At 31.3% G+C, this 257,721-nt stretch overlaps 11 protein-coding genes and 1 pseudogene across 34 annotated transcripts; 5 read left to right on the top strand and 7 right to left on the bottom strand.

Annotated features, from left to right (window-relative positions):
- Positions 1-7,083: 7,083 nt before the first annotated feature.
- Positions 7,084-13,278, bottom strand: LOC105198280 (TNF receptor-associated factor 6-A). Of its 2 annotated transcripts, XM_026132532.2 has the most exons (7): positions 12,796-13,269; positions 11,889-11,974; positions 11,688-11,747; positions 11,355-11,485; positions 11,074-11,279; positions 10,873-10,987; positions 7,084-9,333 (listed from the first exon to the last, which is right to left on the bottom strand). In XM_026132532.2, the coding sequence occupies exons 3-7, from the start codon at positions 11,742-11,744 to the stop codon at positions 8,781-8,783; spliced, it is 1,062 nt and encodes a 353-aa protein (XP_025988317.2). In that variant the 5' UTR covers positions 11,745-11,747; positions 11,889-11,974; positions 12,796-13,269; the 3' UTR covers positions 7,084-8,780. The 2 variants fall into 2 exon arrangements, with proteins under 2 accessions (XP_025988317.2, XP_039309995.1); XM_039454061.1 differs by lacking the exon at positions 11,355-11,485 and having other exon boundaries at positions 12,796-13,278.
- A 16,344-nt stretch (positions 13,279-29,622) lies between these two features.
- On the bottom strand, positions 29,623-44,206 carry LOC105207120 (polyprenol reductase). 5 transcript variants are annotated; one of them, XR_003268430.2, is made up of 7 exons: positions 43,801-44,206; positions 39,674-40,027; positions 39,344-39,492; positions 32,435-32,623; positions 31,537-31,832; positions 31,272-31,432; positions 29,623-30,311 (listed from the first exon to the last, which is right to left on the bottom strand). XR_003268430.2 is itself a non-coding variant. In XM_039454013.1 (7 exons), exons 3-7 carry the CDS (start codon positions 39,856-39,858, stop codon positions 31,340-31,342), a joined length of 912 nt encoding a protein of 303 aa, XP_039309947.1. In that variant the 5' UTR covers positions 39,859-40,027; positions 40,921-41,014; positions 43,801-44,205; the 3' UTR covers positions 31,124-31,339. The 5 variants fall into 5 exon arrangements, 4 of the variants coding, with proteins under 4 accessions (XP_039309947.1, XP_011174865.2, XP_039309949.1 ...); XM_039454013.1 differs by lacking the exon at positions 29,623-30,311 and adding an exon at positions 40,921-41,014 and having other exon boundaries at positions 31,124-31,432; positions 43,801-44,205; XM_011176563.3 differs by lacking the exon at positions 29,623-30,311 and having other exon boundaries at positions 31,124-31,432; positions 43,801-44,205.
- Positions 44,207-51,095: 6,889 nt separating this feature from the next.
- LOC113003382 lies at positions 51,096-139,405 on the bottom strand. Of its 6 annotated transcripts, none has more exons than XR_005575629.1 (4): positions 139,134-139,405; positions 137,831-137,929; positions 137,524-137,595; positions 95,340-95,610 (listed from the first exon to the last, which is right to left on the bottom strand). XR_005575629.1 is itself a non-coding variant. In XM_039454035.1 (3 exons), exons 1-3 carry the CDS (start codon positions 139,291-139,293, stop codon positions 51,241-51,243), a joined length of 264 nt encoding a protein of 87 aa, XP_039309969.1. In that variant the 5' UTR covers positions 139,294-139,405; the 3' UTR covers positions 51,096-51,240. The 6 variants fall into 6 exon arrangements, 3 of the variants coding, with proteins under 3 accessions (XP_039309969.1, XP_039309965.1, XP_025988320.2); XR_003268431.2 differs by lacking the exon at positions 95,340-95,610 and adding an exon at positions 124,802-124,866; XM_039454035.1 differs by lacking the exons at positions 95,340-95,610; positions 137,831-137,929 and adding an exon at positions 51,096-51,272.
- LOC105207146 (zinc transporter 1) lies at positions 58,811-85,442 on the top strand. 4 transcript variants are annotated; one of them, XM_039453975.1, is made up of 8 exons: positions 58,811-59,026; positions 71,849-72,074; positions 75,862-75,969; positions 76,681-76,979; positions 77,368-77,612; positions 81,903-82,081; positions 82,225-82,311; positions 83,276-85,442. In XM_039453975.1, the coding sequence occupies exons 2-8, from the start codon at positions 71,886-71,888 to the stop codon at positions 83,714-83,716; spliced, it is 1,548 nt and encodes a 515-aa protein (XP_039309909.1). In that variant the 5' UTR covers positions 58,811-59,026; positions 71,849-71,885; the 3' UTR covers positions 83,717-85,442. The 4 variants fall into 4 exon arrangements, with proteins under 4 accessions (XP_039309909.1, XP_025988314.1, XP_025988313.1 ...); XM_026132529.2 differs by having other exon boundaries at positions 58,812-59,026; positions 71,882-72,074; XM_026132528.2 differs by lacking the exon at positions 58,811-59,026 and adding an exon at positions 65,939-66,381 and having other exon boundaries at positions 71,882-72,074.
- Positions 95,129-131,507, top strand: LOC105207136 (vascular endothelial growth factor receptor 1). Of its 2 annotated transcripts, none has more exons than XM_039453967.1 (22): positions 95,129-95,340; positions 106,070-106,200; positions 108,932-109,115; positions 109,216-109,340; positions 109,802-109,946; positions 110,231-110,370; positions 115,614-115,788; positions 116,071-116,194; positions 119,087-119,265; positions 119,429-119,595; positions 119,713-119,851; positions 120,529-120,684; positions 121,494-121,670; positions 123,706-123,848; positions 123,939-124,107; positions 124,180-124,280; positions 124,423-124,573; positions 124,660-124,884; positions 125,871-126,039; positions 127,534-127,774; positions 128,973-129,410; positions 130,002-131,507. In XM_039453967.1, exons 1-22 carry the CDS (start codon positions 95,271-95,273, stop codon positions 130,662-130,664), a joined length of 4,212 nt encoding a protein of 1,403 aa, XP_039309901.1. In that variant the 5' UTR covers positions 95,129-95,270; the 3' UTR covers positions 130,665-131,507. The 2 variants fall into 2 exon arrangements, with proteins under 2 accessions (XP_039309901.1, XP_025988310.1); XM_026132525.2 differs by having other exon boundaries at positions 127,501-127,774; positions 130,002-131,506.
- Positions 139,406-144,385: 4,980 nt separating the features above from the next.
- On the top strand, positions 144,386-145,662 carry LOC105207113 (homocysteine S-methyltransferase YbgG). Its single transcript, XM_011176556.3, has one exon. The coding sequence runs from the start codon at positions 144,535-144,537 to the stop codon at positions 145,489-145,491; it is 957 nt and encodes a 318-aa protein (XP_011174858.1). The 5' UTR covers positions 144,386-144,534; the 3' UTR covers positions 145,492-145,662.
- Positions 145,598-158,128, bottom strand: LOC105206843. Of its 2 annotated transcripts, XM_039453983.1 has the most exons (10): positions 157,941-158,128; positions 156,384-156,557; positions 156,022-156,277; positions 153,369-153,473; positions 153,109-153,293; positions 147,094-147,318; positions 146,618-146,683; positions 146,231-146,375; positions 145,972-146,149; positions 145,598-145,903 (listed from the first exon to the last, which is right to left on the bottom strand). In XM_039453983.1, exons 1-10 carry the CDS (start codon positions 158,019-158,021, stop codon positions 145,738-145,740), a joined length of 1,581 nt encoding a protein of 526 aa, XP_039309917.1. In that variant the 5' UTR covers positions 158,022-158,128; the 3' UTR covers positions 145,598-145,737. The 2 variants fall into 2 exon arrangements, with proteins under 2 accessions (XP_039309917.1, XP_039309914.1); XM_039453980.1 differs by lacking the exon at positions 157,941-158,128 and having other exon boundaries at positions 145,598-145,867; positions 156,022-156,697.
- A 5,456-nt stretch (positions 158,129-163,584) lies between these two features.
- LOC105207106 (proteasome maturation protein) lies at positions 163,585-165,259 on the top strand. The gene is made up of 5 exons (XM_026132521.2): positions 163,585-163,826; positions 164,171-164,271; positions 164,387-164,447; positions 164,521-164,696; positions 164,772-165,259. Exons 1-5 carry the CDS (start codon positions 163,824-163,826, stop codon positions 164,857-164,859), a joined length of 429 nt encoding a protein of 142 aa, XP_025988306.1. The 5' UTR covers positions 163,585-163,823; the 3' UTR covers positions 164,860-165,259.
- Positions 165,260-165,411: 152 nt separating this feature from the next.
- On the top strand, positions 165,412-168,964 carry LOC105207088 (homocysteine S-methyltransferase YbgG). Of its 6 annotated transcripts, none has more exons than XM_026132520.2 (2): positions 165,412-165,796; positions 167,592-168,964. In XM_026132520.2, the coding sequence occupies exon 2, from the start codon at positions 167,635-167,637 to the stop codon at positions 168,601-168,603; it is 969 nt and encodes a 322-aa protein (XP_025988305.2). In that variant the 5' UTR covers positions 165,412-165,796; positions 167,592-167,634; the 3' UTR covers positions 168,604-168,964. The 6 variants fall into 6 exon arrangements, with proteins under 6 accessions (XP_025988305.2, XP_011174840.2, XP_039309926.1 ...); XM_011176538.3 differs by having other exon boundaries at positions 167,578-168,964; XM_039453992.1 differs by having other exon boundaries at positions 167,552-168,964.
- A 12,167-nt stretch (positions 168,965-181,131) lies between these two features.
- LOC105207082 (leucine--tRNA ligase, cytoplasmic) lies at positions 181,132-196,936 on the bottom strand. 2 transcript variants are annotated; one of them, XM_026132518.2, is made up of 16 exons: positions 196,782-196,936; positions 193,204-193,416; positions 187,327-187,527; positions 187,105-187,266; positions 186,802-187,040; positions 186,488-186,728; positions 186,202-186,420; positions 185,171-185,624; positions 184,972-185,110; positions 183,309-183,579; positions 182,646-182,893; positions 182,350-182,581; positions 182,016-182,273; positions 181,735-181,950; positions 181,437-181,662; positions 181,132-181,370 (listed from the first exon to the last, which is right to left on the bottom strand). In XM_026132518.2, the coding sequence occupies exons 1-16, from the start codon at positions 196,782-196,784 to the stop codon at positions 181,150-181,152; spliced, it is 3,543 nt and encodes a 1,180-aa protein (XP_025988303.2). In that variant the 5' UTR covers positions 196,785-196,936; the 3' UTR covers positions 181,132-181,149. The 2 variants fall into 2 exon arrangements, with proteins under 2 accessions (XP_025988303.2, XP_025988304.2); XM_026132519.2 differs by having other exon boundaries at positions 181,150-181,361.
- A 12,488-nt stretch (positions 196,937-209,424) lies between these two features.
- Positions 209,425-214,486, bottom strand: LOC105194843 (probable arginine--tRNA ligase, cytoplasmic). 3 transcript variants are annotated; one of them, XM_039448544.1, is made up of 9 exons: positions 214,300-214,486; positions 214,034-214,189; positions 213,701-213,929; positions 212,734-213,158; positions 210,782-210,923; positions 210,434-210,696; positions 210,151-210,343; positions 209,929-210,067; positions 209,425-209,835 (listed from the first exon to the last, which is right to left on the bottom strand). In XM_039448544.1, exons 1-9 carry the CDS (start codon positions 214,348-214,350, stop codon positions 209,493-209,495), a joined length of 1,941 nt encoding a protein of 646 aa, XP_039304478.1. In that variant the 5' UTR covers positions 214,351-214,486; the 3' UTR covers positions 209,425-209,492. The 3 variants fall into 3 exon arrangements, with proteins under 3 accessions (XP_039304478.1, XP_039304476.1, XP_039304484.1); XM_039448542.1 differs by having other exon boundaries at positions 209,425-210,067; positions 214,300-214,485; XM_039448550.1 differs by lacking the exon at positions 214,300-214,486 and having other exon boundaries at positions 209,493-210,067; positions 214,020-214,189.
- A 1,727-nt stretch (positions 214,487-216,213) lies between these two features.
- On the bottom strand, positions 216,214-221,655 carry LOC105206888 (annotated as a pseudogene).
- Positions 221,656-257,721: the final 36,066 nt, after the last annotated feature.

Raw genomic sequence — 257,721 nt, 5'->3', positions numbered from 1 at the left:
AAACTGTCCGTCGCGCCGTGAGCCGTCGCATCCGAGACCGTAACCGGTCAACCGCACGGGCCAATCGCGCCCCGATCACGGCATTAGAGTGGACCGCCGCGCGACCACTCTAAATACGGATATCATACGCGTAAAGCGTAAGCCGAATCCGTCCGTATATCGCACGACTCATCCGAGTCCGTACACTTCGATAACCGCGAGTCCGTTTGGATATAGCACGTTCCGCCGCGAGTTATGTATATATATATATATATATATATATATATATATATATATATATATATATATGTTGTCGAACCGAGCAACCCCGATTGCTACCTCCGAGCGCAAAGCGCCTAGTCACTGTCCGTCCGTTTCCGGAATTTCTAAAGTCCGTTCCGTTTAGATATTAAGTACTCGTCAGTCGTTTACCTGGCCGTCGAGACCGTTTCTTCTAAGTGTTTAGATATTAAGTACCGCGCGAATACATTGTGACCGTTCTCTTGATTTCACGCGGGCCGACGACCGCGCAATTGAGTGCCGTAACACTATTCGAATACATTGTGATCGTTCTCTTGATTTCACGCGGGCCGACGACCGCGCAATTGAGTGCCGTAATACTATTCAAGGAGTTCAGTATCCTCCGATAACGATATCGGAACTGTATGATTATTTTTGTATTAGACCAACGTCTCAAAATATATTTACACTATATCGTTTTCACTAACAAACCACGGCGTTATCATTTTGACACGAACCCGGACATCCGGCGAGCACATCCGAGCAACCGATCCTGAACCCAAATTCCCGTAACCGACACCGAGAAAGTACCAGCGTTACAAAATAAATAAAGAAAAAATTTCGATAAATGAAGGGTTTGCACTTTTCGCTCTGTATATATACATGCTTTACCTATCGATGCTCGGTAGATCGAGGATTGAATTCAGTCGATATCATCGGTCTGCCTGGGTCTGCCTGCTTATTCGACAGTTTTGGGCAGTAATTTGTATATTGTTGTACTTTTGTACTACATACGTTGTATAGTCGTGAGTAGAGTCCTACATAAAGAGAGAAGCGACATTGATGTTCGAAGCTCTGATTGGTAATCAAGAGGCGCGGTCGCGTCTCGTGCCAATTCAAAAAAAAAAAGCGAGAAAGACCGAAGCCTCTTTTACGCGAGTCAGCGAGTTCAAGCATAACGAGATTATTAGATCTCAGCAACGGCTGAACCGATCAAGTTCAAAGTCGTCTCATTCGATAGCTTGGGAAAAATTGCATATATAAAAGTGTTTTTATTTTTTCTCTCCGTGCCGTACAAGCGGAGATATCGCGATGCAAATTCTAATCTCTACATTTTTCTGTAAGATACGTCTCCTTGGTCGTCGCCCTCAGGAATTCTCCCTTTCACATTTTCGACACAGTGTGGCGCTCGCTACTACACTATCAGCATCTATGCGGTCACGTGATGCACCATGTGATGTGCATCACGTAACCGCGATCATGATTACGCGTATGACAGGTTTCCTAACCTGTAACCTGAATCGTCAATAATATCTCGGTTTGCGGGGCAAACGACACATTTTTCTGCCAAATTCTTTGCGTGGTGCAAAAATGCGTTGAATAAGCCTATTATTAATGAACATGTGCAGTTAAAAATATATATTTTGCATTAACTAGAGTCAATATTATTATATATTATACTCCTACGAGTGCTACGTATAAAATTTTTCGAGTGTTATAAGAAGATATGATTTACAAAGTGCACATGAATATGGTAATGAAACGAGGTTAATTAGATCGGATGCACCTTATTAAATCTATTTTTATCTTGCTATCTTTCTCCAATGCATATTTACCTTTCACAGCAAAAATGTAGTTTGCTTTCTCGGGTCTGCCTCTAAGTCATGCTTTTTTAATTCTAGCCTTAATGTAAATGTATATTTTTAATCAATTGACGTTTGAAATAAGTATCAAATAATTGAATAAAGATATAAAAATGATTCCAATGCCTGGTGTACGTGTAATTTTACAAGTTGAGTCTTAGAGGCCTCAACGCTGCGTGTACTTTCTGGTTTCAGAAATTTGTAATTGGATTAATTAATAAGTATGGTAAGTACATTTTGAATCCTGTTTATTAAAAAAGTTAATAAAGTAAGTGTAACTTTTGTAATAACAATGTATATAGAGTTTACTAAAAACTAGTTAAAATAATACATGATATTAAATATGCTCGCTGTGTTACAAAATGAATTATCTTTTATAAGAAAAAATATCTTTTATAAGACGCTCAGAAATATTATTAAATATCAGGTAACAGCGAGATTAACACATATTATTTATTTACAATTAACATTTATTTTGTAACACAGCGAGCATATTTAATATCATGTATTATTTTAACTAGTTTAGTGAACTCAATATATATATTGTAAGAGCTACACTTAACTTTATTAACTTTAATAAACAGGATTCAAAATGTACTTACCATACTTATTAATTTATCTAGTTACAAATTTCTAAAACCAGAGAGAATACGCAGCGTTGAGACCTCTGAGACTCAACTTGTAAAATTACACATATTTTTATATCCTTATTCAATCATGTGACACTTGTTTCAAACGTCAATTCATTTAAAATATACATTTACATTATGCTAGAGTTAAAAAAGTATGACTTAGAGGTAGACCTGAGAAAAAGCAAACCACATTTTTGGTGGAAAAAATATGCATTGGAGAAAGATAGAAAGATAAAAATAAATTTAATAAGGCTCATGCAATCTAATTAGCTATGTTTCATTATCATATTCATATGCACTTTGTCAATCATATCTTATGACACTTGAAAAATTTTATACGTAGCATTCGTAAGAGTATAATATAATATTGACTCTAGTTAATGCAAAATATATATTTTTAACTGCATATATTTATTAATAATACACTTATTCAACACGTTTTTGTTGAATAAACGAGACAAACGAATTCGGCTGAAAAAAGTGCATAATATATAATCTTGTCTATACAAGAGACATATTATTTATTGTGGATGGGAGTTGAGGTTAATTATATTCACGTAAGCAGTTTTTGATTTGCTTGGTTATATATATATATATATATATATATATATATATATTTTGTTATATATAATTATATATCAAATATATCAAATACATATATTAAAATATATATATTATAATAATATATGATTATAATTATATACAATTATATATAATTATAATTATATGTATACAGTTATGTATAATTATGTATAATTATATATGTATAATGACTATTTACGTGAAATTATATGCAATCATTGTATATAATTATATCGTATATAATGTTATATAAAAATTATGCATAATCATATATAATTATATATATTTTAATATATATATAGATATATTTGATATAAAATTATGTATAACTATATATAATTATATATAAAAAATTTTTTACTGGACTATGCAAGAAGTTGAATTAAAATTAAAATACGTGTAATAATTAAAACTTTTGCAATGATAGATTTTAGAAGAAAAAGATTTTGAACAAAAAATTAAAAATCATTAAAAATTCACTCGTACAGCTGTCATTTAATATTAACTTTTCCTTCATACAGAAGTTGTGTAATTTGTTCTAACAAAATGAGACTATCGCAGATCTCAAAAAACATGCGAACAATACCCAGCAAACAATACCCAGATAGTACATTGCCGTCTTTGTTGTAGTTTTGACACCAAAATTGTCACTTGACATCAATTTGTTATTTTAGTGTCAAAACGATAACAAAGACGGCAATGTGCTTTCTGGATACTAATCTTGTAAAATTACAACTAAACGCCCAAAAAAAATATTCTGGTGTGGTTTTATTGCATATACATTTCAACCAGCGAAAATGAACTGTAATGAACAGAACAGTTTTTGGTTGCTTCCTTTTTAGTGAACACAATCGACACAAGTGTCGTTCTATCTTTGTTACTCATTAAATACCAAAGAAGGTATAAAATGATGCTTGTGTCGATTGTATTCACTAAAAGGAAAGCAGTCATTATGTAACACATTAAAGGGTAACGCCACTCTAGAATTTTCAAAAAATCGGTTTTTTTTTGCTTAAATGATGCTTTAAGATCTTAGAAGTAATAGTCCGGGAGGTAATGACACAAATTTTTGACCAATATCAACAAAGCTAACTTTTATTTGTACAGTTGTTTTCGTGTTACAAATGAATAAAATGACCGTCAGCCCACGATCCCGCGGGACGGGGAGCTTCCAGTGTCTCTTAAAATAGTTTTTTTTATTATAATGACTAAAGTATTAAAGTTAGGTAAAATATGTTTATAATCTTTATTGTAGAACTTATCACGAGCTTCATTGTTTGTTTGACCCTTTTTTTGTAAAATGAATATTTTTGGAAATAATTAAGAAAAACTGTTTTTTTTCTCTCTAAGTATATCTCGAAAACTGTACGAGAGCGCCAATTAATTTATAAGGAAAAGTTGTTTAGTATCCTTGCCTCTATAACATGTGTCAAGGTCAACATGATTGGAACAGAGTCCCCTATACTGCATAATTACTCTATTTTTTTCACATATTAGTATGAATGACTGACGCACGACGTTCCGCAATTGCCGCGGCTGACGGTATCCTTTCGACATTTCATGTTGTCAATAGTAAGTACAAAAATTTTCAGCTTTGTCGATATTAACTTTTCGTTAATATTAACACTTCTTTTTTTACATTGTTGAGACACTGTGAAAGCCCCCCGTCCCGCTGGATCGTGGGCTGACGGTTATTTTATTCATTTGTAACACAAAAACAACTGTATAAATAAAAATCAGCTTTGTCGATATTAGTTGAAAATTTGTGTCATTACCTCCCGGACTATAAGGTACAAAAGGTTTAAAAGCGAAGAAGATCTCTAAGTGTCGTTTTTGGAAGTTTAAAACATCGTACTTTTCGGCAAGATTTGAAGAGCGGCGTTTGCGAAGAGATCCTTCTGAGAATAATAAAAAGATTAGTTATCTGCAGTGAAGCTTAAGAAAGATTTTCTTAGCTTCCTAGTGAACGTGTAAAAAAAAAGGAATGCATTAATCATGTCCAAAAACGAATGGGTATCCGCCTTCGCTACTTATGGAAATCCACGGAAGAATTTGGAGAAAAAGGCAAACTGGGAAACATATAGATGAATTGTCTTTTTATCGGATTAGCTATCCGTCGTAATTATGATTTAATTGTAAATGAGACGAGAGATCTGGACAACCCTTTATCATAAGTTATCCACAGACGAAAAGCCACAGCACGATAAATGCCTGCTCGGTAAAAATTCATGGTGTAAGTGGCACCAGGCAAAAGCCACTAATACATTAGCTAAATTTAAGCATAAGCTAGCTCTTCCTGGTTTTGGATGCTATTAAGCCAATCTATGAAAAATTAAGCAGTGACGATCTTCTTGAACGTTGTTTAAGTAGCTATATACAAAACAGTAATGAAAGTTTCAACTTTGATTTGGTCAATGGCCCCAAAAACAGTTTCTAGCGGTAAAATTATTCTTGATACTGCAAGTAATATTGCTGTTTGCATATACAATGATGGCTACTCAAACGTTATAAAAATTATGGAAGAGTTAAGCATGACAATTAGACCGAACTGCTACAATTACTGTCTCGAGACTGACGCGCGGCGCATCAAGTATTCAAAGCGTTCACTAACAAATGCTGCAAAAGAGGCTTGATCATCTCTAAAATCGGCCAAGAGAGATGAGGAAGAGGAAAACTTCAATAAGGAAGGCCAATTGTATGGTGCAGGCATCGCAGATTAAAGGTAAACAAAAAATTTCTATCTCTGATTGTTACATAAAACTTTAAACGCGTTTTCCTCGAAATCATTTTTTTTAAGCTTGTCGAACCCATAACTCCTATAAATCTTGACTGATTTACTTGAAATTTTAAGTAGCTTCTAAAATACATTTGTCAGCGAACTACGTACGAATTTTACGTTTCGTTGTAAACTTTTTTTTTTATAAACAATTTTCAGCAAAATTTTTAATCAAAAAGGTGAACTTTTTTTTCAAATTTGTCATTTTTATAAAAAAATTATTTTTAAATTTCCGTACGTAGTTCGCTAGCTAATGACATAAAGAACTAAGAAAATTTGGTTTTTTGTTCTAGAGCAAAAATTGGAAAAGATTTTGGTTCGGCAGTGAGGCACTTTCTGAAACGAGTGGTCATCATTGTCAAGTTCTATCACCACCTGTTTGTAATAAAATTATACAACAAAAAATTTTTTTATACTTAAAAGTATGTAGAATAAGGTATTTAAAAAAGATTTTGCGTTACTGCTTTCGTTTTCTTGTAAAAAATGATCAAAAATAGGCCTTTTTTGGAGGTTCTAGAGCAGCGTTACCTCTTAAGTCCGCTTTTTCATTATCCGGTTAACCTATAGTTAAATTTAACCTGATGTTTTAACCAATAAGCTTCACCTATGACATCATCATAGGTGAAGCTTATTGGATAAAACATCAGGTTAAATTTAACTATAGGTTAACCGGATAATGAAAAAGCGGACTTAAGTGTAAGTGATAAATCTTGCGTTACATGGCGATAAAATCGAAGAATAAGCACAAATGATATACAAGTGCGTTAGACAAAGAATGCTAGCTTGTTAGGTCTATTCTGTAACTCTTAACGATAGTTTTGTTATTGTTATAATATTGTTGCGCAATTAATTTTTTACCATATATTACATCTGCGCAACAATGTTATAACGTAAAATTCTGTAACTTTTAACAGTAGTGTCACTATAATATCGTTGCGCAGCTTTCTTACTATAAACAAAATTTGCGCAATGACAACATAATGATAGCGATGCTGTTACAGATACTGTCCCATTATTGTTCGCCTGGCTCTAGCACTATTCTCCTAATTTTTGCTCCGCACATCTGTCGAAGAAGTGTCGCTTTAACTTTAGCATTCTCTTAAGTTTAAATAAGATAAATTACTTATCTACATATAAGATAAATATATATAAAATCATATTTTTAATATAAAACATAAAAATATAAATTTTTGATTTATATATAATAAGGTTAAATGAAATATAGGATAAAGTATAAGAAAAATAATTTATTAATGTGAATATAAAATACAATAAACAATACAATAAAATCTATTTTACCAGTGCATTTATAACTTGCTATATAATTTTCATGTAAAATTTGCATTGAGCTTCTAGCAAATTAAATAATCATTATCAAAAAGTTAATAAAAAACCAACTTTTTAAATAAATATTAAATACGATGTTTAAATATTTTGTAAATGACTGTTTTATCAGTTTTTCGATTTCTTGAAATTTGGCAAATAACATCCTAGTCGACACAGATCATCGTTATTGTATTTATGTTAAAATTTTTCACTCAATAATATGAATGTATTATGACACATGTGTTGTTAATAATAATAATAATAATAATAATAATAATAATAAGTGGAAGAGAGCTATACCGGGCAGCCACCAGTACATCACTGCAACCTAGAGAGGCACTCTATTGTGACCAAGCCTTAACTTAGGTTTGCGCCAGGTCGAGGCTCTTGAAGAATCCAACGACTCGTCGGGATTTATCTCCCTAATCTGATCGGGGGTGATAAACACCTTCCCTAGGAATTTCTATCTAAGGTAACCGACGGCTGGACAAACACACATAATGTGCTCAGCCGTTCGTCTCCAGAAGCGGCAACCATCATCCTCCGCCTTGCCAATTAAGCTGAGGTGGTGTATTATATTAAATTTATATTGTTGACGGCGAAATTTTAACATAGATATAACAAAACGATAATTCGTGTTGACTGGAATACTTGTAAAATAATGCAAAAATTACTACATATTTTGCATATGTACAACCATAAAACTAATTGTCCAAACAATGCGCCATTATATCAATGATTACGTTTATTCGGTCCGATTTATATAATAGGATGCTGGCATCATCAATAAATTCAACTTACACACATATGATTTACAATACACACGAAGTGCGGTTCAAGTCTCACTACAAATGCTTGGAAGCGATTCAAGTGCGGTCAATCAAGCGCTTCGAAACATTTCAGTAGTAAATATGTCATAACATTTCGCTTCCATCGTTGCTGCTGAAGAAGTAGTGCAGTTGTAGCGTTTGCAGTTACGAGCATAAAAAAATTAGTTGTGTCTAGATTCTAGTCTACATATACTCTAGGCCCTAGAGATATGTCATGCCGAAAGACATATCCTTAATTAACGCACGTTACAGAAAGTAGCAAACATCAATGAATTATGCATGCGTAATTGTCTAGTGATTGTTTTGCTTTTTTTCTCAATCATTTTTCTTTGCATTTTGACATTTTGGTTACACTCAAGCACTTTATATCACAAGGAGACTTTTGAAGTTTTCTTTATAATAAACATGTTTAGTAAGCACTATGATCTTCTCAGAAACCCGTAAATATTCAACAGACATCTTTAAGTCGTCTTAAGCTCAAGTAAAACTCGGTTATCAACCGAAAATATGGCCTGTTGGTAGGGGCAATCTTCTTTTAAATATCGATTTCCTCGTCTCGATTTTCCAGTCAGCTGTTCGATACCGGATGGACACAAACAATCTCGAAGGCACAATATATATATATATATATATAAATATAAAATTTATGAAAATTTAGCTACACCGTTTTAGTTCATAATAACTATTTGGTGTTATCTCTGTATAATTGTTATAAAAATATTAAATATTACAGAAAATCATTTAATTAAAGTGCATGAATAGATTGTTAACACTATCTTAAACATATTGGGTGAACTTCTATTCTAAAAATTAAAGTATCGTGCTGCAAAAAATCGGTTATATCGCGTATACGTATAAATTCTGTATAACCGAAGCTACGTTTATTTAACTCGCACGTGGGTTTTCGAAATGCCTCAAGATCTGGTTGTGACGACGTTGTATCACATATGTTTTTCTCTGAATCTTGCGGATGTATTAATGCAAAAAACATTGTGCCGTTAAACGGCCAATCCAAAGCATCATCATTTTCTGATTTCATAATGTGTAAAACAAAAGACAGATAATTGGGATCCTTGGATGATATGTTAATCCTCGCGCAAATCTTATATCCATTTGGGCTTGTGTAAAAACCTGGACTGTAGAACATTTTTAAAGGGTCGTTGATCATAGTGTCAAGTTTTTCTTGGAAGGATTTCAGTCTCCATATGTAAACTCCATTACAATTTCGTAGACACATATTTGCGAGTTGATTTTTCTGATTAGACACTGTTATAGAGAGCTCCCGATTTTCCTGTTCCAAAACTACTATTCTTTCATACAGATTTCTAAAAGCAAATTTTATAAAAAAGATGAAATTATGTTCAAAAATTAGCTAAGCAAAGAAGAAATAAAAAAAGTCAAAAAACGAATTTAATTAAGATGTGTGTTAAACTAACAATTTTGTGCACACAAGATAATACAGCATGTTTTGATTTTATTTAGTTCTTATCAGTTGTTAATAAACCGAAAAATAAATACATATACTTAACCTATTAGCTGCCACAATCCCGATTTGGGAAGTTTGGCATTTTACGTGCTATCTCCTCGTTCAATGTGAGATTTACGTTTTTCATTCCGCATTTATCCAGCCAAAAAAAATTGACAATTAATGGGTTAAGGTTCCTGTTTACTCGCCGCGGCCATATTAAAGCCGTGACGCCATAAACAAGAAATTACACATAAAAGTTTCCACTGTGGTATTTGTAAATAAAGAGAATTTGGATAAAACAGAATAATGAAATTGTTATTAAACACTTGTAAAAATGGACCTTGGCTATCTTTTTTCCGCCTAACAGTCAGCAAATAGTCATAAAAAGAACTTAAAGTAAAGCCTATTTAGACAGGAAAACATAGCTATTGAAAGGAGAGAAAAATTTGCTTTAACGTATAAAATTCAAAGAAACTTTACTTGTGATTCATTTTTACGAATTTGATAAATATGATATAAGTCATATTTTCACAATAAAACACATAATAACGAAATGACAAGCATGACAAAATTTCATCGTCAATCTGTCACGTTCAACGCCTATTATCTAATTTTGTCCGTGACGGTACGTTGCTACCGTCAACGCGGAGGTCTCGGTTGAGGCGCCAGGAGCCTTAATGATTTAAAAACAATAAAATGTTGGAAAAGATAAAAAAAAAAAAAAAAAAAAAAAGAGCTATAACAAAAAAAGGTTGGACGCATAGGTAGTATAGATAATATAAATAATGTAAATAATAATAAAAATATGCAGATTAAAATTGAAACAATGTAAAACTCACTTCCCATGATAAGGACTATGGCACACACAAATTTTAAGTAAGGAAATCAACAGTTTGGAATCGCCTATGTTATGCCTTAAGTTTTTGACTGTGATTGATTTGCTAAGTTGTTCTGTTTTACTGTTTTTTTTTCATGTGCCGTAGTCTGAATCAGTTATAATTAATTAAAGTCAATGAAATAAAATTAAAAATAAAATGTATTGCAATTAATTTTTCGTTCAAAAGTGAAAAAAAGTAAATCAGTTATTTATACTAACTATGCGTCCTATTTTTTTTATTACGACTTTTTTTTCTTTTGACTATTTTTTTCCAACGACATATCGTTTTTGAATAAATAAGTATATATTTTTCGATTTATCAATAGCTAGGGATGACTAAATAAAGTTGAAATGCTCCGCATTATTTTGATTGTATGCACTATTAAATTGTTGATTTAATTCGCATCTCAATCAAGTTCATTTTTTAATCTTTTTTAATTCTTCTTTCCAAATTTTATAATTTTTACATGTATTTCAAAACATGTAAACATCTTATTTATAAAATTATATTTGAATTACTTGAGCAATTGCTGCCAATCAGAAGAAAGTTCTTCTTTGTCTGCAACTTGTATCCCTTTCTTTAGAGGTGGATCCCATAATTTTGACTCCGCAGACATTGCATTAGTTCTTTTTTCTATTGCCAGACAATTATAAGAATATATTAAAAAAAAATTGTATATATTTTCAACCTGCATATACTTTTGATTATATAAAATATACCTTGAGGCTCTGAAAGATTTTGTTTATAGGTGCATTGAGTGATATGCATTTCCATATCCACAGGAGACAATTTTACTTCACAACCAAATTGCTGATAAACACAACTTGTACGTTTCTGAGATATCTCTCTACTGGTATAAAGATCTGGGAAGAGATCTTCGGATTTCAAAGGTTGACCATCAACTGGACAACAAGCGCCTTTTTTCCTGGTAATTTATAAATGACCAGTCAATTCATGGTTGTGCAATTGTGAAATGTTGATTAAGTGAGATGTAACTTACTTAAGCCAAGTGTGAATGCACTGAGAACAAAACTTATGACCACAAGATGTTAAAACTGGATTGCGCAACCATGTTAGACAAATGGGACATTCAAATCTAGGCTCTACATAGCCTTTGATGTTTTCGTCACACTGTGTGCAACATAATTGTAAACAGATTTACATGTGAATGATACATGTAGTGTAATAGTAAAAGTGGATTATAAACACAAGAATGTGATAGCAATTAGTTCTATTATGTTTAATAATAAATGGTAAATAATTTTTTCATTTGTTTAAGTGTATAATCAATAAACAAAAACATTTCCTGTTTTATAAAATTACAGATACATACATTTTCAGTTTCCTCGATGACCTTAGTAGGCTCCGCTGATCTGCTCGATGTTTCCATAATCTGCAACAGGATCATTTGTTATTAAACTAAATAATATCCGTTGAATAATTAATATTATCATATTATTATGTACAAATGTGATTGAAACTTTCTGTTTTGTATCATTCGTACAAGTTTGTATAAAGTTAATAAATAACTTACTGCAAATTTAAATATTCCTCTGAAGATTTTTAGTAATTGTCATTTCATGTATACAGTATCCTATGCATTTGTATTTGTAGAAGTCCCTGTGTAAATGAGAAACAATAATTGTAATTAAAAATCAATTAAAACTGAAAAAATATTGCTTTATTGTTTTATACAAGTTGCAAAATATTTAGGCAATAATCTGAGCTTATCTTTTTATGTAAATAGTATCTTAATTGGACATTTTATAACAAAGTATTACAAAGAAATCAAAAAGTCATGCAACTCTTTTATATTTTTCCTTTCTTTATCAACTAGTGTGTTAAAAAGATATTAATCGTAATAATTGACCTCTAGTTATCTTTTTTTCTTTTTAATTATATGGTCTTAGGTTTTCTAATAGGTTCCATATCTCACCAATTTGATAAAAACCTTGTTTATATTGTGATTTTTTTGTTTTTATATGGTATACAAAGATTAGTAGCAAGTTGAATTGTGGTTGACGGTGGCTGTTTTCCAGCTAGGGCATACTGACGTTACATAGTGTTTCACTGTGTAAGGTTTTTGTTGAACACAATTAGCACTCTAGACTTTATTTTTGTTACACTAATGACTAAATGTTAATTTTTTTCCTTTATCCTTGGATTATGTTCATATTATAGATGAACTAAATTATTGCACAATATACACAAAATATTTTAGAAAGTTAATGACATTGATTTTACACACTTGTACTTAGTTTTTTACAGTGTCAAGTAGTGTAACACTGTATTACAGTTGGAACACATATTGGACACCATGTTATATTGTGTCATCTGTGTACCTTGTTGGAAAATAGCCTTTATTAGTAACTTTCAAAAACTATCCATACAAAACATGTTTGAACACATTCATGGTTCCGACTTTCTAAGTTATATCTTACCATTAGTTAAGTAAACTGTGTGTCATCAGAATTGCCTTCTTTTTTACCCTAGAGTAAACACTACACTGAATACTACAATTTCTGTTGTGAGCCTTTGTGGACAGCAATTATTAGGGCTAATTGCATATTACATCCTCGGAGAATCTTCCATCAATAATGCATATTCAAGACAATAGTAATTCGAGAATTGAGTGCACATTCAATTCACGTTTAATTAGTGCCCGTTTCTCAAATCTGTCGTGGGAACAATATGACCATATTCCAAAAGTATGATATAGAAAGTGAAATTATAAAAGAGGAATCAAAAATCTAATAGCGCGTACAAAATCTAATGTATCCAGCGATCTTAGCAATCCAGTAAAAAGTTTGTAACCGATAAACATGACTGAACACGCACTCAATGCACTGACGCGAACACCAGCGAACACGGCTCCAAATGGACTTTCGACCTCTCGACTCTCGAGTCTCGAATGCAGGGAGTCGATTCTGTATCACATAAGTTGAGTAAAAATTACAAAAGTGAGCAAATTCACTAGCTTTTGACCAATGAAATTACAAATATTTTAGTAAATTTACTTACTTTTGTAATTTTCACCAAGGTGAATAATATAGAATTGACCCCCAGGTATGTACACCCAAGGGGGTCGATTGTGTATCATGTAACTAGAGTGAAAATTACAAAAGTGAGCGAATTCACTAGGTATTGACCAATAAAATAATAAATACTCTAGTAAATTTGTTCACTTTTGTCATTTTCACTCTAGTTACATGATACACAATCGACCCCAAGGACTTTGATTCTGTCCATGGGGAAATTTTTCAAACTGAAAAGTCGCTATCTTTCTACATACTTACAGTTCATGATTAATGTAACGACTAGAGCTTAAGGGCCTCGCACATGAAATGCATAACATAACGGCTGCGTTCCGATATACACTGCAAGTACTAAAAATCTATAGTTCACGTTACGTATACTATAGATTTTCAGTACTGGCAGTGAATTTCGGAACGCAGCCAAGGCTGCGTTCAGATTCCTCACCCGGGTGCACCGTGATGTCGTTTTATCTTTGTTGTTTACCAAATGTTAAACAAGGATAGAATGATGTCTGGGTGCACCCTGGTGGGGAATCTGAACGCAGCCCAACATAAGCACAACATAAGACCAATGGGCCAATGAGCATCCAGCATAAAGTCGCCATATTGATTTACATAAGATTCCCATTGGTCCAGAGGCCTTATGCTACGCTTATGCTCTTGGGGTCGATCATGAAACTTTTTCCCTAAGGCGGAAACGTGAAAAGTGAAAAATTTCTCCATTAACTTCAATGGTAAAGATTTTCACTTTTCACGTTTTCGCCCTAGGGAAAAAGTTTCATGATCGACCCCCTGTTATGCATTTCATGTGCGAGGCTCTTTATTGGTCGTTACGTTAATCATGAACTGTAAGTATGTAGAAAGATAGCGACTTCTCAGTTTGGAAAATTTCCCCATGGACAGAATCAAAGTCCTTGGGTGTACACCCAAGGACTTTGATTCTGTCCATGGGAAAATTTTTCAAACTGAGAAGTCGCTATCTTTCTACATATTTACAGTTCATAATTAACGTAACGACCAATAAGCTCTAGTCATTTCATTAATCATAAACTGCAAGTATGTAGAAAGTGGTGACTTTTCAGTTTGGAAAATTTCCCCATGGACAGAATCAAAGTCCTTGGGTGTACATACAGGCTGTGTTCCGATATAACTGCCAGTACTGGCAGTGGTGAAAAATCCGTTCCGTTATTGGTACGCAGCGCACTGCGACAGCATCTAGTAACATCAATGACGTCATGAATGGTAGCCATATTGCCACTGTGACTACTGCAGCTTCCAAGGTGAGGTAGCTACAGTGCAATATGGCTACTATGCTGTTCCGAAATACGATGCTATAGCAGTGCTGGCAGTAATGCAGTAATATTGGAACAGTTGTGACAGTGTACTGTTATGACGTCACATTTACTGCACTGCCAGTAAAAACGGAACACAGCCACAGTTGTTGATTTATAATAGTAACCGTAAGAAATTGACCAATTATAGTCGATTTATAGAAGAATAGTCGACTGTAATTGGTGAATTTCTTACAGTAATGGCTATTATAAACCAACCCTTAACGACAGCTAGGGATATCGTTACGTATCGTTGCGCAGCTTTTCTACTATAGGCTTGTTTTCTATTCCTGCATTAGACTGCACTGGAACGTTCCATCTTGCTTTCACTAACTTTCAAATATATATCTATTTCATTTTAAATACACACTAATTCAGGAAGTTTAGGAACAGAAAACAAACGGTATGTATAATATGTGAGCAACGACGCTGTAACGATACCAAATTGTCGTTATGAAGTTAGAGAATAGGCCTACTGTAACGGGATTTTGTAACTCTTTAGCGACAATTCGGTATTGTTACAGCGTCGTTGCGCAGATATTATAGATGATAGAAAAGCTGCGCACTGACACGTAACGATATCCCTAGCTATCGTTAAGGGCCACTAGCACCAACGCCGATTAACTTAATCGCTGATTAGTCTATCGGAATTGACCAATCGTATTTGTCGTTAAGTAAAAACGACAAATGCGATTGGTCAATTCCGATAGACTAATCAGCGATTAAATTAATCGGCGTTGGTGAAAGTAGCCCTTAGTTGCTCATTTTGAGCCGATTCTAGAAGCGACGTCCACTGTCCCCCCACTACCGCTCACCGCTCGACTGTCGAGCCGACAATTACACGGCAGACGCTCTGCATCAGGGGGTCTATCATGTAACATTTCCCCTAGGGCGGAAACGTGAAAAGTGAAAAGTTTCACGTGAACTGCACGATCATGTACGATTCCACGGAATCATGTAACTCACTCATGAGCGGAAATATGAACTTTTTCACGTGAACTTTTTCGCCATCAGCCGTGATGGCGAAAAGGTGAAAATTTAGGGAATTAATAAATAGTATGTATTTTGAAATAAGAATGAAAGTGTGGTAACAGTATGGTAACAGTTTGAAGAGGTATTATTGACGAGGTTAACCTTTTTGGTATTGCATTGCGTTGATAGGATAAAGTAATACATACATAAATAAAAATAAATGCTTTTGTGATGTAATTAGGTTTGATATTTATATTTGACAAATTGATATTTTGATAATTATATAGAATGAGGTTTCATCAAATGCAAATTTAGATAAAAATATACTTTAAACGCGTTTTGATACACAATGATATAAGAAAGATGCGTCTTGTGAAATAGAATATTAATCAATCATGTAAGTGTTTATAACTTATAAATTTGAAAAATACATGTGTGAGCGGAGAATTCAGTTTTGATCAAGGTCCGTATTCTAAATTATTCAATATTTTTTAATTAAACAAAGTTAAATTTAATGACTAATAAAATTAATTTACTGTAAAATTTGCACACATAAAAAACTAATTAAAATTAATTTTGAAAAACAATGTTTGAATTAAATTACAATGTAATTTTGAGTATTAGATTACTACATAATAAAATAGTTGTTACAATATATGGATTATTAAAAATAAATGTAATATATATTATATTTGTAAATTAAGTTTATGCAATATAACTAAGAAATATTGCTATTTATTTATGAATTTTTTTACAATTTTTTTTATATAATAAAATTTTTACAGTAAAAGTTATACTGTAAAAGCAGGTAGAAACCTTTTTCACGATCGCTTGATAGTTGCAATGACAGAGCCTCTAATGGTGAATTTCGGAACGCAAACTAAACTTCCGCGCATTATTCATACATACCGTTTGTTTTTTGTTCCTGAACTCCCTAAATTAGTGTGCACTTAAAATGAAATAGGTATATGTTTAAAAGTTAGCAAAAGCAAGAAGGAACGTTCCAGTGCAGTGTAGGAACAGTGCAGGAACAGAAAACAAGCCTATAATCGCTGTGCGTGAAAAGATTCACGTGAACTCTCTATGAGTGAAAAATGAAAAATGAAAAGTGAAAAGTGAAACGTGAAAAGTGAAAAGTGAAACGTGAAAAGTTCCACGTGAAATTACATGATTGACCCCCAGGAGCGTCCCTGAGTGAAAAATACGCATGTAGCGTACCATTCAAGAAATTTGTCATAAAAACTTATCTTAAGCCTGCCGCAGACGATACGTTTTTTCTTACTGGATTTCTAACTGGATTTTTTTACTTGCTACCGTACGGGCAATGGTACTGGCAGTGCTACTGGCCGTGGCTTCACACGGTGCGAGTTTTCGTACGGGCTGAGCAACTGAAATTTATTTCATAGAAGCGGCACGCTTAAAAATGGATGAGATAGATGAGATGGATGAAATTATTGCAACAGTTATACATTGTCGTAAAATTGCTATTGCATTATTTTTAATTATTGAAAAATTGCGACAACAAAATATCGCCGACGTTTATGGAGTCGACAGTCAATACATTCTTTAATGCCTCACTTTTACTGTGCTTATTATGGTAATTTGGTGTGTTTATCGCATATAAACATGGTTCCTATTAGTAGGCCTCTATTAAACATAAAATACTTTTTTTGGACTATTTTGAAGTCTTTTCATTTTTGCACGACGTCATGTTTGCGAAGTCAATTCACGTTTGCACACTTCGACAGTATAACCTGGTATAACCCAGTATAACCTATACAGACTGCGTCCTGATTGGCTTTCACAATAAACTAGTACAGAATCACGTAAGAAAAATAGGACATGATCTATTACGAAAATCCAATACGCGAGCCAGTAGAGTAGCCCGTAAGCTACCCATTTCCAGTACGGGAGCACGTAAGACTGCCAGTATAGGAGCACGTAAGCAATCCCGTAAGAAAAAACGTATCGTCTGCGGCAGGCTTTAATTCTAATTATTGTACATTATTGTCATTTATATTTTTGCAAAAAATATATACTAGTATGTAAATAACAGAAAATTTTATTTATAAAAATTATGTAAAAAAAAATTTTTTACGACAAACTGCTCAAATGGTACACTACCGGGCGGATCCCATTAGGGCACTGGACCGATAGCCCACCACCACTCACAGTGGCCGATGGAGTTTTTCCGTTGGTTGGTTTAGATAAGTCAAGATGATTGGTTGGTGGGCTATCGCACCGTGCGCCTTTGACTATATAAATATGGACTGCTAGTACCCCTCCACTAGAGTCCTATATAAAGAGAGAAGCGACATTGATGTTCGAAGCTCTGATTGGTAATCTGATTGATACTTGATTGGCTAAGTGATCAGCTATATTGTGACCACAGCTGTTTGCAGAATGATACGAATGGTGTTTGATGACGTTAGAGCGGTCCCAAAATGGCGGTAGAGAGACTCAATTGGATACTGAAGGTTGTGGTGGGGGTTCGATGTCGCTTCTCTCTTTATATAAGACTCTACCCTCCACTTTCCTATGTTTTCGTGTAAGAAAGATCTGCAACGCTTCCATCTCCTAAGTGGCAGAAATGTGAAACAAAAAAGCGAGACAGCAATAGTAGAAAATCAGAAAAGAAAGAGACGGAATACAATATATCGCTTTGAATTTATACGTTCACTCCAAAATATGCGATTATATTTCTGTAAAATAAGAATTAATTTTACTAAATTAAAAGAAAATAAATATAAAATATACACATTTTATTATTAAAGATATATTTAAAAAAATTATATAATTAATATATATATGTAATAATAAAATATATAAAGTAAAAAATAGAAAGTAATTAAAAATAAAAACAAATAAGTGATGTCATATAAATAAAAGGAAGCCTCATTAGAGAACCGTCATTTTCGGGTAATAAAGTGTACAGTATAAATTATTGCCCGCTGAAAATAACTGTTTTAATTAAATTACGTCTTATGAAGTCTTTGTGTTCATTCAACGTAATTATTTTATAATCTAATTTAACGTTCAAATAATACGTAATAATTAATTTTATTATTACATATTTGTGATTCTCTAATATTTCTAGATCTTTAATATGTGTGTCAAAGTTAATAAATAATGTATCTAATTTTAGATTTCTTAATGTTTCTTGAATCATTGTAAGAATTATATTTCTCATTTTTAATTTATTTTCTAATTTAAAAAAATTAAAAAGTTTAGGTTACAATGCAATTACCCCGTCAGCCAAACGTGAACAAACAAATTATTCGGAGAGTCTGCTATCACCTTCTGTTACCAGAAAGGCAACAGATTTCACACAGACTCTGCAATATCTGCGGTGTCAGCAAACTGCTGTCAGAAATTGGACAGAAACTGTTGGCATTTAATTTCAGCAGAAATCGAGCACATAGTGTTGACAGGACTGTTGTCAGATTGGCGGCAGAAATCAAGCATAACCTGCGCAACACAATCTAACGGCAGACTGGCAGCAGAAATCGAGCACCGCGTGCTGACAAGATCTGACGTCAGATTGGCGGCAAAAAACGAGCCAGATCTACGTGACAATCTAACAGCAGACTGGCAGCACCACGCGAACACGCCGTGCTGCCAGCAGCTTATGTCAGATATGCGACAGAATTAGAGCAAGACCTGCACAACACAATCTGACGGCAGATTGTTAGGGGTGACACTCTTTTGGACACAGCACGATTGGACACCAACCAATCATCTTGACTTATCTAACCAAACCAACGAAAAAACTCTAGGAATCAGCCGCTGTGAGTGGTGGTGTCCAATCGTGCGGTGTCCAATCGTGCGCACCCCGATTGTTAGCACCAATCGAGCACCCCGTGCTAAGAGAACGCGACATCAGATTGACAGCACAATTCAAGCATAACCTGCGTAACATAATCTGACGGCAAACTGACATCACAAATCGAGCACGTGCTGTTTTGCATATTAATTTTTAAATTGTGACGTAACTCTTCATGAATTTATTAAGGGCCTTTTCAGACAAACTTGCATAATTGCACGCATAAATAACATATGCATAAAGAAAGTGATTGATCCATTTTCTTATGCATTTGCTTAATTATTGGACAAATCAATTTCTTTATGCATATGTTCTGTCTGTTTCTGTTTGCATTCTATACGCCGCAATTTCTATCTGCACCTGTCCGTGATTGCGTATAGAAATTCTATTCGTATCTATCCGCATGTATTTGTCCAGATTTCTATCTGCATCTGCCCGCATATATAAATAATTAAAACCCGTTCCTGGTCATAGTCTGACTAACAAAAATATTCAAAAAAATTGGAATTCGAAATAGGACTAAAGCATGAAAAAACATTACTGATGTAAAAAAACTTTTCAAAACTCAATTTTGCAACTAATTGGTATAAACAAATTACTAAAAATTGACTGTAGAGAAAAACTGATTACTCCAATCGATTCTACGGGAAAAATTACTAAAGGAACGTTGCAAAAATAAATTTTGCAATTAATTTGTTTATAACAATTAAGAAAGTGTTATATATGTTTCTTGAGTCAGTTTTCCCAAAGAATCGATTGGAGTAATCAGTTTTTCTCTACAGTCAATTTTTAGTAATTTGTTTATAACAATTAGTTGCAAAATTGATTTTTGTCAGCGTGCTTTTTACGTCAATAATGTTTTTTCATGCTCCCGTACGATTTTCAATTGTTGTTTTCTTGACTATATTAGTCTGAAATGGGTTTTAATTATTTAATTATATAGTTTATATAATTAATTTTAAAAATATTTAAGACTAAATCAAAGGATTAGTGAGAATGTTTGCGCGATACTCAACACGTAACTGTAAGTTTCTTCCTGTTCAAATCAGCTTTACTTTAAATATAACTTTTTATTAATGATATTACAAGTGTACGATTAGCTCAGTGTTAGCGTATTAGGTTATTGTCCCGAAATTTTAGGTTCGAATCCCGCCGGCGCTAATGCGTTTTTAAAAATTGTAAAATAATGCGTAATCGTAATTAGTAAAATAAAATATATGCAAATTAGATTAACCTATAATAAAAATAAGAATAATATCTGCAAGAAAATTAAAAAAAACTTTTTTATAATAAAAATTTTTGAAAATTTTAAATACAAAATGCTTGATTTTTGCTGCCAGCGTGACGTTAGAACTTGTCAGCACGGCGTGCTCGATTTGTGCTAGCAGTCTGCCGTCAAATTGTGTTGCGCATATCATGTTTGAACTTTGCCGCCTATCTGGCGTCACGTGCTGGCAGCACGGCGTGCTCGTCTGGTGCTGTCATTCTGCTGACATAAAATATCAACAGGTTCTGTTAACAGAACGTAAGCAGAATTTGAGATCAGTTGAGTTCAGTCTGTCAACACGTTGTGATCGAATCTGCCGCCAGCCTGCCGACACAGTGCTAACATTTTGCTGACTGGGTAACTAATAACTTACCCAAAAAATGGTACAGGAATGTGTTTCTCCTTTACACTTTTATATTTGGTTGATTTACAACCATTTATAAAACAATATACTACCATTGTATTATATCACTCAATCGCACAAATGTTTATTACTGTCGCGTATAAAAGCCACATACCACACCATATGTTATTTTATACTGGAAATAGAGATGTGTCGTTCAGGAACGTTCCGTTCACTATGAACGGATCTTTTTACTGACCTGAAAGATCCTAGTTACAATAAAAATGAACGGAACCTTAGAGTCTCTAATTCAGCTGATTCCCCTAGTTATGCGCGCTGACGCATGCATGTATGTATTGTATAGTCGTGAGCTAAAAGGTTGCAACACGTTTTTTTCGATTGTTTTTGAAATGTAGACTTGCTCATTAAACGGCGAACGTCATTGGTTCTTACCTATGGATCCAACCAATTAAGCATCAAACCATCTACCATAAAAAAAAATGTGTTGCTACCTTTTAGCTCACGACTATACAGTCGTGTTCATTATAGTTGCGACACTTTTTCTTAGATGCGTCTCTGAACACGCAACTATAATACGAGCTGAGAACATGATTGGTTCTTACTTGTGGATCCAACCAATTACGTTTGCCGCTCGATGAGCAAGGCTACATTCCAAAAACTATCGAAAAAAAGTGTCGCAACTATAATGAACCCGACTGTACACTTAAGGTTGGTTTATGCAGGCCGTAACCGATAACTTATGTCGAATTCTGTAAGAAATTGACTAATCATAATCGATTTACAGAAGAATAATCGACTATGATTGGTCTTTTTTAGATTCCAGCATAAGTTAGGTTACGGCCTGCATAAATCAACCTTTATTTAGAGAGTTCAGGAATAAAAAACAAACAGTATGTAAGAGTGTGTGTACTCCCGGTTTTACTGGCGCTGGAATCCTGAGAACAGTGTTGCTACTTGCTAGAAATAAGACGAGAGTCAGAAGGCTTGTTTTCTATTCCTGCACTAGACTACACTGGAACGTTCCTTCTTGCTTTCACTAACTTTCAAATATATATCTATTTCATTTTAAGTGCACACTAATTCAGGGAGTTCAGGAACAGAAAACAAACGGAGAGTCATGGCGGTGAGGAAACGCACATAACAAGAAAGCATGTCCGTAAGCGCTCGAAGCGGAACCTTTGAACGGAACCTTTTGAACGGAACATTAGAGTGACTGATCTTAATGTTCCGAAACAGTATGATGTTCTGCTTTGCCCATCTCTAACTGGAAATCGTCGCTTAGGGCTGCGTTCAGATTCTCCACCCGGTGAGTGATCTCTGGGTGACTGGGTAAATGGGCGGAGCTAATGAAAAGCTCCCTAGTGGTTTATGGAATCTGAACGCACTCTCAAACATTGGGTGTGTTTAGCAAATAACGCTGAGAAATAGTAACATAGATGGCTATGTTCCGATATTAACTGCCAGTACTGAAAATGTATAGTATATGTGACGTGAACTATAAATTTTCAGTACTGCCAGTAAAAACGGAATACAGCCAATATCTCAGATTCAGAATAAATTACATAATAAATTAAGATAAACGATAAAGATAATACATAAATATTTTACTATGAATATTTTTATCAATATAGCTAAAGTAGATGAAAATTAAATGTTAGTAGAATAGGACGAATCAATTTAAACAATGAAAATAAATTTTTATTTTAACAAATTAGATGAAGATATATATTGCGCATATCATCTGTTATATGTATAGGCTTGTTTTCTATTCCTGCACTAGACTGCACTGGAACGTTCCTTCTTGTTTTCACTAACTTTTAAATATATATCTATTTCACTTTAAGTGCACACTAATTCAGGGAGTTCAGGAACAGAAAACAAACAGTATATTTTATTAGTATCAGAAAATATTTAATAATACTAAAAATCTTTAACATACTAATCTCAAATATAAATATTTATATAACGGTTTTGTGAGACTGCAGACCAAGAAACCTTACATTAATAAAATAAAAGATTAATATTTATTAATCTGTAATTACATAAATAGAATAATAAACAAAACGTTTAAACTTTACTTGGTTATTAACGTTTTTCTTTATTCTATTTATACATTTTAATTTTTATTTACTATAATATTTTAAATTAAATTAATTTTTTTATTTTAAATTTGTTTTAAATATACGAGCTTTATCACAAATATATAGAAATTTTTATAGCGATACATTTTGGAACGCACCTTTACGTCACCCACCAGTTTCACCCGGCTCAAGGACCCATGTGGTTTTTCCACTCTCTCGGTATAGACAGAGTGATAAAGTGAACGACCCACCTAATGTCCGGTAGGGGCACTCTAAAGGAATCTGAACGCTCTTTAGGTGCCTGGGTGGGGAATCTGAACGCAGCCTAGGAGATGATGGCGCTGTAGATGTTTCTTAGGGCCGTATTCATAGTCCAAGCTCAAGGCAGCGCTTAAGATCGTCTTGGCCAAGACCATCTTATTCAATCAAGATCGTCTTAAGTCATAAGAATTCAGTCGCCAAATAAGGTGATTTTCGCGAAGAAGATTTTGCTCAAGTAATTCTTAGGGCCAGTTTCACAACCATCGGTTAATTTAATCGGCTGATTATTCTATCGGAATTGACCAATTGTATTTGTCGTTAAGTAGAATTGACCAGAAATAGCCAATCACGGTTGACACTTAACCGGTCAGTTAAGTTAATCGGTAGTTGTGATACTGGCCCTTATTTGATTTGACATCGACTTGGCGAAGATGATCTTAAGATTGTACTTATTTGCCGTTTGGCTATTTCCGTAATATTCCCTAGGACTCCTCCAATAGAAACGTTGCATTTAAGTAATTTTTGTATACTGTAATACTATCTTATATATTATTAAGCTATGATTTTAATTTCATTTGAACTGAAGAACTAACGGAATCGGCAGGTAATTGTTAAGTTATTAATTAATATTAAATATTGCAAATGTACCAGGGATGGCCTTGAGTATTTCGCTCGAGCACAAAGAAATCCTTATGATAAGCATATTTACATTCGTTTTCCACCGTGATGTCTCTCAGTTTTTGCGAGTGATCCACATTTTACACTGCCTGATAAAATTGCCAATAAAATAGCCCCCAGCACAATTCATTTCTAGTTGGCCGATATTATTTCTGCATGAGTAGGCGCTCAAGATAAACCAAGGTGATGACAATTCAGCGACTAGCTGACTAGCTGAGTTGTATAAATATATATATATATCTGCTTATGTTCACACCGTCCTTCTGAAAAATAAATTTATTGTTGTAATGCAATGTATCACATGCAGAACAGTTTTTTCTGATTTGTGTCATTATTGATATTAATAGTTTAAAATTTAATACTACACTTAAGGTTTATAATAGCCGTAACCGTAAGAAATTGGTTAATCATCGATTATTCTCTTATAAATTAACTATGATTGGTCAATTTCTTACGGTTACGGTTATTATAAACCTACTTTAAGTAATTATAAACCAGCCTTAAGAATGCAGAACTTTTTCATTATCACTACAGATTTTACTATAGATCAATTAAAAGTATAACCGGAGCAACACACGCGAACCACTTAACCTCCAAAAGCCTTGCTTAATACGTCCTCGGACACGTCTTCGCGAAGATCGTCTTATTAATAAATGTGTGCGTGAAATAAGACAGTCTTAAATGATTATGAATTAATGACTAACAAGGTAGCCTTAAGCACATGCTTAGATGTGTTTATGAATCACATTAAGGCGTTCCCAAATAAGATCATCTTGAACAAGGTAAGCCTTGAGCATTTGCTTAAATCCTGCCTTGTTTTTCGACTATGAATCTAGAGGGCACCTTAAGATTAAACTTAAGGTGATCTTAAGAATAAGTTCCGACTATGAATACGGGCCTTACAGCCTAAAAGAGCCAACTAGCAGTCCATATTTATATAGTCAAAGCAGTGCGCTATCGGATCCCGTCCTACCAGCGTATTTTTCACTCAGAGACGCTCCTGATGCAGAGCGCCAGCCGCGTGATCGTCGGCTCGATCGTCAAGCGGCAAGTGGTAGTGGGGGAACAGTGGGCGACACGTCAGGAATCGGCTCGAAATAAGTAACTAACTCCAAACGTATACTTAAAATTTAAATATACGTTTCAAAACGTTTTTTCCGAGAAAAATTCTACTCGATATAATACACTGGGCAACAAAATTATCGCAACACTCATTTATATCAAAATTTCGCACAACTTCAAATAATCGTAACTTCGTTAAAAATTATCGTACTTGAAAAAATTTTTTTTTATTTTAAAGCTTAAAGTCTCTACTTTAAGATGCATTTGGCCAATTTTGAATTTCTTCTTTCCTCCTTCCGCCGTCTTTTTAAAAGTAAAGACATGTTTTGTCTCCGAACATTTGCAAAGTTTGACGCACTCCACGGAGTAGGACAAATTTTTTTCGCAAATGTCACAATAATCATCGTAAAATTTGGACTTTTCGCTGCAAATTAAAAAAAAAAAGAGGTTCGTACGATTTTTTTTTGAGGAGTTAGGATGTATCAAAATTATGTATGCATTTTGGTCAGTTACCGTCAGCATTAGCATTACCCGATGTGCACCACGGGGAGGTTGCTGGTCGGATTTCGCACATCGTGTGTGTGTGTGTGTGTGTGTGTGTGTGTGTGTGTGTGTTACAGCAGAGATGAGGACCCCACAGTTCGTCACTTCCGCAGTATTTTATGACTCCAAACCCTCTCTGCTGTGTGTGTGTGTGTGTGTGTGTGTGTGTGTGTGTGTGTGTGTGTGAGTGTGTGTGTGTGTGTTACAGCAGAGATGAGGACCCCACGGTTCGTCACTTCCGCAGTATTTTATGACTCCAAACCCTCTCTGCTGTGTGTGTGTGTGTGTGCGCGCGCGTGCGCGTGTGTGTGTTGCATAAAAAATGTGGGTGCTCTCGCATTTAATATGAGGTATTCCCACCTCGTCTTCGAATGACTTCTTGTAAACGGTCATGCATATTAATGCATGACCTAATTGTGGCTTGAGGAATTTCGTGCCATATTTGCTGTAATATTGCTCCTAACTCCTGCAGATTTGTTGGTTGTCTCTCCACATCTCGCAATCTTCTTCCCATCATATCCCAGACATGTTCAATGGGATTCAAATCCGGGCTCATTGCTGGATGTGGTAACACCTCGATGTTGTTTTGTTCGAGGAAGTTAAGAGCAATCCTAGCAGTGTGTGGGCGAGCGTTGTCATGCATGAGAATAAAATTGCGCCCCATTTGACGACGCATGGGTATTATGTGAGGACGCAAAATTTCTTCTACATAACGTTCTCCTTTCAATCCAGGAGGTGGTATGATGACAAGGTTTGTGCGTTCATGCATCGATATTCCACCCCATACCATGACAGAGCCACAACCAAACGCTCGAACAGGCTCGACGCAGTTTTCTTCAAAACGCTGTCCATTACGACGCCAAACACGTACTCTTCCATCGGAACGGAAAAGACAAAACCGTGATTCGTCAGTGAACAATACATTGTTCCACTGTCTCAGAATCCAATTCTGATAAGTGCGTGCATATTGCAAACGAGCACGTCTATGAGCCACAGATAACATTGGCACTCGAGCACGAGCTCGCGACCGCAAATTTCCTTCGTGCAAACGCCTCCTGATCGTTTGAGCACTAATTTGTCTGTGCGGAAGAACTGTATTTGCAATTAATCGTGCAATTCTTGTTGGATTTCGATTTGTCTCATTGATGATGCGGCGATTTTCTCTAGCTGACGTTATTCGTCTTCGACCTTGTCCTCTCCTTCGACGAAATCCGCCTGTTTCTTGATAACGAGCCCAAACTCGAGAGATGGAGGATCGATGAACACCTATTCTCCTTGCAACATAACTTTGATTTAATCTTTCTTCCAAAAGAGCAATGATTTGCGCACATTGAATTTCGTTCAAACGAGGCATTGTTACGACTATCGTTTGCTTCTTGAGTGTAATGGGAATAGGTTTACAGTTTAGAGTTTTGATGTTGTTCGTCGAAGGAGAGGACAAGGTCGAAGACGAATAACGTCAGCTAGAGAAGACAACATCGAGGTGTTACCACATCCAGCAATGAGCCCGGATTTGAATCCCATTGAACATGTCTGGGATATGATGGGAAGAAGATTGCGAGATGTGGAGAGACAACCAACAAATCTGCAGGAGTTAGGAGCAATATTACAGCAAATATGGCACGAAATTCCTCAAGCCACAATTAGGTCATGCATTAATATGCATGACCGTTTACAAGAAGTCATTCGAAGACGAGGTGGGAATACCTCATATTAAATGCAAGAGCACCCACATTTTTTATGCAACACACACACACGCGCACGCGCGCGCACACACACACACACACACAGCAGAGAGGGTTTGGAGTCATAAAATACTGCGGAAGTGACGAACCGTGGGGTCCTCATCTCTGCTGTAACACACACACACACTCACACACACACACACACACACACACACACACACACAGCAGAGAGGGTTTGGAGTCATAAAATACTGCGGAAGTGACGAACCGTGGGGTCCTCATCTCTGCTGTAACACACACACACACACACACTCACACACACACACACACACACACACACGATGTGCGAAATCCGACCAGCAACCTCCCTGTGGTGCACATCGGGTAATGCTAATGCTGACGGTAACTGACCAAAATGCATACATAACTTTGATACATCCTAACTCCTCAAAAAAAATCGTACGAACCTCTTTTTTTTTTAATTTGCAGCGAAAAGTCCAAATTTTACGATGATTATTGTGACATTTGCGAAAAAAATTCGTCCTACTCCGTGGAGTGCGTCAAACTTTGCAAATGTTCGGAGACAAAACATGTCTTTACTTTTAAAAAGACGGCGGAAGGAGGAAAGAAGAAATTCAAAATTGGCCAAATGCATCTTAAAGTAGAGACTTTAAGCTTTAAAATAAAAAAAAATTTTTTCAAGTACGATAATTTTTAACGAAGTTACGATTATTTGAAGTTGTGCGAAATTTTGATATAAATGAGTGTTGCGATAATTTTGTTGCCCAGTGTATATGTTATTATTTATTTATATTTTGAGTAGAATTTTCCTTATAAATAAAATGGCCATTAAATAGCATATTAAATTAATCGTTATAGTATTATACATATGTATTAAATATGATATAATTTAAATATTATACAGAATGTCAGAAAACAATTGTTTTTGCTCTCGTGGCTTGATAGAGTAAGTCAAACTGAGAAGAAAAGTCCTTTACCACTTTGCAATTTTTGTAATAGTTAATGTACGAGTTATAAATTAATAAAAATAGCGGATTTAGTCCCGTCCGCCGCCAAATCCAACCGCGCGATCGTGGTTGCCAAGCGCGCGGAGAGTTGTTGTTTTCTAACAGCGATGGCTGCGTAATATTATTTAATATTTAATAATATTTTATATGTAGGCGCACAGTATTATGTAATGTTAAATAATATTTTAATTATAATACTATAATGTAAACATATTTAAATTAAGATTATGTTAAATAGTATTTTTAAAATATTAATATAAATATGTACATGTGTAATATTACCAAAATATTCTTATAGTTTTTAGATTTAAAGTAATAAATGTTTATCTAATTATTATAATAATAATAAATGGTACATTTAAACTCATTTTTTTGTGGTACGAAATTTTACATATTATGTATTTACGTACTATTTTGTACGTAACTTTAATTTTATTTTAAGAAAGTACATATTTACATTAATATTTCAAAAATACTATTTAACATAATCTTAATTTAAATTAGAATATTATTTAATATTAAATAAATATTGTGCGCCTACATATAGGATATTATTAAATAATATTACGCAGCCATTGCTGTTAGAAAACAACAACTCTCCACCCGCTTGGCAATCACGATCGCGCGGTTGGATTTGGCGGCGGGCAGGACTAAATCCGTTATTTTTATTAATTTATAATCCGTTAACTATTACGAAAATTGCACGTAAAAGACTTTTCTTCTCAGTTTGACTTACTCTATCAACTCACAAGAGTAAAAACGATTGTTTTCTGACATTCTGTATATAATAAAATATTAAATATTAATGAATAATATATTTTATTAAAAAGCTATATACTTTATATTAAAGCTTATCGTATTATCAAAATTTATAGTTTATGGTTATATATGGTTAAATATATCTTTTGTGTTAAATATTTTGTAACACAAAGAATTATTTTTATAATTTTATAATTTATAAAATCTTTGTGTCATAATAATAATGATAATGATAATAATAATAAAAATACTCAACTTTTTTGACATATATGTATACAGCGGATCTTTTCGGAACGTACCACCGATATCTTCTGGACATTTAATGGACGTCCTTGGAACATCTTCAAAATGTCTTATTTAATATAAAGAACAACACTCGCAATTTTCGAATGCATATTTATTATGTATGTCGGGAACATGTTTAATATACATACGCTGCTTGCAGGCAAATACACGCGAGTAATATTTATTATTAGCTGTGTTTTAAAATTCACTGCCAGTACTAAAAAATCTGTAGTTCTCAATGTACATCGGGACGCAGTTTTATATTCTCGATGTATCTGCCAGCGGACATAAATATATTTTTGACAAAATACGTCGTTTGCCGCGAGTGTGATTTCACATAATATAGCGTAAGAACTGCTACTGAAATAAACTTTTAGTTTATCGTGCAATTGTATTTTATAGATCTCACAACCATAGTATTTATTCTGCTGACAATATTAGAGAAATAGCAATAATTTTTCGGTTGTGGCAACCATATTTGAGAATATTATAAAATTTAATGTTATTTATCCTAAGGACTATGGATGTGAAAACTATAAAGATAAGCATACCTTAACAGATGTAATATCAAACTCGCGTAAAAGAGGCTCGGTCTTTCTTGCTTTGCGTTTTTTTTTTTTTTTTTAATTGGCACGAGACGCGACCGCGCCTCTTAATATGTCGATATAACATCAATATAACCAGAATTCACATACATTTCTTTTCCAAACATAGAGATTATTGTTGTTACATTCATAGTCATTTTTTCCGTATACGTTATTGATTTATTGAGTCGATAAATATCTATCAATATTAAATAATATTTGAATTAAACATTAATGGATATTGTAAATGGATATGGTAAATGTTAAATATATATAAAATAAATATGCAATTAATGTTAAATAAATGTTAAATTAATGTTTATGAAATTATTATTTCAATACAAAATTAATGTAAAATAAATATTAAATTATTGTTGAATAAATGTTAAATTAATATTTTTGAAATTGTTGTTTTAAATAAAAAATTAATACAATTTGAACAAGAATGCCTTCTATAGTCGCAGTGGTCGAGTTGGTTAAAACACCCATACCGGAGATTCGGGAGGTCCCAGGTTCAAACTCTGGCTGAGGTAATATTTTTCGCAATAATTTCTTTACAGTTTTTTTAAGAGAAAAAGGGTTAATATTTAATAATACGTGATATTACTTAATCTTGTTCAATTTAGAATTGTGTTATGACTAAAAAATAATTTGGCGCGCAGTTTATTAAACTTGAAAAAAGTATAAAAAAATCATACAAACAATATACATACAAGCACGAAAACCTAGCTGCGACCGTAGAAGGCATTCTTGTTCAATTTGTATTGATACAGCAACGATCAAAATATCTTTCTCTACTACTTGAAAAATTAATGTAAAGTAAATATTAAATTAATGTTGAATAAATGTTAAATTAATGTTTTCCAAATTATTGTTTCAAATAAAAAAATTATGTAAAATAAATATCAAATTAATGTCTAATAAAAAAATGTTAAATTATTGATAAAAGAGAATAATAGAGAGTTGACCAGCCGCAGAGGTTGTTAAACGCCAAAAACAAAACAAGACATGTTTACGAGATTCAAACGTTTCGACTATTTAATTATTGATCATGCTCGGTGAAATACAAAATAATCAAAAATTAAAAGTCAATTCATTGAGCGTATTTATTCCGTATGATTATTAAAAAAATAATAATAATGAAACATAATGTTTTTACCATAATATAAATTCCTTAGAATTTTACTATACGACATGTATACCATATTGTATATCTCAAAGAGAGATTCACCATATATAAGGAAGTAAAATTTTTCTCTCTTTTGGATAATTTTTAAATGTCTTGCGATACCACTGATGAGACAAAAATGCACATTCCACCTAAAAAAGATTATTTGTACATTTAGTTTTGTCGTTTTTTATTTTATTAAAGGAAATACCTATAATATTTCTTACTGATTTTTTTTTACTAATTTACTTCTTACCTGATTTGCTATAACCCAAAGAGTAACATAATGATATGTAGAAGCTTGCCAAAGAATTACCGACAACATTGAATATATAAGTATTTCGCATAATTGCAATGGGCCTGCTATATACTTAAATAGACCGTCAGATGGTATTTTATGTTCAAGTGATACGATGTCACCATGCGTATTTTTACGCAGCTTTGCAAGAATAAAATTAGTTTTTAATTGCATATATGACGACCATAAACAAATAAGCGCACAAACTAATTTTATAGGTGTAATTTTGTGCAGAAACACATCTCCATGTGAATCTATAAAAAAGAATATTATGAAATATACACTAAATATTATTATTTTCTATTATAATACAATACTGGATATAAATATTGACATAATGCGATTGTTCATAAAACAGCTTATATTTAAAGAGAATGGTAGTAAAATATTAATTTTATAACATTTAATTTTTTATATGTAATTACATGTTATAGAGATTAACATTAATGAAGGCAGTTACAAAAAGAAAATTAAAAATGTGTTCCGAGAACGGGATAACATTTTTTGGCACAATTAATAGATTATGTAGAAGTATTTATTTATGTTAGTTACACAATCTTGTCATTCATTAAACAAGTAGAAACATTCCGATATTCACTTTTTTTACTATTTACGTTAGTTTCTGAGTTGCAAGAAATAGTGCTAGTTACGAAAATCAAACCTTTACTTTTAAATATATTATCTTGTATCAATACTAAATATGTTATCAAATATAAAATATACAAAAATTTTATAGAGAAAAACAGTTAATTCCTATTAGTTTTAAAAATACTACTTTATAGAAGCACTGTGTTGTGTTTATATTTTTATTCAGCTTTGTAACTTAATATTTGTACATTTTTGAATACAAACGTACCTTTAACAAATCCTTCAGTTTCACCTATTATACACAGTGTTAATCCAATATAATGTATATGTGCAACAACATAATGGAGTATATTCATTTTCTGATCACTAAATACACTAACATAAAATGTCTCATATGCTCTTTTCCAGCAATGCATACTGAATACAACAAGAGCCAGAATTGCATCTTCTGCTGATACTAAAAAAAAAAAATGATACATCTAACTGTGTATCTATATACAGGGTGTCAGAAAACTAAAACTTATGCTCTCGTGAGTTGATAGAGCAAGTCATATTGAGAAAAAAGTCTTTTACTATTTTTCATTATTCGCAATAATTATCGAAATAAAAATTAGTAAATTTTCGAAAAAAAGTCGAATAAGCGCGTGTTTTCCCTGTCCACCGCACGTAGGGACCGCCCGTCGATCGCCAAGCTGGGCAGTCACGGCAGTTGGCGCGGTAAGGAGAGAGTAGCAGTATCGTCTATTAGCCAGCGCGATGGCGCTCGGCTGTCACACACACGCGAAGCCGCGCATACACGTGGCTCTTACAATTAGTAGCACGGAGAAGATCGGTAAGCGGGCAGAAGTGGTGGAGGGTGCTTCGATCGTGCATCTTCTTTGCTTGACACTCGGTCGAAAGAGAAAGTATGATACGACGTCATGGTATGGAGAAATACGTCATCTGCTTTAAGCTATGTGAGTGGTATACGGGATACTACGGTATTTGGTCGCGAACTGTTTTAATTTTTATTTGCATAAAGAAATTTACTCGGATTCAAAGATTTGTTTAAAAAATAATGTAAATAAAATTACGAATCTCTCAGTAATAAATTAAAATTATGTCATTACGGCATTTTAGCTTCAATTTATGGGGCTATTACTGTGGGCGGATCCCGATAGCACACGGGACTGATATTCACAGCGGCCAATGCTTAGAGTTTTTCCGTTGGTTGGGTTAGATAAGTCAAGATGATTGGTTGGTGGGCTATCACATCGTGCGCTATTGGATCTCGTCCTATTACTGTATGTCGGGACATAATTTCAATTAATTAATGAAACTTGTAAATCTCTTTAAACAGTTATTAGGAGTATAAATAAGTTTCCGCCGTTTCACAAAAAATGGCGCCACTAGTATGTTATGATTGAAATTGTCTGTTGTAAAACGTTATATCGTAAGGTTGGACATCTGGCAACAACATAATCTTAAAATATTAGCGATTTTGTATTAGCATATATCTTTTTTCATGCGAAAATGTCAAGTTTTGAGCCGAATAAGTGTCATTTGCGGGAGTTTTTGATTTACTTCTTTAATTTGAAGAAATCTGCAGCCGAGGCGCATTGATTGCTTGTAGAAGCATATAGTGAGGCTGTCTTAAGTGAGAGAAGTTGTCGTGAGTGGTTTCACAAGTTTAAGAATGGTAAATTTGACGTCGAAGATAAAGAACGTAGCGGAAGGCCGAAAGTGTACGAAGACGCAGAATTGGAAACATTATTAGATGAAGATTTGTGCCAAACGCAAGAAGCACTTGCACTTACATTAGGAGTGACTCAACCAGCAATTTCACATCGCTTAAAATCATTGGGAATGATTCAAAAACAAGGAAACTGGGTTCCATATGAACTGAAGCCGAGAAACGTTGAACGCCGATTTTTCACATATGAAATGCTGCTTGCCAGGCATAAACGAAAGGATTTTTTGCATCGTATAGTCACTGGTGATAAAAAATGGATCCACTACGATAACCCAAAGAAGAAGAAATCATGGGGACCACCTGGCCATGCTTCAACATTGACAGTCAAGCCGAATATTCATGGAAAAAAAGCTCATGTTGTGTATTTGGTGGGATCAGCTTGGTGTCGTGTATTATGAGTTGCTCAAACCGAATGAAACCATTACTGAGGTTTTCTACCAAACACAATTGATGAGATTGAGCCGAGTACTCAAGGAAAAACGTGCCCACTACTACTCCAGACACGACAAAGTTATTCTTCTGCATGATAATGCTCGTCCACATGTTGCGGCGCCGGTCAAAACCTGGAAACACTCAATTAGGAAGTTTTACCCCACCCGCCGTATTCACCAGACATTGACCAGACCATCCTTCTGATTACTACCTGTTTCGATCGATGGCTCATGGCCTGTCTGAGCAACACTTCACATCATATAAAGATACAAAAAATTGGGTCGATTTGTGGATAGCTTCAAAAGATGAAACATTCTTCCGACGCGGTATCCGTATGCTACCAGAAAGATGGGAAAAAGTAGTGGCTAGCGATGGACAATACTTTGAATAAAACATTAGGTACCGTTCTTTCACAATAAATGCCCAATTTTTGATAAAAAACGGCGGAAACTTATTTATACTCCTAATACTTTTTAAAATAATATGTATTAGAAAATAATTTTAATTCGATAAATTTATAAAAATGTTAACATTATCTAGCAAACCACTTTACTTAACCCTTAAGGCGATGCTAGACTGACGGTGAAACTCACTCAACGTCGGTACTTCAGATTGCTGCAGATATTTCTTCTACGAACTGTGGGTCGCGCGTGAGACAAAGAGTAAGGGGAATAGGCTAGCGCTCTTTATCAAACGCACTCATCTTTCCTTCTTTTGACTTTAGCGCCTTTAATGCAACATCGAGGAACTAAACTAGTGCTTTGTCTTACTCAGTCTCACTCTTCATCGATTCTCACATCGATTCTGCACACACACATAAACACGATATTTTGATTGAAAATATCGTTTATACTAAAGCTTCTAGGATTGTTTTGAAAGCACACTAACAATCTTATGTGTAATTCACAATACGCTGGATGGTTATTTTGTAGGTACACCCACGGAATTTGATTCTGTCCATGAGGAAATTTTCCAAACTGAGAAGTCACCACTTTCTACATACTCGCAGTTCATGAATAATGTAACGACTAGAGCTTATTGGTCGTTACGTTAATCATAAACTGTAAGTATGTAGAAAGATAGCGACTTTTTAATTTGGAAAATTTCCCCATGGACAGAATCAAATTCCATGGGTGTACAAAGTCTAGAACTTTTATACGCAATATATATTGTCACGAGACTACTACAGAAGCACATAGTTTTGCAACTTTTTTCCGTTTTTTGTGTCAAATTGTAGCCAGCTTATTATGTTTTTGTCAATACTTTAATTGTAGAGAAAGATTTATCATTCTGTGAATTCAATAAAAAGTTTACTGAAATTAAAAATAATAGTGTTTAGTTGGTATCTCCAACATCGCCTTAAACACGTAAGTGGATTTGAGAGACCCTATATAAAGTTTTGAATGCTTGCTATGTGAAGACGAAATGAGATAGGAGGTTCGGACGAAGACGTAAAAAAAGTTTAAAATCTCCTCTTTCGATTGATACGGTTGATTAATTTTTTTAGTCAACTAGAATTTGAACGGCACGGCAGCAGTTTTGTTAGGGTCAATGCGACCCATATAGTGTGTAAGTGAAACTTTTTTTATAAGTATTTGACGTAAAAAAGCTGGACAAAATACGTTTGAACAGGTCGGTTTGCGGATGTTATTCGCATATACTCTGTTTAAAGTTGAAATACTATAAAATGCTGTAGAAAAGAAAGTTTTTTCAAAATATAACATAAAACACATCAATTTTCAATTTTAAACACGATTTAATCAAAAATACCTCATATTTGCCTTATTATATAAGTACATTTTTTAGTAGAAATGATATAATTTTTTTTTGAAAGTATGAATCTTTAGCTTTAAAACGCCGTATTGTAAAGTTCTTCAAAGTTTTTTGTTGCAAAAATATGATTTTTTTTTAATGAGTGGATTTTTAGATGCCTAAAAATACCTCATATTCTCCAGGTTACATTGTAACATTACGCCCCTCCACCGTGCCAACACTCAAGACCGATCAACCGTCGAACGCACCGCAGCCGAGCACGTGCATCTTACGTAAGACCCACGCGCGTACGATCGGCTTACGTAAGACCACCGCGTGCTATCGCGCGCGACCGACGCGCTACGCGCCGCGTTCCGAAAGCGCTCCCACTCCAGCCGGCCCGTCCGCGCGCGCTGATTGGTGCGTCCAGCCGCGCGGAACGATATATAAGCCGGCGGTGGGCAACGTACGACGTACGAGAGATCCCTCCGAACAACCGATCTCCCCGGATCATCTCCAGCGCTGGGCATACTCGGCGCCTCCTAGCTCGGGGATTCTCGAGCACCTCCTCGGGAACGGGCATATTCGTTCCTGCCTTCCCGCGACGGGTATAACCGTCGTCCCCGAGGCCGGGTATGCTCGGCCGCTCCGATCCGCTCCGACGCGCGACGGGCATTCTCGTCGCGCGGCCACTCAGACCGTTCAGCCGGACGACGGGTATTCTCGTACGTCCGGTCAGGTCCAATCCGCATCCGTTACACCGTGCGGCGGGAATTCTCACCGCACGGCTTATCCGTTCCGTTCAGCCGGACGACGGGCATCCTCGTCGTCCGGCTATTCCGACCAGACCGTTCCGAGTGTCCCCGGGGATTCTCGGGGACTGTCCGCGCCGACACCGTTCCTGTGTCCGCCTACCGTACCTCGCGGGGAGTTTTCCCCGCGAGATGAGGCCGCCCAGGCCGACACCGGCGACGACCCTCGCGCAGCGCGAAAACTGTCCGCCGCGCCGCGAGCCGTCGCATCCGAGACCGTAACCGGTCAACCGCACGGGCCAATCACGCCCCGAGCACGGCACTAGAGTGGACCGCCGCGCGACCACTCTAAATACGGATACCATACGCGTAGAGCGTAAGCCGAATCCGTCCGTATATCGCACGACTCATCCGAGTCCGTACACTTCGATAACCGCGAGTCCGTTCTGGTATAGCACGTTTCGCCGCGAGTTATGTATATATATATGTTGTCGAACCGAGCAACCCCGATTGCTACCTCCGAGCGCAAAGCGCCTAGTCACTGTCCGTCCGTTTCCGGAATTTCTAAAGTCTGTTCCGTTTAGATATTAAGTACTCGTCAGTCGTTTACCTGGCCGTTGAGATCGTTTCTTCTAAGTGTTTAGATATTAAGTACCGCACGAATACATTGTGACCGTTCTCTTGATTTCACGCGGGCCGACGACCGCGCAATTGAGTGCCGTAATACTATTCGAGGAGTTCAGTATTATCCGATAACGATATCGGAACTGTATGATTATTTTTGTATTAGACCAACGTCTCAAAATATATTTACACTATATCGTTTTCACTAACAAACCACGGCGTTATCATTTTGACACGAACCCGGAAATCCGGCGAGCACATCCGAGCATCCGATCCTGAACCAAATTCCCGTAACCGACACCGAGAAAGTACCAGCATTACAACATAATTATACTTTTTAAAAGGAATGACTTTGCGAAATTTTATTTTGAAAGTGTGACTCTTTAGCTTTAAAACGGAGTATTTGAAAGTCCTTAAATGTTTTTTGTTGCGAAGATATGATTTTTTGAAGGAAAAGTGGATTTTTGACCATTTTCTAATTTTTTCTTAATGATTTTGCTTTTATAACTTCACAATAAATTATTTTTCGGCAATGCCGATTGTGCAGTCACACTCTTGAGATTTTAAACTTTTATTTAAAAAAAATTTGTAGAAAAATATTGATTGTAATCAAAGTTATAGCTTCTCAAAGTTGGAAAAGTCTTCCAGACCCAAAAATGTGTTTCTGTATTTTACAGGATCGGTGTGTTTAATTTGCGTAAAACAATACTTTGAGAGTGAATGATTATTACCGCATTACTGCCAATCTAAAAAATCATAGAAAACAAATTCTGTGTATAATTTTTTATGTGTAATTTTTTCGACAGTAATACTTTTTCATAAGAGTCAGGGTTCATTCTCAGAGTGTGTTTTACACTAATTACAAAGTAAACTGGCTTGCCAAATAATGTTAACATTTTTATAAATTCATTAAATTAAAATTATTTTCTAATATATATTATTTTAAAACGGGGAGGGATCGAGATTAATCAAAAAGTCTAATAACAGTTTACGATATTTGCAATAATTTTTGTGTAATAAAATATTAAAGTCAGCCGAATAAGAGTGCGTGGAGAGGCAAACGGTGGTCGCCTGAGCTGTAAGACCACCCGGCTCGAAGCGGTGCGGTGCCAAGCTATCCTTTCCCTCACCGCGCTCTACTTACCGTCGCCTACAATCGGGCCGCAGTGGGCAGTCCTACGGCTCAGACGAGCGACCGCTTGTCTCTCCGCGCGCTCTTATTCGACTGACCTTAATATTTTATTACTCAAAAATTATTGCAAATCTCGCAAAATGGTATTAGACTTTTTTATTTATCTCAATCCCTTCTATCTCATCGTGATAATCTTTATACATTGGTCTGGGACACCTTGTATATATACACAGAATATCCCAGATCAATGTATACAGATTATTACGATAAGGTAGAAGGGATTGAGATAAATCAAAAAGTCTAATACAATTTTGCGATATTTGTAGTAATTTTCGATAAAATGTTAAAGTTAGCCAAATAAGATCGCGCGGAGAAACAAGCGGTCGCTTGCCTGAGTCGTAGGACCGCCCACCGCGGCCCAACTGTAGACGACGGTAAATGGTGCGCGGCGAGGGGAAGGATAGCTTGGCACTGCACCGTTCCCTCATACCCCTGCACCGCGTCGAGGCTAGGCGGTCCTATGGCTCAGGCGAGCAACTGCTTGTCTCTCCGTGCGCTCTTATTCGGCTGACTTTAATATTTTATTACTCGAAAATTATTGCAAATATTGCAAAATGATATTAGACTGTTTGATTTATCTCGATTCCTTCTACCTCATCGTGATAATCTGTATACATTGGTCTGGGACACCCTGTGTATAAAAATTAATAACATTCAATAAATATATTTAAAAAATATTTAAAATAAACTTACTTAATGGTTTTCTTGATTCTCCTAATAACATGTCTAATAATGTTAACACAATTTCAGGTACATCCCCATTATAAAGATATTTGTACAAAATTAAGCAAAGAGCAATAGCCAGTACTGGTGCACAAACAATGTAAAAATGTTTAAACCACCTGAAAAATTTGTTTAAATTGTTAAAACTTAATTATTAGATAAAAAAAATATACACGTAAACATAGAATATTTTAAATATCTAATTAATAACATAAATTATTGTTAACTTACAGTAAATTACTCCCTTTCCCCCTCCACATACACATATGGTGAAAAGATATATGTAAGATTTTAATTTACCTTTTTGGCACTTCGAATTTTGTTGAGGCTTTTTGGTGAGGCGTTTTTATACCAAATTTACCATAGAGATACATGCGCTTTATCAATATAGGTAAATGAGATTCGAACAAATTGATCAATAATCCTATGAATAAGATAATTGCTGAATTAAAGATGAAAATATTGCGGATGATATTTGTATCCATTTCTTGTAGATTATGTTTCAACGTTAAGAAACTGCATAGGTGACTCTACTATAAGATGACGAGTCTACGGGAATTAGAAGGAGAATCTCTGCAATGCAGTTTATCTGTAGAAAGCCTTTATATACTTTGTAGTTAATTAGGTATCTCAATTTTTATATAATTCAGGTTACTGCAAAACAAAAGAAATTCAATTATATAATATATGCAAAAATTATTGTAATAAAAATACATAATTATAACAATTACATATGAAATAATTAAACTAGGATGTCCTCTGGACATAAAAGAGACATATGCAGAAATTAGATCGACATAATTTCTGAATATATATAACCCCAAATGCAATTATGATTAATATATTAACGTATTAATATATCTAATATTAGGAGTACAAGTATGGCTTTACGGATTTTCAATAAATGGCGACAGTCGTACTACTGACGTTATGTTGAATATGGCAATATTTGTACTTGATAGGTGCAGTACGCAGATTTAAAATTTAGTACATGTCATTTGACTGCAGTGTAAACAACTATTATTTTTATCGTATTGAAAATATCGAATTTTGTACCGGAAAAACGCCATTCGCGTGAAGTGTTACTTTATTACTTTTTTCTAAAGAAAAGTGCAACTGAAAGTCATTCTTTACTTGTGGAAGCTTACAAAAGCTACTTAGGCAGACGGTTGATTTCCAAAATGCTACATATTTAGTTACAAGATAACAGCCTCAATTTACAAACGGACACCGAATATTTGCATCATGCGTATCTTTCGTTATTGAGTAAATTATAATTAATTTAATCCGTCAAAAAAATACACGGTTAATATAACTTTCATTGTAATATTCGACTCACTGTTATTTTATTCTATATATTTTTGGTAACATGACTTCCGTTAACTTACAGTAACTATACATTGGTACTTATGCATTTGTTTATGCTATGTTTATTCTCAATTGCCTGACCTTCTGTGTAACATGTAAGATGTGATTTTTTGGTATGCATTCGGACTTGAAACCGTGAGCACGTGTTGGTGTGAAACGAGTAATGTTTGAGTACTTACTTCGTTAAGAGAAATTAATTTCTTGAACAAAACTTATGAACAGAATTCTAAAGCTTTATTAGTCCTCATCAGCATGAATGGAGATTTTGAGGAACTGATAAAAAGAAACATGATATTTTTAATAAAATTTTTAATGGTATTTCTAAAGCTTCTGAACGCAGGAAAATTCTAAATCAGGAAAACTCTAAACAATGAAAATTAAAAATATATAATTTTGTAACAAGGTACTGTGTTTCTTTAAACTAAATTAATTTTTTAAAATTATTTTTATGGATAGCCATATTATAACCACTTTTTTTTCACCGATTATGCAATGCATTAGATTTTTATAAATCACGTCCTAAATAATAAATATTTTATTACTTTGATTTTAGAACCTGTCAAACAACACTCTGACAAATGTATTCGTTTAAATTTTAATAGAAAATATTGATTATAAACAAAATTATGCAATAAAATGAAAATGGGTGCCATATTACCATCTTCTCCTTTATAATATTACCTTTTCTCCTAATATATATAAACATATTTGAAGTAAATTTATATACAACATATGTGTTCATAATTACAAAATATATAAAAATTTTTTTGCCGAGTAACATTTAACTTTAAAAAGTAAAAAAAACAGCATAAAAATAAGCAAATTTTATTGCAATTTTTATTGAAATTACAAATAAAATAATTAAAATTTTAATATTTTTTTCGGAGAAAAAAGAAAGTTAAGTCCTACAAAATTGTCTTTTTTCCCAATATATTTGGGTAAAATGCCATCTTCTATGAAAAAAGATGTTACTATTGATGCTATTTAAATACAAAGTGTGTTCAAAAAGTATCGCGAATTTTGAATTTTCGCGGGTTACGTATATTCGAATTTCGATCTTTTTGTGGCGTTATGTTGGTACTCATGTCTCTCACTTATGCCGACAAGCTCGGCCATTTTGAATGTTCACTTAATTGTTGACAGCTGCTTTGCTTGCACGTGTTTTGGATCGTCTTCGATTTTTACCTATTCAAAAAAATGGATCAAAGAACCTGTATCAAATTTTGTGTGAAAAACAAAATTAAGTGCGCGGATGCATTCCGAATGTTGACTGTGGCATACGGAGAAGCTACCTTGGACCGAAGCAACGTTTATCGGTGGTACAAAATGTTCTCAGAAGGCCGAGAAGATGTGAACGACGAAGAGCGTGCCGGACGCCCGAGCACTTTAACAACAGACGAAAAAATTAATGAAGTGGAGAAAATGGTATTGGCCAATCGTCGAATCACCGTTAGAGAAGTTGCTGAGGACCTAAACATATCGATTGGCTCGTGCCATTCGATTTTTATCAATGATTTGGGCATGAGACGGGTCGCCGCGAAATTCGTACCAAAATTGCTCAATTGCGACCAAAAACAGCATCGCATGAACATTGCTAATGAGATGTTGGACTCTGTCCGCGACGACCCAAATTTGCTCCAGAGGGTCATAACTGGTGACGAATCGTGGGTTTATGGTTATGACGTGGAAACCAAAGCTCAATCATCTCAATGGAAGCTGCCGCACGAACCAAGACCGAAAAAAGCGCGCCAAGTTCGGTCGAATGTGAAAGTTTTGCTGACAGTTTTCTTCGATTGCAGGGGCGTGGTGCATCATGAGTTCTTGCCACAGGGTAGAACGGTCAATAAGGAATATTACCTGCAAGTTATGCGCAATTTGCGCGAAGCAATCCGCCAGAAACGCCCGGATTTGTGGAAGAACAAAAATTGGCTTTTGCACCACGATAACGCCCCTGCTCACACATCGTTGCTTGTGCGCGACTTTTTGGCCAAAAACAACACACTAATGATGCCGCAGCCACCGTATTCCCCAGATCTGGCCCCCTGTGACTTTTTCTTGTTCCCTAAACTGAAGAGGCCCATGAAAGGACGACGTTACGCTACGCTTGACGAGATAAAGACGGCATCGAAGGAGGAGCTGAACAAGATAAAAAAAAAAATGATTTTTTGAAGTGCTTCGAAGATTGGAAAAACCGTTGGCACAAGTGTATAATATCTCATGGGGATTACTTTGAAGGGGACAAAATAGATATTCATGAATAAATAAATAATTTTTGAAAAAACACAAAATTCGCGATACTTTTTGAACACACCTCGTAGTATGATGTCATAGAAACTTGCATGTTTTGATTATCTACAATAAATAATCAGTATAAATTATAAAAACATAAAAATAAATAATAAAATGTAAATAGGCAATTTGGGGATTAACTTCTTACTTCAATATCTTTATATTTTCTTAGGTTTAAACAGAATTTCAAGAAAATGTTTAGAATTATATAAAGTGCCATAAATTTTATTTTTGAAAATTATTTTAATGAAAGTGTTAAGTTCAAATAATTATGTTTTGTATAAACTAGCATCTTAACCCCAAGTGTTAGGAGAAGTTGTCACTGTATCTTGTATACGTATAACGTTTCATAAAACATAATCTATATTAAGCATACTATATGATTGTTAAGAAACATGACTCAAAACTATGTAAGATCCTATTCAGACAAACTTGCATATGGTTATGCAGCTATGCAAGTTTGCCTAGATAGGCCTTAACAGTTATTTGGTTTTAAAGTAACCATCGAATCACAAAGTTTAATTATTAAATTATTAAATATTATAAAAAGCGTATTTTACGACTTATTTTTCTGTATTCTTACAAATCTTTACTGTTTCATATTAGCATCAGAATTTCCCATAGTCATAGCTTTCCAACAGTTTAGTGCACTTATACACAATCAGATTAATTAATCACTAATTTGTGAAAAAATTATAATTGAATTAGCTTCTTTCTTCAATTGACATGTTCTCCCGATTTACCTTATGTTGTATTATACTTGTACTTACCATATATGTGAGTTTATGTACCAAAGTTTCTAACTACTTCGAATGGTCTTCGAGCCATAACTGACATGAAAAATTAGAAACGTCACTGTATATATTTATTTATATGGATGGAATATTACGCAAGAACAGTTGTCTTGTGTATTAATCAGCATAAATGTGATGATATGGCTTTTAATTATTTCTTAAGGTCATTCAGCATTGGCCTACATGAATAATCTTACGTCGAGCGATAAGTCGTCACTTTGTAGAAAAAACAAAATTTAAATTGTTAATTTTTATAAAGAAAAACATGTGTTATTAAGATAGAGTTTTTGTTAGAGGAGAAGAGGGTATTATGGCATACTGTCAACAATATGGCTACCTCTATTATCTCCGTTATTTGGTGATGTATTCTAACAATTGCTTATAGAGTTATTCGTTTAGTAGTCCGCCGTTTTTTTAGTGATGCTACCCAAGCAGAAATCAATATTCTTTAAATGTTTGTTTTTTATTAAAATTTATTTTCATAACTCATTTCGGGAAAAAATATTTATTTAAAACTTATTCAACATTTCTTTTTCATTGAATATTCATTAAAAATAATTATTTATGAAAAGCGTTTTTTAAACGTTTATTTAATGTTAATTAAACATTTAATTTTTATAAATTATTTATTTCAAAAAATAATTTTAGTTAACATTTTTTAAACATTTATTTAATGTTTTATAAATATTTATTTGTTATTAATTATTTATTTTTAAAAATAATTTTAAAAAACATTCTTTAACATTTATTTAATATTATGTAAATATTTATTTGTCATTATACATTAGACAAAATAATTTCAGTAAACATTTGCATAACGTTTGTTTAATATTTTTTAAATATTTAGTCTTCATCAATTATTTATTTGACGAAATGACTTCTGTTAACAGTTCATCAATTATTTAATCAAAATCGAACAATCTTTTGTGAAACTAACTTTATCTGAAAGTATACTCTCTTGAAAATACATTCTTAAATTTTTATTAAATTATCACAAAAATTAAAAATTTTATAAATATTTTTGTAAAAAAGTTAAATTTTGTAGTTTCTTCTATTTGAATTTTTTTCACTATGTTAAATTCTAATTAAAAAAAAATTATTAGATGATAAAGAATAGACCTTAAGGTATGTCCAGTAAAATTTTTGCGATGATATATCAAAAAGCTGGTGACTAATTTTGTGTAGAGGGTCCAGTGGATCCTATGTGACCATTATGTTATTATTTGGAAGTATAATATTTTATATTATAATCTTACATATTGTGTGTGTGTGTGTGTGTGTGTGTGTGCGTGCGTGCGTGCATAATACAAAATTTTTAAAAATTTTAATTTCGTTGCATTAAGACTCATAAATAATCTCAGCAACCATCCGAATCAGCACACAATATTTTTTAAATGTTTTTTAATATTTATTTAATATTAATTTTTTATTGTACAATTTATTACAACAAAAATATTTATTAAACATTTATTAAATATTTATTTAACATGTAACGCTGGTACTTTTCGGTGCGGCGGGATTATCGGAATACTTTTTGGTGCGGCGGGATATCGTGATCGCTTGCTCGGATGTGCTCACCGGATGCCAGGGTTTTCTGTAGTAATAAGAACTCCGTGTTGAGTACAATGATACAAACGTAAAAATATATTTCTCAAATGTAGTTGAAATACAAAAAATAACAATCCACCGGAGTGTTCGGTTAAACAACTATCGGATCCACGCAAAGTAAATGAACGACGATTGATCGGGCCGGACAAAATATAATTCACTACGCAAATTAATATTTAAACAAAAGAACGGATTTGGGTAACTAAAGAAACTAACGGACGGACTCGTATTATGCGCTATGCGCTCGGAGTAAATAATCGGAATGCTTGGTTAAACAATGATCGGACCCGCGCAAAGTAAATGAACGATAATTGATCGGGCCAGACAATTCACTACGCAAATTAATATCTTAGCAAAAAAACGAATTCGGATAATTCATAATCGGAGTTGCCGTGAAGCGGTAAACTTAAAGTGCTGTTAAACGGGTCGTGATTGGCCCACGCGACGGCCGGTCGCGATCGCGGAGTCGACGGTACGCGGTGCAACGGATGTTTCCGCGATATGCGAAGGTGGTCGACGTTTAGAGACCTAAGTGGTCTCTCCCCGCGGGGCGTTGTCACCCCGTGGGGGTAGGTTTATAAATTGAGCCGGGGAGCGGCGTCGAGTGTTCCTGTTGTTTTTGAGAATCCCCGAGAACGGACGTGCGAAACGGACGGTTCCTATTAGCCGAGAATACCCAGCCGCGCGAACGGAGGATGGGATTGGCCGAGTATTCCCAGCCGTTAGGAACGACGAGTATGCCCGTCGTGGGATAGTTGGAACAAGAATGCCCGTTCCCGAGGAGGTGCTCGAGGATACCCGGCGCAGGAGAGGAGTAGGTGCGAGATCGATGGCTCGGAGCGATCTGACTTCGGCTGCTCGCTGCCGGCTTATATAGCGGTCTGCGCGGTCGGACGTACCAATCAGCGCGCGCGGCTGTGCCGGCCGGAGTGGGAACGCTTGCCGGACGCGGCGCGCGACACGCGTGGTAGCGTTGGGTTAAATAAGTCAAGATGATTGGTTGGTGGGCTATCGCACCGTGCGCTATCGGATCCCGTCCTTCTTCATCTTGTCCTTTTCCTCTTTCCACTTCTCTTGCTTTTTCTTCATTCCTTCTAACTCTCTCACAATACCCTTTATTAGACTTTCCTCCATCCTTTCCCACTTTCTATTACTGTCTTCCATCCACTCCCTCATTACTCCAAGCATCGAGATCTCTCTCTCCCCCCATCCTCTCCACTGGCGATGATCTCGCCGTTTTCTTGTTTTCTTTAAACGTTTGCTCCTTTTCCGCCTCTCCTTCTATTCCCATCCCCTCCATTCCTTCCGCTAATTCTCTTTTTTTTCCATAATTCAAATACCACTGCACTTCTACTTTGTTCTCTTCCCTTAATTTTTATTTCCCTCGTTTTTCCTCCTTTTATACCCCCCAATATCTGCTTCTCTATCTCTTCTAACTTGTCTCCTTCCATTTTTTTTTTGCTGCTGCGCCGTTTCCGCTCTACTATGGCCTGTGGGCGTATTCTCTAACTTCATAGCGACAATTCGTTACAGCGTCGTTGCGCATATATTATACATGGTAGAAAAGCTGCGTAACAACACGATATCCCTAGCTATCGTTAAGAGTTACAGAATACGGCCTCTGCTGTTCTATGATCTTGCGAACGCGCCTTTACTCAACACTCTCGATTTTTTTCCTGCAGTCTCTTCTTTCCTATCGTGCTTTGCAATCGTTCGCGCGCGCTTTGTTTTTCCTCTCCTGTCCCCTCTTCACTGCTCACCCACTTTACTTTTCCTAACCTCTCAGTCTTTTGCACACACTCCCAATCACTCTATCTCTTTCAACCCTTCACCATTCATCTTCCTCATACACTTCACCTCTCTACTCCTGCTTCTCTACCTCTCCACATTCCACACACTCCCTCCTTTCTTTCTTTCTTCTTGCTCCCTGCCTTTACTACAAAATCGCTATCCCATCCACTTCTACATCCTATCGCTCCGAACGGAAGTCCGATTTAGTACTAGTATTTAGCGCATTAAAGCGCATTAAAGTTCTCGTTGTAAACCAAGGAAATGCCTTCTCATACAAAATACACGGGTGACACTCGTTTGGACATAGCTCGATTGCACACCAACTAATCATCTTGAATTATCTAACCTAACCTAACCAACAGAAAAACTTTATGCATCGTCCGCTGTGAGTGGTGGTGTCCAGTCGGTGCTGTGTCCAAACGGGATTCTCCCGAAGTACACACATATCGGTGCGTATTTATTGTGCGTTTTATAATTTTGACAATTTTGTAATATTTTTGCAACATTATTGAAACCTTTTTTATGAAATATTATTATTATATATCTTTGAAATATTTTTGGAATATTACATTGCAACTTGTTAAAATGTTACAACGTTTCTGAAATGTTACTGTAAGTTTCAGTGCCGTATGGCTTAAGAGGATGCTATAGTGACCAAAGAACTTCCTCGACGTCGGCATTGCAGATTATTTTTCGAGGGAGACCAGGCTATCGCTCTTTGTCCAACGCATAGATCTGTCTTTGTTTTTCGATTATTTCGCCATCTGCGAAAAGACCTATCAACTACAGCCACTGCTCTTCTTGCCATCGTTTACGTGCGCTAAGCAAAATTTGGACACGTACAGCTGTTCACCTATTAAACTTTTTTGTTAGGTTATTGACTGAAACAATACACAGTCAGTGTTGTGTGTTAGAGTTTTCTGAAGTTCGCCCTGGTCTCATTTTATACATACGAGCTGCAGAACGTCAGTAAATAACAAAAATTAACATTGGTTGACAGATCCACGAGTCGAAAATAAATGAATTTTTAACTTTTTGATCGATTTTCTCATAAAATTTACCAGAGCAGACTTTGTTTTGGTGCGTACTTTTAGTTTGCGAAAGGATTTTGTGATCTAAAAGTCAATTCAAAAATTAATGAACACTGTAATGGTCGGTAATTTCCGTCAGTATAGCATCCTCTTAACTGTCTATTTATTATTTAGTTCAATATGTAGATGTTGTTTATTATCTTCATTACCTTTCTTGAATTCTGTTTAATTCTGTAAATCAGACCTGTTTCTTCCACTTCTTCCTCCGGTCTTTCTTTTAAAATAATCGCGTATATTCTATTGGAAGTATAAACTAATTTGGTCCGTTTTTTTTTTGTGGTTAAAAATGTATTTATTTCAGAACAAATTGAATAAACAGATTAATCAAAGTATTGTCCATCACTGGCTACTACTTTGTCCCACCTCTCAGGCAATTTTTGAATTCCATCTCGAAAAAATGTTTCGTCTTTTGAAGCGATTCAAGTTAGGAGCCAATTTTCGATTTCTGCGAAAGAAGTGAACCGGTGTCCTGCCAAATCGTGCTGCATCCGTCGAAATAACCAGTAATCAGATGGAGCGATGTCCGACGAATACGACGGGTGCGGTAAAATATCCCATTTGAGCGTTTCAAAATAAGTTTTGACGACTTTTGCGACATGAGGCCGTGCGTTATGTAGCAGAATAACTTTGTCATGTCGTTCCTCGTATTCCGACCGTTTTTCTCGTAATGCACCGCTAAACGAATCAATTGTAGCTTATACCGATTGCCCGTAATAAATTCGCCAGGTTGTAACAACTCGTAGTATACAACACCCTTTTGGTCCCATCAGATACACAGCATCACTTTCAAACCATGAATATTTGGCTTTGGTGTTAATGTTGAGATCGAAACCATTCCCTACATGATTTATCAGTTGGAGCATTGTCACCATAAACTTCTACCAGCATTCGATGCGCTTCAGCTGCGCTTTTCTTTCAATTAAAACAGAAAACTAAAACTTCCTGCAAATGCTGCTTAGTTAATACAAAAGTTGACATATTCAAAACAGTAAAAAACAGAGGTTTTGAATGAAACTCAAAGCGATATGTACTGAATATTATTGACAGATGTCTAACCTCTCTGAAACCACCGAAATCAGCTGTCACTATAGTATTGTTCGTTTTGTCTCTCGGGAGCTGCTCGGAGTCGCTCCGAACGAACTCAGCGACTTGATAGTGTTCTTTTAGACGGAAGTGATATAGAGGACAATCGGGGTGAAAACTTGGTTCTGTTTTATTACCTGCCGTTAGAGCAGTTGAGAACCATTCAGGTCCACTCAGAGTTTCTCTGTAATGCTTCACCGTGAAACGACAGTTCAAGTTGGTTCCATTCAGGGGTGCGTTCAAATTCCCCACCCGGGTGCACCTAAATGTCGTTTTATCTTCGTTGTTTACCGAATGTTAAACAAGGATAGAAAGATGCTTGGGTGCACCCGGATGAGGAATCTGAACGCAGCCCAGATTATACAATAAACAACCGCGTGTTTTGAAATATATAAACGTTTAGTGCCGTGGCGAAAATGATAGCGTAAAGCAAGCGGGAGTGTAAATTGGGGCATCAGAACGTAAATAAAGCGTGTGAAAAGTGCAAGGTTAGGTAAGTTAAGCAGAATGGCTAACTTATTCTAAGGTTTTATAGATTTTAAATTGCTGAAAACAAAAATAAAATTGTTCTATCACGTTACATTTTAAAGTTATTTTAGTTCAAAGTAATTAAAAATGCAATTTTTGGCATTTTTCAGTTCAATTTTCTTTAAAATATGACGTGACAGAATAATTTCATTAGCAGATTTGTTATCAATGATAAAAATTTTATAAAATTATTTTATCTAGATTGTAGTTTAAAATTTGTGTCATAGTCAGTATTGCGCTTAGGTAAATTAAAATTCATCTAGTTAATCATAAGATAAATTACGTGTAAATGTATCTTAGATAAGAGGAAGATTTAATTTGAATTTATCTAGATAAAAGTAAAAAAATATAGTTTTATCTAGATAATTTTCAAATAATATTGTTATTGAGCAAAACAATTTAGGATATGAAATATGCACGTTTTTATTTCTAAATCAATATTTTTTAAAAATAAAAGTTTTTCAAATAATTTAATCTAATAAAAAATATTCTTCATTGAATTTTAATTAATATGCAAATAAAAATAAAAATTAAAAATAAAAAAAGTATATAAATATAAATCACATTATATAATAACTGACAGTTCTTGTAAAACTTTTCAAATTTACACTATTGAAGCAATTTTTATATTACACTACTGTTAATCTGAACACATTTCGTGTCGATCTATACTACCAGTACTAAAAATCTGTCATTCATTATTAAGTATCTATAGATTTTCTGTACTAACAACCCAGGTAGAACATAAAACTCAAAATGACATCATAATGACATCACTTAAAAGTCATTTCGGAAAAAATCATAATGACCTCATTCGATACATTTTTAGCGATGTTTCGGTGACTTATTTTTGATATCATATTGATTTTATTATGACTCCCAGAAAGAAGAATATTACGTAAAATTAAATGGTAGAAACTTTATTTCATCATAAATTATTGTTATAAAAGTAATAAACTTCATTGCACAAATAGCACTTTCCCAAGAAGAACAAAAGTGAAATTATAATATTATTTTGATTGTTCTGTTCTCCTTGGATTTACATCCAATGCTAAAAAAAAAAATTATTATATTAATATCTATTATTAAAAACAAATGTTAATCAAATATTAATCAAAAATCTTTTTATAATAAAAAAAAAAAATATATAATTTTTTATAAAGTAACATCTCTTGACGTTTTTGGTATCGTTAAACTCATAACCCATCTGCTGACTTTATCAGAGGGATACTTTTTTTTTGGTGGCCATTTGCATGTATTGAGAGAGTAGTTTATCCATGATGATGGAACAACAGCCACCGTTTCTTCCTGTGCGTTATCCAAAACAGGAAACTTCACAACAACATACTGCAATACAAATCATCAATATTACATATTAATACAAGCAGTAGAGTCAATTGTAGGGATTATAGAAAGATGAGCTTACTCTAATAAAAAAACGGGATGAGTGGAATGCAAAGGAAAGTATCATTGCTATCAGGCATAATAATACATTTTTCTTTAACATCTTCAATCTTGCAATAATAAAATGTGTTTTGAAATTCCGATACTTTAAAAATACCCAACTTTGAAGATTGCATAGGAAATGTATAATAGTTTTTATAACGTTTGAATCTTTTTCCCACAACAATAATGCCTCTAGAGGAGTCAATCACACAGTATAAACGTACAACTTCATCATCGATAGTTTTGAAGTACCGATTTGCTTGATTTGTTCTCAATGTAAAATCTTTAGTGATAACAGTAGCATACTGTTGACCTTCAAGCGGTAAATTATAACCATCAAATGGTTTCTTCAGAGTCACAAAATTGGAATCGTTACGAGGGGAAGGGTTTATCAATGCACCTTGCGTGCACCCTTTCTATATCTTTATTAGCCAATTGTTGTAATGGTCGATGAGTAGAGCGTAATTAACTTTTTATAACACCCAAAAAATTTTCGTAAGGAAATGCACTAAATGAATCCAATGTACCTCTGTTACGACATTCTTTAGATAAATGAACGAGAGAATGAACATTGTAGACCACAAATTCACGCCCAAACGAATGAGCCGACTGCATCACAAACTCTCTTAATAAATAATCAGCAATCTCATTCATTGTTTCAAAAAGATCATGTCTACAGAAAATGTTAATTGCACAGTGAAGAAGGAAGAAGCACTGGTAAATATTATTAGGCACACGGTCTTTTAAAATAAAAATACAGTCATACAATATAAATCTCCTAAATTCAGTGCCTTTCCACTTTTCTCTTTTATTACAAACACCTAAACTTCTCGGTTTCCGAGTAAATTCTAATAGAAAAAAGCCAGCAATATCATTTAACACATTATTGATTTCAAACACAGTCACATTTGGCAATGTGCAACGAGAACGCACACTTATGAAAAAATTAAGCATTCTTTTAACAACACCTAGATACACAAGATGTAGTGCATCCATACGGAATTGAGAAACCATACCAATTCCAATATCCTCTAATATTGAATTACCGATGGTAAGGATCATCTCTATTGCAAAAAGATTCATCTGTACGAAGCGGACAGTCTTGTTCAAAGAAACACATTCTATTCTTATAATATGTTCCTCGTACAGTGCACTTTTCACATCCATGGTAGCTACCATGCGCGATACATTTCTTTACAAATGAACGAGCTTCAGCATCTAGGACATAATTAACAATTCTAAATTGATATATGTTACCATTACTCCACTGAAATCCATTTTCTTGTAAATCCGCTGCTTCAACAACAAAGTCATTCAGATAAATATTAACATCACTAGGTTTTCCAGGGCCCAAATAAACAGCAATTAAAAAGGGATGTTCAAAATCTTGAAACTTGCCAAGAATAAGCCAGAAATGCATTTCAGAACTTTTGCTTAAAAGAATGCCATCTATATTGACATCTATCGCTATTTCACCGTGTTAACGAATGTATTCATCAGAAAGTAGTTGTCGAATGTTCAGTTTTACTCCTTTGTACCAAAACAGCCCGTTATCCATATCGTCGACAATAACTTTTCGCGAAGAACGCAACAGAGTCTTGTGACTCTTAGGCAGAAAAGAAAAAATTGGCCCTAACAGAGTCAACAATGCATACTTTCTTCTTCGATACTCCACGCAAAACCCATTCTCTTAACATGTTTAATAAATAATTCTTCACTTGCTCTTCATTATTAAAGTTTGATTCTAGATTTACATCACTGTGTATATTATAATTTTGCTCAACACCGTCGTTATCTCTATTTTCATCCATATAGTCTGTAATAGTACTATTATTTTCACTGCAATTATTGATAGAATTATTGGATAAATCAAAATTGCTATCCAAATTATGATCTAAATTAGGGGTATCATTCTCCTGAAAATCTATAACCTCCCTTTCAAAAGAATTATCACTCTCAGGGTCAAAGTCAGTAAGATTTTCAAAACTATAAATTGTATTATTGTCACTACTGTCAGAATAAAGTACAGTAGATCTTGCAGCTCTTGCTTGAAGTTTGGCTAACCTAATTTGTTACGCAGCCCTAATTCTATACTTTGATAGTATCTTTCGTTCAAATTGCTTAGCCTGTGAATTTAAAATAGAGAAGTCAGATACGAAATGGTATGATTAAATTAGATTAAATAACAAATAAGTTAGAAATAAGGAAAAAGTTGAAAGGTTAAATCAGACTGGAAAACTTCAGTTAGGTATAATATAGCATTTACTCGAATCAGGCGGTGCAGAAATATGTTAAGAGATTAGAAAAAAGATTCTTTTGATAAAATAAGTTCTACTTACCTTATTATTATTATTTCTAGACATGATAAAGCGACGTGTTAATATGTTGCTCGTGCACTCGTGCTCACTCGTTTGCTCACATTGAATGGCAACAGATCATACACCATACACTACACTAACAGATTAGCCAGATCGCAAAGATGGCAAACAAATGAAGTATTCGCATTGGCTGTGATTATCCTTACATAAAAAAACCGCGAAATGCTTCTCGCCTGTAGAAAGTTCCCGAATTGTGGTTAGTGGGGGTTATAGAAATTCGCGCGGAAATAACAGAAAACGATCCGAGCGAACTCTGTTGGACGATTTGTCGTATAGCTATTCGTATATATATGAAATCTCAAGAATTAGTCATAAAAAGATCATCTGTTTTAAATATTATTAATTACTTATTTATTCTATTGTTTACATACTATAACAATATATTGAAGTGGCATAAGTTTTTCTACAGCAAATTCGATAATCTTAGGAGGCTTAAAATCTATAATTTATTTTGTCATCTACAAATCACTTTCGTGTCATTTTGTCAAGATAACTTTTAAGTGATAAATAAAGTCATGATGACATCATCATAATGTCATTATGAGTTTTATGTTCTACCTGGGAATGACCTTTCAGATCGCAATTCATAAAAAAATCTGTTAAGATAAATAGTAACTTCAAACTTGGAGATCAAAGACAATACTTCATTCTCGTTATTATTCATATTATCACAAATAATTTAAAAAGGAAAATATTTCTTTTATTTAAGATAAAGATGGAAATAATATGTATTATAGTAATCTATAAAAAGGTAAGATAAAGCTATTTTTTGTCTAGATAATTATCTAGATAATTTTATATAGATAACGGCAAATGCAGTGTAATCTCTTTTTCATTCTGCAATGATTAAATTCTTGCTAAAAATCTTCAAATCTGTTTTCTAAAGTAATCTGCTCTAAAAAAGTACAAAAAAATGTTTGTATTTACTTTTTATTTTTTATGCGTGTTCTAAACGTTTTAAACAATATTCAAGTATCTTTCAGTTTTATTGAGATTTTAGTTTTTTTTAATCAAAAATAGTTTTCTAGTAATATAGTATCGGGAATTTAAATCTTTCATGCCACAAAAAGAGTTCCGTTTTAATCAGTCAAAGTTTGATGCAAAAAACCAGTCACAACTACTTTCGCTATTTGACCCTGCATAAATTTTTGTCGGAGTAGCAGAGCCATCAAAGTAGGTGAAGACAAACAACTTACTATCGCGGATTGCAAGCGTTTCGTTACGTATGTAGTCCAGCGTCTTCTCATTTCTCCTCAGTTCTAATAACGGTGATCGCTATGGAAAGGAGGATAGTGTGCATATATAATATCGCGTAACATCTTCGCCATGCGGTGTGCATGACGTCGTTAGAATCGGAGGAAAGCAAGGCCGACGCGCGAAGATACAAGAAGACATGAGGATTTCGTCGCTGAAAAAGACGCATATTTGGATGAACGTTGTTTTGTCTCTTTTTTGTCCGCACTTTGACAAGAAATGTTATGTTAGGTAAGCCTTTATCACATATTTCTGATCGTTATGTTATAAAATCACTTTTCGTTACGCCCGTCGACTGTAATATGAATTTTACGAGTCACCAATCATAATTGAACAAACGTTACTCGTGTGAAAGCTATGAGTTAAACGGACATGGTTGAGCGGTCAAGTTCGAGCGGATTTGTGAGTCAGTGGGTTTCTCAATTATATACACACACACAGACACATTTAATCACTTTAAAACGTATAACAAGAGGTAATGGCGGCAATTAGTAACTTTTATTTGTTTAAGGAAAAAAGTCTTAAAATTGATATGACTTTGACAAAAAATAAAATTTTGCGGTTACGCTAACTTTAAGTATTGTTTTTTATGTGTAAAAATAGAAAAGTGGAAATATATATAACTTATATTTAGCTGAAATCTAAATACACTGATGAAATAAATGCTAGTTTTAAACCGCTTTTATTTTTTTTTTATAAAAAAAGCGATGTTTTAGAAAATACTCTATAAAATTTATATGACAAAATATAAAACATGTAAAAAAATTGTAAAATTTATAAAAAGAAATATTTGTTTTCTGTAATATATATTGATGCAACAATTGTTGCGAGATTAGAATCTGATTAAAGATTATATTTTCAATGTTAAGTAAATCCTAAGTAAATTTAATTTTTAAATATTACAATTATTGAAATATGCACATTATTATATGTATAATGCATGACTTTCTATATCTTATGCCAATTTCTACTGAATTATATTACAGTTTTACATTACTGTATCTTTTTTCAATAATTTAAGTGCTAATCTTTAAATAACATCATATCGCGTTTATCAGATTTGCTACTTCAAGATTAATTGTGACACAAATATAAGTTGTAAACATTTCAAAAAAATGCAAGTTTCAAATAAAAAATGCTAAAAATACGTGTTTTTGTTTTGTATAACTAGGAATGTACGAGACATGATCATTTAACTCTTAATCATAGATGTATAAAGAAATTTCTAAGAAAAAAAGTTGAAGAAAGATACAGGAGAAACGTATGAATTAAGTAAATTGACGATCGAGTTTTTTCTGTGCAAATTATCACTTCCTGTATTTATTTTCAACATTCATTTATTGTGTATGCAGTAGTATCTGCGTGAAACGTATCGCTACTTTGCGTTACTATAAAATTAAGGGAATCTTTAAATTGCAACATTTCTCTTGACAAATTATTTACTAGAAAGCAACAAACCACAGAATTATTATGCAGACAAAACAGTACATTAAAATAAATTGGAATTATATAATTTTAATAACAAAAATAAAATAATAAATAAAATCTCGATTTTATTACAAAATCTTATTGTTAGATCCCAAATGTTAATTGTATTTTGATTTTTTAAAATAAGTCTTAAGAAAAATTTTTGTTCTCTGGAATATCAATTACGGATCTGTCCTTGACTATGAAATTTTATGCGTATCGTTCAGTAAGCTTGTGCCTTGCATGGCAAATTACTTATGAAGGAATGAATGTCAACAGATGGATACAAATTTTGTCGCTTGTATGGCAATGAAATTGTTTTATCAGAAACGTCGGAACTGGTAACGAACGATTATTGAGTATATCGCTTGGAAACAAGAGATACGGCAAAAAAGGATTTTAAGATATCGCAGCTGTTTCAAAAAATTATTATTCTGATATATGATATCGCGATGGATTACTCGACGATTTAGTTCAAAACAATAATCTCAGAAAATTTAATTCTTGGATCTACTATATTATATTAGAAAATTACATTTTGAATCAATAATTTTATAAAATATATTCTTATTTTTTATAAATAATATGTAAACATAATATTCAAGCTTTTGAATCATAATTTAAAACTAAAAAAATGTTTAAATTATTAAAGGTTTTTAAAAAATTAATTAATGAAATGTACAAAATGTATATTAAAAAATTAATCGTTACATCACGATTATTAGTAGCGAAAGCTATTCTTAGAAGTCATAAACGTTCTTATAAAATTGTTATTGTAAGATTTTAATGCTTACAATACTTTCTTCATTTTCTTTTATAGCGAATCAGTTATATTATAACACTTTGCAATAATTATATTTAAAAAATGTGGCTGTGTGTGTGTGTGTGTGTGTGTGTGTGTGTGTGTGTGTGTGTGTGTGTGTGTGTGTGTGTGTGTGTGTGTGTGTGTGTGGATGCGTGCGTGCGTGCGTGCGTGCGTGAGTGCGTGCGTGCGTGAGTGCTTGCATGCGTGCGTGAGTGCTTGCATGCGTGCGCGCGCGCGCGCCCACAGTAGCGAAACGAAGTTAACGACGCGTAAATAATATCGACAAGGTTGCGCAGCTCTTTACTCTAAAGAATCATTTTCGAATTGTTTAATCATTCATATTTTAAGCTCCAATTGTGTGATAAACAGATTATGATATGATTACTGGCTATATAATGAAACGTAACAGTAAAACAAGGTCTTTTAGGTCTTTATGTAAATTTGTACTTCGCAAATTTGGATTGGATGAGTTAATGTATTTTTTTAACTAAATTATATTAAAGTTAACGGCTTATAAAATTTAATGACGTTAAAAGTTACATGAACTAGAAACTTTCAATTAACAATTAGTTTACAATTAAATAAATTTAAGCTAAATTAAAAATTTTGAAAATTATTATTTATATTAAATTAGAAATTTTCCAAAGTTAAATTACTCAAAACAATTATAATATAGACTATCAAACAAATTTAATATTTTACTTATAAATTAAGTTATATAAAATAACAAAAAAATATTGTTGTTTTATGTAGGAATGTATTTTTTTCTTTTATGATTTATTTACATACAATACATAAATTTTTTTAAAGAAATTAATAAATTAAAGTTTATGCTTTCAAACTAACTAATTAAAGTTAAAAAAGTTAAATCATTCAAAATTAACTTATTAACTAATTAAGTTAAGTTAAAAGTTATTAACTTTTTATCTTTATTATTTAACTTTTAACATTTTAATTATTTAGTACTTAATCTTGGAAGTAGTATCTTGAGTCACATATTAATTGTTTTTCAATTTTTGAATTTATCTTTGAAGAGGATTTACGTTATATCATATTAATCAAAACATCAGAATTTCTGACCTTGTAATCAAAATTTTATTATATTTACTTTTGTTCAGTATAATTGTATTTGTTTTATGTTACATAATCAGTGCCAGGTTCCATTGTCCTACTTGTTTTTCCTCTTTTTATCGGTAAATCTCTATTTCTAATACTCCTCTAATACTCTCCTTTATAAATTTATAATGCACATAAATCAGTACTCTTTACACATTTTAACAACGCGTTTCAGTAAGGAAATGTAGGATGTGCAGTTATAGATCTGTTCTAGGATACGCGATAATCCTTGAAATTTTTTTGTGATAATCGTAAATGCTTATCGAAGCCTCGATAGTGAAGAGGCACAGTCGAGTCTAAACGTCCCTGGATCCATGATTATCTGACGGTCATTACGAGTCTTTTATTTGATCATTCGATACGCGAGCAGATAATCGGTGGGTTATCGGCTACTGTCTACTTTTGCAACGATCACAATGGGCAACAGATATAATCCACGCGTGATCGGAGACAACGTTAGTCCGCCTCCGCGATATGCGCGCGGTGTACAAATTCGGCTCTGTTCGAGATATCCGGCGTGAATTTCGTAAAATGTAATACGGAATATCAGTATATAAAATGCGATAATTGCGTTCCTTCTCCCAAGAATACCGATATTCTCACAGATATCTTCAACAATTCACCAGAGTTCAGAGGTCAGTACAACTTCCCTTACCATAGATAAAAATGTTTCGTCAAGAGAGTATCGAGAAAAATATCCATATACGTACGCATAAGTACTCACACACATTATATATATATATATATATATATATATATATATATATATATATATATATATATATATACTATATATCTTTACACATAAAGTTTGCACGCGTTTTTCTTGCGCAAATCACAAATTATTCGTAAAAAATTATTCACAAAATTTACGGACGCAACCAACTCGACTCGTAAATTCAGAATCGCTGTGAATTGGAGAACAAGAATTTTCTTTAGAAAAACGTCTCTACCTCCTAAACTATATTATTATTATTCTTGTACAGATTATTCAAGTCTTCCGATAAGATAGCAATAATCAGAGTGCGATGTTTTTGAAAATCTTCTAGTCTGGCTGGAAAGCTTTAGCCAGAAGATAGAATCATTGGATGTAACAATCTATAAGCGCGTAACCGTTTCTCTATGATTTTGTCCCGCTTTTATGTTTTCAATGTATCTCGCGTTGACCGTCTGAGATGACGTCGATTGTGGGAGCGGGAATTTCGTTGTTCAAAGCCCATTATCGCGCCCGGATGTTCGCAACTAACGCTTTGATGGTCCCCTCTTCGGATCTAAAAGAGATGCCGGACACGGTAGTATGTGTGACATCGCTGCAAATTGTACTCGTTCGTGTGAATGTGCGTGCGTATGTGTTATCATGTACGGTCGCGAAACCTGCATGCTCAATTTATATCGGCATCAAAATGAATCGTTGGTACGTTCTCTGTTTTGTTCTTACAGTCGGATACGAATTTTTGATTGAATGTTATAAATTAAAAATGACCAAGTTAATCAAGGATTAACGTTTTATGACTTTCAATAAAGATACGTCACTTGCATCGAAATATTATAGATATTCCTATATTTAGAGAGACATAAAATTTTCGTATTTTCCAAAGAGAAATATTTCTTTAGATTTAATAAATCTTCAATCTAAAGAAATTAATGCATTACCACAATCTAATTAAATTAATGCTTTAACTTAAAAAATGTAATTGTTTGACTTTTCAAATAACATATATCTTTATTTTAAACTAAATATATTATTTAAATAATTTAATTTCTTTTTTAATTAAACAATTTTATTTTAGTAAAAGTACTGTATTACTTTACTTATTGTTAGATTATAACTTTATTGCATCAAACAGTCACAATAATATTTTTTAATTTTACTGAATTATTAAAACTGTTTGATGTAACAAAGTTATAATCTAAATATAGTAATACAATATTTATACTAAAATAAAATTATTTAAATAATAAAGAAATTTAATTCATGAATATATATATTTATTTTAAAATAAAGATATACAAAAATAGTATTAAATCAATAATTCATTATTTCATGTATAAGCAAAAATATAAAATATTCTTAGAAATTTTTTTCTTTGTGTAAGCAAATTATGTCTGTTTAAGATTATAAATTCTTCCAAAAATGTTTTAAATTCTTGCTTATATATGAATCAATAAATTATTGATTTGATACTAATTCTTTTCTGTGTATATTATTTGAAAAGTCAAGTAATAGTATTTTTTAATTCAAACTTAACATTAGTTTGGTTAGACTATGCTAATGCATAAATTTCATTGGATTAAAGAAAAATTTGTTTTTGCGTTATTGTATTATTTTACTTATAAATCATATTTATGTTATGTTTAAAAAATTCGACTGATACAGCCATTCTTGTAATTTAAATTTGTTTAAAAAATTTTCTTCTAAAACCCATTCTAGATGAAATGTATAACAAAGCATAAGCATAACATAATATCACTAGATCAAAAAGCATACAGCATAAAGTCGCCATTAATTGATTTATATAAGATTTTTATTGGTTCAGCAGCCATATGCTATATTCTCTCTCTCATGCTATACTATGCATTTTATAAAATGGGCCTATCCAGATAAATTTGCATATCTGCCTAACCATGTATAAGGAAATTGATTGGGCCATTAGCGCATGCATAAGAAAATGGATCAATTAATTTCCTTATACATATAGTTATGTAGCTAGGCAAGAGTGTGTGCTCCCGGCTTAACTACTGAAGAAAATTCCATTTATTTGGAAATTAGAAATGGTATTTACTATTGCAGGAAAAGAAAATATGCAATGGCGTGGTGGATAGCTGTTTCAGCAATCACACTTAAATTCGAGCCCAGTCGCTATCATTTTTTGGTTGTATCACGATACATTCTTGTGTATAATCCGTCCGCAGGATATATCTTGATACGGCAAAAGAACATGTAGCCGCATGTGGCGTTATTACTTATATCTGTTGTGTGTTAAATCTTACGAGTTATTAGTGGTCTTGCTAACTCTCTCAGTGGTAGTCGCATGAGTGAGACCTCGCGAAGCGATCGGAAAAGATATTAAATATAAACAAAGAAATTATTTCATTAAAAAATATTATTTCAAACAATCGTGTCTTTTCTATCAAACAGCTTATGCAGTGTTGCGTTTAGTACTTAACTTAGAACTTAAAATTATCTACACGAAGAAAAGATGATTCACATAAGTAAAAATACTTACATTAGTTGTATGCAATAGCTATATATCCCTATCTTTGAATGATAGATATGATTGATACGACTTTATCTATTTTGATGTGTCAACTGCATCAAGATAGTTATACATGATCCGGTTATGACAACCACAACTTAATTAGATCATTTACATAGATAATTATCTGTAAAGTTGCATTAATCGTAATTGATCGTAATGGCATATTATAACTCAGCAATTTCAGGAAGCAAAAGCGACTCAAAAAGTGAAGTCAGAAAAAACTAAATAATTTCATTCAGAATTTCTTAATCATTTATATTTCATCAGAAATTGGTTTATCAAATTATATTTGTCTGTTTACTTTTTTTTATTTTGGAATGTATATACAATTTTATTATTTACAAGGAAAAATTAAGACCTTAAAAATTCCAAAGAAATCTGATATTTTGTATTATTTAACATACTTTACAGAATTGTAGTACATGCATACAATTGTAATGCACATCCTATAATTCTATAAAGTATAATATTCGATTTTTAGGAATTTTTAAGATTTCAAATTTCTTTTATTAAAAATATTACTGAAATATTTATTCATTTATTATAACTATTGTATAATAGAAATTGTAATAGTAACTATAGTTGCATTTGCAATGACCTATGGCAATTAAACAAAAAGAACGCTTGTTTTAAACGCTAATCACGCATATTACATTTGTTGGCGCAGACGTTCAAACACATATTTCGAGTTCTTTACAATGCAGAAATTATAAAGCTGATCGGAATATAGTATACAGAAATAGTTGAATTTGATGTAAGTGAAATAGACTTTAGTCAACAGTAAAAAATGAATATGTCACACTGACATTGTAATTGCCTTGGACAAACCAATAAATAGAAAAATTGTTTGATTAATAATAAAAACGCTTGTGTCGCAAAATTCTGTCATGGTGGATTTATAAGCTATGCAATATTATACACGATAAACTTTCAAGCGTTTGTTGTTATTAGTGTAAATGATTATGTATCAAAACTATATGTATGTATTCGTCCAATTTGGGTCTACCATTTCACATTTTAAAAAACGTTCATAACTTGGTGAAAAAAAAACTCGCACAGCAAAAAATAAAAATTTTTATTATAAAAATTTTTACTATAGAAAATTTTACTTTTCTACATTTAAACCAATCACCGTAAGAGGATGAAAGGAAAAGCAAAAGGTGATAAAAAATGAAATAGAAAAAAAAATAAAACCAGTCGTGTCTCGTGAACATCTGATCTAAGATGAAAACGGTTTTCGATCGATTAAAATCAAATGGAAGGAAATCTATAAAGCAATCAGTTCTGTCATTACTTGTTACTAAAGTGTATTGAAGCTGGAGGGAAGACATTTTAAGAACATTAATATTTTTTATATTTTTATTTATCTTCTACTATTACAGTGCTATTTTAGTTTAAAAAGAACTATTTTATTTTTATGAAAAAAAGGTTTTTATTTTTTACTTTTGTCGATTTTTTTTAAATTTATTAAGTTTTGTTTTTATTTCATTTTTTTACCTTCTACTCTTCTTTTTATTCTTTTGTGGTGATTAGTTTAAATAAAAAAGTAAAAAAACAAAATTCTTTTAATGAAATATCCATAAGCAAGATAAATTCATCAAGTATAAATAAAGAGTATTTTTAAAAAACTTTATTGTCAACAGTCAAAGAAACATTTAAAACTGGTTATCTCAAAACCTATGTCAAACTATAATTATTTTGATCTCATTTGGAAGATAATTTAATTCTCTATAATTTTTGTTTCAGTACTTTTGTTAAAAATGTTTATTTTTTCTATTTGTGAAAAAATATAATATCTGTATAATCATGTTTTCAGAGATTTCTGGGTGCTAACTTTTTAAAGAAGCATTTTACAACTGTTTATAAGAAAATTCAAAATTAAATTTCTGATAAAATCTCAAAGTCTGGGTGAAACGGGTTCATTCTGTATATAAAATAATATTTACAATAAAGTCAAATATTAAAATAAATCGTGATTGATCAAAAAGTTTTAAAGATTTTTAATATTTATTTTAGAACTATTTTTATGTCATGTTGGTGTTATATATGATGACTTTTTGTTATACTTTAATATATTTTTAAATTTACTGTTTAATAAAAAGAAAGTATTTAAACATGTATACACACATATGTATACACGAAAACACATACATACTTTTATTATAAACATATTTTAAGAATCATACTTATATTTATTAAGTATTATATAAGTATTTGAAAATAAGTAAAAGCGTATAATAGAAACGTAAAATGCATTTTACATATAATTTTTATTGTAAATTTTTAGTATTTGCAAATTTCTGAATATAATAAATTCAAACATTATTCGTGAAGTACTTTACATTTATGTAAGTACAGTTTGGCTAAAATATTTAAAACTTAAGTTAGACACAGAATTGAAAATAATTTTATTAGACCATAAAAATAATTGTGTAGGATGCTCAAGTTGGTTGTTAGAAAGTCAAAATTTTTTGTAGCGTTGCATATTACGTTTGAGTATTCTGTATAATTATTTTGGTAGCCCTTCAAAATTATTTTCAGATCTGTTTCTAGCTAAATTTTTAGGTACTTCAACAATATCGCTTTTTTTGTATATAAGAAATAAAATACTTCATAAAAAATATTCATTATATAAGAAATAAAATACTTCAGAAATAATATCCATTATACAAGAAATAAAATACTTCAGAAATTTATTAGATTCAGACGATTACAGTCAGCAATATTTTAAATACGTGTCAGTCATTTAGTAACTTTTTTAATATTTTAAAAAGTTACAAATTTCAGTAATCTTTCAGCAACTTTTTACAAAGTTTTTTCCAAAATCGTGGGCATTTTGCTATTTCAGAGTTGTTTTAGAAATGTTACAGTCATATTTTACAACTTTTTAAAAATAGAGAGAATAAAACGTAGAAAATACGAGTCGAACGCGGCAGTTGATGCGTCAATAATAATAGTACATGTATTTTGCTATTAGTACATAAATATGCATACAAATATCGGACGCGTTTCGACTTTCCTTGAAGTCATTATCAACGATTCAAAATTAACGTTGTATTAAGAGCTGTGTAGAGTAGTGATCGCGTTGACTGATAGGAAAAAAAACTTCTATTATTCAGCATGTTGTTTCCGACTTAAAAGTAAAACGTCGCTTCCATATGTTCAAAAATTGAAAATAGTGATCCATCAATGTTGACAACCAAGATGGACAAAACGAACGATCATGTCGTAATCAGCGACTGTCAAAAACAAGGCCTTTAAATTGACGTCAAATATGTAAGATAATAAATAACACAGATCTTCAAATGTGAACGTCATTATAAGTCGGACATAAAACCAAATAAATATGATAAATATAATAAATAATAGCACAGAGATAGTCAATGTTTCCTCGTCAACGGTACAAACACAAGTGTAAATATTTTTGAAAATATTATTTTTTATGTATCTCTGAAAAATTTTGATGGGTTGTACCGCAATTGTTAACAACAGAATGCCAGTTCCCGTACTATTCAGGAGCATGTAAATTTTTCAAATGTTTGTATTCTTAAGGCTGTGCTCCAAAATTTACTGCCAGCGTTAAAAATCTATAGTTTACGTTATATATATTATAGATTTTCAGTGCTGTGAATTTTGGAACATAGCTTAAGTAGCAGAATGTTACAGAATGTTACGTTAAAAAACAATATAATGGTATCTAATAGATCAAGATGAACTACTTCGTTGGAATTATGTAGTTTCAAAGTATATTCCACATTTCTGATTTCTGGCTCTGATTTGCAGCAGTTAAATGTAGTCATATTTGAGTGATGACAAAATTGATCGTTCAGCTTCGTATATGTGAGTATCAAACAACAATCCGTGTTTCTTGTCATCGAGGTCCCCTGATCACGAAATCTGCTGCACGCCGTAACGATTAAACGGATACACGCACAGTTAACTATAAATTGTCTTGTCGAAGGTCGACGCCGCGCGGAAACGATCTTGCGTCGTCTTCTTCATCATGTTAACGTTCGGCGTAGGCGAGAGTCCTCTTCTCGCGGTGTTCTCGGATGAGATAGAAACTGACGCGAGGTCGGAGAACGAACCTTTTAGAGGCGACAAGAAACGACTCTTCGGCTTAACGAGTGTCTTCTAAAAAACAACCGTAACAAACAACAGCATTATCGCGTAGGTGGATTTCGGATCTAAGATCAAGATCAAGATCGAGATCGAGATAGATCGACGTGCGCGCGTACGCGCGCACGTCACGAAATGCAGTTTATCTGGAATAGTGACAGTTGGAATAGTGACAGTGAGTGATAGCAGTCGCGCGACTATGCAGATTATTTTCGCGAACGATTCATCATGGACAGATATCGCGTCTTCGGGCTAATGTAAGAGAAAAACTTGTGACGAACTGACGGACGGAGGACGATCCGACTCACCGACTCATCGGGTTCAACGGCTAGACAACCGCGAACGTCTAACCGCTCCGTGCTCCAATATCGTTTTATCCGCACGGCGACCGTCTCGTTCAGTCGGGCGTCCGCTTTTTATCGATCTACCTGCGAGTATCTTCCATTATGTTTGAGGAGCGTTGCTTAATCGGTAAAGAACGTGATATCGGTCATTCAAAAGCAGTGTTTCTTTCTCTTCGTCATCGTGCAGTGCAGTGAAACCTCGCATCCTGTCAAGGAGTGATCTTGAATCCTCGCAGTGCATTTGTTTATAAGGATTTTAAATAAAAGGTATGTTTAGATAACTATTTGCTATACTGAGTTATCTCTTTTGATAATTAAACTGTTTCAGTACGTTTTTTGTAGAAAAATAAAAGAAAAATTTATGTAAATGTGATTTATAAAAATTTTATTGAAAATAAAAATATATATTTAATAGGAATGATTTATAATAGGAATGATTTATAATGGATTTACTTATTAAATTTTCAAAGTCTCCTTATCAAATCTATTAGACGTGCAAGATATCTTTAGTGATAATGTGTTTTCGAATATATTGTGAGTATATTTAACAAATGGCACAATTTAAAATTAAATTATGTCGTCGTATATTGTTATTATAAATACACATACATTTTTTAAAAGCTGACTTGTGGCGCCAAATCAATTTTTGTTAGTAGCGTCACATCATGAATATTTTTTTTTGTGCAAGAATCAAATAAAAAATGAGATATAAGAATTTTATATTTTTTTCTACAAGAATGAAACCAGTCCAATGTCTTTCTAACAAGAATAAAACAAGCCTTTTTCTGGCAAGAAATCAAAACAACCTTTTTTAATGCTCGTTAATATTAATATTATAAAAAAAGGTAAATGTAATATATTTTAAAATAAATAAGTCGTAAATAAACTTTCTGCAAGAAAAATCACATAATTTAAAAGTTTTTTATTTTAAATAGGTCTTCAATATATTTATTTTAAATAGGTCCTCAATATATTAATCAAAGCTTAAAATTTTGTTCAATATATCCCTATTATATGTCCAGAGAAAAAGTGTCATTTATACAATAAAAAATTTAAAAATAATAAGTTTTTCTTGTTTCTTGAAAATGTAATTTTTTAGATTATTTTAGTTTTTTGTAAGAAATTCATTATGTATATATAAATTAATTACTCTTTATAAATATATAAGTTAGATAATCTTATTGAATGCAATCGAAGAAATCTTTTACAACTATCTTTTTTTTATTTTAATGTTAAAATATATAATTAATAATGTTTTAGGACTAAATAAAAATACTATATAATAATGAAAACGATATAATAATGAAAATAAATGTATAAGGTATTAATTAAATAAAGCACACAAAGAATACATTTTATTTATGATATCGCGACGTCTGATTGAAACTGATGGCTAACGGAGATTACTTTTATCAAATGCGATATATTTTTAGAAAATATTTTTGTTTTTTTAAACACTATATAGAAATGTATCAATTTCGTACGTCGCGTCAGAATATCTGGTAAACAGTAATCTCCCCTCACTGAGTTCATTTCCTCTTATCTACATGTCATTATTAAAGAAGCCTTATAACTATTTAACTTCTCCAACCGATGAAAGCTAACGTTTAAATTGAACAATTTCAATTCACTTATTCAATTGAATTTAATTTTCTTTTGCACATAAATTGGCTTTTATGAATGCACAACAAATGGTCGCTCAAAATAGGTAATATAATATATTCTGTACACCAAATCTAAATTAATCGTGTTTTACACAACATAAACTTTTTTTTATGAGTGAAAGAATGATCGTATTCTTCATTTACATCCATTATATTTTTTATTGATGTATCTCGGAAATTTTTAAGAAAAGTAAAATCAATTTGGTAAATCGTCAAATTTTATAATGAGGACTATCATATTATAATACCTAAAATTTTGATTTGTACAAATTTGAAGAAAGAATTCGCTTTTGCATTTTGTGAGAAAATTTTACTGAAATTTGGCGTAAGTTTTCTGAAAGTAAACTTGACAAAGTAACTTGACAAAATTGTTTAAAATTACTATAATTTTGCTAAAATGTTTTTTTTTAGTAAAAAAATAGTGAAAAGTTGTTGAAACTGAATTGACATTTTTCCGTAAATTTATTTGAAAATTTCTTTAAAAGTTTAGAAATTATTCTCTCTTTGAAAATTTATTTTATAAACATATACTTAAATAAAAAGAAATAAATATAATAATAACGATATTAGTACAATTAAGGAGCAAGCTTTTTGATTTTTTTTCATATATTTTTATAATATCCGATTTAAGATCATTATGAATAATGTTAATGTTATAATAGCTTATTTTAATATTAATAAATTAAGCAGGTACGTTAAGGTACATAAAGGTAATCTCCCAGTGATTTCAAAGAAAAATGTAGTTTATAAAATTTTGTGTAAAGTATATGACGCGTCCTACGTATGTCAAACTAGTAGGAAAGTAAAAACTATAATATAAGAACAATGGATCACATTAATTGGAACACTACTAACTATTCTATAACTACTGAACACAGGATTAATTTTAATCATGAGTTCGAGTGGGAGAATGTCCAAATTCTTGACAACGAATGTGCAAATGATTAATATCAGAAATACTACATACATAGAAAAAACGGTTTTGCTGAAAGGCCTAAAAATTTAGCTGAATAGAATAAAATAATTATGCAGGATATTAAGCATAATGAGCAAGACTGCAGAATATTTTGATATTCTATCAACTATTTTGATTATCCTACAGTTTCTGCACAATTGTTTTGATGTCCTAACCAAATTACTTTCAGATTTGTGTCTAATTAAATTTTTTGATATTTTTTGCAAACCCGTTATTTCGGTGTAACTATAAATGCAAAATAACAGTCTCAATTTACAATCGGATGGCGAATGTTTATATAATGCGTATCTATCAATTTTGAACAAATTATAATTAAGTGAAATTTATTATTTTAATGTTCATTGATTTGATTTTTTATTTGATTTGATTTTGCTTTGCTTAATTTATTTGGAATTTTATGATATATTAGACTTATTTTATTTGTATTTTTACTTTTCGATATATTACACAATTTATATTTATAATTACACATCTCGTCTGAAAGGTTTTGAGCCTCAACATGAAGATGGCATTACTCGTCAAAGTCATTCTGATATTACAATCGTATATGCTTTTGAAAGATATCTGAGAAAATTGTAGCCATTTTCAGGATATTCAGTTGTTGTTTGATAGTCATTTGTGCCAGTCGATGTCAGTGTTTTTATAAAAATGGAAAAAGTCGAATATCGTGCCGTGATTAAGTTTTTGAAGAATTTAAAAAGCAATACGTTTGCGCAAATTAAGCAAGAATGTTTAAAGAATGTTTAAGAAGGCTTAAAACTTTTCAGATTCTCGTATTGTATACAACTGACACTTCTTAATTATTTGTTGTTTTATTTATTTAACTGGTTTAGCATAATATCTAACGGACAGACATTAAGTCTCGAATAGTAATCACGTCTTCTACGTGGAATTTTGTTTGTGTATTTATTTACTATGCGGATTTCTATCGAATTGAAATATATTCAAAGCTTCTTTACATGTTCTCAGTTTTTCCGGGTAAGACACATTTTAGTTAATTAACATATCTATATCTCAATCAAAATAATAATGAAATGTGGTACTCTCAAATTGTTATTAAATTAGAAATATATGGGTTAATAAGAGTATATTGCGGTTGCTGCAACGCAAGTTTAAACAATTTATTTTTTTTTCACACACTGTAGAACATTTTGACTCCATTTCGAGTCTTCCTCAGCTATCAAAAAATTACATTATTTCCGTACGCGGGCCGTTCTCCGGCTGGCTATCCACCGGTTGTTTGAAGCCACTACCTTGACCAACCACATTGTGTGAAGAAAAATAAATTGTTTAAACTTGCGCATCAACAACCGTGATATACTCTTATTAGCTTTTATATTACCAATTTAATATTTATATCTATTTAATAGTTTATCATATACATTTTTTTGGAGGAATAGTTTGTCTTCTCTGATATTACACATTACAATTGAAGAGTATGTGTATCACTTAAGATTTGACCAGCCATTAGTGACTCAATCGTTGGACTGAGGACAAAGGATTGATTGTATGGAATTCTGTAATATGTTGCGCTAAGAATAACTCCAAGAAGAGTCGAAATATTCATTTTTTATTTAATTTATGTATAATAAATTTTAAAAGTGTTTATAATTTAACTTGCTCATTAATAACTGCGTCGTGCTCTCACTAGCCAAATTTTCATATTATTATCTTTGTTAAAAATAGTTTCCGTCGAATTGTTGAAATTTGCTAAAAATTCTGTGAAATTAGATTAAAATTTTTCTAAAAATTGTTCTGAAAATTTGATGATATTTTTCTGAAAATATATTGAAATTTCGGTAAATGTTTCTCATTATACAGTCAGTCCCAAATAACTTCCAACTGATCTTGATGTTGAACTTGACCTTCTTGACTATTAAGATTATTGATTAAGATCTTTCCAGTCGCGCGCTTGTTGCTTATTAAAAAGTTATGAATAAATCTATAAAAACAATTTTTATAAGTTGAACATAATTTTTGAATTTTATTTTGATATGGGATAAATCTCGCTTCACGATATTTCGTATGATTCGATGTTTGTCTACTTTATATTCGTAAACTAACATTGTATCAATTAGTGATAAAAAATTTGTTTTTTTTAAATGAAATTGTACAATTTGCCTTGTTTACAGAGCAAAACAAAGTCTACAAACGTACTGTTCTGTATAGATTTTTGACTTTTTGACGCAAAACAAGGTCCACTTGATACCATCCCCTACTTACGGGGCGAAACGAAGTCTATTGTTCCAAATGGATTTTTGACTTTCCACGCAAAGCAAAATTTATCCTATATCAATCTTTATTTACGAGTTAGGTAGAACGAGTTCTATAATTATGTTGTTCCACATAGGTTTTCGATTTTTTACGCTCAAAATCCATCCCACATCTTTCTCTGTTTATAGGATAAATCGAGGTACAAAAATTTCTGACATTTCACTAAAAGTGTTGCAAAATTCTTGAAAATATTTAAAAATTGAAAGTCGTGATAGTTGCTCGACTGCGAGCAGTAACGCCGCAATAAGCAAACACGAGAGTTCTGTATATTTCATAAGTTAAAAATTATACGGGATAGAATAAAGACGCAGTATTAAGTAATTTTTAACTTGTGATCTTGTTTTAATAAAAACATTATTTAAAATAAGAAAATTCCATTCCATCAAAGGATTTATTGAAAGCGAGTGTTCAAGATTGGGCTAGAAGGTGAAAGTAAATAAGACAATTTTGACAGTAAAATTACGTTTATTAAACGTTATCATCAAAATTGATTATAATTGATGAAAACATTTATAAAAATATTTATAAAAAATATTAGAAAACATTTATGAAAAAGATGCAATTTTGTTCCAAATTTGATTGATTTTTGTTGAAATTTTGTTGAAGAATGTTCTAAAACGTGAAATAAATTCAGAAAATTTTAGCGAATTTTTCGGCAAATTTTTTCCATCAAAACAATGTACCTTTTACAAACTATCGTAAATAGAAGTTCCGAAGAATCAAATACGATTGCGGATAGTACGAAGCGATTTGTTATCATAATATCATGTGACTGTGGAATAACATGATCTCCCCTGTATACGCCACGATATCGTTGTAGAGAGTAGAAACGCTCATATGACTTTGCGGACAGGGTCATGGCAGTGAAAGAATGGTTCAGAAGGCTACAGCCGGTGCAACTATATCTGGTGCTGTTCTTTACCACGGCTTTCTTCTTGGTCGAGCTCATCGCTAGTCACATAACGCACTCGCTGACCTTGCTCCTCAACGCGTACCACATGCTTTGCAACATAGTGGCACTTATTGGTTGTATCGCTTCGATCAAGGTAAATATAAAAGTACTTATTACTTGTGAAAGTCGCATTTATCAGTTCCGCTCATAAAGTAATATAAATTCATGTGCGACATCATAATTTTTCGATCTAGTAAGTTTATCGCGTGACGATTTTAAATGTGCTTCTTGGGATGTTATTTACTTCTATCACAAACGTAATATTATATTACGAAAGAGAAACTCAGCTCTTTATTGGATAAATTTGATTTTGAGCGTATTTTCAACTAACTGTACTCATTAACCCTTTTACCGATATAACAATTCTCGACTTACAGAAATGGCCATTATAATAAAACTAATAAAAACAAATAAAATGCAATAAATATACGGTATTTAATTATAAATGTTTAAAAAACTTGTACTTATATATTCGAATTTTTAATATTATCAATTTTATTAATATAAAATAACTTGAATAGCAAAATCAATAAATTACATAATATATGACAATCCATATAGCACAGAAAAATTGCAGCAACAATGCAGAAATTTTATTGTTAAAATATAACTAATTTACTTTCGTATTCAAACTCAATTTTGGGGATTCATCTTTTCAAGGAATTATTTTATTACAATGTGGGTGAAAAATTTCTTAAGGTAGCAATTTTTATATAAAGCAGAAAACATTATTTTTTAATATATTTTTCAAATACTACATAAAACATTAATAAAGGAAAAAAAGATTCAAGACGAGCATTCAATACTGTGTTGTATTTAAATTTTTATATTTAATCTACTTTGGTCAGATGGGGAAGAGTTTCAAAATTCACAGAATTCACTTTATCAGTCCTTAAATAATTTTATAAATAAAATCTTAGCGCTACATCATTTTAGTTTAACAATAGAGATCATTATAAATAACTTGTAAAAAAGGTCATCAAACAAATTTTTGAAAACGCAGATTATATAAAAACAATAAATTTATAAAATAACCTGTAGAAATTGCAAAAAAATCTTTACAATATCATAACAATATTATTACGTATATACAAAAAAGTTTTAGTCCTTTCCTTTAGTCCTCCAATGTAATTATTTTTGATTTAAATATTCTCCTGTCATTTTGTGTTTTTGTAGAGTTGGTATTGAACTTTTTACGACGTTATTTGTTATGATTTGATGGTATATTAAAATTATAATTCGATGGTTCATAACGTAAAAATAGCAGTTGACGTAATGAACAACGAAAAACTTTATATACGGCACTGCATTCGATATGAATTTCAACAAGTAAAAACTGTTCTATTGCTTTGTTCTTGAGAAAAATATTGTGTCCTTCAATATGTGCAAATATTGGTTTCGTCGCTTTGAAGATGGTGATTTTGATGTGAGTAATCATCCGCACTTTGGAACGCTACGAAAACTTGAGGTCGATAATTTAGAAACATTGTTGAATGAAAATTCGTCCCAAATACAAGTGAATTTACAAACTCAGAACTTGAAGCAACAGTTTTAAAGTGACTACATGAAATGGGAAAAGTTTAAAGGATCAGGAAATGGGTGCCGTATGAATTGATACAAAACAGCATTATTCCTCTGTTGAGTATATATGCGTTTCATAGTTTTCTAGGCAACGCAAAAGATTTTTTGTGAAAAATTGTTACTGGCGATGAAAAATGGATTATGTGTAATAATTCTAAACGTAAACATTCGTGAGTGGACCCCATAGCCTTTTATATCAGTGACAAAACTAAATATTTATAATAAAAAGATTGTTTTGTATATTTGTGGAATGCGAAAAGTGTAATTTATTACGATTTCTTTCAGTCAAGTGAAACGGTTCATGTTGAACGCTATAGCCATCAATTGAACGATTCAGCTGACAAAATTGAAGAGAAAAGTTTATTTACTAGGCATGGAAATAGGAAAGTCATTTTGCTGCACGACAGTGCTAGGCCGCCCATTACTCAGATCATTCAACAAACTATCATTAACTTGGTCTGGGAACTTCTTCCGCACGCAGTGTACTTTCTTGACATGATGATTTCAGATTATTATCTGTTCCGGTTGATGTAGCACTCCTTAACAAAACAACGTTTTCGAGATGTGACAGAAATACGAAAATGGCTCAGTGAATTCATTGCTTCATAACTAATATCTTTCTTCTACGAAAGAATCCGAACAAGAGATTATAGAAAATAAAGAAAAATATTTTTCAGATTGATTTATAATCAATGTATTTTAAAAGAAGCAAATAAAAATTTGAAAAAAAGACAAAAACTTTTGCATACACCTAATATATTGCCCTATAATATGTAAAGAAAATGACAGTAACTTATTCGGTAAATTATGGTAAATTTTCAGATAATTTTAAAAAGTTGGTTAAATAATAATTTTTAAAAATTTCAGAATTTAAAAATTTTGATATAAAACTTAAAAGAAGTATTTAGCTTTTATGAATAACATATTTTATTTGACTCATTTTTTTATAAAATATTTTAATGCTGTATATGATGTACTACACATAGTTAGGAAACTAGATACATAATTAGTAAAACTTTAAATAAAATTTTGTTATTAAAGATTTTAAAAATAAAAAATGTAAAAGGTGCAACATTAATGTGTATTTTTCATACCATCATACTTTATAATATTACAGCATCTTTATTGTTTACCTTAATGTTTTAGTAATGAAGCTGTGGTATGTATCTAATTGAAATTTAATAAGAAACAAAAAATAAAAACAAATAAATTTATAATTGTATATAGAAAACGTATTAAACTTTTTGTAATTGTTGCAAGAACACCTAACCAGAATATAGAATTATTTTAAGTAATAAAACAAGAAGCTAAATTGTACAATGTAATAAAAATTAAAAATTATATAAATAATTTTTAGTCTACGTCACTTTCTAATTCTCGTTCACTGTGTGTGACTCATCATTAGAGACAAAATTATTATTCATAGCAATAATGATTGTACATTTTCATCATTAGAAGCAAAGAGCTTGTGGGAAATTGGTTTTATCTATTAGATTAGAGAGTACAATTGATAAAAGTATAGAAGAATATTGTTGTATTTTATATTAGTGCGGAAAATGATAACAGCCTATTTGCGCATAAAATTACCAAATACATTTATCAAAATTGCTAAAATAAATTATCAGTTTACTGTAATTTACCGTAATTAATTGTCACATTGAGTTTGATGACAATTTTACATTTCTAGCAATATACAATGTTGCAACGTTGCTGCAAGCTTTTGTGCTGTATGGGAAAGTAAAAAATTTAGCGGTATGAAATACAGAAAAACTTAAATAGGTATAAGTGAATCAGCAAATTTCAGTCATAAACTTAAAACATAAGCGATCAGCTTTTTTCCTTAAGTTTTATTTCTGCGGTAAAATGCTATACTTATATTGGTGATTTGTTGTCTTGAGTAACAATAATTAAATGGCAGCGTATCATAATAAACTCATTAAGTACAACTAAAATATTACTAATTACATCTATTTTCATATATGTGTATCAATTCGTATCCCGCTATTCAACACGTAGAAACAAATATAAATGCGATTCTCTTTTTGTGTATTGAAGTATTTTTGAAGAAAACTGCGAAAAAATTTAGAAGGCTTTAGAACGGTTTGCATTAAGACTTAGTTTCAATGTATCACTTTAATAAGTGAATCAGTTTTATAACAACACGCTCCATTCGAACTTGAAATGTATTACGCGACTTGCAAGAAATTGATAAGGAGCACTAGATCGCTCTCGTGTTCTATTGGAATTTTTACCGTTATTTATGATATTTTCAAGCATAATTTGTATTTACATTTTTGCAGTATAGCTATCGGGAAAGATACAGCAATTGCAGTTCTCTAGGAAACTCGTCTATCTGCATTAATGGCGAAGAACAAGGTTCTGTTACGTCGTTGTCGACGAAGACAAAGGTACGTTTAACAATAGAACTCAAAATAGAAATTAAAAGGAAATATTTTCTTAATCTCTTTAATTTTACCGAGAGCTTTTTTTATAAAACTAAAGACATGGAAGAATTACATCTGAAGATATTACATCTTGTTTGTTGAAATACTTATATATTTTTAAACAATCTAAGACAAACTAGGCTCAAGAGAATTAAATTAAGTAAAGAAGGGTAATGCTAATTAGGAACCAACATAAGTTATTCGTGTGTGTATCATTTTATCAATCATTCGACAAGTATGTGATCATTCGATAAGTCAACAATGTGTAAACGTTTCGGTTCAAATGTAGGAACAATTACATATATATCAATAGACACACGAATAACTTGTATCGGCTTTTAAAATTGGCATTACTTTATATATTTATTATATAAAATATTTTTTAAATTAAAAAATATAAGTAAAATTTATAACATATTAATTAGTTGCCTTATGATTTTTTTTACACAACTTCGTATTATAGATTATTAAGAGAAACAGATCGTCGTAAAAAAGGAAACATATTTTCAAGGGAACTTTTACAAGACTCAAAAATAAAAATTTAGACAGACCGGATTCCTATAAATACTCAAAAAAAGTTTAAAGTATTTAGTTTGTTTTGGCTCAAGCTGAAAGAATGCTGATAGCTACTCATTAATTCTGTAAACTAATCGACTTAAAAAACTCGTTTGACAGGAATCATGTTCAGACAGAAGAATGAAAAACACGTTTGGATGGGCCCGAATCGATATCGTTACGATGCTCGTATGCTGCGTCTTCCTCGCTTCTTTTTGTTTCTCTTTGCTGATGGAAGCATTGCAGACATTAGTGCATATCGATCACCTGGATGAGATGCATCATCCGTTGCCAGTGCTGTGCATCGGCGTTTCCGGGATTTTTTTATATGCCTTCTGTTACATCTTAATTGGAGGATTTACATTTAATCAAGGCATTTTCTTACATGTCACGAAGAGTGGTGACGTAATATTACGCAGGTAATTCTTTTTATAATAACAATTTAAATTTCAAGAGATTGGTCAAAATGGTACAATAATTTAAAATATTTAATACTTTGTAAGATCATATTGATTAACTTCGTATTGTTTTATCGTATCATTGTACGAAATAATGAATTATTAATTTTTAAAATGTCGAAGTATATTGCATATTTTATGTTTACAGTATGTTAGATTTTTAAAATACTTTTTTGTACATAATACAAAATTGCCGATATCGACATGTAACTTTGTTTTTGCATTGTACACTCGATATCAAAATTAAATCATCACCTTTTCTGACTCCCAAATATAGGCGACAGCTGGAAAAGCAGGTTTCACGAATATACGTTTTATTTACTGTAACGTGCCATTCTTAACATTTCAGAAATGTGAGTTCTCAAGAAACAAAGGATGGTGAACAGCAATTATCAGCACAGACTAGACGAAGTCCGCTGGCAATACCAAAAAGTGAAGGTTTAAGAGAAATGTGTCGAGATGTTCTTGGATGCGTTTTCGTCATATTAGTGTCGATTTTAGTATACTTCACCGATTCCGATGTGGCCAAGTATATCGACCCGCTCTTCGCCATTATTTCGTCAATTTCATTATTCGTCCTTTGTTATCCGTATAGTGAGTATATTTCATCTAATAAATGCACAATAAAAGAAAAAAATAATACTAATAATACGTATAGTGTCTCAAATTTCCCGCGGAATAAAAAACACAGTACTTAATACTAAAAGAAACAACTTGTTTCTTTAGTAAAATTATGTCCGACAAATAACTTTGCAGGAAAAAAGATTTAAGTTAACAAATAAATGCTCTTGCCAATGTGACGCTCAGGATCAATGTGCTCCTCAATCACTTGTATCTTTGACATTTTTTCATATTGTATTGTTTAAAATATAAAAAGTTAACAAAAAAATATTACTTTTTTTTAGGTCTATCTATATCTATCGTAATGCTTTAATCGTAAGCAATCGTAATCGTAAGGCAAGAAACAGTCATAAACATTATCAGTTTACAAAATCGTAATGGGATCGTATGAAATTGTATGTATTATTGTGCATCGTGGAGATCAATAAATTAACCCCTAAACTGTAACGTTCGAAAAAATCACACCGTTAGTAAACAGCAAGTCTGACAAACCGCTATTATGTTCCGTTAATTTTATAAATTCTTTATAATAAAAAACGTATAGTTTTAATTATTCTGAATACGTGTAAATAAAGGAGAAACGGAAAGGAACGGAAAAAGATATTTTAATGTAAGCAAAAAATCTCATATAGCAGGTGTTTTTAAACAGTTTAAAATTACAAAAAAACCATGAAATATACGTTTGATTATTTCGAGACGCTTGTTTATAGAGATTGCCTCCGTCAAGAGGTACTCTTGCGGGACTCCAATTCAAATATTTCAAATAAAACCCTTCTATTGTAATATATCATTTAAAAGAGCATAAAAAAAAAGAAAAATTTTGGTACAAAGCTGAGATTGATGCATAGACATGTTCGGTTATTAGGTTCAAAGTTTGAAAAATTTTCAAAAAAATTATTATTCCCATTCGAAGAGTCTTAATAATTCTGAAAAAATTCTAAAAAAGTTAAACCATAAAAATTTTTTTAACATTACTATACAACCTCACTTTAGTAAATAAAAGTCAAAATGTATGAATAGGAAATAGATGAAGAAATATGTAAATGTCTAATACTGCAAAAAAGTAACGTAAATAGTAAACGCCGGCCTGTGGTATCGCTACAATTTTTTACCATTACACATTACACGTTCCTAGTGAATAATAATGACACCACTGCAACGTTTAGTAGGCACAGATAGCATACGAAAGTATTATGAATTTAGAAAGTATTATGACTTTTGTGAATATCAAAAAAGTTATTAACAAGTAAAGTTTTAATAAGCTCTGTAAGCATTACAGTTTAAGAAATAATTATCGCGTGTGCTGCAGTATTAATAATACAGCTCTGTTTGTTAATAAAAATTCGAAAAAAATGTTACTGAATATGGTGAGTTCAGTTCATCAATCAATCTTGCAATGTTCGTGGACTCCATCTAATCTTATAATTAAATGACATTTTTTTTAAAATTAGACAGATAAGCATCGTAATCATAAGAATTGAAATTGTGTCAACTCGTACGACAACTCGTTTATGACTGCTAATACAATGAGCGTTACGATCATCGTAAGGAGATTACAATAAACATTACAATAGATATAGATGAACCTTAACATAATAAATAAAAATGTTTTCTGATTCTCTTTGTCATATCATGTGAAATAAAAACAACTGTAAATATTATTAATTATAATATCATTTGTGATTGTTCCATTAAATATTGCACAATTGTATTTGATTAGTTAAATAGTATTTATATTAAATTTAAGAATAAATTAGTATCCTTAACTTAAAAAATATTTTACTAATTAAATAAAGATTATGGATTATAGATTATTATATAATCCATAAATGCCGAAAAATTGATCTATTTTACAATAGATATAAAAGATAAAGTAAACTATTTCAAGTCAAACGCGTTACTTTTGCTCATTACGTAACAAGTCAACTAATGAGTTACTTCTTTCAATGAGTAATGCATAATAACAATGAGTTGATTATTAAAAGTGATTGTTTCCCTAGAGTTACGATTGGCGTTATGGAATAAAATTGTAACGTTATTACTAAATCATTATCTATAAAAAATAAAAGTAACGGTAAAATATCGGTAAAGTAACGACTTTCCATCTCTAAATCTTAGAAATATATAACGTCTTAGAAAGTTTCATCAAAACTTTAAAAAAATTTTTAACATATTTCTAAAACAATTATCTACTAAGTGATGGGAGAATAATTTTAAAAAAGTTTATTTATTTCCAAAATCTAAATTTTCATATTTTTATATGTAAATAAATTTTAATTCTGTACAGTTTTCTTGTGACTTATTGTAGATGATTGTTATAAAAATATATAAACAACTATTAAAATATTAGCATAATTGTCATTGAGATTTTAATGAAATGTAATTATTATAATACTTTAAAATTTTTTTATTTTTTAACAAGTCCTTTGTTTTATTACAAAAAAGTAAAAAGGGAAACAGCTTTCTCAAAATATCTTAACTCAAATATTTTATTTTATCTTTAATTTCTATTATAAAATAGACCGATTTTTCGATATTTAGGGGGTATGTTTTTTTAATTAGTAAAATATTTTTTAAATTTAATGATACAATTTAACTATCATATACAATTTAGAATAATAAAATGTTCAAATTATAGATTATATTACTGTTGTATTTATTTTCAGATGTTACAAAGAAGATTTATTTCCAGGTGTTATAAAGAAAATAAAAATATACTTTTATTTATGCGTAAGGAATAAAAGCAATATTTATTTTATTAACTTTTCATATTTTAAGCAATATGGAAAGAGTATTAGATTCAACTAAGTTAATAAAAATTTTTCTTAAAATTTTTATATGGATTTAAATACTTTTTAAAAATGTTAAGAAAATACACTTTTTCTTAGAATTTTTTATATTATGTACAAAATTTTCTAAAGTTTGTATTAAAAATCAGAAATTTTTTAAATGGTTTTAAAATTATATACAAATTCCAAAAAATTTTGTTTACATGAAAAATCTTTAAAATTCTGAGAAAAGTTTTATAAATATGAAAAGTTTTCTTTGTTTGTTTTATTTATTTTTTAGAATTTTTATGTAAATTTAGAATTTCTATATAATTTTAGAATTATTAGAAAAATTTTCAAACTATACAAATCTTAAAATATTTCAGAATTTAAATAAAAAATTTGAAAAAAAATGCAGGTTTTCTTGTGTTTTTTTTTTTTTTTTTTTTTTAAAGTGTTTCAATTCATATAAAAATTCTGAAAAAAATTTTTATTAGGGATGCGCGCCGATCCTGAGCGTCAAATTGACAAGAGTGCTTATTCGTTCATTTTAATCTTTTCTCTTGGAAAAACTGCTTGTAAAAACTGAAGTACAATTTTATTTAAAAAAAAGTTTTTTTTTTAGTATAAAGAATAATGTCTTGTACTTTGCATGCAAGAATTGTAAGACACTGATATAATAATTCAAAATAATAAGTATTGGTAAGTTAATACTTAAAATATTAACTTATTAAGTACTTTTTGTTTTGTAATACACATTAATATGAAGTCAACTCGTATGAATTTAAAAATAATTTAAAGTAAAATAAAGCCAATAAGATGAGCAAAGGTTTGGTTGTTTATATAAATCGTATTTTCTTTAATTAAACAATTCAAACACAAGCGTTTCAACTCTACGGAGTCTTCTTCAATGTGCAAACAATATTATTACATTAACGACGAGCTATGTGCAGCGGTGTTTCATTTTTTTTCGAGATTCAAACGCAAACACTTTTGGAACGCCATGAAATTCAAGTACAAATATTAAAGACAGTCGAAGTCAATGGTCTAAATTCTCTTGATTGATTCGTGAACAAATCGTGTCCAACTGTTTAAAAACCATTAGCTTCTCATCTTGTGTTTAAACTGTTTAATTAAAGAAAATACGATTTATATAAACAACCAAATCTTTGCTTGTTTTAATAGCCTTATTTTACTTTAAATTATTTTTATTCTGTAAATACAATTTAACATTTTTAACAAATTTAATAATGATTTTAAAATGTTAATTTAAATTTTAGTGTTAAATAATAATTTAAATTATATTAAATATGTTTTATTCTATACAATATAATTTTTCTTTTATTTCATTATATATTTTATTATATAGATATGTTTAAAATTCTATAATAAACATTTAATTTTTGAAAATAACTTAGTTTGTTTGTTGTGTTTTATTACTTTTATTTTATTACTCATTTTTATTAGTTTATTGGTTTTATTATTTTTTTTACAGTGAAAGAATCTGGTTTGATTTTGCTGCAAACAATCCCTAATCACATTAATATCGATTGTCTTAAAAGAGAACTACTGGAAGCTTTTCCGGGTATTGTAAATGTGCATGATTTACACGTATGGCAATTAGCAAAACATCAAGCTATTTGTACAGTTCATATTGTCTTTTTGAATCCAATGGTACACAAAAACAATTTTTTTTTAGTATAAATTAAAAATAATTTACATATTTAATGAGAATACACTTAATAATTTTTTGAAGAAAGAAAAGTAGTCAACATTTTTTTTTATTCAATATTAAAAATATGTTTTTTCTTTTTTAGGTTTATACTAGTATTACAGACCAAGTTACTGCCTTTTTCGTCGAAATGGGCATCACGCAGGTTACTATACAACCAGAGTTCCATAAAGTACGAAATATTTTGTTAATATACAGTGCCCGCCCAAAGTTTGAGGACACCTAAATAATTTTTGAATGAATCTAGATAGCAAGTTGCAATTTGAAGAGGTTATATAGGATCATGAAAGTTATTTACTGATCTTATCAGTTTGACCTTGGATGACGTCGCTAAGGTCACATCTAAATCACATCAACTTTTTTAAATGGTACACTCTATTTTTGATTCCAGAATCTAATAGCTGGTGTCAAGAGCTTTCGAAAACCCTACAAGAAAGTTTATTTTCGCTTAGTACTTTTAGAGTTGTGAGGTTTGAAATCTACAGTGTGCTGTAACTTTCAAGTGTCATAACATAAGAAAGTATTTAACGAAATAAACTTTCTTATAGGGTTTTGGAAAGCTCTCAAAATCAACTACAAGAAAATGCAATAAAAAATATTGAATGTTAGGAAAGTACCGATACCCTTTAATTAGGGAATTACCGATACTCTAACATTATATCTTTTATTGCATTTTCTTGTAGTCGATTTTGAGAGCTTTCCAAAACCCTACACGAAAGTTTATTTTTGTTAAGTACTTTCCGAGTTATGACGCTTAAAAGTTACAGTACACTGTAGCTTTCAAACCTCACAACTCAAAAAGTACTCAACGAAAATAAACTTTCTTGTAGGGTTTTGAAAAGCTCTTGACACTAGCTATTAGATTCTGAAATAAAAAACAGGGTGTCCCATTTAAAAAAGTTAATGTGATTTCGATGTGACCTTAGCGGCGCCTTCCAAGGTCAAACTGATAAGATAAGATCAGTAAATAGCTTTTACATGATCCTATATAACCTCTCCAAATTTTAACTTGTTATCTAGATTCGTTCAAAAATTATTCAAGTGTCCTCAAACTTTTGGCGGGTACTGTATATAGCATACATACATATATTAATTTAAAATCGCTTCATTAAATTATAATCTCTTTTGTATCATAGATGAAACCGAACACAGAGAAGACTGATTGTTTGATTCGTTGTCACGGGGAACATTGCAGTTCTTCTCAATGTTGTTCGCGAGAAAACTTCTTGGAGGACACATGCAAGTCAGGGAAAGATGCGCATATCACCAGCAGGAAGTACGATAAAAAGGAGATAATACCAGGCGCATGTGCGATTAGTTTGGAAAAATTTACTGTTTACAAGGAGGAAGCTCTAGAGCAGACTGTGAACGATTTAAAAGCAGAGAAATCTGCACACAATTCGACAAATGAAAAAACACATCGCTCAAACGATAAACACGTACAAAGTATTGTAAATGTCAGTCCAGAAGTCAGTTCCTGTGCAACAAGTTTAACTGATCAGATATCTACAAATGTTGATACCGATCCTACATCTATAACTGCCGATAGCAACGTCAATCACAGCGTTGTATCTTAAGTATTTATTTACTATTCAGGCAGATAATAGTTCCATTTAGTAATTCTTTTAATATTGACACTGTCTTACTTGATAGAAACTATACGTGACACAATGGACATCGTGATTTTTAAATCATTCCCATATTTGACAAAGAAAATTGTTGAGAAAAGTTTATCAAATTTAATAACAAACTGCAATAATTAAATAATAACAACTGAAATTAGATACAAATTTCAGTAATTAAACATTTGAAGTCATTAATATTAAGAAAATAAAGGCGCTATAATCTTTTTTTAACAAAGTCATATTTTTTCTTTGTTTTAGTATTGTAATGACCTTAAAAAAAAGATAATTTATTTTGAAAAATACTCGATAAATTGACAATTAGAAGAAATACAAAAATTCAAGTTACATTTTATTTTTTGCAATGTAAAACTTTTTATGATGTTAAAAAAAGGAAATAGCATTAAAAAGAATTACTTGATAGCAATCAATATTAAGTATAAGTCGTGATATAAAGATATTTAACAAGAAGACTGCAAGTTAGTATTAAGTATTCCTGTGCCTACGGACATGTACATGGTTAGAAAATTTAGATTAAATTTTATAACACACATTACATGTCTCAAACGATTCACTCTTTTTGGGTTAATTTACTACAAGATGAATATGTTAGCAAATGATATGAATATTATATAAAATAATACAAAACAATGTAACACTTTGATATAATTTGGAAACATATTGTGAAAACATATTTCTTTTTATAAAATTAACACTTATTATATGTTGATACATACATTTTGTTTATTATCTTAGAATTTACGTTTTAAAATTACTTTTGTTATTTGATACTTTACTCATAAATTGCGTTTTTAACACTAAAAATATTGAAAAAATATTAATTTAACATAAAACATTCAATAACATAATCATATTATATTAAATTAACACTCGAATATATTAAAAATTTAACATGAAAATTGTAATATGAATACGGTTTTAACGTAAATACAAAATATTTTTATTGTGTAAAACAATTTGTCGCAATAGTTTAATAATAGTTTCGCAGACATTTGGACGTGTGCTAGTTATCAGAGGAGCGCAATATTGACTTCATTAATTGTACAAGAGTTTATAGCCACTCTAGTGCGGTAACAAGTTCCTTGATTGAATATGAGTGGAATAATGTTCAATCGAGTAATATTGTTATACTTGTTATGTTTACCAATAAATAAGTAATTTTTTTTAATAATCAAATGTTAAATAAAACTTGTATAAATATAAAAATTGGACGGCTATAGGAAATATTAAAGTACTTTGCGCCTTATTTTATTAATTTACAATAAGTATAAGGTTTGTCAGCTTATAAATACACATCAGATACTTTTACAATATAATTTTTTATGTTAAACATAAAATATTTATACGTACAATATCTATTAAACTTTTTTATTCTTATTATTCTTATCTTTATCGTATCCTTCTTTATCATTACTGAATATTGTAAATGTATTATATTTGTTTTAACCGTGATTTTTATCTTACACTTTGTTTGAAAAATACATTTCATAAATTTCTATTAAATTTAAACAAATCGTTAACCTGTACAGTAGCTATAATGCATATACGTATTATAGAAATTGTAAAAGATGTATGTATTTATAAGCTTCTAATGATTCACAATAAATATTTGTTATGCTTTTTTAAGGATGTGTCATAATAAAGATTTTTAATATCTTCACATTTTTTTCTTAAAGATCAATAAACAAAAATAACAATAATTTTCATAAAAATCTTAAAATTATTTTAAAAAGTAAAACCAATAGGTGCATAAATATTTATGAGCAATATTATACATTTCGACAAGAAATAATAGCTCAATAAAGAACACAAGTATTAATAAGAATTTGATATGTTTTTCTATGTCATAAATATATGAAACTAGCATTATACAACAAATTATATTAATAATTTTTACATGAGAAGTTTTACTGGCCGTTATTAAATAAAGTAATACTTTATTTTTTATTATCTTTTGGAGATATTGAAATACATATATATGAATGTGTATGCATATACATATATGTATATTACATAACATTTTTTTTATTACATGAGCATTATTTTACATCATATTTTTTATAGTAGTTTTACATTATATTTTGAACTTACTCTGCGATGTAACGTTATTAAAAAAAAGATAAATAAAATGAAGAAATTGCGTCTGCGTTAATTTTAAAAAGATCCGTTATTTATAAAAAAATCAATAAAATTAGTGAACATTAGTCAACCACTGCAACAGAAACTCACATCTCTCAAACAAGAATATAAAATTAAAGATAACAATAACGATAACGTGTCAATGACTGCTGTACTCTTATGATAAGTAACTGATAAATAATCAGAAACCTGTTGATGCCGATAGTAACCCGGTCTATTTTAATCTTTTTAGAATAGTTATTTAGATCATTGTTTAGCTTATTCTAAAAGATAAAACGAAAAAAATTGATATTAGAAACGTTAGAAAATTAGCATTCTGGAATAAATAACTACTTTTAATTATTTTGAAGTCAAAGATAATCACGTTCAAGGTCTCGTTATTTGATTAAATTTAGTTATTCATGTAAAAAATTACAATATTTTGTACATGTATTAAATATTATTTTATAATATAAATAACATTTAATACATGTACAAAATATTGTAATTTTTTACATAAATAACTAAATTTTTTAAATTAATCAGGGTTGCGCTGTACATTTCAAAATTACGTTTACACGGGTATTTTACGTAATGTTTACACGACACTTTTTCACGTAAACAATAAAAACATATAAAATATGTAAAATATGTAAACTATTGTAAATTAAATAATATGATAAAAATAATATGATAAGCATATTATGGTAAAAAAATTTCAAGGAAGTAACCACTCTTGAATTCCGATGTACAATCCTCTAGAAATTCGTTAAATTCCTTGAAGTCCGTTGAATTTCTCGAAGTCCGATGAAGTCCGACAAAGTTCAGCGTAATCCGATGAAGTCTGCCGTAGTCCAATAAAGTCCAACGAAGTCCATGAAGTAGGGATGTTCGATTCTCTTATAAAAATCGATTCTTAAATCGATTCTGCATCAAATCATAAAAATCGATTCTGGAAAAAAATTGGAATCAATCTTGCTAGAATCGATCTAAAAATCGTAAAAATTTATATATTTAATTAAAACGTACGTTAATATTTAATTAATTATTAACGTTTTATCAATTTTAAATTAACTAATATTAGTTCTAAGATTTTAATTTTTAAAACTTTAACCAATAAATAAAACAGGTAATTATGTAATTAAGCATTAAGTTTTTGTAAAAATAAAAAATATTTGTTAAAAAATATAGGTTGCTTTCACATCATTTTTTGTTTACATACGTTCCTTTTATGTACTTTTATATGTTTTATTTATAATATAAAATTACATAATGTTTTTATAATTACTAATCTTTAATGGACACTGAATTTAGAAATAACAGCACGGCCGCGTCCAGAATATCATACGTAACTTCAATTTCAGTCTCTATTGTAGACGACGCTTTAAGGGTAATAAGTAAAGAAAAAAAAATAATTTTTAAAAATAAGAATCGGTTTTCTTCTTAGAGTAAATAATCAATTTGCAAAAAAATACCAAAAATCCGATTTAAAAAATTGATCTTTAAACTAAAAAAATCGATCTTATAAAGAATCGAATCGGAATCGAACATCCCTACCATGAAGTCCGATGAAGTCCGGCGAAGTCCGGTGTATTCCAATGAAATCCGAATTGCGCGAAGTCCGTGAAGTCAAATGAAGGCCAATGAAGCCCGATGAAGTTCGACATAGTCCAATGAAGTTCGACGTAGTCCGATGATATTCGATGTAATCTGATAAAGTCCATGTAGGCTGGTGAAGTCCAGTAAAGTCTTAAGTCTAAAGTCCGGTGTACATTTATTTTCCGAGTGGTTACCCTCTCGAAAGATTTACATTTTATATGATCCATAAGTAATATACTTTACATACACTAAGAACAATTTTTTTTAATGAAAACATTACATTCTCTTAAAATCATATATTTTAATGCAAGTGTTTGTTCTAAAGTAAAAATATTTATTTTTAATTAAATATAAATACATCATCTTAAGTATACCTATAATTTTTTACATTTAAATAATGATTCTATAAATAAGCCAATAATATTATTAAATTTAATTAAATTATTTTCGTAGATTAAACAATCTGATTATCTTGAATTTAAAAGTAATCTAGCGAAAAATATTTTCTAGAACTGGAAAAAAAAATTAGTCAAAAATTATTTCTTCTTTTTATTTATATATAAATCTTAATTAAGAAATTTTTAACTTGACTGCAAGTAAATAAGCTATTATTTACCTACCAAGTAAATAGTTTTTTGTGTTAAATAAAATTTTTTCAATACTAGAGGAGAAGAGGGTATTATGGCTACTATCGACAATATGGCTACCCCTATTATTTCCGTTATTAGGTGACGTTTTCTAATAATTGCTTATGGAGTTATTCGTTTATTGTAGTCAGCCGTTTTTTTAGTAATGCTAATATGCTAATACATAATGACTGACAATTATAAAAACATTTTTACTTTTGAGCATTTCTAGACTTTTTCAAGGTACACATTTAACCTTTAATTACATATACTTCCTCATTATTCTTAAACTTGAGTGTATTATCACATGAAGGTACATATACTCGAGTGTTTTTTTGTTATTTAACTTTTTATTCGACTGTATACATTTTGAGTTATACAAAGTTGAAACAATAACATAGAATTTTATTAATATGGTTTTTTTAATCGAAATTTGTATATCAAAATATTTCTTCAATAAATCGATTGTCATTCTAAAGAGCGGTGTTTAGAAATATTAAAGACATCATTTTATGTTTGTTGTTTAATGTTAAACAGGGATAAAATAATATTTTTAATAAAATTTCTAATGGTACTTCTAAAGCTTTTGAACGCAGGAAAATTCTAAACAATGGAAAATTAAAAACATATAATTTTGTAATAAGGTAGTGTGCTTTTCTTAAACTAACCTAATTTTTTAAAATTATTTTTATGGATAGCCATATTACAACTACTTTTTTTTCACCAATTATGCAGTGCATTAGATTTTTATAAATCACGTCCTAAATAATAAATATTTCATTACTTTGAGTCTAGAATTTGTCAAACAACACTCTGATGAATGTAATTGTTCAAGTTTCAATAGAAAATATTAATTATAAACAAAGTTATTCAATAAAAAGAAAATAGGTGCCATATCACTCTCTTCTTCTCTATACATATAATCGCTGACTGAGCGACTAAGTAGCAACTGAATGTGCTTGGTTCTTACCTTTAGATCCAATTAATCACATTAAATTGCTACTAATGAGCTGGTTAATGAGCGATCGTAATATTAAATACACCTATTTTATATATTGCGTTGTTTATGAGCAATGTAAACTATTTACATTTTATGCATAAATGCACAATTAAACCTGAATTAAGTTAAGATTTTATTATATCCAAGCTTTAAAACTTCAAATAATTAAAAATAGTCATTTATTCCGGAATGCTAATTTTGTTTTCTTATGATTATAATTTTGAGATATCAGTTTTTTATCAATCTTTTAGAAATCTTTGTGAAGTATTAAACGGATTTTTGTACAGAGGCTTTATAATAATATAACAACTATCTGCAACATTAAATTGCACAAAAATATCTAAAACTAGCAGGGTGATGACTAGATAAAGATATAAATACATTAACAGAAATTAGCGGCTTAAATCTAACTTGCGTTTTTATTATCGTATAAAAAGAATCATTATAAACTTTGATGAAAAACAAGAAATAGAAACATTTCAAACATTTGCAATGAGGAAGTTATCATATAAATACTGTCATATCAGATACTTATTATACATTATTATGTTTATTTATATTTAAAGTTTATTGTACATTTAAAGTTAATTATTATTTAGCTATTTTATTATTATTGCTGTTCTTGTCAATTTATTATATACTTTTATTTACTTTTAATTGTTTTTTAATTACTTTTAATAATTTAATTTAATTTTAATTATTTTATTTATTTTGATTTATAACATGTATGCTTATTTTATCTATTTTGTTACTATAATTATTTTTTGTATTAAATTTTAAATAAGTATAAGATAAAATTGAATTTAATTATTAAATGCAATATTTTAATTTTACAAATTATTTATTGATATTATAACGTCACTATATATCTTGTAAACTTTAACTTATAATTATTTACAATTTTTATTGACCTGTGGTGATATGATGTTTAATTATATTTTCAAACTTAATTTAGCAAATAATAATATAGCTGAATACTAACCATAATTTTATTCCTTACAAAAGTCAAATAAAAAAAAATTGTATATAAATTTATATGAAATTATTGCTTTTTGTTTACATTTTAAAAAATTACAGAATACCGAAAAAATTACTCTGAAGAAACAAAGACGCGTTAATTATGTCAATTCTTACTGCTAAGTAACTTAATAACCGCCAGTTTTCACAATTAGCTCATGCTAATTTAAAGATCCCGATAGCATGAAGTTGCGATGGAAGACGAACAGCGTGCAAAATTTTATGAACGCAAAGAACCAGTGTAAAATATATTTGTTAGCAAACACAATTGTCCTCTAAATATAAGAAAAATGGTTAAAAAAAAAACCGCTTAGTACATTAGTAATTATCATTTAACAGCAAGTATTTTGCATCTAAAATAACAAATCAGGTGAAATACGATATTAATGTGTGTGTGTGTGTGTGTGTGTAAATAATCAAAAATTATTATCTAACATTTTCTTCACATACAAACTTTTCATATTAGACTTTCCCAAATTTATTTTAGGGCTCTGGAATTTTTTTATTAAAAAAAATATGTTTTAATTATAATATAAAGCAATAAAATCACAATATAAAAACTATGTAAAAAAATTTCAAGAATTAAAAATTTCTATTTTCGATAAATTAAGTATTTATACTTAAGTCATAAAAAAGCAATGTCATAAACCCAAGTTCAGGATGTAAAAGGGCCATAAAATAGAACTGACTAAAAACTTGTTTATCATGATATTTTCAAATTTTGATTTTCATTGCTGTACTCTTAAGTTGAAAGCCTCAACACATTAAAAATGCAATTTTGTTTATATTTTACTCTTCATAACTTTGGATTAAAGGAGTATGTATATCTATATAGATACATCAAAATAAAACCTAATTTTACAAATTTTTTGTTGAAAACAGAATAAAATTGAGTTTATTTCATTAAAAAAATCATATTTTTCTTAATTTTAAATTTAAATTTTGTTAAAAAAAAATACAAAATGACGGCGCCGTTCCTGTTTCCCTAAGTTGTGTTTCAAAAAACGGCATTTGCGATTATCACTGCTGCTTCTACAGAACTTATTTGAAAACAAAATAAACACAAGTTTTAAAGTTGAAACATAAATCTAGTTCTTAACGTAATTGTTTGTCGAAATATTACGTTCAAACGAAACATCATCTAGTCAAAATCAATAGGATAAAGTCGCCTTTTATGAGATGCCTTTTTTTAGAGGTATGTATGTAATTTATTTAATTTATACTACTAACTCCTATTTTTATATTCAAATTATAGTAAATATATTTAAGTTTTATCGCCAAAAGTTAGCAATCGATAATAGTTATACTTTGTTGTAAATAAAATTTGTTATCAAAATTGCTGATTTTGCCAATTCAAAAAAAGGGTTCTTAATATGAGACACAAAGAGTTTTTTTTTATATGAGATAGGTCTTATCGATTTGGACCTTACTAAGTTTAAATTAGGCTGCAGACTTACAATCCAGTTGACCAATCAAATAGCTCTTTTGATACTAAAAAACTTTTGTACGTAAAAAAATTTTTCTCCAAAATCTATTCTCTTCGAGATATTTTAAAGTCTCAATACTAATGCTAAAGGCTATAACTTTTAAGCTTTTATTAATTTGAAAGTCCTCAATGAAAAACTTTAATATAGCATGAAAATAGCATTTTGAAAAGCTCTCAAAAGTCAGAATATGCAATAATAAATGGAGATTTTTTAGTGTCTCATATTATGAGTTTCACGCTTTGCGGTTTCACGATCACCAAATTGAATATTTATAATTAAGCAAATCATCACATATCATATTTTTCTATTAATACAACTTTAAACTATTATTGTATGCAGAATTTATTATCAAATATTTGTTTGTTTTATAATAAACAAGGTTTAAAGATTTATCTCAAATCTTAACATAACATCTGTAAATCTTGACAATATCCAATTTCAAAAATTTTTTTTCAACAACTACATGCATGATCTAACAATGAATTTTCTACTAAATAGATTTCAGCCCAAGAGTAATAAGTTTATGATGGTATCAATCGCGTGCATTTATTAATGTAGCAGAGATCTCGCTACTTCATGTTAAGAACCTATCCCATAATAGATGACTTTATCCTATAGCAATTTTTTATCAAAAATATTCGTTTCTTGACTGCGAAAAAAACAAAGCTTCGTAAAAAATCCTACGTAGTAAACTATGTCTAGAAAAAAGTTAAAATTACAAGTCGATCAGTCGAAACATTTTCAAGATATAATGATCAGTTGGTCACGTGTTTTGAAAATCACGTTTCGAGAAAAATGCGTTTAAAACTTTACATTTACATTATACTGCAATAACATTAAAAGTTTTATACTTACATTAAATTGTCTACTCTAGGGCTAAAGCAAACCTTCGAGGTGCTTTTAAAAATTGCTTTAATCTTGTGACGTAATTTTTTTTTCGCTACTTAACGCGCATCTCCCCTTGGAATATACTTATTTTTCGCAGCGGCATGTGTATATGGACTTATTTTTACTTGTATTGCTTAGAAAATTTACAGTAATGTAAATCTTCTAAGCAATACAAGTAAAAATTGATGCATTTTTATTAAATGTAGCAATATATATAGCTAATTCAATAGTTATAATAGAATCACTATGATTTTTAAAGCGATTTTCTATATGATATTGTAGAAACATTATTATTTTGAGTAAAGCCACCACAATACGTTTTTCCAACAAAGTTTTAACTTAAGTTCTCATAAATAGATTTAATTGCAAAGAGTTACATGTGTAACTTTCTGCTTTTTATCGGATGGACTTAAAACTTTACAGAAACATTCGTAGAACATCAGATTTTAAAAGTATGTAAAAAAAGTTTAATACTTATAGAATTATTCAAGTGTATATATCTCCCTATGTGAGTTATATCCAAATATTAAAGCTCTCCGAACATTTCTCATTCTTCACGTTTTTACTTCATAACAGAAATTTTAGCAAATTGAAATTGATTAAGAATAATTTAAGATTAACTATTAGACAAAAACAATTATCCAAATTAGAAAAAATTTTTTTCTATAATTTTATTTGAATATAATATCGATATAATCGATATGATCCATGTAAAGTATCAATTATAACGATACAGACGACGAATTTGTTGAAATAAAAGTTAGAAAACTGCAAATAAAATAATTATTTTTGTTTGTATGTTAACATGCACACAATATATTATATTTTTTGTATGAATTATTTGAACAATTATTGTTTGTGTCATTGTAATTTCCTCTTTTAAAAAATTAAGGAAATAAAAAATAAAACTTTGCCTTAGGGCACATGAAAAGTTAGTTTGGCTCTATGTTTCGATATGAAAATGTTAACCCAGAATAAGAGTTATATTCCATAATAAGAGTTATATACAAGACAAATTGCTATAATATATAGTCAAATTAACGTTAAAACTGATCTATAACATTGATTTTATTGTATTTAAATTAGTACTATTGAAAACAAGAGAGAGAGAGAGAGAGATTAAAAAAAATAGAAATAAATATCAAAATTACCAATTTAGAATTAAATAATATATTGGCGTTGAGATTTAAATATGCATACATTTAAATATACATACATAACGTTGTTAACAACATACAAAATATAAGGCTAAATAACGTACAAACTATATAACATTGTTATATTAACTATTTTGTTTTTTTAATTAAATGTTATATTTTAAATAATATATAAAGCTAGTATTTAGAATAACACGAAATAACAACTAGAACTAAATTATAGACAAAATAACGAGCAACTATATTGGTTCTAGCTATAATAATTGTTTATTTAATATGTTAAAAACATTATGAGCGTTATATTTAAAACTTGCAGTTGCTTGACTATCACATATGGCGGATTTAGGCAGCCAATCAAAATTCGTAATTTCTTGATTTTTGACTCTTATTATAGGAACTCTATATTAATTAATTATTTATTTATTTTGATGTTGAAGTAAAAGTAAATTTAAAATTGTGCGACTTTAGAAATGGGAATAATCCAAATAAACTTTAGCATTTTTAAATAAATAAATAAATAAATATATATATATATATATATATATATATATATATATATATAAATTAATTTAAAGTTAATATGTATAAATATATATAATCAATATATATTAATATTTATAGGATATATAGTATAAAATTTATGTTTTCATCAAATTAATTGTTTGCTCTTAGGCCTGCTCACAGGACACGTTAACACGTGGCAAGATGAGATACGTATGGTAGCCAATCAATTTATCGCTTTTTCATAAAAGCAAATGAATGATTGGTTACCGCGTCGCATCTTGTCATGAGCAGCGCGTTGATGCATCCTATATGCAACAATCCTTAAAAAGTTTTGAAGACCAAATTTATCATCGCCCCAGCAAAAAATAATCTATTGAATTGACATCGATTCCATTGTCATTTCTCTTATTCCAACGAAATATTTAATTTCCTTAACACGCACGTGAAATACGCGCAAATTTTTTTCAGAATTGGAATAATATATAATTTAAATATCAGATCTTAGACAGACAAAAACAGTTTTGATGATGTATCTAAAAATAATTTTTTGTTGGATCATCAAAATAATTATGTAAAACGCTCAAGCTGGTTAATAAAATATTAAAACTTTTCGCAGCATTGCTCATCATGCTTAAACGTCCTTCATAATTATTTTAATAATCCACCAGAAAATTATTTTTAGATTAGTATTTAACTAAATTTTTGGATACTTTAGTAAAAAGTATCCGTCTTTCTGTATACAATATAGTTTATGATAAAGAAACGATTATCGGCTGATACGACTAGAAATCAGCTCGTTGTAGGTGCCTCTTGGTAGCAGAAAGCGGATGATGTCGAGAGATGACGTCGTCTCCGATAAATCGTACTCGAACGGGGAATCGGCCGGGTGGGGCCTGTTAGTCGCGCCTTGCGGCGAGTTTCAGTATGAAAGTCTCCGCAGTAGAGAGTGACTGGGTCCGCGAGGAGAGACTCCGGGACCTGTTCTTCGGGACGCGTTCGCGTCCAATCTGTTGGTGCTGTATCAGTGTACAATTCAATTGCTGCATACATGTGCGAAAATGTGAGAAGCCGGTAACGTAAGGTGTGCGAGAAATGAAAATGTTGCCGCGCCGTGCACAACTCCGCGTTTGGATTCCTCTCATCGTCTTAGCATTCTGTCAAGGTAATTAATACAATACACACCTGAGGTCTCTCATGATGTTGCACGGAGATCCTTCACTGAAGCGTAACCTAGTCACGTGGTTACCATTGAGTCACATTTATCGGTGTCGCGGTCGGATTTTACTCAACGTGTGCGACGTAGAAGCATGTTCAGCGAATACCGATCGAATGATTAACACAGTATTTCAGCATCACTTCTTAAATTGGCCCAAGAACATTGTCAGAACATTAAATCTTGATTAATTTCTGGTACACGTCGTGCTGTCTATTACTAGAGAGTAAATTAAACGTAATAAATTATATATTTTCTTTTTTTGAGAATGATAGTTTTAGTAAAAGTACCCAATGTAAAATTCTATTAATTAATTCGTTAATTATGATTTCATAAGAAAAAATTTGAAATATAACAAGATTAAATAATATTTATAAGATTAGATAAATTCCGCAGATAGCTTCACAACATCAAAATTGCGAAAATTAGATTTATTCAAAACTTAATTTTCATTGATTATTATTATTATATTTTATTCATAATAATGTTTTGTAACTTCATTTTGCATTGGAAAAATTTTGCATTTCTTAACGAATGTTGTTATGCTGTTAACCGCAATTAAAACATTTAATGGAATCGCTCTTACGATCATGTCGAAACTATCAAATCGATGAAGCAATCGATAAAATAGATATACGATATGGGAGATATACCTAGAATGAATGCCCATATGACTCATACTAACGTGTAGTACAGGTGAATCTCTCTCACCTGTACTAAAGCTGATAAAGCACTCTTAATAAGGACTACTGAGTACATGTGTTTATTGAAAAACGATAAGCTCTTAACAGATTTTGATATAAAGGTCAATGAATATCAAACCGTAATAACGATTTCTTATTAAGGTTCCTTATAAGTTTGAAGATGTATTACACACAATTTCAAAATAATAAAAAAATTATGAAAAAATTATAGATTGTTCTATACTGTAAAAAGTAATAAAAGTTTAAAAATAATAAAAAAATGTAGCGACAATTTTTTTAAATCAAAAATTATTTTAATAAGAGATAGATATGGTCTAATGGACATGTGATTAAGAAATAAAGACAAATAATATGAACTCTTTAATGTAAGTTTTGTAATATAACTTTAAGTATTTAAGATGGTTCACAACATTGATATAAAATTTCACAATGCACTTGTTTTGTAAATAAAATTTATTTATTTATTTACAGAAAAATTCAAAATTATCTCTATTAAGCTGGATCCCCAACTAGTAAAAATCGAGTTTGCACTAAGTCAAAAATTTAGTGCTTTTTAGGTGCTAATTTAGTACTCTAGTCCGAATTTTGATGCTCAAACCGTTTAGCAATAATTAAAAAAAAAGTAGGGGGGTGCAGCTTAATGGCAAGTTGGACCCCCCTCAATAATAAAAAAAAATATATGTAGTGGTCACAAACACAAAACACTAGAATTTAGTGCTAATTTAGTGCTCAAAGAAACCCTAATAAATAACCCCTAAATAAATTAAAAATATATAATTATTTAAAAAAATATCACTATATATTCAGCGCAGCATGCGATCTCGGAGAACAATTCTTTCAGACCACCATATTTGTATGTTTTTGGTAGTAAAATAACATGGAAAACACAAATAATCGAAATATAATAGGATTCAAAGTTATTAATATAATCATAATTATTAATTCATCCTGTCCGATAGCGCAAAAAATCAGTTATCAGATCGTCGAATTTGATGCTTGTAAAAATTATATACTAATGTTCCTTAGACATCGGAGTATCTAAATAAATCAATTTCGAACTAGATGCTCACTGCAAACTGCTGAAAAATAAATTGTTTATGCGCGGAGAGCACGCGCCGCGCTCTAACTTTACTCTACAGATCGTCAGAGAATTTGGTGTTCGCAAAAATCTTATACTAAAATGTTCTTTAGACACCGTAGTATCAAAATAAATTAATTGCGAATTTGGTGCTTGTTGCAAACTGCTAAAAAATAAATTGTTTATGCGCGGAGAGCACACGACGCGATATAACATTACTTTCCAGATTGTCAGAGAATTTGGTGCTCGCAAAAATCTTATACTAAAATGTTTTTTAGACACCGTAGTATCAAAATAAATTAATTGCGAATTTGGTGCTAGCTGCAAACTGCTGAAAAATAAATTGTTTATGCGCAGAGAGCACGCGCCGCGCATTAACTTTACTCTCCAGATCGTCAGAAAATTTGGTGCTCGCAAAAATCTTATACTAAAATGTTCCATAGAAATTCTAGTTTAGAAAGCGCAAAATTCGATTAACAATTTGTTTTCACTGTTTATTTTTATTTATTTTAGACTCAAATTAAAAATAGAAGAAAAGAATATTTATAATGCTCCTCATTTATTTGAAAAAGTGAGAAAAATCATCAAATTTTATTGAGTAAATTTATTGAATAAAAGTAATTTTATTGTTTATTTTATTATTTATTTATGCTGAAAAATCGGAAAACTTTCAAGACACAACAGTCTTTCGTCTATTTATACAATTTATTGAACCAGTGTTGAGCAGTATGCGTTGATTAATGTTCTCTGGCCAAATGTTCAGTTGATATTGCAAGAAATTTCCGTTGTTTTAAGTCTCATTTTGAATTTATATAATAAAATAAAATTGTTTAAATTTACTTTTTTCCATATTTAATTTGATAGTCTAAAATAAATAAAAACAAACAATGAAAACACTAGCATAAATTATTAGAACAAATTTTGTTCATTAATATGGTTATATATTATAGATAAACATTGTTAAATAAAATTATTCCAAAATAAGCATAGTTTAACTTTGCTAGTTTGTTCGAGTCTGCTTGACCCGAAATAATTTTTGTTTCTCTCTCTCTCAGTAACATTTTTATGTGATAAGTGAGCGTTTTGGCCTTTCATGACTTTGTTTTATCTTAAAAACTTTCTTAATTACAGTAAAGTTAAAACAAAGTCATGAAAGGTCAAAACGCTCACTTGTCACATAAAAATGTTACAGAGAAATAAAAATCATTTTGGGTCAAATAGACTCAAACAGACCAGCAAAATTAAAAAAAGTTGAAAATAAAATCCATAATTATTTTTGTATTAATCTAATAAATAAAAACGTAATATTCACACTTTTATATATGTATATACTTTCACATGTAATGTATTAAAACATAAATATTAGTCTGTTTTCTATTTTAATTTTTTTTGTAGGATCTGTACGTATAATATATTTTTAATTATTAAAGAATTTTTTAAAAATATTAGATATTATAGATATTGCAGTGTACACACACACACATACATACATACATACATACATACATACGTACGTACGTATGTATGTATGTATGTATGTATATATATAGGAGAAGAGGGTATTATGGCTACTGTCGACAATATGGCTACCTCTATTATTTTCGTTATTAGGTGACGTATTCTAATTGCTTATGGAATTATTAGTTTAGTAGCTCGCTGTTTTTTAGTGATGCTAATATGCCAATACATAATAAGTGACAATTGTTATAAGGCATTTTGACTTTTGAGCACTTCTAAACTTTTTCAAGGTACACATTTAACTTTTAATTACATACACCTCCTCATTATTCTTAATCTTAAGTGTATTATTACATGAAGGTACATACTAGAGTGTTTTTTTGCAAGATCTGTACGTATAATATATTTTATTTAACTTTTTATTCGGCTGTATACATTTCGAGTTATAAAAAGTTAAAACGATAACATGTAATTTTGTTAATATGGTTTTTTAAGCAAAATTTTTATATGGAAATATTTCTTCGATAAATCGATTGTTACTCTAAAGAGCGGTGTTTAGAAACATTAGAAACATTATTTTATGCTTGTTTAATGTTAAACAGGGATAAAATAATATTTTTAATAAAATTTTTAATGGTATTTCTAAGGCTTCTGAACACAGGAAAATTCTAAATCAGGAAAATTTTAAACAATAGAAAATTAAAAATATATAATTTTGTAACAAGGAGCTGTGTTTCTTTTAAACTAATTTTTTAATCGTTCAAGTTTCAATAGAAAATATTAATTATAAACAAAGTTATTCAATAAAATAAAAATGGGTGCCATATTATCTTTTTCTCCTATATATATATATATATATATATATATATATATATATATATAAATTTTTTATTTTTTAATATATATAATTGTGACATAAATTTGTTTCTAAGAAAAATAAATTTGATTAAAAAAAATTCAGACTTTGTGAAATTTAAAATTATCAAAATTGCATACATGAATCAACGCTATTTTTCTCGCGTGAATCGTTGATTGCATTTGCACTTCTACAATTACATACTATTAAATCGAAAGCGCCTACGTTTTAATCCGCTTTGGGTCCTTTCAATAACATTATTTGAAATTCAGTTGTAATAGATCTAGTCTTTTAACTTTTTATGTAAATATGCTGTCAATTAGTAATTATCTTCTTGCAATTGAAAGTAAATTTATTTCATAATTAAAATAAAAAGAAATGTATTTTTGTATGTGTTATTTTATTAAATTGAGTAATTACAATATAAAAATAATCATTATTAAAAATAGTTTCCATCTCTTTCTTTCATAAACTAGTAACTTTTTCTCTTTACACATTGAGCGGTGAATGGTGGTTTTTTGACTTGCTATCATGAAGACAAACCGTGGATATTTTTATTATTGTCTTCAGCGCTGCATGCTTTTCGGGGGGCATGATTTGCATTTATTTTATTTATAATTTATTAAGTATTACAATAGACATGTAGCACTGGTGTTGGATCAAGCAGTATACAGTATTATAATGAATAAATTTATTTAAAAATAAAAGTCCCAAATTAAAAGAATAACAAAAGATGTGATTGTAATAGAAACTAACCTTATACTTTTTATGTACATATAAGGGCACTTTTTTGATTTTTTTTTTGCATAAGCAGCCTTGTATTATTAGTCCTCACATATATTAATCAGTTTTTTAGACGAGCGAGAAAATTTTAGTCGGTCAACATTTTTGTACGATATTGCACGAGTTCTAAATTGGTAAAAGATTTTAAACCTTTCTCTTATCAGTTGCCATATGGCGGTGGTTTAGTTGTATTGTGTACTTAAAATAGAATACTTTAGAATTAGGGTGACTTTTCTACAGACGTTAAGGATTAATTGAAATTTTTATAACAAACATAGCATTTAGAATCACTTTCTGATTTCTCGTTTTGCTCTTTGACTTCTCTATTTTTATATAAATTGATAAATTTGATAAATTTGTTTTGATATAATATCTACATCCTTTTCCATAGAGAAAAATTTTTATGTACATACGTATACTAACGTCACAATAGTCACGATTGATTATTCTTAAATACAAGTATAACATTTTTTTTCTTTCAAAAAGATGAAACAGAAAAATAATAAAAGAACAAATGTTAGTCATAATAAAAACTAAAAAAAATTTAATCTTAGATATGTCTATTTTATTTATTGTATTGTGTTCATAATATTAAAAAAAAGCTAAATTTTTTTTAACTGATATATCAAACTTATAATAAAATTTTTATTATAAAAATAATATATGGCTTTCGTTGGATATATATGTTGTTTCGAATTTTTCAAAGTACCTTGTATTCTACAAGAAATAGAAAAAAGTACAAAACAAATTATATATTAAATAAAATTATATTTTTGATTAGTCGCTTTGATTTAATTAACACAATAATTAGTTATTGTCAAATTATATTAGCAAAATGAGATAATATAATTAATATTTTGGTTAAAATAAAAATATGTTATAAATTTTATCAAGTGTGTTTACTTTCACGTATTTCTCAATCGATTGTCTCTCAGTGGTACATCACTGATGAAATTTTATTGGACTTAGTTTCGTGCGGCGTCTTAACAAATGACAATAATTTTATTAGGCCCTTCTAGTAATACGATCAATTAATGCAGCCAAGGTCTACTCGTAATGTAGCATCTAAAGATAGTCTATAAAGATCACAATGAATGATAAGAGTAAAGTCATCCCTAAGATACGTATATCATACAAAAAAGAAAACATCGGTATTATAATATCTGCATTTGGAACGAATAACACTTGGTTGCATTAGTCATTTCATTTTGTACCGTATATGTTCTGTTCGATGACAACATATACAGATTAGCTCAATCTTATAAACGTATATTATTAGAAACAACATCATTATATCGCATTATACTTTTTATTTCATTTTCTCGTTACTGCTGATCGATAAAACTTAGTATCTTCTTAAAAATACTTTAATGATAATTTTATTTGATCGTTATAATTGCTTTTGAAAAAAATAATATTTTAAATAATATTTATAGTAAATATATAATACAATATATGGTACATAGCATATGTATATGTATATGTATATGTATATGTATATGTATATGTATATGTATATGTATATGTATATGTATATGTATATGTATATGTATATATATATGTATATGTATATGTAAATGTATATGTATATGTATATGTATTTTTATATGTATATATATATATATATATAACTTTCTATATGATTAATAAATTTTAACTCTTTTGGGCCTATTTTCTAGGAATAATTAGCAACTAATTCATGTGTTAATAAAAGATTGTTGCTTATAAATCTGTAATTAAATTTTCAAAATGGCGAACTAAAATGACACTATCAAATCTACTAATAAAATTTAATATTTTTATCTGCCATAAATTCTGAAAATTTGATTACAGATTTATAATCAGTGATTCCAAAAATTATTGGAATATGAGTTTATTCAAATCCAAGAAAATTTTACATTTTGATGTGCCATATTGGATCTATTATTTTGAATAGCTTATGATCATTTTACGATTTCTCTCACTATATGATCTAACTTTATATGTCGAATACATACATTACGGTACACATTAAATTCAATTACATTATTTGAAAGCCACATTGAAGGTCTTCAAGCTAGATTAAAGTTAAAAAATTAATATTTACTATGCATTTCAAAATTACGTAGTAAGTATATATAGTAAAAATCACTACTACCTGCAAAACTAAAATTTAGCTTTTATAAAAATACAGTGAACATTAATGATCGGTAACCATTCTATAATGTCTAAATGGACTGTAAGAAAATGATTTTAACAGTTGCTCTTAGAATTATACGATGCGATATCGTCATTATATCATGATATCTTATCACCGCACACGTATCTCACGATCTCCTCTTTCTCCCGTAATATCATTAATGTATATTTAGAGATAAAGGTGCTATTATAAATTGTGTAATTATTAAGACTATTATTCAAATGATTTCTGTTATTGGATGACAAATTCTAGTAATTATTTATAAAATCATTAGTTTAGTAGCATGCCATTATTTAATGGCGCTAATAAGCCAATACAATAGCCGATATTTGTTACAAGGCATTTTTGCTTCCAAGCATTTCAAAACTTTTTTAAAGTACATTTTAACATTTAATTATACATATATGTTACGGTTAATTTGATTAATTGGTTATTATACATAATAATCAGTTAATATGAATAATTATCAATTTATTTGATTAATATGATTAATAGAAGAGAATTAATTAATTTTGCCGGTTATTATATAATTTCCAATGTTAAATGGTCATTTTGATAAATTATCTTATTTTATTTTCTCAGCAATCTGAGAGTGCTTTCCAACAACGAAATACAGTGAAACACTGTGACACAGTGTTACATAGTGTCGACTTGTAGTTAAAGTGCTATTTAGCTTTTTTATTTCACTTTTAATTTCAACATTACATTTTATCATCAATTTGTAATGTTAATACCATGGGCTCAAGTAGTATGCAAGGTAGCGTTTTGACATAACATTTCATAAAATTTTTGCTATAATCTTTTGCTTTACTAAATTGATGAGTATAAAACAGATTAAATTAAAGCAAACAACAGATGTTTGCTTTACAACAAAATTAATTTTTACTAAGTTTTCTTTTTTAGTATATTACACTAAAACATTTTACATATGCAAATGTTATACATAAATAAAATAATTTCTGTCGCTGTAAAGTTCTTTAAATAATGGCAAAAAAATAGTAAAACAATCAAATAAATATAAAAAGTATTTAAATATATAGTAAGTTTTACTAAGTAACAGGTTGAGATTGTGGAAAACAGTCTACCCTATTTCTTTTTAATATTTTCAGTCTTTTAATCCATTAATCATATTGACCACTTGTCCGTGGACATTATGCACAATGACCAGTTATTTTAATTAATTTGAACATTTTTGCTTTTATTAATCAAATTTACAAAAACAAACGGTTAAAATACATATTAACTAGTTATTATATATATAATAACCGTATTATTAATTAACCGTAACATATATACTTCCTCATTCTTCTTAAATTTGAGTGTATTGTGTCACACGATATGCACACTTGAATACTTTTTTTGTTATTTAACTATATTCATGTGTATACATTTTGAGTTATACAAAGTTAAACAAAAACATTAGCTTTTATTAATATGGGCCCTTATGCGTATTTGTATCAATAAGTTTAGTATATACTTTTTACAAAATTTTTATATCAAAGTAGTTATTCGATAAATTGATTGTAGTACCGGTAATGTATAGTTTACATTATATCTATTATAAATTTTTTTTCATCGCAGTAGGCTTATATGTATGTACGTACATAAATTGTATTCTGCAACATTTTTTCTTTATTTTGAATAAATATATAATTTTATAATAAAAATACTGTATTTTTTTAATTAAAACCAATTTTAAATTTATTTTTGTGATCATGTTACTACTTCTTCGACTCAATATGCACTGTGGATACATTTTTATAAATAATATTCAATATAATAAATATGTCATAATTTTAAGTCTAAAATCGATCGAAGAACAGTATGATAAATCTAATCGTTAAGTTTTTAATTAAAAATATTGATTATTGACAAAGTTATCGTATAAAATGTAAATAGGTGATCATAATATCACCTTTTCTTCTATTATAATACTTATAATATAATATAATAGTTTTACTATTTTTAGAACTGTTTCATCTCTATATAAACTATACAGAGTGATTCAGAACAACCTAAGTGTTCCTGTAAAGACATGTTCTTGGATAAATGCTGAGACGATTTTTTCTATACAAAAATTTTGTCAGGCGCTTACTTTTTGAGTTATAAGAGGATAAAGTTAGCGAATCACGGGCCGTGTGTGTACACATAGTAGACAAGGACGGCGCAACTCACCGTCCGACACGGGTAAGCGCTTGCGTACAGGAAAAATCGTCTCAGAATTTATCCAAGAACACGTATTTACAGGGATACATGAGTCGTTCTGAATCACCCTGTGTATGTATGTATATATATATATATATATATATATATATATATATATATATATATATATCTGACTATACGTTCATTATATATCTATATGTAGATATATAAATATTAAAATATACCTTCAAATGCTCGAAGATAAAAATGCTTGGTAATAAATGTTGACTATAGTGAAATGGCATAATAGGCGCTACTACATAACGGTATGCTAATAAACAAATGATTATAAGTAATTATTCAAATTTGTCACTTAATAAGAGACACATGAGTGGTCGTAATACTTATGGCCTATAATATTACTTTCTTTCTTCTATTACATGGGAAAAAAGCTATTTTCAAATTGTTATGTTTTGAAATAATCATATAGAATAGCCAAAATGCATTTTACAGTTAAAAGTTGATACGTATTTACGTGGTATTAATGGAATTTAGAAAAAATTTATTGTCGTTGCTACAACGTTAGAAAAGCCCTCAAAATGTTTGTTTTCGGTTTTTTTGTGGTCATTTTTCTCAAAATTGTGACGTGATAGCCAAATATGGATAACGAATTTGTGTTGTGGATAAAAATACATTAAAAACAGTTTAAAAAGTTCGACTTATTGTTAATTTCGTAGGCCTATGTATTTCTTCTGTTTAGCAATTCCATTATCTTCAAATACGATTATGTGTTCTGGTAATAACAAAAACATTTCCAGTAATGTGATAGTATTTACTATGCTATTTGCAGTCGTGCATGTATCATATTTATCTACATGACTGTGCAAAGATTAACATATAAATTTTCCGTCATAAAATTACATCATATATAACTCTCTTTACTACGTATAAATAAATTAGTTTGGAATCATCTTTGTTTGCAAATCTCAGTTGCTCGTGTTTCTATGCTTCCTACGGCTTCTAAAACAAACACACTAACTGATAATACGAGCATATTATCAAGAGAGGAAAAAAGCACTTCCTTCCTAGCCACGGTCGTATTTGCGCAGAAACAGACTGACGGCACGTGCGTCCTTTCATACAAAAGAGGGTAAGGAGGAGGGCCAGATAAAGCCAATCATCCGCAGGACATTGCGGCTAACGTGACGACATTTCTTTTGAAACTGTAACCATATTCCCGCGGCTTTTTACGCGGTAATAGCTTCTATCGTATTTTAATAGAAATGCGTTTTACATTATCGAACGATAAATCGCAATTTAAAAAATAGCTATGTTATTAATAGGCAACGCAGAATTTTGGAATAAAGAATATTTTTCTGTTAGGATCATAAAAAATTACTACTTTGGACACATTTTAACAGCATATTAAGAAGCACAGATCGTTTTTTATTTATATAAATTAATAATTTTTTCAGTAACGACAAGCAAACCAATTATCTCGCCAAACCAAGGACAAATTGTGATAAACGAAGGAGAATCTTTAGACATTACGTGCACTGGTTTCACACGAATTAAGTTTGTTTATCCTAACACCTTTGGAGATACGGTATGTATTAAATTTTATTGGGTTAAGTTGCGTTGTTGTTTATTTATCACTTCACAGGGAATATCTCTCATTGCCACATAAATTATGTTTGAGTTGTTCCTTAAAAAATTAGTTGTATTTCTGAATTATGTATTTTGCTTTTATAATTATTTCTTATGTATGTATGTATATATACATGTATCTTATGTGTATATATGTACATATGTATATTATATATATATATATATATACACACAAACACACACACGCACACGCACACGCACGCGCACACGCACACGCACACGCACACGCACACGCATACGCACACACACACACACACACACACACACACACAGGTATATATATATATGGTGTTCCAGGAATGAAGTATGAGCTGCATTGAAGACGTGGAAACGGTCAAAAAAAGCAAAAAAGTTTTATACTTTAGAATATTTGCTATTATTGGCTTAAAAAATAAATTGTCTTCAATGTACGGTGACACCGCGATTCGCAAATTCGCACGGTCCATCGCGTCGGATTATCTTTCTTTCGCCGCACGCCAAAGCCATCGAAAAAAGCGCGAATTTTATTTTTTAAGTCGATAATTATAAATGAATATTCCAAAATGGTTTAAAACTTTTTTGCTTGTCTTAACCATTTTCACGTTCCCAGTACAGTTTATCTCATTCCTAAGACACCCAGTATATACATATATGTATAGAGAAGTATATGGTATTATGAGCCAATAATCTATAAGAATTAGCTTATCTGCTTTAAAGAATATAAATCATAAAACATGATTTATATTTTGTGTGTGTGGTCCAATGTAATCAATATTTTGTATTGAAACTTAACCTTTATATTGATTAAAATGTTTAATAGATTTTAGACTCAAAGTTATGAAATATTTATTAGTTAGGATGTGATTTATAAAGTTGTGACGATATTGCACAATGGATAAAAAAAAACAAGGGCGATAATATGAGCTACCACAAAAATAAATTTCAAAACATGGTTTCAAAAACATATAATACTTTTATACTTTTATAAAAACATATAATACTGTTATAAAATTATATTTTGTTAAAATAAATTGTTAGAAAGACCTACAATGTAACTGCAAAGATTTAAGATAGATAAATGTTGACTTACTTCAATTAGAAGATAGATCACAAACCAAACTGCCAAAAAGACAGTTTTTACAAAACAAACTCTTTTAGACTTTTAATTATAGAAAAAAAATATTGCAAAATGCATACATTTACACATAATCTTTTTACTGTCGACATTACAAATCTATCCCAAGCAGAACAAATGTCATCACAAAATTAAAATGATTGCAAAATGATTATTAAAAGTCACTTTATTATCAATCACAATTCACTTTAATCATTTCGATATTATTGCGACTTGTTATTCTGCTTGGGTATATTGGGTATGATATCATGTGAACTATAGAGATTTGTGTTGCTTGCATTGTTTGCACTCATTGTCAGTATCTTCGTTATCTCTTTGTCTCCTACGCTTGAGTATATATTTATCTCATTTTTTAAGTGAAAAATTTTTAGAAATTTCAAGCAATGTGCACAAACCTATGGTTGGGAGGCGAAAACATACTGCTTTCAAGTGCATTTTAGTCTTGTTTCGATAATAAATAAAGATATTTCTAAGTGATATCTTTAATGTTTTTGAACGTAGTCCTCTAGAGTAACAATTTATCGAAGAAATATTTTAATACGAAAATCTCGATAATGCGTATATTACCAGTCCACTTCCATACCCACATTAACAAAATGCAGAAAATGCTATAGTATTGAATAACTTTGCATAACTCGAAATGCATACAGCCGAATAAAAAATTAAATGACAAAAAAGGAACATTCATGTAATAATACGCTCAAGTTTAAAAACAATAAAGAAATATGATGTAATTAAAAGTTAAAATGCTTATATCTACACAATTTATAATATTATTTTCTCAATAAACACACACATCCACACATAAAAACATATACTCTATAGTGTGGCAATTAAGTTCTCGGAGTAAGGCAAGAGAACACACAAAGTAAATAAAAAAATATTTATTGTTACTTTATTCAATATAGTGCTTATTTCTGTATATTGTAATTTCATATAATTTTAAGGAAAAAAATTATTGTGTACGTTGCTTATACAACGAATCGAATGCTCAAGAAAATGCTTCTGTTTGACACAAAATTTAATTGCTGTTTTTTATTCTATTTTAAAAACTTTTACATGATGAAAAAACTAACTTCACTAAAACAATTGTCAAACTTGAGCGCATCAATCAAATTAGTTGAAAATTGTAATCATATAGTATATACATATAGTATATACATATAAACGCATTTTTTCACTAACTAGTTCCGATAATCCCCGATAAAAAGTGTTAATAATATTGTAATAGTATCAGTGTCAATCAGAAACTTAATTGTCACATCGTATGTGTATGTACAATTATTACTACTATTACTATTTAAATATAATTTTTACATATTTTATAATATACATTTTGTTATTTTTTAAATAGCTTAGTGAAAGAAGTATGAGTATTCTTTCTTTGCAAGTAAAAAAATTTTAAAAAAATTGTATTAAAAAAAATTAGAATTGTCAAATGAGCATTTACCTATTTATAAAAAATTGCATTAAAAACTACAATATTCTTGTTTATAAATAAAAATGTTCAAGTTTTGGCATGAATATCAAACTTTATATTTTTATATTTTGGTAGGTTAATACTTCAGTTCCAAGAACGAGTGAAGATGAAGAAGATGGTGTTTACAAATATGTTTTCCAAAGGCCAACAACTGTCTTTGGCGATACAGGGTGGTACGGCTGTGCCGATCGCAATATTGAAATTATTCCAAATTCCTACGACGATCCCGAGGTGAACTGGTTGTACGTTTATGTGAAATGTAAGATCATATCTTATGCTTCTCATTAATATGCTAATTAATGAGGAAACATTTATGTCTGCATTTTGTTTGTCGTATTTGAAACTTAATTTGTTTACAGCCAACACAAATTTATTCGTGGAAGCGGACACGTATGGTCATTTGAGTGCAGTTGTTGGCGGTAGCATCGTAATACCATGCAGACCTACATCACCAGATTTAATACCTATCTTGTTCGACAATAACGTGAGTATTAGTGATAAAATAACAGAAAATAACTTGCAATTTAAAAATAAAATTATATTCAGCTTTTTAAACAACTTACATTTAAATTTCTTTTCAAAGGTTTAAAAAGTTTTAATGCTAAGGAATAAATTTGCGTCTCTACACGTTTAGATTTATAGAACATTGTTACGATATGCTAAGACTACAAGGAAAATTGTCTAGAATTATTAACTTATTCTCATTCAGATTCGGCTAGCTTTCAATAGAAGAGTTTTAATCCTTTACAATATTATATTTAGAAATAAGTTTAAAAATTATAACGTAGTGAATTAAAAGGCTGTTAACATGCTTTTGCTCTTCAAGTTTTTTTTATTTCAAATATTATAAACTAATGTCATAAATATCAGAAATAGCTATTAATTTTATCAATTGGTTATTTTATTGCAAAATGTTTTGGAAACCTTTCTACGTTAAACGTGCAGGAAGAAGAATTAAAGGAGGCGTCATTTGATCCAAGAATTGGTTTTACGATGAGAAACCTACAACTGAAAGATAGCAATTGGTACAAGTGCTCGATAGAAAAGGACGGCGAAGAGCACGCGGTCAATTACGTGTTGTCCGTGCATGGTAAACGTAGTCTTGTCTCGAGATGTTAATTTAGACACAAACATATATGACATAGAACATTGCCACATCACAGTCGCGAGCGTTCAAATTTCATAATAAAATAATATCGACGTAATGATCGTTCTACCCAGCAAGAAATAATACTAAAATCAATCTCGAATCGACATCAAACAGATAATTCATTGATTCAACATCGAAATCATTGTTTTGATGTCGATTCGATGTCGATTCCATTATTATTTCTTGCTGGATATTTAATAAAAATGATTAAATTGTTTATACAGTAAAACAAAAATTGCCCGAACCAAAAATTCAAGACGATACCTTGCTACACGTTACACGTGGACAGGATCTCTACGTGAATTGTACTGCGATTACGGAGATATCCATGCGATATGTATTTGATTGGAACACACCACAAGAGGTAATATACTTCCATTGCATATCTTATCTGTTGCGTCTATTCATATCTCATATTATATAGAGAACATTAATTTATTTGTAAAAACACAAATATTAAACGAAAAGCCTTATAGGTCACAGCTGGTCCTTACAATTAGTGCTGATATTTATTGTATAATTTTATATATATTTTTAAGTTTACGAAACTGCGCGCCAAATAACTTTTCGGTTTTGAAATACATCAGTAACTTTGGTTTTTCGGTTTTGAAATACATCAGTTCTAAGTTGGACAAGAAATAGTAATATCACGATATTGAATTAAAAATTAATTTAATAATAACTGATGCTAACCAGTTTCAAATATGAGAACCCTTTCCTTATTCTCCTCAAAAAAACTGTAAAGAATATGTTGCGAAAAACATCTCAAACAGAGACTTCCCGATTTGCCGGGCCGGGTATCTTAGCCAGCTCGAGGCAAGTGATATTTTTCGCAACAATTAGTAATGTGTGATAATAACGCTTGCTAAGAGATATTTTTTGCAACAAATTCTTTAGAGTTTTTTTAGGAGGGAGAGAAGGGTTCTCATATTTAGATGCTAGTTAGCATCAGTTATTATTAAATTGATTTTTAATTTATATTATTATTTCTTGTTCAACTTATTGTGAGAACTGTGCTTTAAGACCAAAAAGTTATTCCTTGGTAAAAAATTTTTTATATAAAATTATATATCAAATATGACCATATAAGGTACTTGAGCCGAATAAGGCCCAGTACTAAATAAGGGCCACTTTTGAATTTACCATTTAAAAACCCACTTTATGTTTGAAATATATACTTAAATATATGTCATAATATATGTCATAGGAAGTAGTTAAAGAATAAATAGGAAATTAATACCGCTGGCAACACGTTTATTCAGTGCAACGAAAGCTTGTAACAAAATCGGTAAATCAGTTTTATAAAAATGTGTTGTAAATTTAATAAGTGTACATTATTTTATAGTTTATTACAACATATTATAATATTGTTCAACTTTTTAACTATAGGAAAAAACAAATATATATATCAATTTTTTGGAATAAATATAACTTTTTTATAAATAATGTATTAATAAGGCCCACTTGTACATTAATTGTTATAGCCATTGTCATTTGTTTATTATGTATGTGGCTTGCAACAGAGAATAACGATTTTCAATGATACTAACTTTCCATAAGCTAAAATTGCACTAAAATAGCCAGAATTTCTTATAGTTAAAATATTAATTATAGACAAAACTAAAAATAATTATGATGTTTTATTAGTATAATAGATCTTAAAGGATTTCGTATTTGTGATTAATAATCATTTGAACAGTGAGTTGGAAAATAATATTTAATTCCTTTCTTATTTTTAATTTATTTTTAATTCGGGCCTTATTAAAAGCACAAGAATTTAATGAGGCCCAATGTCAAAGTTTAAAAACATTTCTTTTTTGTTTACTTAAAAATGTTTCATATAAAAGATAATTTTATTTTGGCGAGTAGTTGAAATAAACATTTTATTCTCATTTAGTTTATTTCAATATCTTTGTAAATAGAATTTATAAAAAACAAAATATGTTAGGTGGGTCTTATTCGGCTTGGGTACCTTATGTATATTAAAATATATATTATAATACGTAATTATATATAATTATATATTATTCTGATATATAATTATATATAATTATATACAATCGCATATAATTATATATAATTGCATACATAAAATTATATCTAATTATTATATATAAATGTATATAATTATATATAAAATCATGCATAATTATATATAATTATATACAATTATATATATTTTAATATATATGTACATATTTGATATTTAATTATGTAGAATTATATATCATATACATATATACATAAGTACAATTATACATGGAAAACTTTTTTACGGGTCAGCGCGCAGTTTTGTAAATTTTTAAATTATATATTACGGTAAATTTGATTAATCGGTTATTATGCATAATAACCGTATTCATCAAATTTATCGTAACATATATAAAATCATGCAATAAATATCAGCAGTAGATTGCAACTATGACCTAAGATTTTTTATTTAATATTTGTTTATTCATATATCTTAGTTTCATGTAGTAAAAAAAGAACAGAATTAGAATATAAGTAAATTTCTTAATCCTCGATTGGTACCATGAAAAAAATCGATGCAATTAGTGACAAGAAGAGTCTTCTCTAAATAGATTCTGCTTCTTTTATTTCTTTTTTAGATCTAGTTTCTTGCGAATATGATGTTAATTATTTTTGTTATCTCTAAGGTATTTAGAAAATGTTTGTAACTCTGAAATTGATATTTTTAATTATTTATTCTTTCTTTAAACAAGAATTAAAAGAAGATCTAGTTTTAAGAATCTGAGAGAGACCTCACCCTGGTAAAAATTATAGACAGGAACAGACAGAAACAGACAGGATTTTTATCTGTTTGTAACTGCAAGCTGTCCGTTCTATCTGCAAATACAACATGCATAGAAAATCCGCATTTGCAGTAATAGATCCTATTCGTTTCCGTCTGCGTCTTGTCCATAATCACATTTTACCGCAATTGCGTACAGAAGTTCTGTCTGTTTGCATCCTATACTCCGCGATTTCTATCTGCACATGTCTGCAATTACATGCTGAAATCCTGTCAGTTTCTATCCACATTGTATTCGTCGCGATTTCTGTCTGTTTCTGTCCGCGATCACATACAGAAGACTTATCTGTTTTTATTTGCATTGTATTCATCGCTTTGTATCCGCATCTGTCCGCGATTATGTACTGTACAGCAATCCCGTTCGTTTCATCTTGTCCAGAATCACACATTTCATCTGTATCTGTCTGCAATTGCGTACAGAAGTTCTGTCAGCAACTGTCTGCAATTACGCACCGGAATTCTATCCGTGTCTATCCGCATTGTATCCGGCGCAATTATTATTTGTATCAATCTGCAATTACGTATCACAATACTATCCGTGTCTATCCGCATTGTATCCGTTGCGATTTTTATGTACATTTATCCGCGATTACGGACAGCAATCCTGTCCATTTCTATCCGCATCTTGTCCGTAATAACATTTTATCTGATGTATCCGTCTGCAATTACATACAGGAATCCAATCCATGTGTATTCGCATTGTATCCGTTGAGATTTCTATCTGCATCTGTTCGCATATATAAAAAATTAAAACACGTTCCTGCCCATGGTCCGACCAGCAAAAATAGCAAAAAGAATTTGAATAAAAAATAGGACCGAAGCATGAAAAAACATTACTGACGTAAAAAGAACTTATCAAAATCCAATTTGCAACTAATTATTATAAACAAATTACTAAAAATTGGCTGTAGAGGAAAACTGATTACGCCAATTGATACAACGGGAAAAATGACTTGAAAAACATATATAACGTTTTCTTAATTATTATAGTTGTTATAATTGTTATAAACAAATTAATTGCAAAATTGCTTTTTGCAATGTGCTTTCTATGTTAATAATATTTTTTTTACGTTCCGGTCCTACTTCTAATTGTCATTTTTTAACTGTCTTTGCTGGTCTGATCATGGGCTTTAATGGGTTAATACAAAAAGTAATTCAAATTATAAAATAACAATTAAAAATAGGATCAAAACGTAAAAAATATTATTAACATAAAAAGTACATTGCAAAAAGTAATTTTGCAATTAATTTGTTTATAAAAATTATAACAACTATACCAATTAAGAAAGTGTTATATATGTTTCTCGAGTCAATTTTTGTGTAGAATCGATTGGCATAATCAGTTTTCCTCTACAGTCAATTTTTACTGATTTGTTTATAACAATTGGTTGCAAAATTGAGTTTTCACAAGTTCTTTTTACGTAATGTTTTTTCATGCTTCGGTCCTATTTTCAATTCAAATTTTTTTGCTATTTTTGCTATTTTTGCTGGTCGGACCATGGATCGGGTTTTATTTATATATGCGGGCAGATGCAGATAAAAATCTCAACGGATACAATGCGGATAGATACGGATAGAATTTTTGTACGTAATTGCAGACAGATACAGATGAAATGTGATTACGGATAAAATGCGAATGGAAACGGACAAGATTGCTGTCTGTAATCGCGGACAGATGTAGATAAAAATCGCGACAAATACAATACGGATAGACATGGATAGGATTTCGGTATGTAATTGCAGAAAGATGCGAACAGAAATCGCGGCGTATAAAATGCAGAAAGAAAAGAAACAAAAACATTATTTTAATTATTTATATAGTTTATTTTTAATTATTTATATAGTTTATTATTAAAATATTTAAGGCTAATTAATCAAAGGGCTAGTGAGAGTGTTTGCGCGATACTCAACACATAAGTTTTTTTCTGTTCAAATCAGCTTTACTTCAAATATAACTTTTTATTAACAATATCACAAGTGTTAGATTAGCTCAGTGTTAGCGTATTAGGTTATTGTTTAAAAATCTTAGGTTCGAATCCCGCCGGCTTCAATACGTTTTTAAAAATTGTAAAATAATGCGTAACAGTAATTAGTAAAATAGAATATATGCGAATTAGATTAACCTATAATAAAAATAAGACTAATAAGATCTGCAAGAAAACAAAAAATAATTTTTTTATATACGCATTTGCAGACAGAAACGGACAGGATGCGTATGTATCCAATTGTAGACAGAAACGGATAGAATTCGCAGTTGTCTATTTGTTTTTACAGACAGAAACCGATAGATTTGCGAAACACATTCTATCGGTTTCTGTCTGCAATTACGAATTAAGAAACGCATAGTAAAGCAGACATTGCAGATAGGATACGTTTTCTGTTCGCTTCTAGCCGTAATTTTTACCAGGGCAGATTCACGCATATATCTCTTTGTCACGACGCGACGGTACAGCACCAGAAATAATATCGAAGTGAAACCGACAGATTTCACTTTTATTGCTCTTATGTCCATTTCTACCAATATACATACGTTAACTTTGATTATAGTTTAACTTATTTTTCATCTTTTTCTAATTTTAGAACTAAAAAAGACTAAAGAGTAAATTAAATCGAGATCACTGTTAATTTAATTTGGTGAAAATGAATATTAGTTGATTCATAAAAAATATTTCCTGAAAATTTTGTTGTACTACACATACACATGTGCACGCGCGCGCGCAAACATAACACTGGATTACTATGTTTAACACTGGTACACACATGTGCAAGTAACCTTGTTTTTTTCTTATTTACAGAGAAACAATAGAATAAGCACTCAACAATTCATAAAATATCTCGACGGAAATTCTGTCCTAGTTACGTGCCAATTGACGATACTTAATGTAACAGACGAGGACGCGGGAGAATATGAGTGTTTTATTAGGTCGATTCATGATATCAAGAAAGTAACGAAGAATATCACGATACACGGTTAGTTTATTTTATTAACTCAATTGTTAAAGGCATAAAACTGAAGAATGTGCACCTATCAATATTTATGGCGAACATGTACATGTACATGTCTGTTAAATAACTGTATACAAGAGTATACAATAAATCTTTAATTATATGCTATAAATGGTAAAATAAGTATGTATATATTAAAGAAAGTCATATAATGCAGAATTACAATGCAAAATGTAAAATCAGCTTAAATTGTGTATAGATTTTTTGTACTTCCGTCAAACGATTCAATATATTTTTTAATTTCAGATCCTCAAATGAAATATATTAATCTCATGCCGCAACAATCTGATAAATATTTTCAAGCAGAAAGCGGCAGCTACGTTCAATGGATAGTTTACGTCGATGGATATCCAAAACCTCATTTACAATGGTAATTAAAAAATTTATTTGCAAAAATCAGAGTTATGTTAATAGCTCCTGGCTATGTTAATAGACAAATAAATTTTTTGATTGATTCTGGAGGGATCAAAAATAACAGTTATTTTTATTTTTGTATATTTAAAATAGGATTTTCTTTTTCTGGACATGCCAATTAATAAAAACACAATTTTGATGATATTCATTAAATATTTATTTATTTTTGTGAAATAAAAAGTTATACATCTTTTGATGTATGTATAGTATCCATTCATGATTTTTTTACATGATTAAAAATCGTGTAAATGAAGTCAGTAGACCAAAAAGGTATTATGGCCACCCATTTACATTTTATTCAATAACTTTGTTAATAATCAATATTTTATATTGAAACTTAATAATTATATTTATCAAAGTTTTATTTAAGATTCTTAAGATGTTTAGATTTTAGACTCAAAGTTATGAAATATTTATTATTTAGGACATAATTTATAAAAATGTAACGACACTGTATAATATATAGATCAAAAAGAAACAAGAATGATAGTATGGACACTCTAAAAGTTTAAAAAATTAATTTTGTTTAAAAAACATAATATTTTGTTACAATATTTTTTTAAAAACATATTGTTAGAAAGAGCTGTAACATAACCGCGAAGTTTTACGATAGGTAGAAGTAAATACTGACTTACTTTAATTAGAAGATAGCTCAGAAAAACTGCGAAAAGTATTATTTTTATAAAACAAATTTTTAGATTTTTAATTATAGAAAAAAGTACATATATATATTGCGCATTTATACATAAACTTTCTACTATCGACATTACAAATCTATTCCAAGCAGTCATTACGACATTAAAATGATGTCAAAATGATTAAAAAATAATTAATAACAGCTTTTTGGTCAATCACGATTCACTTTAATGTCATGTCGACGTTATTGTGACTCTGCCTGAGTATGGTATCTATTGAGTCACCAGGTGCACCCGAGTACATTTCAGTAAACAACAAAAATAAAATAAGATTACTAATATTTCTGAACGCAGCCTTCTAAAATGACAATCGATTTATCAATTTATCGAAGAAATATTCAAAAATCTCGACAGTAATCATTACGTGCACGCTTAGGTATAGCCATATTAATAAAATGCTACACTATTGAATAATTTTGCATAACTCGAAATGTGGATAACCAAATAAAATGTTAAATAACAAAAAAAACATTCAAGTTTATTACATACATTCGTATATATTCGTATATATTTACTATTTCTATGACGAGGATAATAATCACAATGAAGAAGAACCTAAAAACATTGACTGCTTCAAAGTGCAGTGTTGAGAACAATAACAAATAAAATTTATTTTTTTTTAACTTTCATTAGTTATTGTTTTATGCAAATAAATATTTTTACGCCATAAACTCAAGAGATAACTCTTTTGTAGAGGAGGAAGTCTTTTATGGCCACTGTAAATATAATGGCCACTCCTACTATCTCCGTTATTAAGTAACGAATTCTAACAATTGCTTATGGATTTATTCGTTAAGTAGCTTGCCTTATACATATAGTGACATTAATATGCCAATACTTAATTATAAACCTATAATAATTATAAGACTTACTTATTTTTAAGTATTTTGAAAGTTTTTTAACGTACGTTTTAATATTTAATTACACATACTTCCTCATTGTTTATAAACATGAATGTAGTATGTATTACATACAGTGACCATAAAACACCTCCTCCTCTACAAAAGAAAACATAAGAGTTATCTCTTAAGTTTATGGCGTAAAAATATTTATTTGCATAAAACGATAACTAATAAAAGTTAAAAAAAGTAAATTTTATTTGTTATTGTTCTCAACACTGCACTTTGAAGCAGTCAATGTTTTTGGGTTCTTCTTCATTGTGATTATTATCCTTGTCACAGAAATAATTAGCACTTCTACTTTAGTCAGAATCAGATTTTGCACATCAAAAAACCATACCGCTTTTATTTGCCACTAAGAAAACAAAAAGCGATACATTTTACTTATCGATTTTTTTTGCTACTTATATAAGCAGTTTAATATGCTCGCCACAAGTCAATCAGTAGTAATGAATAAATAAATAAAATTGTTATAACAGAAATAGAAAATACGTTCCTTTTTCTTGCTATCGTCTTTATAACATAACGGTTAATATAGGTTCATAGCATTTCATAAACATTGTAAGTCAATGTAAGTGATAAATAAATAACACATTAAAAAACAAATGCATCTATTTTATAGCAATTAGTTTCTTTATATATTTTAGATTAATACATAGATTATAACAATGTATAAATGGGTTATACTTAATATAATATAAATTTTTGGAAGTCACTAAATTAAAACAATATGATACGTCTAAAATAATAAAGCCAGGACTGTATTATTTATGTGTAGTATGCAAATAAATTACATTTAATTGTTTAGATTTAATAATTTATTTAAATTTTTCGTTAATTGGAATACACACTGTATTAAACATACAGTGTCTCGAAATTGTGTCTCGAAATTGTGTGTCGCGACTCAAAATACAACAGCAAGAAAATTCTTGAAAAATTAAATAAAATATTTATTTGTGTAGATTTTTATTTCAATAATTAATTTTTATACATAATGATTTAAAGCTGGCCAATCACAAACTATGTTTAGACAGTCGCATGTCCGTAAGTCATGCAAGCAATAATATTAGTAACAAGATGACAAGCAACCATTTAAACGTAATTTTCGATTAACTGACTTTAAGTCGTTATATTTCAAAAATTACTTGAGATAAAAATCAACAAATAATCATTTTATTTAATTTTTCAAGAATTTTTTTGTTTATAATATTTTGAATCGTGAATTTTAGAGCCCGTATCCTTTATTTATTATAGGTTTAAACCGAATCATGAGGAAATTAGAGAAAACTTAGAGAAATATTTTGTGAACACCAGTGCAACAGTAACCATTTTGAAAATAATCTTATTAAACGTAATGGATACAGGAATTTATACACTTGAAGCAAAAAATGATTACATGATCGAAAAATTAAATTTTACACTTGACGTTATAGGTAATCAAAACTATCTTATAATATTAAAGTAAAAAATTTTATATTTTAATATTAAAATAAATATAATAAAAGAAATTATATTAAGTGCGATATACAATTATAATAGAAAGTACATACAATTATTTATTTATTACTATTGTTGTAACATTATTACTGATTTTAGCTAAGCCAGTTTCCATATTGGCAACTATTGAACCGTATTATCCACCTAATGAAAATACAGAATTTCGTTGCGAAGTAATGTCTAATCCGCCTCCAAATATAACATGGAGTTTTCTGAAGTGTCCTAATTATCCATCGCTTCAGGATTCAATCATTATACATCCAACGGTAAATAATTTTATATGGACTTTATTAGACAAGTCTGTCAAATCAGATAAATCTCTATCTGTACTATATTCTATACCTATATTTTATGCAATGATAAGAAAACTATGGATTTTACAGGATATAATGCAAAGCACAACTTATAACTCTAAATTCGAATCAACAGTAAAAATGTCCATTGAGGCATCCGGAAAAATAACTTGTAAGGCTTGTAATGCCGTTGGCTGTGATTCTGTGACTGAGAATATTCTTGTTTCTGGTAAGAATACTTGCTTTTGTGTATCTTATAGCTTGTGTATATTATAGCTATTGTAACTTGTAATTACACTCATCTCATACATGTCTTTTGATAAATTTAAATATGTGCCAAATAGAAAGTTAAATTTTGAAAATATAAAGAGCCTCCATGTTAAATAATTTTTAAACAAGAAAGCCTTTTTCGTAGCTGGATCTTAGTGCTTTTATGTATTTATATGATTTTATATACTTTCTCAGTCTCAACCAAATTTTTTACAGTTTTTTCAGGGGGAAACAGGTTAATATAGATGCTAGTGAGCACCAAGTATTATTAAATTAATTTTAATTTAATAAAAGTGATATTACTAACTCTTATTCGATTATAACTGTGTTATATGATCGAAAGTAACGGCGCGCAGTTTGGTTAAGTCTGAGAAAGTATATAAAATCACACGAATATATAAAAGTATTAAGATCCAGCTATGACCGAAGAAGGCCTTGTTTAGATTTGTATGTTACATGTATCGGTCAAATATCTTTCTAATTTTAAATAATTTTTATTTGTCATTTTTATTTCACTTACAAAATCATAATTGAGCAGTTATTACTGATTATAAAAAATTTTGATTTAAATAAAAATATTTTAAAATTAATATATCAAAAATTGATAATAATTTTTTTATCTTAAATTTTAATTAGATGGATTAGGCGCATTTGGCATTATTGGACCAAAAGATCCTGTGACAAAGGGTGATGATGTAGAATTGATATGTGCCGCTTCCGTTTACAATTATACGAATCAGTTTACGTGGGCTGTATTTGCAAATCGAACTGAAGAGCCAATTGTGGAAACAGGTAATTATTTTTAAAAAATTAAAATCAATTTTGAAAAGAATTATTTTAAATATCAGATGTAATGGAACTCATAAAACTTTTTTGAAAAATATTGTATGTTCTAAAAATTAATATATGCTTTTTTGAGAAATAAAAATAAAATTTACATAATATGTATAATAATCCAATATTTGTAATACAATTTTTTAAATTATTGCATCCCTTTTATTAAATGGTAATATTTTATTTTATTTGTATATTATTATTATTAAAAAACTGTTTAATACTTTTATTAATTTTTTTATCACTTTTTATGTTATTATACTACAACAGTACAATCAACAATACAATATCACCAAAAAAATATTCTATTTTTTAATAGTATCCTTTTGAGTTTAAAGAGTTTTCTTTTGATATATACTCTTAAGAAGATACTTTAAAATGTAGAGAAATATCGTAATCATGAGATGAATACTAGAAAAATCTCCTTCCCTTGTATGTAATAACGTGCATATTAAGTAGCAATAAATAACAATCTTTTTGTAACAAATAAGCGTACCGCAAATATATATTGTATATCCTCTTATTTCAAGAGACTATCCAAATTACTATAGCGGAATTTCCTATACAGAAATCTACTTTTAATTATAGCTTATGCGTCCATTTTTTAAATAGATGAATACGTTTTATAAAATAAGATGCTTTATGTAAAATTTTTTAATAAAAGAAATGTTAAGAGAAATTTCTCTTAGAAGTAGAATATTTTTTTAGGTGATAAAATGAAAATGTTAATAAACAGATAATTTGATTATAATTTTTGTTATTTTCAGAAAGATTACAGATTGTACAATATGAAACACCATTTACTTATCGATCAACGTTGAAGCTCCATTATGTTGAAGAATCAGATGCTCAAGATTATGTTTGTATTGGCAAAATAAAGGACGTGAATCATGAATCTTCAGATATGCTTACTGAGTACTCAAATTACAAATTAGTTGTTCATGGTATATCAACATTGTATAATCAATTTATTTGTATATATTTTAAAGATGATAAAGTTCGTTTTGATTCGGAATTAATTTTTTAGGAAAAATAATTAAGTATTACAAAAAAATTCTATCTAAAATTTTAGAGAAATTACCAATTCTGGTTTATTACATCGTTTTTAAATAATATTTCTTAAACAAAAACTAAAAATAAAACTTTAAAAATATGAATACAAATTAGAAAGTGTTTCTATTAGATAGTATAGCTGTTTTTATAATACCGTTTTGTAGTTTGTAATAATTAATGTTTTTGCAATATAATCTAAAAAGAGCGTCTGAGAAATTGGAACTCAAAACTGACACAGCAGGCGGTAATAGTAAAATTTAAACACTGCTTTATGGAAAGAGTTAACTATAAAATAAAATGATAAACTACATAATAAAATATATTTTTATGTGTTAAAGACTGCTAAAGTGAGTTTGGCTGATTGAATTATGATTTCTAGAGAAGAAAAGGGTAATATGGCACTCATTTTTATTTTATTGAATAATTTTGTTTATAATCCATATTTTATACTGAAACTAGAACGTTTCTATTCGTCAAAATGTTTAACTAATCAATTGTTTAACAGATTCTAAAGTCAAAATAATAAAATATTTATTACTTAAGACGTGATATATAAAAATGTGACCCATTGCATAATCGGTAGAAGAAAAAAAGTGGAGGTAATATGACTAGCCAAAATAATTTTTCAAAATTTGATTTTATTTAAAAAAACACAGTATGTTGTTAAAAAATTATATATTTTTAATTTTTTATTGTTTAAAATTTCCCTGCATTCAAAACCTTTATAGATATCATTAGAAAGCTCTGTTTTTATTTCTGTTTAATATTAAAAAACAAACATAAAATAATATCTTTAATGTTTCTGAATTGTCCTTTAGAATAACAATTAATTTATCAAAAAAAATATTTCAATATAAAATTTTTGTTTAAAAAACCATATTAACAAATTTCCATGTAATTGTTTAATTTTGTATAACTTAAAATGTGTACAGCCAAATAAAAAGTTAAATAACAGAAAATACTTGCGTGTATATAAATTTGTGTGATAATATCTCAAATTTAAAAACAATGAGGTAGTATGTGTAATTAATTTTAAAATGTACTTTGAAAAACTTTAGAAGTGTTCTAAAGTAAAAATGCCTTATAACAATTGTCAGTTAATTGTCATTATTAGCATATTAGCGCCTTTAAAAAACGGCGAACTACTAAACGAATAATTCCATAAGAAATTGATAGAATTCGTTAGCTGATAACGAAGATAATAGGAGTAGCCGTACACAATAGCCAAAATACTCTCTTTCCCTGTATACATATGCGTAAATGTGTCGCGTTTGACACTATTTTTTGTCAAAGTATTAATGAAAATGTAAAAAAATTCATGAAGTCTCTGTCAACATTATAGTTGAAGATTTTATAGTTATTGTTTGTTTTCATGAAGAGGTGTATAGCGATTTTATGTTCCGAACTATGTTACGAGGAAAATATGAAAGAGAGAAAAATATAAACAAAACACTTTTAGGAAGTTACAAATATGTAAAATGATCTAATATTATCAATAATATGCTTACTATTGTTTAAACTGCTATTTGCAAGAGAAAATTGTGCAAATTTTATTGCTTTCAAAAAAATTGTTTAACAGATTTCATACAAAAAAAATCATGAATGTATAAACTATGGATTTTTATTTTTTATTTTTTATTTTATTATTATTTTTTACTTAACTAAACAGATCACGTTTTTATTAGTATTAATATAGTACAAAGTTTAGTTTTGAGAAATGAGTAAATTGCTTTAGTTCTATGCTAATATTAACGATTTTTCTCTATATATTTAAAAAATTTATATTATATGTATATGAAAATATATATTTTTGTGTGCACAAAGCTCATTTATTATAAAAGATGTAGTTATTCTTAATTAAGATCTATTATTTACACTTACAAAATGTCTGAATTAATTTTTTTATACATTTGATATATTTTACAGATCCGATACCACCGTTTTTTATTACAACTAATATGAATAAAACTGAAGTAAAAACTATCGATGTAATTGCCGAAGGCCACAAGACAGTGATTTTGCAATGTTTTGCAAAAGGAATGCCAAAACCAACAGTCACTTGGTACAAGGTATATGTGCATTTGCAGTTATTTTTATTTAATGAAACTAAGCGCAATATATATGTAAAATATGTTGTTAATATCTTCAATAACTTTCAGGATAATATATTGCTGAAGGAAAATGATCAATATTTTTTTAAATATGATTATCAAGAACTTAATATAAAATACTTGAAACAACATGATAGTGGAAAATATTCGTGTCGAGCTATTAGCCGATTGGGCACCAATGAGACTTATCAGCAAATAACAGTGAAAAATGCAAAAGGTCGGTTTTATAAGCAAATATTACATTCATAAAATAATATTAATCAGATTAAAAACCTGAAAGTTTTCGCAGGTAACAAACATGATATAATATTTGCTGCTATAGTAGCTGTCCTGGGTTTAATACTACTGATTGTAGCGATCTTTTTTACGATTAAGATTCGTCGTGAAAAGGTAAATATATTTAATATATTTCATAATTATTATAATATATGTATAATATAATATAACATATAAAATTTAATTCGATATTATGTTCTAAGAAAATATTTTATAAAAAATATAATTAAATTAAATTAAAATTAAATCGTTTCAGAAAATGAGAAAGGAATTGATGGAAGCAGGTCTTATGCACTTTGAAGAAGGTGCTTTAGAATGTTTAAATCCTGATTTGACGGTTGACGATCAAGCAGAATTACTTCCTTATGATAAGAAATGGGAATTTCCAAGAGAACGATTAAAGCTAGGTAAACGCAATTGTGCTCTTATAACGTTATAAATATCAAACTATTTGGTTTAATATAGTAGTCATTTTAATTAATTATTTTTTTAGGAAAACAATTGGGCAGTGGCGAGTTTGGCGTAGTAATGAAGGCGGAAGCACAAGGAATATGTGAAGCTGAAACTGTCACCACTGTCGCCGTGAAGATGGTTCGTCGAACTACTAATCCAACTTATGTTCGTGCACTTGCAAGTGAATTGAAAATCATGGTGCACCTTGGCAAGCACTTGAATGTTGTCAATCTTCTTGGTGCTTGTACTAAAAATATTTCAAAACGTATGTATTAAAAAACTACGTTAAGAGGATCCTAAAGTCGATTTGTTTTATCAATAAAGTGCAATAATTTTGTGACTTTTTGATTGTAATATTGTATTTTACAGATTTGGAAATCTTTTTCTAAAATTAAAATTTACTCATTAATTCATGTCTACAATATGGATTTTATGCCAAAAACAAAACAAATATTTTAATTCAAATATTTTTTATTGTTTCTTATACCAATATAGTGTACAGAACTGTCAATATTTGTATGATATAAAAGCTTTTAAGTTATATTTATAAAATTGAATTCTCTAGACATGTAGATTACATGAAGAAATGACATCGAGTTTTTAAAATTAAACATAGTCACCTAATTTGATATAAAAAAGTCACACAAAAATTTATTGGTATGTGTGCGTGTAATATTGATATAGTGACGTATTGATGCTTTGTAAATAATATATATGTGTATAAATTGCTGTTCCGTCGCTAAAATTAATGACTTTAGCATCCTCTTAAAAGTGATTAAATATTCTGCTAAAATAATGCATTAAAAAAGAGCTCTATAGAGCGCTTAACAACAAGTGAGAGAAAATAAAAACTAATGATTTTTGGATGATAAAATAAGACAAAGATCAAGAAAACAAAATGACGCGTTTAAGGTTTTATTTTTTTAATTATAAATGTTTAAATGTGTAAAAGTAATAACATATTTATTACGTGAATATTTAAATATTTATATGAATATTTAAACATTCACAATTATAAAATCAAGAATAACAAGATTGGGAAGGGGCGAGTATCGTTTTTTATTGTAATGCCTAATATTCATGTGTTTGTTATTCTTAACATTTATCTTATTTTGTCATGTAGAATTACTTTTTAAATTTTCTGTCACCTATTCGAACACTCTGCATGTATTATGAATTTTAAGCAAAACCGAAAAATAATAAAAAAGATAAGTAATTATTAATTAATCGTTGGTAATTGTATTACAACAGGCGAACTGCTGGTGATTGTCGAATATTGTCGCTTTGGTAATTTACACAATTATCTTTTAAGACATAGAAATGATTTCATTAATCAAATCGATCTCAAAACTGGAAAACTCGATCTTACTATCGGCATGGATATATTGACAAGAACTGTCAGCGTCAGTAGTAATAACAGGTTTGTTTACCAATTCATATTCTAAACAATTTATTATTGTTATATTTGTGTTATTAATAAATAGTTGTATTAACTAACATTTAAAAAATATTTCTGAATGTATTCTAAATTGGCTGCAGCTTTTGCAAAATGCAATACAAATTAATTGAAAAAGCAAATATTCTTTCTTCATGTACTAAAAAATATTTTAGAAGGAATATATAGGGTGTTTGATAAATACTATTTATGTTTTCGTGGGTTGATAGAGCAAGTCAAACTAAGAAGAAAAGTTCTTTACCATTTTTCAAAATTCGTAATAGTTATTGAGATAAAAATTATTAAATTTGGCAAATAAGCACGTACATTTCCTACTCACCGCCCGTCGGCGGGTAAGACAACCATTGTTGCTCTTCTCTTTTCACTGCGCCGCCTGCCGCGGCTGCCATTGGTTTGGCGACCGACGGGCAGTCTTCGCATATGGTGGGTAGGAAAAATACGTGCTCATTTGCCGACTTTATTAATTTTTATCTCGGTAAATATTGTCAATTTTGAAAAATGGTAAAAGACTTTTCTTCTTGGTTTGATCTGCTCTATCAACTTACAAGATAATAGGTTTTATTAACCACCTTGTATATATTAAGGTACATTCGCGACAATACTATTCAAAAGTTAAATCCCATTACGCGCTCTGTGGTGATACTAGCATCTCTCATTCTTGCTAATAAAAGAAAACTTTTGGAGAAAACTTATGTCATACGCAAAAAAAATAAATACAAATAAACACAGACTAATGCAACTCGATACTCATTGGCCATTTGTTCACAGCCGCTTCCTCAGTCGCCTCTATATAAAATCAATCAAAATTGAGAATTGCATGTTTTTTATTTTATTTTCCAAACTTAATGTAAAACATTTCATTTTTTTACAATATCCGTTTCGTGTTCCTTCATCACACGTTTGTTTTTTATTAACATGTTATTTCTAGTTTAGGCACTATAAAAATAAATGTGATACTTTTATGAACTTTGAATAGGTGACGTACTGTTTTTAATTACTTATATCTTAATATTGAAATGGCTAATTTTATTGTGATTGCACCAACGCGTCAACGTCTTCTAGTATCGTTTAGTATCTACAGTTTCAATTTCAAGAAATTCTCATTGTTTTCAATTCGTCACTATGTACTATCTTAATAAAACTAAAATTAAAAAATTAACAATGTTATATTATTCATTTAAATGTAGAAATGTTTAGCAAAGTAAATTTGTATACCAACGTCAAAGAATTTTGCATTAGTAGTTTAATCTGCATGAGAATTTGAGAAGCTCTAATTATTGGTTAATTATCTGTGTAATAAATTATTTGTGTTTGTATACTCTAAGATAATACACTAACAATAAATAAAATACACACGCACAAACTAATGCATGCAAGGGTTGTGGTTTAACAAGGTTCTTCTTTTCTTTTTTGTCCTTGTGATAGGATAAAATATGCAGCATTGTCCTTTTCTCGCAGTCTTAGTGCAAATTCAGACACCGATATGGTAGTGCACTATTGTCCGGGAACGAATTCGGACTCTGCAGAGGTTAACTTCTTACCAGACAGCTGCGTCAACAGTAATTCATCTCAACCAGGATGGAGATCAAATTATTGTGGTGACTATAAAGACCAAAACCTCAAACCAATTTGTACTCAAGACCTATTGTCTTGGGCATTTCAAGTAGCACGTGGAATGGAATATCTCAGTCAAAGAAAGGTCAGTTTTAACATAGATAGTTGTAAAATTATAAAAAAAAATCAAAGTAAGATCGCATACCAAGCAACAATTCAATGTTACGGAACATCCAAAGTATATCGTGAAAAGTCCATTTATGTCGTTGAAAGATTAGACATCTAACATATGTCCCAGAATATTGTCCAAGAATATTGTTTAGATACTCTACAATAAAGACATTTATTATCAATGTGCGCGATCTTTTAACTCGTTAAAATTAATGTTTTTAATTTTAATTTTATTAAATAATATTAGATGAGTTTATTTTACAAATTTAATATACAAATATTTCAATAATAGTTCTAAAACATCACGTTTTTATTGTTATATAATAGATATCTAAAGAACGTCCAAAAAATTATCTTGCACATATATAATAGTATGCGGCATCGTTGATTGATAAATGGACGCAGCAAGTTACATTTTTCGTAAATAAAATTCATGCGATAGAACAAAACGGACAGCACTAGGAAACTTTCTATTCTTATGTTGACAAGAATATGTTTTAAAACAAGAAAATTTGTCTTGAAGTCAAATCTCTAAAATTGGGCAGAGCGGTGAAGGTGAAAGTAAATAATAATATTTTGATAGTAAAATTTTTTTTAGTTTAATTTAAAAATTAATTTAGAAATTTGATATTCCTGAAAAGTAATACTATATATTAAAATGTATTAATATAACTATTATAACTATATTTTTAGTTATACAATAAAGACAATGCGCATGTTTAAAAGATGTTTATACAACGTCTTTTAAATATACATATTATGCATATTAGACGTTTATATGAGTTTTACATTGCATTTATCTATCTATTGTATGTCTTTGGACGGTAAATTGTACATAGAAAGATGTGTTCAGGTCACGTTCAGCACCAAATAAACGTGCATGAAAAACGGAACGTCGTTTGTACGTCTATACAACATCAAATTGTTGCTTGGAGTGTTCATATAATACGATTAAAAATTACAATACGACTAAAAAATAGTATACATAAGGTATAAATTAGAATTGCATCGTTTCAAATAATGTAAAGAACAGAATCTTTAAAATTGGATTCAAACTGTTGTTAAATTATGGTTAAACTTGGGTTAAATTATGTTCAAACACTCGTATTTCTATCTTCTATACTTTACGCATTAGATGCATCTTTCATGATAATACAAATGCATTTCTACAGGTATTGCATGGTGATTTGGCGGCAAGAAATATTTTACTTGCCGAGGACAACATAGTGAAGATTTGCGACTTTGGTTTAGCGAAGACCATGTATAAAGATGGCAATTACAAGAAAAAAGGTGATGGTCCGGTGCCTATAAAATGGATGGCCATTGAATCGATCAGAGATCGAGTTTTCTCAACGCAATCTGATATATGGAGCTTCGGCATAGTACTTTGGGAATTTTTCACTCTGGCTGAGACACCGTATCCTGGTATGGAGGCAGAGAAACAATATCAAAAGTTAATTGAGGGCTATAGAATGGAGCAGCCGGAATACAGTATTCGGGAAGTATATGACATAATGTTACAATGCTGGAAAGCCAAACCGTCACTACGTCCAAGCTTTACGGATCTTGTAGAGAACATTGGAAACTTATTGGAAGAAAGTGTGAGATTGGTGAGTTATTTTGTCATTTTTGTCTTATAATGATAATGACAATACGTCATAAAATATGAGCAACAAGATGGATACTAATATACATATACATGTATATAAAATAGCTTTTAAAAAAAAGTATAAATAACAATAATAGATCTTATACATACATACATTAACATATATATATATATATATATATATATATGTTAATGTATGTAATTATAAAATAAATGACCTAATTATAGTATTCTAAATATTAATTATATTAGAAATCCGATTTTAAATGCTTTTTTTTAATTAGATAATTGAAGTCATTTTAACAAAATTATAATAATGAGTAGACTACTTAAGGATTCAAGCAAAATTGAATACAATTATTATGCAATAATATAATTATACTATTATTACATGAATATTATATTATATAATAATATAATCATTATTATATGAAATACAATTATATAGATAATAATATAATTTATATATTCAAAAAAGCATTTATAAGATTAAATTTCTAATATCTGAAACACTGTCGGTATTTGAACCATTTACTTTATACTTCAAAGAAGATACAGCACATAACAAAAATATCTTTTATTTCTGTTCCAGCACTACATCAGTCTAAATACACCATACATGGACATGAACACAATAAATCTGGAGAGCGGCAAAAACGACTATTTAACGATGATGTCTGCTCCAGATCATGCAGTTTTATCATCACCGAATCACGATTACGTGAATTCACCGTTCTCGAAAGGCGAATCTGATTCGTCATACTTATGCATGAGTCCCGGTTGCCCGACAGATGAGTCTGGGATATTTAGCCCTCGACCACAGGACCACATGCATTTCGAGTTTCCATCTCCTGCGTCGGACTCCGAAGACGCGGTTGAGCTGTCCCCCATGCTGAAGCCCGAGGATCCCTATTTGAAACCTATTAATGTTCAAGAGCGAAGAGCGGAGTTCTCGCGGCAGAGGCAAGCGATGAAGAATCAGGCGGTTGATAGACCGATCGATCGAGATTCCGGTTATTGTAACACGCCGCGAAATCTTCATTTGATAGATCTGAACGGCACCGACGAAAACGTTGCAAACCCGGACATGACAGACTCAAGAAAGAAAGGTTATGCACCGTCCATCATTAGCACGCAAGACAATTACGTAAATATGCCGAAACAGAAGAATGATCTGAGAAATGGTATGCCAGATAGTTTCAGTAATCCCAGTTACGTGATGATTAGTAACCGTGAGATGGGCCAAAGAACTTAATCTGTTTAGAAATTTTAATCGCACGCTCTTGTGTAGATCACTTTATTTTAAGAGTAAGATTCAATGCGATTTAGTAATTTATTCATAAATCTATACCGTAGTAAGATTTTACTTTGTACTGTGTTAGTTATAAATGATGTATTTACATCACAATAATATCATTGATAGTAATAGTATAGTGATTTAATAACTAATTTAATATTTGCAAAATATCTCTTAATCGATGTGCCATGGCGATTAATAACATATTGAGAATTCAACAGAAGTAAAAAAAAAGAATATATTTTATTGGATATACATACATATATTGCACAGCAAGAGAGTGAAACAGTATATTTCTACATAATACACAAATATTTTAATTTTATTGATTTTTTCTTATAACGGCAATTTGTACAATACAAATTCTAGTTTACAAAGCTTTATACTGTTTCCTCATTACGTTTATAGTGATACTTTTTTACTGAACGACTAAATTATTTTATTAAATTACACTTTTTTTACTATAAAGTATGTAAACAGTGCCAAATGTTAGAATTATATGAGGAGAAAGTAGTATTATGGCTACTGTATTACAGCTACTCCTGTTATCTCCATTGTTAGGTGATCTCCATTCTTATGGAATCATTAGATTTGTTTAATAGCTTGTTGTTATGGTATAGCGTAATAATGGCCCTCTAATATGCCAATACACAATAACCGACAGTTATTGTAAGGCATTTTTACTTTTCAGTATTTTGAAACTTTTACTAAAGTATATTTAAATGTTTAATTACACATACTTTCTTATTGTTTTCAAACTTGAGCATATTATGATAAGAATACATGTACACTCAATTTTTTAAATTATTTCTTTGTTGTTATTTAACTTTTTTTATGCTTAATTTTTTGTTCGTTTCTACATCTTTCGAGTTATGGAAAAATTATTCAGTAGCATACCATTTTAATAATATAGCTATTTAAGTAAATTTTTACATTAAAATATTTCTTTGTCAAATCGATTAGCACTCTAAAAGGCTGCGTTCAGAGATATTAGAGATATCATTTCATCCTTATTGTTTAATGTTAGAAGAGAAGAAGGTAATATGACCCATTGTCATTTTATTGAATAACTTTGTTCATAATTATATATTTTACATTGAAACTAGAACGATTATATTCGTCAAAGTGTTGTTTAATAAATTCTAAGCTCAAAGTAATGAAATATTTATTACTTAGAACGCGATTTATAAAAATGTAACGCACTGCATAATCCGTGAACAAAAGAAATAATGGTAATATGGCTAGTTCAAAAATAATTTTAAAAACTTGATTTAATTTAAAAAAACACAGTATTTTGTTACAAAATTAAATATTTTTAATTTTTCATTATTTACAATTTTTCTGTGTTCAGAAACTTTAGAGATATCGTTAGAAATATAGAAAACATTTTATCCCTTTTTTTACATGGGAAAATCCTCATGGATTCCCTCCCCCCCCCCTTTCGGGGAAGAGTGGCGGGTTATGCCAAACTCCTACCGGCTAAAATCCCATGATGGTCCTCCTATTTATTCTTGTTTAACATTAAATAACAAACAACAAACATAAAATGATATTTCTGAATACCATCCTCTAGCGTAACAATTAATTAATCGAAAAAATATTTCTATATGAAAATTTTGCTTAAAACATTAACAAAATCCAATATTATTGTTCAACTTTACATAACTCGAAATGTATACAGCCGAATAAAAAGTCAAGTAACAAAAGAAACTCTCGGGTATACATACATTTGTGTAATAACATGCTCACGTTTAAAAAGAATGAGGAAGTATATGTAATTAAATGCTAAAATGTACCTTGAAGAAGTTTAGAAGTGCTCGTAAGTAAAAATGCCTTATAACAATTTTCAGCCTTTTTGGCGTATTATCGCCATTAAAAAACAACGTGCTATTTAATGAATAATTTCATGAGCAATTGTCAGAATTCGTCATCTAATAACAGAGATAAGAGGAGTAGCCATCCACAGTAGTCATAATACCCTCTTCTCCTCTAAATAAGGATAAAATGATATCCCTAATGTGTTCCTGAATGAAGGACAATTTTAAATGACGGAAAATGAAAAATATATAATTTTATAACAAAATAATGAATATTTTTTAAACAAAACCACTTTCTTAAATTTATTTTTGGGGTGGCCATATTACCACCATATTTTATTTTCTATTCATTATGTAGTGTCGTTACATTTTTATAAATCACGTATGGGAATGTGGGCAAGACGGTGTATAATAGTTAAGAATTAAAGATGAATAAAAGCTTAGTTTTTCTAATCAACAAATCATTTTTAATTTTTATATGTTCTTTGGATATTAATCTTTGAATATAATTATTATTAAATAAAATCTTCAGAGAATTATAAATTTTACTTTAAAAAATAAAGAAAAGCATTTCTCTCTATTTTGCCCCACGAGTAGGTAAAACGATACCTCCGTGGGCAAGATGAGATACTTTAAAAGTTTTTAATACCATAATTTAATAATAATGTCACAAGTGAAAAAAAGAGAAATAATATTATAAGAAAATTGCAAAAAATATAAATTACAATCTGAGTTAATAACACAGCTACCTATTTTGTTGGTTTGTGGATAATTTTCAACGACAGAGGTACTACATCTAACGCGTATGTTTGATTGTGATTCCTGCATTTGAATCGATACGGGAAATACCTTTTATCTCACCACCTTGCCTAACCTTCCCCTACTTACAAGAAACATGTCACGGGTGCCCGGCGCCGATTTAATTCTCCTTGAAATATGTTGTTAAACACGAAAATCTAAGAGACCTGTATTTTTATATCAGTGAAATTTCATGTTTAGGGGATAAAACACATCCTTGGAAAAAAAAACAGTATTTCTCTCTTGGAATGAATATCGTCGAAAGTATAAGAGAGAGAAAAAAATTTGTTAAATAAAAGTTGTACGGCTTAAAGAGTACTTTAAAGTCGTAAAGAAAAAAAAATTTTGTTTTATTTTGTTTAGAAGATTTTTGATAATCTAGATAGATTTCTTCCGTTACTTCCAACCCATTATAATGAAAAATGCTATCCAGTAATAATTTTTGTATACTTTCTTTTAATTTTATTTCTGCTTCAATTACTAATGTTTCTGTTAGATAAATTAAATTTATAAACACCAATAAAAGTCTAACAACATTAAGAAGATTAATAATCATTTCCAAAGATGTTAAACTTCTTTTTTGATTGTAATATAAAAGCAATTTAACAATAAATTGTTTTTATATTACAATACAAAAAGAAGTTTAACATCTTTAGAAATGATTATTAATCCGCTTAATGTTGTTAGACTTTTATTGGTGTTTATAAGTTCAATCTATCTAACAAAAACATTAGTAATTGAAGCAGAAATAGAATTTAAAAAAAATATACAAAAATTATTGCTGGATAGCATTTTTCATTATAATGGGTAGAAAGTAACGGAAGAAATCTATCTCGATTATCAACTTATAAATTACATAGTTATAAAATAATTGAAGATGACAAATATATATATATATATACATATATATATATATATATATATATATATATATATATATACATATATATATATATATATATAGAGAGAGAGAGAGAGAGAGAGAGAGAGGGGGAGACGGGGCAATTCGGAAGACTTTTTTTGCGTCTCTTGAGCCCTATATTCATTAAAAAAAACGTTGAAAGATTAAACCTTCCCTTTTACATTGCCATGATAGATAGAATACAGAAATGTACTTGCTTTGAAGTACATATAAAAATGTCGACTAATGCCAAATATTTCGAATAGCCCCAAGCCCGGGATAATTTGAAGCTAGTCCGAAAATATTCTAAAATTTATGTTTTAAAATAAAAAACATGTAAAAAAGCTATTGTTAAAACTTTGTTTTATTCAGAAAAGGATATATAGTATTATGAAGAAATATTACATACAATAAAAAAGTACAAACGCACAATAAAGAATTTTATTGCTTTAGCGTTTTCGGAACAAATCAAGGATTATTCATATTTCGTGTAATTACATTTGTTGAGTATTAAATTGTGTATTTGGTACATAGAACGCAAATATGAAAAAAAAGTCGTCCGAATGATGATTCGACGTTTGCTGTTTTGAAGCCTAGACATAAACTGTGTGCAGATCGACATAAAATAGACATCACACAGCAAAGAGTAAACACGAAATGTTTCAAATACATTGAACTGGATACGATACATTCAAAGTTTTCAAAAAAAGTCTTACTTATCTTACTTAAATTTTGAAGAAATGTTGACTATCAGAAATTACTTCGACTATCGCAAAATATACTTTACTACTATGACTTCAATATGGCGCCGTTACCAACAAAACTTTGTTAGCAGCATTGTTACATTAAGACGCGTTTATAGTATTTAAAATAAATTTTTAATATGTACTCATAAAAAGACATTTCTATTTTTCAAATTGCCTCCTCTGCCAAATTGCCCCGGTTTTCCTTATATAGTTAATGTTTTTTTAAATAATCTGTATTGCTGGATACATCAATCGCAACAATTTTCTATTTATCGAAGTATGTTTTATTGTTCAACGATTCAAAGTAATTACGCATATGAGCACAGGTAGAATATACGGAAGCGTTTATAATTAATTCTCAAAAATGATATTTCGTAAGATACTTTTATTACATATGATTGGATAATTGGCAAAACATAACCTTTACTTTGACTGAAAAAAAATTTGAAACATTTGCAAAAAAGTTTGGGTAGTGGAGGTAGTTTGTTAAACAAAACAAAAAAATGTTTTTCTTTACAACTTTAAAATACTCTTTAAACCGTACAACTTCTGTTTAAAAAAAATTTTTTTTTCTCCTATACTTTCGACGCTATTTGCCCCCCCAAAAAAATGCCGTTTTTTTTTCAAAATGCTTTACCCCTAAACATGAGATTCTGCTGATATAAAAAAATATAGATTTTATAGATTTTCGTGAAATATGTTATTAAACATATTTCAAGGAAAATTAAATCAGCGCCGGACACCCGTGACATGACCCTTATTAGTAATAAAGAGTCTGGAATCTATTAAACAACAAATATAATCTTTGACAAATATAATCTTTTAAGTTGCAATATAAAATATTGATTATTAATAAAGTTATTGATAAAATATAAATAGGTGCAATATTATTAGCTTTTTCTCTAACATTTGAATATTTAACGCATTATTGACGTACTCATTTAGAAAATTTAAATTTTTAAAGCGTTTATCAAACTATACATTTTTCAATATACTATTTTCAAGTAAATAATTGATATATATGACAAATGATTTACAATATTTATACATATATCTGCATCATTGATCTATTTGTAGAATGTATTGTGAAATTATTAAATTAATTAGATTATGCATCCTTACACGTACTTTTTATCTAAGATTTCAAATTTAGATATGTAATTAGTGTAATATTATAAGATACTATCAATTGTAACATTCTAATGTTACAATAATGTTTCTTATTATGTACAAAGAACAACAATCTGCTTGGAAGTGTTTATAAGCAAGATAATATATTAAATCATATAGAAAATAAGAAAAAATGCGTTATAGATTTTCTACTTGACTACTAATATCTAAATTAATATCTACTGCAACTTATTCACAGTTTATATAGTTATTAACTTTTTATTTTTTATTTTTTTACTTTATCGCAAAGACGTAATCATGACAGAGACATTCTTTTATTAATGTTTTATAGTATACCGTAATTTGTGCAAATTCATGAAAGTGTTTAATTCTAAATTATATGCTTTTTTTATATGCATATGAATGTGCGCGCGCGTGTGTGTGTAATAAGAGATGTATAAATAAAGATCTCGACAATTTGTACTTAACATTCATAATATTTTATTTATAAGGACTGAAATTAAATTAGAAACAATTTTTTGTACAAGTGAAATATATAGAATATGAAATACATTCTAGTGTTTTATTTTTGAGAAAAATTAAATAATAATTGGATAATATTTAAAAACCAAAACTTATAAGTCAGGGATAGATACTTATTGAACACATTCGATTCTTATCACCCGAGATTTAATTTTATCATAAAAGTGAAAGATAAAGAAATAAATTTTCTTGATGTAACTTTAATAAGAAATTTTTATAATTTATGACTAGTATCAAAAACTGACGTTTTCTTTGTGATATTTCAATTTTTACTTGAGTCATTCGTTTTTCCAAAAAAGAATTACAATTTTGAGCTTACTTGACAGAGTTCTCACTCTTCCGCATTCTACTTTTCAACAAACTTATTAATATATTATTGATAAACGATATCCGTTGGACATCATTTTTAATAATATAAGAAAAAGACTACGCACTAACTAAATTCTACCAACTCAATTAAGCAACATTAATAACAGTATAGAGCAAGATACGAATAAGGAATTTCCTCTTTTTTTCACCATCCCTTAACATACATATACCATCCCCTTAATACAATCTCCGAAAAATTAAAAAATTTTTTTAAAAATAACTCCACTGTTTGCATGCCATACACAGGCTTAAATAAATTAAATAAAATTAAAGTTTAAAAAAATAAACTCCCAAATTAGTTCTCAATCTAATGTATACAAAATTAACTGTAAAGATGGCAAAGCCTTATATATGTGTGGTAGACAAGCAGATTTTTATTAGAATCATAGAAGATAGCAATCACATTAATAGAAATATACGATTCATTCGGTTATTACAGATCATAGAATTAACATGTCTGGTGATTTTGGAACGGTGTTGAAATATTAGACAGAGAAAAAGTTTTAAATAAAAGACTAATATCAAATACTGACCTCTTATATCCGGTTCATCATTTGCAACAAGGTATTTTGGATACTGATATTCTTTTTTTGCCGATGTTGAACCTGAAAAATAATAAAAAAAATTAAAATTTAACTAAAAATAACTTATTTAAATTGAATATTAAATTGATTAACTTGTAAAAAATCGGACAAGGACAACGTATAGCATTATATGCTACGAGAAGAAACATCATTATATAATTATTCGGAGTTATAATCACAAAATTTGGTAAGGAGGTTAAAGGCACATGCAATCAAATAAGCATATGAACAAAAAACTTCGGATAAGCTGCCTTACCCTTTATGATCTTGACCTTTACATATGTATAGAGGCATAAATACTGAAAAACTTTTCCTTATAAATTAATCGGCGGTCTCGTGCAGTTTTCGAAATATACTTAGAGAAAGAAAAACAATTTTTCTTAATTAATATTTCAGAAAATATTCATTTTACAAAAAAAAGAGTCAAACAAAAAATGAAGCTCGTGATAAGCTCTACAAAAAAGGTTATAGGAAAGATCGGAGCTATTCGTTAGACCATTTTTTCTTTTGTGTCTCCTGAGTCCTATATTCATTAAAAAAAAAAAAAAAAAAAAAATGAGACGGTTTGAAAGGTTGAACCTTCCTCTTCACAATGCCGGTATAGATAGAACATGGAAGTGCTTTAAAGTACATATCAAAATGTCGACCAGTGCCAAGAATTACGAATAGCCCCAAGCCCGAGGTAATTTGTAACTCGTCCGGAAATATCCCGAAATTCGTGTTTTAAGTTGAAAGACTGTAAAAAAGCTGTTGTTAAGACTTTCTTTTATTTAAAAAAGGATATAGGTATACAAAAGACAAATGCAAACATACACGTTCGCATGTCTTTTTATGCCATTGGTGTGACAGATTTCCTAACCTCACAAGTGTCAATCTTTAACGCTTTATAACATTTACCTGCTTAAGAACGACGATTTTATATTCATATTCATGTTCTATCTACTAAAATACACAATATTATCAAGTTTGAACTAAATCAATAAAGAATTTCAGTTTGCCTCAATGCTTAACTCTGCGTAGCGTAGACCTTCGTAACGTAGTCAACGTAAGGTTAGGGTTACCTATAGGCCCTGCAATCAGTATTAACGAATCGCCCCGGTGCTCGGTATTATGAATAACCTCAACATCAACTGTGCGCATTATTGCGTATGATCGACAAAAATAGATATCACACAGCAAAAAATAAACACAAAATGTTTCAAATACATTCAACCGGACACGATATATTCAAAGTTTTCAAATAAACTTTATTATCTTACTTAAATTTCGAAAAAATGCTGACTATTAAAAAATACTTTGACTGTTGCAAAACATATTTTTCACTACGACTTCAATATGACGTCGTTACCAACAAAACTTTGTTAGTAACATCGTTACATTAGGACGTGTTTACAGTATTTAAACTAAATTTTTAATATGTACCTATAAAAAGATATTTCCAATTATCGAATTACCCCGTCTAACGATTTGCCCCGGTCTCCCCTATACATATTTTACCTAACTTCAATACTTTTGTAGTTATAGTAGAAAAACTGTTTTAAAATAAATATAATACACACTTGTAGTAAATGGCCACAAAGCAAGGTCCATCCCACTCTCTTTCGTCTCGAGAGCGAAACAAGTACACATACGCACGCGCGCACGCGTGGGAGATACAAGGGGGTGGACCTGTCTCACAATCAGTTGGTCCACTAACGACAGGGTCATCTGACGGCCCATCTCCTTGAACCACCGCGCGCGTGTGCGTGTGTGTGAGTGTATGTGCAGTTATTACTGAAAATGAATTATTAATAAAAATTTAAAAAAAATTCATTTTAAAATAGTTTTTCTATTATAACGACTAAAGTATTGAAGTTAGATAAAATATGTATATGACTTTTTTTGTAGAGTTTTTTATAGTTTCGTATAAGTTTCATTTTTTATTTGACACTTTTTTTAATAAATATCTTCTAAAATAATTAAGAAAAACTGTTTTTTTTCTAAGTATATCTCGAAAACTATAGGAGACCGCCGATTAATTTATAAGGAAAGCTTGTTTAGTATTCATGCCTCTATAACATATGTAAAAGTCAAAGTCATCAAAGGTGAGGCAGCTCATCCAAAGTTTTACCAAAAAAAAAACTCCGGAGACTTACCTATTGGTGTATCATGTCGGAAATCTACAAAGAATTTCTCAACTTTTTTCTGTATTGAATGCAGTTCTGTCGTAATTGTCTTGTCATTCCAGACAGACGAATGTTATTTTCATATAAGCTTATTGTTTAATTCTAAACATACGTCTAGATTTTTTTTTCTTAATTCTTCCATAAAGTGTTTATGATCATGACTTTCTTGTAGTAATATATTATTTTATAAAAAGGAAGATTGGATATATTCTCTATGTTTGTATAAAATAAATAATTTTAATGATCTGTAAAAATATATGTACTTTTACAGAACCAACAAAATAAGAATTATCTTCCTTGAATTTCTATTCCATTTGTTTCAAGTTATCTTTGACATGTAGTTTATCCTGTTGTAATACATCGCAGTAATTATTAAAGTCAGTTCAAAGTTGTCAATCAAATTACATCTTTGTACTGCAACTGCTCTGCTAATATCCAATGTTAATAATAAGACAAAATGTATATACATTTAATATACATTTTATAATATCTTGTTTATATTATTTATATTTTTTGGAGTACTAAATAATTTAAAAATTAATGGAAAGTCAAATTACCTTTTTCTTGTTAGATTCAACATTGCTTCTGAGTATATCTATATCATCCTGAATACCTTGATAAAATCTTATATTTCTCGTAATAATTTTCTTATAGTTATTTAGAACATCATTAGTTGTGCTATTGCAAATTTTATGAATATGATTTAAAGTATCGCAAGCGGTTAAAGAATTTTTTTTTACTCTTTATATGTTGAATTGTTTATAAATTCTTGATGTTTTTAGCTCTCTTAAAGGGTGACACTACCTTTGAAGTTTGAAAAAAATTATCGATATTTTTGTTTTGCTTAAATCATTAGTTTATATTTATAAAAATATAATGCAAGTAGTTCTAGAACAAAATTTGAACTGTATTATAGTGTTTGAGCTGATTAAATGAATTGTCTCTGTGCGTCTACCGAGTAGCTGCGGGTGATTCGGAGCGGCCCCGTCTTCTCCATGCTCTGATTGTTCAACGGCTGGTGCAGTGACCCTATCACTTTAAACGAATTTTTCTCTGAAAAACACAGTTTTTCAAATCTGCGGTTGACTTGAAATTTTATCACAATCTTTTTGTAACTATTCTACAGAGAAGTATGTAAGCTTTTTGCGAAATGTTAAAAATTATTTTTACAATCAGCATTTTGAAATACATTTTTAGACAAAAATACAATTTTTTCTATAAATAGCTGCCATTTCAATAAAAATTAATATTTTTAAAAATCCCTACGTACTTTCTTAGTATTGAATATGTAAATTTTTGTCGTTTTGTTCCAATATGAACCATGTCGTAGAAAACTTGTACGCAAAAGTTCATCTTTAAGAAAAAAAGATTTCGTAAATGGGCCGCCATTTTGTGCATAAAAAAACATAAAAAAATATTTTTTTACTTGTTAATACATGTACAATAAAGTCCTCTAAGTTTTGTTTTATATAAAGTTATTCATCTACTCACAATAAATTCCCAAACTTAAGTATCTGTTTAGGGCCTTGAAGGTAGTGTTACCCCTTAAATCACTTTTATCTTTGATGTTTATTTATTATTATGTACTTTGAATATACCGCTTATTGTTTTGTAACAATATCATCGTTTTTACAATGTTCATCCGCTTTAACTATCAAACAGCAACGTTCTTAATTGTAAGTTACATACTTTCGCAACTTATTTCAATTATTTCTTTTTTTACTGTATGTTTTTGCGTTCTATTCTACATAGTGTTCTCTTAGCGAAATATTGCATGTAACAGTTTTTGAGCTTGACTATTAAAAAATTTTTTATTACGACGTGTTATAAAGTACCACGTACATGACTTTTCTAGTTCTGAACTTTTCAACTTTGTGAACATGTTTCATGCAATTAACTCTGACCACCTCAATCATGTACCATAGATGTTATGGAATAGTCAAGATTTGCGCAATTTATTTTATATCGCTGTACTACCATAATATTTTTTTATATTATTTATACTGAAAATGATCCAAAACTGAGGATCGAAACATTTATTTGTATCTATTTCTGTTGATATATTCGTGTAGAGGAAGAAAGGGAGTAGCGGAATATCATTTCGTTTTTTAAAAATAACTCAGTAAATAATAACGCAATACAATTTTTAAAAACATTAATTTGTTAGCCAAAGATTTCTTTAATATACTAATCATCCTATAGGTAAAAGTTCATTGGATAGAACAAACATAATTTACAATTTAATGAAAAGAGAAAAAAAATGCGTTTGTGAGATAGCAGTGGAGTCATGAAATACTAACAACTAATTTTACAAAAGGCACTTGTAATTATAAAAATCACTAATTAATAATTTTTCGTAAATTTCACACATTGATATGTGCCTAGGTTTTGTGAATCTTTTATAAAATATATTTTATTTAAAAAAAATTGTTTTTAAATAAAATTTCTTTGCTGCTAGTAAACATTATACAACGCCCGCTATAAGGTTATAAAGCGAGGTCTTACGCTCGTAATGTAAATAAGTCACGATTATCTCGTGACTCCTCTCATTATATGATGTAACTTATGCCGAGTTCATACACACATTACACATATTAAATTCAATTACAATACATTAAATTCAAATACAATACATTTGAAAACCACATTCAAGGCCTTCAAACTAAATTAAAGTTAAAAAATGAATATCTAACATACTTCTTAAAATTACATAGAGAGATATACACCTGTAAAAATTGCTGCAAAATTAAAATTTAATTTTTATAAAAACGTAGTGAATACTAATGATCAGTAACCATTCTACAATTTTGTTACAGTTTAAATATAGACTGTAACAAAATCATTTTTACTTGTTCTTAGAATTCAATGAATTATACGAGACATGATATCTTACCACTCCTAACTCTATACCCTACAAATATGTATATTGTATATTTAGAGTATACAGGAAAGACGAATCTTGAGATAATAGGGGCGAGGAAGATATAGAGTTAAGTATGATGAAATATAATGTATCGTATAATTTGCATTGAGAATTTTAAGAACAACCGTTAAAATAAAATAATAACAATAATAACAATATAATTGTCTCTTTATAATTATCTGTAAATAGGACACATACTTATATTTTTATAATTATGGTTATTTTATTCTGTGACAATTTTAGTTGTTTAATAAGTCAATCTTCAGTTCAAGAAAATTATATAAAAACAAAGAATTTGTGATTAAATATTGTAAGAAAAGAAAATTGATAAAACATATGAAATAATAATATATATTGCATACGTTATAATTTTCATGTATTATTCAATACAATAGTTTTTTCCCATTCGTTAGAAATTTGAGCTCTAAGATCTTATAACTAAGAACGTGAAATGTAAACATTCATGGTGCTGTTTTTTTCACATCTATTAATTCGATCGTTATTCTCGGCAGATTAAGTTTCATAATAAAATAAAGATGCTTTGTTACACCTCTAATCAACTAGTTGACAAATGAAATAAATGCACACAACTGTCTGGTTTTTTCTCATGTTTTCTAGATTTATAAATATGTAAAACATCGTGATCACAGATAACCAGTTTATACTTAGAATGAGAAAGAAGTTAAAATATATTGCAGAAGCAAATGTTACTTATGACATCTTTTCTTTGATATATTTGAGTTATAAAAATTTGATTGTAATGACAAAATATATATTTTTGTAAAATATATCTAGAAGAATAAGAAAAATAATATATATTTTACGAAAATGAGATATATTTCACACAAACGTAATCGTATTTAAATAAAGATTTATTTCAATGAAATAAATTTATATCCTACAAATAATTTTTAAATATCTTTTTCTCAATGTATTCGCAGAAAATCTTTTATATGGTTTCATTAGTAGTTCAATTGATTTTTTAATGAGGGATATGCTTTTTACAATATAAGATTTTTTAAATAAATTTCTGATTATTTATAGATTTTTATTTATTTATTTTTAATATTTATTTTAATAGATTTTACGTATATTTCGTCAAGTAAATTTGTCTATTTTTATATTTCTATATTTCTGTGAAATCGTTTTGAATCATTTTAATATTACATATCATCGTTCATCAATTACTGATTAGCAATTATCAGAAGCAATATTGATTCGTCATGATAATAATGATCATAGCTATAATAAAAATTATTAAATAATATCAAAATAATGAAATAATATTAAACTCTATTAAATAAAAATTATTTATAGTTTTCTTTAAAGTTATTTTATGTTTTTTCCGATGACTATGCTTAAAATACGCTATCTATTCAGATTATATTCTGAACTTTGTATCAAATTTGCTCGAGGTCAAACAGTCAATTCAGACGATAAACGTTTACTTGGACATATTTCCAGACAATGTCCTATCAATAATATTCTGTTTGTTCTCTTTCATGGCCTTATAATAAAGTAGTAATGTTGCATCAGCGATCACATAATGGGCATGATGTGATGATCTACGAAATGTAATCCGGAAGAAGCGACTATTTGGTTGCGACAACACGCACTCCGATGATGATTAACTATCAAAATGTGAACACGATAACGCGATAAGTCATCCCAGACAGTTATCTCCGCGACGTGTATAAGATTCGCGCGTTGAACCAGTTGCTCGTAATATCGTGAAGAGCATCAAGCGATCGAGATGCAAGCTATATACTTGCATTTATCATATTAAAATTTTTCTGTTGTTGTCTGATATCGTTCTTGACGTACGGGATTTTCAAGAAATTAAATCTCTGGAAACGAGAAAAAGAAATCATCATGTCAAAGATAAGAGTACTAGATGGTGGTTTCTCTACGCAACTGTCCACCCACGTAGGTGAGAAAATCGACGGTGATCCTCTATGGACCGCACGTTTTCTCATAACGGATCCGAAAGCCGTCTTCGCTACTCACTTGGACTTTTTGCGCGCTGGTGCTGATATCATCGAGACAAATACGTATCAAGCAACCATCGACGGTTTTGTAAAACATTTGGGTATCAGCAAAGAAGAAAGTCTTGAGATCATTCGTAAAGCCGTCGATTACGCTAAGGATGCCGTGAACGTTTACAGTAAAGAAATAGAGGGCAATGAAAATGTGAAGAATCGAAAACCACTGATCGCTGGATCGTGTGGGCCTTATGGCGCTTGTTTGCACGATGGCTCAGAGTATACTGGTTCGTACTGTATTAATGTGTCGCGAGAATTTTTGATCGACTGGCATAGACCTCGCATACGGGCTTTGCTGGAAAAGGGTGTTGATTTATTGGCGATAGAAACGATACCTTGCGTTCGTGAGGCGGAGGCTGTAATCGATCTACTCAAGGAGTTTCCAGATACACAGGCATGGCTATCATTCTCCTGTAGAGACGATGGAAAGAGCTTAGCAGACGGTAGCAACTTTCAAGAGATTGCCGTGAGGTGTTACAAAAATGCGCTGCCTGGACAAATATTAGCGATCGGCATTAATTGCATTGCTCCACAATTCGTTACTACTCTGTTGCAAGATATCAATAAAGGCAAGTCAGACGATCTTATACCGTTGGTGGTATACCCTAACAGCGGAGAAAAATATATTGTATCTGAAGGATGGAAGAAGGAAGGAGAATCCGCCTCTTTACACGAATTCATTGATGAATGGTTGGATTTTGGTGTTCGCTACATTGGTGGATGTTGTAGAACATATGCTACAGATATTAAACAAATAAGATCTAAAGTAGACCAACAGCGGACATAAACATATATACATTTAATGACTATCGTGAGGATGACTTCATACAATTTTTATGATAACGAATTTATATTAAATGTTTGCGCAAAGGCAAAATATATTACACAAGACATAAGATAAATAATGCATCTAAATTTTATTTCTGCAAATTTTTAAATAAATGTGTATATACTCCAATATTGTGTTGTGTACTACACTGTTATTTATTAAAAATAATATTGATTTAATAAAAACGATGTGCAAAGTATGTAATTAAAATTTTGGATCTATCTCATCTGTAATTCTTATAGAATACGGCACGTCATGTATTGTTGTATTACTACGAAAATGACCACGTCGTTTAATAACATCTGTAACTAAATTTTGCTTGTATGCCATCCATCTGAAATGAAAGCCGGAGAAAATAGTATAAGAATTTCTATAACTCATTAAGTGAATCTATAATTAAGAGAAATCTGAAAAAAAAGTTATTTTTGATGTAATTACTTTCGATTTAGCAGAAATTCATTAAACAGCTGTTTCTTAGTTGGATATTTTGAGTCCATAAACTGTTTCACACGGCCCCAGATATTGGCACGGTTGTGCTCAAGCAACCAATATCGTGGAATAAGAAAACATCGTACTGGAGTAATCGCTACTATTCTTCGATGGAGCATTTTTTCTCCTAATTGATTAAATATCGATTTATTACAAGGCATTTGGGAAAAGGAAAAGTAATATTTCGACTAATACGTGTTACTCTTACCTAAACCAAAACACGCACCCCGGGTAAAAGTGCATATTTGCATGAATATAGTACGAACATCACTCGGATAATGTAATTGAGACGTAACGGATGGTTCTTGCATTAATATCGCCGCAATATCAGTAATTTCATGCCACCCTTTAACCTTAATTTTGCAATATATATTAATACACGCAAAATCTGTTAATCGCCCAAAATCATACTGATAAATAAAGTCGAATCCAAACATTTAATTGTTCCACTTCAATAAATTTGACTAACAAGCAGATTTTAATAATTATATTCAACTAGTTAATTTAGAGCATAATAAATTTACAACGTAATTCGATGTAATGTAATTCTACTGAAAATAGAATAGTCAGAAGAAAGCGCATTGTGAATACTTACAACGTCAAAAAGTGTGGCGGTGACGATGCTTGATTGATCAACTTCGTCCTGCGTTTCAACAGATTTCTGCAATAATAACGAGATCGATAAATATACATGTTCTCTTTGTTGTACCAATTTTTGGTACAATTAGTATGAAGTTATTGCAATATATCTTTGCAATAACAATTAAAAGAGTTGTTTCATATACAATCACTGATTAGCAACAATTTACAAACTGTATAGTTGCAATTCTGATAAGCATTTTGTGCACTGCTTTTGTACGATAAGTGCAAACTATATTTGCCGTATTAAAATTATAGTAAAACATTTGTTTAAAACATTCTTTTTAATATTGAAAATTAAATGCAATGCGTACGTGAATGCATTGGTAAGAAAGATATAAGCGTAAAGAAAAAAAAGAGAAGTTTTTATTGAAAAAAAAAAAAAAAACAATAAGAAAATGCACAAAAGATACATTTTTTTTTAAATCATACTATGGGTCTGTCAAGTTGAGTTGATTCAATCTCAGGTTCTTCAATTTTTCTCGACACTTTTCTTGGTTGTATTTGTGGTCCAAAAGTTTCAGAATCATACAATTCGTATTGCATTTCATGATAAGAAAGATGCTCGCGAACGAGCATATGTTCAATAAGGCGACATTTACCACTTAGAATAAAATGCACGTAATTCACCATTCCTCTTCCATCGCCTAACAAAACCTTTCAAATTAATTCAAATTAATTTATTAGTACTTTTGTATACTTTGTTATTAGATTTGTGTTTTATTTCTTAAAAAATTCTCGAGAATGTTTAATAATATTAGTTTACAAAAAAAAATTGTTTATTTGTTTTGAATTAAAGTTTCTCCAAGACGTGTTTCTTATAGATTTTTAGATGCTAAAAACAATATCATAAACTAAATTTTATTGGTATATCAGATTTTCAAAATAATTCAGGTTTAGTGTACAATAAAATAATTTTTTACGGTTTCTGAAATTTTTTTGTAAAAAAGGTTACTGTATTTAGAAATTGTGATTAAAAATCGTGAATGTATCGTTTATTCTCTATTTCCGGAAGAAATAACAAATAATAAACGTTTATTTAATATCTAATAGATGTCTATTAAATACTATGACATTTATACATATATAAATGATGTAGCTCCGATTTGTTTATTCTTTCTAAGATAAAATGCATTTTCTTGTTTTCAATATCTTAATGCTTTTCAATCATATTATGAAAGATTTAAATACAAAGTTTTGCTAAGCAAATTTACTATGATGATAAAATTATATATACTTGTGATACACATACACAATATAATCTATCGTAATAAATTTTGCTAAATGTATATGCATACGCACGTGCGCACGCGCGCGCGCATATATGCTTTTTTGTTTCGTTTTGTAACAATATATAATAAATACTACTAAATAAGTGAAAGAATATTTCTTTAATATTAAAGTTCTTTCTAAAAAATACGACCTAGATAAAAAAATTCTGATAAAAATTTAAAAAACTTTTTTCCGTTTCTTGCAATTTTTTTTAAAACAAAACAAATCTCTAAATAATTTTTTGTTTTAGTTTTTCAATCTTCTACATTTTTTCAAAGACATTTAATTTTGGGACAAGCTGAATAATATACTGTCACAATATATTTTTTAAACAATAATAAGTTATATCAAAATTATAATACAAAAATAGAAGGCTTATGTCAAATTACAGCAGTTCTTAGCATTTCGATATTCGAAATGGTAGTACTCCCGCACAAAATTCGGGAGATCCAGGTTCGAACCCTGGCTGAGGTGTTATCTTTTATTATTCTCTCCGACTTTCATTTCAGATGGATGACATACAAGCAAAATTTAATTACAGATGTTATTAAACAATGTGGTCATTTTCAAATAATACAACAATACATGTCGTTCCGTATTCTGTAAGAATTACAGATGAGATAGATCCGAAGTTTTAATTACACTTTGCACATTGTTTCTATTAAATCAATATTATTTTTAATAAATAAAATACTTTACAGTTTTTTCGGGAAGGGGATATTATATACGTTTTAAAAACATTAATATTACTATTCCGGTTTCATGAACGTGTTTCAAGTTCGACGAACATGTAGCGCACAATTTAAGTTGGAAATTGTAAAAATTAAAAATTATTATTTGGCATCAAGAACTGCTGTGACTGACATAAACCTTCTATTCTTGTGTTTTTATAAATTTTTTTATTTTAAATTGCTCTCTCCACATATACATATACACAGTTTAATAGAATAAACACAGAAAAGTCATTTGTTACATTTCAAACTTCTCTCCTACTGCACGGGTATAACTATATTTTAAAATACGTAATAACTCGTAACACGTTTACAGTTTTCTTTACTGATTAAGAAATCAAAACTGAAATCGGAATAATTATTTAATGTGTTATTAAATTGTAAACGGAATAGAATTGAAAAAAATCTTTCAATCCGGGTCCCTGACATACTTACACATATTTTAAAAAAGCAAGTGAATTGAAATCAAAATTTTTTGTTGCTAAGTTGGCAGTACTCGTGTTTCATATGAATTTCAGTGTGGCATATCAATTAAATATTCTATATGGCTTAATACCTAATCTATTTGCTGTTTCCAAGTAATTATATGATGAATTGAACAAATAACGCTAGTATGTCGTACAGGCTGTCAACATGACTTGTTTGAAACAGTTGACTGCTTAGTTTGTATAATCTGTGGTTGATAGTAATGTCAAAAATAAAATTTTCTTGATTATATTTCTCATAATCTAATATTTTGTAGGAAAATTACTGTTTTCTATAATTATTAAGTAATGGTTACTAAGCTCCCCACAGTTCATATTATAATAGTTCTATACATTTATATTTTACAACGCTATATTTAATTTATATTTTCGACATAGCATCCTGTTTATACTTAAAAAAAGAAAATTCTTTGTAAGATAGAACCAATATGGCGTAGATCAATAATGAGGACACATACATCGATTGTAATCTTTTTTCAGTACATTTATTACTTCAGATCATAAATTTAATCCATCTACAAAACTCTGATTCATAAGCCATGATTTTAAAGGGGAAAAGTAAAGACGAATTATTTACTTAATGGATTGTTGATGAAAAGAGTTCTTTGTGTACTCTTATATGTTAATATGTCAATACGTTAATAAACTTATAAAGTTATAAATGTAACATTAGATTTACTTTATTATCTATTTTTCTATCAGTTTTTGTGAAAAAAAAGAAATAATTTATACGACCTAAATGACACTTTTTATAAATATTTTTACTGCATTTATGTAAATATTTAAAACTAGTTGTCCTATATTTTAAATTTATGTTTAGAAATGCTTTAATCTTATTATGAATCTGGTCATCAGTTATTAATTTTAGATTCAGCAAAAAATTAAAAAAAAATTGCAAAACTTAGGTAAGAACCATATAAAGTACAATTATACCTTAGTTTGGTTATAACAACTGTTAGTTGATCTTTGGTACTTATGATAATTTTTTTTTACAGCCTCTGTTAACTAAAAAATCTCAAAACCAAAGTGATAATTTGACTTTGGAAAAAGTCATAGAAGTGTGACGAATACAGTGCTTAAGAAATATTTGTTGAGTTTTTGGCCAAAAAGTTACGTATTAGCATCGATATGTAAGATTATGTATAAAATTCATGAATTGACTTTTCACAAATTTGGTCGTTTTTTATGGATTGTCTCGCGAAACGACTCATAACACTTAAGTAGGTTTCTTTATTGTTCGATCGTTGTTTAACTGGTTTTTTTTTTTAATTTTGATTCAATTGCTTTGTTTAAATAGACAATTCCAAATACTTTTTGAGCAAAAAGTATATTGTATAATGTATATAAGTATATTAAATGTAAAATGCTTATGTACAATCGATCAATAAAAGATTGCAACAGGTTGCAACACTTTTTTCGATGATTTTTGAAATATATTTCTTTGTTTTTTCTTATATATATAATTTCTGTATTATTTTGATAGTTACCCTAACCGTGGTCACTATATCTAAAGATGGTGGTTGGCATTATCAAAATTTTTCCACGTTCCGAAAAACAGAAGTGTTGCAACCTGTTGCTTGTTGCAATTATTTATTGATTGACTCTACATAATTTAGCGGAAATCTATCATGATAAATTATATGTGTATGCATATCGATAGCACAAATAATAAAATGATATAATTTTCTTGTCATACAGTCTATTAAATAAGAGCGTGGTCGCGTTAATTTATAAAAAAATTTATTTAAAAAATTTTCAAACATATATACATTCTCCTTGATGAGGACTTCGATGCAATTACCTCAATAATGAGTCCAATCACCATTGGCGTCGATAATTGCCTGGCATACTTTCAGTTAAATTGACGGCGTATTCTAGCAGCAAGGCTCTCCAAATTTGACGAAACTTGCAAGATAATTGTTTTAGTGTATATGTACATTTTCCTCGGAGTTTGTGCTTGATTTATGCTCACACATTTTTGATCAGATTGACATCGGGCAACTGTGACGGCCAATCCAATATAACGATGCCAAATTGCTCCTTTCACTCGGTACAGAGTTTGCTGCGATGCTTAGAATTGTTGTCCTCTTGCAGAATCCAATTCTCATTTTTATTGATAAACCAACGTTCGGCAGACAGTAACAAAGCTTTTTCATAAATTCCCAACATTTTCTTGGGATTCAGATTTTATATAAACAAATGTAAAGTGTCGAATTCTTGCTTTGAAAAGCAGCCCCAAAGATGCACTTTTATTCCGTGTTTAACGGTTCGCTCAACATGCCTGTTAGTAGAGGTTGACCAAGTTTGAGGCTATTACGTGCCCATATCAAACATTCGTCAGTAAAAATTACGTTACTAAAATCTCGATCAATATTCTCGTGCGCCCAAGCAAGTCACTTTTTCACATGTTTTTCACTCAACAGAAGTATCTTTATTATACTGCGGCATTTTATGCTATGAGCACGGGTATGAGTTTGAATAGTTACAAACGATATATCTAAATCTTTTTGCTTCAATTTCGCTTATCCTTAACGCAGTATTAGGCCATGTCTGTTCTGTAACTCGTTAAGACAGTTCGGTAACCGTTACAGTATCGTTGCGCAGCTTTTCTACCATGTATAATATCTGCGCAACGACACTGTAACGATACTGAGCTGTCTTAACGAGTTACAGAATAGGCATGCTGGATTCCGCAAAAACAAATTTGCGATCATTTTATCATCTTTTCTTTCAATTTTTCTATCGATCCACGTTCCGGTAAATCATCAACAATTTTTACCTTATATCGCTGAACTCATTTCTGCACGAATTGTTTCGATTTCCACATATATTTTGCAATCGCTGATTGGAACATTTTCGGACCTTTCGGATGGCTGCACAAAAACATAACCTCATAGCGCGTCGTGTATTTGGCACTTATGGCACTTAATGTGTTTTTCTTACAAAAGACCAACAGCAACTGAATTTTTCTTCAAAATGCATTGAAGACATGGGTTTCCTCTATTGGCTCACAAAAAATTGAAAGCGATACTTTTACCAGTTGTGAATAAGGCTGACCACGCTCTTACTTAACAGACCCTGCCGCAAATTTACTTTAAAACACTATAGAAATGTCTATAGTTCTGAATGTGTTTTTTGAAACAGGTATTGCATATACGGAATGGAGTTCTCCTTATACAACTTTTATAATTTTTAATAAGGTAATACGTATGTTCATTACCTTATTAAAAATTATAAAAGTTATATAAGGAGAACCCCATTCCGTATATGCAATGCCTGTTTCAAAAAACACATTCAGAACTATAGATATTTTTTCTATAGAAAAATATACAGAATGGGGTTCTCCTTACATGACTTTTATAATTTTTAATAAGGTAATAAACATACGTATTACCTTATTAAAAATTATAAAAGTTGTATAAGGAGAATCCCATTCCGTATATGCAATACCTGTTTCAAAAAACACATTCAGAACTATAGACATTTCTATAGTGTTCTAAAGTAAATTTGCGGCAGGGGACTGTAGCTGAAAACTTACATTTTAGCAAAACTCTGTATTTAAATCTTTCATAATATGGCTGAAAAGTAAAATCTCCAAATAAAAAGATGCATTTTATTCCAAAAAGAATAAACAAATCAGATCGATATCAAATAGACATCAATGGCGTCTAACAGACTTAATAAACGTTTATCATTTGTTATTTCTCCCTGTGATAAGAGATAAACAAGATATATTTATGATATACTTTTGACAATTTTAAGATAATATTAACTTTTCTTAAATCTTAATTATTTCAGAAACCTGAAATGTTGATGAAATTGGATTTGCGACATTGTTTTTGGCATTCAAAAATCTATAAAAAAAAAACACCTCTGATTTAAAATAGTTTTTAGCGTAATTAGTGTAGAAATAGAAATCTTGTCATAAAACAATTAGATTGTGCTACCGGGTTATTTACCTCGTTAGGCTTAAAGTCCATCAATTTACTCAGAATGCAACACTCTCGTACTGTTTCTTCGTCCCACAACTTGAAATAATTGAAATGAACTAATGCATCACGAAGAATGTCCCACTTCTTCGTCAAACTATCGCGTAAAACGTTATCGAAATCGTCTCGAGTAATTAGGAGCAAATCAACTGATGCTAAGTTATATTTATAAAAATAGTTAAATTTTGATAAAAGATATTAGCACATTATTTTTCATGATTTCTACTAACTTTTAGTGATTATCGTTGACGTTCTCGGCACTGTATGCAATAATGCAACTTCACCAAACATATCCCCTGAGTGCATAATACCCATGTCTATAACTTTCTCATCACCTAAGAAAATATTAAATAACTTTTACAATTAAATATAATTCTTTTTTGGAAATAATCTTGTTTCAGATACATAAATTATTTTAGAAAGTCAAAAGGAGGTATAAACATCTAGATTCTAAAACATAAGAGTTGCGCATCTGCTTTGTGTCAAAGATCCAGATTTAAATTCAGAACAATATTAGATTTTTAGTTGATCATCTCTCGGAAAGCAATGGAAAACCATCAAAAGTACCTTTGTTAAGACCATTACCATAGAGCATGCATGAATATAAAGTTTACACTCTTTAGTCATTAAAGACTACACACACATACACACGCACATGCACACGCACACGGCACACGCACACGCACACACATGCACACACACGCACACGCGCGCGCGCGCGCGCACACACACACACACACACACACACACAACTTGAGAGAGAGACAGAGAGAGAGAGAGAGAGAGAGAGAGAGAGATTTATAGGCCTAACATTTGCGAATTTTTGTAGAAAAACGGAAAAAGCTAGAGAAGTCGTTTTCTATTAGACTTAAATTTTAATATCTCATGATAAATATATTTGCGATCTTGTTACAAGTGCTTTCATACGAATTCAACTATTTCAGATTCATTTTTCATTATACTTCCTAAAAGTGGTTTCGATACTACATGAAAATTCATATCGCATCAGGGCACGTATTACGCATTTGTTCGGAATCGATTCCGATCGAAATTATTCCGTTTTCCCCTAAATTTCTATTGTGTTTTCTAGGGAAAACGGAATAATTTCGATCGGAATCGATTCCGAACAAATGCATAATACGTGCCCAGAGCAGAAATAACTGTACTATAATAGTAAATATATAAAAACCTGCGATGTTCGAACGGTAATATTTCAGAAACAGGACGGTAATTCAAGCTTATTATTTTATGGACATATATACTAATATTTAAATTACTAGAGACGAAAATTTCAATACATTTGTGAATAATGTATTTTAGGGTCTAACTACCTTAAAAAATATGTGGAATTATGTATCCATTTTTTATCATCCATTTTAATTTTGTATCACAAAAATACAAGTTCCGATAACCTTATAAACACATTAACTTGAAGATTAACAATTTTTTCAATTATTTCTTTAAATTTTGATTTGCCATAATTGAATCTGTTATTTTAAATTTTGAAATTCAGATATTATATTCGGATCCAGCAACCACCAAAACTATAAGATACCTTTCATATAAAACATAAAAAAGTAAATCGATTTTTTTTTAAATATGTAATACATATGTAGTACATACATTACAAACACATTGATGGGATGTCTTCTTTCTGTGCACATTTGCTAGTTATATTTCCAAAATTATTGGTCTTAAAAATATGAACTAAAAATAAAATTAAAAAGAATATTATCTATTATGAGTTCAAAAAGTATCGTTATCCTACCATTTTAACAAATCTAGATTTTGTATTGTTTTTACATAATCCATGTAATCATATAATTGTCGCAGAAAACTTTTTCTTCAACTGTATATCGCACACAAATTAAAGTATAAAAAAGCATATATATATATATATATATATATATATATATATAGGAAGTTTTATGAGCTTTAATTTTAGTATAGTACATTTTTACGTAAAATTAGTAAAAACTGAAATATTTCTAAAAAAGCAGCTAAGAGTACGTTTTTTTCTAGAAAATGTCAAAAGGCAATTTTTCTAGAAATTATTTTTCCAAAAATAAATTTTTGAGAATGGTATGCAACTAGGATCGTATATAAAGATATATAGATATGTATAAGCTTTGAGAAAAATACGAATGTTATTCTTTCCAACTCGATTACAGATCTATATTGATAAATAAACTCATTGTCAGATTTTAATATAAATTGAGATCTCTTAATATATTTAGAACGTTGTATCTTGAAAACTATTGAGCATATAAGGTTAAACAGAAACGGTTTTAAAGCTAATTTGATAAGCTTTAAGATTGTTTGTATACGTTTTTCACATACGATAAACTACAAACAAATTATTCATTAAAATTTATGATAATGTGAGAAAATTTATATAAACTTGTGTCATTAAAGCTTTTTAATGAGTTCTGTAAGAATATCAGTAATCATAAAGTTCTTAAAAACATAGAAAAAAAATTTAGAGAAACTTGAATACCGATGATATTTTATATTATTTTTAGAAAAAGTTAAATGATAAATAGAAAAAAATGTGATATTTATAATGCAATAAATATTTCTCCGTTTAAAAAATTTTTTAAATAAAAAGTTTGCAAAGTTAGCGTTTATTTTGATCTTTTTAGAAATATGTGTCTCTTAAGTTTGTAAAAAAAAAAATAATGATGACATGATAAAATCAAATTAACAATAAAAAAGGATTAATGCAATAGTCAAATATTATGAACTAAATGAAAAATGGTAGTATCTTACACTGCGAATGGTTTCCATATGTATCCAATACAAGTCTTCAATTTGTCAAAGATTTTTAATAAGATTTTTTATGTCCAAGATTCTGTGAAAATTTATGCTACTATTCTTCCTCACCTGTTAATTCATCAATCGATACTTTCGACAAACTGACTTCGCCATTCATAATAAAATAAAGATTTTCCGCTCTACGATTCTGACGAACAATTACACGATCAGCCGGTAAATATTGATAAGAGCACACAGCTGCCAGATTTCTTTTTAAATCCTCCGAATGCTTCGTAAATGCGCGGAACTTTGTGATAAGATCGTATATGTACGTTTTATCTGCGGAAGATCTTTCAGATGGTCTCACTAATAGTATTGATCGATCCTTAAATCAGTGATATGTTTTTTACACATTACAAAACTGATTCTTTATTCTTATTTATATATTTTTAGTGTAGATAGATTTTCTACGCACATGCTTCGTCGATTACCTTTAATGTGAGTGATTTTTTTTCAATTTTATGTTTTTGTTGAGCCATTCTAATGTTAATTGTTACATCATCGCTAATTTCCTCGACTACCAATTCTTCTGTTATCCATTCCATATATTCCAAAACGCGCCGCACGGCCGACCGAAACAAATAACGACCTTTTAATCTATCGGGCTAAATACAAATAATTATATCCTCACCTTGCCTTTTGTTCTCTAATTTATAATATGTAATTAAAAAAGATTCTAAACCTTTTAAATAAGAATATGTTTCTTTATTACGTTAGTAATAAAGAAGAAGGTATTATGGTTATTGTTAAAATTATGGCAACCCCTATTATCTTCGTTATTAAGTGCCAAATTCTAACAATTGCTTATGGAATTATTCGTTTAGTAGCCTGTCATTTTTTAACGATGTTATTATGACAATACACAATAGCTGACAATTGTTATCAAGCATTTTTAATATTAAGCACTTCGAAACTTTTTTAAAGTACATTTTAGCACTTACATTTAATTACACATACTTTCTCATTGTTTGTAAACTTGAGCGTATTATTACACGAATGTATGTACACTTGAGTGTTTCCTTGTTATTTAACTTTCATTCAGCTGTACACATTTCGAGTTATACAAAGTTAAACAATAACATGGAATTTTTTTAATATGGTTTTTTAAGCGAAATATTTTAATAGTAAAATATTTTTTCGATAAATCAATTGTGTGACACTAGAAAGTTGTTTTCAGAAATTTACAGATATTATTTTATACTTTTTGTTTAATGTTAAACAAAGATAAAACGATATTTCTAATGACATCTTTAATCGCAGAAAAATCGTATATCAGAAAAATGTTTTTGAACACAGAAAAATTGTATATCAAGAAAATTCTAAACAACGGAAAATTAAAAACATATAATTTTGTAATAAAATACTGTATTTTTTAAATTAAACCAATTTTTAAAATTTATTTTTTGGTTAGCCATATTATCACTACTTTTTCTTTTCCACTGATTATGCAGTGCGTCATCATTTTATAAATTACGTCCTACGTAATAAATATTTCATTACTTTGAGTTTATAAAATCTGAACCACAGATTCTAGACTCAAAGTAATAGACTTTTGAAATAATCGTTCAGGTTTCAATATAAAATGTTAATTATTAAAAAAAATCATTATTTAATAAAATGAAAATGGATGCCGTATTACCTCTTTTTCCACTCTCTATATATATAATAATTGGTTTATTATATATAAAAAATCAATAATTACATATCAAATTTTAAATTTAATTATTATACTTAATACCTTTGTCGTTTTAATAAAAATTACAATACATGTATTTTACTTAAAGAAGTAAAGGAAATATTTATAAATATAAATGTTTTATAAATATCAATTCATTATATATATAATTAAAACTTGAATACATAGATTATGAATACATTTTTTAGATTTTTGTAAAAAAAATTTTAATTTGTATTGTTTAACAATGCGTATACAAAAAAATTGTATAAGTTATTCAAAACGTTGTTGCGACGATTATTTTTCTTCTTACCCTAATCAGCGTCTTCCTTGGCAATAATTTATATGCGAGTGATTGACGCAACGAACTTCTTCTTGCTTTGTATAAAGACATCGTAATAGAAAAATATGAAAATTATAATTATATCTATAAATTTTTAACACTAAATATCTTATTTTTGCAAATACACGAAGTACTAAAAACTGTTGCAAATTGACATTAGATGAGTGAATTGTTTGATCGATCGCTGATATCGTATCGAAGAAACTGTACATAGTTACGGCATTAATATAGCCGCTCATATTGTAAACTTAATGCATTCAAAATTTACTAATAATATTTAAAACAATAATTGAAGTAAATGTTTACTTTTGAATAAATGTTAAAAGTATTTTGTTTTTACGCTTTAGAAATTTTTAAATATCACAATATACTTCAAGACCAATTATAGTAATAAATTCAAAACATGTAATTTCGAAAAGAACTACGTATATATACCGTTTGTTTTCTGTTCCTGAACTCCCTGAATTAGTGTGCACTTAAAATAAAATAGATATATATTTGAAAGTTATAGTGAAAGCAAGAAAAAACATTCCAGTGCAATCTAGTGCAGGAATAGAAAACAAGCCTATATACAGTGCTGTAGGCGTATTCTGTAACTCTTTACGACAGCTAGGAATATCGTTACGTGTCATTGTGCAGCTTTTTTACTATGTGCGCAACGACGCTGTAGTGAGATTCTGTAACTCCTTAGCAACAATTCGGTATCGTTACAGCATCGTTGCGCAAATATTATTCATGGTAGAAAAGCTGTGCAACGACACATAACGATATTCCTAGCTGTCGTTAAGAGTTACAGAATACGGCCCCAGTAGCGGAATTCTGTAACTCCTTAGCGACAATTCGGTATCGTTACAGCGTCATTGCGCAGATATTATACATGGTAGAAAAGCTGCGCGACGACACGTAACGATATCCCTAGCTGTCGTTAAGAATTACAGAATACGGCCACAGTAGTGCGATTCTTAAACTCGTTATGTTGTCGTTATGTATCTATAACGACAAAAAGCTGCGTGCGCAGTTTTTCTATCATGTATAATATCTGCGCAACGACATTGTAACGATACCAAATTGTCATAACGAGTTAGAGAATTCCAGCACAGTAGGCGTATTCTGTAACTCTTAACGACAGCTAGGGATATCGTTACGTGTCATTGCGCAGCATTTTTACTATGTATAATATGTGCGCAATGACGCTGTAACGATACCGAGGGTGTACGAGGTGTGTTCAAAAAGTATCGCGAATTTTGAATTATCGCGGGTTACGTATATTCGAATTTCGATCTTTTTGTGGCGTTATGTTGGTACTCATGTCTCTCACTTATGCCGACAAGCTCGGCCATTTTGAATGTTCACTTAATTGTTGACAGCTGCTTTGCTTGCACGTGTTTTGGATCGTCTTCGATTTTTACCTATTCAAAAAAATGGATCAAAGAACCTGTATCAAATTTTGTGTGAAAAACGAAATTAAGTGCGCGGATGCATTCCGAATGTTGACTGTGGCATACGGAGAAGCTACCTTGGACCGAAGCAACGTTTATCGGTGGTACAAAATGTTCTCAGAAGGCCGAGAAGATGTGAACGACGAAGAGCGTGCCGGACGCCCGAGCACTTCAACAACAGACGAAAAAATTAATGAAGTGGAGAAAATGGTATTGGTCAATCGTCGAATCACCGTTAGAGAAGTTGCTGAGGACCTAAACATATCGATTGGCTCGTGCCATTCGATTTTTATCAATGATTTGGGCATGAGACGGGTCGCCGCGAAATTCGTACCAAACGCCCCTGCTCACACATCGTTGCTTGTGCGCGACTTTTTGGCCAAAAACAACACACTAATGATGCCGCAGCCACCGTATTCCCCAGATCTGGCCCCCTGTGACTTTTTCTTGTTCCCTAAACTGAAGAGGCCCATGAAAGGACGACGTTACGCTACGCCAAGGTCCGTGGATTGGCGTTGGAGGGGAAGGAAGGTCGTTGCATCCACTTCAACGATGTGGAACGAAAATGGCGGCGGCCATACTTTTACTGCACACTCGCTCACTCACACAACTAATAGCTGTAGTACCTTACTATCTACGTACATACACTAACACTGACTCGCTGTCTCGAAAATGGCGGCTATGCAACGACCTTCCTTCCCCTCCAACGCCAATCCACGGACCTTGCGCTACGCTTGACGAGATAAAGACGGCATCGAAGGAGGAGCTGAACAAGATAAAAAAAAATGATTTTTTGAAGTGCTTCGAAGATTGGAAAAACCGTTGGCACAAGTGTATAATATCTCATGGGGATTACTTTGAAGGGGACAAAATAGATATTCATGAATAAATAAATAATTTTTGAAAACACACAAAATTCGCGATACTTTTTGAACACACCTCGTATTCCGAAAGTTCTATTGAAAATGTCTTTTCAATCATAAAGTTGGTAGCACTGTAACTAACTACGTTGTGTTCCGTAATGTAAGTTAAATTTGTGATTATCGTTGGCTTGCAAAAATTAACAAAGAGGTCTATTTAATTTCTTGTATTTTAATTATTTATAAAATAATTGTTATCATGTATTATTGATTAAAATATTATTTACTGACAATAATTTTGATTTTAAAATAGGAATTGAAGAGCACAAGAACTTCCAAAAACTGAAAATTAACTGCAAAGTTTGTAGGATAAATTTTTATATTGCCAATATTGATATTATTTTTTTATAATCTTATACTTATTTGATTTTGTATGAAATAAGTATAAAATTATATTAAGATAATATTTAATAAAAGTCTAACATTTATAAGCATGCCAGCTATAAAAACTACTGTAGGTTCTCCAACTACTTAAACAGAATAAATTTTATCATGCACTATTAATGCACATAAACGGTTATAATCTAATTTACTTACAATTAATAATTTAAAATTAATTAGAACTTGCGATTTTTAGCTTCACGGAATTTTTGGAAATCCATCTTTTGCTTAATTCCTATTTTGAAATAAAAATAATTGTTAGTAATTATTATTTTAATAATACATGATTAGAATTATTTTAATAAATAATACGTCATTAAAATTATTTGATAAATAATTAAATTACAAGAAATTAAACTAACTTCTCCAATGGTCTCTGCAAGCTAACAAAATCACAAACTCAACTTTTATTACGGAACACAGCGTAGTTAGTTACAGTGTTACCAACTTTATTATTAAAAGGGATATTTTCGATAGAACTTTCGGAATACACCCCGAATTGTCGTTATGAAGTTAGAGAATAGGCCTACAGTAGGCCTATTCTCTAACTTTATAACGACAATTCGGTATCGTCACAGTTTAGATATACCAGTTCCGACACTGAGCGTCGGCATCTTTGATGTAGCAGGTGACAAGATCACGTGATCGTACCCATATTGGCTGTGTTCCGTTTTTACTGGCAGTACTGAAAATTTATAGTTCACGTCACATATACTATACATTTTCAGTACTGGCAGTTAATATCGGAACACAACCATTGAGAATTGTACACGCGCTTACATTTGAATGCTTTATGAGCTATAGATGAATTATGCATGTTCCACAAAAAACAAATTTACCCAGTGTAACAGTGTAAATTATTTCAACATTAGCAAACAACAAGGATAAAATGATTAACTGTTTCAAATTGTATCAAATGTGTGCCTCTTACTGAAAAACGTACGTATCTTATGTAATAAATGAATAACTTTTTGTCATAAAATTTATTGTTATTTAAGAATAAACTAAATCTTTTATTATTATACTATTATTAAGTTACATAATTTTTAAATAACATTAAAGATTATTTTGTTTTATTAGCATACAATAAATTAATTTATTACTGTTTTATTTAATTAACTCTAACAAAAAATTTTAAAGTTAAATATTTCTATTAATTTTTAATTATAATAATTTATAATAATTTATATAATTTATAATAATTTATAACACGTTTTGTTTACTTGATGTTATTTTCTTTAGTCTTGTGTTTTTGACTGTGATCGAAGTTTTGGAATTCGTTTATGATATACAGTTGTAAGAGCAGCCATCTTCTCTGTGGTACAGTGCGTTGCATTGATGCCTGGGGTACCGATTTTAAGGACCACGTTTCTTTCTTAGTTATTTTTGCGTTCATGACCAAATGCTGCTGCCAACGATTACCGCAGCATTCAGTCATGAACATAAAAATAATCAAGAAAGAAACATGGTCCTTAAAATCGGTACCCTAGGCTAGAGTCCTATATAAAGAGAGAAGCGCCATTGATGTCCGAAGCTCTGATTGGTAATCTGATTGATACTTGATTGGCTAAGCGAGCTGCCATATTGTGACCACAGCTGTTTGCAGAATGATACGAATGGTGTTTGATGACGTTAAAGCGGTCCCAAAATGGCGGTGGAGAACTCAATTGGATACTGAAGGTTGTGATGGGGGTTCGATGTCGCTTCTCTCTTTATATAGGACTCTACCCTAGGCATCAATGCAACGCACTGTACAAACTGAGGCATGCGCATTGGAAATTTGTCCCATCAAAAAAAGTGGAGTGTCGAAACTGGTATATCTAGACTGTGGTATCGTTACAGCGTCGTTGCGCACATATTGGTTGTGTTCCGATATTAACTGCCAGTACTGAAAATGTATAGTATATGTGACGTGAACTATAAATTTTCAGTACTGCCAGTAAAAACGGAACACAGCCATTATACATGGTAGAAAAGCTGCGCAACAACACGTAACGATATCCCTAGCTATCGTTAAGGGCCTCTTGCACCAACGCCGATTAACTTAATCGCTGATTAGTCTATCGGAATTGACCAATCGTATTTGTCGTTAAGTAAAAACGACAAATGCGATTGGTCAATTCCGATAGACTAATCAACGATTAAGTTAATCGGCGTTGGTGAAAGTGGCCCTAAGAGTTACAGAATACGGGCCCAGGGGCCGTATTCTGTAACTCTTAACGACAGCTAGGGATATCGTTACGTGTCATCGCGCAGCTTTTCTACCATGTATATATAATATCTGCGCAACGACGCTGTAACGATACCGAATTGTCGCTAAGGAGTTACAGAATTCCGCTACAGGAGAGAGAATCGCCAAGGAGGGTCACGTAACCGACTCTGTGATTGGCTGGCGGAAATGTGCAGATTTTGCATTTGCGACGTCAATGCGTGACAGGCTTCGTCGCGAGGAACCATCGGTGATTCCTATCGACATACAGAATGGACTGCTGATGATCGTGGTGGGGGTAGAAAGACACGTAGAGTGAGAGGCAGACAATACGAAGAACGTTCGTTCTCTGTCTACTAAGTTTGATTGGTTGTTGTGGCCCCAGCAACCAATCAGACTTAATAGACAGAGAACGAACGTTCTTCGTATTGTCTGTATGTCGATGGTGATTCCGCGTGATGCGTACTGGCCAATGCATTGACGTCGCAATGCAAAATCTGCACATTTCCGCCAACCAATCACAGAGTCGGTGACTACCCTTGGCGATTCTCTCTCTTAAAGATTCTCTAACTAGGACTGATCAACCATGGTCGAATATTCTCCTTATACTCAACTATAATTAATCAATTTCTTACGGCTTAAGGCTTACTAATCTATTGTAGACCGGGACTAATGAACACGACTGTATAGTATGCTTCTCGCTTTTGTCTGGATAGGCCCTAACCTTGGTACGGCAATCATCGAAATTTTATGAGTTTACGAACGCCGTGACACGATAAAATCCCTAACCTCATTCTTGCAGTTTTCGCAAGGTCCTGACTTGTCCTGACTTCTTGACGCGTCGTCGTTTTGGAATTGTTTGGACAATTTTTTTGTGATTTTTGTCGTAACTTTGGGCGATAAAATGGTAATAATCTCAATAGAATTTTTTTTTAATCATATATATAACACGTATTTTAGTTATCAGTTTTATATAAAACTTACGTACGATTCATTGTATACGGACAGGTTATAGTAACAATGACAGTCGATTTTGACTGTTTATTTTACTATGGATTTTCTACATCGTAAATTATTAATGTTATCCACAATAGTGATAAAAAATAGTAAATTATACTTGTGCTTTGTTTTGTAAAAATAAACGGTTACGTGCAGTTTTCAAGCCAAATTTTATTTACTACTGGAAAACTTTGGAAAAAACTGGATTTGACACAAAAAATATAATATCCATTGCATTTGTTACAATTTTAGAGTTTCGGTTTGCCATCAATCATACCTAAACCTGCTGTACCCGAGCAATTTGAGATTAAAAATGGAACCAATTATGGCTTATCTAATCCTATGGTATCAGGGTATGAAAAAGTTATGAGAATTAGTTAATGTATTAGAATAATTAATTTAAGCCAGAATTGTCACTATTTCATAAATTTTAAAAATTCAATTTTAAAGCAGAATTAATTTGTTTAGCTTGTCAGCAACCCGACAGAGTCTTGGTCAGGCACATCCTTTAGAAGCTTCAGAAAGAAACGTAAAGTTTATTGTGTATTTCATTAACATGGACCATTTTTGAACAACACATTGTAATTGCATTTATGTTTCAGTATAAAAAGAATCAAGAACGCATGAACATGATTTTGCTTAGGAATACTCAAGGATTACATGCACCATTGCGTATAACAATGGAATTGAAAGCCACTGAAAAGATTGGAAGACTTCCATTTTTGCCATCGTCTAATGTTATGCGAGATGTTTTGCTTGGGCAAGACCAAGATATACGGTATTTATAATGATTAGTATTGCATTGATAGATCAATTTCTATTTAACAATTTTTATTTATATTGTTATTCATAGATTTGAAGATATCTTCAATACACCGGAATTCAGAGAACAGATGGGACAGCCACATGCTGTTGTAGAAAATCAACTTGGAATATTGTAAAATTTAAGTTTGCAACAATTTTGTCTTAATAAAAAATGGTTTATATAAACTTAATAATAACTGTTAATAAATTAATTCTTTATAATTTTTGTAAATGAAATATATAAAACCTTTTTTTTCTGTCAATGTTTTAATAGCAGTAATTTAAATGTGAATTGTTTAATACATTTAATATCACGTGTTTACAATGAGAATCATGTATATTTAAGAAAGGCATTCAATTTCATAAATATGAAAATGACAAAAATATATTCTTTTACAAAAACAAATGATTTACATCTGTCGAATTTTTCACTGTCTTTTGTGCTTTGTGAAAATATATACATATACAAAATGTTTAAGTGAGAAAATTGTAAACTAGTAATTCTAGATAATAAATTAAGATGAAAATAAAAAATAACGAAATTACTGTTAAAATTTCTTTTTTTTTAGTTATAAATGTTAAATATTTATGTAAAAAGTGTCTAAATGTCTAGATGAGTGAGGGTAGGAATGGGGTGGACTTCCCTTAGCGTGGAAAGGAGCAGTACATCTGTAGACCTTGTTTCAAGATTTTTATTTGTAAGTGGGATGTATCTATTAATTTAATTAATTAATTTTATAAAATAAATTGTTTTAATGCCTTAATAAAAAAATCTGCATAGCACAAAAACTAATAAATTCTTTAATCCAACACAGTGTTCTGGCAAATACATTCAAGTGTAGTAGATGTGGCAGTGATTTAATGAAGAGACATTTCAAATTTCATGCACATTTTTATCGCAGCACATGCTCAGTTTGCTACATTACGCCGAGATGACAGGTATTCTAACCTGTACAATCGCCAACTTTAACGCTTGATATCTCGGTTCGTGGGGCAGAGCGACATTTTTTCCGCTAGATTCGTTCATTTTGATTGAAAACGCGTCGAATGAGCATAATTTCGTCAAAATCGAAGGTGCAGTCCGTATTCTGAACAATTATCAATACCTGATATTGTACTGAATTACTTTTTGAAATTTTTTGTATATTTTTCAAAAAGAGCCATTCAAGCTAGACAATTACGTACATAATCCCCAGGTACAAAAAAGGTCAGAGAATTTTTCATCTGATGTGAATTTACTACTTTATAGTATATTTAACGTAAACTATATTCATAATTTATAATTTACTGAAAGATAATCCGGAAAAATGTCGCAAAGATTACATATGAGATTACATATCTAACTATAGATCTCATTAAGCCATTTCTGACGCATTGTTTCACTTCTTCGCGATGTTGTACAAATTAAAAGTTTCTTACAATTAGGTTATATAGACATTCCTAAAATACAAGATCATTACGATTTGTTGTCAGAAAATAAAATAGCCAAACCAAAAAAATGCTTTATTATGTTCGTCTACCCTTGATTAAAAAACATCGTACAAGTGTTTAAAATGTGATAAATTAATTTATAAGTAATATACTGCAAAAATTTGTTGCAAATGTTCCATTTAAAGAAAAAAATAATAAAATATATTGTATTTTATGTTTTTTCAAGTTTTATAAATGAAAACGAAAGATTTAGGGTGCTTTCCAGCTACAAGTCGATACTGTGTAACACTGTGTCCATTAGTGTGAGTAAGACAATTAAAATTTTCTCTTTTACACTAGTAAACACTGTGTTACATAATGTCAACTTGTGTAGCTGGAAAATGGCTGGAAAGCATCTTTATTCTATCAACTCATCGTTTTTTACGTTGAGAAATCACCTAACTTTACCTTGCAGAATAAATGTATACTTTTTGAAAATAATCGAAATAATATTTTTTTCTTAAAATATGTTTGATTACTTTCCGAAATTCATTGGAAAAATCTTTAATCTTTCTTTTCGAAACTATAAATTAAAAAAAAATCCGCGAGTACGTTTTCTTCTCTTCTGAATAATTCAAATATATTCAATTTCTCAATTTTTACATATTCTTCTTCTTGACCTTCTGGCGTATTGATTAAAAAAGTGTTCAAATTCTATGCATTACATATAAAGATATATGCAATTGAAAATGGTCGGGTGATGTTATACATCCATGTTTGGCAAAATATCGAAGCTGATATAGTGTGTCAGCTAAGGGTTAATATTTTCTTATAATATTCTAGGAATGTTGTGTGCTTGTAGGGATATTACGTACGCGCACGCGCACACACACACACACACACACGGACGGACGGACATACACGCGCGCGCGCACATATATGCACACACAATATGTATTAATTGTATATATATGTATGAATGATTTTATATAGAAAAAACACGATATAAACAATATTCCTAGAATATTAGATAAATATTATTAAAAATTAAAATAATATTTCTATAATATTATTCAATATTTTTAATTATTTTAATATTATGAAAATATTATGTTAATGTTACATGTCCGGTTTTAAATAATATTCATGGTATATTATTTTAATATTTGTGGAATATTATGAAAATGTTCTACAAATATTAATGTTGTTAAAATTAATGTGAATTATGCATAAAACACTCATAAACTTCGTAATTATTATATTTAAAAATAATATTCGCAATTATTTAAAATAATAAATAATATTTATTTCTTCATATATAATATCCATATAATATTATCAGGTGTGGACATTGCATATAATCATTTTTTAATATATTTCAAAATTATTTAATATAAAACTAATATTACGTGCTTATAGAGATATTAGAACGCAATCTTTGATAGGTGATGTCAAACAGATTTGGTCACGAACACTCGCTGTGTTAACCGGTATTAGTGACGATGATGAATGGCACCCACGTGAAGATTTTGGACGGCGGCTTCTCTGGACAGCTGTCGCGGCATGTGGGCACTAAGATCGACGGCGATCCGCTATGGACGGCACGCTTCCTCAAGACCAATGTCAATGCTGTACATACCACGCACTTGGACTTTTTACGCGCTGGCGCCGATATTATCGAGACTAACACCTATCAAGCGTCGTTACCTGGCATGATGAGATATTTGAATACAAGCGAACGTGAAAGTTTAGATCTATTCACCACGGCCGTGAGCTTGGCTAAGAGAGCTGTAGAGGAATATGCCCGAGAAAAGCACATTTCTCCTGAGCAGAGACCTTTAATCGCTGGATCTTGCGGTCCTTATGGCGCTTACCTGCACAACGCATCTGAATATACCGGTTCTTATGGAAAGAATATGTCCCAGCAAGAACTGATGGACTGGCACAGACCGCGCGTTAAGGCATTACTAGACGCGGGTGTCGATCTGCTAGCTCTGGAAACTATACCCTGTATCAAAGAAGCAGAAGCCTTACTGAAGTTGCTGAAAGAGTATCCACACGCTCGTGCCTGGCTCTCGTTTTCATGCCGAGATGATAAGTTCATATCGGACGGCAGTGTATTCCAGGAAATGGCTGTGCACTGTTACCGCACCCTGCCATTGCAGATTATCGCGGTCGGCGTGAACTGCATTGATCCCAGGCATGTGACTCCCTTGTTGAAAAATATTAATGCAAACGCGTCGTCGAAGCAGGATTTCATTCCTCTGGTAGTGTATCCCAACAGAGGCGGAAGCTGTTCGGCGACCGGTGAATGGACTGCGGTTCCAGATGATCATTCCCTTAATCTGCCCATATCAGAATGGTTGGACCTGGGGGTTCGTTACATCGGCGGTTGCTGCAAGATTTTCGCGGAGGACATTAAAACGATTCGATCAGAAGTGATTCGATATCAAGCAAGATTTATCTCATAATAAATTAAATCTTTTATACTCTCTAAGAAACATTTTACGTATATTACAATACACGATTGCGCTATAGTTACTACGTTGATAAATCGATATACACACACACGCACGCACACACACACACACACACACGCACACACACACACACACACACACACACATTTATTGTTTTTATTTTCTAATAAACTTTGTAAACATATTTTATAAGTTAGGATGCCGTCACATGTGGCGTTTAATACACAGCAATGTATTGGGTCATTAATAAGCGATTGATTAGCAGCGGTTGATTATAATTCGTTCTTGCTTTGATATTTAACCAATTACATATTAAATTGATAATAAATTTAAAATATGTTAATTGAAAATTGTATAAATCGTTTCTATTTATTATCTGAATACATGTTTAAAATCTGAAACCGATTCTCTAATTGGTTTACGAGTTATTCAACTTTAAATTTTGTATGTATTTTTATGATGTAGCAATACATTTCCACTTATGTCAACGAAATTATAAAGAAGCAGCAAGAATATTGGCAATATTGCCAATATTCTGAAACTTTGTTTATGAGTAAATAAAATACTGAGCAATATATATTTCTGAAAAAAAGTTTATATCGATTTACTAATTCGTTATTAAGATATCAATGACACAAAATTCCGAATAGGTTACATAACCGCATTCTACTTTGACTTGTATAAAGTGCAAATATTATGTTAATGATATTTATTTATCTTATTGATTTTCAATTATCATTCGATATTTAATATACATTAAATGTTATCAATATGCGTTTAGTTCTGTTATTTCTTACAGTTGATTTCAAGTAAAATTCATGTCCAAGTTTTGTGCCGACGATCGCAAAAATTGCAAAATATACAAATATATTCATTTGTAGTGTCAAATATCATGTTAACTGGCATTATTTAAGTCCTATGGGCCTAGTTAACACCGAGCACTTGATACGCGTACTAACTTGTAACTTTCTATTAAATTATCTTACTTTCGACGATGTGTGTATACATAATACATGTATCTAATTATCTCGATTTATATTGTACCAGCTTAGTATACTATTCTTTAAATTCATTGCTGAAATTAAAATAATTTAATAGAAAATTACTAGTTAGTACATGTATTAAGTACTCGGTGTAAACTAGGCCATACATGATACGAGCAAATATGGTGCACGTCTTAAGTTATAAAAATATAGAATTTGATCAATTTCAAATTTAAGTAACTTTTATCCGGGATTGTATAGCCCAGAACATTCTTAAACCTATATTATAAAATATTATAAATCTAACCCAGATAGCAAAACCTGATAACTCAATCTAAAGCAAATCATCGCGCAGATGAAATTGCTTGTTAATTGCTATTACGTTGCCTTTTATTTAATGCGACAAAAATGTTTTAGTCAATTTAGTATTAATATGCTGAGTTTTACTGTCGAGCAGATGTAGAAAAATTATTGAAGTCAATCTTTGTTATTATATTGTGGTAAGTTGTGTTTAGAACTTGCCATTACTATATTTTGAAAATTGTTTATAGCAATCTGCGAGCAACATGACAGCAACATGTGAGCAACAATTCCCATTTATAACTTGTAATAAGTATAATGCTGATAAGTTGTTGGAAACTTGCTGGTATTATATTTTAAAAACTATTGCTGGCAAGAACATAATGGTAAGAGGATACCCCCTTCTGTTGCTTTGCTGACAACTAATATGAATATTTGTGACAAGTTGTCGACAACTTGCAATTATTTGGCTATCTGGGTAAGTTTTAAAAACCAATATCTGTACTGGGATAGTTTTTTAAGAATCTAATTTTTAACAATTTAGTATTTTCTTCGTCAATAATATATATTTGCATTAATATTATAAATTTGCATGTAAATTGCAATGACAGTATAATGATACCAAAACTGTTGTTAAGAGTTACAGAATTCCGGTAAAGAAGAATTACAATATCACGGTCATGAATTGTAAAAAACAAAGTGAAACAACGCGCATCGTCGGCGACTCGATGCGCGGTAAGAGACGTAGCTCGATGTGACGAGCCAATAAATTTGGGTCCAAATATATCCGCGCAATTTAAATAGGAAACAATCATATATAGTCACACGTGCTTAAAATGTAAATGTTGTTAAAAAAAATAAATATAAAAATGTAAAAATACTTGAAATTTATTATCTTTAACACAAATCACTGTTGCAATAAACATGAAATACAACAATTTAGCCATACACATAAGCTCATTCTTATAACTTTCCAAATTTCTTCTAATCCAAGTTTAAAAAATTTGAAATAACAATTATCACAATTTTCATTAATGTACAAAGTCTCAACCTTACCTTCACGTTCTTCTTTTTTTAAGTAGCTTTGAATTTCTCCAATTCACGTATAAATACAAGTATAAATACATCCCAGTATCGGAGCCGTAGCCATATTGAATCTCAAAATTCGAACCCAGTTCTGATTGGTCTAGAGTATGGTCTACTGCGCATCTGGTTACTTGTTTCATCTTTCTTCTTACATCATGGCAGTAGCATGCTTTGTTTACAAGCGTCCAGCGTCGTTACCAAGATATAAGTTTTAAGAACTTTAAAATGTAAATGTGAATTCGAGAGAAAGAGAGAGAGAGAGAAACAAACAGACAACCTAAAATCTCGAGTAAATTGTATAAAAACACTGTATAAATAATATATGAAACGTGTATAAACATTATTAAATTTGGAGTTACGAAAGATTCCATCTCGGTATTTAAGAATCAATAAAATAAAGGATATTTTTATAGATACATTTACTATTTTATCAAATACATTCTCAAATTCTTATTAAGGAGATGCTGGAGTCGTTTGTATACGCGGATAAGCAAATACTTTTATTAAAGACACGGATTGAAAAATTCTCTTACAGAATGAAATACAAAAACAATAATAAAGGTGCTGGCTACAATTTGATATAAAAAACGAAAAAAAAAATATATATATAAAAAATATAATTTTGTTATTTAAACTTTGGTATGCATATAGAAATTTAAGACTTTGTATGTATAAAATAAGCAGTTGGCACTTTGAGAATTTCAACAAAGAACAATTCTGTGCTTTTAAAATGAGCCTGGAAACTTTAGTATAAGAGAAATTCTTTTCTGAAAATTTCATATGTAAATTGACATGTGGAATTAATTTGACGAATAACAGCAGTAATTATGTAACGTGGTAGTTAAGAGATCTGGCATCAGATGGCGCTGAAGTTGAAGACAAGAACAGATAATGTTTCACGAATACGTTTGACAAAGAGCCTATTCGCCTGACCTTAGCGCTGTTTTGCTTATTCTTCGCCATGCGCGCGGCCGCGAATTGCTCGACTTTCCATCGAAGAAAATCTGTAGTATCGACATTGAGAGAGTTCTGTCACTATAGCATCACTTTAACTCTTTACGCATGAAGTAGGATAAGAAGACCGAACATCATGCTCAGAAAGTAGCAAAAGTGGACCCGAATTCCGTCGTAAAAATGACCATAGAGATATTACATATAGAGTAAAGAAGTCAGCCTCAAAAGTGACCCGTTGGTAAAAACAGACAAAAAACGGGAGTCTAGCTCCCGTATCTTTAGTCTGTCTCTCTCTTAAGAAGGGAAATACATTTAGAACCTTCAAAAAACTGTGAAATTTTTTTATTTCATAAAATAAAAGTACAACATCTCAAGAATATTGTACTCGAAATTTTAGAGCAAAATTCCAAGTATTTTCGAAGTTAGAGCCTATGAACATGACTCATCTTCGCTCGGTGCCATAGTGCGCCGCAACTTTAAACGCGTTTTTCTCGAAACGTCATTTTCAATATTGGCGTACAAGATTGTTCAAAAACTACTCAACCGATTCTCTTCAAATTTTACACACATTTTATCTATACATTTATCTTCTATTTCATCAAAATTGTTTATAAAAATTATAAACAAAAAGTACTTTTTTTACTGCAAAATTCAACAAAAATTCAAATTTTACTTTCAAACATGCGCTATTTTTTTAATTTTAATTTTTTCCTCATTTCCGCCAATTAAATAGAGCGTATACATGTTATTAACTTAAAAAAAATTTTCTGTCCATCTGAGATCAATACAACAGGAGCTAGGTTGTACATACGCCGATTGACAACTCACATTGCTACCTCTTTTGTTTGCAGCGCTACAATTTTTATATTTTCTAACAAAAAAATTATGTACTAAAAAGTTAAAGTAACAAATATATCAAATTTTGAAACAATTGATTAAATAATTTTAATTTAAAAAATTCTTGAAAATTGCCTTTTTTCTAGCCTTCTAAATGTATTTCCCCTCTTAATGGCGCTAGTACAACAAAGACAAGAATATAGGTCCTATCTTTTCTCTCTTTCTAACGGGGGAACATTTCCACTTACAGATCCATCTATGGCTCCTCTACTCTAAGGGAGAATTCACACCTTGGCGGAAAAGCAGAAAGCAGAGAGCCAATCAGAACTCGCGCTGGTAGTAAACAGGTACAGTCTGTAGCAGAATTTTGAACTATATACTACCAGCGCAAGTTTTAATTGGCACTCTGCTTTCTGTTTTCTGCTTTTACTTAAGGTGTGAATCCCCGCTAATGCCTGTTTCCTCCAACGTGGTTCAAGATTTGAACCCAGTTTAAACTCCAATCAACGACATTTTGCGTTCCACCAAGTTTTTACTGAACGTTCAAATTAGTTAAACGGCGTTCACTCTGAACGCCCATTTTTGGCCGGTTAATTGGTTTGATCGGCGTTTAAGCAGAAGACAACGCAAAACGCCGACATTTGAGATTGTTTGAAGGTATGCATATTTCCAAATAGCACAAAATATTTATAAAACATTTACTAAATATTTATAATATTTATTTTAATATTTTATAAACATTTATCATAAACATTTAATAAATGTTTTTATGGCCGTAGATTGGACTGATTATAAATATTTATCATAAACGTTTCAAAAATATTTATGATAAATATTATGGTAAATGTTTTGAACACCTTTATTAATTATTATGATAAATATTATGATAAATATTTTGAAAATGTTTATTAATTATTATGATAAATAATATGGTAAATATTTTGAAAATGTTTATTAATTATTATGATAAAGATTTGTAAAATTTTGCTTTTTTTATTAAATTTATATAAAATTTTTTAGTATTAAAAATTGCATCAGCAAACAATATTTTTTAAATATTTATTGTTGTGTATTTTAAATATTTAAAAAAACATTGTCTACTGATTGGGAATAGTAGAATCCAACTAAAAATTATAAATTAATTTTAATTTTATTTATTATTTTATAATTACAATATTAATATACATAGACATTGCAATTCTTATCATTCTCGGTTAGACGTTAGCGGGGAAAGGTATTCAAAGATTCCTTCCACATGTTCTGAGACTTAATTCGTGCGTAGATATCAATAAAAACGCCGCCGGCAGACAAAGTTCAGGCGCCACAACTCTCTTAAATTTATTTTTTTGAGGAATATATATACCCGACATACCCTATGATCAGAAAGTACCGGGAATTTTTTATTTAAAAGTACCGCGCATGCGGGAACCGGTTTATTTTTTTTTCTTATGTTGGTACGACCTTAAGACGCACATCTGTCAGGTTTTAGTGCCATCCGATCATTAGTGTCTGCCTGTTTGTTTACATCAGTCAACTTTTTTTATTTTGCCGCATTTTACCATGAATAATTTTGTTGAACAAAGAGTTTGTTTGAAATTTTGTGTTGCGAACGAAATTTCGTGTGCCGATGCACTGAAAATGTTGCAAAAAGCATTTTGCGAATCTGCTCTATCAAAAACAAGAGCATACGAGTGGTATAAAGACTTTAAAAGTGGTCGTACAGTGGTGGAAGATTTCCCTCGTTCCGGACGTCCATCGACGTCGAACACTGATGAAAACGTGAAGAAAGTGAAAGAAATGGTGCTTGAAAATCGTCATACCAGCTTAAGAGAGATGTCTAGTGAACTTGGCATTGCATATGGAACGGCACAGCATATTGTGGTTGATGTTTTGGGTATGAGACGCGTGGCAGCCAGGCTCGTTCCGAAGGATCTGAATTTCTTGCAAAAACACCACCGAAAGACAGTTGCTGAAGAGATGATTTCTGAAGCCCAAAGTGATCCAACCTTCATGAAACGGATAATTACGGGCGGCGAGACATGGGTCTATGAATTTGACATGGAAACAAAGCAACAATCGTCCGAGTGGCGCTTCGAAGACGAGCCGAAACCGAAAAAACCGCGTCAAAGCCGCTCAAAAGTGAAGGTGATGTTGACTGTTTACTTCGATTGCCAAGGCGTTGTGCACTATGAGTACCTTCCACCGGGCCAGACAGTCAACAAAGAATATTATTTATCCGTTTTGAAGCGTTTGAGAGATGCTGTACGTCGCAAACGGCCGGAAATGTGGGCCGACAATTCTTGGATTTTGCATGATGATAACGCACCATCGCACCGAGCCCGAATTGTACTGAATTATTTGACCAAACATCAAGTAAATACCATCAAGCAAGCACCGTATTCACCTGATATGGCCCCGTGCGACTTTTTTTTGTTCCCCAAGTTGAAGTTGCCACTTCGTGGAAAGAGATTTCAGTCGATCGAGGAGATCAAAGAGAATGCGACAAGGGAACTAAAGGCCATCCCTTCGTCGGCCTACCAGGGATGCATGGAGGACTGGGTCAAGCGTTGGCACATGTGTGTTGCTTCAGATGGATCATATTTTGAAGGAGATAAAATAAATTTACCTGAAATTTAACTCTATTTTGTTTTATTTAAAAATTCCCGGTACTTTCTGATCATACACCGCCTATTTAATGTACTAAACCTCCTCAAGGATTACTAATGGATTATACTCAATTTACTTAAGGGTCTCAAGGGCTTTCAGATCTATTCTATAGATATAGACACACCTCGGCATGGCTCGCTCAACGTGGCTCAACAGGAACAGGAAGTAGCTGCTCAATCGCCGGTCGGCCACAGATTGTTCACGTGACGCTGTTGGTATGTTCTTTTCAGTTTCACTTCAAATGCAGTTGAAAAGAACAGACCAGGAACTTGCGATAGTGGCCTAGCTTACATCGAGCACTTGATACGCGTACTATAACTCGTAACTTTCTATTAAATTCTTTCTATTAAAACTTACTTTCGACGATGTGTATACATGATACATATATTTAATAATCTTGATTCATATTGTACCAGTTTAGTATACTATTTTTTAAATTCATTGCCGAAATTAAGATAATTCAATAGAAAATTACTATAATAGTACGCGTGTATCAAGTGCTTGGTGTAAACTAGGACAGTAAAGAGGAATCGATAGTACATATTATACATACATCAAAACAGTATAAAAAAGAATAAGAAAAGCTACGCAACGATACCACTAATTATTTTATTTGTATTTATCATAAATATTTACATAAATATTTTTGTAAATATTTATTCTTCATTTATCATAAATATTTTGGAAAATATTTAATAAATATTTTAACAATATTTTAAATAAAGATTTTTATAATCTTTTTCGTCATATATATAAAATATTTATAAAATATTTCTATAATATTTATAAAAAATATTTATGATAAACGTTTATTAATATTTATCATATATATTGTGTGCTATCTGGGTTGTCATCTGTATTTATTCTTAGTTTTGAAGTCATTATGGCATATAATATTTTATCGTCATCTGATGATGAAGATATAATAAGATATATAAATAAGAGACCAAAAGATTTAAATTACGTATGAATTATTTCGAGGATTTAGACGAAATAAAATTTAAAATATCTTTAATATTTATCTTTAATATCTTTAATTTTTATCTTTAATATTTCACAATATTAAAGATTATTTAAATATTTTTCAACTTTTTTACTTAAGGCTCCTGACTCCTCAGCCGAGAACTCCGCGTTGACGGTAGCGACATTTCGTCGCGGACAAAATTAGAACAAATACACATGAAACGTGACAGATTGACGATGAAATGTTATCGTGCATGTCATTTTGTTATTATGTGTTTCATTGTAAAAACATGTCTTGTCTCGTATTTACCAAATTCGTAAAAATGGACCGCGAGTAAAGTTTCTTTGAATTTTATACATAAAAGTACATTTTTCACTCCTTTTAATAGCTATCCGTGTGTTTTCCTGTCTGAATAGACGTCACTTTACGTACTTTTTACGACTATTTACTGACTGCTAGGCGAAAAAAGGACAGTCGTGACCGATATTTAGAAGTGTTTTAAAACCATCTGATTAGTCTGTTTTATCCAAATTGGCATTATTTAGAAATGGCACGTCGGACAAAATTATGTACCCATGTGTTTTCCTGTTTCAATTGCTTCACTTTACATGCTTTTTACAACTATTTACTGATTGTTAGGCGGTAAAAGGATAGTCGTGACCGATATTTAGAAGTGTTTTAAAGTCATCTGCTTAGTTTGTTTTATCCAAATTGGCTTTATTTACAAATGGCATGTCGGACAAAATTACGTGTCATTTCACGCAATTTCTCGCTTCTGACGTCACGACTTCAATATGGCCGCGGCGAGTACTCAGGAGCCTTAATTACCTCAAAACTTATTGCCGCTAAATTTTTTCCGGAGTTCGTTACCTATGCCGCCGCGGTTTCAATGTCATAGCGTTTTTCATTGAGAAAACTAGTGCGCACTGAATGTGCACTTGCTGCAGGTAATTGGGCGTTTCCGTTGGCACCGTCATCGCGCGAACCGAAACGTCCAATTGCCAGCGGCGAGTGCACACTTATAGCGTTTTTCACTGGGCGACACTGAGTGCGCACTGGAAACTCGCCGAGTTCAGGCGACACTGCCCGAGTGCACTGACAGTGCGAGTTTCTTGCACTCTCAGCTAAACACGTCCATTTTCCGTGCAGTTTTATGGCGCATTATATTCGATACCTTTTGAACATTAGCATCACAAAAATTTGTAATTTAATATGGAAGGATCGATTAGTTTGTGTATTTCTTTTAGAATAAATACTGAAATATTAACTTTAACCCTTGAGCCGCTTGAAATGGACTTATATAATAAATTAAAGAGTAAGTATATACTTATGATCTTGGTTTTTGAGGTTATTCAATGCACATGTTAGAAAAGAAATTGATAAATTTCTATAAAATTAATAAATAAAAATAATAATAAAATTAATAAAATAATAAAATTAATTGGTAAGTACCACAGACTCCATTAGATTAAAAATAATTAATAATAATAATGTAATATAATAATAATAATAATAGTAGTAATAGTAGTAATAGTAATAATACTAATAATAATAATATAATTAATAATACAATTATTAATAATATAATTATTTGTATTAGAGAATAAAACGTAGGAAATACGAATCAAACGCAGTAGTTGGTGCGTCAATATAATAATACATATATTTCGCTATTAATACATAAACGTGAATACAAATAACGGACGCGTTTCAACTTTCCTTGAAGTCATTCTCAACGATAATTTTCAATTAACAAAATCATATATGCTAATTGTTAATTTAAAATTATCGTTGAGAATGACTTCAAAGAAAGTCGAAACGCGTCCGTTCCCAGAAAACATTTTGCGGGTAAACGTCCAGCAAATCACGCGCAAAAGGGATTCCTACAACGCAAGCAAAACCTTATCCAACTGCGTCGTCATAGCGCTAGCAAAACACTGGCACACTTTGTACGCAATTTCAATAAGCGATATGCACGCAAAATGCTAGCACACTTTGCGCGCAATTTCAATAAGCGATATGCACGCAAAACGCTAGCACACTTTGCGCGCGATCTCAATAAGCTATATCCTGCCGAAAATGTGCTATTAAAACCGATTTAAAAAAAGTTAATCTGAATCGATCGGGATTCCTGCACCAAAAATACGGTATTAAGACCAATTGAAAAATAGGATCCAAATAGATTTATTAAAACAGAATACATTAATGTAAACGTAATAAATGTTTAGTTTACAAAAAAAAAAAATATTTCTTGAATTCTTTTCGTTAAAAAAAATTTTAAAAAAGATAAAATTTGAATTAAATATTTAATTTATGTACAAGATTAAATAACAATACATATTGTTATTTACGTGTAAAAATATAAAATTTTATGTGGAACAGCGTTTCACATACACGCCATGTTTGAAAAGAATGAGAGCTAATATTCGTCTCAAGGTTACAAAAAGCAGCTCCTAAAAGTGTCATTAAAGTATGAGCTGACGAGTTGGCGGCGGTGGCGCCTAGATATAACGCCTGTGGCCGCACTCAACTCACGAGAAAATCTCCTGTGGCGTGGCCGCCTAGCGGTGGCGTTAGCACTCACTTGTTAAACCCATTTCAATCTGAAATTACAGAATTTCAACTTGCTGGCAAAACTCACGCAAATCGCGTACACAGTTTACATGCATAAGACGCGCAAACTTTGCGCGCAAAAAATGTTATCAGGGTGCAAGCAACTTATGAGCAAATATAATTATCCAATACACCAGCAAATCACATGCAAAATGGTATCCATTTGCATGTGATATGCTGGTGTATCGGACAATACATGAGCATAACCAATTTGCGGGCAAAACTCACGCAACCGCGTGCACAGTTCACATGCATAAGACGCGCAAACTTTGCGCGCAAAAAATGTTATCTGGGGAGCAAACGACTAACAATATGTTAGCCATCTGCATGTAATTTGCCAGTACATGGGACAATACATGAGCTAGCCACTTGTAAGCAATATACACGATGTAACACGTTCTACGAACAAAACGCATGCAAATCTGTTACAAAGTTCGCATGCACATCGCGCGCAAAACTTGCCAGCAAAAAATGTTATCTGGGTTATTTGTATTCACATTTATGTACTGATAGCGAAATATATTTATTATTTATATTATTGACGCACCAACTACCGCATTTGACTCGCATTTCCTACGTTTTATTCTCTAATTTTAATACTACCAAGTCTATCTTAAATATTTTGATAATTATTTGTAGTATTGATACTATATATTTATACAATATATATTATTGCTTCACGTGTAATACAATATAATCTGCAGAAACAATGAAAACAGATGTATTTACATCTTTATCCGTTAAGTTATGCACCACCTGAACAAAATTTTTGATTTTCGGAATTTTCCGTGGATTTTTTAATACTTCTTCTTCATCACTGCTAGATGATGATGAAGAAAGCAAATCTAGTAATGCAATTGCTAATCGTGCGTCCCGCGCAGCCATGTTGCACTGAACTGGCACCGTCTCTGAGAGCTCGTGCCGAAATCTTGCACGAAAGGGCAAAAATTCGGCACTAGCCTTCCCAGTGAAACAGCACGCACCGGTTTCATGCGCACCGAAACGTTCAGTGAAACACGTTGCCCGTAGTGAGTGCGCACTCAGTGCGCACCAGTTCTCCCAGTGAAAAACGCTATTAGTGCGCACTAGTTTTCCCAATGAAAAACGCTATCAGTTACTCAACCTTGCCCAACCTTTCTCTCTTTCCGTCACAATCATTAGCTGTGCACCAATCACATTACTTGACACAAATTTGATTTAACACGCACGAAGTATACGTTCAGTTGATCGGAACGAAGGTAAAATTGAAGGAAAGTAAAACAAGTTGACCGAAGATTAAACTGCGTTCAAAATTGAATGAAGTTCACATGAACTTTGAGTTGAACCACATTGGAGGAAACGGGCATATATGTAATATCTCTATGGAAATGACACGTAATTTTGTTCGACATGCCATTTGTAAATAAAGCCGAGTCCGTTTGGGGCCGCATACAAGTTCGGAGTGTTCGGACGTGTTCGCCCGTTACTCATATTTTTGTACCCGTCGATTGCATCACAATCGGCAACGTAATTGTTCTCGTGCACAGACTTTGCTTTCTTAACATTGATTTTGCTTTCTTACATGAATTTTGTTATTTGATATTTGTCGAACACATTATTGATTCGCGAAGGATGGCCGTATCGTTCCCAGTTCTGTGGCGTGGAAACGGGTGCCAATAACCATAAGAAGTAAATAAAGCCAATTTGGATAAAACAGACTAATCAGATGGCTTTAAAATACTTCTAAATATCGGTCAAGACTATTCTTTTTCCACCTAACAGTCAGTAAATAGTCGTAAAAAGCATATAAAGTGACGCCTATTCAGACAGGAAAACACAGATGGCTATTGAAAGAAGTAAAAAATGTTCTTTTATGTATAAAATTTAAAGAAACTTTACTCGTGATCCATTTTTATGAATTTGTTAAATACGAGACAAGTCATATTTTCACGATGAAACACATAAAAACAAAATGACATGCACGACAACATCTCATCGTCAATTTATCACGTTTCACGTCTGTAAGTTGTCATTTTGTCCGCGACGGAATGTCAACGCGGAGTTCTCGGCTGAGTCAGAAGCTTTAGTTATTTAATAAATAATGATTATATACTTAATAATAAAATGTTTCATAGCTCAGATCAAATATATCGTTTATTTTTCCAGAAATTTATCAATATATATCAAACGGTCGCCTATTTCATATGTGTTACCTGCAACACTAACTTCAACGTTTTTTGTTTCTAGATTTGGGTTAAATACAGAATCTGGTGGAATCTTAGTTGTTTCTTTTAAAATGTTTCCTGGTCTAGTTCTGGGTCCCATGTTTGGATCATTATACCGATACAACACAATCGAAGCAGGATCTAAAAAATCTATATTAAGAGATTTTTTATTGCAAATTAATTTATCAATTGTGTAAAAATTTTATGTTTTGTTACCTTTTATAGACTTGTGTTGTTTTACAATGTAGGATACAATATCTGCAGTTTCAGTTACAGTCGAAATTTCCATAGTTACTTGAAATAAGTTGCTACATATTTGTGGATTAATAATATCAAGTGTAATTGACTTTATAAAAAAGTCAATGTACGGAGCACCTGGACAACATTCTTCTCTCGTCTTTTCTGGAGCTATGTCCGTATATTTAATCTCAATATCTTGAAGCTAATACAAAAATAAAACTGTAGTAGATATATGTTAATATATAGATAAAACAAAAATTATGAGTTTGCTTACACCTAATGTTTTTTGGAGATACTCTTTGTTGTTTTCGAGTACAGCAAATTCGTCAAAATCGAGGGTCAGATTCAGCGCACTGAGACCGACAGTTTCCATTTTTTCCTTGACAAATTGCACGAATGGCATTACTCTTTTCACATATTTTTTCAACTCAGCTTTGCTGGACAATACAGAAGAGAGCGTTTTATTATCCGGTAATTTATTTCCATTTTCCTATAAAGTAAAAATATTAGTGCACAAAATTTATCAACGATTATTAAATTATCGTTTCAACTTACGCAGTACATTTTCTTCATCATTGTAAGGATGACACTTTGCCAAGGAGGATAAGTCTTAGCCACCCAGATGATTCCTTGCGTAGGTTTCCTTATATCGTTCTTTGCCTTCTTCGATAATTTTTGCATGTAAGTTTGCATGTAATTTTTTAGATGAATTCTAAATGTATGAGCGGTATCCATTAGATATTGAGAAGATTTTATTAAAATTTCATTTACTGTTCCTACTATAGGCCACTTTGCATCTACTATACAGCCATCCTAATAAATTAGATTAGACAATTATATATTTATAAAAATAATTTAATAATCAATACATATTTTTATTAAAACATACTTTTTTAAGTAAGTTTCCCCATATATACTCGCAAATATGTGGGCAAATGGGAGATAAAAGAATTATTTGAATTTCTATATACTTCTTAATTAGATTCAGATTAATTATTGAAGTTAATTGCAAATATTTATCTCTTGCTGTTTGAAGTTCGTAAAATCCTGTCCGTAATGCTTCTTTGTAAAGCATTTTTGAATAATTTTCATCAGTTTCTCGTATTTTCAAATTCATTTCGCTGCATTAAATGTACCATTAGTTCTGTAATAATGATAAATGAAAAAGAAAAAAAATAGAAATACCTTTCAAAGACTTCATCATGGAATTTATATTCCTGTACATCTTCATTCGGTGCATCTTTATTCAGAATATCTTGAACCCACTCTATAAAATTATACAGTCTAAGAATTCCTGCTTCGGCTGTACTTTCAATAAAATTGGCATCTTCTATAGAATCACCGGCATCAGCTAGACAGAGACGCGTACCATCAGCTGAGAATTTTTTCACAGCTTCGGCAAGTGTTAAAAAGTTGCCCTCAGACTTGGACATCTGTGTGTTTAAACAATTAAAATTTTATACAATAAAAAGAGTGTAAGTTCCAGCTACGTACACAGACGACACTGTGTAACATGATGTACAACCGAGTACTTTCCAGCTATAACACAAGTTGACACAATCATACACAGTTAAAATGTTGTGTAGTTAGTTTTGTGTCATTCATAGATATCAGACTTTTACATTTGGTATCACTGGAGTAGATGCCGTTTTTTCTAGAGAACATTTTTAACTCAATTTCTGCGCGATTTTGAAAACAATATCAAATAATCGATATTTATCCATGGAAGATCGAATACATTTAGCTTCGACGGAAGTACCAAATTTGCGTTTCAACTTTATAGTTGTACAATGTATGATTGTGTTCCGTTGCTGGAAAATATACAAATTGTGATTAATTTTACATTACCTTCGCTGAATTCAGAAGAAGATGACCATTTGCTCTGATCCCTTGTGGCCAGAATTCAGGTTGATTTTGCCATATTGCCGTATGGTTGTAAAGGAAATATGTAAGATGATTTTGTATCAGATCTTTTCCTGAAACTCTTAAATCTACAGGATACCAATACTGAAATTCTTGTTTCATCCGATCTAGAATTGCTCTATCTATATCTGCCTTAGGTGGTATAGCGTCTTTGAAGAAGATATAGTCCCATACTTCTGGAGTCATATCACAGGCTCTAATAAAAATAATTAAATATTATACGTAGATAAAAACAATGTAACAGTAATTTTAATCTTGAGAATGTCTATGTAAAAACGGTCAACTCATAATCAGTAAATCTCAGTAGGTTGTATACAGGGTGGGACAAAAGTCTGGATACACCTAAATAACTCAGAAAATATAAATTTTACAGAAGTGTTTCAGACAAAAGTTGTATGGTACAAAAAGATCTATTTACTGATCTTATCAATTTAACTTTGAGTGGCATTGCCAAGGTCAGGTCAAAGTCAGGTCAATATTTTTAAATAGAACACCCTATTTTTAATTCCAGAATCTAATAGCTGGTGTCAAGACCTTTCCAGAACCCTACAAAAAAGTTTATTTTCGTTTAGTACTTTCAAAGTTGTGAGGCTTGAAAGTTGCAGTATACTGTATTTTTTGTGCAGGATGACATCCACCTCCCACCTGCCTTGGAGCATGAGGGCGGAGTGACTTAAAAATCTTAAATGGCATGATAGGTCAACTGAGAGCTTATTTTAAAGACGAAAGGAATCTTTTTTAAAAAAATTTGGTACAACTTTCCAATTGAAAGTGATGATCATAAAACAAAAATTTGCATTTCCTTGTTTATTGCATTGCTATTCTTTGCGTTATCCAGGGTCTACGGCGAGGACGGGACGGTTATCAGTGATCCCGTGAGTGAGTGAGTGAGTGAGTGCGCGCGCGCGTGCGTGCGGGTACGTTAATAGGTGGATGTATGTGTGTTTACAGTATGTAAACCCGCTCTTATACAGTATACTATAACTTTCAAGCTTCACAACTCAGAGAGTACTCAACAAAAATAAACTTTCTTGTAGGGTTGGAAAGGTCTTGACACCAGCTATTAGATTCTAGAATCAAAAATAGGGTGTTCTATTTAAAAAAGTTAATGTGATTTCGATCTGACCTTGGCGACGCCATCTAAGGTCAAAATGATAAGATCAGTAAATAGATCTTTTAAAATCCTACAACTTTTGTCTGAAATATTTTTTCCTAAAATGCTTAGTTTTCGAGATATTTTACCGTCCCGGAACTTTATGGCCACCCTGTGTGTGTGTGTGTGTGTGTGTGTGTGTGTGTGCGCGCGCGCGCGCGTATACACGCACACACACACGTACGCACACACATTATATAATTCTAGAACTGCATTAAACCTAAGAACCTAAGGCTACATAGTATAAGAGAAAAAAAAAAGGAAATCGAATAGTCTCACAAGACCTGATACGCAGTACTACATTAGGACTAACAATATATATAGCAGAAGTCACAAAGAAACTCTTTAGGTTTAACGTTTAGAAACAGGTACAAAGTCTCCTCGCTTCTATTATTATTGCTGCTATAGGCTACTACTAACTTTATTCTTATTTACCTTATTCCATACGCATTAGGTTTATCTCCTTTAAAGGTGTCCCCTTGCAAAAAATGCGCTATTGTATAATAAGCCATGTAAATAGTAGAATCTGATAAAGATTCTATTAACCAACTTTCGTCCCATGGTAATTTGGTGCCTAAAAATACGAGAATTAAAATAAAAATAAAAAAACTCTAATTTGTAATAATTTATTTACCAAGTCCATATGTTCTTGAACATGCGTGTTCATGTAACCAGTCAAAGCAAGCAAGGAAATTCTTTCTAACTTCATCATGAAATGTATTTAGATTCTTTAGAGCCTCAAGCGTCTCTTTCTTCCAGTTTTCTTCACCATAATCTAAATACCATTGATTACATAAGGCTACTACACATTCGTCATTTGATCTTGAAATAATAGTTTTTTCTGGTTCATAATAAATCACTGCTTCACTACTATTAATCATTTCTTTTTGAATTAGTTTTTTAACCTCTTGTATCTTCTTGCCCTTATATGGACCTACTAACAGTATACCATCGTAAAATCCTTTCAAGTATGCTATTTCCTTTGCTTCCGTGAGTTTAACTTTATCATTTTGGGATTGAATCTTTAACTGATCATATAATGTTACTGCTACTAAATTGCCAAGATCTGGAACTTCAAGGATTGGAATCTAGTACGTAAAAATATGAAAGATTTTATTATTCTTATCATTTGTTCAGTTAAATGATTCACATTATATTATATATGTATGTATACAGAGACCAAACAAAATGTAAATATTTGGAAAATATGTTACTTATTTTATTAATAAGAGATTAGTTTTCTTTACAATTTTATCCTTGATGAAATAAGAACATACAATGCTTAAATAATTAATATTATATCTTCTAGTAAATCTAGCAGAATAATTTTTAAGAGATTAAAAGAAAAAATCTGTTATTATTTTATTCTTCAAAACTGCTCACAATGATTCAATAATAAGTCAGTTAGATTGACTAAAAAAAACATTAAAGTTTTGAAGAACAGAGAGCAATCTTAAAAGACAGCGTGAAACGTAAAGTTTTTCAAAATCATTTATATAATCAATTAAAAAATTTTCTGCTAAACAAATATAACTATTCGAACATTGTAGACTTTCAAACATAGATAAAATTTGTATTAAAGATGGTAGATTAACTTATTAAAGTAATGTGAATATTCTCCTAAGTATTCATATTAGTTTTTCCACTCCTGAATAAACTACTTACTGGATTATACGGCAACACCATTTCCTCGGTGATTCCGTATTTTTCTCTAAGTGGTTGTTTTTTTTTTAGATCCACTAATGCGGCATAATCATCAGGAGAATCACTAGGAACGGAAGTTACGATACCAGTACCTTTGTCTTCTTTTATTGTCAACATAGGCAACGCATATATCACTTTATTAGACGTAAGAGGAGCTTCCAATTCCAGTCCTAATAAGTCCTAGAAAAGTTTCTTATATAAGTTATTAAAAATTGTATTTAATGTCCATTGCACAAAGAGATAATACTTCGCCCTTGAACTTTTGCATAACATCTATTCTTCCTTCTTTTTCAAAGAAACCTTGATAGGACATATTCCTCGCTGCACGTTCCGTAGAAATATAAACATCCCCGCATGCTAACTTATATGCAATATAATTCATGTTAGGATGAACCCAACAATTTGTTTGACCATACATTGTCTCTGGTCTTAAAGTTGCAGCTACAAGGTAAACTGACTTATCTTTGAACCGACTTATATTAAAATTCCTACAATAATTATATTGCTTTTAAGAATTAAAAAAATCTCAGCAAAAGTTGTAAAATAATATAAGAATATTACTTAATTTTCTGAGGATATTGAACTTTCATTTTGATCAATGTATACTCCTGCGATCCAACACCTTCACCAGAGGATCTATCATGATCCATGCAAGGTTGACCATCTTTTGGTGAATAAATAGTGTACCTCTTTCCATATTTGATTTTGTTCCTAGCTTTTAAATGATGAAACTGCCAACGTACAAAAGAATCATAAAATGGATTAGCATCCGTTGTAATAAAAGTTCTTCGCCAGTCCACCTAGAAATTTTAAAATCAGTTATATAAAATTCAAAATATTTTACAAAAATTCTTGTTATCTTACATGAAGACCAATAGATTTTAAGTCTTGGACAGCCAGCGGTGGGAAATATTTCAACCAATGTGCAGCATCGGCAAACTGCTGTATTTCCACGTCTTTTAAATCAAGAGACTGCATAATTTGCCACTGATATTTAGCTAAACCGGCTTTAGCAACTGCCTTACTCTAAAATTAATACCAAACAATTTTTATCTTAAAAATAAAGTTCTAAAATTAGAATTTTACCTTTTTGCCTTTGCTCTTATCCTTTATCACATCTACTTTTTCTTCCACTATTTCGATTTCAGGAAACTCAGGTGGATAACCATACATCGCCATTTCTCTCTTTAATTTATCAGCACATGCTTTAATGGGCATACCTGTGCAGTGAAAGCCAAAGGGAAAGAGTACTTTCTTTCCCAAGAGACGATTGTATCGAGTAGCAAACTGAAAAAAAACGTAATCAGAATAAAGTTAACGACCACTTACAAGCAAAATAACAATTTAAGATGTCATAATATTCTATTATTCAAACGATATCTCAAATTCTAAATCAAACGTTTCTACTTCGGAGTCTTCATCAGCGATAGCATTTATATTTAACATTAATAAATCATAATTTTAACAAAAATTATTACCGCAAACATATCAAAACAAATTACAAAATTCATTGCTCACACATTATATATGAGTCATCAACGTAACAAAAAACTTCGGCACGGTCAAATTAAAACTCCGTCATCTATTCTTCAATCAATAGCAAAAATAAGATTTTAAAAATAAAAAAAAAATAAAGATATTTTTGTTGTATATTTTTCCCAACTTGTTTTCGAGAAAATAAAGAATCAATTCAAAATCGCATTGGTACATGTACCGCTGGCTAAGACATGATTTCATTTTTAACAATCCATTCAAAACCACTTTCTATTTGTTTATGTCTACAGCAGCAAGGACAATATTTTTCCCAGTAATTGCTTTCTTAATAAATTAAATAAAATTTAAAGATGTTTTCTGCAATACCAGCTAAAAATTAAAAAAAATTTAAAACAATCTTCTTATGCTTATTGTTTTTTTTTCTTAATCAGCAACAAAAATTTGGTAAATAATTTCGGTTGCTGATTAAGAAAAATTGTAAAGAAGAAAATAAAAACTTCGTCTTACACTATACACATACAACAAAAATGAATGTATTTTATTGCAGTTTTAAATAAATAACTTTTAAGAAGTTACATCACAAAGAAATTTTCAAGAAATTGGAAACAATTTTTTTGTACGGTAAGGAGCGCATATATGTAATACTTACATATATAAACGAGCATCACTTTTTTATGTCTGTAACGGTAACGTCGTTACATTTTTACAGTAATGATAACGAATTCAGTCATTACTTTTATCGTCACTTTAGTTTCTTATTATCTATTCAATAGATCGCGCATTAGAGTTTTGATTGGATACAAATATATCGAATAAATATGTCTATCCAAATCAACTAGCAATGAATTTTACAAAATCAAAATAATGCGCACTGAATATACAATTAGAAAATGTTTTCAAATGTGTAATTAATCATTAAGGCTCCTGACTCCTCAGCCGAGAACTCCGCGTTGACGGTAGCGACATTTTGTCGCGGACAAAATTAGAACTAATACACGTGAAACGTGACAGATTGACGATGAAATGTTATCGTGCATGTCATTTTGTTATTATGTGTTTCATTGTGAAAATATGACTTGTCTCGTATTTACCAAATTCGTAAAAATGGACCGCGAGTAAAATTTCTTTGAATTTTATACATAAAAGTACATTTTTCACTCCTTTCAATAGCTATCCGTGTGTTTTCCTGTCTGAATAGACGTCACTTTACGTGCTTTTTACGACTATTTACTGACTGCTAGGCGAAAAAAGGATAATCGTGACCAATATTTAGAAGTGTTTTAAAGCCATCTGATTAATCTGTTTTATCCAAATTGGCATTATTTAGAAATGGCACGCCGGAAAAAATTACGTGCCCATGTGTTTTCCTGTTTCAATTGCTTCATTTTACATGCTTTTTACAACTATTTACTGACTGTTAGGCGGAAAAAGGATAGTCGTGACCAATATTTAGAAGTGTTTTAAAGTCATCTGCTTAGTCTGTTTTATCCAAATTGGCTTTATTTACAAATGGCATGTCGGATAAAATTACGTGTCATTTCACGCAATTTCTCGCTTCTGACGTCACGACTTCAATATGGCCGCGGCGAGTACTCAGGAGCCTTAAATTAATTTAAAGTTGATTTTTTATGCATTAATCAATGTTTGATAAATCATCACTCAATCAATCAATCATTTAAATGTGATTACGGATCGCAATTGTAATAAGATTCAGTGAAAGAATCATTTTTGAGTGTACATAGAATGTTTTTTATCACGCATTAAATAGTTTTTTTCTCTGTATTAAAGGACTTCACACGATTTGAATGAAAAAAAACATTGTTCAATTTTCTTAATTTTTAATGTTACAGTTTCCTGACAAAAATTTAATTGACTGATAATGTCTTTTTTTATAAATCAGGATTCAAAATTTTGTATTTATTGTTATATAATAACTTAAAATTTTTTTTGTTAAATATTGTTTAAAAAATTTACATTTAGTTTTGAGATTTAAAATCTAAAAACAATGTTTAATCTAAATTTCTATAAAAATTGTATACTATCAAAATAGTAAAAATAAATAAGATATTAATAACAAATTAGAAAAGTTTATTAGACAAGTTTAATAGATATGTGGCGATCGCCGAGCCACGAAACTAACCGACAGAAAATAATAACAGAAAAGAAAATTCGAGAACCGTGTTGTTAGACAGCTCGAAACAAAGGAAAAGTATAAATATGAAGAGAAATAGAAGCTTCGAGAATTGAGACAAATAGGCAGTAGCTTTCGGTACGCGGGAAAACAAGAAAATTTTAAATCTCCATCGATCAAACCGAGGTTATTTAAAGACGTGTACGAGAGAAGAGGAAGACTCATCGCATATCCGTGGTACCATACACATTACCTATTGTAACTCGGGTCCTATACATATACTCATACAGATTATTATATTAAATCGGTACAAAACTAATTTCAGAATTTTATTTATTTCGCACTCACACTCATCACATCCAAAGATATAAAAAAAGCTATGTTCTATATAATTATAGTTTCAAGAATTTAAAGTTGTAATATTTATTACTACATATAATATTAATTATTAAATAATATAATTTCAAATTTAATAACTTAATACTTTACAATTATAAAAAAATAACAAAAAAGTAACAAATCATTATTATCCAAGTAACGGCAACGGAAACGCGTTATTGATTATGAAATCAGTAATGAGTAACGGTAACGTGTTACTTTTTACAAAAAAGTAACGGTAATGTTAACCTTTTTTAAGGTATCGTTCCCAAGCCTGCCCTCAAGATATGTGATATCGATGAATATTGGGCTTCAATATGTCATTTTAGATGATGCTGGTAGTTTTTAATCGGAAAAATATTGAATATAATGGTCTGTACAACCATTGACGAACGACACTGTTCGCTTTAGAATTACTACGTTCTCGAATACTTGTTGCTGCTCTAGTTTTCAAAGTTTTATGAATAATTATCATCATCATGATAAAGTACACAGCACTTGAGCGTGGGCAATTATTGTTATAATTTCTGCGTCGAGGCTGACGCGTCGCATTACAGCTGCCAAATGCTCGTAGAATCTTCAGATCTTTCAAAAAAGAAGAACAGGAAGAAACCATCAATGTGGAAAGGTAGTTGTATGATGTATCACAGAATAAAATAAATTAAAAATTTCTATAGTTAAATATGAAATAACATTACTCAAAACTTTATACGCGTTTTTTTTGAAACCACATTTTCCAAATTGGTTTGCAACCAGGAACTTGCAATCATCAATTGGCTTGATAACATTACCAAATTTTATCCGATCGACTTGAAATTTTTACAGTAGCTGTTAAACCAAATTCTCTAGAGAAATACACATAATTTTTATGATCAGTTAAAAACTTTCTTTGTTATAAATACTTTTTCACTGAATTTTTAGAGTAAAAATAAAATTTTGTTTTCAAATATTTACTATTTCTACAAAAATCAATATTTTAACATATACATGTGTATTTCTCTAGCAAATTTAAAGTAAATTATTAAAAAATTTTGCTTTTTGTCCCAAGTGAAAGTATACAATATTTCTGCTGCAAGCTGCGGAGACCTATTAAAAAAAAAGCAATTGAGTTTATTTGCAAAGCTCAAACATCTTGACTACAAAAATAAAACAAAAATTGTTTTGTGCAGTTTAAGATGTGTACATTAAAGGCCTTTAATTCAAATTTCCACTTATTTCATTATTTAACTACAAAAAATTCTCAAAGTTATTCTATATTTCCAGACGTTCACTGTGATGTAACCCTTTAAACAAGTAGAAGAGTTCAAATAAACTTACACAAATTAAAAAATTTTATTATATGTGAAAAAAACAGATTTAACTCGTAATGTTATTTCCTGACTAAATTTGTAAATAAATATTAACCAGGAAAGGTCTCGAGGAGTGTCCCTTTGATTTAGATAAGCCTTTAATATGTTGTATAATACAGATAAAAATAAGTAATAAGGATACGTATTTTTTTTATACGTATCCAATCTCACTTTTAGAAGGTGGAACACCTCTTTGAAGAAAATCGGTTTTTTTCTTTCAAAGCATACACCGTCAAAACTATAACAGATAAAAAAAATTTTCCATAGGACAGGTGCGCGTACCATGCGTAATGGAGTGGTTTTTAATTATTTATAGAAAATGGAAATGTCACAACAAAATTTTATCATATACCATTGAATTCATAATCAAATAAGCTTTATTTTGCTCATAAAAAAAATAAAAATTAAAAAAAAAATAGGTAAGTGGTAGGGAAAAGTATAAAAAAATTAACAAAAAAATTTTTAAATTTCTGTTATAAAGTATTCTTCAAGCAATTTTACTTTCAATTAGAACATTTTTCTCTATCTCTTATAGTTTCGACGATATACGCTTCGAAAGAAAAAAATCGATTTTCTTCTGTGGCGATCGTTCGCCACACGTCCAACTGACAAATTCAAAAAGTAATAAGCACGACACAAAAACAAAAAAACAAATAACTTATTGGTTGAGCATTCAAGATAAACATATCCTTAGCTCAATGGCAAGCAACACAAAACACGGCAGAAAAATATATACAAATCATAGAAGATTCTAGTAGGTAGAGTAATAATAAATAGCTTTGAAATTTATGTGAGACACGGACCAAACGGTCATTCGGGGAATATATAAGACATGCAAGAGAAGAAATTCTCTCTCTCGCCAAGTATTCGTTAGCCTAAACAGACGTATATCTTATTTTGTAACTCGGGCGTTTCAAAAATTACTTATATTAAAACCTACAGGAGACATCATATTAAACCAACATAAAACCAATCAATTTCTATATTTATTTTGTACCATCGACTCCACTCCCGCGACTTAACTACCAAACTTCAGAGGTGTTTCACTCCTTAAAAGTGAGTATTGGCACATATAAAAAAATACATGCCCTTTATTTTGATCTGTATTACAATATATTAAAGGCTCGTCTAAATCAGAGGGAAATACCTTAAGACTTTCCTTGTAAGTACAAAATATGTTTATAAAAATCAAAAGTAAACAAAAAATTAAATAATTTTTAAATCAATAAGAGAATTTTACTCAAATCTTACACAGATAATCCAACGTAATAAGAAAACAATCTATAAAATTAAAAAATTTTTAATAATACTTTAAGATGTGACGTATACATCCTTAATTATTTGAACACTATTTCTTTAATACTGCCAATCATGAAATCCTGCGGACATAAAATAAACATGATAACGTTTGCAATGTCTTTTCATAAATTATATCTTCATGTGTATTCAACACAATTTTCAAACTTGATTTTTTTGGAAACAAAGTTTCAAACAAATAAAGTATTTATTCTATACTTTTGACATTCTTGTACAAAGAACTATCTCTCGTTCGAGACTATAGATTTGTCTCCACCTGAATATAACAAAATTGTAAAAACTTTGAATTTGTACCTCACACTTTGATAATGAGAAAGTATGTCCAAGATGAAGACGTCCGTTCATATAAGGATATGGAAAAGTTGCAAAAAATTTTTCATCTGGTGATCTCTTATCTTGATCAGGTGCATCCACGTGGAATATTTTTGCAGCTTCCCATTTCGCTTGTATCTTTCTCTCAATTTCTTGAAGATGTTCAACTTTGTAAGTGCCTTTTCTTTCTGTTGCCTGTTACACAAGACATTTTTTTAGCAATTGGTACAAAATAAGATATGTGCTTAAATTAAGTCTGAAACGTCAGATAATATAATTAAATGTTTTCTTACAAAAATCAATTAAATCCATTTTTTTTAAATCTGGGTTATAGCGCCAAATTTCTTCTTTATTAATAACATCGTAAACAATTTTGTTCTAGCAAGAATAACTAAAAACTGTTATTTTAAATATGGCATGTTATCTAATTTGAAGCCTTTCTTTCGCGTTTCCAATTGGTTGTAAATTTGTTAATTTAATAATTTTTAATCAATAAATAATATAAATATTATTTCATAATTGGTCCATTGTTATTATACAATTAAATAATTGTATAATTGATTATTATATATTAGAGATGCGAAGAAAATTCGGTAATTATACGGTTTCTGCCTATTCGATATAATAATTGACATTCAGACAATTTTAATATTTGACACATCAATATCGACATAATTATTAAACTATCATGCGCAAATATTATTTATCTAATTTTATATTAAATTAACTATAGATAAACAAAATTAGTTTCTTAATAAAACTCTCATTGTGTATTGTTACAATAATTTATGATTAAAGGCATTCGATTAGAAGAGAACATTCCTGACCGCGCAAAATTCTAGCCTTGTCATTCGTAATGTTTAAACTCTCCACATTTAAAAATTATTATAGCCTCGACATTTTGGTATTAAAATTTTCGTCTTAAAATCTTCTAAAGAATTTGTCATTTAAATGTTATTTGTCAGTTTTAATACATCCTGTATAGTGCTGTGTAGAAGAGGATTTCGGCGCGGGGTCCGAAATATATCATAAAATACATCAATTTTTAATTTCAAATACCTTAAGTTAATCAAAAATATCTCACATTCTCTTTGTTACAAATACTTTTTAAAAGAAATGACAATGCCACAATTTTTTTGGAAGTATAACTCTTTAGCTTTCAAATGCCGTATTTTAAAGTCCTAAAAGTTTTTTATTGCAAAGATATAATTTTTTAAAGAAAAAGTGGATTTTTAAACAATTTTTTATTTTAGCTTAATGGTTTTTTCTTTGTAACTTCACAATAAATCATTTTTGGCAATGCCGATTGTGCAGTCGCATTTCTTAGATTCTGAACTTTTATTTAACAAAAAAGATTATTGAAAATATTAATTGGAACCCAAGTTATAACTTCTCAAGGTTGAGTCAACCAGACAAAAAATGTGTTACCATAATTCCATGGATATAATGTGTTTAAGGGTTAAAAATCTACTCTTAAATTTTTATTGAAAAATTAGGAAAATTATGGAAGTTATAGCTTATTATTTAAAGCAGCAAGTCAAAATCGGAGCACTCACTGGGCTCACTACTATGTAATGGGTTCTAAGAACAGGTAGCTATGGATTTTTTAATACTGAAACTAGTTACTTGTATGTATATCTACAAGGTCACACAAGAGGAATTGCTTGTATTATTGAAACATTACTAAAACTTTACTTACGTAAGTATTAGAAATATATTATTAAATTGTAATAGAAACTTTAAACACGTTTCTAAAAACAATATTTTTCAAACTAGTATCTATAATTTTAGACAAATTAATGAACCGATTGCCTTTGCCATGTAGCTACATATATTATGAAATACTTCTCTCAATCACTGGTGCCATTAAAATACATAAAATAGATTTTTTATTTTATCTTTAACATAAAACTATCAATTTTTGACAATTTTTCAAATATCATTTTTTGTTTCTTATAATACTAATACTGATGATAATTAACATCTGTAGATTAAGAATCTCATTCGTTTCTTTGTTTCAGTTAACTTAGCATGTATTAAGAAGTATGGCTATTTTTATGTATTCTGATACCAATGTCTGGAGAAAAATAACATATGTACAAAGAGAAACAAAGAGTGAACTATTTCGGGTAGATTATTTTATTAAACCAATCAATTTCCTCAAAATTATTGATGATAAAAGTGTGATGGTTTTGAAGGAAATGTATTTTGATTGTAATCTTTTTTCTAGATAGAAAAACACGCGTGCGCCAAAAAGATATGAAGGTCATTACCATTTGTTTTAATGAAACTGTTTGATTTTCTTTACATAGCCAGATTCCTCTAGATATTCTGTATATAAAAATATTAAAGAAGAAAGATATTTGACAGTTACTGTAACACAAATTAAGAGAGTATATCTTCTATGGTCCTAGCTAGATCTTCATGCTTGTATTATTCATATAATTTTATATACTTTCCTCAAATTCAATAAAAATATTAAAGTTATTGAAAACTTAATACTATACAATAGTTTTTAGTAATTTGCAAATTGCATAATTTTTTTAAAAACATTTTGTTTATATCAATTGATTTCATTATTCATCATTTCATTATTCTGTGCCAAAGTATTAAAAGTATTCTATGTAAAGGTATTAAGATATACTTACCAAAATACTAATAGTTCATGAAATATTTTGTACTTCATGGCAAAATATGTCAGAATAAAGTATAAATATCTGTAAAATATTGAGTTTTTTTGATAACTTTACCTTAATTTTTTTTATATACAGAAAAATTTTTTTATAGCCAGAAAAATTAAACTATATAAAGAAAACTAGACAATTCCATCTAAGAAAATGGCAAGAACTCATCTTTTTAATGCCATTGTAAAAAAAATGACTAAATACACCCCTTCATCTCACTTTCATCTAAAACAATAATTTTGCATAAAATTGATTGGATTGATTCAAATGATCTTCCTCTTAAATGACAAATACATTTTCTTAAAATACACTTACCGAAACACTTACCATTTATTTGAAACAATATTTACTTAAAATAAACTTTTGTGTGCACATAGAAAAATATATTTGAACTAAATAAATATTTCAATAATTATTTCAAATATTTCATAAATTTATATATTTGCAAATCTAAGTTCATCATAAACATCAAATTTATTCTGAATATATTTTAAATTCTAGTAATTTTTATTACTTCCATCAAGAATATTAAGATAAAAATTTAATTTGCTTATTATTGATTTTTTTTCAATACAATTTTATAATGTTCTTCAAAAGAGTATAAATTCTTGAGTGTATAATAATGAATTTTTCTAAAATTTGTGATGAATATATATTTTAAGACAATTGTGAAGAATATTTTTTGTTAAAAATAACTGTTATTTATGAGAAGAAAAAAAAGTAAATTAAGTAAAGACTTTTCTTAACAACAAAATTGATATTTTTTGTGTCTATAATCCAGTCAAGTTAAAGTGCATAAATATATATTTTACATACGATTCCATGACACATATGTGTGACAAAAATATTTATTATTTAATAATTATCTGTACTTACCATATTAATTATGTTTATTACAAACAGCACTAATTATTATTAAATATTACATCATTCATGAACCATGCAATGTGTAACAGTACAAGATGGTACAAGACACGTGGATACAGAAAATAATGGAGAACGCAAAATGAAGTAAAATCATAGGCAGAGAGGAACCTGAGAGCGGCCACGTTAGCCTTTTTCTTATAACGCTAAAATTCCCTAAAATCACTAGATTTATAAAGTATGTATATAGGCTTGCATGGTAGAAAGACATGTCTTTCTACGGGTGTTTACGATAACTAATCGGATCTCGAATTAGATTGAACAATGGTACTCAACGTAGGTATAGAAAATTTCCCTAGGCTAATCGGATTGACGATTGCTGTCTCAAATGTAATCCGATTGACGACGAAAGCGTGGAGACCGAGAAGCATGCTTGAAAAGTAAGTCTCTTTATTTTTTAAATAATAACACAAAAAATCAAAGATAAAGTTAAAAAGGATGATTTGAATTAAGATTTATCGTAATTTTGTTTGTCTAAACACTGGATTTCGTTTAAATTTCTGTTTGTAAAAATTAATTAATCTATTCTAAAGTTTGTGGTTATATCGGAAACAAATCTAAATTAATAAAACAATTATTAATTATTAGATACATATTAAAGCATATAATATTTCAAGCATATCATATAGAATTCCTGTTTATTATAAACTTAGTAAAAATAACTTTGAAATTATTTAACTACATTATACATTAATCAATATTAATTTATATATTAAAAATCAATAATGTCTCTGAAAATGTTTTTTTTATTCTTTTCCAGATCGCAAATAAACTTCAACTCCAAGAATAAATAAAAATTACTGGAAAATGGACATGAAAAGGGCATTATTGAATAATATCAATTTGTGCTAACTTAAAATTTATAAAATCTGCTATTTTTTGTTAATTGTTCATTAGAGAGTAATAATATAAGAACGGAATGTACATAAATAAAATTAAAATAATTGTATGCATATATGATGCGTATATTCCATTTTTATATTATTACTCTTTAATAAACAACTAATAAAGAAAAGCAGATTTTACAAATTTTAAGTTAGCACAAATTGATATTGTTTAATAATGCCCTCTTCATATAAATCCATTTTCCAGTAATTTTTATTTATTCATGGAATTGAAGTTTATTTACGATCTGGAAAAGAATAAAAAGAACATTTTTAGAAACATTATTGATTTTTAACATATAAATTAATATTGATTAATGTGTAATGTTGAATGATTTTAAAGTTATTTTTACTAAGTTTATAATAAACAGAAATTCTATATGATATGCTTAAAATATTATATGCTTTAATTTGTACCTAACAATTAATAATTGTTTTACTAATTTTGATTTGTTTCCGATATAACCACAAACTTTAGAATAGATTAATTAATTTTTACAAATAGAAATTTAAACGAAATTTAGTGTTTAGACAAAAAATATTACAATAAATTTAAATTCAAATCATTCTTTTTAACTTTATCTTTGATTTTTTGTGTGATTATTTAAAAAAATAAAGAGACTTACTTTTCAAGCATGCTTCTGCGTCTCTACGCTTTCGTCATTAATCGGATCACATTTGAGACAGAGATCATCAATCCGATTAGCCTAGGGAAATTTTCTAATACTTACATTGAGTACCATTGTTCAATCCAATCCGAGATCCGATTAGTTATCGTAAACACCCTAGGCTGCGTTCAGATTCCCCACCCGAGTGCACCCAGGCACCTAAAGAGCGTTCAGATTCTTTTAGAGTGCCCCTACCGGACATTAGGTGGGTCGTTCACTTCATCACTCTGTCTATCCCGAGAGAGTGGAAAAACCACATGGGTCCTTGAGCCGGGTGAAACGGGTGGGTGACGTAAAGGTGCGTTCCAAAATGTATAGCTATAAAAATTTCTATATATTTGTGATAAAGCTCGTATATTTAAAACAAATTTAAAATAAAAAAATAAATTTAATTTAAAATATTATAGTAAATAAAAATTAAAATGTATAAATATAATAAAGAAAAACGTTAATAACCAAGTAAAGTTTAAATGTTTTGTTTATTATTCTGTTTATGTAATTACAGATTAATAAATATTAATCTTTTATTCTATTAACGTAAGGTTTCTTGGTCTACAGTCTCACAAAACTGTTATATAAATATTTATATTTGAGATTAGTATGTTAAAGATTTTTAGTATTATTAAATATTTTCTGATACTAATAAAATATACTGTTTGGCCTTTACTGTGTAAAGGCCATTCCTGAAATCGATTATTACAACTGTTTCGAAGATTGGAAAATCCGTTGGAATAAGTGTATTATATCAGGGAGGGATTACTTTGAAGGGGACGAAATTGATTTGCAAGAATAAATAAAGAATTTTCGAAATAAATGCAATGTCACCTTACTTTTTGGACACAGTAGTAATAGATGATATGCGCAATATATATCTTCATCTAATTTGTTAAAATAAAAATTTATTTTCATTGTTTAAATTGATTCGTCCTAGTCTACTAACATTTAATTTTCATCTACTTTAGTTATATTGATAAAAATATTCATAGTAAAATATTTATGTATTATCTTTATCGTTTATCTTAATTTATTATGTAATTTATTCTGAATCTGAGATATTTATGTTACTATTTCTCAGCGTTATTTGCTAAACACATCCAATGTTTGAGAGTGCGTTCAGATTCCATAAACCACTAGGGAGCTTTTCATTAGCTCCGCTCATTTACCCAGTCACCCAGAGATCACTCACCGGGTGGAGAATCTGAACGCAGCCCTACATGTAGGCTTGTTTTCTATTCCTGCACTAAACTGCACTGAAACGTTCTTTCTTGCTTTCACTAACTTTCAAATATATATCTATTTCATTTTAAGTGCACACTAATTCAAGGAGTTCAGGGCACGTATTACGCATTTGTTCGGAATTGATTCCGATCGGAATTATTCCGTTTTTCACTAAATTTCTATTGTGTTTTCTAGGGAAAACGGAATAATTCCGATCGGAATTGATTCCGAACAAATGCATAATACGCGCCCAGGAACAGAAAACAAACGGTATATGTACAGTCGTGTTCATTATAGTTGCGACACTTTTTCTTTGATGGTTTTTGGAATGTAGCCTTGCTCATCGAGCGGCAAACGTAATTGGTTGGATCCATAAGTAAGAACCAATCATGTTCTCAGCTCTTGTTATAGTTGAGCGTTCAGAAATGCATCCAAAAAAAAGTGTCGCAACTATAATGAAAACGACTGTACACCCAAGACTTTGATTCTGTCCATGGGGAAATTTTTCAAACTGAGAAGTCATCACTTTCTACATACTCGCAGTTCATGATTAATGAAACAACTAGAGCTTATTGGCCGTTACGTTAATCATAAACTGTAAATATGTAGAAAGATAGCGACTTCTCAGTTTGGAAAATTTCCCCATGGACAGAATCAAAGTCCTTGGGTGTATATACCGCAATCATTCCGCCATTTTGGCTCCAACATGCGGCACATTTAAAACGTGCATATGTGTATAAATGTATTCAAATAAAAAAAAAAGATAAATTATATAAATTAATTTTATTTACAATAGTTCTTATTCACATATAACGTTACGAGTTAGTACGCGTATCAAGTGCTCAATGTAAACTAGGCCAATATTGGCCTAGTTTACACCGAGCACTTGATATGCGTACTAACTCGTAACTTTCTATTAAATTATTTTACTTTTGACGATACGTGTATACATGATTCATATATTTAATTATCTTGATTCATATTGTACCAACTTAATATACTATTTTTTAAATTGATTGCCGAAATTAAGATAATTTAATAGGAAATTACTAGTTAGTGCGCGTATTAAGTGCTCGGTGTAAACTAGGCCAATTATTTACACCAAATACTTGATACGCGTAATATTTAGTAACTTTCTATTCAATTATCTTACTTTTGATAATAAATTTAATGAATAGTATATTAAGCTGGTATGTACAATATAAATCAAGATAATTAAATATAGATATTACGTATACATTTACACGTATTGTCGAAATTAAGACAATTTAATAGAAAGTTACTTGTTAGTATGCGTGTCAAGTGTTCGGTGTAAACTAGGTCTATATATACGTATTCTATATGCGTTAATATTAATATTTTTTTTTTAAGGTAAAATAGATGCGTATAATAAATGTTTTGATAAGTTTAAAAACAATATTGCGGCATGATGGCACAAAGTCTGTACAACAATTATTTAAAAACATTTCAATAAAGTCTAAAAGTTTTATTAGTACAAATTGAAAACCGCCTTTTTCCAGTAGATGGCGCCAGCGGTAAATGCTGGCGCCTAGAGTCCCATATAAAGAGAGAAGCGACATCGAACCCCCACCACAACCTTCAGTATCCAATTGAGTCCTCCACCGCCGTTTTGGGACCGCTTTAACGTCATCAAACACCATTCGTATCATTCTGCAAACAGCTGTGGTCACAATATGGCTGCTCGCTTAGCCAATCAAGTATCAATCAGATTACCAATCAGAGCTTCGGACATCAATGTCGCTTCTCTCTTTATATAGGACTCTACTGGCGCCAAACGTTAGATCAAAAATTTTAAATGTAAGGTTGGGCATCTGGCAACAATTCTTTATCATTGCAGTTGTGAATTTTTATCGGCGTTATATATTTTTTTGTGATCGAAAATGTCGAAATTTGTGCCCAATAAGCGTCATTTGCGGGAAGTTTTGCTTTTTGCCTTCAATTCGAAAAAATCTGTGGCTGAGGAGCGTCGAATGATTGTAAAAACTTATGGTGAGGCTTCCATTAGTGAAAGAACGTGTCGAGAATGGTTCCAACGCTTCAAAAGTGGTGATTTCGGCGTAGAAGACAAGGAGCGTCCCGGACAGGTGAAAAAGTTTGAAGACGCACAATTGGAAACATTACTGAATGAAGATTCATCTCAAACGCAACAGGAGCTTGCAGATTTATTGGGCGTGACTCAACAAGCTATTTCACATCGTTTGAAAACCATGGGAATGATCCAAAAGCATGGACACTGGGTGCCATACGAATTAAAGCCGAGAGACGTCGAACGGCGTTTTTTCGCGTGCGAACAGCTGCTCCAACGGCAAAAACGGAAGGGTTTTCTGCATCATATTGTAACCGGCGATGAAAAGTGGATCCATTATGATAATCCAAAGCGAAAAAAATCGTGGGGCTACCGCGGCCATGCATCAACATCGACGGCCAAGCCAAACATCCATGGCTCGAAGCTCATGCTGTGTATTTGGTGGGACCAGCTCGGCGTGATTTATTATGAGCTGTTGCAACCGGGTGAAACCATCACAGAAGCTCGCTACCGAACACAACTAATGCGTTTGAGCTGAGCATTGCAGGAAAAACGGCCACAATACGAGCAAAGACACGAAAAAGTGATGTTGCTGCACGACAACGCTCGGCCACATGTTGCTCAGGTCGTTAAAACCTATCTGGAAACATTGAAATGGGATGTCTTACCTCATCCGCCGTATTCTCCTGACATCGCCCCTTACCACTTGTTTCGATCAATGGCGCATGGCCTGGCTGAGCAGCACTTCCATTATTACGAAGAGGCCAAAAACTGGGTCGATTCGTGGATCGCCGCAAAAGACGAGCAGTTTTTTCGACGCGGGATTCGTATGCTGCCCGAAAGGTGGGAGAAAGTAGTGGCCAGCGATGGACAATACTTTCAAGAATAAGTATGTAACCATTTTTCAACAATCAATCCTCAAATTTTGACAAAAAACGGCGGTTTTCAATTTGTACTCCTAATAATTTATTTAAAATTAGGCATGTTTTAAACGTTTAATATCGTTTTATTTCTCAGAGTACAACAATAACACAACAGATCTAACGCATCTCACGGTGTCTCACGGTAAATAAATACCTCTGCGCCGCCAACTGTCGGACTAACAGATATAACAATTTTAAAAGTGCAATTTGTTTGCTAGTCGTTTGCTAGTGTTTGCACGTTTTTTTGTTTCGTTTGCATATTAATTAGTTTAAACAAAAAATCAAAATTAAAATTTGGACAAATTTGGACAAGTAAAAAGCTGTTTTAGCCTTTACCTCGTGATTTCCTGAATAATTCAGTGTCGAATCGTTTGCTAATCGTTTGCTAGTTCCGAATATATAAGTATTATTCTAATTATATATATATATATATATTTTTTTTTACAGATTCCAGCATAAGTTAGCGGTTACGGCCTGCATAAACCAACCTGAAGGCTATAAAGACTATAATACACACCTTCCATAACCGTAAGACGTACTGTAAGAATTAGCCAATCACAGTCGAGAATTAAGAAATAAGAATCTGAATTCTCGACTGTGATTGGCTAATTCTTACGGTACGTCTTAAGGTTGATTCATGCAGGACATAACTACTAACTTATGCCGTAATCTGGAAGAAATTGACCAATCATAGTCGATTATTCAATAAACTAATTATGATTGGTCAATTTCTTATAGATTCCGGCATAAGTTAGCGGTTACGGTCTGCATAAATCAACCTTTATGGTTACGGTTATGGAAGGTGTGTGTTATAGCTTTAAAGGGCCTCGCACATGAAATGCATAACATAACATAAGCATAACATAAGACTGACGGACCAATGAAAGTGTTATGTAAATCAATATGGCGACTTTATGCTGGATGCTCATTGGCCCATCGGTCTTATGTTGTGCTTGTGTTACGTTATGCATTTCATGTGCGAGGCCCTTTAAGGTTGGTTTATGCAGGCCATAACCACTAACTTATGCCGGTGCCATAAAAGTTGGAAGATAGGAAACCTATGCTTCCGTTTATCGAGACTTTCCATATGCCGGTGACTTATGGCTCTGGCAGACCAGCGCGATTTGCGACACGCGACGCACGATTATCCAATAGGCGTACGTCTTTTCAAAAAATTGTAAACGCCTATTGGATAATCGCGCGTCGCGTGTCGCAAATCGCGCTGGTCTGCCAGAGCCATTATGCCGCAACGACTTATGCCGTAAAGTTGACTCAACTTTAACTTTACGGCATAAGTCAAGAGCTTACGGTCTTCATGACAATATTGAAAGTAATCAAAAGCGATCAAAGGTTATAATTATAATAGTATCATTTTTACAGTGGGCTTGTTTTCTATTCCTGCACTAGACTGCACTGGAACGTTCCTTCTTGCTTTCGTTAACTTTCAAACATCTATCTATTTCATTTTAAGTGTACACTAATTCAGAGAGTTCAGGAACAGAAAACAAACGGAGTATTTGTGCGGTTTAAAAACAGAATAGAAATATTAAATAACGATATTAAACTGATAACTTTAGTGGAAAGATATAACATTTAGATACTTACAATAACGTAATAACAAATTTGTGTTCAGGACTTATTGGGTGCTTTCCAACAAGAGACACAGGCGACACTGTGTAACACAGTATCTACATTGGTGCTTTCCAACTATGACACAGAGAGACACAAAGCGACACTGCAAAACACAGCTGAATCTTATAGCGTTTTCGATTGGGAAAAAGTTAGTGCGCACCAGTGCGCACTCAGTTTACGCCAACACTGAACAAGTTCCATGAGTTGCACTGAATAGTGCAAATGCAAAAGAACACGCCCAAATTTTCAGTGCAAGTGTCACTTGAGTTAATTATAATAGATCACGCAAAAAAGAAAAAAAGTAACCTCGAAAAAGTAATCTCGTACTTAGTAAGTAATAATTTTTACTATATATAATTAAATAGTATATAATCATTAAAAAAATGCTATTATATTACATCAAGTAATTAATTATATTTTAAAAAAGGTATAAAATTGATGTATTTGTATAAAAGATATAACTTACGGTGTCAGTATCCATTTTTTTCACACATGCTATATAATTTACAGTTTTTGGAATCATTCTTCTAGTTCGGAAGATTGCAATTATTTCTTCTTCCTTGCTTGAACTAGAAGATTCCAAAAATGTCTCCAAAATATTAAAAAGATTCAAATCCGGATTGCTCATTCTTTCAAATTTGAAACTTTGTTCGTTATTGCTTACAATAATGCACTGGGCACGTATTATGCATTTGTTCGGAATCAATTCCGATCGGAATTATTCCATTTTCCCTAGAAAACACAATAGAAATTTAGTGAAAAACGGAATAATTCCGATCGGAATCAATTCCGAACAAATGCGTAATACGTGCCCTGATGCTTGCATGCATCCGGTGCACTGAACTGGCACGGTCAAAATATCTCGTGCCACTTAGTGCGCACTGAGTGCGCACTATGCGAGTGTCGTGCGTTCAAACGAACATGTGACACTAGCCAAGTGCGCATTAGCACTGCCAATCGAACACGCGCTTGACACTGAATGCAGCTAGTGCATCCCAATCGAAAACGCTATTAAGGGTTTATTCCGAAAGTTCTATCGAAAATATCTCTTTTAATAATAAAGTTGGTAACACTGTAACTAACTACGTTGTGTTCCGTAATGTAAGTTGAATTTGTGATTATCGTTGGCTTGCAAAGATCAGCAGAGAGGTTAGTTTAATTTCTTGTAATTTAATTATTTATAAAATAATTTTAATGACGTATTATTTATTAAAATAATTCTAATCATGTATTATTAAAATGATATTTACTAACAATAATTTTTATTTTGAAATAAGAATTAAGCAAAAGATGGATTTTCAAAAAATCCGTGATGCTAAAAATCAGAAGTTCTTTAAATTATTAGATTAATTTTAAATTATTAATTGTAAGTAAATTAGATTATATCTGTTTGTATGCACTAATAGTGCATGATAAAATTTATTTTGTTTAAGTAGTTGGAGAGGCTACAGTAGCTTAGCTGGCATGCTTATAAATGTTAGACTTTTATTAGGTATTATTATAATATAATTTCATACTTATTTCATACAAAATCAAATAAAATTTTTAAAAAATAATATCAATATTGGCAATATCAAAAAATTTATTTCACAAACAAACTTTGCAGTTAATTTCCAGTTTTTGGAAGTTCTTGTGCCCCTTAATTCCTATTTTAAAATCAAAATTATTGTTAATAAATAATATTTTAATCAATAATACATGATTACAATTATTTTATAAATAATTAAAATATAAGAAATTAAACTAACCTCTTTGCTGATCTTTGCAAGCCAACGATAATCGCAAATTCAACTTACATTACGGAACACAGCGTAGTTAGTTACAGTGTTACCAACTTTATGATTAAAAAGACTATTTTCAATAGAACTTTCGGAATACACCCTAAGTTTGGCCGTGTCAGACATCAATAGTGCCAACATATCGGGCAAATAAATTATTTTTTCAAGTGTGGTACTGGTACATTTTAGTCATGTTCAGTTATGTTTTGTCGCCTTAACATACAAAATTAAAATTATAGTTTGAACCTTTCGTTTCTTTACATGCTATACATTTTTAAATTAGCACAATGGACTTATATTTTTACTAAAAATGTCTCGTGTTTGAAAATAACGTGCCAAACCCAGAATTTTTAGATGGTAATCAAGGGAGGGTCCCAGATGCGCACAGACCCAATTGGACACCACTAATTAGGCGGCCGATGCCTAGAGTATTTCCGTTGGTTGGGTTAGATTAGATTACGTGATTGGTGGTGTCCAATTGGGTCCGTGCGCATCTGGGACCCTCCCGTAATCAATATTCATTATTTTTATTTAAAGAATTGTATAAGCCTAAGAAACAATGCATTCGTTGATTATTCATTATTCATACGTATTTCATCGGATTAATTTGCAAGTTTATTCTTTTGTCGGCATTGTAAAGAAGTTATTCCTACGTTGGATAATGTAAAATTCCTTCTTTAACGAGTCTGGATTTTCTACGGATAGATTTCTGATTCAATTGAAATCTGTGTTTTTTACTAAGTCAGTCGTTTACGCACTCTAGTGACCGTGTTTGGTAACTTATCTATTCCAATTAGACTACACAACTGTGTTACACTGGTTGTGTTCCGATATTAACTGCCAGTACTGAAAATGTATAGTATATGTGACGTGAACTATAAATTTTCAGTACTGCCAGTAAAAACGGAACACAGCCACTGTGGGTGTTTACGATAACTAATCGGATCTCGGATTGGATTGAACAATGGTACTCAACGTAGGTATAGAAAATTTCCCTAGGCTAATCAGATTGACGATCTCTGTCTCAAATGTGATCCGATTGATGACGAAAGCGTGGAGACGCAGAAGCATGCTTGAAAAGTAAGTCTCTTTATTTTTTTAAATAATAACACAAAAAATCAAAGATAAAGTTAAAAAGAATGATTTGAATTTAGATTTATTGTAATATTTTTTGTCTAAACACTAAATTTTGTTTAAATTTTTATTTGTAAAAATTAATTAATCTATTCTAAAGTTTGTGGTTATATCGGAAACAAATCAAAATTAATAAAACAATTATTAATTGTTAGGTACAAATTAAAGCATATAATATTTTAAGCATATCATATAAAATTCCTGTTTATTATAAACTTAGTAAAAATAACTTTGAAATCATTCAACTACATTACACATTAATCAATATTAATTTATATGTTAAAAATCAATAATGTTTCTAAAAATGTTCTTTTTATTCTTTTCCAGATCGTAAATAAACTTCAATTCCATGAATAAATAAAAATTACTGGAAAATGGATTTATATGAAGAGGGCATTATTGAACAATATCAATTTGTGCTATCTTAAAATTTGTAAAATCTACTTTTCTATATTAGTTGTTTATTAGAGAGTAATAATATAAAAATGGAATATACGCATCATATATGCATACAATTATTTGAATTTTATTTATGTATATTCCGTTCTTATATTATTACTCTCTAATGAACAACTAACAAAGAATAGCAGATTTTACAAATTTTAAGTTAGTACAAATTGATATTGTTCAATAATACCCTTTTCATGTCAATCCATTTTCCAGTAATTTTTATTTATTCTTGGAGTTGAAGTTTATTTACGATCTGGAAAAGAATAAAAAAGACATTTTCAGAGACATTATTGATTTTTAACATATAAATTAATATTGATTAATGTGTAATGTAGTTGAATAATTTCAAAGTTATTTTTACTAAGTTTATAATAAACAGGAATTCTATATGATATGCTTGAAATATTATGTGCTTTAATATGTAGTTAACAATTAATAATTGTTTTATTAATTTTGATTTGTTTCCGATATAACCACAAACTTAAGAATAGATTAAATAATTTTTACAAACAAAAATTTAAACGAAATCCAGTGTTTAGACAAAAAAAATTACAATAAATTTAAATCATTATTTTTAATTTTATCTTTGATTTTTTGTGTTATTATTTAAAAAAATAAAGAGACTTACTTTTCAAGCATGCTTCTTGGTCTCCACGCTTTCGTCATCAATCGGATTTCATTTGAGACAGCAATCCGATTAGCCTAGGGAAATTTTCTATACTTACGTTGAGTACCATTGTTCAATCCAATCCGAGATCCGATTAGTTATCGTAAACACCCTGTGTCTCTCTGTGTGACACTGTGTCACACTGTAACACTCTTGCACTCTTGTTGGAAAGCACCCATTGTGTTTCGATTAAAGCGAAACTTGATAAGTTTATGTTTAATCAATTCAAATAATGTATAAAAACATTGAGATGTCATTCTTGTATATTTTACAAAATGTTCTTCATCTACTGTTTTCAGATCATAGAATAAATTGTGAAAATGACCTTTAATTATTCTTTTTCTATTTATCGGACATACAGTCGTGAGCTAAAAGGTTGCAACACATTTTCCTCGATGGTTTTTGGAATGTAGATTTGCTCATTGATCGGCGAACGTAATTGGTTGGATCCACAGGTAAGAACCAATTATGTTCGCCGTTTGATGAGCAAGTCTACATTTCAAAAACAATCGAAGAAAATGTGTTGCAACTTTTTAGCTCACGACTGTACACCCCAATGACGTTTTCTTCTGTGATTTTTAGTTGCAACATAATAAAAGCCAAGGATTATTAAAAACATTCCCGTGTAATACAATCATTTGTATTATCCATTGTTAAAGAAACTTTTTTTATTATTAAGTTTTTACGACGCGGCGTGATCACAGAATGATTTAGGTTAAATCATACGGCATACAGCAAACCTCGATAAACCACATCAAATTTTATGGCATAAGTCAACGGCACTTAAGTTACCGGCATATGGTTATGGCCTGCATAAACCAACCTTAAAGACATAAAGGTTGGTTTATGCAGACCGTAAACGTTAACTTATGCCGGAATCTATAAGAAATTGACCAATCATAGTCGATTATTCTTCTATAAGTTGATTATGATTGGTTAATTTCTTACAGATTCCGGCATAAGTTAGCGGTTATGGCCTGCATAAACCAACTTTTAAATGAATTATTCATATTTTTTATGTAAAAAATGAAAAATAATGTTTAAACAATAATAAAAGATAAAAAAATATTTAGAAAATATTTTTCCCCAAAAATTCTTAAAAATCTTGAAAATGTGATAAAATAACATATTCCCATTAAAAAAATCTACATATTTTTATATTAGAATTTTTTTTTATTAAATTAAATTTCAGTATTATAATTTCATTTTCTTGTATTTTATGTTTTATTATTAAAAGTATGATATAGTATACTTTTATCGTTTCACATTTGTGCAACAGGTTTTAAACCCAATAAACTAAAGCATTTCTCTAAAACAAGCGCAGTAACTTCCGCAAGTAAAAGACGACCCATATTTATATTCACAATTTCACCAGATTGATTCTTCTCTACACAGTAGCATTTATCATAAAATTCCGTAAATGCGCAAGAAACCTCGTAACAAAACTCGCACAACGGATGCAAGTATAAGTCTTTATTAATGTCAAGAATTACGTCAGGAAATTTTAATAGTACTTTGGCTAGCTTCCATTCTTTTTCGTGCTCTAGTGAGATCGGAATTTCTTGCAAGCGCTGTCGCAACTCATCCTTCGTAACATTCGCCGTTCTGGCGATAGAACGAATGCGAGTTAACGCATATAGTAAATAAACAGCTGTATTGCCTTTATCCTCTAGCATTTTATCAAATGAAAATACGTACTCGTGATTTCTATTGTGTAATAAATCGGCATATTTTATACAACCGTATGCCACAGATTCTTGGGCTGCTCTGAGCTCTTCGTCAGATAATACTTTGTCGCGTCCTTTCTCTTTCAATTTCTGTAATGCTCTCTTCAAGCCTGAACAATATACCAGTAATTAATGAATAGAAATAAAATATAAAATAATAATATCAAACTTACAATTAAAATTGCTTCATTACCTTCGTCTAATAACTCGCTAAGTTTTACAGTATCACCGGACCTTGTTTTAAATTTCTTCTTGTCTTCACCTAAGACAACACCAAAGCCAACGTGATCCATCCTGTGAAAGCTTTTCAAGATACCTGCTCTTTTGGCACAGCTTTCCAACATTTGAAAATGTAAAGACTGACCAGCATCTGTCACATATATCAACTGTAAAAGTACAAAAAGAGAATTTATTAATTTATTAAGTTAATTTATTGATAAATTAAAAATGTGATATTCATAGTATGTAATACTTGCCCAATCTGCCTTTTCCTTTTCGACACGATGCTTAATAGCAGCCATATCTGATGTGTCATATGTAAAACCACCATCAGATTTTACTATAGTTAAAGGTATCCCACTACCATGTATCTCTCCCCACATCACTTTTCGCCCATTATCTTCTTCCAGCATATTTTTTGATTTTAAATCTAGTACTATTGACTCCATATACTTCTGATAAAATGATTCACCTCTTTCTGTTAATTTGATATCCAGTCGAACGTACAGTTTTTCGAATTCTATATCAAACGTAAGAATAATTATTAAAATACTTTCTTCCAGAATAAATAATAATGAATTATTATATATGACACAGCTATTCACCTTGTCTAGATACATCACATATCATTTTCCATGCTTTTGTTATATTAGGCTCAAAAGCCTGTAATTTAACAACACACTCATATGCACGTTTTTTGAATTCTTCATCTTCATCAAATCTAGTTTTAGATTCTTTGTAGAAAGACTGTATAAATATAATATATAAATAATCAATTATAAACATATACTGATATATATATATATATATATATATATATATATATATATTAATATATAAAATACAATTATCATAAAGAGAGTATAAAAATGTGTACTCAAATTTTGTAAAAGAATTTTCTGAGAATTCTTCCTGGTTTTTTCAGGTATTTTATTCAAAATTCCAAATAAGATTAAAGTTTTTAATGTAGATCTTTTAATGAAGCTTTAAAATAAATTTATTTCGTTATATTTTTTTTATATTTCTTAAATATATCATTACAAAAAAAAGCCATTTAAATTTTGACTATTAAATTTGAGAAAGTATGAAAAAATAAATAAAAACAAAACGACATATAATGATTTGTCCGCAATGATCTAGCAAAATCTAGCTCACTAAAAGTACAGAATAACGAAATTAAACATACAACGCCAATTTGAAACAATATATTGTGTTTTATTGTCACTAACTTTTTAATAAAAATTCACGAATCATAATAATGTATATGTATATAGATGTACATGCCATACTTATTACCAATGTACTGTTATCTAATTTTTATGTGGCATAAAAATTAGAAAAAAAAACAATTTTGCCAAAAAAAGAAACAGAATTTAAATTTAAAAATAAAATTTCAAAAATTTCACCAAGTTCCAATAAAATTTTACAACATCCATAATTTTTAAGGATAAAAGAAATTCCCTCAAAATTGTAAGTTTTTCTCATTTTTTCCGGTAGTAAACACCTTATTATAGTTTAAAACTTAAAAAAATTTTTTTACATTTTTTAAATACTTACGTTCTCAAAAACAAATTCTTGTTTAGTATTATAAAATAAGTTTATGAATATCGATAAAAGTTTTTGCCGATATTCATACAAATAACAAATATATAAAGTATTTTTAAGTTATACGGCATCTACCATTTAATGAATGCTTTAAACACGTTTTTTTTTAAATAAAATTTTTCGAAACTAAATTGACATTTTTCAAAAACTACTAAACTTATCTACTTCAAGTTTTGCGCACGCGCACGTACGCACACACATACATACGCACAATACGTGTTTATCACATGAACTAGGATTATTGTAATATTTATAAATTAATTTGTTCATACATATTAAATTTAAAAAGTTTTGTTAGTACAAGTAAAAAAACATTTATTTTTTAAACGTCATCTTAACAATTTGCAATACTTTTCATTTATTCTAGTTCAGACTAAACCAGTATAACTAAACCAGACTCGTAACTAAAAAATTTTTAGAAATTTTTTGTTTTAGTTAAGTTTGAAGGCTGTAATTGTCAGCCATTGAGACATGTTTTCTTTTGCACTATATTTTTAATAACCTTATATAATATAGATACTAATAAATATTGCAAAAAATGATCTTTTTTGCAATTTTTTAAAAATAAAATTTCTGCACATATTTTCTATACTTTTACACATCTACATTATATACATTTAATGAACATCCACAAATTTTTGTATAGTTAATGTCCAATTCCACAAATGTAAATTAATTGTAATCTTAGGTTAATTGATTCTTTATTTTTTCTAATTTATAGGACTAGAAAAAGATAGAGTAGATTAAATCAAAATCAAAGTTAATCTACATTGATAAAACTAAACATTAGCTATACAAAAATTGATAGATGATAAAGTATATATAAAGTAGATGTATAAAAATATATAAAATATATGTAGTTTTATTTTTAAAAAATTAAAAAAATAGGCTACTTTTTTGCATTCTAGATCATTATATTTTTTTTTAAATATCACACAAATCATGTAATCACCTGAAGATCCTGGATTGGAGGTGCAACAGTTAAATAATTCGGAAACATATCTTGAAGATGCGCTATTAACATACCAAACTGTGTACCCCAGTCACCTACATGATTGAGTCTTAATACATCATGTCCTAAGTATTCTAACAGCCTTGAAATACTATCTCCAATTATCGTGGATCTCAAGTGTCCCACATGCATTTCCTTGGCAATATTAGGACTAGAAAAATCCACAATCACCCTCTTTTTCTTGACATATGGGGGAAGAACATCACCAGCCCACAACCAACTGCGCAAAATGGATTGTCCAAATTCACGTTTTAGGTGCACATTTATAAAGCCTGCACCAGCCATTTCATATTTTTCAACAATGAAAGATACGTTCAGCTTGGACATAATTTCTTTAGCAACATCACGTGGAGTTATTTTAGTACCTGTGATAATAAGGAATAAATAAATAAAATAAATATATATATATATATATATATATATATATATATATATATATATATATATATATATAGCGAGGGGGAATTCACAACCCAAAATTTTGTACACCAATGCCGATTTTTGGCATTGTGTGAAACACTGCCGACATTTTTGTACACTGCCGACAATGCTTATTGTTAGTCAATGCCTACAATGCCGTCAATCCTATATTAAAATTAAGGCAATGCCATGCAATTATGAACACTACCGCGTGCCCATTATCATACGCCAATGCCTGCACAAGAATTCTAAAGCTTTCCCGAAGTATTCAAAAATTTTTGTGCTCAACCCCATGATCGACTCTGAAGTGAGCTCACCACTCCCCAACCACTGACGACAATGCCGTCAATATTATAGGTCACTGCTTACTTTTTTCGGCAGTCCACTGCCGAAATTTTGTACACCAATGCCGGCTGTGAATTTCCCCTCGATATATAGTAAATTTCATTAAACAAAATTTTAAAAGTACTTTTAGGTAGCCAATTACCAGAAATACTTAGAAGTTGGGCCAAGGGCATGGCACTGTTACATTGATAATCTCCAAATTTGGGATTAGAGCTGGTAGTTACTATTACAGGTGGATCCGTTATGTCAGGATACGTGGTACTAATAGCCTTGTGAAAAATTGAACAAAGTTGGTCTCTTATACTCAATGTCTCTGCAGTTCCGAATAAATCCATCTTATGGTCTAGTTTATCTTTTTGCATTTCTATGGTCTACAAAAAATTATTATAAGGAATAAAAATATGCTAAATAGATAACAGCTTAAAAATAAAAATTCTAGAATAATAATGTGAAGTTTCTACACTTGAAAATTTACTCTTTTGAGTATTGTTATTCTCTGCGTTAACTTCACATTCTCCTGTTGTAATTTTTCAAAATCCTCCTTAGTTATATCACTCGGAATATCGGTCGTTGGAGTGATGCTCTGTTGGAGTGATTCGAGTTGCTGTTTTAAAGCGATTATTTCTCTCTCCTGCAATATTGGATAACAAATAAATTGCATAACCTCTAAACTATCCATCGATTTACAAATTTCTAATGTAGCAGCATAATTATTAGAAAGTAATTGTTAAAGAAATTTACCGCTAATGACGCTCTTTCGTTAAATGAGTCTATATCCTTTTTAGACAACATTTCAACGTTTCTTCACTTTACACGAAGCTTCGTGAACAACGTGGTCAATTTAAAAGTGTTTGAAAGAGACATCGTCAGATTGTTAGTATTACCACAGATGTCACCATGGTGTAAGAATACTAGGGCCGGTATTCATAGTCGATTCTTATAATTAAGTATCATCTTAAGATGCCATAAACCAATCAGAGAGCCGTATTAGCATTTTAAGACGTTACTTAAGACGATCTTGAAATAAGAATCGACTATGAATACCGGCCTAGTAAAAAACAAATCAAATTTTTTAGATTCCCCAAAGAATCTGACATTTGTAAGCAATCGCTTGAAGCTTGCCAAAGGAATGAAACAAATACAAAAATTAATAACTAATTTAAATATAAGTTCTATGAACGCTCGTATTGTTGCTAACGCAAAATATAAAGAGAAGAACAGCCAATGTATAAAAACTAATTTATTTTAGAAGTTTCTTTATTGGTACACAAGGCTTAATGTTAAATTTTACGATTGCATTTGTGACCAATTTTGATTGGCTATTCCCATTTACGGCAGCCATTATGCGCAACGATACACCTAGTATTAGGCTTGTTTTTTATTTCTGCACTAGGCTACACTGGAACGTTCCATCTTGCTTTCACTACTTTCAAATATATATCTATTTTATTTTAAGTGCACACTAATTCAAGGAGTTGGAACAGAAAACAAATGGATTCTTACACTATGGATGTCACTACACTATTAAACCTATTCTTCATGAAAAGCTTTAAAGCCCAAATCACACCTAGCGATTGACAAATGGCGATTACTTTTCAACCAATTAGAGCAAAGCAGTCGCCGACTGTTTTGCTATGATTGGTTTAAAAAGTAATCGCCAATCGTCAATCGCAAATGTCAATCGCTAGTGTGATTTGGGCTTAAAGCCTTGTGTATAGTCGTGAGCTAAAAGGTTGCAACACATTTTCTTAAATGGTTTTTTGAATGTAGACTTGCTCTTTGATCAGCAAACGTAATTGGTTGAATCCACAGGTAAGAACCAATTACGTTTGCCGTTCGATGAGCAAGTCTACATTCCAAAAATCATCGAAGAAAATGTGTTGCAACTTTTTAGCTCACGACTATACACCCAAGGACTTTGATTCTGTCCATGGGGAAATTTTCCAAACTGAGAAGTTGCTATCTTTCTACATACTAAAGGGCCTCGCACATAAAATGCATAACATAACATAAGCACAACATAAGATCAATGGACCAATGAGCATCTAGCATAAAGTCGCCATATTGATTTACATAAGATTCTCATTAGTCCAGAGGCTTTATGCTACGCTTACGCTCTGTTATGCATTTCATGTAAGAGGCCCTTAATAGTTTATGATTAACGTAACAACCAATAAACTCTAGTCGTTTTATTAACCATGAACTGCGAGTATATAGAAAGTGGTGACTTCTCAATTTGGAAAATTTCCCCATGGACAGAATCAAAATCGTTGGGTGTACTACACCCAAGAACTTTCCGTTTGTTTTCTGTTCCTGAACTCTCTAAATAAGTGTACACTTAAAATGAAATACCGTTTGTTTTCTATTCCTGCACTAGACTACACTGGAACGTTTCTTCTTGCTTTCACTAACTTTCAAATATATATCTATTTCATTTTAAGTGCACACTAATTCAAGGAGTTCAGGAACAGAAAACAAACGGATAGTCAGTGTTGTTCGTTAGAGTTTTCTAAAGTGCGGCCTGGTCTCATTTCATACATACGAGCTACAGAACGTTAGTAAATGACAAAAGTTAACCTCGGTTGACAGATCTACGAGCCGAAAATAAATAAATTTTTAACTTTTTGTTTGATTTTTTCGTAAAATTTACCAGCCCGCACTTTGTTTTGGTGCGTACTTTTATTCTGTAAAAGGATTTTATGATCTGTAGAGCCAATTCGAAAATTAATGAACACTGTAATGTGTCGGTAATTCCCTGTCACTATAGCATCTTCTTAAATCGTTTAATGTTTTCAAAAAATTATGCAAACATATTGTTGCCATTATTATTTTATCCACCATTTTTGGATTCATACAGATTGGTTTTCTAAACACTCGCCATCGTGATATAAGAATACCGAAACTATTTTTAATTACTATTCTAGCGCGCGACAATCTATAATTGAAAATTCTATTTTTTTTCTTCTAAATAATGACCAGAGTATGGCCTCATCATTTTTGTTGATAATTAAAAGACTTTATCACCAACAAAAAAGCATGGTGTTTTCGTATTGCTTCCAGGCAAATTGGCTTCCCCACATGGCAGATTTAACTTATCATTGACCAGAGCTTGACCAAATGCGGATCTTGCAAATACTTCTGCATCATTATTATTATCGTAAGCTCCACAATCAACTGCTGTAAACTTATAATTACTGTCGCATGCTGCCATTAGCACTATGCTGAACGTTTTCTTATAGTTATAATATAAGCTTCCAGAGTTTAGTGGTGCCTGTATTTGTACGTGCTTTCCATCAATTGAACCACAACAATTTGGAAAATTCCATTCTCTCCAAAATCCTTCTATTATTTTTAACCATATTTGTTCTTCATTAGGAACTTGAACATATATGGGCATCAACACTTTGATAAGTGAGGCACAAGTTTCTTTAATTACGTTTTGAGCTGTCGATTCTCCGATTCGGTAAGGTAATGCAATTGATAAAATCTGGTCATCAGTGGCAAGATATCTAGTGTAATAAATTAAATCAATATAATATTTAATATAAATACATATTAAAACGTGATATTTTAATTAAATCAGAATGTAAATTAGATCCAAGGTATATAATTTAATTTGCAATTTTGTTATTTAAAATGTTTATTTATTATATTTTATTACTATCCCAGATAGCACAAAATATTTATAAAATATTTACTAAATATTTATAATATTTATTTTAATATTTTATAAACATTTATCAAAACATTTAATAAATGTTTTTATGGCCGTAGATTGGACTGATCATAAATATTTATCATAAATGTTTCAAAAATATTTATGATTTATGGTAATTATTTTGAAAATGTTCGAAATATCCGCATAAATATTATATTACACCATATAATCCCAATGAGTAAAACAATATTTCTATATTTTAAAAAACAATTTTTCCAAAAAAATTCCATTCTTAGGAATTTTTTTCGGAAATTCCGAAACGGTCACCCATCCAATTCGCGACCAATATTTTAGAAAATATTTTAACAATATTTTTGATAAAGATTTTTATAATTTTTTTCCGTTATATATATATATATATATATATATATAATATGTATAAAATATTTGTATAATATTTATAAAAAATATTTATAATAAATATTTATTAATATTTATCATAAATATTGTGTGCTGTCTGAGATATTTTCTTAAACATTTGCTGGTGACTGTTCAGCTACTAATGCAGTGACCATAGTTGTTATAATATATACCTTGGTGTCAAAGCTAATTGTTGTTCAGATAATAACGATGACTTTTTTTGGTTAAAACTGGTTTCATCATTTCCAGTAATTGATTGAAGACACAGACAGTCATTCTTGTGTACCGGAAAAATATATATGGGTCATTTTTTATCTCTTGCCACAAATGATGAAAATCTCCTTGAGCAGGACGTTTTAGATTAATTGGTCGTACCCAATATTGTCGATTATTCCAACGAAAAGATATTCGTCTTTTTAATAAATATACACCAAGAATTAATGTTAATAATGATGCTTGTAGTATTTCCTCGTGATCGTTATCCATATTTTCTAAAAATAAGCATATAAAAAGTAATTCTTAAAAGTAAGCTAAAAAATCATCAGCCACTTAATTTCAATAAATTTCTTTTTACATTACATTCTGTATACAGAGTGCTATGTACCGAGAGCTGTTATTAAATATTAATAACTTTAGCAATAGTAGTTTTGTGTTGTTCATGCACGATGAGTATATTAAAATGTAATAAATGTAACAAAAATAATATTTTATAGCATGAGTTAACTTTACCTTCAAATAAATAATTTCTTTTTATCAATGTAAAATATATTAATAAAATATATTAATGTAAAATATATTAATAAAATTTTTTGCATCTGCGATAAAAGTTTGGAATATATACGTAAATCACAATTCTGACTGTGATTGGTAGAACGTAATGCCTTAAGCATTTTGTGTGTCATGGCCTCTACTGCTTACAGCTTACTGCTTACGTATTACGTCTTACGTTTTTCTATGTGCTATGGCCTTCACCGGACGCGCGCGCGCGCATCTGCCTAGTTCCGCGGCGCTACTGCTACGCGGCGTCCGAACTCGGGAGTTAAACGTGGACAAAATCAGGATATAAGGCGTTCCGCGAGCCTCGAGAAACCAGTCTTCGCTCGCCCATGATGTAAGAAGAAAGGTGAAACAAGTGATCAGATGTGCAATAGATCATTCTCTAGATCGATCAGAACTGGGTCCAAATTTTGAGTTTCAATATGGCTATGACTCCGGTACTGGGACGTATTTATACTTGCATTTATACGTGAATCGGAGATAATCGATGAATCAAAGAAATTTAAAGCTTAAAAAAAGAAGAACATAAAGGTAAAGTTGAGACTTTGTACATTAATAAAAATTGTGATAATTGTTATTTTAAATTTTGTAAACTTGAATTAGAAGAAATTTGGAAAGTTATAAGAATGAACTTATGTGTATGGTTAAGGCTCCTGAGTACTCGCCGCGGCCATATTGAAGTCGTGACGTCAGAAGCGAGAAATTGCGTGAAATGACACGTAATTTTGTCCGACATGCCATTTGTAAATAAAGCCAATTTGGATAAAACAAACTAAGCAGATGACTTTAAAACACTTCTAAATATCGGTCACGACTATCCTTTTTCCGCCTAACAATCAGTAAATAGTTGTAAAAAGCATGTAAAGTGAAGCAATTGAAACAGGAAAACACATGGGCACATAATTTTGTCCGACATGCCATTTCTAAATAATGCCAATTTGGTTAAAACAGACTAATCAGATGGCTTTAAAACACTTCTAAATATCGGTCACGACTATCCTTTTTTCGCCTAGCAGTCAGTAAATAGTCGTAAAAAACACGTAAAGTGACGTCTATTCAGACAGGAAAACACACGGATAGCTATTAAAAGGAGTGAAAAATGTACTTTTATGTATAAAATTCAAAGAAACTTTATTCGCGGTCCATTTTTACGAATTTGGTAAATACGAGACAAGTCATGTTTTTACAATGAAACACATAATAACAAAATGACATGCACGATAACATTTCATCGTCAATCTGTCACGTTTCACGTGTATTAGTTCTAATTTTGTCCGCGACGAAATGTCGCTACCGTCAACGCGGAGTTCTCGGCTGAGGAGTCAGGAGCCTTAAATTGTTGTATTTCATGTTTATAACAACAGTGTTTATTGCAAGTGATTTGTGTTAAAGATAATAAATTTCAAGTATTTTTACATTTTTATATTTATTTTTTTTAACAATATCTACATTTTAAGTACGTGACTACATATGATTGTTTCATATTTAAATTGCGCGGATATATTTGGACCCAAATTTTATTGGCTCATCACATCGAGCCACGCCTCTTACCGCGCATTGAGCTGCCGACGATGCGCGTTGTTTCACTTTGTTTTTTACATCATGCGCTCGCCTATACGCGGCGAGTACGTCCACAAGACAACATACCGTTGACATCTGACGCAGTGTATCGACGAATACCTTGTCGCCCGGCACGTCCTCCAACCAAGTGTCGACGGCAAAGCAAGAGTCCCGAAGTAACTAACGTACCGATCAAGCCCAGCTCTCGGGAAAAGCATCCTCAACCTCGCATCAGGGATGTTCCTTCCGAGAAGGAGAATAGTACTTAATTTGTGGGGAGTTTTGTACTGAATTGTACTAACCATTAATTGGCGGGATATTCAAATCGTCCTGACAGCAATTTTATTTTATAGTGCATTGATTACAGATCATACAACTTAGTAAAAATTACAAAAATGAGCAAATTCACTAAATACTGATAAATAAAATTATTAATTGTAGTAAATTTGCTCACTTTCGTAATTTTTATCAAGTTATGTGATTTGTAATTGACGCCCAGATGTTTTTATTTTATTCAAATGTATAGAAATTTTTTATCAACTTTATTTAAAAACTTATAGTACAAAACTATTATGGTACAAACATTGTATTAATGAAAACATAAATTATTTTTTTTGTATAACATTTTGTAAACTATGTCTTTATAACTGATTACAGTCATTATCACATTCGATTAAATCACATAACATTTCAACTTCTTGCTCGTTGTCATTATTTAAAGTTTCAATCATTTTTTTTACAAAAAAAATTTTATAATCAATTATCTGATATTTTAACGTTTCTTTAATGGCCAAAACCGACGCAATTGTTAAAATATCTGTTTAATCTGTTTCTCAGTTTATTTTTAATTAAGTTTAATTGTGAAAATAGCCTCTCTGCAGCAGCAGATGAATGCGGTAAGATTAATATGTACTTAACAAGTGCCATCAAATATTGTTTTTTTGTCACTTGTATTTTTACTTTAATCTACCATGTTCCAAAATTGCATAAGATCGTAGGATCGTATCCGATTAGATATGTATCCAATAGAAATGTGTGGTATAAATGTTGCCACTCAATGTTAACCAATTCAATGTCAATGTTTAATGATGGACACAAGTTCGTAAATTCTGCAATATTACCACTTAACGCATTCTGTATAGTAAAATTGGCTGCAAATATCAAATAAGGACTATTAAAATTAAATCGCATTTTAATTTGTTTATAAAGTTTTATATAAAAAAACAGAGCTTTTAATTTAAAATTATGAAGATCTTCTTTTTCGACTTTGGTTTCTGATTTTTTAAGAAAAGCATTAATTTTGACACCAAAATACATTCATCTAGTGAAATATAATTATCTGGATTCTCAAGGAGATATCGGATACATTTTTTTTTAATATCTTTTTTAATAAACAATCTTAAAATTATCTTATACAAATTTGTTATCCTTTCAAGTAAATATGGTAACTGAGGGCTTTCACTTTGAAATTTTAAATTGATTTTTGTTACCAATTCTAGGATATATGATAGGAAAAAAAAATAAATCTTAAATGTGTCATTGTTCAGGCCACGTAAAATATTTTTGGTCGTAAGTAGACTATCTTCTTTAATTGCTTTTTCAAAAAACATCTTTAAAGACTCTCAATGCTGCAGAATATTGTTAATAACAGTCTGTATATTAAAAATAAATGATTATATTGTTGTAACAGTAATAAATTTATTAATATAAATTCTAAAATCTAATTGTAATTGCTTTATTTAAAATTTAAATTTTAGATTTAACTTATAAAATAATAAAAAAATAAATAAATTTATATTATATATTAATTCATGTTAATTATTAACAATTAAATATATTCTTTTTTACAATTGTATTATTTTTTATTTATATTTTATTAATAAAATAATTTTAATTATTAAATTTTTATTTTAAATATTATTTAATTTGTTGATATTTTTCAATACTATTTGTCAATACTTATATGAAGCGATAACCATCTTGTCTGACTTAAGCAAAGTATTTTGTGTGGCTTTTCGTTTTTAAATATTTGACATTCTCAGAGTTCTTCCTGGCGATAACTACTATTTTTAAAATGTGAGTAGATATTTCGTGCAAATTGTTTTATATTTGGTAATTTTGCACATGCTTTAGAAGCACATAAATGTACTGAATGGCAAATACAGCCTTGTACAATTAAATCTGGTGCTATTTGTTTCAGTTTAGCTTCTAAGCCTCTTATATCTCCTATCATGACGGAACAATTGTCAGCACTAAAGCCTTAGATTAGTATAAGGAATCCTATTTCCGTCAAGAAAGTTTTTTATTGTCTGATATAAACTTTCAACTTTGCAGTCTTTTACCTCTATTAAATCTAAAAATCTGTTTTAAACGCTATTTTCATCCCAGAATCGAGCGACTAAAACGATACTTTTCTGTGTGGAAACATCCGTAGTCACATCTACTATTAACGAAACCTTTCTGTTTTGTAATTTTGATATTAGTTGTTTTTTAATATATGGAGCAATTTTTGTTAATACTAAACTTGTCGCCTTTTTTTGTTTTATTTTTAAGTTTTTTGCAATTTTTGAATCTGAAAAGATATGTTGACAGACTTCCAATAACGAATTAATTATTTGAAAAGGCAAATTTTTTTCACATATATAAAAAGCGAGTTTTGTTTCTGCCGGGGTGCGCACGATTGGACACCGCACGATTGGACACCACCACTCACAGCGGCCGATGCCTAGAGTTTTTCCGTTGGTTTGGTTAGATAAGTCAAGATGATTGGTTGGTGTCCAATCGTGCTGTGTCCAAAAGAGTGTCACCCGTTTCTGCCTTATTAATTAAATCTTTGAATGTCTTAGTAGGATCTAACAGTGTCTTTTTAACTGTTTTTGTGTTGGTAACTGACTTTACATGTTTTTAGTGTTGATTACTGAGACTATGTCTACATACGTGAAAAACGCTTCCAGTAATTGTTGTATTACACATTGCACATAGTCTGACCATTTCTTTCACCCAGCCACGGATAATCAGTTTTCTATTCAAATCGAAATTTTTGTTTGTAAGTTGGTCTCTTGACTTTGACATTTGTAATTTCTTTAAATTTCTTCACATTTTTACTTTTGTCTGTATTTAAATCAACTGTTGTAGTAGATTGTAATACTTCATTATCAGATTCATCTGAGATCTCTATAATGTATGAATTTTGTAAAATATATTCTTCTTCTATAGCATTATCTGAAGGTATGACGATAAACATTGTATTTTCATCGGTATACTTTGATGTACTTGGAATAGGATCATCAGAATTTATATTTTCTGTGGTATGCTTTTTAATGAGAAATCTAAATAAATAAATTGTAATATTTGTGTTAATTACTTTCATTCACATAAACATTAATTTGTGTATAGAATAAATATTAATTACATAAATTTAACAAAATACTAGTCAATAGCAAAATATTATTCGATAACAGAGCATTAATCGACAAAAATGATAATTGTTAAGTAATAAAACAAATTAAATGTTACAATTTTTAATAATTGTATTATATATGTATGTAAAATCATTAAATATCTTAATACATAACCAACAAAAATGTATAGTATTTACCAGTCCATCTTTTCTTATTTAATTTTTCAGTGGTTTTTTGATAAAAACTTATAAATTAAATTTCAGAATTTATATTATAACATATAAATTAGAAAATTAAAAACTAAAAACAGGTTCAAGGTTTAATGTATGTGTACACCCATGGAATTTGATTCTGTCCATGGGGAAATTTTCTAAATTGAGAAGTCACCACTTTCTACATACTCGCAGTTTATGATTAATGTAACGACTAGATTTTATTGGTCGTTACGTTAATCATAAACTGTAAGTATGTAGAAAGATAGCAACTTTTTAGTTTGGAAAATTTCCCCATGGACAGAATCAATTTCCATGGGTGTACGTTTATCATTGTGTATGTATGTACACTGTATCTGTCGTACGTGTTGTATGTTGTTGCATTGGCTAAAGAGGGTTAAACAGGGATTCGTATTGATGCTGCCATTTTAAGCGCACAGTCACGTGCATCCAATCACGTGGAACTCCCAAATGTCCAGACTCTCTACTTTTAGGGACTTTGAACATAAAATACATTCGAAAATACAGAACCTTCATAGAATTTATCTCTCGTTGTTCATTGCGTTTAATGTGCTATAACGGTTATAGAATATAAAAGAAATTAAATTACGTACTACTTTGTATTGATTATATAAATATGTACTGATTATCAGTACAAAATATTGAGAAAAAGTACTAACAAAAGCTTAAGCAATTGTACTAAAAAAGTACAATTGTACTGAAAAGAACATCTCTGCCTCTCATTGAGCTCTGCTCTGTGAGCATTCCGGTTGAGCCCAGCTCTTGGATTATAATCACTCTCCCTCGTGTCGAGCCTAGCTCTGCGAGCGTGAGAAAGACTTTTGGTATCGACGTCGAGTCCGGCTTCGTCAAAGAAGCGAAAGTCCAGCACTGCCGTGTTGAGCTCGGCTCCACCAACGGGACCCTCAGGACTCCTTCTTGGATCCCAGAACCGCTGACCCGGCATAACCGGAACATCAAGAACCGGCCCTTTTCAGGGCCCCCTTACTAAAAAATCTAATTGGAGTCAAAACCGGTGACGGTATAACATAAACCTAAATAGATGACAAACCTAAAGTTTACTTTGTCATGATATAATTACATTTTTAAATAAATTCACAATCTTTATTTCTGTTTAACTCTGAGTGCGATTATTTCACCGAACCCGGCGATCCGACAAGCTTATCCACAACCAACTTCTCGCTTTCCCGAATCGCCCAAAAACCACCAGCGTTACAACATTTGTCGCAAATTATATTGTGATTGAGTTGGTGCCGGTAAAAGGTAGTTCAATTGCAAAGTGCAGAATTTAGCCAAGGAAGTAAAAGGTTCCGGTTAAAAAAAAAGGATTATTTGACATGCTTTACTGGGTGTTGTGACTTAACTTTCGGTGGCGATGATTGCTGGCACCGTTGCTCCCGTCGTAAACTGCGCCAGTCAGGTGATGGTACCTCTAGTCCCTCTTAGTTGTCCGATGGTTCTCGGATCTCGACCGTAGTACTTTTGGTTACTCACTACACTCGGGGAATTGCTTGCATGGAAGCCGGTAAAATAAACGCAGAAATTGAGCAAAGCGTTTATGCGTGTAAACTACTATTTATTGATATAAACATAAGGGCAAAAGCAATGGGTTACGTAATACCATTAATGTTAAACAATTACAACTTATCTAAAGCTATAACTAAATTAAAACTAGAATTAAAATTAAACATAGATTGAAAATTAAAATTAGAGTTAGTTTTGAAGAGAGAGAGTTCTAAGATTAGAAACGGGATTGATTTGACATTAACGTAAGATTTGGATTTGATCTCGCATTGGAAATAGAATGAGAACTTGAAGGAGTTAGCGCGAACCGCTGAACTGATCAACGCAAATTGGTAGGTCAGACAGAATTCGGTCGCTGATGCTGCGACACGGAACTGCCCAGGCTATACTAACCCTGTTCTCGAATTGCCCAATCGCGGGCTGCATCCCTATTTATATGATTTCTTAGACAAAGCTTGAGAAAAAGCGTGGCAAGTTGGTACTTTTAGTAGGGGTTACTGCTGATGCAACCGGGGTGTGCACGATTGGACACCGCACGATTGGACACCACCACTCACAGCAGCCGATGCCTAGAGTTTTTCCGTTGGTTTGGTTAGATAAGTCAAGATGATTGGTTGGTGTCCAATCGTGCTGTGTCCAAAAGAGTGTCACCCGATGCAACCACCACTCGGATTTCTTTGATAAGAAAACTTAAATTTATGGCTCTCAAGTGCCGTGCGAGCGGACTTCTCCGCCGCGACCATCCAGCACTGGAAAATGTTAAATTAACATGAGTCTATGATTTTATTATTTTTAAGTATCGTGGGCAGCTTTTCTCTAGCGACTCTCCGTCACTGGAAAATGTTGAGTATGACTTTACAACTTACTGGCCGTGCGTGCAGATTACTCTGCCGCGGCAATTTGGTACCAGGAAAATGTAAAGAACGCGACCCGACAGTTTGAATTTTACCAAATGCCGACTTGCCGGTCTGCGTAATATCGATGCCAAAAAAATATAGCCGCAGGGTTGCGGACGTGACACATGCAATTGCACGCTGATTCGTTTATTCCTTTTTTCTGTAAAATAATTTAAATGAGTAGTAACAAGAGAAACAGATTACAAAGTGCACTTACTATTATTCGTTTTTTTCGATGTATTAGTTGCTTTTCTTTTCCTTGTAATTGTAATCTATCTTCTACTATTAATGTCTTTCTTTTCGGGGTCTTGCTTCCATCGGTCTCTCCTCTGTAGATGTTTCTTCTGGTCCCATCATACTTTGCTCATTGTCCGGAAAACATTGTTTCGATTGCTCCTTGGTATGTATCAGTGGATCCATGTTTCGTCGACGGTCACGAAACGACAGAAACTCCTTCGGATTGCGCTTAAACAGCGTCAAACACTGTTCTGAAGTGATCTCACGGTTGCGCTTGTTGTCCGGAGTGAGCAAACGCGGCACCCATCGCGCCGACAGCTTTCTCATGCCCAAAATTTCATGCAGGATATAACCCACGCGGTCTTTTGAGATGCCTACTGTTTTAGCTATCTCGCGCACCTTCAATCGGCGGTCTGCCAATACGAGATTGTGGATTTTTGTCACGTTGTCCTCCGTAGTAGCCATTTTTGGGGCACCTGGGGAGTGACACTCTTTTGGACACAGCACGATTGGACACCAACCAATCATCTTGACTTATTTAACCAAACCAACGGAAAAACTCTAGGCATCGGCCGCTGTGAGTGGTGGTGTCCAATCGTGCGGTGTCCAATCGTGCGCACTCCGCACCTGGGCGTGGCTCATCAAAAACCGACGTGCGACCACGTTGAAACTCGTTAAACCAATTTTTGATGGTCGCCATCGAAGAAGAGTTACCGTACAGTATTTAAGTGCTCTTTGATTTTGCTGCGCAATTTCCCTTCCAAAAACAAGACTCAAATCCAGTGATGTGAGACGGCCCGACTTTTCTCGCGCGTGCGCGGCCATGACGTCACATAGCAACGACGTCTTATGTTTCGGCCGTTATGGGTGCAAGAGACAGAAAAGAGGCTACATCTACAACTTCTTGGTAAGTTAACATTAATATTTACGTAATGGATCGCAATATTGAAGAAGAACCGGTTAATAAAAAACGTAAAATTACAGTTTTTCAACATTCTTGGCTAGATGAAAATATTTTTAAAGGATGGTTAACTCCTCATCCTGAAATAAAAGATAAAGCGCTTTGTATTGCATGCAATAAGACCATGAGATGCATGAAAATAGATTTAGTTAAGCACTCGCAGACGGTCAGACATAACAAAAATGTAAATTCTTCTGATTTTAAAGCCACCGATAATGTTAATAATAATTTATCGCATAAAGACGAGGTTAAAAGCGCGGAAATTATATTGTCAGCGTTTTTTGCAGAACATAACGTAGCTTTTTGTGCCGCGGATTATTTAATTCCGGTATTTAAAAGAGTTGGCGCCCGAGATCCCGTTGTGCAAGATCTTTCACTTGCTCGAAATAAGTGTGCAAATGTTGTAAAAAATATTCTTGCAAAACGCGAAATCGAAAAAATTGTTCAATGTTTACAAACATGTAGATTTTCCATTTTGATCGATGAAAGTACAGATATAACAGATATTAAAGTAATGTGTATACTTGTTCAATATGTTTCGCCTTTAAATAAAAAACTCACGACTCAATTATTAACATTATTGCCGTTAGATGCTACTGATTGTTCCGCGAGTAAAATTTTTGAACTATTTAAAAAATTTTTTGAAGAAAAAGAAATTCCGATTAAAAATATTGTTGGAGTGGCATGCGACAATGCATCCGTTATGATTGGATGTAATAATTCTTTTATGACACATTTAAAATTAGAGGTACCAGAATTAATAACGTTAAATTGCATTTGCCATTCATCCGCGCTTATAGCTAGTAAAGCTTGTGTAAAATTACCATCTTCTTGCGAAAGTTTAATTAGAGGAGTTGCCACATTTCGGGCAGTGCAAAGAGATGCGCAGTTCTGGGCGAATTTCAAGAATTTTTTGAAGTACAAAAATGTAAGATGTTGAAATTATCAGAAACAAGGTGGCTATGTTTACATCAATGTGTTATTAGACTTTTAGATAACTGGGAAGTTTTAAAAAGTTATTTTATTTTAGCGACAGTAGAAGATAAATTAAAATCTGCCCAAGTTATTTTAGACCATTTAAATGATGATGCAATCAAAGCATATATGTTATTTTTAAAATATTCATTAAATTTTTTCAATACTTTTAATGCTTTATTTCAATCGCGTGATATTTTAATACATAAATTATTTGAAAGTAGCCGACCATTAATTAAGTATATAGCTTTAAATTTTATTAAACCTGAAATTTTGACAGATATTGCTAATTTAGATATTAATAATAAAAATAATTTTAGAGAAAAAGTTAATGTAGGACCGGAATGCGAGAGCTTCTTAGAAACATTATCTGCGGAATGCGCACAACAGATTAGATTGAACTGTTTAGAATTTTACATTACTGCGGTTCGAGAAATGCTTAAACGTTTGCCTTTTAAAGATAAACTTTTCCAACAATTAACTTTTTTAGATCCTAAAGTTGCATTGTATGACGAAGGTAGATTAGAGGTTGAAGACTTAACTTTTATCGCGAAACGGGTAGACCATAATATCGATATAACTAAATTAGCTTTCGAGTGGCTTATTTTACCAACAAGTTTTAATGATCAAGAAAAAAAAGAATTAGCTTGCTTAAAAATTGATGAAATGTGGAAAAAGATATTAGAATTTCAAAATTTCGATGGGGAAAAGATGTTTCCAAATTTAGAATCATTAGTCGAAATAGTTCTTTCTTTTCCTCACTCAAATGCCGAGGCCGAACGAATATTTTCCATTGTAACCGATGTAAAAAATAAAAAAAGAAACCGATTAGCTAATGATACAGTCTCTTCAATTTGCGTTGTTAGATCCAGTTTTCAATCGCAAAATATTAATTGTACAAATTTTCAAGTTGACTCAAGGCATCTCGAACTGCATAATGCAGAAAATTTATATGGAAAGAAATGTACATCTGATGGTACTTAATATAATTTCTGATTTTTTTGCTTTTTTATTTATATTATTTTGCATATAATTTTTAATTTTTTAATGTCATCTAGCCAATTTTTTTTCCATACGTGCAATATATGTGTGTTATTAATTGTTCTTTTATTTTTCAGATTTTTTTTTATTTGATTTAATTTTGTTTTAAAATGTGCAATACAAATAAATGTACAAATTTTATTTTTTTAATTATTATATAAGTAAAAAGTAGTGTTCAATAGATATTAGAATAATTATAATTAGATTATAGTAGAATAATATTTAGGTTAGTATTACTGTGATTATTTGTGATAGTCATTAATTTTAACACATTTTTTTTTTAATTAATTAATGTATTTTTAACATGTATATATACAATTACATTATAACTTTAGCATATTAAGTTTTGAATTTCACGAGTTTATTTTTGTTTTATGAATACTGGTTTTATGAATACTGGTTTTATGAATACTAAGGTTTTTGGCAGTTTTCCTTACCCTTGCAACAAATGTTGGTATTCTATAATTTTTTCTGCCAAATAAAGTATTTTATTTTGTTATTATAAATATATCTTGTGTAAAATTATTTTAATCCTTCCTTCAGTTTATTTCTCTCTCTCTCTCTCTCTACATATATATACATACATACATATATATATATATATTTTTTTTTTACATACAAATATATAATTATTATACATATATATAACACATTTTTAATAATTATAATTTTTAGTAATTTTAATAATTGTAATTTTAAATAATTTTAATAATTTTAATTTTTAATAATTTTAATAATTGTTAATTTAATATAATAAACATTTTTCTCATATTATAAAAATTTTGCTTTTAAATTACAAAAAATTATGTACGGGTGCCAATGGTACATCTTTTTCTCTGTAGCGATACCTCAGTGATACTACATTCACCGCGCACGCGCGAGAAAAGTCGGGCCATCTCTCATCACTGCTCAAATCACTGACCGATATTGCTCTTTTTCCATTTTTCTAAAATCCGCGGACACGCCCGCTTCCACACGCGGTCAAAACAAAACTACAAGTCCGATTCGGCTAAATTTGGACAGTAACCGTCTACGAGAATGTACACCCACAGGGCTGCGTTCAGATTCCCCACCCGAGTGCACCCAGGCACCTAAAGAGCGTTCAGATTCCTTTAGAGTGCCCCTACCGGACATTAGGAGGGTCGTTCACTTTATCACTCTGTCTATCCCGAGAGAGTGGAAAAACCACATGGGTCCTTGAGCCGGGTGAAACGGGTGGATGACATAAAGGTGCGTTCCAAAATGTATCGCTATAAAATTTCTATATATTTGTGATAAAGCTCGTATATTTAAAACAAATTTAAAATAAAAAAATAAATTTAATTTAAAATATTATAGTAAATAAGAATTAAAATGTATAAATATAATAAAGAAAAACGTTAATAACCAAGTAAAGTTTAAACGTTTTGTTTATTATTCTGTTTATGTAATTACAGATTAATAAATATTAATCTTTTATTCTATTAATGTAAAGTTTCTTGGTCTACAGTCTCACAAAACCGTTATATAAATATTTATATTTGAGATTAGTATGTTAAAGATTTTTAGTATTATTAAATATTTTCTGATACTAATAAAATATACTGTTTGTTTTCTGTTCCTGAACTCCCTGAATTAGTGTGCACTTAAAGTGAAATAGATATATATTTGAAAGTTAGTAAAAACAAGAAGGAACGTTCCAGTGCAGTCTAGTGCAGGAATAGAAAACAAGCCTATACATATAATAGATGATATGCGCAATATATATCTTCATCTAATTTGTTAAAATAAAAATTTATTTTCATTGTTTAAATTGATTCGTCCTATTCTACTAACATTTAATTTTCATCTACTTTAGTTATATTGATAAGAATATTCATAGTAAAAAATTTATGTATTATCTTTATCGTTTATCTTAATTTATTATGTAATTTATTCTGAATCTGAGATATTTATGTTACTATTTCTCAGCGTTATTTGCTAAACACACCCAATGTTTGAGAGTGCGTTCAGATTCCATAAACCACTAGGGAGCTTTTCATTAGCTCCGCCCATTTACCCAGTCACCCAGAGATCACTCACCGGGTGGAGAATCTGAACGCAGCCCAGAATTTGATTCTGTCCATGGGGAAATTTTCCAAACTGAGAAGTCACCACTTTCTACATACTCGCAGTTCATGATTAATGTAACGACTAGAGCTTATTGGTCGTTACGTTAATCATAAACTGTAAGTATGTAGAAAGATAGCGACTTTTTAGTTTGAAAAATTTTCCCATGGACAGAATCAAATTCCATGGCTATACTACACGATAGTAAATCTCTTTTGCGATACTGGCACCATCGGGCGGTGAGGTTAAGTACTTATCGGACCGCCTTCGTAGTATTCGTGCTGTGTGAAACGCTCGGGGCCGCAGGTCTTCAATCTGGCCTGTGCGCAGCAAAAACGGGTAGCTTGATCAAATACGGCTGAAGGGCGCGATACACAATTTGTGAGACGCGACTTAGAGAATTGTCTAACATTTGTCTATCGAGGTTTTTAGAGTGATAAGCTTACAGACCGCTGATCCGAGAGTCACAGACTGGGACATACAAAATGTCATAGACTATGTATCAGATTGTATTAGAATAAGCACTGCGCGCACCGCTAGAAAATCTTCTTATTTATACCTTTTTTTATCTATTGCCCTCCCCTGTTTTAAAGAGGGCTGTGCACTAATTTTTATTACTTACGTCTACGCGTGAGATTTAGTTTTACGGTTAAAATATTTAAAATGGATAGAAATGGATTTAAAAAATCAAGAATTTAGATTCTGCAATGACCACACAAATCCGTTTCTATCCAAGTTCAAGAATTCTTTGAAACCACTTTAATTCATAAAATTATGGGATTTTTTTTTTCAAAAGTTATGTGAGCCATATAATTCATTTTAATTCATGAAACGGAATTGAAATAAAGTAATTTTTATTTTTTTAATTTAGAAGGAGTTTTCGCGGCTCATCCAATCCATTTTAAACCATGACATAGAATTGAAATGCTTAATTGCTGTATTTTAATTAAATATGTATTCGAATGAATTAAAATAGATTAAAAATTTTCAATTTATTTCCGTTTACTGAATGTTTAATCAAAGAGGGACAATGCATTATAAAAAATGAAAAGTATAGAGAATTCCGAGAATAAAAGAAGACAGAAAGGAATATGTTGGAAATTCAAAAAAATCGAAGGAAACGAATTACGTTATCGGACGCTAGCCTGGCATGCAGGCTAAGTGCACATAGATAAATGGTGCTCGCAATAAAAAAAATCAAGAAGTAAGAAAGTTCGCTGAACATCTTCGAAAACTAGGATCAGCATCTTAATAAATTTTGTATGAAAATGGAGTCCTCCCCTGACTGAAATCTTGGGTTCATCGTGCGCGGAAAGAACAATTTTGCTAAAGTATCTGTAAATTTAACTAAATACAGATCCAAGAATAATTTTACTGCGCCATTGAAATAATTATAAAGAAAGTTCAAGCATGACGAGTAAAAAATTTTGACATTCTAACAACTAACCTTAGGTACCTCACATAATTATTTTAGTTGTATAACAAAATTATTTTTAGGTCTGTATTATCCAGCAAAATTTTTAGATTTTTTAGCAAAATCTGCACAGATCACACCGCAGAGTATTTTAAGAATTACCTGTGGTTCTTGATATGTACAATATACAATGGATCGTTAGCTTCGATTATTACGCACGGAGGTTTTGATCGCTTCATGAGATCATCCCAATCAAACTGCGACTCGAGTAACGAAGATTTCCACACGATTTTCTTCTCTGAAATACAATGCACTTCGGCTTCGGTACAATGATCATATCCATGGCGCCGTTTAGTATAGTACTATATCTCCATTTGGAGTTGAAGAAAAAATGTAAAAAGTCTGAACGCGTTAAATGTCTAAGAGTTTTAAATCACGGATGGTTAGCAGACGTTCGGTCTGTTGAGAATATAAATTAATAAACAAAAATAAATTAATTAAAAAAGAAATTGTGCTACTTAACGCATACTAAATGTTTACATTTCTATTAAATATCAATGTATATGTGATGATAAAAAAGTACAGAGAACAAGCTCGCTTTTACAAACGTAATCAGAATAAGATTAATGACCACTTAAATAATTTAAGGTGTCACAATATTTTTTTATTCAAACAATATTTTCTAATCTAAAACGAACATTTTGACTGCATTTTATAATATTCAATATTAACAAACTAAGGTTCAACAAAAGTCGTTATCATTAACATATTGCACAGATTACAAATCTTATTAGTGCAGTAACATTATGTGAGTCGTCAATGTGGAAAAAAACTTTGACATGATTAAATTGATGATCGAAAGATGACGGAATTTCAATTTTAACCATATTGAAGTTTTTTTACCACACTGACGACTAACTTAATATTGCTGCGCTAATGAGATTTCTAATTTGATATGTTTGTGATAACGATTTTTGTTAAAACCATAGTTTATTAAATATTATTATTGAATATTATGAAATGTTGTCAACATCACATAATATTCTTGTTTGTCTTAGATTTTAAGATATTGTTTGACTAAAAGAATATTTTGACATCTTAAATTGTTATTTTGCTCGTAAGTCATAAATATTTTTTTTTATCTTTATACATTGTGACGTGACATCCTGTTCGACTGTCCATCACAGGGATCGTAAGATCCGGCCGGAGCGCACGCTGCGGCTCTACATTCTCTCGGCTCGCAGACGGACGTGTCGGCGCGTGTGCTAATAATTTCGCGTCTTTGTTTTGTGTGCGTGTGTTCGTTTGTCAATTTTAGTGACGTTTTGCGGATCGGCGGCTAGCAAATACCAATTTTGTACCGACGGGGTCTTACCCGGCAAGAAGACTGCAAGAAAGAGGACGTACCGTCACCCGGAGCTTTACGGATCGTGCGCAGGATCGCAGTAGCGCGCACAACAGGTGATCTTTATTCATTTAATTAATTCATCTCTCATCATCGCGCCCGTACGCAACAGTAAGGCCGCTGCATATTGCAGGACGCAAAGAGGGAAAGTCAGACAAAGGGGGTGTCGACACTCCTCACGGATCATCGTGTCGTAGACCCCGAACGAAGAGCTGTGAGAAGATGTTCCTGATTCGGTCCCGAGCGCGGAGGCAGCGGACAACGAAGAGGATAGCCCGTAAGAATAGCCGGCCTCGGGAAAACCGCGGGAAGAAGTCACGGGCTACCCGAAGACACCGACCTACCTCGAACTGCGCGCTGCAGCGCAACAATCTGATCAGAGAGTCGCAAGGACCGCATGATAAGGTGGCACCAATAGCGGGGCGAGACAAGCCCCGTGAGAGAGATCCTGCGTGCCGCCTATCGAATTTTCTCGCGCTATCAATCACTTCCCTATAACTCATTGTCAGTCTAGAGAGGTCTCCTTTAAACTACCTTCCTTATTTTCCGCTAACTCGGATATCGCCGAAGAGCACTTGAATTATCTTTGTCAATTGTCTCCTCAGGCCGATAATTCTAACATGGCTTCCACCGAGTTTCCTTGTTCTACCTCTCCGGCGCCCAACGTAGGAGATTCCACCCACTTAAGTAGGCTTGCTACTTTGCAGGAAACAATGTCACAGATTCCGTGATCGTATGGGCCAGAGACCAGAAAGTGCACTACAAATTCAACGACACCGACGCCGACACACAACCACAAAGTAGATTTCTTCAAATTAAAAAAAATTTTTTTAAAATAAATTAAAGTTAATATTTTTTGATATACTTACTTTTTTTGAAAAGCCAATATGGGATTGTTCTGTAGATCATTGATGTCGGTACCCTTGCCCTTTTCTTCTTTTCACACATAGGCTTGCTACTCTGCAGGAAACAATGTCACAGATTTCGTGATCGTATGGGCCAGAAACCAGAGAATGCACTACAAATTCAACAACACCGACGCCGATCCACACAACACAAAGTAGGTTTCTTCAAATTAAAAAAAAAAAAATTTTTTTTTTAAATTAAAAATAATATTTTTTTATATACTTACTTTTTTTGAAAAGCCAATATGGGATTGTTCTGTAGATCATTGATGTCGGTACCCTTGCCCTTTTCTTCTTTTCACACATAGGTTTGCTACTCTGCAGGAAACATCCAAATGTCACAGAAAAGGGCAAGGGCATCACCCTCAGTGATCTTGAGAACAATCACATATTGGCTTTTCAAAAGAAGTAAGTATATCAAAAATATTTACTTTAATTTATTTAAAAAAAATTTTTTTAATGTGTCACGTTGACATTAATCTATGATTTTATGACTTTAAAAGAAGAAAACTCAAATTTTACGATTTTTCAAGTGCCGTGCGAGCAGACTTCTCTGCCGCAACCATCCAGTACCACCGGTACTGGAAAATGTCGAGTTGAGTCTATAATTTTATGATTTTAACGGCCGTGCATGTAAATCACTCTGCCGTGGCATTCGGCACCAAGGAGTGTTTAAAAAATAGAATCGTGACTTTTATTGCTTTGAAAGCCGTGTATTCATGTTTTTTTGTCACGACACTTTGATACTCGAAACCTTAGGACATGTGGAATCGCGGTTTTATTAAGTTAATTTTGCCGTGCGTGCAAAATATCTGGGAAATTATGTCGTGACTTTTATGATTATGGAAACCGTGCGTTTGTAGTCCTGTTGCGACTTTTCGGCAACAGAGAACGTAAGGAAATGTGAACGGTTTGAATTAATATTTTACCACACATGGCTGTTTTATCGGTTTCTATAATAAATGTCGAAAAATTGGCCGCAGTGCTACGGACGTGACACTCCCATTCTTAGGGAAAGAAAAATGTTGAATGCAAGTTTCAACATTTTTCTTTCAATTAAATGTTACGCTAATTACTCAAATTGTTTATAATAACAGAAGAGAATTTCCATGCTGAAGGACACTTGATCTTGCAATAAAAATGCAAAGAATTAGAGGTAAAAATTAACCTAATTTGGATCGAATTTAGGATGATTAATACAATTTACTTTAAGGGGAAATTGTTAACTTCGTTGAAATATTTACGCAACTCGCAGTATAATAGCTCATTATTAATGTCCTTGTTCTCTTTTTCTAGATGTTCCTCAGAGACTAGTACAAAAGGCAGCTTGGTCGATCCGGGAAGATTAATTTTTTGAATTGCTGCTGCTGATTTTGCATTGACAAGAATATATTCCTGCGTCGGTGGGTTTGATCTCGGTTTGCCCAGATGTAATAGGAGATTTGTGACTAAGCTCCAGATTGCGCCTAACAGATGGATACTCCACCCGTAAACAGAGTACAAGGCGTATCCATGTATTATCGTGTCAAGTTTTGCTAGACGAGCGATGACGAAGATAGCGAGCACTCTTGCATTCGCTGAGACAAAAGTTACGAATCTGCTCCAGATCTATTTACCCGTATTCTGACAATGTGGTTTAAAGATTGCTCGTCGAGCAAGCTCATCATTGAAATACTCTCTTGCTCAATAATCTGGTCCATTGCTCCTTGTGCAATAGCATTCAAAGTAGATGGTCATTCGACAGAGAACATAATGTGATTTCTTAAGCGGTTGAGATTCTCAGGTGTGTATATGCCGCTCGTAGCAAGATAATCCGGATTGACATATTTCCATTTTGGTTTTGTAAATGGCTGTATGGTAGACGGAGCCAGTACCTTGATCGACCTGTTGTTTATGCGGAATCATATGTCTCATACCTTGTACATGTTCGGGATCAGGTCATTGCGATCCCGCTGTATTTCTTTCTTTGTTAGCATTCGAGAGCATAGCATCATGAAATAAAAGGCATTCCGATGTGTGACTGCGAGTTCATTGAAACAGACTTTCGAGTGCCTTATCTTGCACTCAACAGGAATGCACTTGATTAAATGTATGACCTCTTTGCTAATGATATCGCTGTATTGGGAAATTCGATATGTCACTACGCTACCTAGCGGGAGAAATCCGAATTAGCGCGAGTAGGTAGCTCTGTCCGTGTTTATATAGCAATCAGCCAAATTTAAATACAAATTGCAATATAGAATAAGTTATGGAATTTTCACCGCGAAAAAATAAAAGCAATATTTTTTGTTGTGTCTTTGGTTGCACTAGTCAAGCTCCCAGAAATGACACTGTTAGATTTTTTCATTTTCCTGAAGAAGGCAAAAATCTCGTTAAATTCATAAATAAGTTTAATACAGAGGAAGCAATTGATCGTCGAACAGCGTGGATTAAAGTATTAAAAATGGGAAAAAAGGTTTCTGCTTCTATGAAAGTGTGCTCTCTTCATTTTACAAAAGAAGACTTCATACCATCACGTAAATATCATTATAATTAAAAATAAATATAGGTTAGCAGGCCTATATCAGTGGCAGCGATTCTAGTGCTGAATAATAATTTTTAAATTTTCTAGCTTATGCAAACTGCAATCTGCATTTTTGTTGGACTTGAAACACAGTTATTGCATATAGGTAGAATATTTTTAATAGTTTATTATTAAGAAGCATCAAAATCCCCTCTCCCTTGACATAAGCTTGCTAACCTATGTTTGTTTTAAATTTTGTTAGTTCGAGTTTGACTTATTATTGATTATTATAATTATTATTTATTTTTGTAACGTTATTCCTTAATTCTTTAAATTAAAAAAATACTAAGTTCTGTCACATTTTTTAGAAGGTAAAAATCATATACGTCATTTAAAGAAAACAAGCATTCCATCGCTTAATTTACCAATTGGATTAACGAGAAAAGTTAGTCCGCAAAGAAAAATTCAAGCAAAATTCAGAGAAGAAAGATGGCATAAAAGATCTTGTGTAAAACAATTATCAGTAGAAAATGTTTGTGATGTACCTGAAAAAGAAATTGTAATGCAAACTACTGTTTCTGATAAAACAACTGATCAAAATGTAATTGAAAAAGCATTGCCTGCAGTTAGAATAATTGATGATCATGGATGTCTTGCAGAAGTTGTGGAAGAAAATGTCAAAACTTCCTTAACAAATAAAGATATAGGAATACAAGTTCAAAGTGATAATATTTTTGTAAAATTTTCAAGTATTATTATTTCTGATACTGAATTAAGTACATTAACTGGCATTTATAGTTTGCTCAATACAATTGAAACTCTTGTAAAAACTACATACAAGGAAACATCTACTGCAAATACAAAAACGGATATACGAGAAACAATAATAATGACTTTTATGAAATTGAAACAAAATATGTCTTATGCTTTGCTATCAATTTTATTTAAATGCAAACCAAACACTTGCAAAGAAAAAATATTTCAAATGCTTGACATTTTATACATTTGTTTAAAGCCAGCTATTTTGTGACCAAACAAAGACAATATTTTAAAGAATATTCCGCTATGTTTTATGCCATAAAATTTATGGGATTCGAAGATGTTCGAGTCGTAGTTGATTGTACTGAAATTAAAATTCAAAAGCCAAAGGATTTATGTCAGATTGCAACTTTTTCGCGTTACAAAAGTAATTACACAATTAAATTTATGACTGGTGTAACACCAGCTGGTTTAATTTCATTTGTGAGCAAATGTTATGGAGGACGTGCTTCTGACAAGGCAATATTCGAGCAAAGTAAAATCATACAGAAATTAAATAAAAAAGACGCAATCATGACAGATAAAGGATTTCCAATTGACGATATTTGTAAATTAAATGATATAAAACTTATTAGACCTCCTTTTCTAAAAGATAAAAAACAATTTTCAAAAACAGATGCAATATTAACCCGTAATATTGCCACAGCACGAGTGCATATTGAAAGAAGCAATCAAAGATTAAAAACTTTCCAAGTCTTAGGATCTATAATGCCTGCCTGTCTTATAAGTAAAGCTGATGAAATTTTCAATATTATTTGTGCTGTTGTAAATTTGAGTGCTCCAATAATTAAAGATGATAAATTTTGTTTACAACACAAAGCAAAATAAAAATATAGTATCTTAACCTTTGGTAGTAGTTATTATATAAAATATTTTATACACTTTATATTATGTATGTATTTTGAAATTATAACATTTTCATAAACTTTTTCTTATAAACTTTATAACATTTTTATAAAAAGAAAATAGAAAAGTTGAAATCTGTCTAATCTTCTTCTCTTTTCTTTTCACATATGAAGTGTATCATCTTATCGAAATAAATCTTTTTTAATGACCACAATATATCTTTGGCGTATTCCTCATCAAAGCTAATTGAAAATGTTATTAAATTATTATCAAATAGAGTATAAATTAAAAAATCAGTTGACTGCAAATTCAAAATTGCCATGCTTATTTGAATTTGTGCATAATATGCATGACGCTGTTTTAAAGTCAATTGATCATTTTTTCTTTTGAGCCATTTAATAGTATTGATCACTTCACTCATTCTTCTTTTTCTACCTTCGTAAGGGCATTTTATTTCAATCAATTTAAATGGTTTATTATTTAAAAATAATATTCCATCAGGTGAACATGCAAGCCACTGATTTTCTTTGGAAACAATAAGACCGCACTCTACTACTTTCGATGAAATTAAATCTTCATAAACCTTCCGTGCTATTGGTTCATATTCCAAACCGTGTTTAGTATAACAATTACTAAATTGTTTTCCATAAAAATAATCTAATGATTTTTTTTTCCAATCAGGATTTTTGTTTTTTCCATACGTAAATAAAGTATATGCATTACTTGAAGTTATTCGAAATTGTCTTTCGTTTAGCCATACTGAATAAAGTTCTCTGCTCTCAGTGCAAATAGCATACACATCCCTTTGCATGTGATTAAATAATTTTTCACAGCACTTTTGAAGCGGCTTAACAGCAACTTTATTTAAATTTGAAAGAAACTCAGAAGACTTCTGATTATCAAAAATGGTTTCAATTTGTTCAGGATTGCTTGCTACAATATTTTTATTGAAATCTTGAAGGAGTTCGTGTCTTCCAAATCTACAATAAAACAAACACATACCAAATAGGAAGGAAAATAATACATTTCAGATAAAAAGATTTGAACGTTAATTTCCTTTAATTAATTATTGTCGTTGTCATTGAGTTAGGTAATAGTTTCTTTAATATGATTTTATGTATATAAATTAATTGATGTATTAATTAGCGTTAATAAAAAAATGTAAAAAATGTAAAGTATAAACATATGAATATTTAATGTATAAAAATGTATAAGATTCGAATGCCTTGATAATATATATGTATATAATAGTCATTGATGAGTTAACTACCGCTAACCAAAAATAGCATGAGTATAAAGTGTTTATCAAAATTACATGTGTTTTGATAGCGCTGAGGACGGATGATTTTGCACCATAATGTCTCTGATTAGTGATTCCTGTTCCTCCAATAAACAAAAATTTTCTTTAGCTTTATTCTTTTCACAATCTTTCTTTTCTTTACTTTGCTTCTCGAGGTTCTTCATCTTTTTTATTGAAAAACAATCGTGTTGTTGTAAAGGCCAAGGATCATATTTTTCTAACGATGATTTCTGTGGTTCATTCCACATGCATTTTTTATCCGTACAAGAGACGATATTTAAATCTTCCAAATCAAACCTACAATTAATACAATAATATTAGTAAATAATATTATCATAATATTAACATATATTATTGTATTGAAATAAAGAAATATGATTTGTTTAGAAAATTTGTACGCTGATATTATTTTCCGAGCTTTACATAATAATTTTTATATGTCGATGAGAGTAATAAATGATTTCACCTAATACAGTAGAACAAAACTGCTAAAATGTGTTTACATGCACTCCCCAAGCCAGCTTTACAAGAACATTTCATTGAAATGACTTTTCCTTCCTTATTTATTTTTCCTTTTATTTCATGAGGAGCACCTTTTAAGTCCGAGGTTTGGAGACAAAATGCAGTAATCTCAAAAATGTCGTTATTGTCATCTGGCATTTTTCCACAAAAAACAACATGACCAGCGTTAATTAATTTTTCACCACCAATAAAATTTTTACTAGTTGGTGTCGAACTAGCAAAAATACAAATTTCTCCTATGGATACTCTCATTTTTATTTCTTCACGTATGACCTGGTATGATCGCTTATGTATGACAACAAACTAATGAAAGGACCTGTTGGGTTAGGTTACCTACTCGCAGTGGTTTTGATCGTTGGCGCTAGATGGCGGGATGTGAAAACCACGCCCCCATCGAATTTCCCAATAGCTTGCAGTTTTCATGATGCGAAAAGCCATTTTGTCCGGCGCGATGCTTACCAGTAAAAGTTTTGGAGAACCTGTGTCTCCAGTGCGCATTTCTGCTCCATAACATCACGGTACAGTTTTGTGAGTTGAGTTTTCATATGTTTTTCTACGTAAAGGAACTTCGAATTTACGTAGGTAAAAATATCCAGGTTGTTCAACGCTATTTTTGATTGAGTTTTGAAAGTGTGGCGTTTTCAGGATCAGTAGTATGGGATGTTCCGTTTGATATAATTTGTAGCCGCATACGTTGATTTCCTTTCCCTCCAATTTGGTTAGTACGAAAATCGTCTTACGTGTGGTGACGGTGTAAATTGTCGGTGACGTCTGATTAGGTTTAAGAAAAAGTCTGTTAGTCAAGTCTTCGTAGATGACGTCGTACTGGTTAAAATGTCATCCGTGGTGGCGATACTCCAGTACGTCTCCAATCCGTCGGTATCCGTGCACATCCGGCTGGATGAACACCATGTACCAGAATTAAGGTAGCATGATTTCTTTCGAAGATTTCTTGATGGTTGTTTCGAAAGTGTAGAGGGCGATTTTCACAAATGCCTGGACAATCACGTTGACTCAAGTTTCGTAACCATCGGCGTATTGTGCACCTTTGCAGTTTTTGTCTGTGCCAGCTCGATCAGCCAGCGTGATACTGCGCCAATGTGTGATGTTTGGTTGCAGTCGGTCAATGGTGGCTGAGGCGAGAGCCTGTCTCGTGAAAACGGCAGCATCCGTCAGCTCCTAATTTCCGCACATATTCTTTTCGTCCTTGGTTAACAATAGATACGTAGGAATGCATTCCACAATGATACACTATACGATCTATTTTGACTAATTGTAAGCATTGAGTTACGGAGATCCGGTCGAAGTCAAACAATTGTAACAATTGCATGTCGACTTCCGTGTTGACGAGTTCGAGGTCGTTTACTTCACATGTTCCGATATTCAATAGTGACAGTGTCGTGATGTTAAGTCCCTCACCGCTGCAATCATATCCGACGAGTCCATTTGCAATCTACGGTAATGTAGAAAGAGTGACGATGAGGTGTAGATCCATGCTGAGTCTTTGTATTCGGCAGTCGCTTCTTTACTGCCGACGATCCTTTGTCTGCGTTGGGTCTGAAAGTCAGGTTCTCAGAAGAGAACATTTGACGTTGCAAACTAGGGAGAAGTGAGGACGCTTCCTAACTTACATTTATCGGTATGAACCGTATGCGTTATATCTCGCTTTATTTCTAATTTGACATTTTTATTTTCTAATACTTTGATTATTTCATACAATCTGACATATTGGTTAAATAATTTATTCTTTAGCGATTTCTTCAGCATGTGAACGTAATTACCTACATTAAAATTTTACAGTCACATTTTACGATCGTAATAATGTTTAGATCTTAACTTAGAGTTAAGATCTAAACTAATTAAATTTTTGCGCGCAATATTTTGAACGTTACGGATTTTATTAAAAAGATCAATTAAATATTGGGAGTAAGTTTCGTTTTTTTCCATGTTTAATGGAGGGTCGCTCGATGGGGTTTTGGCAACTTTTCCGAATACGAGCTCGTGCGGCGTATTCCAAGTGCCTTTGTACACGCTCATGTTATACAAGAAAGATATTAATTTGAGGTACTTGTTCCAATTGTCTCTCTCGATAAATTGTTTTAAGTACTCTTATAGAACATGGTGGAACCTTTCAACGGAACCGTTTGATTGCGATCTGTATGCAGTAGTCCTGCATTGTTTAATTTAAATTTTTTCGCCACATTTTTTATGAGGTTGCTTACGAAATTTCTATTTTGGTCGATGAGAATCGTTTTTGGAGCGTCGAAAGTACAAATGAATTTATTTACAAACGCTTCGGCTATATATGGAGCGATGGTTCGTTTTAAAGGGATAGCGAGGAAATTAGACAAAAGGTTTTGGATGGTCAAGCGTACCTGTCTTCGGTCATGGGCAGAAAGCTCATGATATCCATGGATGTCTTTTCAAACGCGCTGTTCGGAGTGTCCGTTAGCGTCATCAGTCTCTTTTTTAATCGTATTAGCTTCTTTAGTTAGCAGTTTCTTTAGTCGGCAATTGCGAATGAAATTTTGTACGTCTTCTTTTATCTTAAACCAATGATATCTATATTTGATTCTATTCAAAGTTTTAGTGACTCCTTTGTGGCCACCTATTGCGGAACAATGATTATTTTTAATAATATCGGTGCGATCTTATTCCGATGGAACTTTTATTTTGTTCAAGCAAATCATGATTTTGGCTGGAGAGTCTCTGAATTCTTGCGCCAGAAGGTTGCGAACTGTATCTCGAGTGATGTCAATAATGGGTCCCTTGGCTATCAATACGGTCCTAAACTGAAGCTCATTGACCACATTACGGCGAGAGTTTTTGGCGCTTACAGATTGAGGGAAATTTTTTACGGCTTGGATCTTTTGTAGATCGGGCTTCACGCCTCTCCGCTATTACTTTTTTCAATGTTGCTAGTTGCAAAGTAGCGGAGACGCGATTTTTAATTATAAGCGTGATCAAGTTTTTCCTTCCGAAATTAATAACTTTTGCGCGACTTACCATGGTTCCTTCTATTTGCGGTAGTTTATTTGACTCTTGCAAAATACGTGCACCAATATTACATAGTTCGCCTTTGAGAGTTGTAAAAATTACGATGTTATCGTTACAAGGACTGTCACATACGTCAATTATTTGGGCTCTGTTCGAAGGGGATGGTTTGTTTGCGGGGTCGGAGAGGGTTTATCCGAATCGGAATCACGTTCACTGTCCGTTAATGATTCTGGTTCCGAAGGGAGATCGAATTTTACAATTTTTGGGGGCTGTGATTTTTTGGTCGAAGCTGGTTCAACTGGAGTTAGTGTTTATGTTTTGTGACGGGTTTATTGCAGATGGCTGTCGTTTTTGAATACGCAAGGACCGCTGAAGCGGTGGAGTGTTTTGTTTATCTCAAGATAAGGGGAAGATTCTTTGAGGGATTGGGTTTCGAGACAGAGTACCTGCGTTTGCATTTGTTTTTCCAGCTTTGTATATAATTTCATAATCATACCAGTTTTAACTGCCATCGTACGAGCCGCAAGGCCAGATTTTTTACTGAATGTAACCAAACAAGAGATTTATGGTCGGTGACAAGGGTAAATTTCCACCCATACAAATATGATCCAAAATGATTAACACAATAAACAATGGCTAAAAGTTTCTTTTCTATTGTTAATTAATTACACTCGGCGGTGTTCAGCAAACGCGACGTATATGCGATCGGTAACTCTTTGCCTATACTCAGCCCGTCTTGACTCAGCACGTCGCCAATAGCGTAACTCGAAGCGTCAGTGATTACAACAAAAGTTGCGTAAAATCGGGGTATTTTAATATTGGTTTCGAATGCACGGCGTAATTGTGTGAAAGCTTTCTCCTACGCTTCCGATCAGACAAATGTTTCATTTTTTTTTAAATAGGTCTGTCCACGGCTTTGCTGTTTTTGAGAAGTTAGATATGAACCGGCAATAATAACCGGAGAGCTCTAAGAATTGCTTAATGTTTTTGGCGCTTACAGGTTGAGGGAAATTTTCACTTATTTGTCAATATAGATTGCACTCGGAAACATCACCTGAGTGTCATCGTGTATCATTTTATATCTTTGTTTAATATTCGGTGAACAAGCATAAAGTGATATATGAGGTTACACGAATCATGTTTCCAAATGTAGCTTTAACGTGATTAGTTAGATCTGAAAGTAGGAATAAATTTTATTCTACTTAATCGCTTATTGTTAGTAACTAAGTGAAGTTGAATAAATGTTTAGCATTGGTTGTTCTGTAATAACACCATGTACAGAGAAAGAAATCATCTTCATGATGATATAAATAAATATCAATTTTTTCAAAAAAAAAAAATAAATAAAAATTTTTAGTAAAATTTTAAAATTGTATTCCTTTTTTGTAGCGTTACAGAACCACATACATATATTGTCCTTTCCTTTTCATGCTGTATTTGTTTTACTTCATACATTGCTTATCATTGCGTGCTGTACCTTTTTCTATTTTTTTCAAATAAAATTGTATAATATATAAATATAAACCAATCTTTGTTTTTGTATTGATTTTTCTGATCATTAAAGAAAAATATTAGTTTACATTTTGATCGACGTTACTGGAGCAGAATGCCTTTGGATTTAAGCTCTATGTATATTTAGTCTTATCCTTGTGTTACGTCCAGGGTTAAAGAAGGGTAGACAGGATATAGAGGGAGAAGGGAGGGACGTAACAATTCGAGAGTGTGCACGTGCGGCACGGGAGACCGCGTCGACAACCCGGGATATAGGTCAGTAGGGCCCGCAGCGGGAGGCCCCAATGGCAAAATATCCGGGATGCTTCGCGTCCCTTGGTCCTATTTTGAGGCAACAAACTTAATTGCTTTACCTCGGGATTGGACCTAGTGCTTATCTTGTAAGAGCGAGGGATGGTGGTAGTGGTTATGAAATTAGCACCAATTAATTATTGTACCTGGTTTATTTCAATCAGTAGTAAATGAGAATACAAATTTGTTTATCTTAAAGGATGATTTATATTCACAAAAAAAACTGTTTAAATAAAGCCTCTATAATTTTTTTTAGTGAACAATTACAATGTCGAATACAACTGGGGCTATGATATAATTATAATGTTAGACTAAGAGAAGGGTAAAATCAAATATTATATCCATATAGAATCGGTTTTAACTGAGTGTTCTAATATTTTTAAGCTAACAATTACAATGATATAATTATAATGTTAAACTAAGAGAAGGGTAAAATCAAATATTATATCCATATAAAATCGGTTTTAACTAGGCGTTCTATAATTTTTAAGCTAAACAATTACAATGTGGAGTATACTATACAACTGATTTATTCCTATATCGGATAATTACTACTTATAATTTTCTTAACTATATAAATACATATATATATATATATATATATATATGCGTATGTATATGTGGATGTAGGTGTGCGATTTACATTGGAAGTTCTTTTAATACAGCGGTGTTGGGGCGGAAATGATTTAAGAATATTAGTTTGGGGACTAAATAATAACTTGGGTATGTATGGGGAAGATACACCGGAATGAGCGAGTCGGGGGGAGAACGGCAAAGGAAGGCACGGACCGCTTCAAGATCAAATTCTTCGGGCCCGAGCGAGAACGCGCCAGGAGGGAGTGGGGCAGAGGACATTGGAAGTACCGACAAAACAGATTCCAATGACTGAAGGGGACCAGGGGCAAAGTAGCAGCGTGGGGGAAGGGGTGGTAGCTCCTCTACGAACTCTATGCTAAGCGCAGGGCTAGGCGAACGATTCTCGTCCTCGAGATCGTGAGATCCGAGGATCGGAGGGGTTGAATAAGTTTCCTCCTCCTCCTCGAGATCGCGGGGCCCTTCGTTAGGAGAGTCCGCAGGAGGTTGGTCTTCCACCAGGTCATGGGCAACAGGGATCGGAGATCCAAGAGGAGAGAGTGAAACAGGAGAGTCCGGGAAGATCCTATAAGTTAATTGAGAATCGGGGGAGTCGGCGCGAAGAAAATTGTTTATGGGGGAGTCAGCGCGAAGAAAATTGTCTATGGGGGAGTCAGCGCGAAGATTTTCTACGGGGGAGTGGGGGAAAAATGCGAATGGGGGAAGTCGCTCTTCTTCCGGTGCGACCGGCGAGTACGAAACAGGGGGGCAAAGTCGATTGACTTGGGCGGCAATCTGGTGGATTTCCTCCTCAATGGCTTTGAGGCGGCGGATTCGGCGATTATGACGATTCCGGTGGTGCTTCGCGGCTGCTCGGGACTTGTACTTGTGGATTTTAGGGGTTTTATTGTTATTCACTAAAAAAAAAGCAAAACTCCGTTTCTCTCTGTGTTTATCGAAAGGTTAGATTTTAAACCCTCCTTCGGGTTAACTCGAACAGCGTTCGAGTGAAACTAGAGAAAGAGATTGAAGTTTAAAAAGGTTCGAGTGAGTCTAGGAAGAAAGAAATTCTTACGAGTGAAACAGAAGTAATAAAGAGATTCTTCCGGATCTCCTCTTGTGAGTAAATCCCAAGAAGAAGGAAATTTAGTGAAAAAGATTCTTCCGGATCTCCTCTTGTGAGTAAATCCCAAGAAGAAGGAAAGATTAGTAATAAAAAGATTCTTCCAGATCTCCTCTTGTGAGTAAATCCCAAGAAGAAGGAAAAATTAGTAATAAAAAGATTCTTCCGGATCTCCTCTTGTGAGTAAATCCCAAGAAGAAGGAAAATTAGTAAAAAAAGATTCTTCCGGATCTCCTCTTGTGAGTAAATCCCAAGAAGAAGGAAAAATTAGTAATAAAAAGATTCTTCCGGATCTCCTCTTGTGAGTAAATCCCAAGAAGAAGGAAAATTAGTAAAAAAAAGATTCTTCCGGATCTCCTCTTGTGAGTAAATCCCAAGAAGAAGGAAAAATTAGTAATAAAAAGATTCTTCCGGATCTCCTCTTGTGAGTAAATCCCAAGAAGAAGGAAAAATTAGTAAAAAAAAGATTCTTCCGGATCTCCTCTTGTGAGTAAATCCCAAGAAGAAGGAAATTTAGTGAAAAAGATTCTTCCGGATCTCCTCTTGTGAGTAAATCCCAAGAAGAAGGAAAAATTAGTAATAAAAAGATTCTTCCGGATCTCCTCTTGTGAGTAAATCCCAAGAAGAAGGAAAAATTAGTAATAAAAAGATTCTTCCGGATCTCCTCTTGTGAGTAAATCCCAAGAAGAAGGAAAAATTAGTAATAAAAAGATTCTTCCGGATCTCCTCTTGTGAGTAAATCCCAAGAAGAAGGAAATTTAGTGAAAAAGATTCTTCCGGATCTCCTCTTGTGAGTAAATCCCAAGAAGAAGGAGAATTAGTAAAAAAAAGATTCTTCCGGATCTCCTCTTGTGAGTAAATCCCAAGAAGAAGGAGAATTAGTAAAAAAAAGATTCTTCCGGATCTCCTCTTGTGAGTAAATCCCAAGAAGAAGGAAAATGTTGCAAAGAGAAAAGGAGAGAAAGAGAGAGAGAGAGAGAGAGTAATAAGTTTAATGAATATATTATATTTATTACAAAAATCCTTCGCAAAGAGAGAAAAGGTGTTCAAAAAAAAATCAAGAGCGGAAATAAACTAGGTGATTAATTCTGGACTTACTACTTGCTGAATGTGTGAGTGTCGGTGATAGTGAATGGAATACTCTCGGAGCCGCAGGCCTCCAAACTGAGCCGCACTCAGCGGGAGATGACAGGTCCGGTCGGAGGGATTGCGCGTGCGATGGACAGTGGTCTGCAGATCCCAAGCAGGGACGTTTCGAATGGCACTTTTTTCTTTCGACCGAGACTTGCACTCCGTACGAGTTTAAAGGCCGCGATCCGAGAGTCGCAGAACTCGAGCATACAAGATGCCACGGAACTGCGATTCGGAATGATCAAGACTAGACTGCGCGCTCCGCTGGAAAACGCGCCTATTTATACAAATTTTCGTCTATGATTCCCTTTGTCCCATCGAGGGCCGTGTGCACCACTTTATTCATTAATACACCCACGTGCAATATTTACTTTTACGACTTTTTAATATTCCTCGGTAATTGTTATCCGAGGAAGCGGCAGGTTTGACAATTGAACTCTCAGAAGCATTAAATGTCAAAAAAAAAATTCTTTGATTTGTTGCTATGCGGGTGTCGGGCATCAGAACTCAAAGGGATGCACACGTGCGTCTTCCAGATCCCTGATTTTACTATCTTGAGTGTTTCCGGTATCGAGCAACGGTGTCACCTCAGATCTCCTCAATTGATGAATTTATAACTACTTAATTTCCGACATCCGGTTATTGCCGTGAGAGTCACCGAATTCTTAGGATCGGGGTGAGATCACCGTCGCTCGCCCGTTAATTAGAATATCCGCTGGTTGCGAAGGAAAGAATCGTTACTCCGCAGGACGTAACACTTGAGAGAAATTCGAATTTAGTCTGCAGTTCACGTACCTTTTACGTGAACGTACATATAAATAATTAATAAAGACGTATTTCATGCATCTTACATAATTAATGATATAATACATGAGATGCTTTTCAGCAAATGATACAAATCAACATAGGAATAATTTTTATTTTTGTTTTTCACTGAATTTCAAACAATAGCGTCATTAAATTTGACAATATGTTCCAATATAAATAAAATAATTAAGTAATGTTTGAAATATAAGAATATAGTATTTAAATGAGCATTAAAATATTGCAAGGAAAAACAGAAGAGTAACTGAAAAGTAATTTCTCGTTACTTTTTGAACAACTGTAATTATAAGCTATTTGTTAAAGTCAGTAATTTGTAACGGTAACTAATTATTTTTTGGAAGAAAAAAACCGTAATTGTAACTAGTTATTTTTATTTACAAAGTAACTTTCTCAACCCTGCATTTAATGTATATCAGATATCAAATATTACTTAAAAATCCATAAATTATTTAAATAAATATCATTAACATAATATTTGCTCTTCTAGCACTTTATACAAGTTAAAATACAATGTGGCGGTTATGTAGTGTGGTTACGTAGCCCATTCAGAATTTTGCGTCATTTTATCATTGATATCTTAATAAATCGATATAAACTTTTTTTTTAAATATTGCTCAGTATTTTATTTACTTATAAACAAAGTTTCAGAATATTGGCAATGTTGGTGTTTTATAATTTTGTTGACATACGAGGTGTGTTCAAAAAGTATCGCGAATTTTGTGTTTTTTCAAAAATTATTTATTTATTCATGAATATCTATTTTGTCCCCTTCAAAGTAATCCCCATGAGATATTATACACTTGTGCCAACGGTTTTTCCAATCTTCGAAGCACTTCAAAAAATCATTTTTTTTTATCTTGTTCAGCTCCTCCTTCGATGCCGTCTTTATCTCGTCAAGCGTAGCGTAACGTCGTCCTTTCATGGGCCTCTTCAGTTTAGGGAACAAGAAAAAGTCACAGGGGGCCAGATCTGGGGAATACGGTGGCTGCGGCATCATTAGTGTGTTGTTTTTGGCCAAAAAGTCGCGCACAAGCAACGATGTGTGAGCAGGGGCGTTATCGTGGTGCAAAAGCCAATTTTTGTTCTTCCACAAATCCGGGCGTTTCTGGCGGATTGCTTCGCGCAAATTGCGCATAACTTGCAGGTAATATTCCTTATTGACCGTTCTACCCTGTGGCAAGAACTCATGATGCACCACGCCCCTGCAATCGAAGAAAACTGTCAGCAAAACTTTCACATTCGACCGAACTTGGCGCGCTTTTTTCGGTCTTGGTTCGTGCGGCAGCTTCCATTGAGATGATTGAGCTTTGGTTTCCACGTCATAACCATAAACCCACGATTCGTCACCAGTTATGACCCTCTGGAGCAAATTTGGGTCGTCGCGGACAGAGTCCAACATCTCATTAGCAATGTTCATGCGATGCTGTTTTTGGTCGCAATTGAGCAATTTTGGTACGAATTTCGCGGCGACCCGTCTCATGCCCAAATCATTGATAAAAATCGAATGGCACGAGCCAATCGATATGTTTAGGTCCTCAGCAACTTCTCTAACGGTGATTCGACGATTGGCCAATACCATTTTCTCCACTTCATTAATTTTTTCGTCTGTTGTTGAAGTGCTCGGGCGTCCGGCACGCTCTTCGTCGTTCACATCTTCTCGGCCTTCTGAGAACATTTTGTACCACCGATAAACGTTGCTTCGGTCCAAGGTAGCTTCTCCGTATGCCACAGTCAACATTCGGAATGCATCCGTGCACTTAATTTCGTTTTTCACACAAAATTTGATACAGGTTCTTTGATCCATTTTTTTGAATAGGTAAAAATCGAAGACGATCCAAAACACGTGCAAGCAAAGCAGCTGTCAACAATTAAGTGAACATTCAAAATGGCCGAGCTTGTCGGCATAAGTGAGAGACATGAGTACCAACATAACGCCACAAAAAGATCGAAATTCGAATATACGTAACCCGCGAAAATTCAAAATTCGCGATACTTTTTGAACACACCTCGTAAGTGGAAATGTTTTGCTACACCAAGAATGCATGCAAAATTTCAAGTAACTCGTAAACGAGTTAGAGGATCGAATTCAGATTTCAAACATGTGTTCAGATAATAAATAGAAAGGATTTATCAAATTTTTCAAGGCATTGTCAACGATAGAACGTTACCCGAACGATGCCCGACGTAGATCGGGAGCATGTATATGCAACATTGATAACTGCGAGTGGCGAGCCCGCGCTGATACCGCATCGCTCAATTTGGCCTAGTTTACACCGAGCACTTGATACACGTACTAATTAGTAATTTTTTATTAAATTATCTTAATTTCGGCAATAAATTTAAAGAATAGTATACTAAGCTGATACAATATGAATCGAGATAATTAAATATATGTATCATGTATACACGCATCGTCGAAAGTAAAATAATTTAATAAAAAATTACGAGTTAGTACGCGTATCAACGCGGTATAAACTAGGTTTTTGTATAATAACCAGAAACGAATAGAGAGCAGATATTTCGGTCGAACTTTCCCGTTCGCCACAGTGCCGGCGGCGCGGCGGCTCTACACCGCACGAATTCATTATGAGATGCGTTAAATAGAAAAGTATGCTAATGTTAATCGAAAGTTATATGCCCAATTTCGACACCTCAATTACGACAGTCTTCCGTGCCGACTGTCCGGCAGTAACGGTTTTTTCTTACGGTTAAAATGTCAAACGATCGTCGATAAAAAAAAAAATGGAAAGTTGAAAGAAATAAGACGCATTTGTCTTCTCAATAACTGATAATTATACCTTTGTTTAATTTTTAATTATATCTGTTATATTTTGAATGTCTTCAATTTTTAATATATATTCTTTACAAGTTGTGTTATTTCGCCATTGAATAAAATGTAAAAGATCGAGATTTATTATCACAAGAGGCAAGTTGGCATTGCATTTTGGTTTTGTATTTATGGCGAAAAAAATAATAGAAAAATTATCAAAAAAATGTCTCTTTTAAAAGTACTATTTCTAGTTATATTTAAATTAAAATGTTACAGTAAAAAAAAAATCTGATTCAGGAGAAAACAAGTAAATTTCTAAATGTTTTAAAATTTCATATTATTATCCTTTAGGTTGAGAAAATAAATCTGAGTTACATGTTATTGAAAAAAAATTTCTAATATTGTATGACATATTATTCTGACATCAAACAATTGAGAATAAGGCTAAAAAGAGTCAACGCGGGTATAGGTGTTCAATCAAAATTATTAATGTTCTTATAACTATTTATTCATCTTAAGCAAAATAACAAAATTAATCGAACAAACGTTTCACTTTAAAATCGTCTTCAGCGTATCAATATAAAAATAAATTCCAGCCGTCATCAGTCACCATTCTCAATTGTTTGTTATTTTAATTTTCAAGAGTTTTGAGTTACATATTATTATTTTATATCATTTTGAATAATGGTAATTCATTATAATTAATGAAGATATAGTTCATAAATTCTAATTGTTACAAATTACAAAGTTTATAACGTTTCATAGTTAACTGGCATTAATATTGTATTTTCTTGATAAATTTTCATACTTGTTCTGTAGCATAACATTTTAAGTCGTGCACGACATAGGATCGCACAGGATCAAACAGGTCCAAACAAGTCAGGCACACGCACATACACACATACACTCACGCGCACACGCATTCACACAGCCGCCGATCCTTCACGAAGGATCGCGGCGAGACGGAAGCAACGCGATACGTTGCGTCTCTCGACGTTGCACCCAATCACGCGGCACGCAGACGGACTCGCCAAGGGATTCGCTATCAGCGAAGTGGTGGGATTTTGTAGCCCTTCGTGGGTATATAAGCGAGCGTTTATCGACCGATTAGCTCTCTTGATCCGTGATCTCTTGATCAGTTCATATCAAAAATTGTTCTGTGTGCGTGCGTTAAAACCGATCCTTGGCTCAGGGCGTACGATCGACCCTTAGGCGTTGCCATATCGATTTAGATCTAGACTCAGGGCATACGACAGCCTCCAGGCGTTGTCTAGATAAATTCGTATACGCGAAATTACTTTTATAAACATTTATATAATTTTCTTTAAGAAAATAAATTTATTTTTAATCGGAAACACGGAGTGACATTAACGTTGATCCCTTCGACTAAACATTTTGGTGCCTCCTGTGAGGTCTCACGGACCTTCAAGAAAATCCGAGTCGATACATCTACACTACGATTTCATACGATCTACGCAGACGACGAAACAGCGGATACGACGACTTCCTGGACACACGCATTCGGCGGAACACAACGGACAAAATCATACATCGTTGACAACAATTAAAAGTAAGTCGTTTGATATCATTCTTGATTCGGGTAACAATGGCCGATAAAATAAAATTACTTATTCAAAAGCGAACTTCATTGAAGTCACAAATTACAATCTTAAAGAATGCACTCGATAAGGGCGGAGTGGACAATTCCTCATTGAAATTACGGATGAATCGTTTATCAGAATTATATCGAGCGTTCGAAGATTACAACGATGAACTCGCGGTATTAGATCCGAGTGACGCGCATCAAAATGAATTTTTAGGCTTGCAAGAACGATATTATGCGATCGCGAGTAGGGTAGAAGATATTTTATATCCGTCGAACACTTTGGTAACCGAAGCGAGCAGATCATCCGGCGCGACTCGAAGCGATAGTGTAGCGTCAACAACCGTCATTAAAAAACGACGTATTAAGCTTCCCGACGCCTCCTTGCCAACGTTCGACGGCAAATATGAAAATTGGTTGTCGTTTAAAAATACTTTTAGTAACATGATAGGTTCACAAGCAGATTTATCAGATGTGGACAAACTACATTATCTAAAGTCAGCTCTAACCGGCGAGGCATCTAGCAAAATACGAATATTCACGATAGATGGAATTAACTATACAAAGGCATGGGATTTATTAGAGCGCGCTTACGAAGTCAAACGAGTTTTAGTATCGCGGCATCTTTCTTTGATTCTGAATCTACCCGTCCTAGATAAAGAATCCACGAACGGCCTATGCAAACTTGCAGACGATACCCAACAACACGTCGCGTCTTTAAGCACTTTGGAGGTTATCGTCGGACCCGAAATGATAATACATATTTTAGAAAGTAAATTACCAAAAACTACGCTCGAAAAATGGGAAACAACACTCGAAAGAGATGAATTCCCAAAACTCAATCAAATGTACGACTTCCTGTACAGAACTGCGGTTTGCGCGTCGAGACGCGAAGGAACAAAAACGCCCGAAGTAAACAAAAATAAAAACGAACCTCCAATAAAAAAAAGAAAGTTGTTCCACTCGAATCAAGCCTTCTTATTAAACTCATCACACAATTGCGTATGTCACGTCCGCGACGCCACGGTCTCAATTTTTTCGTTCGGCATTGACATTACACAGACGACGAGTCGGCATTCGGTAGCAATAAATCGTCAGGTCGCATCCTTTATATTTTCTTTTCTGGTGCCGGACTGTCGCGACAGAGCAATCTGCACGCACGGCCAGTAAACTATAAAACTCAAAACTTCATGGTACCCTAACCCTTTTTTTTCTCTCCTCCTCGGCGACAGAGCAACTGTACGCACAGTCGTAAGCCATAAGACGTCCATAACCCTATGTCGCCGTAACAATTCCAGCGACGGAGTGTCGCGACAGAGAAATCTGCCGCGCGGTTGTTAAACCATGGGGGGCGAACTGACGTGTTTTTCTGACATTTTCCGGTGCCGAATAGTCGCGATGGGAAGGCCCACTCGCACGGCACTTAAGAGCCAATAGAATTCGAGTTTCTTCATTAAATGATTTTGAGTGGTGGACGCACCAACATAAAACCCCACCGAGGGTGTCGACTTGCCGCCAATTTTGTCTAAAGAATTGTATAAATAGGGATGCAATGCTTAGTTCGGAGAGTGAGTTAGTGCTGTCGAGTCAGTATAGCCGGAACAGTTCCGTGTCGCAACCGTAGCGACCGAGTTCTGCCCGAGCTACTAGTCCGCGTTACCCGGTACAGTGATCCACTCTCATTCCACTCCTAATTCAAAGTCAGACTCTAGATCAGCGCTAACATTAAATCGAGGCTAACCTTAATTGTCTAACACTAAATTCAATTCTAATCCTATGTATAACGTAGTTATAGTTCAAATAAGTTGTGTTGCTTTTCTTCCTTACGCTTACATTAATAAATTGTAACCTACACGCTAAAACGCTTTGCTCAATATCCTGCTACCACCCATCCTCATGCATGCGATACCGCGAGTGTAGTGCACAGGCAAAAGTATTGCGATCGAGGCCCGAGGACAACCAGACAGCCAAGAAGGACGAGGACAGTCATCACCGAACCAGTGCGATCACCCAGGCACAGGCAGCAGTCCCACGAGCAGCCGCCATCTCAAAGCTAAGTCGCAACACCCCAAATAAGGCATGTCACATGATTCGTACCTCTCGACCGCGACCCCTTATTTCCGCTGGTTACACTCCGGGGTTTGTAGCCTGGCCAGTTTTTACCGACACCAACTAAGCCAGACTATAATTTGCCGCGACTGCTACGGTAAAACATCCGAACGCGACCGCGTATATTATGATTCCGTCACTCGCCATCGCTTAATTATCGGCGGGGACGAATGCGTATGGTGCTCATCGTGCCGCACTCTAATATCATACCCCGAAACCGCGGTCGCCTGCACCGAGTGCTACGAAGCACTAACTGACCTTGCGCGGCATTTATTTGATTCGGACGACAAGCCGTACCTTAAAATCGAGCCTACCGTGATAGAAATTGAAGAATCGTGCGAGTGTTCATTTCCCGAGGAGTAATAACCGTATACGCTAAATTAAAGCATGTGCCCCCCGCCGCGCATTGCCATTTACTCGGCTCGTGTCCAACGCGAAGCGAATCGCACGTTCAGTACATGGTTACGTAGTGCCCGGTGCGTAACTTCTCTGTATTTTCGTGATGACAATGAATCAACAATAGTTTGCCTTGAGTGCAAAGGCAAATATTCAAGTACCGAAAAGGGAGATTATCTCGGGGTAACAACGCACTACATACACCTCGGCCATTCATATAATCCGCAAAAGTGCGACTTCTGTCACGCGCCTGTAGCTGCCCGCCGTCACCCTCTCGATTGCGACCGTTGTCCCCACGAGTTGGAGGACTTCATAACGTATCTAATCCGAGAGGGAGATAGTCCCTGGAACGATCCTGACGCAACCATACTTGCGCTCTCGCGACACACCTTTTAAGACTATAAAACCCTCCCCTCTTAGCCACCGGTCGCGGAGAATCGGGCCCGCCGCCGGATAACCCGGCCACGCGATCCGCTCCTGGGCTGTGGAGACCCCGGAGCCTAGGCTTCGAAACAGCCAGTTTCGCCGAAACGCGCGTATTCCGCCCAACGGGGGACCGCGCTCGGTCGGGACGTAACACGTAGTATGCAAAGACAAAAGGCATCCCTTATATTCATGTGACAAATTTCGCCTGTGCAGGGACGTATCGACGTGGTAAAGGGAGCGAAGATTTGTTATAATTGTTTGCGTTCGCATAAAGGTAGTGTCTGTAAATTTTCCAATTGTACCATCTGCCAGAGGCGTCATAATACGCTTCTGCATATGGACAATTACGCACGTACGGCTAAGTCTGGTCCTTCCAAATCCACATCCGCGCAGAAAGAATGACTAGATAAGAATCGAGGCACAACTCTCGTGACACTAAACATCTGCACACCACAACTAATGACAAGCGCGCTAGTATACGTCCAGAACCATAACGGCGGACTAATTAAATGCCGCGCATTACTAGATACTTGTGCTTCGACGAATTTCATCTCAGAATCAATAGTAAAACGTTTAAACATACCCGTATACACGCAACCGTTATTGATTGGTGCAATTAACGGCATAAGTACCGAATCGAAAGGTCTGGTGCATATCAGTATAAAATCTATTCACGATGACTTCACAAAGAATTTGACGTGCTTGACAATACCGACTATTACCGACTCGGTACCCTCCGAAGTTTTCCCGCGCAACACAATCAGAATACCGGGAAACGTTAGGTTAGCAGACCCAGACTTTCATCTCCCACGTTCCGTCGACTTATTAATTAGTTCCGGTGCAACGTTGTCATTGTTTGCCGTCGGTCAAATAAGCTTGTCGCGAGACAGCGATCTTTATTTACAAAAAACTCGCTTAGGAT

The sequence above is a fragment of the Solenopsis invicta genome, chromosome 1 (assembly GCF_016802725.1).
Source record: "Solenopsis invicta isolate M01_SB chromosome 1, UNIL_Sinv_3.0, whole genome shotgun sequence".
Lineage (NCBI taxonomy): Eukaryota > Metazoa > Arthropoda > Insecta > Hymenoptera > Formicidae > Solenopsis > Solenopsis invicta.
Note: the sequence above shows the minus strand (reverse complement) of the source record. Positions and strands in the feature narration are given on the sequence as shown.

What these genes read in the sequence shown, in the direction of transcription:
- LOC105198280 (XM_026132532.2), bottom strand. Translation starts at nt 11,744, where the DNA reads ATGGAAACATCGAGCAGATCAGCGGAGCCTACTAAGGTCATCGAGGAA. An exon ending in TGCATTCACACTTGGCTTAA is followed by an intron (nt 11,280 to 11,354) that starts GTAAGTTACATC and finishes ATAAATTACCAG; the next exon opens with GAAAAAAGGCGCTTGTTGTC. An exon ending in AAATCTTTCAGAGCCTCAAG is followed by an intron (nt 10,988 to 11,073) that starts GTATATTTTATA and finishes GTCTGGCAATAG; the next exon opens with AAAAAAGAACTAATGCAATG.
- LOC105207120 (XM_039454013.1), bottom strand. Translation starts at nt 39,858, where the DNA reads ATGGATACAAATATCATCCGCAATATTTTCATCTTTAATTCAGCAATT. An exon ending in AAATTCGAAGTGCCAAAAAG is followed by an intron (nt 39,493 to 39,673) that starts GTAAATTAAAAT and finishes CAAATTTTTCAG; the next exon opens with GTGGTTTAAACATTTTTACA. An exon ending in AACTGAAGGATTTGTTAAAG is followed by an intron (nt 31,833 to 32,434) that starts GTACGTTTGTAT and finishes TCTTTTTTATAG; the next exon opens with ATTCACATGGAGATGTGTTT.
- LOC105207146 (XM_039453975.1), top strand. Translation starts at nt 71,886, where the DNA reads ATGGCAGTGAAAGAATGGTTCAGAAGGCTACAGCCGGTGCAACTATAT. An exon ending in CGTTGTCGACGAAGACAAAG is followed by an intron (nt 75,970 to 76,680) that starts GTACGTTTAACA and finishes CTCGTTTGACAG; the next exon opens with GAATCATGTTCAGACAGAAG. An exon ending in TTGTCTTTTTGAATCCAATG is followed by an intron (nt 82,082 to 82,224) that starts GTACACAAAAAC and finishes TTTCTTTTTTAG; the next exon opens with GTTTATACTAGTATTACAGA.
- LOC105207136 (XM_026132525.2), top strand. Translation starts at nt 95,271, where the DNA reads ATGAAAATGTTGCCGCGCCGTGCACAACTCCGCGTTTGGATTCCTCTC. An exon ending in TTAAGATTCGTCGTGAAAAG is followed by an intron (nt 124,281 to 124,422) that starts GTAAATATATTT and finishes AAATCGTTTCAG; the next exon opens with AAAATGAGAAAGGAATTGAT. An exon ending in TACTAAAAATATTTCAAAAC is followed by an intron (nt 124,885 to 125,870) that starts GTATGTATTAAA and finishes GTATTACAACAG; the next exon opens with GCGAACTGCTGGTGATTGTC.
- LOC113003382 (XM_026132535.2), bottom strand. Translation starts at nt 139,293, where the DNA reads ATGGGCCGTCAGATGACCCTGTCGTTAGTGGACCAACTGATTGTGAGA. An exon ending in TTTGTGGCCATTTACTACAA is followed by an intron (nt 137,596 to 139,133) that starts GTGTGTATTATA and finishes ATTATTTTTCAG; the next exon opens with GTTCAACATCGGCAAAAAAA. An exon ending in TGATGAACCGGATATAAGAG is followed by an intron (nt 95,537 to 137,523) that starts GTCAGTATTTGA and finishes GGCCAATTTAAG; the next exon opens with AAGTGATGCTGAAATACTGT.
- LOC105207113 (XM_011176556.3), top strand. Translation starts at nt 144,535, where the DNA reads ATGTCAAAGATAAGAGTACTAGATGGTGGTTTCTCTACGCAACTGTCC.
- LOC105206843 (XM_039453983.1), bottom strand. Translation starts at nt 158,021, where the DNA reads ATGTCTTTATACAAAGCAAGAAGAAGTTCGTTGCGTCAATCACTCGCA. An exon ending in AAAAATCACTCACATTAAAG is followed by an intron (nt 156,278 to 156,383) that starts GTAATCGACGAA and finishes CACTGATTTAAG; the next exon opens with GATCGATCAATACTATTAGT. An exon ending in GTCAACGATAATCACTAAAA is followed by an intron (nt 153,294 to 153,368) that starts GTTAGTAGAAAT and finishes AATATAACTTAG; the next exon opens with CATCAGTTGATTTGCTCCTA.
- LOC105207106 (XM_026132521.2), top strand. An exon ending in TCTAATCCTATGGTATCAGG is followed by an intron (nt 164,272 to 164,386) that starts GTATGAAAAAGT and finishes TAATTTGTTTAG; the next exon opens with CTTGTCAGCAACCCGACAGA. An exon ending in GGGCAAGACCAAGATATACG is followed by an intron (nt 164,697 to 164,771) that starts GTATTTATAATG and finishes TGTTATTCATAG; the next exon opens with ATTTGAAGATATCTTCAATA.
- LOC105207088 (XM_026132520.2), top strand. Translation starts at nt 167,635, where the DNA reads ATGATGAATGGCACCCACGTGAAGATTTTGGACGGCGGCTTCTCTGGA.
- LOC105207082 (XM_026132518.2), bottom strand. An exon ending in CAATATCCTCAGAAAATTAA is followed by an intron (nt 186,729 to 186,801) that starts GTAATATTCTTA and finishes TAATTATTGTAG; the next exon opens with GAATTTTAATATAAGTCGGT. An exon ending in TGGTGTTGCCGTATAATCCA is followed by an intron (nt 185,625 to 186,201) that starts GTAAGTAGTTTA and finishes TTTACGTACTAG; the next exon opens with ATTCCAATCCTTGAAGTTCC.
- LOC105194843 (XM_039448542.1), bottom strand. Translation starts at nt 214,350, where the DNA reads ATGTTGTCTAAAAAGGATATAGACTCATTTAACGAAAGAGCGTCATTA. An exon ending in GAATAACAATACTCAAAAGA is followed by an intron (nt 213,930 to 214,033) that starts GTAAATTTTCAA and finishes AATTTTTTGTAG; the next exon opens with ACCATAGAAATGCAAAAAGA. An exon ending in CCAACTTCTAAGTATTTCTG is followed by an intron (nt 213,159 to 213,700) that starts GTAATTGGCTAC and finishes TTATTATCACAG; the next exon opens with GTACTAAAATAACTCCACGT.